General features: G+C 39.8%; 1 protein-coding gene across 4 annotated transcripts; it reads right to left on the bottom strand.

Moving 5' to 3' along the window:
- Positions 1 to 58,448: 58,448 nt before the first annotated feature.
- REPS2 (RALBP1 associated Eps domain containing 2) lies at positions 58,449 to 258,394 on the bottom strand. 4 transcript variants are annotated; one of them, XM_012784716.2, is made up of 18 exons: positions 258,072 to 258,393; positions 204,116 to 204,239; positions 190,068 to 190,216; positions 187,204 to 187,330; positions 181,332 to 181,429; positions 161,644 to 161,782; positions 158,587 to 158,650; positions 156,017 to 156,159; positions 145,501 to 145,595; positions 139,891 to 139,960; positions 138,401 to 138,454; positions 133,935 to 133,980; positions 130,636 to 130,772; positions 105,459 to 105,520; positions 77,778 to 77,861; positions 76,579 to 76,724; positions 72,882 to 72,987; positions 58,449 to 63,910 (listed from the first exon to the last, which is right to left on the bottom strand). In XM_012784716.2, exons 1-18 carry the CDS (start codon positions 258,306 to 258,308, stop codon positions 63,842 to 63,844), a joined length of 1,950 nt encoding a protein of 649 aa, XP_012640170.2. In that variant the 5' UTR covers positions 258,309 to 258,393; the 3' UTR covers positions 58,449 to 63,841. The 4 variants fall into 4 exon arrangements, with proteins under 4 accessions (XP_012640170.2, XP_012640171.2, XP_012640172.2 ...); XM_012784717.2 differs by having other exon boundaries at positions 187,204 to 187,327; XM_012784718.2 differs by lacking the exons at positions 130,636 to 130,772; positions 133,935 to 133,980 and having other exon boundaries at positions 258,072 to 258,394.
- Positions 258,395 to 288,358: the final 29,964 nt, after the last annotated feature.

The raw sequence follows: 288,358 nt of genomic DNA, 5'->3' as shown, positions 1-288,358 counted from the left end.
ATCAAAGATGGCACCTTCTCATTATGTCCTCACATGGTGAAAGGGGTAAGGCCTCTCTGGGGTCTCTTTTATAAAGACACTAATCCCATTCATGGGGGCTCCATTCCCATGACCTAATCACCTGACAAAATCCCCACCTTTTAATACTATCACATTGGGGATTAGGGCTTCAACATGTAAATTTTGGGAGAACACAAATATTCAGACCATAGCAATCCTCTAAGCTTTGGTTTCTGTTATATAAGAGTCCAGCTTTATGGGTCCTAAGAAAACCCTTTTATTTCCCTTTTTAGTCTGGCTTATTGTCCCAGTAAGTGTTTTTAAAAATGTAATTGAAGTTTAAGACTGAATAATGACTATTTTATCCTATGCTGTACTTACTTCCTCCACCCAGCACAGTAAGCCTTCATCTTATGAGATAATCCTAATGGCAGAAGAACAGCAGGTGATGACAGTGATTCCTCCTCCTCCTCCTCCTCTTCTTCCTCCTCCTCCTATTCTTCTTCTTCCTCCCCCTCTCCTCCTTCTCCACCCCCTCTCCTTCTCCCTCTCCTCTTCCTCCTCTTACTTCTTCAATAAAAAGTACCCATCAAAAAGGGAAAACATATTTGGATAATATTTTAAACCATTATCCTAACATCCAATCTAAGTTGAAGAATAAAGTCGAGTCATGGGAAATTGTGAAGTATTGCCTTCTGTTTTTAATTATATCTACTCCAAGAAAATAAAAATTGGTTTGCCAATAATTAAAACATTGAGTTATTTTTATTGCATTTTTCATAAATCTGAATTCAAGCTAATTATTGCTATCCAGAGAGGAATTTTGAAGCCAGAGGGAGAAATCTTTAAATATTACCTCAAACACACTAGGTATAACATTTTAAAGTGTTTTTTCCAGGATAGAAGAAGCAAGATTATGAATTTAGGAGACAAAATTCTCATCATCAATCATCAGCTGATAGATCTAGAACACCACCAGAAGTCACATTAGGGTTAATGACAATTTCATTTCCCAATGTGTACATGCCCTTACAATTTTAGGCTCAATTTTTTAAAACTTGGAACATATATTTAAGAAAGGATGAGCTTTGTCTGTGGATAAGATTAGAGTGAGCAGGGGGTTCTACTGGGCTATGTGAGTAGGCGAAAAGAAAATCTTCATTCATTCCTAACTGCCAAGGTGTCACACACACATTTCACCATTAGTTATTCCTGTAACTTAAGAATTACCCTAATCAGCAATCCTCTTTTAAAATCCTTTCATTAGCTTCACCATATATTTAATGAGCACTCTATGCAAGTCATTATGCTAGGGCTCAAAGATGAGTTGGAGATTGAACGTGGGTGGAAATGAGGGAGAAGCAACAAATAAATAAATGAATTAATCAAGTCAGCAGCACCTTAGTGGGACTTTGATTTTTCCAGAGGTTTTTCCTTCCTCTGGGAGTTAGGCTTAATGAGAACCTTGGGTATCTGAAGAGAGAGCAGAAAGAAGGAGAAGTAGAAGCTGCTAAAAACTATAAGATGTCCTCGATTTAGCATGCAATTTCTCCCTCCCTCACAGCCACATTTTAATATTTCACAAGTCAGGATTTATCCTGCAATCTATAAATAGATTTAATAAGGCAGTACATTTCTTCTTTGTTTTAAATTATTAAATTGAGCTTGTTATTAAATAGTGCTTCTTATAATCCATGGCATGTTCTCCTTAAAGAGATCAGTAATATTTTTAATTGAAATTTTTATTGAGGTAATTGTAGATTTACTATAGTGCAGTATCACAACCAGGATATTAAGAATCCATGGAGCTTAATTGGATTTCCCCAGTTTTACTTGTACTCATGTGTGTGTCTAGTTCTATGGAGTTTTATCACATGTGTAAGTTTGTGTATCTGCACCACAATCAAGATACTGAACAATTTCATCACCACAAAATCACTTCATATTGCCCTTTTATAACCACACTGATCTTCCCATCCCCAAACACTGGCAACCACTAATCTGTTCTCCATTTCTAAAATTTTGTCATTACAAAAATGTTATATAAATGGAATCATAGTATGTAGCTTTTTAGAATTGGGGTTTTTTTTCACTTGGCATAATTCTCTGCAGATTCATCTAAGTTGTGTGTACCATGTGTATCAGTATTTGCTTCCTTTCATTGTTGATTAGTATGGGATGTACATACCATAGTTTGTTTAACCATTCACCTGTTGAAGGGCATCTGAGCTGGTTTTGGCTATTAGATCAGAAATATTTATTGAGCACCTACTATATATATGTTTGGTACTTTCATATTTGTTGTCCAAACTAATCTTTACCCCCTCCCAAAAAATCCCTGAGAGATAAATACTTGTATCTGTACTTTATCAATGATGAAATTGAGGCTCCACAATGCCAATTATTATTATATAATAGGCTGAGGTCCCACAATTTGTAAGTGGCAAGTGAGAATTCATACTCAGATATTCAATTCCCACGCCTATGAGTGCTATTTGTCAGTTTATTTGATGGTTTTTCCTGTGGGCTATCACAGGCATTGAGAGTGGGGCTGGCCAAAATGAGCCCAGAGTGAGCACATCCCCAGTTTTCTCCATTATTTTCCCACCATAGATCAGAACAGACCTGAGTACATGTGCACTACAATGCCTGGTAGCTCACCTGCTTGATGGATCGCTGTTTCAGAGGTGCCTATGCTTAGAGGGTCATCAACAAACCAAATAAAAAGGTGAAGGTTAGATTTTCTTCCCCCATCTTGATAAACACTCAATTGTTTCTTGTGCTCTTTTCCCATTTTCTCTTCCAGTTGGCAGATGTACCAGGGGAGTGATAGTTAAACTGACACATTGTCATTCTGAAAACAAATGACTGGAAATGCCATACCAGCTCATATAGTCTCAGAAAAAGCTTCAGAGCAGCCCATCTGCCCAGGGGAGGGACACATTCTGCCTGTCATAACTCAAGCACTGTCTCCTGGAGGAATGAGTATGCCTGTCAATAATGAGCCAGCCCCCTATGGGAACAGCCTTTAGGAGAAATAGGCACATGGCTCCTACCCAGTCATGGACTGCAATGCTGGGGCAATTCCTAAGCCCTCTCTTCTAATGAAAGTTCTTTCCCCACCAGCCTATCACCCACAATTGCCACTCCCACTCCACATCCCTCAAACCAATCATAATTTCTATTGAAGGAGAACATGCCATGGATTATAAGAAGCACTATTTAATAACAAGCTCAATTTAATAATTTAAAACAAAGAAGAAATGTACTGCCTTATTAAATCTATTATTTAATAATAGATATTTTGTCTTGGGACAAAAGCAAGGGGACCCATGTACATTTCAAAAGGAGAATTTAAACCATGATGAGCTACAACCATATACCCACCACAATGGCTAAAACTGAAAACATTGATAATACCAAGTGCTGACGAGGTGTGAAGCAACAGGAACTCTCTTACATTACTGGTGGAGACACAAAATGATGCAGTCACTTTGGAAAACTGTTTGGCAATGTCTACTAAAGCTAAACATATGCATCTCCTATAAAGCCAGCAATTTCACTCCTATGTATAATCTCAAGAGAAATGAATGTGTATGTCCACCGAAGGATATGTACAAAAATGTTCATAGCAGCTTTATTCACAATAGCCCAAAACTGTAAAATCTCAAATGTTCATCAATAGGATGGATAAATGAATTATTGAATATTCATACAATAGAATACTGCACAGCAAAAAAATATTCTGATACATACAACATGGGTGAATCTGAAAGACATTACATTAAGCAAAAGAAGCCAAACTCACAAAGAGTACATGCTGTGTGATACCATTTATATGAAGTTTAAGAAGAGGCAAAATTAATCTATGGTGATAGAGGTCAGAATAGTGGTTACCTCTGGGAAGGAGTGGGAGATGGCTACTGAGTGAACAGGGCATGAGGAACCATCTGGGGTGCCGGAAGTGGTTCTATATCTTGCTCTAGATCAAGCGTCCTCAAACTACAGCCCACGGGCCACATGCGGCCCACCAAGGACATTTATCCAGCCAGGCCCGCCGGGTGTTTTTGCCGCAGCTGCCTGTCCTGCTTATCAGCCCACTTGTCCCAGGCCCACAGTGCGCGTGTGTGGAATGTGCGCCACACTCTCCAACGGCCCTCCAACGGTCTGAGGGACAGGGAAATGGCCCCCTGTTTAAAAAGTTTGAGGGCCCCTGACTAGATGGTGGTTACTTGGGCATATACACAGGTAAAAAAAATTCATCAAGCAAAACACTTAGGATTTGTACACTTTGTGCCCTTTACTATGTAGATCAAAACTTCTAAAGTTTCAAAAAATATAAGGGAGAATTTCTCCTCCATTCACCTCGTGGAACACTGATCCAGGCCACCCTTTTTTCCTATCCTCCTTCTCCTCATCTGCAGATCTGTAGACACCAGGACATGTGACAGAGCCAGTTGACTACTCCACCCAACAGATTATTTGGGGGAGGCAAATTGATACAATAGTAGGCATAATTAGTGGGAAACCAGATGAGAGATTGGCACTGCAGTCTGAGGCAGGATAAGCACTTCATGCTAAAATGCCTCCAGAGACTTTTCCTGTCTCCTGTTAACAAAAGGGTGACTCATGCCGAGGCGGAGATGAAGGAATTATTTGAGCATGGATGATTTCCGCTCCCTTGGAAACTTGAGTTCAAGAGACACACGGAAACACACACACACACACACGCATACACACACACACACAGAGGGATCTATGTCTGAGAGGCACTGATTCCAGAGTGATTTAAATACTCAAAATGAGAGATAGAGATTTAAGAAAAATTAGCAGGTGTACCAAGCTCACATAATATATGCATTTGTTGTTTTTATTTATCTATTTTCTCATTTGCATGAAGTAAAATTCACTCTTTGTAGAGTACAGTCATATAAGATTGAACAAATGCATACAGTTGTGTAGTCACTACAACAATCAAGACACAGTTCTATCACCCCCAAAAATTCCCTTGAGCTGCCCCTTTGTAATCAGCTCCTTGTCCCACCCCTAAACCCTGCAACCAATGATGTGTTCTCCATTCCTATAATTGTACATTTTCCACAATGTCACATAAATGGAATCACACAGCATGTAGCCTTTTGGATCTGACTTCTTTCACTTAATAAAAGGCCTTTGAGAATCATCCATGTTGTTATATTAATATGTATCAATATTTTATTTCTTTTTATCACTGAGTAGTATTCCCTGCTATAGATGTAACACAGTTTGTTTAACCATTTACCAGTTGAAGGACATTTGGGTTATTCCTAGTTTTCGGCAATTATGAATAAAGCTTCTATAAACATTTATGTGCAGGTTTTGTATGAGCATATGTTTTCATTTCTCGGGCAAATACCTATAAGTGGGATTGCTGGTAAATATAGGTTTAACCTTCTGAGACACTAACAGTTTTCCTGAGGGTTTGTGTCATTTTACATTCCCACTAGCATTGTATGAGAACTCCAATTGTTCCACATCCTTGCCAATGGTTGGTATTGTTGCTTTAAAAAATTCTAGTCACTGTCATAAGTATGAAGTGGTATCTCATTGTGATTTTAACTTTCATTTCCCTAATGAATAATGACAGAGCATCTTTTCATGTGCTTATTTACCACTCATATATCTTCTTTGGTGATGTGTCTCTTCAAATCTTTGGCCCATTTTTTAATGGAGTATTTATTTTCTTATTGCTGAATTTGGAGAGCTCTTTATATATTCTGAATATCAGTTCTTTGTTAGAAGTGTGATTTGCAAATATTTTCTTTCCATCATGGCTTGCCTTTTCATACTCTTAACAGTGTCTCTTGAAGAACAGAAGTTTTTAATTTTGATAAAGTCTAATTCATCAACTTTTTTAATGGATCATGCCTTTTGTGTCATGTCTAAGAATTCTTTGGGTCACAAATATTTCCTCTTATGTTTTCCTAAAAGCTTTATAGCTTTATGTTTTATGTCTATGATTAACTTGAGATTAATTTTTATATAAGTTCTGAAGTTGGGTCAAGGTTCATCTTCTTGCATCTGGATATCCAATTGTTCCAGCACCATTTATTGAGAAGATTATCCTTTCTCTGTTGAATTGCCTTTGCAACATTGATGAAAATCAATTGACTATATTTGAGTGGCTTAACTTCTATACTAACTGTTCTACTATATTGCTCTATGTTTCTAGTCTTTCACTAATACCACACTGCCTTGATTAATGTGGCTTTATAGTAAGTCTTGAAATCAAATAGTGTGAGTTCTTTGACTTTGTTCTTTTTCAAAATTGTTTTGGATATTCTAGTCCATTTGCTTTTTTATGCAACATTTTAAATCAGTTTATCAGTGTCTACTCCAAAAAATCCCACTGGAATTTTGATTAGGATTGCATTGAATCTATAGATCAATCTGTGGAGAATTGACATCTAAACAATATTGAATTTTCAGATGGATGAACATGGTATATCTCCCCATTTGTTTAGTTATTCCTTGGTTTCTTTCTTCAGTGTCTTGTAGCTTTCAGTATAATGATCCTTCACTTAGTTAGACTTAAATTTTCCACTTTTGAGAAGGTGCTATTATAAACATTACTTTTTTTTTCTTGAAGAGATAGGGTCTCACTCTGTTGCCCAAACTAGAGTGTAGTGGCATCATCATAGCTCACTGCAACCTCCAACTACTGGGCTCAAGTGATCCTCCTCCCTCAGCTTCCCAAGTAGCTAATTTTTCTACTTTTGTAGAGACAGGATCTCAATATGTTGCTCAGGCTGATCTTGAACTCCTGACCTCAAGTGATCCTCCTGCCATGGCCTCCTAGAGTGCTAGGATTACAGGTATGAGCCACCATGAACAGCCAAAATATTACTGTTTTTAAATTTTGAATTTCAATTGTTTAATGCTGCTATATAGAAATTTTTATGTATTTGCCTTGTATCCTGTAACGTACTAAACTAACTTATTATTTCTAGTTTTTTTTTTGTTGTTTTGTAGATTCTTTGGAATTTTCTACATAATGATGTCTTCTGTAAATAGAAACAATTTTATCTCTTCCTTTCCAATCTGGATGCCTTTTAAATAAGCATTTTAAGGTCAACCTCATCCCTGGTTAAAATTTTCCCTTCCAAAAGCCAAACTGTGCAGTTCTTAAGATGTTGCCCATCTCACATATTGCACACTAATAACTAAAACTGGAGATCGACTAGACTACATTGGTTGGAATAGGTTAAGTTTTGCTGTAGGAACAAACAGCTCCAATATCTGAACAACAGATATCTCTTTCAACAAAAAAAGTTTCTGACTTGCTCACAGTACCTGTCCATCATAGATCAACAGGACTCTGCCCTTCACGGTATCTCAGGGACCCAGGCAGATTGACCAGCCACCGTCTTAATTGACCAGAACAAGTCACATGATGCCACCCCACCCCACTCACAAGAAGGGGGCTAGGAAATGCAATTCTACCCTATGCCTGGAAGTGGAGAGTCAGAAATATTTGGTGAAGAGCACTAATGACTATTAAGGAATACACATGCATGTGCACACACACACACACACAGGCACGCACACAGAGGAACATAAGATGTATAAAAATCATTCTCACGTAAGCTAAAAAGTGGCATATGCCTCTAGAGAGACATAGAAAAAGCACAATTGGAGTTAGAAGGTTTCCCTTGTGTGAGCTCTGGGAAGGGCTCAGGCAGCAGGAAAGTTTGGAACTGGGCCTTGAAAGATGGTGGAATCTAGGCATTCAATATGTTTCTATTTCATAACATAGTAGAGTAGTCAAGCAGTGATTCTGAAGCCATATTGTTTGGGTTTAAATTCCAGATCTTCTCAGTACTAGCTGTGTGACCTTGAGCAAACCATTTAACTTCTCTGTGCCTAAGTTTCCCATCGATAAAATGAGGCTACTAATAGTACCTGCTTCATAGGTTGGCAAGAGAATTAAATGAGTTAATATTTGTAAAATTCGAGAATAGTTCCTGGCACATAAGTACTATGAATGACACACACAAACACACACACACACAAACCCTGGTGTCAATAAATTAGAAATCCAAAAGTCCAAACAAGCCATTTCCTTGAGATTTTTAAATACTGAGACTAGATAAGAAAAAAAAGTTAGAAACTGAGTTATCTCTGGAGAAATGTATCCCTGGTTCTGGAAAACAAGGTTTGCAAAATGATGCCTATTTCAGTACTTTACAACCAGAATTTCAGATCAGATTTCTTAGCTGTAGGTCAGCATTTTCCCTTCCCCTGTCCAGAGCTAACCAGGGCTAAATATGCCAACTGAGCCTCTCCTAGATTTTGCTCACTGACTTTGGACATGGTATTTAGGAAAGTCTGTTCACCGAGCTATGTGAAACTAAACCTTCAGTCATCACCTGCCTGCGGATGTTCTTGAGTCCCAGGGAGGAATAGAGACCTCACAGGACAGATAAGCATGTGAAAATAAGGGATTTGTTCAGAGATACACAGTCAGGAAAAGGGTAAGACCAGCACCAGGAGACCTCCACGTCTCTTGGAAGATAAGCAACTGAAGAAATATTTCTAGTACAAATAAGAAAATAATAAAGCTCATAGAAGTAATAATGAAAACTTCCATTGGTTTAACTTGTCTGAATGAATAAAGCTCTTTCAAGTTCCCATGTTTGGTTCCCATGACAACCCCTAAAGGCAGGCAGGGGTGAGAGTTAGTAGTCATTCCCATTTCACAGCTGAGAACAATGAGGCTCAGAAAGGTGAAGTGACTTGTCCATGACATTGCAACTAGTAAGTAACAGAGAAAAAATCGAACTCAGAGATGGGCCTTAGAGTTAACCATCATGGTTAACTCTAAGGCCCTATTTCCAAAAAGGCGGATGGCATACTGCCAGTGGTATATAAAATGATATAATTTTACATTATATATATTTATTAGAAAAAAAACCTGTAAAATCAGGACTAACTAGTGATTTGAAATTTCCTTTTTCAATAAATTTTATTTAAAATATTAGTCAATTTCAAGAAAATCTTAAGCAATTATTGGCACAGATGGTACATGAATGTGGCAAAAATAGGGAAGATGGTCCTCAAAGGACTGAAGGCTGCAAACCTTGCTATAAGGTGGTTGGAAAGAACAATGACTTGGGTATGGGTGCTCTAGGCCTGGCTTTGTCACTATGTGACCTCATCCTAGCCACTGAGCTCTCTGAGCTTCAGCTCTATCCTATGTAGAATACGAGCATTAGTTGTAGTAATTTCTGGAGCCTCTCCAGCTGGACTCTTCTAAGATAGAAGCTGAGTGTCATGTCCAAGAAGAGTGTGAAGGGCTGGGGTTTTTTGGCCGCCTTCTCCTGCAGTCAGCTTTAATTTGCCTGAAATAAGGCTGACAGGAGGCTGTTGGATTCAGGGCACATTCCTCTGTGTCAGCCACTCAGGGTCTCTTTTCTTAGGCGCTTCTAAGGAGGGCCCCTTCGGCAGTCTGGATTTGAAAGTCTCTTTCCCTCTCCTTGGCCGTGCACCCTGGGCCCCACAGCCTGCTTAGGAGCGAGACCAGGACAAAGAAAAAGGGAAGGAAAGGGTTTCTGCAGAGCCGTCTCCCATAATGAAAGAGCAAAAGAGAAGATTTGTAAGGATTCCAGCAGGGAGGAGATTAGGGGCAGCGAGAGGAATGGAATACATGACCGGCTTGCTAGGAATGGGATCGGGGTCAGTGGGAAGGTTTTCTGGAAAGAGCTAGGGTTCCCATTTGATTGTGTCTTGGAGGTACTTATGGGTGGGTGGGACAGTGGCAGCTCTCCTACAACTGAATCAGGTCAGTACCCTGACCAAGAAGGTATAGGAAGGTCACCATCAGCTACTGAAATTATGAGAAAATCCAGGACCACCCTGACCTGCTTTGTGACCCTGGGCACGAACTTAATCTTCCTGTGCCTCAGTTTCCCCATATGTGAAATGGATATAATAACTGTAACTATCTCCTAAGGATATGATAACTGTAACTATCTCCTAAGGTTAAATAAAATAGTACATGTGAAGCCTGGCATGTGATAAGAACACAGTAAATGTTATTGATTATGTTTACTATTGTTAATCTTATACTGGACAGTCAAAACAGTGTTCCAGCTTGGAGTTAGACAAACATGAGTTGAAATCCTGGCGGGGCCACCAATTAGTCCCATCATTGGGCTTCAGTTTTCATAGACAAAATATTGATGCTAATAGTACACATCCTAAGAGAAGATGGTTGTAAAGATTCGGTTGCGTAATAACATAAAGTACTGAGCGGAATGTCTGTCCACATATTTGAAGTGCTCAATAAAGGATAGTTGTGATAGACATGGAGCTGCACCCCCCAAATCCTCTCTCGAGGAAAGACTCTTTGCTTCGGCTTCGGGGAATGCTGCCAGCAGACGTCGTCCACTGTTTGTGCCTTCTGGGACTGTGTGTCCCTAGTAAGTTCTCTGAAGCGGAGCCTCCCACTTTTGGGTGTCCCCAAGGTATTCAGCACAGTGCTGCAAACATAGCAGGTCAGCTCTAAAACTCTACTGATGGACTGACTCATTTAATGGCTTACTTCTGAAACATGGAACACATTTCAATGGAGTATACTTTGAGACAGTTCAGGTGAGAGAAGGAGAAAAACTCCACATACCCTAATTCCAATTCCAGAGCAGGGATTAGGTTGCCCTTGCCAGTATCTCTCGCCAACTTAAGAGAGGTTTTTTTTTTTTTAAAGATAGGATACAGAGGCCTGGCGTTTGGGGATCCAATTTAGTTCTCGTCAAAAATCCCTCCACTCTCTCCCCAGGCCTGGCTGGGAGGGAGGACACTCGCTTCGTGCTGACCTCGTTTCCAGTCAAGACTGCCTGTGAAAATGCAGTCTTGGCAGATGTGCCCTTTCGAGAAGATTTTTATCTTACAGAACTTGACAGATTTTCGGCCTCACTCTTTAATTTGAAGTTTCTCATATTACCCCCTCCCCTCCCGCCATTCCAGCTTGGGTAATTTTTCTCTAAAGCGACAGTTTCTCAGTTGGTGGTTGCATTCCAGAGTGGGTTAATGTGAAAGGCAGAATTGCCACATCTTGAATAACTTAAACCAAAGTGAACACTGAATATGGGATTGACCAGAATGTAGCACAGTCCTGGGCTTTTGAGCAGTAGTTTCCAAACACCAGTCCATGAACCAGGGCCAAAGTCCCACTCCCATGGAGTTACAATCCAGTAGGGGTATAGGAAAATGTAATACTGGCCACCATCCTTTGCAGCTCTTCTCATCAACAGGAGGAGCCTATTTCTATACCCCTTGAATCTGGGCTGATCTTGTGACTTGTTTGACCAATCCGATACAACAAAAGTGACACTGTGCAATTCCCAGCTTGGAGCTCAAGAAGCCCTCTTAAGCTCTTGGAACGCTACAACTGCCATGTGAACAAGCCTGGGCTGACCTGCTAGAGGATGAAAGAATGTGTGGAGAAAGGTCCCACTGCCCCAGTCTTTCCAATAAAGGCCATGACAAACCAGCCAGCTGCCACTGACCTGTCAGCTAGCAGCATTTGCATGAATAGGCTCAGCCAAAATCAGCCATGCTGGGCTCAAGCAGAAGAACCACTCAGCTGAGCCTAGATCAAATTGGCAACCTACAAAACATGAGTAATTAAATAAATGATGATTTAGGCCACTAAGTTTTGGGGTAGTTTGCCACATAATAAAACTGATAAAGGGGAGACTAATGGATATAGGGGGATACAGAAAGTAAAGAAGAAAACAAAAAATGACCACAATAATACAGGTTGCAACAGGTACAATGAAAGAAACAGACAGACTGTGGTGGTGGAGAAGGAGTATGGGTGACAAATTTGAAAAAGATAGGGAAGACTTCTCTAAAGAGATGACATTTTTGCAGAAATCCAAATGAGGGGAAGGAGTAAGTTAGGTACAAATGAAAGCCTCTAAGGCTGTTTTCAAGAAACAGAACAAAGGGCATTGTAGCTCGGCCTGGGAAAAAGGGAGAATGGGAGAATATGGCCAGAGGGGAAGTCAGAAGAGTGGACAAAATGCAGTAAGAAACCACTAGAGGCCTTTAAACAGACGAGTGACATGATCTGATTTCCACCATTCAGAGGATTATAGGATGCCAAGAGTAGAAGCAGCAAGCCTGGTTAGGAGGCTATTGCAAAGTCCAGGTGAGAGAAGATGCTGGCTTAGACTAGGGAAGTCTCAATGGTGGGCATGAGGACGGGCCAGATTCTAGAATTATTTTAGAGGGAAAGCCTCCTCACAGAACATATGCTGGCTTGAAACCAAATTTTGTTACTTGATCCATGTGTCTAATAAACTTTAGGCCACTGGTATTGCTTTACTCCTCATATGCTTCTTCCAAAATTTTTATTGAGGAGGGTTTTTTTGTTTTATTTTATTTTAAATTGACAAATAATAATTGTGTATATTTATGGGACATTTGAACTAAAACAAAATCTTAAGGCCCACCCTGCCCCATCGGCTGACTGAATGGACCCCTTCTTTGCCAAAGGAGTATCCTAAAACTAAATTGCCTGCCAGGAGGAGGGAGGTCAGACATGCCTCATCATGCCCCCCTCCCTTCTTGGGGACATCTTTTGTAACCGATTAAGAGGCCTAAAAGTATATAAGACAAACATGCAGGTCCCTAATTTACACAACAATATATGTCTGGTGGCTTATCTCTGTCTTATCTCTGATAAACAGTTCCTTATAAAACATTCCAAGCCTTTAGACAAAGCTTCATGTCTTTAACCAATTACAAGTCAAAGAATCTTTAAACTCACCTATAACCTGTAATCCACCCCTTCAAGATGGCCCACCTTTTGGGGCCAAACCAATGTATGCCTTCCACCTATTAACTTATGACTTTACCTGTAACCCCTGTCTCCCTGAAATGTATAAAACCAAAATGTAACCCAGCCACAGCTAGTCCACTTGCTCAAGGCTTCTTGGGCATGGCTCCAGGTAGTGATCCTCAAATTTGGCTCAAAGTAAATCTCTTTAAAATTATTTTACAGAGTTTGGCTTTTTTTTTCCCATTAACACAGCCAAAGCACAAAGACATCCTTATAGATCTATTGACATATTGATGACTTTATATCTACAGGGTATATTCAGAAATGTGGGACTCCTGGGTCCCAAATGTTGCACTTACCTATTATTATGCAACAAACCACCCCAAAACTTAAAACTTAGTGGCTTAAAAAATAACAGTAGTTCATTTCTGCCCTCAAATCTCTAATTCAGGAAGGACTCAGCAGGGATGGATCATCTCTGTTCTCAGTGGTCTCATTTAGGGCAGCTCAACTCAGGGCTGGAAGATCTACTTTCAAGATGGTTCACCTACATGGTTGGTAAGCTGGTGTCAGCTGCCAATTTGGAGCTCAGTCAGGACTGTGGGTCAGGGGCCCTTGGTTCCCCTCCACTTGGGCCACTCCACACGCTGCTTGGGCTTTCTCACATCACAGTGGCCACGTTCTAAGAGTGAATGTCTCAAAAGAACCAAGCAAAAGTGGCATGATTTTTTATCATCTAACTTCAAAAGTCATGCAGTGTCACTTCCACCACATTCTATGTATGGAATAGAATAGTCTCATTCCTCTCCTTTTGGATCTGATTGGGTGGATTTGAGACTGAGTCTCCACCTTCTGATGGAGGAGAGCAAGGTTCTAGAAGAAACACATAAGATGGAAGGTATTGCTACAGCCACCTTTGAAAAATACAGCCCTGCCTTACAAAGGTCACATAACTAGTAAGTGATGAAACTAACATGAAAAACCTGGTCTGTTTTTCATTCCATAATGTGATGTTGTTTCATTGGTACATGAGTTGAGTCATCTCCTATGGTTGGATTTGGGGCACAAAAACCAAGTCAGGGAAAGACTGAACAGGGGAGCCAACTATGCACTATACCTTGTGGAAATCAACCTCCCAGGATTATCTAATGACTTCAAGAGCCGTTGCCTTCAGTGAGCTGCCTCTCTGCCCATAGCATAGCAAGGTTAAGGACAAGGGGGGGGGTAGGCTTCCCTAATGGCCTTAGCAACCAATCCCCTTCCACGGCATGTCAGTCTAGCGCTGCTGCTCCCACTCATCACTCACCACCCATCCCAGAGGGAGTTATTCAACAGCAATACATTCACAGTCATCAGCAAAAAAAGGAAAAGCATCTCAGTTCTGCTTTGTGTTCTATGCTTTTCTTTTGACAATTTTTCTCTGACAGAATGGAGCAGTTTAAATCAGAAGACCAAAAGAACAAAAGGTCAGCTGGGCAGGAAAGCTTCCTACCACAGAAATGAACAAGGTTACATGGTCAGACAAAGCCCCTGAGGTGTGTTATTGTGCAAAGTGAGGCTGCAAGTGCATTTCAGAATATTAATTTTTTTAAAAAAAAATTGCCCTTGGGTTTTTGGCCTTGCTTATTTCTTTCACCTAGATGCATCCTTTATTTATCAAAAACATAAACCATGGCCTTCCTCTGTGGCTACATCTATTTTGGAGGTTAGTATTTTTAGTTAATTTTGTCTCCAAAGAACAATCCCCGTCGCCACCCTCTATGCTCCTACCCCACCCTGCACAGCTTGGCAGCTAACCTCTTAATGGAGTTCCAGATGTCCATGCCTCATTCATTGAGGAGAATTAGGCCCAGGGAGCTAAGAACAGACCCTGACAGTAGACACATTCTTGGCCAAGGTCTAGGGCAACTTCTCCCTGACTCCTGATATCCTTTCAGAGCCATGTGAGCTGTAAGAAAGACACCACTTGATTCTAGGTTACTCTCTACTTTTTCCCAAAATTCACAGGCCTAGTGAAGCAGGTTTAAGCCACTAAGTTTAGGCAGCAATAGGAAACTTAAACAGCTGGTATTAACCCTAAGTAGGTCTTAGGTCATGTTACCTAGAAGCAGAGCCTAAGACAAGGATTTTTGTTCAAGTGATTAATTAGGGGGAGGAAGAAGGGGGAAAGGGAAAAATTAAAGCAACGATATGGTCTCTCTTGGAGACTAGCTTCAGCCTGATCCCACGGATAGCCACAGGAAGCATAAATAGCACCACAGAGTTAATCAAACCTCAAGGCAAGGCTTAAATACCCCCATGTTAGTTGGTCATTGATCAAAGTCTGCGGGGGTTGTGGGGAGAGGCATGAGTGAGTAGCAGAGGGGCACAGTGTGCAGGGACAGGAGCAGCTGAGAGTTATCAGCCAACACTCACAGGAGCTGCGGAATGGGCCCAAGACATAACCTTGGGCAAAGCAATCTAAATGTATACCCCTTAGTTGCCTCATGAATATACCACAAAGACAATATTTTGTCACAATTTTAGGGTGCATTGCTCTTGTGCCTTCCCAAGGACATGACTTTGCCCTGGTCAGCCCAAGGCATCTGTTTGCTGGGAGGTGGGGGTAGGGTAAGGGGAGATTGAGATTTTGCAACAGAGGGAACATAGAGTGAAAGACCAAAGTAATATTTGGCTTTGGACATTCAAAATCAGATTATGCAACAGGCAAGGAGCTTGCAAGCCAAGAGATTGTCTTGAGGAGGGATTTTCCAGAATCATTTGTAGCCAATAGTGAAAAACCTTAGAAGACACAACTCCTGGGTTTTTAACCACAGGGCAAAGTGGTGGCCGTTGTCTGCCATGAAGGCATAGCCCCAGGAGAAGGAACTATGAAAAAAGAGAAGGAAAAGCAAAGTCTACCCCTTTTCCCACCTAAGAATTTATGGAAAGTAGGAGAGTGTGAGGTGAGGAAGCCATAGCATGCCTGTGTCCTGAGCTCCCTTTTCTGGGATGTGTGGTATCCACACTAAGAGACAAGAGAGCCTCCAACAAACCCAAAATTGTCACCTTGATGGCGCCGTGGGAGTAAGCAGAGGGGTCCCTGATCTTCCCAAGCTGCCTTTGATCCCTGTAGGGTATGACACCTAGGTTAAGACCCAGGACAATGTCACTCTGCAATGGGCCACACAGAGGCCTCAGCAAACACCCAGGGGTTTACAGTCATCAGCAGCCTAGTGGAGGCCTGGTTATCCTGGGAGGGCCACAGGCCCTGGGCACACCGAGAGAGGTCAGATTCCAACATGCTGCAGCAAAAGACATCAGCCTAGCATCTGGGAAAATCTAAGGATCCTAAGTCCTTTGCTTCATGGAGTTGAGGAAGTGCTAAGAGACCAGTTTTCACCAAATGAAAGTCTGAATATCTTCTAAAAGGTCCATTTATATTATTGCAATAATACAAATATGTAAACCAGAATGGACATTTCATTTAATGTTATCCCACCAATAAGCAGGTAGGGGCTTAGCAGACTCATTAAGGATCAAATAAAAATAATTTTTTGGGCACACTCCATGTGCAAATCAGTTTAATTCTGCCATGCGTACAAAAAGAAGAAGTTTAACCAGATGATCTTCCATGTGCTTTCTCACTTTAAAATTCCGTGATTTTGATCTGGCACAGAAAAAGGCCATCATAGCTAAGAACAATTTAAGGCAGCCCCAGGAGAAAACGGGGTCTCCCTGGCTCTCCAGGGCCAAGGCAGCTCCAGGCAAAGCTGCAGTCTTTGGTTCCGGCTTCCGGCTTCCGGCTTCCAGGATCTGGCTGTGTTTGCAGAGCTGAAGGTCCTCACTTCCGGGCTGCACACTCAATGAGGTTTGGAGACAGTCTGGGAGTCCTATTGGCTCACCCAATGCTACTGCAGTCAGCGTTCTCAGAACATGCTAGTTCTTTCCCCATGGCCGTGACTTCACCCTGCTTTTCTCTTCACCTCAACTGCTTTTCTTCAAGTGAATGGTTTCTCTGTAAAGCTTTACTCAAATGCAACCTCCTGAAGGAAGAAATCCCTGAGAACTCTATGAAGATATGCCTCCCTCCTCCAGGTTACATTTTGTCCTTGCTGCTGTGCACAATTGCACCGGTGACAATGGAGTGCTTCTGCCTCCCCTCTTAGACTAAACTTCTCAAACTCAGGTGCTGCCTTGATTTCAACTCAGTGTCCCCAACACCTGCCATGTTGAAGATATTCAATAAATGTTTCTGGAGTGAATGAGAGCCAAGAGACCGTTGTCAGGAAGCGCCTTGCTGCTGAAGGTGTGGTCCATGCCTGAGAGCTTGTTAGAAATGCAGCATCTGAGGCCCCACCCCAGGCATGTTGAGTCAGAGTCTGCATTTTAGGAAGCCTCAGGTGATTCCTGTGCACATGAATGTTTGAGCATCACTGCCTTAGCACACTGCAGTATCAGGGACTGGCTGACCACAGGGTTGGTGAACTTTTTCTTAAATGGCAAATATGAGCTGCTCTGTGGGCCACATATAGTCTATGTGGCAACTACTCAACACTGTCATTGCAGCATGAAAACAACCAGAGACAATATGTGAATGAATAAGCATGGATGTGTTTTGATAAAACTTTATTTATAAAAACAAGTGACAAAGGCCGGGCGCGGTGGCTCACGCCTGTAATCCTAGCTCTCTGGGAGGCCGAGGCGGGCGGATTGCTTGAGGTCAGGAGTTCGAAACCAGCCTGAGCAAGAGCGAGACCCTGTCTCTACTATAAATAGAAAGAAATTAATTGGCCAACTAATATATATAGAAAAAATTAGCCGGGCATGGTGGCGCATGCCTGTAGTCCCAGCTACTCGGGAGGCTGAGGCAGTAGGATTGCTTGAGCCCAGGAGTTTGAGGTTGCTGTGAGCTAGGCTGATGCCACGGCACTCACTCTAGCCTGGACAACAAAGCGAGACTCTGTCTCAAAAAAAAAAAAAAAAAAAACAAGTGACAAGCAAAATTTGGCCTGCAGGCCATAGTTTGCTGACCCATGGTTTACCAGAAGGAATGGTGGCTGGTTTTAGGGAAACAATACATTTTTATCCCCAAATCCCACCCCCACCTTTGCTTTCACCCTGAGTTTCTAACAGGGGAGAAATTCTCAGTTACCCTTAGAGAAATATGTAGCTTGACTTCTTAGCAGCTGAGAGAGTGCTTACAGAAAATCTCTTGCTTTCCACAGCCCCATTCATATTCGGAGGTGTTTCCTGCATGAACTTTCTGAGAGAAGAAATGCTTCAGAACTCTTTTATTTGTCTTTTAAAATAAAAATATAAAAAATGCATATGTACAAAAGAATGTATAAAACATATGCACATGTATAAAGAAAAGCAATAAAATGAACACCCATGTACATCACCCAGATTAAGAACTAGAACTTTATGATAGCCCAGAAGCTTCTGTCCCCCTTATGTCCATCTACAATTGAACTCCTCTCCCCATGCCACCAGAGGTAACTATTATCTTTAATGTGTGTTAATCTCCCTGTTAGTTTGCTATTTTTATCACCTATGCATGTATGCTTGTTTCATTTCCTTTTTTGAACTTTAGGCAAATGGAATCATGCCATACACACACACACACACACACACACACATACACACACATACATGCAAATGATCCCCACCCTGGAGTGCCAGCCAAGCTTAAAAACAAACAGACTCTGAAGTGTCAGATCTGAAATCCTGGTCCTTTTCCCACAGTGAAAGGAATGTGATTTGCTTCTTCTCATCAACATCTCATTTTTGAAATTCAGCCACATTAGTGCATGGAGCATTGCTGTATAGTATTCCGTCATAGTAATCTACCACAATATATGTATCCATTTGATTGTGGGCAGACATATGGGTTGTTTCCAGTTTGGGGCTATTCATTTGCGAACATTCTTACACAAGTCTTCTTGTATATGTGTACAAGAGTTTTCTCAAGGGCATATGCCTTGGAATGGAATTGCCAGTTTGTAGAGTATATGCATATCCATCATTCTCCCACCAGCGGTGCATCTAGCTTCCTACTGCTCCACATCTTTGTTTCATGAATTTATTTGTTCTAGTTCCTTCTCTCCCCTTGTTTCTTTTTCCAGTCATGGCTCTAGCTTCATGCCCTTGGTTTCTTCCTAGGGTAATTCTTTAGTTCTGCCATATGGTTCATTCATTCAGCAAATATTTACTAAGCATCTACCCTGCATTCGGACATTGAGTTGGGCACTAGAGCTTGGACAAACATGAGACATGTGCTCTGCCCTCAAGGGGCTCAGCCTACTGATTAAGAGAGACATATAAGCAAATCATTGCAAAATAATGTGGTTTGGGCAACAATAGAAATGTGTGCAAGGCATTATGGGAGCACTGAAGAGGGTGCCACAGGGCTTAGGTCCAAGAGACCAGTGACTCTGCAGACAGGGTTGGGTGGAGAGGAGTGCCAGCTTCTTAGACACTGTCAATGCATATTACTCACACACACACACACACACACACACACACACACGCAAATGATCCCCACCCCGGACTGCCAGCCAAGCTTAAAAACAAACAGACTCTGAAGTGTCAGATCTGAAATCCTGGTCCTTTTCCCACAGTGAAAGGAATGTGAATTAAGTTGAAGTTTCCTTTGAAAATTCTTATTCTTTTAAGTTTCTAATAGTCTGGCTCCGCATGCCAGCCAGCCACCCACACTCTTCTGCTTGGGTCGTGTGTTCAGTTTATATAGTGGCCACCAATGCTCTTTAGAGAGAGGGGCTTTGGAAGCCACACACCTACCATAAAACATCTTTCCTACCTGGGCCACCCCTGGGAGTCCAGGGACCCAGGCAAAACTCACTTTGTGCTCTCAGGATAAAGTTGGTATTAAGGGTTGTTCTGAAAGAAAAAAGCCGCCTCCAACTGGGCACAAAGTCAGGGAGGAACAAGCAGAGACCGTCAGTAACCCACCCAGCTGCCCTCGGAGCCATTCCCCAATTTTGTACATGGCTCCTGGTGGCCTTGCCCACCCACCCACCAGCACCCACATCTTGGTTAGGGGACTGCCCTAGACTGCTGGAGTCTGCTTTGTCCTTGGATAAACTCCCCTTGTCCCCTGATGGAGACACTACCTCCAGAGCGCCACTGCAGGATTGAGCCAGTTTTGCCTCCATGGGGTTTTCCTTGTCGCACCCTTGCTTGGCAGCCTTCCTTGCCCAGTCCCACTTCTGCATTCCCCAACCGGCCTTTAATACAGCCCTTTCCTATGAACCCTTGCGTCTGTGGCTTCCGGGGCCCCCAGCCAAAGGCAAAGGGTGAGTGTCGGTACTGGGGAGGCTGTGGTTCCCACTGGCTTGATTAGGTAAGGATGGGGCAGGGTGAGGATTTTAAGAGCCTCGGGCCTCTGCTCACGCCACCTGGCAACAGACACCTGGGCCAGCCACCTCCTTGTCCAGCTACAAGCCACAGGGCCTGTCTCCCCTCAGCCACTGCTCTGTTTCTCTCTAATCTGGGTGAAGTAGTAAGAGCTCACCACATTTCCTGGATCAAGGCCTTGCCCACTAAAATGCAAATAGGCCTCCTGGAAGCCTCCTAGATAAACTTTGCTTGGGCTGGGCCTAGTGTCTCTAAAAAATGTCATGGAAAAGGCACACACATTTGGGGCCTGATGGCTCATCCTGGCATTGCAACAAGGAAGGGTGTGGGAGCACTTTTACCTGGGGAGGGGAGACAGCAAAAGAATATGCACTTGACATTGACAAGCCTTTCCTTGCCATATTCGCTCAGAAGGAAATTCTAAGTTATAAGCGTCCTTGACCACAGAGGATTATGAAAATACTAAAGGAACATTTTCAGTCTTAATGGAATGCCTCTAAATCATATGTTTTGGTAGCACAGATCCTGCTGACTCGGAATGTCAGAATTGGCAGGTGTGAAAAATCCATACCGTCCATCACTGTAAAACTCATCTTCTCCCTGGGGGTCTGTCGCTAACAGAGCTGAGGAAAAAGAAAACACGTGGAGGAGGAGACACTGCAGGAAACGCAGTCAGGGTTTTCACAGGCAGACACCGGCATTCATCATCATTAGTCAAATGAAGAGTGAAGCCAAAGGTCCCCAACCTCCCAGCACGGCCTCCCTCCTCCACTCTGAAGGGCTGGCAGACGGTGGGCCAGACATCTTGTGAGAGGTCCATGGTCTGTAGCCCAAGTGCCAGTTGGGTATGAAGTGGCCCCTTCAAGACTTCCAGCAGAGCCATGGCCAGGTACCTTTGGTGCTCCTGCCCTGACTTATGCACAATGGACAGAAATTTGGTAGAAGGTCATTATCTGTCAGAGGAGAGCTGAAATGAAGTATAAGATGCGTTTCTGTGGAGGGTGTGGAGAGGGTCAGGAAGGCAGGGCCTCTGGAATGAAGAGACTTCAGGGACATTCACAGATGTGGACAGAACCACTATATGTTCACTAATATCCATTTCCCGTCATCATGAGCCCACAGCTAGATGCATTTCCCAGCCTGCCTTGCATGACATGCTGACATGTGACTGAGTTCAGGCTAATGGAATGTGGATGACAGTGAGATGTACTGTGTTCTCACCTGAGCTGTAGAACCTTCTGCAGGATCCTCCCCGACCTGTCTTCCAGGGGCAAAGGACATAGTGGATGACACTAAAGCCCTAGGGAACACATAGAGCCTCAGGTGGAAGGAACCTGGGTCCCTGCGTGACTGCATGGAGCAAAACCCTCATCCCCACACGGCCAGCTGGACTTTATGTCAGCAAGAAATACATGTCTATTGTGTTAGATTCCTGAGATTTGGGGGTTGTCTATGATAGCAGCTAACATTGCCTAAAATAATTCAGTGAAGAAGCTGGATCATGACAAAAGCAACCTTCAATGTTTCACAGTTGGGCCAAGAATGGGCCCTGGTGGCAACAATCCTAATGAGAAGCAAGGAAATCAACAAAAAACCTAGCTACCCACATCATCAAAAAGTTCCCTCTCCAAGTTGAGAAGCAGAGTAGTATGCCAAGAAGAAGTGCTGTGCAGGCTGGCAGGCTAAAGCATGAATTCTGATTTTGTTATATGCTGGTTGTGTTACCTCACAACGATGCCTCACCTCTAAGGCTCAGTTTTTCCATCTGTAAAATGGAGACAACCACATCTAATTCTTGTGGTTGTTGTAATGTTCAGATTCAATGAGATTACACATCCAATGTGTCTATACTATGCTTGATGCACAGTAGGCCTGTCTGAAATATGACTTTTCCATTTTCCTCCTTGTCTTTCTCTACACCACCACTTTTTTCCCATAATGCATGGGTAGTGTTTGACTTCAGCAAAATGGCAGATGCATATACTTCTCCCAATTTATCAGGTGCAAGAGAAAGGCAGAGGCTTGTACTGGCCTTCTCCGTCATGCTGAGGCAACTTGACCAAGGCTTTCATTCCACTGATTGATCACGTTCATCTTCAGCTGCATTTGGCCGCTCAGAGAAATCCATCCCTGGCCTTCATGGTGAGCTGGAAGGCTGGCCTGGCCCCAAAGACACCTCAGCAAATCTGCTACCCAGCTTCAATGGCGGGCAGCCAGGCGTCTGGTCCCTTGGTCTCAGTCATGCAGCTGTGACTGACAGGCTGCGGGGAGCTAGAGTTCTGATGTGAAGATCTGCTTTGGCTTCTAGAAAAATAGCAGCAGCAGCAGGAGCCATTGGAAAGCAGCCCTGCCAGCTGATGCCCTGCTGCCCAGGGACCCACACCGGAGGGTAAAACAGCAGGTAATTGATGGCTTCCCAAACTAACTTAGCAGACTTGAGCTGACGCTAAAGTTTAAGACAGAGGTTTGATTCCAGTCTGACCCTAGTGGGCCATTTCCTGACAGAGCAGAGAACAAGAACTGAATGTTGCTTCCTCAGCGGTACGCAGAAATAATTCCTCGCAGTGTGGGCAGCTCTCGTAGTGGGTCTCAGCTCTGGCTGCACATTAGAATCCCCTGGGGAGCTTTAAAAAATCCTGATGCCCAGGCCACGACCCAGACCAATGACATCAGAATTTCTGGGGCCAGGACTCAGGCATCTGTCGGTTTTAAAGCTCCCCGGGTGATTCCACTGTGTAGCCAAGGGTGAGAATCAATGATCTACAGCTTCCAAGTATTCACCCAAGCATTAACTTTTCTTGATGTGTTCAAGGTGGTGTAAGTGTTGTTAACCCCATTTGATGAAGGAGACAATAAACTCAGACAGGAAAAATGATTTGCTTAAAGTCGTATGTTTGATGAATGAAGGAGCTGGGATGCAGCCCAGGCCGTTTGGCATTCAAGTCAGTCACCTTTTCCTTACCTTTCTGGCCTCATCTTTCTATAAAATGGGAATAGCATCAGTATCTACTTCACAAGGTTGTTGTGAGGTTTAAACAACTTGATTCTATTTTTTTAATTCATTTTACTTAATATGTATATATGACCTTCCAATGTGCCTAGGAATATTTAAGCACTCTACAGATATTAACTTGGGTTAGTTCACTAAAATGCCTCCTGTGCCCTCCTACACTACTGGAGGGAATTGCTCTGGGCAGCAATTTAGCAACACAATCAACTGCCTCTAAAATATGTGAACTTTTTGAGCCAACAAATCCATTTCTTATAATTCACGCAAAGGAAATAATTAAGGGCCTATGAAAAGATTGAGCCACAGGGTGATCATTGCAGTTTTATTTATAATGACAAAAAATTGGAAACACTAAGGTTCAAATATAAAGGATTCATTAAATAAATTATAGTGTAACAAAAAGCAGAAACAACATGGCTCAGTTTTAAATAATGTGTGGCAAATGGACCCTAGAATGACTCCATGTTCACACCATGTGTAATGCCCTCCCCTTGGGGACCTGGGACAGGACCTGGGACTCACTTCTAACAAGTAGAATATGTCAAAGGTGATGGGATGTCATTCCTCTGGTTAGGTTATGAAAGAGAGAGAGAGAGACAGACAGACAGATAGACAGACAGCCGTAATACTCATCTTGCTGGCCTAGAAGAAACAAACCACCAGATTATGAACTGCCTATGAAGAGGGCCACCTGGAAGGGAACTGTGAGGGCCTCTAGGAACTAAGGGCAGCCTCCAGCCAACAGCCAGGAAGAAATCAGGCCCTCAGTCACACAGCCTCCAAGCAACGAATTCTGCCAACAACCTGAATGAGCCTGGATGTGAATTCTTCCCCAGTCAAACCTCCAGATGAGAACACAGCCTGGCCTACACCACGGTAGCAGCCTTGTAAGAGCCCAAGCAGAGAATCAAGCTAAGCTGTGCCTGGATTTCTGACTCATAGAAACAGAGATAATGAATGTATGTTGTTTTAAGCCTCTGAATTAATGATAATTTGTTACACTGAAATAGAAAACTAATAGAGGTGTCATGGAAGGATATTCATTTAGATGAAAGACATTTACAAAATATTATTAAATTATGAAGATCAGATTATAAACCAATATGATCCAAACACACACACACACACACACACACACACACACACACAGACTTTGGAAAGCTAATAATACAGTATAATTTGGGATGAGTTTTATTTCCTCCTTTTTGAGTCTCTGTACTTTCTAAAATTACATTATGAACATAATATTAAAAAACATTGGAAATAAAAATACCAAATAAAATATTCAAGTATTAACGGTGGTTATCTCCAGATGGCAAAATTATGGTTGAATTTTGTATTCTAGAATTCTACAGAATTATTTTAATTTTTCTGCTTTGAAGATCTGACACTGACTGGTGTAATTAAGCAGAATAAATAAATAACTCCCAATTGTTTTTTCAATCATTGAAAAAATTTCCATCATCACTGCTCCCAGATTTAATTAAGACAGAAAAACCCATTCACCTAGGACCTGTCTGCCACACATTGAGACACAAGATAGCAGAGCTAACAGCACAAACTCTAGTATTACATGGCCTGGATTCTAAGCCTAGCTACCTAGTGGTATTTTATGAAATGGGGCAAATTCTTTAGCCGTTGTACCTCTGTTTCCTCATCTATAACACATGATAATAATATCTACCTCATAGGACAAGTGTATCATGGGGACTGAATAAGATAAGATAATGTATATAATTTATTTTTAGATGAACCTGACATGTAATAGGTGCTCCATAGACATTGGTGACTGTTACACCATCACTATTCTTATTATCTACCAACCTCCCATTGTAGGAGTGGCCAATATTCAGTCCTGGTGGTGTTCTTATGTTCAGCTCTTGAAACAAATGCAGAAGAAAAGCATAATAATTATAATTACAGCATATTAATTCAGTTATTAGGGGGAATCTCACATCCCTTGAAAGTCCTAAAGTGGCTGCCATGGGAAGCTGAAAGCACATTTTGCCCACTTCAATACTAGAAAGAGGCTCTTAAATAAAATTAGCACTATGCTTCTGCTGGGGTGACATGGGGTGGTTGGAACTGGCCCTTTAAGAATCTGAGTCAAGCTGGTTTGAGGTTTATTGCATGCTATAATAAACTGGTTAGTTATGGTGTGAGGTGAGCCAGGTCTAGGTCAAAGCTCTCTCTCAACATTCCAGGGGCCTCTGGGAGCTGGGTGGGAGGTGGAAACTCTCCAAGGCCACCATGAAGCACAGCTGAAGAGCTACAGCTGCCCTTGGGAAACTGTCAAAATTGAGGCTTGGCTGGGGCAGGCCAGGCCAAGGAGACTTGACAAACAGGCTGGAGCAAGGGAGGGGCCAACACAAGGGCACTAGCAGGGTGGGTGTCTGGCAGTGTGGCCACAGGCAATAGGCAAACGCCCAGCCAGACAGGCAGATGGAGTCAGGGATGTCTGTCCTACAAAGTTTTCACTGTCTAGGATGGAGCTGGCCTTGGGAGTTTGGCAGAGAGTGTTCGGCAGAGGCTAGGCCAAGCCAACCAATGGCACAAGGGAGCCAAGCTACTGGTAGCAGTGCCACAGCACTAAGGTGCCAAGGATGGCTTGTCATCCCAAAGGGCAATTCTACAGGACAAGTCTCTCTCAGAAGTATGTGGCTCCAAAACACTCCCACAGATAGAAACAGAATAGCCCCCAAAGTGAACAGAAATGAAATCCATATAAATCATCCCTAAGAAAATTCCTGAATATCCTACTGTTTCCTCAGGAGGACCTGTGTCCACCCACAAAGAGGAATTAAACAGCCAAATGGCAGCATATGTTTTGCTTAGATTAGGACCTCAGTAGTACATGGGAGAAAGGAGCAATGTATCCCAGACTCAGAGAAGGGACAGTGACTCTCTGGCAGGTCAGGCATCATCATCATCATCATCATTATCCTTTAACAGAACCTTCAAATGTGTTTGTTTTTGAAGAACTTGCCTTTGAAGATTCCAATCCTGAAATGCCAGGACCAGTTTTCTAATTCAAGACCAAATAGGTGGAAACAAATTCAAGCATAAATATTTTCTTGTGTGTGGTAGGACTGTCCATGATTTAACTAGTTTCCTCCCCAGGAGGAAGACATCTGATTTGAAAGGACTTACTACTTTGGCACTTTCCTTTTTTCTCTCATGGCCAAGGCCATATCCAGGTCATTGGCTCCTTAGACCCCAAACACTGGAGGAGTCATTTTATCCTGCATTTGTTTGCCAAAACCAACATCTCCAAATCACTGCTTTGAGGAGTACACTACCCTACTCAAATTCCTGTGATAGTGCCTACCATTAGGGTGAGTAATGCCAGATGCTGTACCAAATAACCCCCAAATCTCAATGACTTCACATGATAAGAGTTTATTTCTTACTCATACAAAGTCCACTCTGCTGAATGGGCATCCTCCAAGGAGAGACTCAGAAATTCAGGTTGTGTCCATCTTGAGGTCCTACCATCCTGCAGGTTCAAGGTTGCCTGGGTATCATCTAGCTGCCAGATGGAGCAGAGGGAGAGCATGGAGGGTCCTATACCTAATCCCTAACCAACTCAGCCTGAGGGTTACACATACCCCTGCCATTCACATCTCACTAGAGAGAACTATTCACGTGCAAAGAGATCTGGGAAAAGATAGTCCCTGGCTAGGTCACCCCTTCCCAGCAACAACTCTACACTACAGAATGAAGAATCCAAATCTTTGGTGGTCAGCCAGCTCTCTCTTCCACAGTCCTTCTTTACCTACTGAATTATTTCCAAACTTCAGGATGGCATTCCAAACATACCCCAATCTTGCCCCAATTCTAGTCATGGATGCTATCTTCTAGCTAATCAGAATGACCTAGTTTTCCCCTAAATATATCAATTAGTTTTCATTACATAGCAAACCATTCCAAATCTTAGTAGCTTAAAACAACACAGTTCTTCAAGTTGAAGATTTGCATTGAGCTCAGCTGAGAGATTCTTCTGGTCCAACTGTGCTCACTCTTGTGAGCCACTGGACTGGCTGGGGGCTGCAGTTCTAGAAGGTTCCTCAGCTGGGAAAGCTTGTCTTTGTTTCAAATGGTCTCTCAGCCTCTAGCAGGCTTGTAAACATGGCAGTGGCAGCTTTATGAGAGTAATAGCGGAATTGTGTTGAGCCACTTAAGGCCCAAGCTTAGAACCCACACAACATTTCTGTAGCATTTCACTGGACAAAGCGAGTCAAAGGCCAGTTGAGATTTAAGGGGTAGAAAGGATAGATTCCACATTTTGATAGAAGAAACTTCCAAATTACTACACCAAATATGTACTATGCTCTCTATGCCTTCCCAACAACATGCCACCACCTAAAACCTCCCCCTTCTCCTTGTCTTTGCCTGTGTACAAGGCCCAGTTCAAATGCCTCCTGATCCAACATGGCTTCTGCCTTAGTTTAGGTTATTCCAAAAACAGAGCCTGAGACAAGAACTCGAGTGCACATATTGAGCAAAGAAATCAAAAGAACAAAACAGATGGAGGAATATAAGGTTTATCCACCAACATCAATGCCATAGGTAAAGAGAGGTCGATCCCATAAGGATGCCTGAGGAACTAGGGGATGCCTCTCAGAAGTGTCCTTCCTTCAAAGAATGGGAGGCTGGGGACTTTCTCCACCAGCTCCCACATTCTATTGGTTGAGAGTCACCCCAGTGGGCAGTATCTTCTCCACACTTTCTGGCTGCTCTTGCACATGGACCAAACCAGCTCCAGTAGCATTAGGGAAAGCCCTGAGATAGAAAGACACGTGTGCTAACTTGAAGTGTGATGCTGTCACCTGAGCTGGCTGAGAACAACCCACTGCAGCTGTGTCTGAAATCAAAGGGCAACCAAGGAAGATTTTGTGAGGTACCAAGAGTCCCATCTTGGCCCTAGCACAAAGCGCTATCAGTTTTGTTGGCCGAGTAAGGGAAGAAACTCCTAGATCCAAGACATTGGAATCTAACCTTTCACTCATTCACTCCATCAACAAGTAACTGTAGGTGCCTATAATGTGCAAGGCCAGAGCAGCTGTAAACAAACAAACAAAAACAAGCAGAGCAGAAGACCCACACTCTCCAATCTTGAGACGTTTTTGATCTAGTTGCATATATAAACCACACATACATACCATAAAGTCTAAGACAGCCAAAGCAACAAATAAGCATGTCTAAGGTAGAGCCATGGAAGTGACCTGGGCTCAGTAGAGAAGACTCAGTGAGGTGTTATAGTGGTCTAGCTGCCATAACAGAGGCCTACCTGAAGGGGAAAATGCAATAAAAGGTGGTACCATCTTCACCAAATGGTTCGAAATTTTTACAATGTTCTTTAGATTATAATACACATGCCTTATAGAAGATTTAGAAGATGCCAAAAAGATTAAAGAATAAAGTTAGTGCTTCCTCATAATCCTACCACCCAAAGGTTACCTCTTAAAAATGTTTTGGCATACATCCTTCTTGCCTTCTTCCTACACATTTATGTTACATGGTTGAGGTTATGCTGGATACTGATTCCTGGTTTATTTGGCATGAGAGCTATAAGAGACAGAGAAAATTGAATCCAACTTTCTCACTGCATAAATGAGAAATGGAAGCCCCAAGGAAATCAAATGATGTATGAAGGACTCAGAGCTGAGACCAGAATGGCGGTCTGCCAGTCCCAATCCAATGCTCCTTCTATGATATAACACTGCCTCTAGTTACCTCTTCCTCCCCACATAATTGTGAATCCAGACTTCAGAAAGTTATGTTTGGGGCTTCAAATTTCCCAAATCAATATGTGCACTTAAAATTGTCTGCCTACATATGTATATATTGCTGTGGAAAGAGCTGATGGCTAACAACAGGGCTGCTGTGAGAGTTACAGAAGATAACATAAATAAGAAAGCACCCAGCAAGCAGTAGGGACTCCATAAATGTGACCAGCATGTACATGTGTGAAGAGAAGGGCAGAGAAGAGATCCCAGCTCTGTTTTCTCCACATGTCCTCAAATATAGGCACACAGTGTTCTGCAGCTCATGCTGGAATAAAGAATAACAAAATTCTCAGCCAGGAAGGTGGTTCTGCCAGGTCTCCTTCATGTCTGGGTGGATTCTTTTTTCTATAAACTTTACGGTCCTTTGCAAAGAATGACTACAAGTGCTACAGATGTTGCAGGCTCCTGTGAGCAGATGTTCAAGACTTTAAAAATCTCAGGGAAATTATACCTCAGTCTTTTAAGTCAATGAGCTAAAACCCAACATAACATTCTGGGCTCATTTATTATTTTCCCCCTTTATAGCATTCTGTGGATTAGTAGCAATGAAACAACTGCACATCCCATGGTCATTGGAGTCACAGATAAGCCCAACCTCTGTGTATCTTAGCCACTGTGATTATCATTCTTCTGAGCTTAACTGACAACACAAACCCTCGGGAACCACAGGGGAAATATAGTCAGGGACCCTGGGTGACAAAGAAAGTAACATCTCTCCCAGCTTTCTTCTCATGGCAACTTCCACTACCATTATCACCCAGGTCCGGGGAGAGAGAATCAGAGCATTCAAAGAGAGTTTTGCAATCATTTAACCACCTTCTTGTGCTGAAATCCAATATAGTCTTTTTTTCCCCCTTTGTTTTTTTTTTCTTTTTGCCACTGCTAATTGGATATGTTATATGGAACCCAATATAGGATCATAAAATATATGTATAACAATCATGAGTGCATGAAGGAATTTTAGAGATAGAGCACTGCAAGGAGCCACAGCTTGCCTGTTATTTCTTTCTTTGTCTCTTTTTCTTTCTCTCTTTCTTCTCTCCTTCCTTTCCTTTCCTTTCTCTTTTATTTTCTTTTCGTAAATGCAAAAACATCTCTTTTGTTCACATATACCCCAGTGCCTTTTGTGGGGAGGGATCAGGTTACTTGCATAAAGCTATGCATAATTTCTCTTAAAGAACAGGGCAGGGCATAACATTCTCACCACCATGAGCAAATAAGTACACAGTCTGTTCTTTCCTTCCCTTCCACACAACCTCTCCTCCCTTCATACCATCCCTACTTCCCAAGCTTAGAAATAAATGAGTAATGAATAACAATCTCCCTGCCATGATACTTCAACATTAAGGCCAGGGCATTGCAAAAAGCAGACTTCAAGGAACTTTCAAAAGTAGAGTCTGTTCAAAAACACACTCTACTCTTCCCTCAGACAACTAAACAGGGTGCAGATTGGTTCACAATCTGATTTCCTGCAGATGGAATATAAAGGGAGTAACATCCCTTAAAATAGAATTGAGGGGAAAGCCACATGAAAATATTGGACCCACTTTAAATGCCCAAAGGGAGAACAAGATTCCTGGGAAAGCAGGCATTAAACAATTTCATTGCTGAGCCCATCCCAAGCAATCCAGCCAGGATCCGCCCTGGTTCTATTGGTGGCAGTGGGCAAAGGTCCAGGTTCCCTCAGTTTATCCAAACTGGTTTGTCCATCACTCACTTAAATGTGCAGTTTCTTTTCAAAAGTCATTGCCAAGGGCTTCTCTCACAGTCTGACTAACTCACCAGATCCATGGAGTGAACCAGGGCTGCTTAGTAAGTTTGGTCAACAGAAGTTGAAGAATTTCCCCTCTGATGGCTTCTATTTTCTCTATGAAAATAATGACAAGTTTATTTCCTGTACATCCAGTTCAGGTGGGGTGTGTGTGTGTGTGTTCATGTGCACGTGTGTGGCTGGGGTGGTGGGGAGCAGTATCCAGGAAAATGGAAAAAGTTAGAAATAACCCCTGCAGAAAATGGGAGGAAAAGAGCTAAGGACATAAAAAATAATCATCTGTTTAAAATACACCACAGAACTGACCCAACAATGGTTGGTCAATTTTGTTGACATTTTTGAAGATCTAGCTTTTGGTTTCACTGATATTTCTCTATTGTTTTGCTATTTTCTATTTCATTAATTCCAGTCCAATCTTTGTTATTTCCTTCCTTGTTGTTGTGGGTTTAGTTCTCTCTTATTGTCTATGTTTTTTCATGTGGAAGGTTAAGTTATTGACTGGAGATCTTTCTTCTTTCTGATGTAGGCATGTACAGCTATAAATTTCTCTGTAAGCACTACTTTAGCTACATCGCATAAGTTTTATATATTTTTCCCTTAAATTTGGTCAGCTTTTGTTTCATGTATTTTGGGATTCTCTTGTTAGGTGAATATAAGTGTATGATTGTTATATCTTCCTGAAAAACTAATCCTTTTATCATTATAAAATGTCCTTTGTCTCTAGTAACAATTTCTGCCTTAAAGTTTATTTTGTCTATTATTATAGCCACTTTAGCTTTTTTTGGTTACATGATATATCTTTTTCTGTCCCTTTGCTTTCAACCTATTTGTGTCTTTGAATCTGAAGCATTTCTCTTGTAGACAGCATATTGTTGGATTATGTTTTTATAATCCATTCTGCCACTCTGTCTTTTGATTGGAGTGTTTAATCCATTTATATTTAATGTAATTACTAATAATGTAAGATCTACACCTACCATTTTTCTATTTGTTTTTTATGTCTTATGCCTTTTTTGTTCCTATATTCCTCCATTACTGCTTTCTTTTGTGTTAAACAGATATATTTAGTGTACCATTTTAAGTCCATTCTTATTTCTTTTACTATATTTTTGAATCATTTTCTTAGTGATTGCCCTGGGTGTTAAAATTAATATTTTAACTTATAAAAATATAGTTTGGATGAATATCACCTTAATTTCAATAATATATAAAAACTTTGCTCCTACATAGCTCCATTCCCTCCTGCCTCTTTTGTGCTGTTATTGTCATATGAATTATATCTTTATGCATTATATGCCCATCAACACAGATTTATAATTATTGCTTTATATGGCTGTCCTTTAAATCAGATAGAAAAGAAAGAGTTAATAACAAAAATATATTTATACTGTGTTTAACTTTACCTATGCAATTACTTTTACTGCTGCTTCTTATTTCTTGATGTGGAATCAACTTACTATCTAGGGTTCTTTCATTTCAGTATTTAGTATTCCTCATAGGACAGGTCTGCTAGTGACAAATTCTGTTTTTATTTGAGAATGTCTTGATTTTTTTCTTCTTTTTTTTTTTTTTTTTTTTTTTAGAAAGAGTCTTGCTTTGTTGCCCAGGCTAGAGTGAGTGCCGTGGCATCAGCCTAGCTCACAGCAACCTCAAACTCCTGGGCTCAAGCAATCCTCCTGCCTCAGCCTCCCGAGTAGCTGGGACTACAGGCATGCACCACCATGCCCGGCTAATTTTTTCTATATATATTAGTTGGCCAATTACATTCTTTCTATTTATAGTAGAGATGGGGTCTTGCTCTTGCTCAGGCTGGTTTCAAACTCCTGACCTCGAGCAATCCGCCCACCTCGGCCTCCCAGAGTGCTAGGATCACAGGAGTGAGCCACCGCGCCCGGCCATTTTTAAAGAATAGTTTTTGCTCAATATATAAAATTTTTGGTTGATGATCTTTCTTTCAGCACTTTGAATATGTTATTCCACTGTTGTCTAGTTTCAGTGATTTCTGATGAGAAATCAGCTCTTAATCTTATTGAGGATCCCTTCTTTGCAATGAGTTGCTTCTCTTTTGTTGCTTTCAAGATTCTCTCTTTATCTCTAACTTTCAACAGTTTGATTACAAGGTGCCTTAGCATGACTCTCTTTGAGTTTTTCCTACTGGGAGTTAATTGAGCTTTGTGGATTTGTAGATTAATGTTTGTCATCAAATATGGGAAGGTTTCAGCCATTTTTTCTGTCCCTTTATCTCTCCTGATGGTATCCCATATGTCTCTGAGGCTCTGTTCATTTTTCTTCATTCTTTTATCTCTCTTTCCTAAAAGTGGATAATCTCAATTCAAGTATCTTGAAGTCCACTGATTCTTTTTACTGCCTGTTCAAATCTGCTATTTTTTCCCCTCTAGCACTTTTCAATCCTGAGTTTTTATTTGCTGCCTTTTTATAATTTTTATCTCTTTATTGATATTCTCTATTTGATGAGACATCATTCTCATGCTTTCCTTTTGTTTGGGAGTTTTCTTTTTTATTTCTTTTTTAATTTCAGAATATTATGGGGCTGCAAACATTTTGGTTACATATATTGCCTTTGCATCAGCCAAGCCAGAGCTACAAGCATGCCCATCCCCCATACAGTGTGCTCCACATCTATTAGTTATGTGTTTACCCATCCCCTCCACCCCCTCCCACCTGCCCAGCACCCAATGAATATTACTTCCATGTGAGCACCTAAGTGTTGCTCAATTAGTACCAATTTGATGGTGAGTACATGTGGTGCCTGTTTTTCCATTCTTGGGATACTTCACTTCAAAGAATGGACTCTAGCTCCACCCAGGATAATATAAGAGGTGCTAGTTCACCATTGCTTTTTTTTTTTTTTTTTTTTTGAGACAGAGTCTCACTTTGTTGCCCAGGCTAGAGTGAGTGCCGTGGCATCAGCCTAGCTCACAGCAACCTCAAACTCCTGGGCTCAAGCAATCCTGCTGCCTCAGCCTCCCGAGTAGCTGGGACTACAGGCATGCGCCACCATGCCCGGCTCATTTTTTCTATATATATTAGTTGGCCAATTAATTTCTTTCTATTTATAGTAGAGACAGGGTGTTGCTCTTGTTCAGGCTGGTTTTGAACTCCTGAGCTTGAGCAATCTGCCCGCCTCGGCCTCCTAGAGAGCTAGGATTACAGGCGTGAGCCACCGCGCCCGGCCTCACCATTGCTTTTTATGGTTGAGTAGTACTCCATGGTATAGATATACCACATTTTATTAATCCACTCATGAATTGATGGGCACTTGGGTTGTTTCCACAGCTTTGCAATTGTGAATTGTGCTGCCATAAACATTCGAGTGCAGATGTCTTTATTATAAAATGTCTTTTTTTTTTCCCTTTGGGTAGATGCCTAGTAGTGGGATTGCTGGATCAAGTGATATTTCTATTTTTAGTTCCTTGAGCAATCTCCAAATTACTTTCCACAGAGGTTGTACTAATTTACAGTCCCACCAGCAGTGTAAGGGTATTCCCATCTCTCTGCATCCACACCAGCATTTGTTCTTTGGGGACTTTTTGATAAAAGCCATTCTTACTGGAGTTAAGTGATATCTCATTGTGGTTTTGATTTCCATTTCCCTGATGATTACAGATGTTGAGCACTTTTATATGTTTGCTGGCCATTATTGTGTCTTCTTTTGCAAAGTTTCTTTTCATGTCTTTTGCCCACTTTTTAGTGGGGTTGTTTGATTTTGTATTGTTAATTTTCTTAAGTTCCATATAGATTCTCATTATCAGCCCTTTATCAGATGTATAGAAAGCAAATATTTTCTCCCATTCTGTGGGTTGTCTATTTGCTCTAATAATAGTTTCCTTGGCTGTACAGAAGCTTTTTAATTTGATCAGGCTCCATTTATTTATTTTTGTTGCTGCTGTGATTGCTTTGGGGGTCTTCTTCATAAATTCTTTGCCTAGGCCAATGTCTATAAGAGTTTTCCCAACATTTTCTTCTAGAATTTTAAGATCTCATGTCTTAGGTTTAAGCCTGTTATCCATCATGAGTTGATTTTTGTGAGAGGTGCAGATCCAGTTTCAATCTTCTGCATGTGGTTATTCAATTTTCCCAGCACCATTTATTGAATAGAGATTATTTTCCCCAGTGTATATTTTTGTCTGCTTTGTCAAAGATTAGATGACAGAGGATGATTTTATATTTGTGATCTCAGTCCTGTTCCAAAGGTCTATATCTCTGTCCTTGTGCCAATACTATGCTATTTTGGTTACTATAGCCTTGTAGTATACCTTGAAGTCAGATAGACTGATGCCTCCCAATTTGTTCTTTTTGCTTAAGATTCTTTCCTTTCATTTTTGGGTTTTTTTTTATTTCAGGATATTATGGGGGTACAAACCTTTCATTTTAAGACATGGATTCCCTTAGCTGTTTGAATATATTTAAAATAATTGATTTAAATTATTGTTTAGTAAGCCCAACATCTGAGATTTCTCAAGAATAGTTTCTGTTGTTTTGGGTTTTATTCCCATATATGGGCCATTATTTCTTATTTCTTTGTATGTCTTATCATTTTTGTTGCCAATTAGACATTTTATATGACATAATGTGGCAACTCTGAAAATCAGGTCGTTCTTCCTTCCTATGGTTTTTCGTTGTTGCTGTTGCTCTTTGTTTAGTGACATTTCTGAACTAATTCTGTAAAGTCTCTATTCTTTGTCATGTGTGGCCACTGAAGTCTCTACTGAGCTTAGTAGTCAGCTAATGATTAGACAGACATTTCATTAAATGCCTTGAACCAATAAGATTTGGAGTCTTTGCTGTGGGGCTCTCTGTGCATGGTGGGACACACTTTCAACACTTAGCCATTCTGAGTCTTCTCACTGTACTTATCTAGATTCAGCCATTTTTCTTGAATTGTTACAAGACATTGGTTAATTTACAGAAGTAGATTTTTTATTTCAATAGATTTAGGGGGTACAAATCGGTTTTTATTACATAGATGAATTGTATGGTAGTGAAATATGGGCTTTTAATGTACTCGTCACCAGAATAGTATACGTTGTACCCAACGGGTACTTTTTCATCCCTCACCCACCTCCCTCCCTTCTCCCTTCTGAGTCTCTATGTCCATTATACCACTTTGTATGACCTGCATTCCCATAGCTTAGCTCCCACTTACTTATAAGTGAAAACATGTCGTATTTGTTTTTCCACAGAATTACTTTAGACTTCTGCCTTAGTCTTCCCTTTCTGCTATGCAGAACCATAGCAGAAAGGGAAGAACAGGAGTGAGAACCAGGTCAGCCAGGAGTGAGAACTCAGGGCCTTTCCAGTTCTTTCCTGAGCATATATGCAGTCCTGATCATGCACTCAAACCTATATATGTGTGTAGCCTTCTAGATTTCCAGGAATATGTGAGAGCTTTTCAAAGCCACTTATGAACATCTCATTCCCTAGTTTCTCCATTTAAGTTTTTTAGTTAGTTTGTTATTTGCTTCAACTTTTTACCACTGCCTCAGGCAACCATGATATTAAACAATTGCTGCTGATTGTTTTTGACAAATGCCCTTGAGGAGAAAACAGTTCACACTGAATGAGCTCTGAGTCAAGTCAAATAAAGATAAAACTTGTGAGTGAGATTTTCCAGGGAACTATAAAATAGGTCAAATAAGGACATTTCTTTGAGAAAAGGGCTTTGAAAGGCTCCAACTCTGTTCTAACCCATCCAGTGACTGCTAGGCTGCTGGTTATCAAGGCTCTCACAGAATTGGGGAGAGGAGGATGGGAATTGGGTAAGTTAAAAGGCCAAAAAGCTCGCTGTTCTTACTGAGATTCAGCTTTTTTTTTTTTTTTTTTTTAGACAGGGCCTGACTCTGTTGCCTGGACTAGAGTGCAGTGACATCATCATAGCTCACTGCAACCTCAAACTCCTAGGCTCAAGCTATCCTCTTGCCTCAGCCTCCCAAATAGCTGGGAATACAAGTGTATACCACCATGCCTGGCTAATTTTTCTATATTTTTATAGAAAGGAGGTCTTGCTATATTGCTCAGGCTGTTCTCGAATTCCTGGCCTTGAGAGATCCTCCTGCATTGGCCTCCCCAAGTGCTAGGATTATAGGCATGAGCCACCATGCTGGGCCAAGATTCAGCCTTTTTTCCTAAGTAAATGCTTCCCAGATTGCTGCAAGCTTTGGATTAATTTCCAGAGTTCTGAAAATGTTGATTTTGACCACATTTGCCAGAGTTCTTGCTGCTTTTATGGAGGAGAGGATTTTTAGATGTCCTTGCTCCAATATTCCCAATAAAACTACTCTCAGGCAGTTCACTTTTAAAGGGTACCTACAGTCTTCGGCAAGAGTGAAATTGATTAGCTAAAGGTGTGGAAGTAAAGATGGCTGTTGCTTTTCCTCAGTGGTATCATTATTATTTCCAATTATCCATCCCTCCCTCTATCCATGCCCTTTGCCCTGTGACATTGCAGTTCTTCTATCTAGAGGTCAAGTAAATTTCCCTGATCCATTGGTGATGTTTCTTGGTCACGTTTCTTTTCCCAAGTGGAATGTGGATAAAAGTGAGCATGCCAGTTCTAAGCTTAGACCTTAAAGCAGCTGATGATTCCACTCACCCTTTTTATGCTTTTGCCATTGCCATGAGAACATGTCCAGCTAGCCTCCTGTTCGAGAAGGAAGAGGCAGCCAATCTGAATGCAACCTACAGCTTGCAGCCAAATTTAGCCAAACGCCAGCTAACCCAAAGGTGTGTGAGCAAGAACAAATGATTTAAGCCACTGAGTTTTAGAATGGTTTGTTATGCAGCATTGCTATGGTGATAGCTGACTGATACAACACATGTTGTTTTGATTACCCTCTTAGAGTCTGCCTGTTCTAAGAATTGGACTTAAAATGTATCTACCAGTTATTTATACCACTACCACTTTCCTTCTCTGCCTCTTAACAAATGAAAGAGTTTGCTCTTCCTTCTCTGGGATAAAATATGGAGCTATTTTAAATTTTTGTCAGTTATAGAATGAATATCTGATTAAAAGGCAACAACTACATTAGATCAAGCACACTCATGTCTCCACCTCTCAGGGAAGCATCCAGCAAATTATTCCCCAGACAGCAGAAACCCAAGGTCAAAAGACCAGGTCTTTTATTCAAATGACAAATCAAACAATTCTCTGAGGGAAGAGTTCGCAACATGGAAAGCTGTAAAGGACTTTCCTCTAGAAAACTAGGTATTTCCTTTACAGCAGTTTGAGATTACAATTCTCTGATTGTATGACATCATTTGTTGGGAAAAATTTTCTGTCTCAGTACCTTTCTGGTCAAAATTTGTTCACCTGCCTATAGTTTCTTGGCTCTGAAAAATGATAGACTATGAGGAAGACATATGAGAGAATGGGTGTGAAAGTACATGGTAAACTGTATAGTTATTTTTTTAAAGCATTGATACTTTTTCTGTTGACTACTGTCTCTTAGTTAAATTTTTAACAAGTAAACTCTAACTTACTGATATTAGTCATGGATGATTATCACTTATTAATCATTAAAATAATGTTAAGATTGAAGTAAATATAGAATAATTGGTTAATTCTTTTCTGGATATAGGGAAGAATGTGTTCTGTGAGTTGATGAATAAATATACATGTGTGAAAGTTGAAATTCCAGCAGTTCACTGTTTGATGCCTCAGTCTTAAAACATGTTTTATTTATGTAACCCCTTTCAAACAGGACTTATGCACATCAAAGAGGTGCTGGTTTTTTAAATGAAAGAGAAACATATTTCCTTGAGAACCAAAGAGTAAACCAAGCACAACTGCTTGCTTGGGAAATGGTCATATATGGCAGATTCACAATTTTTTTGAGTTTGTGATAGCTACTCTTTTTTGCCTATCACAACTCCCATCATATTTTCTTTTTAATAGTAGAACCCCAATTTTATTCAATATAACCATAGTCTAGCTTAAAGATTCTATTTCCCCAGTCTCTCTTGCAATTAGATATAGTCACATGACTAAGTATTGGCCAATTAAATGTAAAAGGATATATGTATGGCTTATAGGAAGTCTCTTTAAAGAAGTGATAATGCCCTTAATTACCTCCTCCTTCCTACTACCTGAATATGGATGTGGTGAGATCCAAGCTAATCATTTTGGACCATGAAGTAATTTAGAGAAAGGAAGCCATATCCTAAGGATTACAAAACAAAACGATACTCACCAGGCTTCCTGTGACAACATGAAGCCACCATACTAGTCTGGCCTATTACCTCTAGATTTCTTTTACCTGAGAGAAAAGTAAAATTCTGTTCTTTCAAACCAGGTTTATTGCATAATGTACATATGGTAAAATTCTACCCTTTTTAGGGGTATGGTTTGATGAGTTTTGACAAATTTATATAGTCATGTAACCACCACTACATTCAAGATATAGAACATTTCCATCCCACCCCAAAAAGTTCCCTCATGTTTCCTTGCATTCAGTCCCTTCCCCATCACTGATTTGATTTCTGTCTAAATAATTGACCTTGTCCAGAATGTCATATACTTGGAATCATATAGTCTGCAGCCTTTTATGTCTGGCTTTTTTCACTTAGCATAATGCTTTTGAGATTCCTCCATGTCATTGTATGTATCAGTAGTTTGTGCCTTTTTGTGGCTCAGTCACCTCAATTTATCCATTCACCAGTTGATGGATATTTAGGTTGTTTCCAGGTGCAATAACTATTCATGTACAAGTCCTTGTGTGGACATTGTTCATGTCTCTTGAGTGGGATTGATTAGTGGTATAAGTTATGTTTAATTTTACAAGAATCTGCTAAATCAGTTTCACCCACTAACAATGTATAAGAGTTCCAGTTGTTCCACATCCTTGTCAGAACTTGATAATGTCAGAATTTTTCATTTTAGCCATTCTTGTAGGTGTGCAGTAGTATCTCTTTGTTGTTTTAATTTACATTTCTCTAATGACTAATAATGTTGAGCATCTTTTCATGTGTTTATATGTCATCCATATTTCTTCTCTTGTGAAACGTGTATCCAAACCTTTTGCTCACATTTTTAATTATCTTCTTATTAATGAATTGTATTTAGAATATAAATACTTCATAAGATAATGTGCTTTGTAAATATTTTTTCCCAGAGTGCCACTGGTCATTCCATTTTCTTAACATTATTTTAAAAATACTATAAGTTTTAATTTTTATGAAGTCTAGTTTATCAAATTTTTATTTTATGGTTTATGCTTTTTGTGTCCTTAAGAATACTTTGCCTAACCTCAAGACCCCAAAGATTTTCTCTTATGTATTATTATTATTTTTTTTTTTTTTTTTGAGACAGAGTCTCGCTTTGTTGCACAGGCTAGAGTGAGTGCCATGGCGTCAGCCTAGCTCACAGCAACCTCAAACTCCTGGGCTCAAGCAATCCTGCTGCCTCAGCCTCCCTAGTAGCTGGGACTACAGGCATGCGCCACCACGCCCGGCTAATTATATATATATATATATATTAGTTGGCCAATTAATTTCTTTCTATTTATAGTAGAGACGGGGTCTTGCTCTTGCTCAGGCTGGTTTCGAACTCCTGACCTTGAGCAATCCGCCTGCCTCGGCCTCCCAGAGTGCTAGGATTACAGGCTTGAGCCACTGCGCCCGGCCTGTATTATTTTAATGCTTACATTTTGATTTATGATACATTTCAAATTAATTTTTACATATGGTACAAGGGAAGAGTTGAAATTCACAGTTCAGTTTTTTTTTTTGGGGGGGTTGGCATATGGTTATCTAGTTGTTCTAGCACCACTTATTGAAAGATTATCCTTTTCATATAGAATTACCTTGGTGCCTTTGTCAAAAATTAATTAACCATATATGCAATAAACTATTTATGAACTCTCTATTTTGTACCACTGATATATATGTCTATTCTTCTGCCAATGCCATACTGTCTTGTTTACTATAGATTTATATCTAAGTTTTGTAATCAGATAGTGAGAGTCTTCCAACTTTGTTTTTCTCAAAATTGTTTTGGCTATTTTAGTTTCTTTAATTTTCCATATAAATTTTAGAGTCAGCCTGTCAGTTTCTACAAAAAAAAAAAATTCTGGGATTTCTGACTCAGATTTCTTTTAATCTATAGATAATTTGGGGAAAAACTGACAATCTACCAATATTGAGTTTTCTGATCCATGAAAATGGCATATCAAGAGAGTAAAATAAAACTCAATAAAATTTGATCTTGTTTAAAATACTGTTACATAGAATTTGTTGTTACATGCAGCCAAGTGTAATGCTAACCAATAGAAGTATTCATAACTCCTCATGAATGCAGCAGATATTATATATACAAAACAGATAGAAGTTGCTCAAAAGAAAGAAAGGATGGGAGCACATCAAAAGGACACAGGAGCCAACCCTAAAGAGCTTCCAATTGTCAAAGGTAAAACAGGCCGGGCACGGTGGCTCACGCCTGTAATCCTAGCTCTCTGGGAGGCCGAGGCGGGCGGATTGCTCAAGGTCAGGAGTTCAAAACCAGCCTGAGCAAGAGCGAGACCCCGTCTCTACTATAAATAGAAAGAAAGTAATTGGCCAACTGATATATATATAAAAAAAATTAGCCGGGCATGGTGGCACATGCCTGTAGTCCCAGCTACTCGAGAGGCTGAGGCAGAAAGGATCGCTGGAGCCCAGGAGTTTGAGGTTGCTGTGAGCTAGGCTGACGCCATGGCACTCACTCTAGCCTGTGCAACAAAGCGAGACTCTGTCTCAAAAAAAAAAAAAAAAAAAAAAGGTAAAACAATTTGAGCAATAAACTAAATAATAATAGTATTAGATTATAACCCAAAGATTAAAATAAATATTTATGAATCCATACTGATATAAACAAATGACTGAATAAACAAATGGGGAAGAAGACAGATATTCCTTACAGAAAAATTCCAATTAACAAATGTAGGAAGAATAGGGGAAATAGAAAAGTCACTCTGAGAACACCACAGCAAAAATTACTTCAGACAAGACTCACTGATGTGTATGCATATGTCAAAATTCATCAAATTGTACACTTTACATATGTGCAGTTTATCACACATCAATTATATCTTAATAAAGCTGAAAATGTATGGATTTTATTGCATTTTATTCTCCAGTGCAAAGCTACTTTGGTGCTTCACTCAAATAGAGAAGGTGAAATTTCTGTAGGCAGAAGAACTGTTCTAGTATCTATAGTTGCGGTATCAGAGCATATCTAAGGGAAACATAGCAGGCTCTGTAGGTGGTCTGCCCTTACATTCTCGCCCTTACCACTTCAGGTGCCAACCTGACTTCCCACAGCTTGCACTTGCATCTGCCTGAGGGATTTCTCTGGCCGCTGATGCCCACTTTGCCTGCCCATTTGTCAGCCCAGAAAGTACCAAGGAATTAATGCCCCCCGAGGAACTGCCCTCAACCAGTGACTGCTGGGAGTTTATGGGGGTGTATTAAGTACTCCAGCTTCCTCACACCTCAGATGGAGTAACTATGAAACACATGTTCTACACTGTTTCCCAGAGTTTCACCACACAATTATGCTCTCTAGTTGCCCACAGAGCTAACTGGCTTGATTACGTACTCCTTATTGGCTGCCTTCCCATCCTTGTCTCAGTCCTTACTGGAATTTCCTTAACTTCCACCTAAACCACTTGTTCTTGAATACTTGTCTCCGAGCTGGCTTCTGTGGAACCCTAAGACAAATACGTAGTGGGCACCTTTCATGAATAAATGAGCATCTTTAAGAAAATTTGCTAAAGAACATACTTCCCTCAAACAGAAAAACCACCAAGAATTTTAAGAGCCTTAACACATGCTTTTTTTTATCCTACAAATACGTTTTAAAATTACTGTCTATGGCCAGGCGCGGTGGCTCACGCCTGTAATCCTAGCTCTCTGGGAGGCCGAGGCAGGTGGATTGACAAGGTCAGGAGTTCGAAACCAGCCTGAGCAAGAGCGAGACCCCGTCTCTACTATAAATAGAAAGAAATTAATTGGCCAACTAATATATATAGAAAAAAATTAGCTGGGCATGGTGGCGCATGCCTGTAGTCCCAGCTACTCGGGAGGCTGAGGCAGCAGGATTGCTTGAGCCCAGGAGATTGAGGTTGCTGTGAGCGAGGCTGACGCCACGGCACTCACTCTAGCCTGGGCAACAAAGTGAGACTCTGTCTCAAAAACTAAATAAAATAAAATAAAATAAAATAAAATAAAATAAAATAAAATTACTATCTATAACACCAGTACAGTTAAAAATATATAATAACATATGCAACTGACTTACACTTGATCTGCTTCTCACCATTTCTGGTGGGCAACTCGGGCAATCTCAGCCATGATTCAGTTTATTCTCAGCCTAATATCAGTAGTATGTACTTGTCTATTTCTTGCTTTCCAGCAACTCTTCACCCCTGGGGTATTTGTTTTTGCCTGCCCCCCCTTAATTATTTAAGATATCTGAGAAGAAAGGGAGAAGGCCAGCTCACTGCATAAAGCTGCAGCTTTATAAGGTAATTACTTACCCTAATGAGAGGAGATGCTGAACTCAAGACTTGAACACAATGAGTTGACAAGGAATGATTTGTGTCACACATTAACATGGCAATTAAAAGCCATAAGAAATCTAAATATTGAAAATGAAGTAGCCCTGGAAATAGCAAGCAGCAAGATGGTTACTTATCACCTCTGAGAAGAGAGTGCTGGTAAGTGTGATCGATTATACAATGTGTCCCAATTCTTTATCTTTCCCTGTATCCATACCCACTTTGCCATGTAACTTTGTAGTGTCCTCCTCCTGTGCCTCTGGGCTCAGCCATGTGGCTTTCTTTAGGATAACAGGATGTAGGAGAACATAACACAAGCATAGGCTTGAAAGGAGCTTCAGTGATCAGACTGGCTCACTATTATTTTTTGAGTCAGAGTCTCACTCTGTTGCCCGGGCTAGAGTGCCATGTCATCAACCTAGCTCACAGAGCAACCTCAAATTCCTGGGCTCAAGCGATCCTCCTGCCTTAGCCTCTCCAGTAGCTGGGACTACAGGCATGTGCGACCATCCCTGGCTAATTTTTTTTTCTATATATTTTTAGTTGGCCAATTAATTTCTTTCTATTTTTAGTAGAGACGGGGTCTCACTCTTGCTCAGGCTGGTTTCGAACTCCTGACCTTGAGCGATCCGCCCACCTCAGCCTCCCAGAGTGCTAGGATCATAGGCATGAGCCACCATGCCCGGCCTCACTCTTACACTCTACCATCACCATGACAGCATGCTGAGGATGGCCTGCTGGAAGATGAGTGGTTTGTGGAGCAGAACCAAGTCACCCCACTCATTTTAGCCAAGGCTATCTTGGGCCAGCTGACAGTCAGCCAGTTGCCAGATATGTGAATGATCCTAGGCAAGACCAGATGAACTACCCCCTGAGCCCAGCTTAAATCACCAAACCCACAGATACATTAGACAAATTTGTACTTAATATTTTAAGCCACTGAATTTTGCAGTGGTTTGTTATGTAGCATTTTGGTGGAGATAGATAAATACAGAAAAGTTGGAGATTAAGGACTATAACCTTTCTTGAGATAGTAAGTCCCCAAATTCACATGAAAATGGATAAATTCAGCAAGTCATCTGAGTGCTTATAAATATCGAGATAAGTGATGGATTCTAAAACACCAAGATCAGAGTTGGAAGCTGTCAGCCCACATCCAGTCTAGGGATATGTCCCTATGGAAGGATGCAAGCACAATTTCATGTCTTTTTTTAAGACAGAGTGAGTCCATATTAGAGAGCTTATCTCTATTCATTTAAACTTCTTTCCCTGCTAAAACTTGGATGTAAAATCTAAAGATAAGCCCTAGGTTCAGGAAAACTCTGTATCAGTCAGGATTCTATCAGAGAAACAGAACCATGGGAATGACGCAGAATAGGAATTTATTATAGGGATTTGACCTTAAGCAATTATGGGAACTGGTAAAACAGCTTCAGTTTGGTTGTTTCTTCTGTGTCTGGTGCTGAGCTTAAATTTGGGTAGACGTGAAGTAGACAAGAACATGGGCCACTAGAACCTGTGAGAAATAAGCTAGAAGTTGTGTTTGCCTTTCCCCACCTCCAACTTTGCTGCCTTAGGGGAACTGCAGGAGACATTGGCACTCTTGCCATAAAGCCATGCTCAGACCTGGCCTGGGGTTTGGAGAAGCTGAAGGAAGAGATCCTGTAAGAATTGAAACTGCAAGCCTGGCTGCTGGTCGACCAAGATGCACCAGCAGATCCACGAAAATGTACACAAGCTGTAACGGGGCTTGACCTACACTGACCTCCTGAGAGCAAACTGGCTATTTCCACCTTCCAAATGCCCTGCAAATTTCTCCCTTGGCCAACCCTAACTAGTAACATATAGGGAAGGGAACTCTGGGGAATGTAGTACCAAGTGAAAACCCAGGTGGAAATCAGGAAGCTATCTATTGTATGCTCAGCTTTAAGTTTCTGGATGAAAACTATTAATAGAAAGAGACAAGCCATCCAGTTCCTGCTGTGTGTCTCTGTCAGGAAGCTATTGACTGCAAGTGAGTCAAATTGGCCTAAATGTAGGGAGACATTGTCTCGCATAAGATGTCCAAAGGTAGTATGTTTTCAAGGAAGGCTAATTAATGGCTCAACAACTCCATCTGGGATCCACATTCTTTCCATCTTTTGCTCATCATCCTTAGCATGGATGGTACTGGAAGCACCAATTGTACCTCTATGACCTTTTTATAAATTTTATTTTCCAAAAGACAGTCTTTCATAAAAACCACGAATGCTCAGAGAAGTCGGAAAGGGCCTTTTATCTTTTGGCCTTTCTGCAACCCCATCCTACCCCAACCCCAGGAAAATTCCTGGTGAACCCCTTAATGTTGGAAATTGAAATAAGAACCTTGGTTTGAAATAAGAACCTTAGGTTTGTCCTCAGGCTTGTCTCTTCCTGGTCACAAGGTGGCCAAAGTAGTTCCTACCATCACAGCCCCACATGGTAACGTCCAAAGGCACCTATGTTTGAAATATGAGGAAACCTTTCCCAGAAGTCTCCCTAGCAGACCTCTCTTGACATCCCATTGGCCAGAACTGGTCACATGTCCACTATAAACCAATCATTGGCAAGAGAATGGGATAACAAAAATTTAGCTTCCTAGGCTATGTTCTCCATACAACTGTTTCTATTATTTTGGAAATTTGCTTTATGAACTATGCTTCAAAGTGCAATTATTAGGTCAAAAGACGTCACAACTTTAGAAAAAACTCCTACTTACCTGCAGAAAACAGACATACGCCATTCTTGCTGTTATAAAAGCCAAGCCCTGTGACCCTAACCATTGCAGACCTTTCAGAAATAAAGACCAGAACAGGACATAACACAGTTACAGATTTGAACGCAGCTAAGATCTGAACACATCTGTTCAGATCTTACCTACAGTCCACAGGCACTTGAGATTCTATAGCCAGAAAGAGCCTGACCCTCAACAGAATGGATCGTTCTCTTTTTTTAGTCCCAATATCACATTGATTAATTTTAACTTTACTGTTTCCCTATATGCTATTGGGGCATCTTCCCATTCCCACCACATATAGGTGAACACACGCATGTGCCTCACAGCATGTTCCTGGAGAAATGTTTTTTTATCTTGAAAATCACTCAGAAATTACAATACCACAAATCCCTCAGTTCTACTTCAGCCCCCCCTAGCCCATCTCCCAAGAAAACCACCTTGATCAATGTAGAAAGGAGGTAGAAAGGCAGCATGTTACCTGTTGACCCTTTTGCTCTGGAGCTGAGAAGGAGGTAGAAATCCTCTGGGCTACTTGAGCCATGGTTGTGGGGTTCCATGTCGGCAGCCACGCTTGCCATTTAGCAGGAGCCAAGGCACGGTCTCCTTTGGGTTCTCTAAGACATTTTTGCATGAACAGCTCAATCAATGTCTGTTAATTGAAATTTGATGTCAGGTGTAACAAATCTCAACTCTGACTTACGTCATGCCGTACAGCTGACAAAATGCCTCCACATGTGTCATGTTATTTAATCGGGGCTACCGTTCCTCAAAGTGGGTCTTCTCTTTAACTACACTGTATGATAGAAAGCCAAGAAGTTAGGGGGGTGATTTTCAGAGCTACAGCCTGGAAGTGGCATCCAGGACTCTAGCCCAGGACTTCTCACCCCAGATCTCTTGCTCCTTCTCTCTCTGTGCTCCGTTGTGGACATCTGGGACCCAGCTGCCAGTACTCAGCCCTCAGGGTCCTCCTCTAGAAGACTTAGGAGTCTCCAGGGACTCCCCTACCCCATCCCCATCCCCACCCCCACTGCTGCTCCCAGTCCAAGCCATCTGATTGATGCTCCTGTTCCTAACCTCATTGTTACAGCATCTATCTGCAACTGTGCTAAGAAGGGCTGCTTTATGCCCAGGCTCATGAACAGGAGAGACAAGAACACAATCTCCTCTAGAAACCCACTGGAAGCACAATTGTGTACCTCTACGACCTTTTTATAAATTTTATTTTCCAAAAGACAGTCTTTCATAAAAACCACGAATGCTCAGAGAAGTCGGAAAGGGCCTTTTATCTTTTGGCCTTTCTGCAACCCCATCCTACCCCAACCCCAGGAAAATTCCTGGTGAACACCATAATGTTGGAAATTGAAATAAGAACCTTGTATTTGTTTCCTACTGCTGCAGTAACAATAACCTCAGTGGCTTACAACAATGCAAATTTATTATCTTACAGTTCTATAGGTCAAAAGTCTGAATACAGCATTGGCTCAATGAAGTCCTCAGCTTAGAGTTTCTCGAAAACAAAATCAAGGGGTCAGCAGGGATATAATCTTTTCTGGAGCCTCTGGGGATGGATCTGCTTCCATGTACATTCAAGTTGTTGGCAGATTCAGTTCCTTGTGACTACAGGACTAAGGTCCCTGTCACCTTCCTGGCTATGAGCCTCTCTCAGTTCCTATGTCTGCCTTGCATTCATCATCCCATCATCCTCTACCTGCACGTCCTTCCCATGCTTCTGATCTCTCTGGCTTCCTCTTCTGCATCTCTTCTGATTTTAAGGGCTCATGTGATTACACTGGGTCTGCTGGATGATCTAGGATAATCTCTCTATTTTAAGATCAGCTGATTAGTGGCCTTAATTACAACTGCAAAATCCCCTTTGCCATGTAAGGTACTATAACCACAGGAGTAAGCTCACCAGGTGGAGATCCCAAGGGCCCAAATTCTGCTCACCATAGTCTGCCCTTTGGTGGCCTCCATGATTCCCACCCATTCTCCATGCAAAATATGTTTGTCCCATTCCAAAGTCCCCAAAGGTCTCATCCCATCACAGCATCAACTCGAAGTCCAAAAATCTCATTTAAATCTCACTAGCTCAAAAGTCTCACATCTGTGGCCTGGTGCGGTGGCTCACGCCTGTAATCCTAGCACTCTGGGAGGCCCAGGCAGGTGGATTGCTCTAGGTCAGGAGTTCAAAACCAGCCTGAGCAAGAACGAGACCCTGTCTCTACTATAAATAGAAATAAATTAATTGGCCAACTAATATGTATAGAAAAAATCAGCCGGGCATGGTGGCGCATGCCTGTAGTCCCAGCTACCTGGGAGGCTGAGGCAGGAGGATTGCTTGAGCCCAGGAGTTTGAGGTTGCTGTGAGCTAGGCTGACGCCACGGCACTCACTCTAGCCTGGGTGACACAGCGAGACTCTGTCTCAAAAAAAAAGTTTCACATCTGATTGTTTACATCAGGGGTCCTCAAACTTTTTAAACAGGGGTCCAGTTCACTGCCCCTCAGACCACTGGAGGGCCGTTGGAGAGTGCGGCACACATTCCACACATGCGCACTGTGGGCCCGGGACGAGTCGGCTGCTAAGCAGGACAGGCAGCGGCAGCAAAAACACCCGCGGGCCAGATAAATGTTTTTGGCGGGCTGCATGTGGCCCGAGGGCCGTAGTTTGAGGACCCCTGGTTTACATCATCTAAATCGAGCGTAGATATGGCACTGAGTATAATTCCTTAACTACAACTCCTGGAAAAAAGAAATCACCGGTCCAAAGCAGTTTTTAAGTGCAGCCAAACTCCATCAGGTTTCAAGGACTAGAAATAATCCTCTGTTGGCTCGCAACTATACCTTCTGGGCTCTCAGCTTCACCCTCTGGACTCCTGGTTCCACTCTCTAAGTCATCTTTCCTTTTTCATGAAAGTTGGGACATGTTTGCACCTAAGTATTTGTACCAGCTTTCTTCTTGCCAGCAGAATTTGGGGGATCCAACAACCTTCTTTCATTTCATATACTCTCTGTCCCTTTTGGTGTAAGCCAGCAGTGTCTCTATTGGTATAAAATTCTCAAAAACTTTGTGCATCTCCCATGATTGTCATGGAATGGAAGCCAGGTCCAAAAACATTTCTGAAATAATCTCTTTTCTGTCTGTTTTTGGCTTCTGCTAAGATGGCTGAGGGACAATGCTCTTAAGCTTTCTAAAGGTCCCTGGGTTTGGTTGCAAGAATATGTGAGTCACACCTTTATCCTCTTCTGAGAGCCTTTGTGTGACTGAATTCTTTGACCTTTGCAATCTGGATAGGCTAAGAATTTCCCACATCATCAAGTACTGGTTCATTTTTGTTTAATGGTTCTTCCCTCAATTTCTCTCTTTCCTCTCACATTTAACCAAGAAGAAGAAACCAAGATGTACCTACCTTCAATATTTTGCTTGGAAATCTCCTCAGCAAAATATGCAAGTTCATCATTCACAATTTCTGCTTTCCACATAAGTACAGGACACAATTCTGCTAAGCTCTCTGCCACCATAACAAGGATCCCCCTTGCTCCAGCTTCCAAAAACATGTTTCCCACTTCCTTATAAGTCCTCACCAACAGCATCCTTCAAATCCAGATTTCTACTCAGTCTCTTCATGGGATTTAGGATTTCTCTACAATTCTCCTTAATCCTTCTGAGCCCTCACCAATAATCTTTAATGCACATATTTCTATTAATAGTGTGTTCAAGGCAATCTAGACTTTTTTCTATCATGCTGCCATGTCTCAGGTAAGTTACTTCACTTCCCAGGGTTAAATGTTTTCTCATCTGCATGGTAATTCTCATTTTAATTTTTAGGAGAGAGGACTCCATAGAATGATCTTAATCATTTTCTGAGTGGCTTTGGATTTTGGTTATTACCAGGTTTCACAATAAGAAGAAAGTCATCAAACCAGCAAGTGGTCACATTTTGGCCAGTTCAAGGAAGGAAGAGGGTCAACTTGGCCAAGTTGTTTGCCTGTCTTGAAATCAGGGATGGACTCATGGTCTCTGAGATAGTCTTCGAGACCCGGTCCCCTGTGCCTTCTATTTCCCAATGCTTAGCACAGTGCCAAGGCCTGAAAGACAACCAGCCAACAGCCAATTTTTAATTTAACAAACTCATGTCTAGCACTTACTAAGCAGTGTTCTAAGTGCTATATGTGGGTATGTGTGTGTGTATAAAAAATACATACACACACAGACATACACTATTATTGGTAATTTATAGATGAGGGAGTGAGGCATAGAAAAGCAAGTTACTTGCCCAAATTATAAAGCTATTAAGAATAGAGCCAGGATTTGAACCCAGGCAGTCTAACCCAGATTCCACACTATGGGATCTAATATGCTATGCTGTCAGGGTGCCATCCTTCAAGCCACCTCCTCTTACTCATCCTAACAATGGGGTTAGAAGAGGGGACAAGAAGAAATTATCCCCCACCCCACTGCCTCTAGCTGGACCATGGGAGAATTAAGGAAGAGTGGTGCTTGGGAGAAGAAGGAAAGGAGGAGACTAAAAGCAGAGTTTGGGAAGGAGGTAGAAAGTAAGGAAGTTGGACATTAATGAGTTCAAAATGTAAAAAGTTTAAACTCAGTCTATTTCCACATGTCTTCTGCCTCATTGTGGCTTGAAGCTGACCTTCCAGGTCTCTAGACTATCATCCAGGGATGCTAACAAATTCTAGAGTCAGAAAGCAAAGTGAAAAAGGGATCAGCTATGGTCTCCACAGAGCCAAGCCAGGTTGAACATACAGTGGAGGCCAGTGAAAAATTGATTAATATTTTGAAATATTTTCTTTAATTATTGGGTCTATCAGAGGGGTAGAAAGTGCTATTAAAAACCTAAATGCAGTATGACCAGCCATTCTGTCATCTAAGGGAACATTCTTATTGAGAAATATATTCCTGCATTATTTCTTCCCCTCACAGAGGCTGGTCAAGGAAAGAATGAGAAAATACAGAAATGTTAAAGTCTCTATCATTCTTCCACGCTGCTAAAGGTGAGGTCGCAAACTGGCAATGCGTGGGCCTGAGCTGGCTCACAGACCTGTTTTGTTTGGCTTGCTCACGGCAGCCTGCACAGTGGTTTCTTTCCCCTCAGTGTTTTAAATTAGAAATAGTTGCCAACATTAAAAAAAAAAAAAAAGAAAATAGGCAAGTGTCCTTGAAAGATGTACTGCAAATAAGGTCTACTGTTCTCCAGCTTGCCAAAACTCTCTTAGTCATGAGTTCTGATGAAAAGTTCTTAACTTTAATGAAATCTAATTTATCAATCTTTTCCTCTATGGTTAGTGCTCTATGCCCTGTTTTAAAAACTTCTATGAAACTCCTGCAGATATTATCCTATGCTTTCTTCTAGAAGCTTCGTTGTTTTACCTTTCACATTCAGATCTATGATACATATTGAATTAATTTTTGTGCATGGTAGGGATTCCAGGTTCATTTTTTTCCACGTGGATGTCCAATTGCTCCAGCACCATTTATTGAAAAGACTAAGTTTTCTACCACTGCATTATGATAGTTTTTTTATTGTCAATCAAGGGATCATACATGTGTGGATGTATTTCTATACCATTAATCTATCATTTGCAACAAGATAACATTATCTTAATTACTGTAGCGTTATAATAAGTCCTAAAATCTGGTAGTGTAAGTCCTCTAGCTTTGTTCTTTTTCAAGATTATCTTAATAATTCATTGGGCTAAACACTTAAAACTGGTGCATATATGTATATATGTTACAACCCAACAAAAAAAGTAAATAACACAAAAGGAGCTTGCTGTTGGGTGAGAGAGATGAGATTATTGAGTCTCTCTCAAGGAATCAGAAACCTAGCAACACAGGAGCCTGCTTGGCAATAACCTAGGGCTGCTTTTACAAACAGGGCATGCAGGCTCCATTTGCCACAGTCCTCACCATTCCCTATTGTTCCCCACCACTGAAGCAGATGAGCCAATGCCACTTCTCATCTTACCCCTGACTTACTTCACTCATTTATATTGCTGCCTGGACCCTGGAGGTATCTGAATTAATGAAATGATTGAGCAGAGCCTGTTGATACAGTTTTGACCATGTGAAGGGGCATCCCTGGTAGTTTTGAGGAGAAGGCTACATTGCAAATTGAGGGATTCCTCTAGAGCAGGGGTCATCAAACTTTTTAAACAAGGGGCCAGCTCACTGTCCCTCAGACCATTGGAGAGCGTGCACTGTGGGCATGGGATAAGTAGGCTGCTAAGCAGGACAGGCAGCGGTGGCAAAAACTACCTAGAAGGCCGGATAAATGTGCTAGGCGGCCTGCATGTGGCCCACGGGCCATAGTTTAAGGACAATTGCTCTAGAGCAAGGTTTCTCAACCTCCACACTATTAACATTTGGGGCCAGATTGTTCTTTGGTGTGAGGGATTGTCCTGTGCATAGATGCCAGTAGCATCCCCCAGTTGTGACAACCGAAACTATCTCCAGACATTGCCAAATGTCCCCTTGGGGGGAGAGGCAGAATTGCACCCAGTTGAGAACCACTGGCCTGAACCTGTCATGAAAACAGGAAGGGCAGAAGAGATCTGCTGCAGGGATAGGGCACTGGATTCGATGCTGACAGGACCCCTAAAGTTCCCACCCCCTCTCAGCCAGCAGAAGCAGAACAACAGAGCTATAGAAAGGGAAGGAGGAACACTTTGAGAGAGAAAGAGGGGAAGGTGTAGCATGGCTCTGTAAAGAGGACAGCTGCATTACACATTCCAACTGGCATTTGCTTGCATAGAATGTGTAAACAGGGCCAGGTGTGGTGGCTCACGGCTGTAATCCTAGCATTCTGGGAGGCCGAGGCAGGTGGATCTCTCAACGTCAGAAGTTCAAAACCAGCCTGAGCAAGAGCAAGACCCTGTCTCTACTAAAAATAGAAAGAAATTAATTGGCCAACTAAAAATATATAGAAAAAATTAGCCAGGCATGGTGCCTGTAGTCGCGGCTACTTGGGAGGCTGAGGCAGGAGGATGGCTTGAGCCCAGGAGTTTGAGGTTGCTATCAGCTAGGCTGATGCCACGGCACTCTACTCTAGCCCAGGTGACAGAGTAAGACTCTGTCTCAAAAAAAAAAAAAAAAAGAATACGTTGTAAACAGTGTTCCTGGACTTGTGCAACATGACCTTGGATATAAACTATTTAAAAGCTCCCCTCGGTTCCCTAAATATTCTATAAATTCTGCCCCTTTTCTATTCCACTCCACACTCATACACACAAATGCCTCGTGTAAATGATGTTTGGGGGGGAAACAATCTATATAATATTAAACTAATTCCTAGGAAGAATATCAGAGCCAGAAGTGACTAGTATAAAAACACCAGTCCCTCCACCATTCCTTCTGCCTCTCAGAATCCCCAGAAAGATTGGGATGCAGGCTCCCTCCACACATGGGTCGAGGTTCAAGCCAATTTCATTTGAATTTCAAAGGACCTGCATCACAATTCTCAGTATCTGTATTTAATTTGCTTTGCTTTCCTTTATTCCGTTCCCCAAGCATTATCTTTCTTCCTCTTGACTTCCCTTCAGCCCTGTAGTTTTGATTAGCTGTAACGCAGGGGTGAAGGCAGGCACTCTGTTCTGTAGCCATGCGGGATGGGAGCGGTCCACCCCAGGTACAAGAATGAGGGGGGTTTTCTCTGTAGAATATTTTAAAACAATAAAGCTAAGAGTTAGCCTTTATTCTCACCTTGTACCAGTAATTCTAAACCAGGTGTCCTCAAACGGCCCGCGGGCCACAGGCGGCCCACCGAAGACATTTATCCAGCCCGCTGGGTGTTTTTGCCGCCGCCGCTGCCTGTCCTGCTTAGCAGCTGACTCGTTCTGGGCCCGCAGTGCGCATGTGTGGAATGTGTGGGGCACTCTCCAACGGTCTGAGGGGCAGTGAACTGGCCCCCTGTTTAAAAAGTTTGAAGACCCCTGTTCTAAACAATGTCAACGGAAAATACTCCACTCCCAAAAAACGTTTTGTTGGTCTATGTTCTAAAGAATTACTGTGGCTATTGTTGAGTTTTAAATATATATATATTAAATATATAAATATATATGTATATAAAATACAAGCAGTCTCTGGTTTATGGATGACCAATTATGGCATGCCATACTTACGAATGGGCTCCCAAGGCTCCCGATAAGGATAATTCATAATTAAATAATTCAGGAAGTAGTTTCTTTCATGTATGTAAACACACCCGCAGGAATAAGCAGTGCTCTGGCACAGCATCTTTGAGCTAGCAGCTGGTCTCGTGGATAGAGAAGCAGCTGATAGAACACGAAGAATCAGAAGATCCAGAGCCAAGAAAGTTTAGGAGAAAAGCATTAGCTGAGGCCTTTCGTCTCCCTGAAGCAGGATCTGCTAAGCTTGAGGAGCCAGATCCTGACAATGCACAGTTTACAAAGGTTTACTGTGCGGTTAGTGAGAACATCAGCAGCTACGAGGCCAATTACGATGAAAAAAAGAAAAAGGCTGTGCAGACAACCCTACATACCTTTTTCAAGAAACCGACTTCTGTGGTGAGCTCCCTCCTCCAGCAACAGAATCAAACCCTGATCCTCCAGCCCCTGCTCCACCCTCTCCAGAACCATCTCCGTCATCACCTTCCGATTCACGTCAGCTGCCTTCCTGCCTCAAAAACAACCCTTCCAGTAAGCAAGACATCGATGCAACATTAGGTGTTAACCTTTAATATTATTTTTGAAATTTCTATCTCCTATCTAAACTGTTCGTATGAGTTTGTTTGAATTTAAAAGAAAGAGCACAATAGTTTCTGTAACTTATTATTATAGAATGGGGTATTATTATTACCCCATATTAGTATTACACTGTATAATTATTACCACATGAACCATTATAGTATTATTATTGTTATTATCATGATTATTATTACCGTATATGCGCTGTTCATCAGGGATCCAAGTTACATTCAAATTCGACCTAAAGACGTTCTCAGGAATGTATATCATTTATAGCCCGGGGACCGCCTATATATTATTTATGTCTACTGATGATGCTAGAGAATTCTCACGGTTTTGAAAGTTTTACAGTTTTTGTGCCAATTCCATCTTTCTGCCAAATCTGCTAAGAGGATTTCAGGGCAAATAATGGAAGATATGTCTGGGTTATAATCTAACGCCCAAAAATAAAGATCCTCTTCAGTCTATATTTGAAAGAAAAATGCAATGAGGTAAACACCACTCAGATGCTTGCAAATACTACTGTTCACACTTCCAGAACATCTGATATTTGAAAAACAATATGGCAGAGCTCTTTGAAGTTGGAATTTGCCATGGAGATGCTCCACTATAGCATTTTCTCCTGTGGGCTTGGGGAATTTTCCAGAAGTGTTAGATAAACTCATTGAGCACTCTTGCTCAAAAGGAATGGGATATTTCAGCTTTATTTACAAACTCTTCATTTGTGCACTTCAATAGTCATCTTGATGAAAAGAGAGTCCTGTACCTGTCAGTCATCTCAGGGGCCCTGATATCTCCCCCAAAAGAAAGAGTTGAGGATGGGAAAAGTTTCATATCATCCACTAGGACTCCTACCTATGACAGTTTAGTCTCTTGTATTCTGGGCTTTGGTCCTTTTCCAAACACATGCCAGAAGATATATAACAAATCAAACCAAGGTTTGGTCCATGTTAGAAACAGAAGCTTAAAATTTTCCAGTAAAACATTTCCTTTTTAGGGAGTAGAAAAAAATGGGGGAGCACAAACAGCTCCTTGAATACTAGAGAAGTAAGTGACTTCATGCATTTGCTCTTAAGTCATGAAAAGAGCTGTAATCTCAGAGTGCTTTGTGCCTTCTCATGATTCCCCTACAAGGCCTTCCCATCTAGACTTGTGTCCAACCTTTGCCACCTCCTCCCCTCTACGTTCCATATCCATCTGCTATGGTTTGAATGTTTGTGCCCTCCCAAACTCTTGTTGAAACTTAATCCCCAATGTGGCAGTATTGAGAGGTGGGGCCTATAAAAGGTGATTGGGTCATGAGGGCTCTGCCCTTATGAATAAATGAGTCCATTCATGGATTAATGGGTTATCATGGGAGTGGGACTGGTGACTTTATAAGAAGAGGAACAGAGAGACCTGAGCTAGCATGCTCAGCCCCCTCACCATGTGATACCTCGCACTGCCTTGGGACTGTCTAGAGAGTCCCTACTAGCAAGAAGATCCTCACCAGATGTGGCCTCTTGACTTTGGACTTCTCAGCCTCCATAACTATAAGAAATGAATTCCTTTTCTTTATAAATTGTGCAGTTTCAGGTATTCTGTTATAAGCAACCAAAAATGAACTAAGATACCATCCATTCCATCCATAGGAGAATCTCTCTGCAGTTCCCAGAATACACCATGCTCTCACCCTACTTTGCTGCACGTGTAACTCTGTCTGGAATGTCCTCTTCTTCCTAGTTAATGACTATCCCTCTTTGAAGACTCTTCCACAAAGCCTTCCTAGATCCCCACAATCTGGATTCAATGCCCCTCCTGTGTATCTTCAGAGCAACCCAGACTTATGTCTTGTAGCAGATATCGTGCTTACCAAAACTTTTTCCTCCTGAGCTTACAACTACACTACATTTTCCAGTCTCCCTTGTGGTTAACTGTTGTCATATGAATAGAAGTGATGTGTGTCACTTCTGTGAAAGGTAATTGAATCTTCTCCAGTCTCTATTTTCTCCAACCACTGGCTAAAAGGAGAAAACTCCCTAGCCCTAGGGTACAATGGAGCCACACATGGAAGGAGTCTGGGTCCCTGAACAAGGAAAATGGCACAACTATGAACATCCACCCTGGATGGTGGGATAGGTGAGATTCACTGACCTCCTGGGGTTCTTTGTCACAGCAGTTAGCCTACCCTAACACATGCACTCTGCATGGCAATTCATTTGTAGGTTTCTGTCCTGCTGGGCTGTGGGCTCCTTGAGGGAAGGGGTTCTGTCTTCTTGGTCTCATCTCCAGATCCTTAGTGATCAGTTACAGAGTAGGGACACATTAAATATATGTGAAAGGAAGGTCAGAGGAGGGAACAAACTCATGGATGGACACTAGTGTTGCAAAAAACATGCCCTGGGAACACAATTAACCTTTGCTTTGAATTAGCCAAGACTCTAGATCAGGCAGTTTGCCTCTCTGCACCTCAGATCTTTGACTATAAAATGAGATTGGCTAGTCAGTAATTCAGCATCACTGGGAGGGTTTGATAACACGTGAATTGCTGGGTCCCACTCCCAGAGTTCCTGATTCAGTTGGTCAGTGGGTGGGGGAGGAGAAAGGGATGGAGATGGCAAAAATTTGCATTTCTAATATTTGCATTTCCCCAACGATGCTTATACTGCTGGTCTGGGGGGCCACACTTTGAGGTTCACTTGCCTTAATGTTCTTTTACCTCTTTTATCATTAAAGTGAATGACCCGCTGATCCTCATCAATACCTGGGAAAGGTCAGGGCCTGGTGATGTCCAGTGTCCAAGCTTATGGGCCAAATGATTGATGATCTTTCTACAGTTGGTTTGTCCTTTGAAACTACTACATTGGAAATATCCTAAGTGCAGCCCACCATTTGCATTCTGGAATAAAACCCCTACCCAATTAGGAGACTGATGCCTCCTAAAATTATTCAAATATTATACATAAGAAACTTAACTGGGGTGCCAGATTACTTGGTTGGAATTTAAAGCCAAGTCGTCTGATCCTTCCCTATCACCTCCACTCTAGCTAAAGACATCAGGATTGCAACATTTTGTTTTGTAGAGAAAGGGTCTTGCTCTGTTGCCTGGGATGAAGTGCAGTAGTATCATCATAGCTCAGTGCAACTTCAAATTCCTGACCTCAAGCAATCCTTCTGCCTTGGCCTCCCAAATAGCTGAGACTAGAGGTGCATACTGTGTCCCTGGTAATTTTTAATTTTTTGTGTAGACACAACGTCTTGGTATGTTGCCTAGGCTGGTCTTAAACTCCTGGCCTGAAACAATCTTTGTGTTTCAGCCTCCCAAAGTGTGGGATTATAGGCATGAGCCACCATGCCCAGCTCATTGGAACATTTCTGAACTAAAAGAACTCTGACAAGATAAATAACCTGATCCCATAGTAAGCCAAGTTTTCAACTCAGTGGATCTTTAAAATGTGCTGTGAGCTAGCCATGATATCCCATGATTGCCAAGTGTTTACTCTGTGCAGGTATTAATATTTAAAGAGCTGTCTCAGATCACCAGAGGGTGAAAATAACCAAATCTCAGACTTTGGTTTAACTGGGAAGACCCCCAACTCCTTTTCACATCTCCTGCATTAAATGCATATGAGACCAATTGAAAACCACAGCATACTGACACCAAGACTCCATAAAAGCCACACTTAGTTATATACGTTTATTTTTAACATAGCACCCCAGTTTCACATCATGTATATTTCCCAAAGTTGGAGATATTTAACCTACTATGTTCTTCACAGACTTCTCGACAAGTGTGAAAAAGAGGCAGTAAGGTTAGCTTGAGTCTACAAGTCACAATCCAAATACAGGACACTTTCAGGGATGTATGATTAAGGTCAATATACATAATGTGCCCAATGCTTAACAAACGAATGAGACTCTGGCTGAGTAAAATATTAACACAACTTGTTAGCACATTACCATGAAAAGACAGAAGGCATCAAATATATACTTTACTGTTACACTTTTTACTGTTCAATGTACCTACAATGAAAAAATATACATTTTTACTTTCAAGGTTAAAATAGACCATCAGCTCATTATCTCTCTTGGCCAACAGCTATGAAGACTAAAGTGGCTCTTCTCGCATCTGGCTCACTTGAACATTTTATTTGTGCTGAAGACAAAAAGGATGGCAGTGTTAAAGAAAAAGGTATACCTGGTTCTCAAGAGAGTTGCAGCTGACACTCTCGTACAAGTTGACTTAAAACAACAATAACACACCTCAATTGATCTAATCTTCACACAATGGGGTTATCACATCAACTGTTCCAGTCCCAAAGCAGAGTTCCCTGAAGGAGCTTTAGGATCTAGTCCTGTTGTCCAACAGAGTGCTTTCAGATGGAACTAGTACATAAAGGTATCCTTATTATAGTCCCCAACTTCCAATTTAAGCCCTCCTAAAGTCTGGTGTCCTCTGGTCTTCAGAGTCATAAACCCACTGTCTCCATCCTTCCAGAGCCATGAAATTAGCTTATAGCAAGAAAGAATTCACAAAACATGAAAAACAAGCATTCCCCAATTGCTGACACCAGATCAAGGCTTCTGTAACTAGAATAAGTCCTGTCTATTGAAACCCTGCATGCCTCTTAGAAAAGGTTCCTTTATGATCATGTGTGGTAGTAAATGTGGAAAATAACTATACAAGGCTAAAAGCAACTGTGCACCTGCGATGTCTTGCTCCCACTAAAGACTGGCTGCTTCAGGGCATGTGTGTAAGTAAGGCAGCCTCCAAAAGCCTATTTTGGGGGGAGGGTAGCAGCTCTTAGAATCTGCTTGCTTTTAAAGTCTGGCCCTCCAAGTCTGCTGTTCTTGGGAGAGTCACATAACCAGATGCATTTCTCCTTAAAAACAAGCAAAGCAGGGTGGCTCACAGAGTGATACTATGCCAAGGGAGGACCAAGACATGCCGGCTGAGGACTCCCAAAACCCAAATCCCCACTTCTTACTAGGAATTTGAACCACACTGAGTCATGATGCAAAAAACCCTAACAAAACATCCATAACAAAAATATAAGTTCAACTGATCCTTTGAAATCAGAGTTTTAAAAGAACACACTTGAAACAGAATAAACCAGTTAGAAAGAGAAGCCAAAGTTACTAGTGTTCTATTGAAATAGAGGGGAAAAAGACCTCTTAACTGCTATTTCATTTTGTTCACATTCATAATGTTCAAACCGCAACCTAACAAGCCCAACTTGTCAATAATATGGGAGAATCTGGTTGTTATATTAAATTCTTTTTTTATACTTTAAAAATCACATTCCCTTGGTGATACCTAGTCAGAAGGTGTGATTCTAGTTTGTATTGAACAAATGCTTTTAGCTCTAAGGTGTTATACTGTAATTGAGATCTTTCCAACTACTGCTTAAAAGAAGATATTTGCAAATGCTTGCCTTCATTGCAAAAAACACATCAATTCCAGATATTACCTGATTGATCTTCTGAGTACATAGCTATTATTACCATGGCTGTGAGATCATTTAAGAAACAGAGAAATATCATTTAGAAACACACTATAGAATCAAATCACATCTAAAGAGAATGCTTTATGATAGTTCAGACATTGGTAAGAAATCAAAGGAAAATTCATGTTTTTGATTACTCACCCTAAAAAATGCTGAAATTAAACATTTGCAACCCAAGTAACCAAAGCTATATTGAAGAAAACTATAACTTACTACATATTGAGTTCGTTTCAATCACGGTAGTCTATTTTAAAAACAAACTCCCATAAGGAATACAGGAATGGAATCCATTGAAAGCAACAGCTGTCAAAAGTTCTGCCAAGAAACTCAGAGCAATTTATTGCACCATGAAAGGTGAGGTGGTTCAGAAGAACAAATAGTTCAATCATATTCTTTTCCTTCAGATTTTATTTTTCACTTCAATCCAAGAGGAATTTCTAGATCTAAACTCCTTAGAACATGTTTTCACATTTAAAGACTAATTAAGTCAATGAAACTCACAACAAATAGAAAAAAGCTTTCTAATCTATTTTTAGTAGTGATAGAGGGTGGGAGACCTAACTCAGAATCCATAAAATCAGGTTGGGACCCCAAAGCTGCCACTAGCTACCTCTTTCTGTGGATTCTTGGGCCAGGAGCTGCTATTTCATATAGGGCATTGGTTTCCCCACATGCCAACTTCAGGAGATGGATACCCTGCCCAACTCTGATATCTTATTCTCCAGTGGTAGTAAGATGAGCACAGCTTCCAGCTAAGCTGCCTCCTCTCCCAGTCAGGCCCAAGCACTTGTTTAATATTTGTAAAACAATTAGATGCTTCCAACTAAGGCAAATATCTGCCTCGATTATAACATACACATTCATTCCAGATATCTACCTTTTGGTTTTGCTTCAACGTCTGCTGGATAGGAAGGTGGCAAGAGCAATATGCCACATACAAGAGATGCTGAGGGACTCCAGAAGCCCACTATCAGCTCCTACTGTGCTTTCATCTGTGGGACTGTAGAATCCCAGTGGGGGAAGACCACTTAACAAGAAGGTAATTCAACCCCCATGGATGGGGCAACATTGACCTTCTATCTACAGAGTTCTCCCCAACAAGCAGGTCTCATTTTGGAGTTGTTTTATAGAAGAGGTATGATGGTGATTTCAATAACCCAGGCTTCCTATAAATCACATTAAAGGCTCACAGAAACATCATTAGGCATTATAATCCTAAATTAAAAGTGCACATCCTAAGACAACAGAGAAATAAAGGATGAGCACTAGTTAGGTAATAATAATAGTTGTATATGTATGTACACACACACACACACAAATACTTGTTTTTTAACAACTCTAATTCTAAGCAACTACTAAACTATAGTTACAATTAAGTCCAGTCAAGAAGGTTGGGTGTAGATAGTATTGGTGTGTGCTTTAATGCAATGCCTATCATAAAATATTGGTAAGACTATGAAACTCAGGGGACTTTGATTGTCCAATGCAAGTGTTTTCCTTTAATGAAAACCAAGCCAACTAAACAAAACCCCAACATCCTAATTTGACTCACTCTGGCATTGACTTCACGGGGCAAAAAAAGCATGTCAATATTTTTAAAATGCACAGTGTAGACTAACATTCCTTAGTTTATACGTCTGGTTAATGGATATGAAATGCTATCCCAAGTGAGTGCATATGTACTGGAAGATTATGAGATAAAGTGCATATGCTAGTCTTTCCTGGAAAGCCAAACATGCTGTGAAATGTCTGCAATAAGAACACTGCTGATAAAATGTGTTGCAGCCCCCAGATCTCAGAAGATGGGGAAAGACATTACCTAAAAATCTGCAGTGACCCATTTATAATCTTAGGAAGGGTTTAAACCCACTCCCAACCCTTCCCCCACAAGAACAAAAAAGGCACCCAAAAGGGAAGAAAAAAGGAAATAGAGAAATAGTTCAAGTTTCATGATTTTCAAAAGCAATTCAAAATCCTTAAACATGCATGGAATAGATTCACAATTTGTTTTTCTCTGGAAAAACATCATCTGTTTGAGCCTTTCTGCTCTGCTGTTAAGCTATTGATAAAGCTTGTCAATGGAATAAGGAAGCATTAAATAAATGCCTACTTCTTCTGAAAGCTCTCAGCTCTATTAAAATCAAAGGCTTAATCCCGCATATTGCAAACCTATCTAAAACTTCAAAAAGGACCCTAGGCACACCCTACCCCATTATCCTAAGAATAGGGAAATGAGCAAAATGCATGAGAGATAGCATTTCTTGCCATTAGTCTCTCTCAAAGTGATGTTAAAGCTGGCATGCCTTCTCACCCTGTGACCCTGTGTTCCCACTTTCAATTTGAGCTTTCAGAGAAGCAACAGCTACTATAATTTCTATAGGTTACTTGCTTTTGCAATTTGAGCTTATTGTTTTACATCAGCTATACTGGAGTTAGTTGGGCTCCTCTGAACTTGATATAAACCAATCACTTCCCAAGGATAACACTGCATAGGGAACAAAACAGTCATATATATATATATATAGCATGAGGACTGCTTCTTTTCATTATTTCTTCATAGCCAATACATTTGCAATCCAGGTTGATGAAAATAGCTACCAGAGATTGTTAGATTATAGGTAGCAATCATTTCCCTTTCTTCCCCAGTTTGGGTACCTGGGTTCAAAAATCAAATGTTTAGCAATCCAAGCAGTCTCATCAGACTTTCATATTTGATGGGTGGTTTCCAAACTCATGTATTTACAGATATGTTATCCCATGCAGGATAAAAGTAGAGACCTGGCAACTATTTATTTAATTTGATCGGGTGAGGCAGTTAAAGCAGATTGCTTTCGCCCAAAAATGTACATGAAGGGACTGAGTTATCTGGGTTGACGGCCTAGACTGGCCAAGTTAAATAGCTCATTGCCAAAACCTCCACTTTACAGAAGTGTAAAGACCCAATAAGTCTTTGACATTCAATAGAAAACAATAGTCATGTATTATTTATAGCTAGATATAATATCAAAATGGCACTAGAGAAGCAATTTTTGGCATATAGTGGTGGAGGGCACAGCGCCAGTCTAAATCTGATGCTTTTATTCTATTTTAGCTTTTGTTTTTATTATCATCATGCCAAAGATAATCCAGTTGGAATCCTAATTATTCAGGAAACCAACCTACTGTATGTGATATACATACAAAAATAAAACAAGCATCCTGAAGGTACTTTGTTATAAGGTTTTGTACAAATCATAAATTCTTTAAATAAATAATGCTCTAAATTACTTTTATTTGCTAGAAGACTGATTTTTGGTAAGGAGCAGTATCTAACACCTTGAGGAACTACTTAAGAATGGGAGAGTAATTCCACTGATAATTACAAAGTCAAGTGTGATAATCAGTTGAAGTATTTTCCACCACAGTAAAATGTACAAGTGAGTTACAAGAGAAAAGGTCATATGGATTATATTCTGCTGCTCACAGCTTTTGACACAAATATCTATGACAAGTAGTGGGGTTCAAACATTCAAACAAGAAAGAAAGATCTTGGCAGATGAGGTCATTCACTGTCACTTGAACCATGGCGGTCACAACACAGTGACTGGACGAAGTTGTTCCAATTGGTTTTCCAATGCAATCCGTTCTTGATGAACCTCCTGAGTCGTACAACACAGAAAGAAAAACAAAAAAAGAAAGGGGTCATTTCCTGGGTTCATCCCTACTTCATCAGATATTAAAAGGAAACATAACTGGACCCACAAACACTTAAATGCTATGCTATATAACTGAAGAACAGGAGGACTGGAAGGCACCAGAATTAAAGCTAGTGACCAGACAAGGTGGGGGGGGGGGGCTTCACAATTTATAATCTCTCAACTATTTTCTGAAGATCATGAAATGAAACTGACCAACCCCTCTCCACTGCTCTGCCTTAGCCTCATCCTGTTCTAATAGGATTAGTAGCTGACAGAGAGTGACATTAAAAATTAAAAGACTGATTGGGAGAGGGCAGAAAGCAAAAGCAGACTCCCAATACTGAGGTATGAACCATCAGGACTAAATTTCTAGTGTCAATCTCTGGCGTCTAATCCAGCACCATACTCAGTCAGGTCTGAGGGATGAAAAGGTACACTGGTCATCTCTCCACCAAAGTCCCATCCAGGTTCCTGCACAAAATGTGGCATAAGGTATGACATCTGAGTGAAAGGCAGAAAGGGAGATGAACAATCTGCTATTTGGGAATTCAAACTTTCAGGCCTAAAGCAGATTTTTTGTCAGGGAGAGAGGGGACACATAAAGGCATTCAAGTAGAATCAGTCAAGGTGGGAAAGAATTCTGTATAAAGGCTCAATTCTGAGATGCTCCAGAAGAACCAACATGCTAATAGTCAGTATGGAACTCAACAAGTATTTATTCACCCACCTTCCTGTCCACCCATCCATGTCCTTGAGTATCTATCCACTGTGGGCCAGATACTGCTCTAGCTGTGATGGTATCAGCAAAGAACGAGACAGATCTGACCAATGCCCTCATATGGCTTATAGTCAAATGGCTAGGGAAAGATAATAAAGTTACTGAATAAGATACTTCCAGAAGGAAATAAATAAGATGATGTCATAGAGAATAACAGAGGGGAATCTGGGAGAAAACAGAGAGTGTGATCGGGGACGTCTTTCCAAGGCGATGCTGCTTGAGTAGAGACTTGAATGAAGTGTGGAGTGAGCAATATGAAAATATGGGGGAAGGCTATTCAGGGAGACAACATGGCAACCGCAAAGCCTCCAAGGGAGGGAATAAGCTTGGTGGATTTGATGAACAGAAAGGCCCAATTGACCAGAGGGAGCAAGGAAGACATGGGAGGATGAAGTCAGAGATTTAGGCAGGAGCCAGGTCATAGATAGCCTTGTGGGGCAGAGGAAGGACTGTGGACTTCAAAGTATAGGGAGGATGGAATTGAGGGCTTCTAACCATGGAAGGAACATGAGCCAATTTATAACTCAAAATTTTCATTCTGGCTACTATGTAGACAGTGGTTTATAGCAGGGCAAGAGTGGGAGCAGGGGAGCAACTGGAAGGTTATTGCATGGACCCAGTTTAGAAATAAAAATGGCTCCAATCAGGGTAGTAGCCACAGAGATGAAGAGAAGTGGATGAATTCTGGATATATTTTGAATCTAGAACTGATAGGACTTACTGATGAAGTTGAAGTAGGAGAAAAGGAAAACTTGAGGATGACTTCTGGGATTTGGGGATTAAGAAAATGGGTGGCTGGTAGTGATATTCATTGAGAACAAGATGATTAGATAAGAAATGGGTATTTCAAGGAGAGGGTTGGGAATTAATTATCTGAGATGTTATATTAAATATGTAAGGAGAAAACACTGAGTAAAGAGCTATGTGTACATGTTTAGAGCTCAGAGGAAAGAGAAGTAGGGCTTGAGATGTAAATTTCGGTTTCACTAGCTTGTGGATCTTGTGGTCTTCAAAGCCATGGGACCATATAACAACATCAAGTAAAACAGTATATCTACAGGTTTCAGGGAAAGATGGAAGATTGACCATAGGTGCCATACTCCCTCCTAGAGCTCCACAAAAACAATAAAGAAACTTCAAAGTCACAGACCCACAAGACAGGGAAAACAAAAGGGAAAAGATGATAACAATAAAATTCGTAAGCTGAAAGGCAAACTGATGAATGATAAATGACTTAGCAAATCCAGGAAAATAAATGTGGGGATTCTGCCAACTGCTTAGTATGTCTATTTCAAGTATGCATTCTACAGCAAGGGAAACCACAGGGTGGGTCTGTGAATACACTGGGCCCACTGTGAAATGTACCTAAGTTAAAACTCTATTATTACCCTACCTCCATAAGCCTCTACTCTGGTGGGCCACAGTGACACTTTGCATCTCATGGAATTAGTGTCTGTTCTGAGCCAGTGTCCAGGAATCCCCCAAAGGTCTGATTATTTCCCTTCCCCCAATGCACAGTCACCCTGGTAAATGGCCACAGGCCCCTTTGAGAAAAGTTAGATGATTTACAGTATAACTTTTTGGCAGCATAGTGGAGCCCTTCCTTAAGGAGACCCAGATGCCCCTTCACTCAAAAGGTTTTGGATCTGTAAACTGGCTTAGTCTGGGTATTAATTGAGGGGCTATGACTAGAGTTTTGTTTCAATGATTGTTCAGACTTCTGTTCACTAGACCTAGAACTTTCCCACTCAACACAGATCAAGTAAAGAAAACTGAATCACTAGCTAAACATGAAAAAAAAAAACCAAGAACTGATCTGATTTTCTATAGGAGAACCCCCAGAAGACTCAAATTGGCAGCACCAGATACCTATGAAAGTGAGAGTGAATAAGGGATGGGGCACTGGATAAATAGGGTTGGTTGAAAATCTGTTTCAGAAACAATAAGATGTCCAGATCTTCCCTGCCACCAGAGCAGAATGCTAAACATTTATTTCTTAAAAAGGTAAAACAGCATCTGGATTTGCAAGCACAGCTATGTACAAGATACTGGGCTGGAAATAGGGAAAGTAAATGTATATCCTGGAGGCTGAGACCCATGGCCTTATGGCTCCAGTCAACCAGCTCTTTCCCTCCACACAGGTGACCAAAAGAGTCTCCTCCGGCTACTCCAAACAGGAAAAAGTCAATGATACTGCCTTTCAGGGTTCCTCAACTATACAGCTCAGCCAGACTGCCGGAGAGTGAAGCTCAAAGTTGACAAGCCCCTCCAATGTGCTATTAACTTCCAATCAGTGTTTTCATACTCTTCTTAAATATGAGCAAAGAAGGGCTATCAGGTATTGAAGGAAAGCATCTAAGAGGAAAAAAAGCCAATATTCAGGAAGAAAAAAACTACCATTAAGACATTACAACAATGAAACAAGAATAGGACATCATCAAAATTAAACAACCAGAGAACAGCAAAAAAAAAGAATTCTTGATTATTAAACAATAGGAGATTTAGAATTTAAAATGAAGTAAGTCTCCAGAAATAGACAAAAATAAAGAAAGTAGGAAGAAAAAAGAAAGAAAACAGAAAAGAAAATTAGAGGTCCAATGTCTGAATAATGTCAGCAAGGGAGAATAGGAAAAAATAGGGGCAGAGGGTAAGGGGTAGGAAATAATCAACAACAACAAAAATCAAGAAAACTCTCAGAACTGAAGAATATGGGTATCCAAATTAAAAGGGCTCACAAAGTATAGAAAACAATGGATGAAACTGACCTACCCCAAAGCAGAGGGAGAGGAGAGAGAAAACAAACCCAAACAAAACACAAAACAAAAACAAGGTCACCCACAAAGATTCATAAAACAGAATGAATTCGGACATTGTCAAAAATAATTTTATTTTAAAAATTATCATAGGGTGAAATTGACTCTCACCTCACATATATCCCTTGACAACGACCGATTTGTTTCCATCACTATAGTTTTTCCTTTTCAAGAATGTCAAATAGAAGGAATCATATGGTACACAACCTTTGGACACTGGCTTGTCTCACTTAGCATAATGTCTGAGTTTCATCCAAGTTGCTGTGTGTATCATTCCTTTTTACTATTGAGTACCATTCCATTATATGAACGTACCTCACTTTATCCATACATTCTTTGAAGGACATTTCTGTTGTTTCCAGGTTTGGGCTATCATAAATAAAACTGCCATGAATGTTCATGTACAGATTTTTTGAGTGAACATAACTTTTCATTTCACTAAGGTAGACACCCAGGATTGGGACTGCCAGGTCACATGATGAATGCATGCATAACTTCAAAGATACTGCCAAACAATTTTTCAGAGTGGTGGTATCATTTTGCGTTCCCACAACCAATGCGTGAGAGTTCCAGTTGCCAGCACTTGGTGGTGTCACTAGTTTTTGTTTTAGCAATTCTAATGAGTGTGTAGTGGTATGTAATCATGGTTCAAACTTGCATTTCCCTGATAGCTAATGATGTTGAGTATCTTCTCGTGTGTTTATTTGCCATCCTTATGTACTCTTTGAAGTGTCTATTCAAGTCCTTTGGCCAGGTTTAAATTGAGATGTTTGAATTTTGCGAGTTCTTATTATTGAGTTTTTGGTATTCTTTATATAATCAAGATACAAGTCCTTTGTCAAATATGTGGTTTGCAAATATTTTCTCCCAGTCTGTAGCTTGTCCTTTAATTCTATTAACAGTGTCTTTGGCGAAGTAAAAGTTTTTAATTTTGATGAGGTCCAATTTATTGAGTTTTTTTCTGGTATAGATTGTGCTATTGGTGTTATTTATAACCCCAGGTCATGAAGATTTTTCTCCCTATTTTTTCTTCTAAAAGGTTTATAGCTTTATGTTTTACATTTATATCTATGACCCATTTCAAATTAATCTTTGCATAAGGTATGAGGTCAAGGCACATTTTTTAACATGTGGATGACCAATTATTATAAAATAATTTGTTGAAAGACTATCCTTTCTCACTGAATTGATTTTGAACCTTTGCCAAAGATCAAATGGCTGCAGTAATGTGGTCTATTTCAGGACTCTGTATCCTGTTCCATTGATTTTTGCATCAGTCCCTCCAATACCATACTGTCTTCATTAGTGAAGCTTGATAGTAAAGTGATTCCTCCAACTTGTTTCTCCTTTTCAATTTGTTTTAGCAATTCCAGCTCCTCTGCCCTTACATACAAAGTTTTGGATCAGTTTGTCTAGACCCACAAAAAATCCTGCTGGGATTTTTATCAGTATTGCAATGAATCTATACATTACTTTGGAGAAAAATGAAACCTCTACTATGTTGAATCCTCCAAAGCCACAAATAGAGTATGTCTCTCCATTTATTTAGGTCTTCTTATATTTCTTTTGGCAACATTTTCTAGCTTTCAGCACATGAATCCTGTGTGTTGATAGATTTATACCTAAGTATTTCATTTGAGGGAGGGGACAAGCTATTGTCCCCTCCCCCAATGCTAAAAAATTGCATTTTAAAAAAAATTCTATTACCAATTATCAAAAATTCTATTATAGTTCATTGCTTGTATACAGGATTATGACTGATTTTTTGTGTGTTGACCTTATATTCTGTGACCTTCATACACTAAATTAGAAAATGAAATTTTAAAAAACAACTTAATTTGCAATAATGTCATGAAAAAACCATTTGGGAATAAATTTAACAAAAGATATGTAAGACTTATATAGTCAAAACTCAAAACTCAAAATTGCAGAGAGGAATTTTAGAAGACCTTAATAATTGTAGGGATATGCTCTATTTGCAGATTGGCAGACTCGACATTATTTAGATATAGATTCTCCCTAAATTAATCTAAGATTTAACGCAAATCCAATCATAATCCCAGCAGGCTAATTTTGTAGAAATTGACACCAATTCTAAAATGTATATGAAACAAAGAGACTAAAATACCCAATGGAATCTTAAAAAAGAAGAATAGGTTGAAAAATTTATGTTACCTGATTTCAATACTTAGTATACGGCAACAGTAATAAGACTGTGTGGTATTGGCATAAGGATCAACAAATAGATTAATGGAACAGAATAAGAACCCAGAAATAAACCTACACTTACACAGTCATTAGATTTTTGACAAGAACACCAAAGTAATCCAAGGAGGAAAGGAAGGTCTTTTCAACATTTGTTTTCAACATTTGTTGCTAGATCAACTAGATATTAAAATGGGAAAAAATGAGCCTTGACCCTAACCTTGCATCATATACAAAAATTAATTCAAGGTGGATCATAATCCTAAACATAAAGTTAAAACAATAAAGCTTTTAGAAAACATAAGAGAATATCTTCATGATTTGGAGATAGGCAAAGTTTCCATATATAGGAATAAAGTAATAACCACAAAAGAAAAAAATGATAAATTTGGACTTTAACAAAATTGAAAACTTATGCTCATGAAAAGATACAGTTAAGAAAACAAATATGCAAAACAGAGACTGGAAGAAAACATTCACAAAACATATATCTGACAAATGACTGGTAACCAAGATATACAAAAAGCATCTACCTACAATTAAAACCAAAACAAAGGCTAAGAACTCTATCTAAAAACTGGCCCAAACATTTGAAAAGATACTTTATATAATGAGACATATGAAAGGTAAATAATCACAAAGAAAAGGATCAATGTAATTAGTGACCGACAAGATGATGATAAAAACTATATCACCACAGGACTGGCTAAAATTTAAAAGAATAATAACCAAATGTTGGTGAAGATGTGGAACAACTGGAACTCCTGTACATAAGTGGTGGGAGTGCAAAATGCTACAATCACTTTGGAAAAAGGTCTAGTAGCTTCTTATAAACTAACACATGTAATTATCATATGACCTACTAATCCTAACCTTAGGTATTTCTCCAAAAGAAATAAGAGCATATTTCCACACAAAGACTTGTTCAAGAATGCAGTTTTATTCAAAATTGTCAAAAACTGGAAATAGCTCAGGTGTCCATCAACAAAATTGATAACCAAATTGTGACATATTCACTCAATACTACTGAAAAATAAAAATGAATGAATTACTGATACAAACAACAATATAAATGAATCTCAAAGACATAATACCAAGTGAAAGAAACTTTACACAAATGTAAATGCTATAGGATACCATTTACATAAAGTTACAGAACAGGCAAAATTATGGCATAAAAAATTTAGAGTAGTGGTTGCCTTCATGTAGGTAGTAGGAATTGACTGGGAGAAAGCATGAGGGAGCTTCCTGGGGTGATGGTAATGTTCTTTATCTTGATAGAGGTTTGGATTCCATAAATATAGGCATTTGTCACAAACTCGCAAATATACATTTAATATTTGTGCATTCATTGTATGTAAATTTTACATCATAAGAAAAACCTGTAAAAATATTGAACTCCAGCTAATGATATGCATGCTGAAATATTTAGGGAAAGTGTATAGGTGTCTGCAATTTACTTAAAAATATGTCATAAATAAGATGGACTGATGGACAGGATAGATAAATGGATAGATATGTGATAAAACAAGTAAAGTGTAGTAAAACGTTAGTGGTAGAACTGAAGTGGTGTCCATACAAGTAGTCATTGCATGATTCTTTCAACTTTCCTGTATGTTAGAAAATGTTCATAATAAAATATTAGAGCAAAGGGGCTGGGGGTATAAAAGAGAAGTCAGGGAAGGAAGAGACAGCAGAGAATACTAAAGAGGAATTTACCAGCTAAGTAGAAGGAAAACCAGAAAAGCATGATATCTAAAAAGCCAGTTAGAAAAACAATTTCAGAGGAGGGAATGACCAATTGCATAGAATTCTTCTGGAAATTCTAATAATATTAAAACAGACCCATTGGATTTAGCCATTAGAGAATGTGAGTGGAAAAGAGTGAAGCCACACTGAAGTGGAAGGTAGAGAAAACTATTCAGGAACTAAAGACAGTGAATGAAAACAACTCCTGAGAAAGTTTGCTGTAAAGAGAACCACAGAAATGGGGCAGTAATTGGTCAAAGGCAATAAACAATACAAGAACATGATTATGTGTGATGGCGAATGATCCAGTAGAGAATCAAGGAATGCAGTGGGTAGAATTGTATCCTCTCAAAAGAGTTCAAGTCCTAACTCCCAGTACCTGTAAATGTGACCTTAGATACAAATAGGGTCTTCGAGGTCATGCTAGATTAGGGTGGGCCCTAATCCAATGACTGATATTCTTGTAAGAGAGGACAGAATAAGGAGAGGAATTTGGACACAGACACAGAGAGACATGGGAAGAATGTCATGTGACAGTGGAGGCAGAGACTGGAGTGATGCAACTATAAACCACAGAATGCCAAGGATTGCCAGCAACTACCAGAAGCTGGGAAGAGGTAAGGAAGAATTCTCCCCTAGGACCTTCAAAGAGAGCATGGCTCTGCTGACACCTTGATTGCAGAGTTCTAGCCTCCAGAGCTGTGAGAGAATACATTTCTATTATTTTAAGCCGCCAAATTTGTAGTACTTTGTTATGGCAGCCCTGAGAAACTAATACAGGGGAGATCAATAATGAAGAGATACAAGTGATAAGGATGGAGGTGATGTCCTTGAGAAGGTGAGATGGAACCATCTCCAAGGTACCAGGGGAGGGGTTGGCCTTTGATGGTACTGGAGCCACTTCCTTCCACTGAAATAAGTCTAGCATCTTTCAGAGAGGATCTAAACAATTAAGGGCTTACCCAGAAGCTTTGGACAATAAAAAATGCTTCAAATAGCCTTTGTAATAGATTCTCTTTCCTTTTAACTCACATACAAGAGGCAGCCTACATACTGAAGTTACTAGTCTTCCTCTAAGAGTGCAAGAGTCAAACCCATGTAACTTAAATACAGTAATTATTCACCTTCCAAAAAGGGTTTGAGAACAAAGAGACAAGTCTTACCAACAGGGATGGAAGTAGATGGTAAGCTAATGGTCAAATCTAATCACTACACACTACATATATCAAAATACCACTATGTACCCCATGAATACATACAATTATTATATATCAAGTACATAAAATAAAAAACTTTCAAACTCCCCCCCCCCCAAAACAAACAAACATCAACAACAAACAAAAACAGGGAAAAGCCTGGGAATCCAAATCTAGGAAGCGTTCCTTACCTTGAGCTGCTGCTGGAGTTCACTGTTCAAGCGGGCCAGCACTGCATTCGCCTCTTTATTTTTGCGGATGGCAGTCTGAATGGCCTTCTTCTGTTTGGAAGATTGCCTATAGAAAAGCACAAACATTTCATTCAAAAAAAAAAAGGAGTTGGAGGTCTGGACCTTTGCGGGTCAGAACTCTGACTCAAGACAGGTGCTGAACTAAGAAGGGGTTAACATCACAGAGGCTCCAAAAATAAAATCTTATATTCATAGGCAGGCAGATAAACACAAAATGAAACAAATTTGTCGAGATGAATTATTTATACCTGAAGTAATTCCCATTTTATAAGTTGCATAAAAGCTGTGAATTGTGCCTTTTCAAACATTTGTGTTCCATTTATTCCAAGACATTGTGATAGGTATTTCTTCCTGACAAACCATGTTAACTGGCAAGCTCTTTTTGTGTAAGAATTAATAGCATTTAAAAAACCTGCAGGTGGCCCCTGTGGACAAGTCTGAAGGAAAAGAAGAATATTTTCCCTTTAACTTGATTACCTCTATTTTTAAAAAAAGAAAGAAAAAGAAGAACATTCTCTTTAGCAAGAATTCTACATTAACATAGCTAGCTGAGCTAACTCTCCCTTATTATTAGACACGAATGCCTAAGTATGTGTGTGCGCATGTGCATACACCACCATACACCTGTGGCACTTGAGAAAATTCCAGAATGTCTTAAGTAACAGAACAAGTATGATGAGGATGACCATGTGTCCTACTTTGCCCATTACAGTCTATTTACACTGTCTGGCTGGCCATATGTATTGTTAGCATCCTCTTCACCTTTCAAAACTGTCCATGGTTGGGGTGATCAATCAACGTGGTTACCACAGGTATAACCTACAACCTTTTATCCCATAGCAAGAAATTCTGAATTCATAGAGCAAAAGAGTGATTTACATTCTCCAAGAAAAACAACCATATTTGCAATCACTGGGAGGTGGGTTCAAGGCTAGAGCAACAGAACTAGAATGGATTGTGACCACTGTAAAGATTTGATTAACATTTAATGAGAATATACGCTATGCTAGCCATTCTGCTAATCTGCAGAACACATAATCTCTTCCCCAGCGAGTTCAAAGTCAAAGATTAATTTTTTCATTCATACAGAGTCAGGGAAGAGACTTCATCTGCTTTTAAAATACATAGGTTGGATTTCTTCCAGGACAAGATGGAGTAGAAACATTATCTCTATTCCTCCCACTAAGCACAGTAAAATCGGTACATAATATATGAAACAAACATAAGACAACTCTGAAAGATGAACTAAAGGAGGCAAACCAGCTAGGGAACGTGATACCTGGGGAAACACATGGCAGTAAATTTGCTGGGTTTTCTTTTGCTTCATATATCCCAGACTAGACATTGGAGAAGTCAGCAATCTGTAAATGGCAATAAGGACAGACCAAAAGCAAAAGCACCCCCACCCCTCAATTCTGCTGTCTTTAGCCAAAGGACCTGGAAGAGAGGAACCATGAAATACAGAAAAATTTTAGATAATAACTACCCTACTATACCCAAATAGCACAAAAAATTGCAGCCCCCAACACTATGCTCATCAGCCAAGGCCAAGTGAGAAGCCTACACCTCACCCCTTATGAGGCATGCCATTCCCACTGGGGTGGTATCAGAGAATGCCAAATAGGAAGCCAGGACTTTCACTACCTTCCAGTGGAAAAGAGGTCTCTTCTCACTATGTTCATGAGGAGCTATAACCAAACATTTCTCCATCTCCCAGCCAGGCTGGTGTCATTGAAGGCTTATAGGGGAGCCTGAACTACCACCCCCATTCAACAGTAATGAGACATTCTTCTATCCCTAAGGGTATAAGCAGAGGCCAAGTTCAGAAACTGGACTTCCATCCCCACGTGGCAGAAACAAGGTGGCACCCTTCTTTCCCCACTGATGAATTGTCAGAGGAGACATGCTAAAACAGAAGATTTAAATAATATCCAGAGATTCATAACATAGTATCCAAAATATCCAGGATACAATTAAAATAAATCACTCTTCATACAAAGGCAATCTCAACTTGAATGAGAAGAGACAATCAACAGATGCCAATAACTACAGGACACAGATGTGGGAGGATCTAACCAGGATTTTAATTCAGCCATTATATAAATGCTTCAATGGACAATTACAAGCACATTTAAAACAAATGAAAAAATAGAAAATATCAGCCAAAAAAATAGAATATATAAAGAGGAACCAAGTGGAAATTTTAGAATGGAAAAAGACAATAACTGAAATAAAAACTCAATGAATAAGTTCAATAGCAGAATGGAGAGGACAGAATCAATAAACATGAAGACAGACATGATCCAATTTGAACAAAAGAGAGACAATAGACTGGGGAATATACTGAACAAAGCCTCAAGGACCTGTAGGATTATAAGACCCAATATTTGTCTCAGTGAGTTGCAGAAAAAGAGAAGGGGGAGAACTAAAAAAGCATTTGAAGGAAAATTAGCTGAAAGATCCCCAAATTTGGCAAAACACATAAACATATAGACTCAAGAAGCTGAACAAAACTCAAACAGGCTAAATTATAGTCCAACTTTTGAAATTAAGTCAAAGAAAAAATTCTTGAAAGCATCAAAAGAGAAATGATACCTTAGCTATGGGGAAAACAATTCAAATAACAGACTTCTAATCAGAAAATAAGAAAGCCAGAAGAAAGAGGCACAACATTTTTCAAGCTCCAAAGAAAAAAATCTGCCAACCTAGAACTCTACATCCAGTAAAAATATCTTTTAGAAATTAAGAAAAACTCAAGATATTTTCAGATTTTATTCAGCAACAAAAAAATTAAGTTCTGATTCATGTACAATATGAATGAACCTTGAAAACATTATAAGAAGCGAACAAAAAAAAAAGCCAGTCACAAAAGACCACATGTCGCATGATTCCATTTACATGAAATGGCCAGAATAGGTGAATCCATAGAGACAGACAGTAGATTAGCAGTTGCCAGGGGCTGGGGGCGAGGGAAGGGCAGAATGAGGAGTGACCACTAATGGGCATAGAGATTCTTTTCAGGATGATGAAAATGTTCTAAAATTAGATTGTGGTGATGGTTGCATGACTTTGTGAATAAACTAAAAACCACTGAATTGTATATTGAAAAGGATGAACTGTATGCTATGTCAATTATATTTTAATAAAGCTGACTGAAAAAAAAAAAAAAAGAAAAGATCTCTATGTGAACTCCACCAGATGCCCTGTCGTCCACTTTAGAGGATACTGTAGCCACTACTGACTAGTATTAGCATGAAGCTGAGATTAAAGTGGAATGCTGGGGTGGAACATGGAAGCAAATTTAGCCATCTGTTCCTAACAGGAATCCATCCCCTGGGCTTAAGGGTGGCTGGAAGATGGTCAAAACTCTCAGTGAACAAGAAGGGCAAATTATACTGCCTTTATGGACTGATGCCACCAAGGAACTGTCCATTTGAAAAAAAAATCATCTGAAGAAGAAGAGAGCTGCAGAGATTCAGAGTGGGACTGTGGCTTCAAAGGCAACCAACTTTAAGGTAAGACAACCATAAAATCCTTCTATGGGTATAAGTAAAAATTTAAGCACATTTACATATACATATATATGCAAATTTAAAGGAAGTTTCTGACCTTGTTCTCACTTATCTATACTACTTACTTTTGAACTGTTGGATGTGGTTTCACGGTTGCTACAGGAGCTGGCCCGCTCACAGTGGTTGGAGGCTCTTGGTTTTCCGTAGTTTGATTTTCAGGTCTCAGTTTCCTACGAATGGGCTTTGATGGGGGCTGAGAATATGGTGTGTCCTGTAGATCAAAAACAAAACAAAAAAACAAAAAGTTAAAGACTTCAATGCTCCCCCCACCCATCATGCTAGTGCCCTACATTCCTCTAGCCCCATCCCCAAGATCAGGCAGGTGCTCTATTCACTGATTCGTGGCTCGACACAAACTGGAAGGACACAGGCATGGGATTCCAGCAGTCTTTCTTTCTTTCTTTTCCTAAATGCTTGCAGCCTATTACCTCTTTTTGTCATCTGGAAGGATGCAGGAATCAGATTCCAGTAACCTTCACTTTCTTCTTTTTAAAATAATGTTTCAAGCAATCTATTACTTCTTCTTGTCATTTAAAGTCACATAGCCCCTGTGTGCATCTCACACCACAGGGTCTTTTCTAGCTGAAGACAAAATAGGACCCTGCCTCACTTTGGAGATTTCTGGAATATAAGTTTTGAAGTTTGTAAAGGTCTCAGTCACATGCTTATCATTCTCCTATCTCCAGTTCCTACATGAAGTCAAGCAAAAGAGCCTAAGGCCCACTCTCTTTGATGGGAGAAGGGTCTAGAAGAGGCTGGGAAAGGGCAAGAAGAGGGTGAGGAGATGAATGGAGAATAGGATAAGTGAGTGGTGCTTACTGAGCAAATGACAGGTGACTCAACAGCATGGCTGGGCAGAGGTGACTATGCCAAGATGCAAGAGGAGACCATGACACAAAAACCAAGAAGGAGCATATCCTTCTATCCCACCCCAAGAGGTGCATAGAGGCTTAGCAGGTTTGTGGGGTTTCACTGAAGACACCTGTCCCTCCCAACAGCACTTTTTGATCTTGCCAAAAGCAAGGCCACCATGTTTAACTGGGAGGTTGAGGAGGGGAGTACAAACTGTCAGTGACATCAAGGCTCTAACCAAGAATGTTCAGGACCCTAATATTCACAAAGAACCCACATTCCAGGAAATCTGGATCATTAACATTCATTCCAGGACATGGAAACTTTAAAACTATAGATCTGCTAAGAGAGGCAAGAAGCCCAGGGGTGAGACTCACCATGGCATCATAACACACTCTCATGCTGCCCTTACCTTCTTAGCTGGACTACTTTCTGCAGTCTGTGACGGGGCTCTGTTCAGCTGTGGGAGTAACTCGGCCTCGGACACTTGTTCAGACTGTAGTAAGAGATCAGAGACAGGACAGAAATGCAAAAATACAACCACCTGAATATATAATGAAGAGTATTTAGGAAGATAGTCCCTAAGGGAAAACTAATTTAGACGAAGTTGCAGTCAAGAGTGGTTAGGTCTGCTGGTCCTTGGGAAAAACCTTCCATAGACTCTATCCCCCCGCCCCCCGCACTTCCAGTATTGTTCAACCTTAGAAAAGGAATCATGGGAATTTCTCCTATAACTGGACATACATATTGCTAAAAATCCTCATGTTTCATAAGATCAAACTCTAAAAATAGCAGGGCTTATCAGAAAAATAGGCTTGGAAAAGAAATTAAGATTTGTAACTCAAGCACTAAAAAAACAATCATCATTAAAAAACACTGAAAAAATTTTTAAAAGGTCAAATTCCTAACAAAGAAACACTCTAAGAGCAGCATGAAGAAGAAGAGGCAAGAACAATCACCAGGACCGACCACAGCCCCCATGCCACTGCATCCCCATGGCCAGCAACCACGTCCTACCACTGTTGCCACTGTGCCCAAGAGAAAGGCCAAGGTGCTGGCCAAGGTGAAGGACAAACACAGAGAAGATCTGCAAGGTTGTCGGCTAAACCTGCTCCTCTGAAGCCAGAGCCCAGACCTAAAAAGGTCCCTGCAAAGAAAGGGGACAAGGTACCCAAGGGGAAAAGGGTTTCCCTTGCCAGCACTGGCAAGGAGGGAAATAGCCCTGCAGAAAATGGGGACGTCAAAACAGACCAGGTACAGAAAGCTGAAGGCAACTTCTGGTAACTGTGTAGTCTGAAATACTATTTTTTATCAAGTTTTATAAAAATGCAGGATTTTGCTTTGCTTTGCTTTTGAGCCATGTTGTTAGCACACAGAACACTTCATTATTGTTTTGGGGGAAGGGGCATTATGTTACTAATAGAATGTTTCCGAAGCTGAACTGATGTGGAGGAAACACTTTTCCCTCCTGGTTTTGTGAGTCATCCTCTTGGCTCCCAAGAGGAGGAATTCCCTGATGTTGACACACATAAGCCACCTTGGCACAGATGCCTATGGTATGGACAAACTAAAATTCATTTTTATGTCATCTACTCCCTCTCTGCCTTCAGCATAAACATAATCCCCTTTAAACCCAGACAACTCTTGGGATCTGATCCCCTAAAATTAGCTACCAGTATGTCAAACAACCTGGACTTTCCAGTGACAACACTGAGATGGTGTTCCTCAAAAAAGCAGTGGTTCCACTTCTAGATTGCGGATCTTCAGATAAATGCTGCCATTTTTCCATTTCCTGAAAGTCAGGGCTGGTTTGTGAAAAGTTGCTAAACAACATGCAAAATGTTGAAGCTCTTACTCGAGGGGGCAGGGGGGCATGGGCAATATATGTAACCTTAACACTTGTACCCCCATAATATGCCAAAAAAACAACCATGCACAATGTAAAACATCAACCCTCACTCTAACCTTTCCCTGTTCAGAGCATCAAATGAAGACTTCACTGGGTTTTATAGTGGCCTTCTGATTTGGTTAGTCCACTGAAGAAGGGAGTTTGAAAGTTGTTGTGTGCTGCTAACGACTGTCTGCTCGTGTCCTGCCTGAAATAGCATGACTGTTTATGAAAAGCATCATTAATAAAACTGGATACAGTTTGGGAAAAAAAAAGAAACACTCTAGTAAATATGGTTCTTTCCCTTTAAAAAGGAAGGGGGAGTGTGGTAGAAGGAGTAATCAGAGGGTTGGAGGTCCTGAGCGGTACGGAATCAATGACTAAATGCACAAAGATCAGCAAGGAATAACTGCAAAGCACTTCAAGACAGAGCAGGCACCGAACAGCCAATGAAAGAACATAGGGTGACTGGGTGTCCTGTGTGCCCCCCCATTCCTTGAGGCTTGCTACCTTCTGCTGTGTTTGACTACTTTGCTTTCAGCCGCTATTAGCCAGTGATGCAAAACATTCACGTGCTGAGAGCAAACCCCACCTATGAACCAATGTGACTTCCACATCACGCTGACATCAGTCATCTACTGACCCACAAATAATCCACATTACAGAATCACACAATGTAGCACAACAGACTGCCTTAGCGTGCCCGCTTTGTCCATAATCCGGCCTTCTCTAACCTCTTACGGGGTGTGGCTTCTTCCTCTGACTCTACTGAAACGGCCGGTTCCTAAAGGTGTCAACATTCTCTCATTTAGCAAATTCTGGCTGCCTTTTCTAGTCTTCTCCTTGTTAACCTTCTGCCCAGCATGGGACCCTTGACTACCTCTTAAAACTCCTATCCCTGGCATCTGAGAAGCTGCAATCTGCTACTTATAATCATTCTTTCTCTCTTTCCTGTTTTGATTCCTTTTATCCCTCAAACGTAGGATTTTTCAAGGTTCTGTCTTCATTTCCCCTGCCCATTTTTCCCACCCTGTTCATTATCTCCCAGGTAATTGTATCTGCTCTTACATTTTATCCCAATCAACTCCCCACCTTGTCTAAATCCATCATGCAGGCATTCAACATGCCTGATTTCTAGTTCCAACTATTTCTTATAGCCTTTCCCCTTCCATTAAGGAAAACTGTATTATTGTGGCTGTCGTCGTTAACAGATACTATGATGCATTCAACATTTACTATGTCATACACTGCTCGAAGGGTTTTGCATGGATTATTGCAATTCATCATCACAGCTCTAGGAAGTAGTTATTATCCCCATTTTATTGGTAAAGAAATCAAAGATCAAGAAGTTAAGGACCTCCCCCAAGGTCGTGCAAATAGCAGGGTCTGAACTCAGGCCTGAATTTCCAAAGCTAGGCTTGTAACCACTTATTATACAGCCTCAGGTACTCTTAGGCCTAAGTGTTATTTGTTCAAGACATATTTATTGAACAGCTACTACATGCAGGCCCTGTGCTAGTTCTGGTATTCAGGGATGAACAAGACACAGACCCTGGTTACAAAGAGCCTGAGGTCTAGCAGGAGCAGCAGGGAAATGACCTGGCAAACGTGCTTCAGTGGACCGTGGGAGGAAAGCATGGAGACTACAGAAGCACACAGCCTCGTGTGTCAGCAAAGACTCGGGAGCAGGAGATGTCTCAGCTAACGCCTGAGTGATGAGCAGGATGCACCAGTTAAAGAGGCAATGCACAAGAATGGTGCAAAAGGAGACTCAAAAAGTAGGCTCTGTCCGAGTGCAGTGGCTCACAGCTGCAATCCTATCACTCTGGGAGGCTGAGGTGGGAGGATAACTTGAGCCCAGGAGTTCTAGGCCAGCGTGGGCAACATAGCGAGATGCTGTCTCCATAAAAAATAGAAAAATTAGCTGAGCGTGGTGGTACATGCCTGTAGTCCCAGCTACTCGGGAGGCTGAGGCAGGAGGATGGCTTGAGCCCAGGAGTTTGAGGTTGCAGTGAGCTATGATCACACCACTGCACTCTAGCCCAGGCAGCAGAGTGAGACCTTATGACAAAAAAAAAAAAAAAAAAAAAAAGGAAGCTCACAAAGGGCCTCCCATGCTCTGACACCCAGAACTTCAGCCTGGGCTACCACAAGAATACTGAGGCCAATCGCCAAGACAGGAAACAGAGGAGTGAGGGGGAGCTCACTTTAAAGCAGACTGAGTTTGAAGTACCTGAGAAACATCTAAGCAAAGCTTTCCAGGAGCGATGCATTGTCAGGAGCCTGGGGAACGCAAGCTCTCACCCCACTTTCCTTGGAGGTTCATACAAATGGAGTCATATTCTAAGACCCATGAGCCAAATGTCAACTTTATTAACAGCTGAGTGAGGGCCTGATAACCACCCAAATACAGGGCTTCCTGTGAACTAAGGACCTGAGGCCCTTTCTTGCCTTCCACTCACAAATCTATTGCTTGGAAGGCATATGTTCTGGCCCCAGGTCTATGTGTGCAGTCTGCTTCAGGGACCACAGGTGTGTGGTAACACACCGTACCAGGCAGGCGGTTAGAGGAGGAGTGACAGACTCAGGCACTTTGCCTTTCAAGTGGTTGCTTCTCCTCCATCGGTGGATGGAGAAGCGTTTGCTTGACCACTCCCTTCTCTGGGGAGATGCGCAAAGTCTTCTTCTCATGGGAATACTGAGGGCAATGATAAATTGACCCTCTTTTCCACATAAATGAGGATTCTAGACACAGCAAAAGTAGCAGAGTGTCTTTATTATCGCCTCCTTTTCTCTTAAACATCTCTAAAAACACAAACAATGGGGTTGGGGTTGGGAAGGACAAGGAAGCAGTTGAGCTGTGTCTGAAAATGCTCCTGACTTACCTTCCTGAAGTTGTATGTAAGGGCCTGGCTTTTCTAGCTCTATGACTGGTAACAGACAACTGTATGGTGTTATGTCAGGCTGAATCTGACCATCAATCTCTTTAGGAAGAAACTTAAGACCTCTCACGCCCTCCTACTGCTCCATGACTGAGTCTAGATGGGCCCACCTACTGAGCATGCAGAGGGGCAAATCTCAGGAGGGACCTGGAACCCAGGAATCAGGAAGGTCCCAGAATAGGGCAGAGCCTTAACAAAGCCAAGATTTATCCCACGAAAAAAGGCAAAGAAACCTAGCTTTGTGATAAGAAAAACTAAAGATGAGATTCAGATGTGCAAAAGCCCCTCTTCACAATAAGCTATTTAACTTCATGAAAACAGTGTGAGGCTTACATTAGATCTAGCAGCTAGAAAGCAGAACAGACCAGGGAGGTTTCTTTGCTATTTCTTCAGACTTTCTAAGTTACTAATTTTGGAAAGATGATAACCCATGGAAATAGGGGGGTTTCAATGGCTCATTTCTTCCTCTGTGTTTTCGAGAAGTCTGCCGCCACGACAATATTGCCTTGTCCAAAAGTTTCGGTTGCCTCAACTGAAATCCAATGTCTGACTCTTGTGAAAGAAACAAATATTTGGATTACAATTAATATCGCAAATGGCAGTCCTGCACTCATGGCTCCAAGTGTGACAACACGTACCCAGCCAGGATGCGGCAAACCAGGAAAATGTACTTTTAGCAAAGAGCTCACTGAAACTTGAGCTAAAGCTCCTTTTAAAAATATGTATCTTACATGCAAATATTAACACTCCCCTAGCCACAAATGAGCAGTATATTTTCATTCTAATCGTGCAATGAAAAACCTGGGAAGGTCACATGGACTTGGAAGGTGCTGCCACTCAGGATGTGGAGAACTGTCCTGGGGCTTTGCCCATCCTCATGGTAGATAGAACAATATGGTCCCTGCTGAGATGGCTTCCCAGAAATGGACACAGGCTCAGAGAGGCTAAGCATTTTCTGTATTCATTTATTCAATTACACAGATATTTAATTTGTACCTGTGCTGTATCAGGGACCACAGTAGATGCTTGGGACATGAGCAAAAGGAAGCCAGCTGTAATAAGTGCTGTGCTGTCCCCACCCAGATCACCTAAACCTGGCTGGTACGTCCATCCCTCAGCTGCTCTGAGCACTGGCTACTAAGGACTCACAGCTGCCTTTTCTCTGGAGCATTATCCTCAACTAATGGAAGCCCACCTTCCAACTCCACCCTCAGCAGCCCACAATAACTGACTTAGAAAAGGCTATAAAAGGCCAGTCCCCTGTCTCAAAGGCGAGTAACTATGTGATGCAATTTACATACCAGAATCCTGCCCATGGATCAAGCCAAGGCCTGCCTTTATCTGAGACTACATCGTTGTTTGGTTCTTTTGCTTTCCCCACCTTTCTTCCCTCTCCTTCTTCTAGGTTTTTTTTCCTAAAGAGCATTCCCTGAACACATCACTTTCCAAGAATCCTCATCTCAGGTTCTGCCTCTAGGGAAGCTGACCTGAGACACTATGCAAGCTACTCTCAGAAGAGGGGACTTAAAGCACTCTGGAATGCTCCTCCTTGGTGTCTGCCTCTGTCTGTCTCTTTATCTCTCTCTCATATCTCTTGTGCTGGGGGAAGCCAGCTGCCATGTTGTCAAGATACCCAAGCAGTCCTAACAAGGGGTCCATGTAGCAAGGAAGTGAGGCTTCCTTCCAACAGCCATGTAAGTGAGCCATCTTAGAAGTGGATCATCAGCCTCAGTCAAGCCTTTAGATGACTGCAGTCCTGGATCACATCTTGACAGAAGCCTCAAAGGAGAACACAAGCCACAGCCACTCCCAAATTCCTGTCCCACAGAGACTATGAGTTAATAAATGCTACTTGTTTTAAGATTCATTTTTACATTTTTTTCTTTTTTTAAATCATATCTATGGATCTGAAACCTTCTTTTTTAAAAGAACACTCCAGTACTTCTAGAATTGGGGACCTAGTAGGCTGGAAGAAGGATGAAGAAGAGGGAGAAGAATGGGAGGACGGAAAATGGAGAAGGGCAGTAGAGGAGCCATACATGGTCTTACGGACCTGGATCATTCCGGACTGTCTCCTGGCCACTCGGCACCATCCCCCAATTGTATGCTTTTCCCTACACTGCAACAGGTACAAGCTTGGGACTGTCTAATCAGTTTTGTAAGTCCCTAATTCCTTAAATTAAATCTCTTCCAGTATGAAATATCAAGAGTAGTTTCTGATATGCGGGCTGATATACACCCATGTTGAGGATTTGGAGTTTATCCTGTGGGCCATGGGCCATAGAAGCCACTGAAAGATTTTAAGTAGGGAAGTGATCTGACTAGATTTGTATTTTAGAAGGGTTATTCTGGATCCAGTAAGTAAAAAGGACTAGAAGCAACTCACACTGGAGGAAGGGAACCAAATTAGAATGCTGAAGAAGAAACCAAGACAAGAGATGGTCATTTAAGCTAGGTTAGTTAGTAGACATGGGGACAGGCAGACTAAAGAGCTATTTAGACTGGAAACTGAATACATCCTTGGTGATGTTTGGAATATGGAAAGTAAAAGAAAACAACAAGGACACATGGAACCCAGGTTTTGATCTTGGATAACGGGTAACCGGTTGAGAGATAGTTTAAAGCAAGTGGAAAGAATTATGGCAGTATAAAAACTGAACAAAATTAAGCAGATTCATCATAACACAGTGTTAGAACAACCCATTTATATCTCCCTCTAGCTGTATCTCTCAAATGAGGGTGCCAGGAAACACTAGTTCCATGAATTATCTAGAGCAGAGATTGGCAAATCTTTTCTATAATGAGCCAGAGAGTAAATATCTTGGGCTTTGTGGGTCAGACTGTCTCTGTTGCAACTATGCTGTTGTGCTAAAGCAGCTACAGATAATACAATGAATGGGCATGGCCCTGTTCCAATAAATTTTATTTACAAAAACAGATGGTGGCATAGATTTGGCCTGTGGGCCATAGTTTGCCAGCCCCTGGCCTAGGGGGAAAGGGAATCTACAGATAAGCTTAGAAAACAACATCGTCTATCTCCTTGGAGATCCACTGATCACATAGCACATTACATGCTCTGAAATGCTGTGGGGTAAAGTAATCCACTTGCCTTTGCTTAACCTATCAGTTCCCAAAATTATTTGGCTTTATTCAATTCCTTATTCTCATGTAACTCCTAACAACATCCAACAGAAATAATGTTCTGTGGAGCACACTTTAGGAAACACTGACCATAGACTGGATTTTAGAGGAACAAAGGAAGAACATTCCATTTGATGTGAATGCCAAATGGAACTCACCCAATCCTTGGGGAGGAGCATTCTCCACACTGATTACACGTACAAACTCCAGTGGCCCCTGCTGCACTCCCCTCCCCCCCTCACTTTAGTCAAGAGTATGGAGGCAGGATGAGAATGAGATTGCTGTCTGGCAAGAAAGGGCTCCCTTCCTCTCTTCCTCCCTCCTTTCTTACAGCAGCAGCTGTTGCTGCTGCCAACTACTTCATTGGATGAATTTATTTATTGTACTCCTTTAAAACCTCCTGGACAAAAACACAATAAAAATCACCCATTATAATAGTTTAGGCAGATGAATACAACACTGATAAATTACAGATTTTTTAAGTAGCTAACAACATGTCTCAGATTCCAGTTCCACTGAGACAGGCTAGCTTTACTCAGTTTGCACTGTCCCTATCTGAGTCTAGGTCCTCATCACACCTCCCACCTGGGCCACTGCAATGACTTCGGCAGGTCTTTTTCCAGCCTGAAGTTCCTGCCCAGTCTTATCCACCCTGCACACCACCGAGAAATCAATCTTGTAAAGCACGATCTCATCAGAATACTTTTTCTCATAGCCATTCAGTGGCTCCCTGTGGCCTATGACATACAACACAATCCCTCAGCCAGTTAAAGGTCTTCCATCATCTGGCTCCAATTGACCTCTGCATCACAACTGGGTTATTTTGCCCATATGGAACCTCCTCCAGGCATGTAAGTGTTCCCTGAAACCAGACGTTTCTTCCCAACTCAATTCTGTTTGTTCTAGATCCTCTAGCCCAATGGTTCCCAAATACAGCTGGTACAGGAGAATTATCTGGGGAATTTGTTATAAATTACAGATGTCTAGATGCTACCCCAGACTTTCCTCATTGCAATCTCCTAGGGATGGAGCATTGGAAACTTGTATTTTAACAAGCTCCCTAGGTGATTTTTATGCAGCTAGTCCAGACCAACTTGGGACCACTGACGGTCCAAACTCTTCATTTAAGAGATGAGAAAACCAAGTCTCCAAGGTCCTAGTCTAGTCAAGGCCACAGGTGGTCTTGCAATTACTAACTAGGCTTCTTAATTGTTTTCTCATCCATTTATCATGGAGGGAATGGGGATATATGCCACATGGGTCCATAAATAAATATTTGCAGCTGGGCAACATCTTCAACAATTAGATTTTGTTTAAAAGTCAGATTTGTAACAAAAAAAAAGCCAAATGCAATTTTTAAAAAATAAGTAATCTAATTGCAGAACTTTGCCAAGATGTAAATAATTGGTGACTTTTTTTAAGTATGCAATATTCATGTTATTGACAAAGTAGAAAAAGAAAACTCAAGCTCTGTTTATCATCCAAGAATCCAGGTAGATCCCAAGAATGGGGTCACAAAGACAGTGGTTAAATTCTAGACAGATGAACAGACAATCTTGCTGTAGCCTCTAGGGGCTTTTTGGCATCCTATCAGTATTCTAAATGTCATTTGTCCTAATTTTCACCTGCCCCCCATCTCTGCTAGACAAGGACACACGAGGCCCATTTGGTTAAATCTAGGCATAGAAGATGCAGAACCAATGGCCACACTGGCAACAGCAAACCCCATCATTCCACAACCAGGCTGAGAGAGAGTAGGTATGTAGCCTCAAGAGGGTCCACAGGACTGAATTCTTAGCAAGAATGATTACCAAAATCCATGACCCAAGTCACCTCTAAGAGATAGAAATGGAACTGAACTATAGGCACCTGGAGGGCAAGATCTATGTCTTGCTTCACTATCATTTTCCCAGTGCCTATACTGAAAGCCAGCACATAGCAGGTCCTCTGATCAACATGTGGAATGAGCCAGCAATGAACCTAACATGGTTTCGTACTCCACTGGACAAGTGGTCAAGAATTCATCCCATGGTAACTGGAGCCACAGAGCATAGAACAGTTACAGGGTTTACAGGGTACAGGCTTTGGAGTCAAATCCAGATTTGTATTTGCTCAGTGTGTAAGCTGGTCATGTGCTTAACCTCTCTGAGCTGCAATTTCTTCATCTGCAAAATGGGGATGATCCCCATAACTCACAGCATTGTGAAGATTAAGTGAAACACCTGTCTAAAGTGCTAAGCACAATTATTAAAATACATAGTAACTGTTCAGCAATGGCAGCCACTATCATAACTGGGATTAAAATTACGATTGGTTTCCCAGGCATACTTTCTGCTACTGCAAGCAGCAGCCAATTCAACATAAGGGACTTTTTCCCTTTAGCCAAATAGATGAAAACCTACACTGAGCAAATGCTGACTCCAATTTAGAATATAAGCAGATCCCACAAAGCAGGCTACCCACAGTCCAAATCTGTGCCACTGGCTATCATTGCTATCAATATTGGAGGGGAGAAATTTTAAAAAATAAAAGCCCTTTCAGACTTTCAGATTTCATGGCTTCCTCAGCACAGACATCTCAGGCCGTTTGCACGGAACATCTCCAGTGGGCCCCCGCCTATGGCAGACCAATCCAACATTAAAGACATCCAGGAGAAAACACGGACCGAGGAGCTCAGGGACAACTTCGGCAAAAGTGAATAATTAGTGGCTAAATGGGCAACTTATTCAGCAGTCATGTGGCAGAATCCCCTGAGGATTCCTGTAACCCATTGAATTATGGACATCTACAAAACAGACTTACTGTTACAACTAAAGGACTACAGATGCTTTATTTTGGTCTAAAAGAGAAATATTTTGACTATGACCAGGGTTTTGTTCTTGTACCATGTTTCCCTGAAAATAAGACAGGGTCTTATATTTATTTTTCCTCAAGAAGACACCCTAGGGCTTATTCTCAGGGGATATGCTATTTTTTTTAAGTACGGTACAACAATCTACATTTATTCAAACATAGTTAAGTCGTCTTCTTCTGGAACATCATCATAACTCTCCAAACCCCGCATTCCATCCTGAATTTCTTGCGACTCTATTTCCTTTAGAACCACTGGCCCCAATCTCTCATGTGGAACAACAGAGCTCTCATGAGGCAGATGAGAAGGGCTGCTCATCGTCTTTACCACTCAGCGACGAAATGCATGGGTTGTGCAGATGTGCTGCATAGCCACACCCATCACTAGGGCTTATTTTCGGGGTAGGGCTTATATTGCGCAAATGCTTAGAAATCCTGCCAGGGCTTATTTTATGGGTAGGTCTTATTTTCAGGGAAACACGGTATTTCCAATTTGTAGTAATAGAATAGAAATCTGAGTCCCATTCTCTACGGCCATGTTATAACACCATCTGCAGAGTCACCAACATGAGCCTCACGGGTAAGGTGAGCTATGGCAGGATTCTCTTGACGCTCATGTTCTCCACGGACAAGGTTGAAGAAAGATGCCCTGTGCATGCCTCCTGCCAGACCAGATGCTTACTAAACAGGCACCCACCAGCAACACAACTGAAAGGCATCTCATTATGAGGCCCTTAGAAGTCCTTTTGGCTGGTCCCCACTCCTGACATACATAGGCCTGGCAATAATAATAAAACTATGCAAAAATTTCAAAAGGCCTCAAAGTCCTGGCCTATGAATTGATATTTTACCACACTTAAAAAAATCTGAATTCCCTTCCTGGTTCCGTAGCTCTGTATCAGTGGCAAAATGTTAGAACAACATCTTTTCCCACCACTAATAGCTCACACTTCAGACTGTGATAAATCTCCCCTTTTGGGTTGACATAGCCCTTCCTGCATGAAGCTACATCCATCAGAGGAATGTGGCTTTTAAAAAATTTCAGTTAGAAATAGCTGGCTAGAGAGGTAGCTGTAAAAATTATTTAAGAGTTAGGAATCAGCTATAAAATAAATTCAGCATTGATGAGGATGTGGAGCTGGAATGGGAACACTATTGATGGAGTGTAAATCAGTACACTTTGTAAAACTGTTTGGCAGCATCTACTAAGGCTGAATGTATGCCTACCCTATGACCCAGAAATTCTACTCTTAGGTATATACCCGAGAGAAATGAAAACACACATCCATTCAACAACTTGTACATGAATCTTCATAACAGCACTACCCGTAATTACCAAAATCTAAAAACTACAAAATGTCCATCAACAGTAGAAAATAGTGATATATATGCACATTCAGTAGAATACTATATAGCAATGACCTACAGCTAATATACATAAAATAATATGGATGGATCACACAAACATCATTTAAAAAAAAGTAGCCAGACATAGATTATATACTGTCTGGTTCCACTTGTATAAAGTAAAAAACAGGCGAAACTAATCTATGCTGTTTAAAGCCAGAATAGTGGTAACCCTAAGAATAGGACACAGTGACTGGAAAATGGCACAAAATGGGGCTTCTGAGGTGCTAGTTCTGCTTCTTGATTTCGGTGCTGATTATACGCACGTGTTCAGCTTGTGAAAACTCACCGAGTCTCCCATTCAATGTGTACTTTTCTAAATGCACATTATACTTCAATAGAGAGTTAAAAAAAAATAAATCCAGTAGAGCCAATTTCCTGTAATGTCCTTAAAGTGCCACCTAGTGGTACAAGTTAAATGTAAACAAGAGGAAGTTTTGCCTCTAGCAACTTCAAAAATATGGTCCCATTTCTTACAGCACATTCTGGGGTTGGGCTGAAACAGTGCCCTAGACTAAAATCATTGGCATAATACATAAAGGAAAAAAAACTCGCTGCCTGGTACACAGCTTCCTGACACGAGGATTCAGAGGCAAGTAAGGCTGTCTACTGCAACACACACTAGTACTAGTGAGCTGATGATGCACATCTCTTCCCAACTCCGCTTGCAATCAGCATAGTGGGAGTATTGACAACACAGACAGCAGCAAAGGCTACAAACTGGGACTTCCCTCCCCCCCCCACCCCTGCCTCCCAGAGAGAAGGTTTAACCAACACACCACTAGGTGATGCCTGCAAAACTTGCTGGGCAGAGCAGGGTACTTAGGAGGGCGTTAAGAAGAAAAATTCCTTTCCCCTGTTTTCTCTGGACAGGCTTGTTTCCTTCATCGTCACCTTCAAGGTACACTGCTGTGGTGAGGCCCAGTCTGGTTTCTTTTAATTATGCTTGAGAAATACAGAGTTGGGAAGGCCCACCCACAGCAAGCCTTTGAAGCTGCCAGTTGAAGAAAGGATATTTGCTCAAAGTCTTGCTAGTAAAGTCCGAAAGACAGAGCATCTTGGTAAGACAAAGGTCCTCCAGGAAAAACCACAAAGCACAGACACAAGCATCACGACCCGTGCATTAGGAGATAGTGGGTGAAAAGCTGATGGGGAGGCCTGTCCAACTTCCTATTGATTCTTCTCACTTCTGTTATCTTGATCTATGGCAGGATTCTCTTGAGACTCGTGTTCCCCACTAGAAAGAAGGCTGAAGAAAGATGTCCTGTATGTGCCAACTGATTCTTCTCCTTTTCATTTTTATCATTTATAGAAACGAGTGATGATCGGGATTTGGCCAGTAGGCTGTAGTTGGCTGGCTCGTGAGTTAGGCAGAGGCCAGCCCATGAAAGGTAGCACAAGTGGGTAAGAACATGATTCTACTACAAGTGGTTCAGCAGCCAGTCTAGCTCTTATTCTGGACTTGTGACCGCTAATTTATGGCAATCCTGAGTGTGTTCTGCATTTGCCAACTAGAGCCTGCCTCTGTTTCACCGCGTTTGTAGTGATACTAATTATAACAGGTCATTGTTGCTGACACTTGACCACACGCCACGCACTGTTTTAAGTGCTTTACAGATCTTGACTCATTTAATCACAACTGTATGAAAACAGATACTACCATTACCCCCTTTTCACAGATGATGAAATTGAGGCACAGAAAGACTAAGTCACTTGTCCAAAGTCGCAAAGCAAGTAAGAGGCAGAGACAGGATCTGAACCCCAAGCCCATGCTCTTCAATCCTCAGTCAGGCTGCCTCCCTGAGCCAGAGCCCTGGTTGTCCTCCCTTGTCCTTTCCCATTAACACCACCACACATGTGGGCCACCTCCCCTTCTTCCCCACTTCCATATTTGCTCCTCCTCTGACCCTCTCTAGAGTGCTTCCTGTTTTCTGTCACAGTGGGTGAGGGTGGGGGCGGAGAGGAGAAAGGAGGATTCCATTGCTCAGGAACCTAGAAACCAACCATAACTGAGCCCCTGAGGAAAAACAGGACTATCTTGTTAGTTAATACAGTGACCAGCTATTGCCTATACCCCTTGTCAATAAAGCATGAGGAAGTGGGTTTAAGGGATATAGCCAGAAAATGACAAAGTTATATATATAAGTACCATGAGAGACTGCAGAATGGATGGTGTTGGGGGTATGACGAGGGCAAGAGAGGGTGAAGGAGCTATAAGATAAGGATCAGATCACAATCTTTGTGCTCCCATAGTCTCAACAAAGTGTGGGCCCATAGTAAGCACATTCCATTAACGTCACATGAACTTATGGCATCTCTAGAGGAATGATGCCGGCAAGATAAGCTTTATACAACAATATCATGGGCACAATATATTAATAATGAGGAGGGGTAAACTTAAGAAGGAAAACAAGTTGCCAGTGGTGGGGTAAAGCTAATTTAATAAGAGGTTTCATAAAATAAAATGTGTTCTCCGTGCCTCGGTTTACTTACATGCAACATGAAGACAGCAATAGAACCTATCACACATGGTTGTTATAAGGATTAAATGAGTTAACATTTGTAAAGCACTTAGAAGAGCATCTGGCACATAAGCACTCTATCGAAGTGCTTGATAAATTAATAAAATAAATGAAGAATCATAAAGCCTCTATGTATACGCTTAAAATCAATTTTGAAACAGAAGAAATAAGAAGCCAAACCTATAGAGATATGACCAAATATTCTAAAATTAAAGACATGATTTGCCAGATGGAAAATGCAAACCAAATTGTCACCTGGAATAAACAAATTTAAATCTCTGCCTAGATACATCATAGTGACATCAAAATAGAACAATGAAAATAAAGGTAAACTATTATGCAACCAAAATGTTTGTACCCCTATAATAATACCCTGAAATTAAAAAAGAAAACTATTAAAAGCCACCCTAGAGAAAGATAAACTTGCTCCAAAAGAACCAAAACTAGATTGATAGTAGAATCCTTGGCAGCAGCAGTAATAAATGCCAGAAGAGGAGGTAATGCATTCAAAATACTGAGGGAAATTACCTTCAGTCTAGAATTCTGTACACAGTAAAATTACCATTTAAGAGTGAGGGCCATAAGAGTTTACTATCCAAAGGACACGGATGAAAAAACTGCTAGATGACATATTTCAGTAAACTTTATTTGAACCTCACAATTGCTAGAGTCATTGTAACCATTTGATTATGGAACATTATATGTCTTATCACAATTTCTGAGAACATGATCTCTAAAAGTAACTTCCAAAGGTCACTTTATTCTGGTAAAGCTTGAAAGACTGTTTTATTCTAGTCATCATATTCAGAGGATTTTTTTCCTTTTCCCTAATCCTTAAGTGTAAGAGGAAAATTTTTTTAAGTCAAACCAAATGTTTTTATTATAAGCAGGTCAGCCAAGGACCAAACTGTGAAGTACACAGTTTTGGGGGTTTTTGTTTTGTTTTGTTTTCAGAATATTATGGGCATACAAACATTTAGGTTACATACATTGCCTTTGCCATGCCTAAGTCAGAGCTACAAGCATGCCCATCCCCCAGACAGTGTGCACCGCACCCATTAGGTGTGAATTTACCCATCCCCTCCTCCTGCTCCCACCTGCCCAACACCTGATGAATGTTACTTCCATCTGTTCACATAAGTGTTGATCAATTAGTACCAATTTGATGGTGAGTACATATGGTGCTTGTTTTTCCATTCTTGGGATACTTCACTTAGTATTTATATTGAATTGGGGTATCTCTGAAGGTCTCTGGACATTTCAGTCCTAAACATCAAGTGTCTACTGTTAAAAATTTAGAGATGGACTGCTAAGTAATTGGTAGAAGTTTAAATAGCTGGTTTTGGTAGGAAAATAATGCAGTTTTTCTTTTAAAAATTTCATCTCTGTAAAATTTCCTCTCTACCAAAACAGCTATTTAAATTTCTACCAATTACTTAGCAGTCTACCTCCAAATTTTTAACAGTAGACACTTGATGTTTAGCACTGAACTGTCCAGAGACCTTCACAGATACCCCAATTCATATAAATACTACATATATACAATCTCCCCAAATGTAGAAACTTATGAAAACAAGTTATAAAACAAGATAGGTAAATTATAAAGTAATTATCTAAGTGATCCTTTTAGACCCCTAAAAAGAGTTAGTGGAAATTTACTGAGGAGTTCAAAATTTCAAAGCCCCACTGGGAAGGGAACACTGGGCAGTCTAAAAGTAATTCAAAATCTGACCACAGGAAAGGGGCCAATTACCATGCACCATGGACCTTCAAGATCACCCTCAGAGAACAGAAAAACTTAACCATCAAAGGTCTACTATTAATACTTTCATGTGGTATAATCAGGAAACATTTCAGTATTCAGCTGTTATACCTCTTTTCTACTATTTTCCACATAATCATTTTAATGGCTACCTAATATTCTAATTAGACAAGACACTTAACCATGCCTTCTTCCTGGACATTGTTGTTTCTGTATAGTTTTTATTTTTATTGATAATACTAAAATAAAATACATGTCATCATAGAACTTTTCCTTTCTTTTAACTAGTTCCTGGGATAAATTCTAAAGGCATTTGTTGATAGCCAGCAAAACTTTCAATTCTCCTTTAAAACAAAGGAGGGGGAGTAGGTTTATACTTAATCTTTTCTCCTTCATTCCAATGCCAGTACTTAATTATTATTTCTCACTTTCTCTTCTCTTTCCATTTATCACTAGGGTCATTTCCTTCACCTTCTGAATTTCTCATTTGGTGTCAACTGTTTAAGAATAATAGTTTTCAAATTTAAGAAATCCTTATAAAAGGACTTGCAAAGTCCTTGCAAGATTGAATCTTGAGATTCAATCAACAGAGGCTGGTCTGAAACACAATTGTTTCTTCGTGATACATCAACTGGAGCTATGATTAGCTCTGAGTAATCTATGAATCAATTCTACAATTAGCGAACATATAGTAAAATGTACTGCGCCAAAGTTAATAAAGGAAAAATATATTTACAAAACAGTCATTCAACTTAGATATTCTACCTTGATAAATTCAAAGCAATATTATCTACAGCAAAAGGTAAATTTATCAGGACCTGCATTTACTTTTAAAATGGAGCCTTTTGTTTTGACCAGAGGACAACACAAGCTTAATTACATTCTTGGTCAGTTTGGCTTAGGTGTCCTCCAACTACGGCCCGAGGGCCACATGTGGGTGTTTTTGCCCGTTTGTATTTTTTACTTCAAAATAAGATATGTGCAGTATGCATAGGAATTTGTTCATAGTCTTTTTTAAACTATAGTCCGGCCCTCCAATGGTCTGAGAGACAGTGAACTGGCCCCATGTTTAAAAAGTTTGAGGATCCCTGGTTTAGCTAAAGGTTTGTCAATTCTGTTGATCTTTTCAAACAACCAACTTTTGGTTTCAATGATTTTTCTTTATTGTTTCTCTGTTTTCTATTTTGTTTATCTCCACTCTTTTATTTCTGTCTGCTAGATTTGGATTTAGCTTGCTATTTAACTATTGATTTTGGATCTCTTCTTTTTTTAATGTGTTTACAGCTAAACATTTCCCTGTGAGTACTGCTATCACTGCATCCCACAGGTTTTGGTACGTTTTCATTTTCCCTCATCTCAAGGTATTTTCTAATTTCACTTGTAATTTCTTCTTTGGTTTTTTAAGATTGCATTGTTTAACTTCCACATATTAGAGAATCCTCCAGTTTTACTTCTATTATTGATTTCTAGTTTCATTCCATTGTGGTCAGAAAAGGTATTTTATATAATTTAAATATTTTTAAATTTATTTAGACTTGTTTTATGGCCTAATATATGGTCTATCCTGGAGAATGTTTCATGTGCACTTGAGAAAAGTGTCTATTGTGTTGTTGCTGGGTGTTCTATAGATGTCTGTTAGATCTAGTGGATTTATGGTGGTGTTCAAGCTGTCTATTTCCTCATTGGCCTTCTAATTTTTGAAAGTGGGATACTAAAGTTTCTAACTCACTGCCAGGCCATTTGAGTTCTCAGGTCCCTAGCCAGTCCTCTTTCCTCTTTATACCTTTCAAAGTCCTCTTTCTATCATATTTAAATCCAGGGATTTTAGTTGTACTTAGCAAGGGGGGAGCAGGGAAAATTAGTTTATGTCATCTTGTCCCTCAATTGCATTTTATATTTCATCTGTGTTTACAATAAAATTTTTCTTATAAAAAGGAATAAAACATAGAACCAGAGACGTTAGCACTAGAAGGATCCATCTAGTCCAATCTTCTCATTTTATAGAAAAGGCCATAGGTCCATTAAACTAATTTACTTCATTCCCACAAAGCCACAGAGCTACATAGTAGCAGGGCTAAGGATAAGATCACAGATAGACACATCCCTATTACTACATTTAGCTCAGTGTTGTACAGTTTTCAGTATGTTCTTTCATCATCACAGATGAAGGTACATCCTTCGTTTATGACTTCTTTCCTTAACCACTGAAATACTTACTAACGTACTGTAATTTTCAGCTAATCTAAAACATACACCATAGGACAGAACACAGTAACACTTTGGAAGAAAATGAAGGTAGCATCTTGGGTGATACATGTTTGTAAATTCACTTGAGAATAGTTTCTGAGTTTCTAATACATGCATAAATAGAAAATATCTCTTGACATGTATTAAATTTATATTTTGATGAGTAAAAAAATTAGGATGTTGTATATATACCTTTGAAAGTTCACAAATATGCTTTATCTACACAGGCAATATATTAAGGTAGTTCAGTGACTTCTGTACATTACATGAGGTCATCTGAATATATTATAGCACAAGATCTCATGATATTTGATGTTTACTCACTGAGTTTTAATAAAAAGAGCCATGCAATTTTAGAAGCAGTGACATTTCCATATTGTTTATATTAAAGAATTTTTCTTGTTTTCTTATACATATTTAAAGTTGCCACTGAGATAATATAGGTTAAATATCCCCTATCCAAAAATTCAAAATCCGAAATGCTCCAAAATCCAAAACTTTTTGAGTGCCAGCATGACACTCAAAGGAAATGCTTGTTGGAGCATTTCAGATTTTGGATATTCAGATTTGGGATGCTCAACTGGGTAAATATAATGCAAACATTCCAAATGCAAAAAAAATCTGAAACACTGATGGGTCCCAAGCATTTTGGATAAGGGATACTCAACCTGTACTTCATTTTACTATCTTGAAAATGGATTTAGTACATGTTAAAAATGGATTCAGTAAGCATGTTATACTTTGGGCTGGCAAACCTGTGGCCTCAAGACCACACGTGGCCCTCTAGAGCCCCAGGTGTGGCCCCTCAACCAAATCTAAACTTCACAGAACAAATCCCTTTAAGGGTTTGGATTCAGTCAAGTTTGGATTCAGTGAAAAGGCCACACTCAAGGATCCAGAAGGCCACATGTGGCCCCAAGGCTGCAGGTTCAGGGTGCTCTAAAACTCTTAATTTCTCCCAGAAGAATTTACTATTTTGTATTATCAACTGTATATCTTTTTTCTGCTCTGTGGAAATAATATGAAACATTTATTTGATCTATTGGACAAGAACAGAGCTAAGTAATCCAACTCTACTGCAGCATTACAAAAAAAAAAAAAATAATAATCCCTTCAGCACAGTGTAAGATTTAAATGCCACCTGCACAAAGGTGCATGTTATATAAAACACAGCAAGACTGCTGCTGCCCTGCCAAATACTTTCAGTCCCTACCCAGGTCCTATTGAAATACTAGTGGTCCCAACAATTTTACCAAAATAAATCATCTTTTTTAAAAAAAATTAAAGCATTTAAAAGGACAAATTTAAAATGCCTCATAGTAACCATATATCCAACTGAAACTTTATTTAAATGAGTTATATTTGCCCCCCACTAATAAACCTTTATTTTACTCAAACTAAAGCAATAATCTCCCATGTAAGTATCTTCCTTGCCCAATAATTCAAAGCAAAAGGTCCAAAATGACTACTAATAAAAATGTGGCCGGGCGCTGTGGCTCACGCCTGTAATCCTAGCTCTTGGGAGGCCGAGGCGGGCGGATTGCTCAAGGTCAGGAGTTCAAAACCAGCCTGAGCAAGAGCGAGACCCCGTCTCTACTATAAAATAGAAAGAAATTAATTGGCCAACTGATATATATAAAAAATTAGCCGGGCATGGTGGCGCATGCCTGTAGTCCCAGCTACTCGGGAGGCTGAGGCAGGAGGATCGCTTGAGCCCAGGAGTTTGAGGTTGCTGTGAGCTAGGCTGACGCCACGGCACTCACTCTAGCCTGGACAACAAAGTGAGACTCTGTCTCAAAAAAAAAAAAAAAAAAAAAAAAAAAAAAAACTTAAAAATAAAAAAAAAAAAAAAAAATGTAGGAATTAATATACCCTTTTAATTAGTTTTAAATATTTTTAAGGTTTAAAAAGTGTCTAAAGATTGTAATTTCTAGTTGGAAAACATTATCTGAATGAATACCCTAATGGCAAAACACTGCAAAATGCTTCAGCTGCATTTGGGGCAGAGGGGTAGGGATTATCTTCAGAGCACCCCAGCTCTCTTGATGAGAAGGCCAGAGGTACTGGTTTGTATTACTGCGACATCCATTAGGTGATACACGTTACTTTTCCTTCGGCATGGGCTTTATTTTTTAGAAGGGCATCATGCTTGACATCCAAATTTGGCTGACAATTTACTGATGAGATTCATAACCTTTGGGTTGCTCTGGTATTTTGACATATTTGCTGGGTTCTGGGCCACATCCTGGAAGACCACCTGGATCCTGCTTAGCTGCAAGAACTTGCAGCTTCTTGCAGAACTTCTTAGTGATCCTCTGAATCACTGAGAATTTCACTGAGTCCAGGCATTCCTGCCATTGCAGGGATTCCTCCAAGAACATTACTAGACATTGCCCCAGGAAAGCCACCTGGAAAGGAGCCATACTGAGCTCCTGATTGTCTTCTACACAGTCTCCGATGGCAGCATTTGGCTTCTGTAATTTGATGAAGACACCGGCTCTCTTGGTGTACAAAATGGCCAACCGGGGATGCAGCCTGATGGCATTTGTGAACAAGTCATTGGCTTTCTTTTTTTTTTTTTTTTTTTTTTTTTGAGACAGAGTCTCACTTTGTTGCCCAGGCTAGAGTGAGTGCCATGGTGTCAGCCTAGCTCACAGCAACCTCAAACTCCTGGGCTCAAACAATCCTCCTGCCTCAGACTCCTGAGTAGCTGGGACTACAGGCATGTGTCACCATGCTCGGCTGATTTTTTCTATATATATTAGTTGGCCAATTAATTCTTTCTATTGACAGTAGAGACAGGGTCTCGCTCCTGCTCAGGCTGGTTTTGAACTCCTGACCTTGAGCGATCCTCCCACCTCGGCCTCCCAGAGTGCTAGGATTACAGGCGTGAGCCGCCACGCCTGGCTGTCAATGGCTTTCTGTAGTTCACCATCAGTCAGGGCTTCAGTGGCAGCAAGTGTCTTATCATTTGCCTGATCCATCGTCTCCTCGGTTCTCTCTACATTTTCATCTCCCATTTCTTGAGGGGCATCAGTGTCTGGTTCAATCACACCTTCATGATCAATTTCTAGATCACTTTCCTCACTTGACGGTCTGATGTATATTTTCCTCTGCCTTCTTACTGTTTTTTCTTCCTTAATATTTTCTTCTGATTTAGCTTTCTAAGTAGCAGGTGGTACTTTAACCCCCAAGCTCTCCACCCACTCCCTCAGGAAGTGTATGTCCTTGGTGTGCAGAATGCTCAGATCCTGCTTACACATTTTCACAAGGGCCCAATGCTTGCTCAATTTGTGCGGGCCCATGGTCAGGAGGCGGAGGACGCAGCTGAGGAGGCTGCAGCCCAATGCAATAGCTCAGCGTGATTGCATAGAAGCTATCGACTAACTGTATCTTAACCTGTAGAAAAAATACTTAAAATGGCTGGGCACTGTGGCTCATGCCTGTAATGCTAGCACTCTGAGAGGTCGAGGCGGGAGGATCGCTTGAAGTTAGAAGTTTGAGACTAGCCTGAGCAAGAACAAGTCCCCATCCCTACTAAATATAGAAAAATTAGCCAGGCATAGTGGCGCATGCCTGTAGTCCCAGCTACTCATGAGGCTGAGGCAGGAGGATCGCTTGAGCCCAGAAGTTTGAAGTTGCAGTGAGCTACGATGCTGCCACTGCACTCTAGATGGGGCAACAAAGCAAGACTCTGTCTACAAAAAAAGAAAAAATACTTAAAATGATAGGACATTAATTAAAAGGGCAGGGTATTAAAAATACATGGTGCTAAATATTTCAGGAGAAGTTCAGGGCCTACGGACTGCGTGGTGAGTTTAAGTGAGCCTTAGTCTTTCCTGAGAAATAAAACAAAGGTAGTATTTTATAAAAAATTGTGCCTGAAAAATTTTGTTTTGAAAAAGAGCAGCATGCCCAGCATATCCCTATGAGAATTCAATATTGCCCTCAGGACCTGATTCTAGCCAGATGATGAAGTCAGATGGGAGATTAGCTGAGTGGACCATGGTTGATCTAGTTTTCTTTCGAGGCCCTCTGTGTTCATGGCTAGTGTCTCACGACACTAGCACGCAGCACCTGAGGCACACAGTGACTAGTCCTTGCAGCAGGACCTTCCCATTGATCCCTCTCACCCTGTTCACATCAGTCATCACAAGAAGCCAACTCCCAGGCCATCCCTCACATTCTGGATTCTTGTCCCCATAGGGTCTGAGAATGCCCCTAAGCTGACCTCATGCCTCCCACCGCTCCCCAACTCTAGAACCCCTTAAAGACTCATGACATAGCATCAACACAATCTCCTATATTCTCAACCTCTTCTCTGAGCATTCCTTCCTTTTGCCCTAATTCAGTGCTTCTCAATTCTGGCTGCACTTCAGAATCCCTGGGTAGGTTTCAAACATCCCGATGGCCAGGCCTCACCATATTCCATGCCAAAATTTCTGGGAGTGGGCCCCAGGCCTCAGCAGGTTTCAAGCTCTCCCAGATGTTTCCATTATGTGGCCAAGGGCGGAAACCACCAGGCTAACTAAAACCCTGCCCTCCCCTGAAAGAACACCCTTGTGGTGGGAGCTGGCTCCCTCCTACAGCTCTGCCCTCCCCAGGACTAGAGGTGAGCAGGAGGCTTGCTCCTTACTGCCACCTCCGGAACACTAAATCTCTCTCCCCTAAAATCAGGCTTTCAAAATCTCAGGCAGTTCCTCAAACACATCAGGACCTCTTGCGTGCCTGTTTCTTTGCATTTTTTTTTCCTCTCTATAGCAAAGCTCTGTATCCTGCAGCCAGCTTAAAAGAAAAATTCTCTTTTTTTCTTTAAAACTCATTTCATTGGTCACCTCACACCTTCTGCAAGCCTGCTTGGTCTGTCATATCTTATAGGTGTTAATAAATTGCTTCTTCCACAGTGCTTTCACCCTCCAGTTCTATTTTAGTAGTCATTACATTGCCAGTGAGGAGTACTTGCTGTTATATATAACGTGAGAAATTAGTGGTAGAAATAGGAAAATTCTGAGCACGTTAGTCTACAAGGAGGCCCCATTCATCAAATGTGGTGCTAATAAAAAACTTAAAAGATAATACCTTATACACCCAAAATCTTTTCTTTATTAAAGATAATGACACTGAAGCTCTGGCTCTATCACAATTGCCATAAGAAATTTGGCACGAGATCAACACTATTAGAGGGATTTGGCTACTGAAGTACCAAATAGTCCCTTAGCAGAGAAATGACCTACAGGATAAGCACACACTATATTTTTACTTAATTTATATGCACACAAACAGTGAGCTAATAAGCTTAACTAACTCTCACTTTAACATCGCTGTATATGAAATAGTTTACTCTAATTGCTTTTGAGCAATTGGTTGTTTGTGCTATGAATCAGTCTTTTTTTAAAAAAAAATGTCGCCTCTCTGAGCTGAGCCAAAAGACCATGCCCTGGTCTTCAGTCTTTCCACAGGAAGATGTGAAGCATAAGATACTTGATTCTTTATATATTCACTTGGTCCTTCTTGATCTTACCTATAGTGTGAAAAATGAAAAGATGTTTCTCTGAATTTATTTTCCTAACTCCAGGGCCCCATATGGATAACTTAATCCAGATGTTCATATCACAGTGGTGCTTGAATAAGTATGAGCCAGCTAAACTGCATTTTATGCTGAAACCTAGACCTCATCTTTCTCACTTGATAAAACTAGATATACTTTTGGTGTATGTAGAAATTATCTTTATATATTTTTGTATACATATCTGAAAATGTACAAACTCATTTCTCTCACATACTTAAAACCTGGAGGCTGGGCGTGATAGAGCACACCTGTAGTCCCAGCTACTTGGGAGGCTGAGGCAGGAGGATCACTTGAGCTCAGGAGTTTGAGGCTAACCAGGGTAACCTAGTGAGACACAATCTCAAAATAAAAACCAAAAACCTGGAAGTGCATCACTACTGATTGGCCATTTAGGTTTTTTTGTTTGTTTGTTTGTTGTTGTTGTTGTTGTTGTTTTTTGTTTGTTTTTTGAGACAGAGTCTCGCTTTGTTGCCCAGGCTAGAGTGAGTGCCGTGGCGTCAGCCTACCTCACAGCAACCTCAAACTCCTGGGCTCAAGCAATCTTCCTGCCTCAGCCTCCCGAGTAGCTGGGATTACAGGCATGCGCCACCATGCCCGGCTAATTTTTTCTATATATATCAGTTGGCCAATTAATTTCTTTCTACTTATAGTAGAGACAGGGTCTCGCTCTTGCTCAGGCTGGTTTCAAACTCCTGACCTCGAGCAATCTGCCCGCCTTGGCATCCCAGAGTGCTAGGATTACAGGCGTGAGCCACTGCGCCTGGCCTTGGCCATTTAGTTTCTAAAGTAGTGCTCCTTTGTAGGGAACAAAACATTTTCTTGTTTACTACAATCTAGTCTTGCCAATTTATCAAGTTAAATAATATGGATTTTTTTAAATACAAATACAATACAAAATCTTTATTTTAATCTCTTTCAGAGGTACTAATAAATATAACAATTTTAATTATACCAGGCCTCCTGGTTTCTCCCCTAGGTCTCCTAGTGATGGTTCTACAGTGCCATAAAAAAGTCTCTGTAGGTATAGATACGATACATTTCCAAAGTCAGGCTTTGTTCCTTTCCAAGGAACATTCACAAAAATTTAACAGAGCAAAAGAAGAATTCAGAGTGTTTTAAGTTCTCTGTAATAAAACTTGCTGTGAGTTGGTAAAAGAGACCTCATGAGAGAGTAAGCAAGAAGGGACAGAAAAGCGAGGAAGGAAACAGGACAAACCGGAAACACAGACAACGTGAAATCCTGAACTAATGTGCAGTAAACTCTCATTTTCAACTCTTCTAGGGAAAACTACTGGCATAAGATATAGAATTTAACTTTAATCAGATAATATAGAGATGAGGTGACAGACGAGAAAGGTTTGGAAATGTTCTTAACAAACACAATAGTGTTTCCTAACCATTAAGCCCTCAAGATATTAGGTATTTTATAAATAAACAGGTAAATGGTCACGCAAGCTAGGAAATTGCCAGCTTTAACCAAATAGACCAGCTTTCTTTACTGTAGGACTCCAAAGCCTTTAGTGCGCTCCTATGTGCTGTGACTCTCCCAGAGCGGGTAGAGAGGCAGCAGCCCGCAAATCTGTCTTAGCACAAAGCCCTGTTAATATCTCCCAGAAACTGTTTTATCACAAGTAGTTTGGGAAAGGCTAGACTATGTAGGTGTCCCATACAGGTGGTTAGTGAAATTAATCGAGGGTCAATATTAGGAATTTGACATGGCACAAAGACTAAATATGACCATGTGTTTATTTCCCAAGATGTCATGTATTAAACATATGTGTCCCACTTGCAGTGAAAAAAAGGAGGGAATGGCCAAAGGGAAACAGTGTAGGAACTTTCTGCCTATGCTTCTTACATACCTATTCCTGATGTCTGAAATCTCCATAGCTAGGTGGCTGAGGGGGAGGCTCAGGCTGAGCGCTGGGCTCACTGTTTACACTGTGATGGGAAATCTGGTAGACAAAGAAGCAGCCTCGTTCATTAACAGTAACTAGAGAATTCCCAGTCCCTCTGTGAGATCCTTGGTGACTAAAGGACCAAAGCAGGCAGGAAGCCCACCTCAAGCAGCTGAGATGAGAGCTGCTGATAGCCACAGCACATTTCATGAAAAGGAAGCAACTATTTGTCATTTTACAGCAAGAGAAAGGAGGTTGGTTACAAAAGCCGTTTCAGACAGGTCTTCCATGCATTCATCTAGGTGGCTCCCACCCCCAGGCTTGAAACTGGCAGCTAGTAACTAAGTGCCTCCAGGAGGCCTGCTCAGGTTGCGGCGAAAAAGTCCACGTTTGCTGCTGGCACAAAGCAAAAGCCACAGGTCCTCTAGGTCCTCCTTAGGGGGACATTGTGAAAGCCTCAATTGCAGGTGTAATGATCTGCTGTCCTGCTGTATACATAGACACTTGGACTCTGGTGACAGGGAGAGAGGGGCCTTGAGGAGACAGACTGCAGGGTAGGAGCTGCCTCTATTAGTAACTAGCTATGCCACCTTGGGTGATTTGCTTTATCCCTATATGCTCCAATTTCCTTATCTGTAAAAAACGGATCCTATTAGTATCTGTACTTACCTCGTAGGGTTTTTGTGAAGATTAAATAATGCATTGAAATCACCTAGCACAATGCCTGCCCTATTATAGATGCTCAATGAACATAGCTAATAATGTGAATGAGTAGAATTCTAACCAAGGAAAAGCTTAGGGTAGAACTAAAGCTTGGCTTTAGATATACAGCAGGGACTCAATAACTTCTTGTTGACTGGTCAGCCAATATCTCTTAAAGCCAATCTTAGGTACTGGAAAAGGACTTCTTATCTGTTTACATACAGGTCAGGAAGAACTGGGTTTTTTATTACCCTTCAAAGTGAAGCAGGAAGCCAATAACTCATGGTATTTGCATCTCAAGGTTGAGTGGACAGTAAAGGCCATCTAATTCTCTGAAAGAAGGACAAGTAAATGTTAAAAGTGGTTTCAGTAACTCGGCGAGTTCTGAGATGGCACCATATGGAAAGGTATGCTCTGAACCAGCCAGAGCAATGACAGAAACTGAGACTGTCTGCAGAGAAATTTCCCAACGTTTTCTGCCAAAAGTCAGAAAGAGTCTTTAAAGATAGGAAGTTTCTTCAGCAGCAGTACCAAAGACCATACTCCACGGATTTGCCGCCTGCTTCTCATTTTCAACTCCACTAAAAGTGTTGATGAAAAAGGCCATAGTAGCACACATAAATAAGGCAGAATTAATTTACAAGTGAAACCAATTTTGGAGACACATTCTCTCACTCCTGCTGTTTCAGCTTATTGTTCTGAGGGAAAATACCACCCTAAAGAAAGCACTGTGGGCTGAAACCACAGCACTAACCCCATGTTGATGACCATCTATTGTTAGTTTATGTAGAATTAACATAGCTCGTAAGATGCTGACAAACATAGTCACCCAGACTGCACAATGCTATACAGAAAACCATATTCTTTCATCCCCAACTGGAGAGACACCCTTTCTTCTACTCCTCCTTCTGTATGAAAACAGACACGAGCCTAGGCAGCCAAGAGTGAACTAGCACACATTTGCTTGGTGGACTAGTCAGGATCTTTCCCTCTTCCGCATGAGGCTCGGGGATTGGCTGGATGAGAAGTTAAACCACTCTCGGCTCTAGGTATCAGCTTGGGAATCTGACGGAGCAGTTCTGTGACGATCAACCCTTGCAAGGAAGCACAGTGGTAGGACAACTTCCCCAATACCATCCAGTTTACAGAAATCAAATATGTCTCCTACCTGCGATGGACAAGGTCTCGGAGGGAGCGCAGGTGGTGGGGGTAACAATCCTGACTTAGTAGCTGAAAAGAAAAACACACGCTGTTAAAGATCGCCTCTCAAAAATAAAACAAAAAACTCTTGTACTTGTTAACTAGGAATAGCAATATCACTTGCATTTAACATGTTTAAGTTTTTTAAATCCCTCTGAAGGCTTAATAAAAAAACAGCACATGTTATTTCTCATCCCTTTATCGTTTTCATCCTACCCCAAATCCAAGTATTTATATAGTCTGTTACAATCAAGATAGTAAAACAACAAGGAAAAGACACCTGGAACCCAGTATGGCAAAGGTGATCAATTCTTCAATATTTTAATGTTAATCATTTAGTTTCAAGTAATCTAAGACAAAAGTCCAAAAGGGTCTTCTCTGCTTTCTCTCACATTTCTCCCTAGCTCTCAGCCATACCACTGCTCATCAGCTCAGTGAGGAGGCTGCAGAAACTAAGGGAGCTGGAACTCAAAAGAGGCCACCGGCCACCCTGTAAGTGCTCCTGGGAATGGGTCTGACATCAGCAGAGGCAGCCAAAAGTGATATGTAAGGATTCTTAAAGATCTCAATTTGTTTTTCTTTCCCTGGTCCTTATTATCAGGGATAACTAAAGCTGTTTCTAAAATAATCTGACCACATTTGAAGAATCTTTTGAAAGAAAGTATCAGTCTAATTTTTTAAAACTTTGTGAGATACAGAAAATATTTGAGTTAAGCGAAAAACATCTGAGTTATAATTTAGCAATGAAAATAAACAGCTGCTATGAAATTATACAGAAAGTTCATAATCACACACAAGAAATAAGTTTAGCATTACATACTACCAAGTTAAACCACATTCTTTACAAACTCCTTGAAAAACATCATGTGTTTATTTGCAAATCTGTAAAATGCATGCTAATATTTGGACAATTTTCTGTGCCTTAAAAATGAATCATAGCAATGCACCGAGAACATGAAAGTTTTTGAAAATCACTTTTGATTGCCCTAGCTGGATCAGACAAGCTAGATGGAGTTTGGTGGTTTTCACAAACGTAACTCAGAGTAACGTCACAGAGATTTTCATCTGGATCCAGCTCATGGATACAGTATAACCATGTGGGCCCATCTATGACTTCTCTCAATCTGTCTTTCATTAAAATTTATGAAACACATCAGTGGGTCAAAACTCCAAAGGTGGTGAGACCTTGAACAGCTGTCAATAACAAAGCATGTGGCAGGAGAGAATGCTGAAAGCCTTCAGGAATTATCTATCTCAGAGCCTCTACTCCACAGGTCCTCACACATTGGGCCTTTAAATTATGAGTTATTTTTAAAAAAAAAAATGAAACAACTAAACAAACAAAAGCTATGTATGCTTCTAAGGGAAAGGCCAAGCAATTGCATGAGAATAAAGTGTGCATTAAAACAATCTTTTAAACCTGAACACTTGTACCCCCATAATATGCTAAAATAAAAAAAAATTTTAAAAAACAATCCTTTATTAACAAAAGAGGACTGCACAAGAAACGATAAGCCATTTAATTAAATTGACTTCTGACAAGATAGAGTAACAGAGATCAGATTTACACACCCATTTGAAACAACTAAAAACAAACAGAAAAAAACACATGAAACAACAGTTTTCAAGGCACTAGAACAAAACATGTACAACAACAGTTTTCAAGATACTAGATAATCAGACTTGTACCCCCATAATACGCTAAAAATAAAAAAAAAGAAAATCAGGCAACAAAAGATGGTGATCCCTGAGAGATAGGAAACAAATGAGATGAGCCCCTGTGACTGACAGACTGACCCTGCTCACTGCCTTGAAAGCTAGTAGAAACAGGATCTAGATCCCGAGTCAAGTCTAATTAAGTTCTTTGTTTACTATTATTTAATTTTTTAAAAGACAAATGCCCTATTTTTGTAAAAGATCATATGTGAGTCTGTTTTTGAATATACTTTGGATAAAATTATATGGCCTACAATGCCATGTATTGGGTTCATTAGAAATTGCCCCAAATATGAAGGAGAAATGGCATAAACGATTGAGATCATTTAAAATGGAATCCTTTCTCAGTTTCTCACAAACTTCAAGCAACAAAACAGTATCACAGGCACATGCCCATCGTTCATGCGGAATCTTTTAAGAGTTGATATTTGTCATTTCCTCATTAAATTCCAAGAGGATTGGGGGGAAAAGCCCTCAAAATCCTATCACAAATATTAAAAAATATTATACAAATATTAACAGCAGTTTTGTTTCCTCTTTTTAGTACCTTTACCACTTTTTCCTGGGCTTACATCTACTATAAAGTTGAATGAAAATGGTGATAATTGGCATGCTTGTCTTTTCTTGATCTCAAAGGGAAGTGTTCACTAGTTCACCATAGTGTTTGCTGTAGGTTTGTTGTAGACACCCTTTAAAAGGTGATAAAAATTCTCATCTATTCTTATTTTGAGATTTTTTTCAGGATAATTTTTTTTGAATTTTAACTAAAGCTGCAAGTCCATCCATTGAGGTGACTGTATGATTTTTTTCCTTATAATTTGTTAAAATGGTGAATTACATTATGGGTTTTTAAATATTAAAACACCCTTGCAGACCTGGGATAATCTCAACTTGGTCAGGTTTTTATATCTGCTAGATTTAGTTGACTAATATTTTGTTTAGGGTTTTTGCAACTATTATTATATTCATGAATATGACAGAAAAGTGATTTTCCTTTCTCATATGGTCCTCTGTTGTGCTTGATTCAGCTAGAGAGTGTTCTGCCTATTTAAACTCTGAAATAAGTTGTTTAAGATGGGAAATTTTTTTTCTTTAATATTAGGTAACAACTTGCCCAGTAGAGCTACCTAGGTCATGAGTTTTCCTTAAATAAAATTTTTGATTAATGATTCCATTTCTTTAATTGTTACAGGACTATTTAAATTTTCTAATTCTTAGTCAATTCTGATAAATGTTTTTTCTAGGCATTCATTCATTCTGTCTAAATATTCTAATTTATTAGCATAAGGGTGTTCATACGACCACCCTTACTGTCACCTTAATCTCAGAATGTGTTGTTATTTTTTTCCACTCAAATTTTCCTTCATTAATCTCGCCTGGCACTTGTTATTAATAGTTTTATTACACTTTTCAAAAAATTCACTTTTAACTTTTTTGAGCCTCTGTATTGTATGCTTGCTTTCTGTTTCATTAATTCTCTTTATGTCCTTCCATTTACTTTCTTTGTGCTGGTCTTGTTCTTTTGCTACCTTAAATTGGTTGCTTAGTTCATTAATTTCTAGCTTTTCTTCTTTTCTAACATAAGCATTTAGAGTTGTCAATTTTTTCCAAGTACCTCTTTGGTATAATATCATAGGTTTTGTATGTAATATTATTTAGTGCTAAAAACTTCCTAATTTCTATTATAATTTCTTTTATGATGTCTAAAGTTTATTTATCCTTTAGAATTTCCTTTATTGAGAGTCTATTAGTAGAAAACTTATTTGATTGAAAAGTCTTTATTTTCCCCTCACTCTTGAAAGATGAATTCTAAATTGATAGCTATTTTCTCTCAGCACACTGAAGATAACATTTTACTGCCTCTGACTTCCATTATTGCTGCTGAGAAGTCATCTATCAGTCAAATCATTGTTTTGTTAGGTAGCCTATCTTCTCTACGGTTGCTTTTATGATGTGCTCTTTGGTTTTGGTACTCTGAAATATCAAACTTTTATCCTGCTTCTGCACATGTATTTCTTATCACCTGCTTGGCCTCATTGGAATTTCAGAACCATGTGGCATTCCCATTAACTATGGTCAATTCTTAGCAAGTTTTTAAATATTGTCTTTCCACCATTTTCTCTCACCTCTCCTTCAGAAGCTTTGTCTAACTATACTGTGTTCTGGATAATTTTCTAACATCTATTGTCCAATTAACCAATTCCCCCTTCAGCTGTGCTTAATATCCTGTTAATCCAGTCTTTGAGCTTCTTTCTGTTACAAAATTTTTCTTTTCTAGAAGTTCTATTTGGTCTTTTTTCAAAATAGCTTTCTTCATTTTTATAATTTCTTGGCCACTTATTTAATTTTCTTCATCTCTTCTTCCAACATATTAAACATACTGATATAATTCCAATATCTGAGGCCTTTGTATTTCCCACTGTTTTTTGCTTATTCTGGCTCTTGGTCACTCTGTTTCATTTCCTAGTGTATTTGGCAACATTTGACTCTGAACTCTTATTCCTTGGAACTTTACCTATAGGAATACTTTGAGGCCTAGGTGGAAAGTGAGTTACTCCTCTCTCCAGTGCTTCTTTCAGAAACTTGAGGGTACTCCCAACCTGGGACCACTTTAAACTAAAATCTTGGCTTGATACTGTGCAGAATTCCTAGTTTCTGCTGTCTGATCTGAGATTTTGTTAAATGTCCTCTACTAAGACTTTTGAGTATAGATTAGCAGTTTGAATACATGCAATTAATCTCACCCTTACTTCATTAACACAATAGTGAAGAGAATTATTTAAATGCTCTTGTTTAAATTTGTAACTAGGAAAATAGATGAGTGACTGACAGCTAGCTGTGCAGGTCTGAGAAAGCAATGAAGAAAGCAGAAAGTAACCAATTTGTACCACAGAAGCCTGCCCCTGATCCTCAGGAATTCGTGGCATCAAACTCCTCTGGAGGCCAGGCGCAGTGGCTCATGCCTGTAATCCTAGCACTCTGGGAGGCCAAGGCGGGAGGATCGCTCAAGGTCAGGCGTTCAAGACCAGCCTGAGCAAGAGTGAGACCCCATCTCTACTAAAAATAGAAAGAAATTAATTGGCCAACTAATATATATAGAAAAAATTAGCCGGGCATGGTGGTGCATGCCTGTAGTCCCAGGTATTCGGGAGGCTGAGGCAGGAGGATTGCTTGAGCCCAGGAGTTTGAGGTTGCTGTGAGCTAGGCTGACGCCACAGCACTCTAGCCCAGGCAACAGAGTGAGACTCAGTCTCAAAAAAACAAACAAACAAACAAAAAAAACTCCTCTGGAGATAGGGGGAAAAAAATAAAAAGTAAAGAACTAATACTGGATACACTTTCTACCTTTCAGGAAAAGGGTACACCTTGACAACGCCTTTCTGGATCTAGGTACAGCTATACATCATGCTGTTTTTGTACTCAGGAGCCCTACCCCTGCAGTCTCCTCTACTGGAGCCATGCTCTTCCCCCTACTTCACCTGATAACTCAGAATATAGTTAGTGATCAATATATATTTGTTTAAATCATAAGAAAGATATACCAGTTTATGTTTCATCCTCCTTTTCAAAAAAAAAAAAAAAAAGGGGAGCAGGCATGGTGGTACACACCTGTAGTCCCAGCTACTTGGGAGACTGAGGCAGGAAAATCACTTGAGCCCAGGAGTTTGAGGTTACAGTGAGCTATGATAACACCACTGTACTCTAGCCTGAGGGACAGAGCAACACTCTGTCTCAACAAAATAAAAAAATAAAATAAAATAAGATTAAAATAAAATAAAATAGTTTTTTAAAAGACTTAAACATTTTAGGAACAGTTAGATCCTGAGATTACCTCCCACATTGTGTACAGTTTCAGCATGTTTCCCACTTTGGCTAAAGGCTAGATATATTTCACTTTTCTAGGGAGGACACCAGGCCCAGATAACATGGGGCCGTAGTGAAACAGAGGGATTTAGTAAAGGTATGCAGTCTGGATGCTAAGAATCTTCCAGCCCTCTTCCCTTCTGCTCCCAGACTGTTGTATCCAGAGATTAGAAAAATGTGTTCTAGAAAATCAGACCAGCCAAGAAGGAAGATCTAAAGATACTGAGATCAAGGGATCACCAACATGATGGCCCAGCCAGATCATTCTACCATGAAGCCCATAGTTGGCAAGTCTCATCCATTTGTTCATATATTCCAATCAGTTTTTTTATCCTCCATTCTTAAATATAAGCAGATGATTAAATATTGCCAGATATCTGCAGAAAATGTTCTAACCTAAGGTACAGATCAATAAAAATAGAAAAAAAAAATAACCTCAAAGAAATAGACTAGACCTACACTAGGAGAAAAATTTTAAATGTATATTATTAATATAATCAGAATAATCATTAAGTTTATTCCAGAAATATTTAAACACTTACTATGTGCTAGGTACTTTTTGCAGTACTGGGAAAATATCAGTGGGGGAAAAACACAGGAAAAAAACCTCTACCCTTATGAAACTTATATTCAACTGAGAAAAGAGACAATGGGGTGGTGGTTAGAGATAAAATTTTAAATAACATCATCAGGGAAAGTCTCAATAAGAAATGAGAGATGCCATTTGTGAAGATGAAATAATGGAATGCTATTGAAAAAAACATTCAGAACATTTTTAAAAGAGTATTTGGAAATTAAAAATATGGTAACAGAAAGAGAAAGCTCAATAACAAGATTCAAAGATAATCTGAGGAAATATCAGATTACCCTACTTACTGAAAGTAGTGTAATACCCAAATAAAAGTTCCACAAAGAGAAAAAGAACAAATAGGAAGAAATCAATTAAGTAGTTCATTGGAATTTCCCAGAAATGAAGAATATGAGTTTCTAAATTAAAAGGGCCCACTGAGTACACAGAACAATGGAAGAAAACAGACTTGTGACAAGGCACATCATGAAATTTCAAAATACTGGAGTTAAAAGATTTTAGAAGTTTTTCAGTAGAGGGTAGAAGAGGAGAGCAGGCCACATTCAATGATTTTGACTTCTTAATGTATCGTTAATATTGATGATTAATCAAACTTCATTCTACCAATCCATCTTTTTGTCTTACACAGCACCTAAGCAAACAGCCATATGTTTAATAGGTACTCACACAGTCACAATGATTTTAGACTTCTTAATTGTCACTGGAAGCTAGAATTCATTAGAGCAATTCCATCATAATTCTGAAGAGAACTTATTTTCAACCAATTATTGTATACCCAAACTAGCAGCCTGCATGATGGTACAATCTAAGATATTTTTACACATTCAGGGTCTCAAACTGGGCTCCATCCACTCTTTCTAAAGAAGCTACTAAAGGATGTGCTCCACCAAAACAAGAGAGTAAACCAAAAAAGAGAAAGACACAGGACACAGAATAAAAGAAATCCAACATGGGAGAAAGTGGAAGGGAATCCCTGGATGACAGTGTAGGAAGATCCCATGATGAAAACTATGTACCAGGTATTAAAGACAATCAGTTTATATTTCTTCAAAAAGGCAGAACTGACAGAATAGCTGATGTATCAGAATTTCATAAGAGGAACTCTAGAAATTTAAGAGAGTCTACGGTTGAATCAGAGCAAGTACATTAAAAAGAAATAAGTCAATTATTCACCCCAAGGCAAATAAAAACACATGCAAGCAAGAAGAGTAATCAATTTACTATATGGCTTACATGGCCATAATAATAACATAAGCACTAAATATTAATCTAACCAAAATTACAACATAACTATACCAGACGGGTAGGGGAAGGGAAAGGTACTGGGGGAGGGAAGACAGTAGATGATGACAAAAACTGAAAAGTCAATAAAAGGTTATATATTATTTAGAAATATGAAGGAAATACCAAAATAATCAACATTTTAAAATCCCGCAGCATAGTGCATTCTTCTAAGTCTTGGGGGTATATCAATGGTCTTGGAGGAACTTCTCCGACTTTAGTTTGTCCCATCAGTTCAGCATAGAGTCCTGTACCTTCCCCTCTACCATATCAGGATATCAACTATGATTATTTACTTTTTCAGTTTCTTCCCTCTCTTTCCAGAAGTCATTTTCACTGACCTTCAGTCAAGGGAAGAGAAAAGTATGACTGCCCACTCATTTCATTCACTCCAGATCTGGGGTCTCAGTGAGAAATCTCAACATTTGCCTACTCGCATATGTGGCTTCTGCAGGGAAGCAGGCAGAGTTAAGAGTGTACCCAAAGCCTGAGGTTTTACCCCAGCTGCCACTCTTTCCAATTAAAAAAAAAAAATGACATTAGCTCATGTATTTTTCCTTGTTTGGTTGCTGCTAAAAAAATCCCTTCCTTGTGTTTATGATTCTGTGTTCATTTCCTTTGATGGTGGGAGATATTAATCAAGCTTCATTCTACCAATTTTATATCTATCCATCTTTTTGTCTCACATAGCACCTAAAAACACAGGCTTATGTTTAGCAGGTACTCACACAGTGGCTGAAAACTTGGAACTGAATTTAGTAAACAATCTTCTCTTACAATATCCTCAGTTCATTCTTGACTTAAAATTGGATTCAAATATTTTATTCAGAATGCTCTAGTCAACCAAAAGAAAAGTACAACTTCACGCAAAGTAAAATTCAAAAAATACTTGTGGCTGAATAATCTAGTATACATTTGCAAAAGATGCCAATGTACTTGTTAACAGTAACAGCTGCTTTCCTGGAAGGGAAAAAAGGGTAAGAAAAGAGAGGAGGAGAATGCATTTTCTACATACTATTGAAGCAATTGCAGGTTTATTCCTGAAGGCTTATAATTGATAAGGTAAGATACCAGATATCAGCAAGGCTTTGTCAAGCCAAAACTTTTAAGTGCAATTAAGGTAAAAATAATAAACAACCCAATCCTGAAAATCAGATTCAAAACTTTAGGAAAAGAAACTTCCATTTAATCCTAACTTCAGAAGACACAGTAATAATTCCTAGTGTTTAAAACAATTTCTTATGTTTATTGAAAGATATGTATATTCTGACACTGCTCCACTGGGTCTCAGATTCTTGGTATCTTCATCCAAATCTCTAACCTGTAACTTTTTTATCCTTTTATTTCATTATGCTTAGAAACTTCCAGACAAAATAATATTCATAGATATTACTATTTACTAATTTCCATCAGATTTTTCAAAGCCCCAAATCAATGACTAAATGAAAACATACTCCAACTTACTGAATGTAAATAAGGTAGCAGATGTGGCAATTGAAAGCCTCAAGAACAGAAAGCTGATTCTTCAGGGGAGTGAAAATTACTTCAGCTGTGGAAAAGGGCTCCCATCCCCACAGCTAGGAATATTTTATGAAGAAAATAAAAGCGTTCAAATGCCAAAGGGGGAAAAAATACCCAAAGAACAGAAAATGTTGAAAGGAGCCTGCCAATAGAACTTAAACTTTTAAGTATCAATCAAGTAGAGAGGTAGCTACATGCAAAGCTTTAAGGATTTCATCAGTTAAGGACCATTCCACTTCCTCGCAAGTTCATCGAAATGGCTATTTCTTTGTAATAAAAATTATTCATTCTTTCTCTCCTTTCTGATCACAAGAGCATGTGAGACCTTATACATATTCCCTGATCACCCAGTTACACACAATGATGGGTATGTATGTCATGTACATCAATGCATATAACAATGTTTGCCAGGAGTTATCTATCCCCTGATGATCCCCCATGTAGCCCCTCTGCAAAATATTTAATATAAGCTCATTAAATTCTCTCAATTTTTTTTTACCAGTTAAAACAGACAAATGTACACATGCCTTAGAATTGGATAATATTAATGACTGAGTTTAGGAAAAGTAGTGAGATCAAATTCAATTCTTTTATTTTGCAGATGAGAAAATTAAGATCTAGAGAAGTGAAATGACATCACCAAGGTCACAAGGCTACTATGGAGCAGTAATCAGTATCACATTTTGAATGTACATGGCAGGCAGTAGGTAAAGAGCAGAAAAGTGCACTGGGATGGAAGATAAACAGCTACACAGTGGATATTATATGTCTAGGGAACAAGCATGTCAGAAGGCCTCAAAAGCAAGAAAGTATTGCAACCTCAAGGAAATAAAAGAATGCTATAAACCACAAACTCAAGTAAATAAGATATTAGACACTCTAAAAATATGCCATTGTAGCAAATATTTAGGCTTCTGAGTCATGTGATCACCTCTTCACAAGACTACATATGACTCCCCTGCTTTAAAAAATATTCAGTATAGCATTAGCATAAAAATAGACATAGAGATCAACAGAACAGAATTAATAGTTTAGAAATAAGCTCTTATGTTTACAGACAAGTGATTCTTAACAAAGGTGCCAAGGCAATTCAATAGGGAAAGGAGAATATTTTTCAACAAGTGGTGCTGGGACAACTGGATAGTCACATACAAAGAGATGAACTTAGACCCTTACCTCATACTTTATGCAAAAATTAAATCAATATGGATTAGGGATCTGATTGTAAAAGCTAAAATTATAAACATTTTAGAGGAAAACAAGATAAAATCTTCAAGACCTCGGGTTAGGCAATTATTTCTTAGATATGACACCAAAAGCATTATCCAAAAAGGAAAAAAATTAATATACTGTACTTCATCAAAATTCAAAATTTCTACACTTCAAAACATACCACTAAGAAAATGAAAAGAAGCCGGGTGCGGTGGCTCATGCCTGTAATCCTAGCACTCTGGGAGGCCGAAGCAGGAGGATCGCTCAAGGTCAGGAGTTCAAAACCAGCCTGAGCAAGAGCAAGACCCCGTCTCTACTAAAAATAGAAACAAATTATTGGCCAACTAAAAATATATAGAAAAAAATTAGCCGGGCATGGTGGTGCGTGCCTGTAGCCCCAGCTACTCTGGATGCTGAGGCAGGAGGATCGCTTGAGCCCAGGAGTTTGAGGTTGCTGTGAGCTAGGCTGACGCCATGGCACTCACTCTAGCCCTGGCAACAGAGTGAGATTCTGACTCAAAAAAAAAAAAAAAGAAAGAAGGAGAGGAGAGAGGAGAGAGGAGAGAGGAGAGGAGAGAGGAGAGAGGAGAGAGGAGAGAGGAGAGAGGAGAGAGGAGAGAGGAGAGAGGAGAGAGGAGAGAGGAGAGAGGAGAGAGGAGAGAGGAGAGAGGAGAGAGGAGAGAGGAGAGAGGAGAGAGGAGAGAGGAGAGAGGAGAGAGGAGAGAGGAGAGAGGAAGGAAGGAAGGAAGGAAGGAAGGAAGGAAGGAAGGAAGGAAGGAAGGAAGGAAGGAAGGAAGGAAGGAAGGAAGGAAGGAAGGAAGGAAATAAAATGAAAAGACAAGTCATAGGCTGGGAAAAATATCTGCAAATCATCTATCTGATAAGGGATTTGTATCCAGAATCTACAAAGAATTCCAGAATACACAACTCAACAATAAGACAAATACCCAATTTTTAAAAATAGGCAAATGATTTGAGGTGACATTTCACCAAAGAAAATATAGGAATAACTGATAAGCACATAAAAAGATGCTAAACATCATTAGTCATCAGGGAAATGCAAATCGAAACCACAATGAGATATCACTTCACGCCCAAGAAGTTGTGGGATGATCAAAAAGATGTGTTGGTGATGATGTCAAGAAACAGTAACCCTCATACATTGTTGCTGGGAATGTAAAATGGTGCAGATACTTTAGAAAACAGTTTGGCAGTTTCTTAAAAAGTTAAACATCAATTTACCACACCCAGCAATTCCACTCCTAGGTATCTAGCTAGGAAATGAAAACATGTTCACACAAAGACTTGTATGCAAATGTTCATGGCAACATTATTCATAATAGACAGAAAAGCAGAAACAATTCAAATGTCCATCAAACTGAAGAAAGGATAAGCAAAATGTGGTCTATCCAGACAATGGAATATTATTCAGCAATAAAAAGGAATGGCACGCTGATACATGCTGCAACACAGATGAACCTCAACAACATTATACAAAGTAAAGGAAGCCAGACACAAAAGATCTCATATTGTAGATTCTATTTATATGAAATGTCCAGAAAAGGCAAATGTGCAGAGACAGAAAGCAGATTAGCCCAGGCGTCCTCAAACTACGGCCCACGGGCCACATGTGGGTGTTTTTGCCGTTTGTTTTTTTACTTCAAAATAAGATATGTGCAGTGTGCATAGGAATTTGTTCATAGTTTTTTTAAAACTATAGTCTGGCCCTCCAATGGTCTGAGGGACAGTGAACTGGCCCCCTGTTTAAAAAGTTTGAGGACCCCTGGATTAGTGGCTTCCTGGGGCTGGGCCTGGGGGTTAACTGCAAATAGGCATGTGGGAGGGTTGAAAATGTTCTCAAACTGGATTATGGTGACAATCACACAATTTGATAAATTTACTAGAAATCATTGAATTTTACACTTAAAATTGATGAACTTTATGTTCTATAAATTATAACTCAATAAAATTCTTTAAAGAGCTAAGAGAAGGAAAAAAGTATAATTACTAATAAGGGGGGTAAATACATGAAACACAACAGGCCATAACTGATAATTGTTGAAGCGAGATGTTCAAGTATACTATTCCTCTTATATTCCTTCTATATTTAAAGTTTTTGATAGTGACTTAATTTTTGATAATAAAAAAAGAAAAAAGAAACAGATCTATGTCTAAGATTTCCAAGTATTTATGAAGGTAAAACTTGCTTTCCTGTCTCCCTGAAGTACCTCAGGGAAATCTGCTAACATTTTAAATCATATAGAAGGAAACACCAGAAAATAATATTAAGGAGTTTCTTACATATAAAGCTCACCATATTTATTCTTTAATATATCTTTTAACTTTACATATTAATTAGTGTTATTGCCTGTAGAAAAATTATAAGGTGTATCCCCAGAATTTATAATATAGATTGCTTTCTCTGACACCAAATCTGTTGTCGCAAAGATTTAAACAAAGATTTCTCATCTTCAAAGGATTCTGATTGAGAACAAGCAATTACATTGCCTAGATCTTAGTCTCCTCACTTGTACTATGTGAGAGAGTTGGCCAAGATGACATTCAAGTACTTTTTTAGCATTGATACAATATGATTCTAAAATTTATTTACCAGTGTTTAGCAATAACTCCTTCTTCCTGTACCATGGGATATGCAATGAAGGTTAACTAGGTCCCAAATGGAGACACAGGTAGGGTTAAGCAACAAAAATACAGCAGATTCAATCTTGGTGAAAGATAGTCTCTGGTTTCATTTCTGCCATTACATTTACATAAATGCATCACTCCTAAGCATTTTGCTATTAAACTCCTTAGGTTTGTTAAAATCATTAGTTGTGTGTCTATGTTTTAAGGTAAGTATCAGTAAGGTAAAATATCAGTAAGTAAACAGATCTTTTTTCCAGGTTTAGTTACTCATTCACTAGCAGCTTTCTCCATGACATTTTCATTATAGCTGAATAATGGGGAAGGAGGAAGGAGGGAGAGAGACAGGGAGGGAGACAAAGAAAAAATGAATATGACTGTTGGGGTAAGGCAACCCCCTAAAAAATAAAAAGATTCTATCATCTTGGAACTGTCTCTTTTCTACCATGAATTTTTAAAATATGACATATAGTCAGACCAACTACCAAACTTTAAATATTTAAAAATGAGTTTGTGATGACTTTTCCATACCAAAGTTCCCTGCATACTCCACAACCTTCTGCAATCTGGTTTAACCCTACCACCCTAATGGAACTGTTCCCCTAAGATTTCCTAAGGACACAGTCTACAAACTCCTTTCCCCTCAATCTCCATTTTTTCTGACCAGTCAGCAGACTTGAATCTTCTGGTCTCCACTTTCTTTCTGTAATACACTCCTCCCCAGGCCATGGTACCGTCTCCCTTACTGAAGTATTGTAGTCCCATGGTTTCAAGTTCAGTTCCACCAGAAATTTGGTGGTTATGTAGAAGGCTGTGAGAGTTTTGAGTGTGGAGGTGACATCATAGCTGTGCTTGAAGAAAATCCTGTTTCTCTGTGAAGGAAAGAATGATGCAAGCAAACCAGATATGAGACTACTATAGTAGCCTCCCAGGCAACTAGTAATAAAAAGTGAATCAAAGCAGATATCAAAAAAGAACCAAGGGCTGGGCGCAGTGGCTCATGCCTGTAACCCTGGCACTCTGAGAGGCCAAGGCAGGAGGATTGCTCAAGGTCAGGAGTTCGAGACCAGCCTGAGTGAGAGTGAGACCCTGTCTCTACTAAAAATAGAAAGAAATTAATTGGCCAACTAAAATATATAGAAAAAATTAGCCGGGCATGGTGGCACATGCCTGTAGTCCCAGCTACTCAGTAGGCAGAGGTAGTAGGATCACTTGAGCCCAGGAATTTGAGGTTGCTGTGAGCTAGGTTGATGCCATGGCACTCTAGCCTGGGCAACAGAGTGAGACTCTGACTCAAAAAAAAAAAAAAAAAGAATCAACAGGATTTGACTCCAAAATCATACCTATCCTTCAAAGTTTAGCTCAACAGCCCTGTGCACCGCATACTTACACATCCACTAATCATTCTAGTTAGCAACTGCCCAAACTTGGCACACTTCTCACAATCACATGTAATTGTGATACTGATTGGCAGAGTTGGGGGCCATATTCATATTCCTCTTGGGATTCTCCATAGTGCCAAGCACTCAGTAAATGCTCAATAAATATTGGTTGAATGAATAAGACACTTTTCCTGGTCACCATCACTGAAGTCTACTTCAGTTTTCACATAATTCTACAAAGTCAGATGCATATAAGGAATTTGCTAATGTACTCAGAATTATATTATTTAATAGTCTCCTTCAGTTTGCAAGCTTTATATTAGTCACCCAAGCTAAATGTTCAACAATAGGAAAGTGGTTAAATAAACCATGGTCGCAATTAATAAAGGTAGAAGAAACAAAATAGAGTACCACCATTTTGTAACTACCAATGAAATAATGGATCTAAGCAGTGGTTTGCTGGAAACAGCTCATGCCAGCTTGTGAGAGCTGACTGTGCATCTGTTCCCAGCTCCACATTCAAGTTTCATTTCAGTAGGAATGAAATTAGCCATGGCAGGAGTGTTTACATAATGAAAATTGGCAAATGAATGGTTGTTAGACATTTACCAACACACCACTAGATGTAGGTAGGCAATGATGGTTGATAGCTGATAAGACTATTATTTGAAAGGCTGCTGGCGATCTTTATCATAACACATGGATGGATCAGGCTAATACTACTTAAATCCACTATCAATCAAATATCCCAAAATAAAGGCACTGGACATCAGGGATCTCCTAATGTGATGTAGCAGGATGTACACAGCATCACTAGGCAGTATTCTTAACAAAAATCTAAACTGGGCCGGGCGCAGTGGCTCACGCCTGTAATCCTAGCACTCTGGGAGGCTGAGGCGGGCGGATTGCTCAAGGTCAGGAGTTCAAAACCAGCCTGAGCGAGACCCCGTCTCTACCATAAAAATAGAAAGAAATTAATTGGCCAACTAATATATATATATATATATGTATATATATATATATATATATATATATATATATCAGCCGGGCATGGTGGCTGGTGCCTGTAGTCCCAGCTACTCGGGAGGCTGAGGCAGGAGGATTGCTTGAGCCCAGGAGTTTGAGGTTGCTGTGAGCTACGCTGACACCACGGCACTCACTCTAGCCTAGGCAAGAAAGTGAGACTCTGTCTCAAAAAAAAAAAAAAAAAAATCTAAACTGATTCCAATCAAGCCTAGACCTACCTACCAGTTTATAGGAAATATAGGAGACGGAAGAACAAACACGCAGCCACATACAGAATGTAGAAAAATCCACATGATGGATGATTTTTAATGAATGGATAAATAAATGAATAGCAAGGAGGAAAAAAAAGATTGAGGGAGGAACCTATGGATTCAATGAGACTTAAGAGATGTCAAAACAAGTACAATGTTCATGTATGTAACCCTTGTTTGAATTCTGATTTGAACAAGCCACTATAAAAAGACATACTTGAGACAATTCAGGGAATCTGAACACTGGCAATGTATTAGATGTTATTAAGGAACCATTGTTCATTTTGTTACGTAGGACATAACAAAATGATTATCTTTTAAAGATACATATAAAGTGCTCATTTATGAAATTATATAATATTCAGGATTTCCTTCAAAATAATCTGGGAATGAGAGTTCTCTACTTTTGCATAAATTTGAAATTGCTTAAATTTATACAGTTTTGTATAATACATTTTTTACTAGAGTAGCCAGTATATAGAATGAATATAAAAGAAAGGCAAAATTAACGGTACTGACATGGATATATCTCCAAGAAATAATGTAGTATGAAAAAAGCATGGAGAAAACATGTATAATGTCAAGCCAATTAAAGACAAAAAAACATGAAATTTATTTCATAGGTACACATAGACATTCATAAATGCACTAGAAAATGTCATAAGGAAGCATTCCCTGGGGAGGACACTGGGCTTGGTGGGAATGAGGTCAAGGAATAGATCTGTAATGTTTGAATTTTACACACAAGAAGATATTTGTCTATTACTTAAATGAGTTTTATAAACATTTTAAAAATAAAGGTCACAGTACAGTAACATTTCCCACTCCATCCTCCAGAGATTCTACCCTGTTCCTCCCTCATACTACCTACTTAAAGCACTCACCCAGCCAGGAACAGCTGTAAAACTAGATGGGGAAATAAAAGAGAATGCATCCTGCCCAGTAGCAGGGCTGGCTGTACCCTCACCTTGGCAAGCCTCTGTAAATCTTCTCCAGGCTTTTATCTTTACAGGCACAAACCAATGCACTGTGCTAATACAGAAACTTTCGCTTAAATTTATTAGAAAAGGGAGGAAAGACCCTCTAAATAGAGAAAGAAATAGGAAAAGGCAAAAAGCAGCCAAGGCCAGACAGCACACTGTAACCATACCTTCCAAAGATTGAGACTGGTATATATGTAGATGTTCATGCTAAATACCAGCACAGACAGGCCTGGAAATACCTGGACTGCATTCTTACCTCCAAAAACGTTCATCTAGCCCAAAAGGCCAAATATACTTCTCTGTGTTTAAATGAACTTCTAGAACTTCACATCTCATGCCAAAGGGACGCTATACTGCAGCCAACACCTTTTATTACTCAATTACTGAAAAGCTCAAAAGGATACCCTAATGCTCCATCAATATGAATACTGACTGTACCACTTCTAAAAATAGACCCCTACAAGATCAGGCCTGAAAGCAAGGATCCAGGTCCAGAAATCTAGAAGGCACTCCCTGGCCCTTCAAAGACAAATGACTGCAGTGGCAGCAGATCGCTCAGGTCTGAAGATAAGTCTTGGTTCTCAGTTAGCTGGTGAAAGAAGGTGAGGCCTGTGACCAAAGGAATAATAGCATCATGTCTCCTGGTCTGTCCTGAGAACTCGACCTCTAGCATAGGCAGTTAAACAGATACATCTACTAAATATCTGACAAACTGATGAGTTGGAAGAGGCAACCGGGATAGAGAGAAGAGAAATATTGCCCCTTTTTGAAGTTGCAGAGTGTAGGCTCTAGCACCAGACTGTACAAGTTTAAACCCTAGCCCCAGCAGCTACTAACTCCACGACCCTGGGCAAACTAACTTCTGTACCTTAAATTTCTGGATCAGCAAAATGGGGATAAAATAGCATCTACCTCACAGGGTTACCGTGAGGATTGGAAATAATGCACATGAAGTGTTTTAAATGAGTCCTCTGCACAAAGTAAGATTCCAATTCTTATCACCCACAATGACTATTATATCCAGTGCTATGTGTGAATGAAGTAGAAAGCCCAGAATCAACTCTTGCAAATAGGGAAACTTGGCTTAGGACAGAGTGGACATTTCATAGGTAAAGCACATACTACTCAACAAATGGGACTAGATCAACTGGTTTCAGATATGAGAGGAAAAACAGTAAAACTGGATGGAAGTATTCAATAATGACCCTTTTGATATTTTCCAAATGCTAAAAGGGATTTCCTCTTTAATTTGCAGGATTAGTTAAGCAGTTAGAAGTCCTAACTCATTATCTAAGTTAAGGATAAGATGTGTCCAGACAACTAATAGACGAATTCAACAAGATTAAGGATACAAGATCAATACACAAAAACCAATTTTATTTCTATACACTAGCAATGAAAACTGTGAAAATGAAAAATGTTTAAATTCCACTTAAAATAGTATCAAAAAGAATAAAACTCTTAGGAATAAATTTAACAAAAGAAGTAAAAGACATATATACTGACGATTGTAAAACACTGTTGAAAGAAATTTAAAGACCTAAATAAATGGAAAGATACGCTGTGTTCATGGATTGGAAGACTTAATATTATTAAGATACCAATATTAACCAAACTGATTTACAGATTCAGTATGATCCCTAACAAAATCCCAGCTGGCTTTTTTTTTTTTTGCAGAAATTGACAAGCTGATCCTAGATTTCACATAGAAATACAAGGGACCCAGAATAAACAAAACAATCTTGAAAAAGAATAAAGTAGTAGGACTCACGTTTCCTGATTTTAAAACTTACTACAAATCTACAATTATCAAGACACTGTGATACTGGCATATGGACCAATGGAATAGAATTGAGAGTCCAGAAATAAACGCTTACATTTATGATCAATTGATTTTCAACAAGGGTGTCAGGAAAATTAAATGAGGAATTAATAGTCTTTTCAACAAATGGTACTGGGACTAGATATCCACATATAGAAAAATGGACTCGTATCTCACACCATATACAAAAATTAACTCAAAATGGTTCAAAGACCTAAATGTCAGACTTAAAACTATAAAACGCTTAGAAAAAAAAGAGGAGTAAACGTTTGTGACCTTGAATTAGGCAATCGTTTCTTAGATACGATACCAAAAGCACAAACAACAAAAGAAAAATAGATAAACTGGACCTCATCCAGTTTAGCTATTTGTGAGTCAAAGGACACCATCAAAAAGATGAAAAGACAACCCACAGACTGAGGGACAATATTTGTAAATCTATTATCTGAAAAGGAACTTATATCCAGAATATACAAAGAACCCTTACAAATCAACACTAAAAAGACAAATAACCCAATTTTAAAATGGGCAAAGATTTTGAACATACATTTCTCCAAAGATGGCATAAGTATGGCTGATAAACACATGAAAAAATGTTCAGCATCATTAGTCATTAGAAAATGCAAATCAAAACCACAATAACAATGCCACTTCATAACCACTAGGATGGCTAAAACAAAAAGACAACAACAAGTGTTCTGAGGATGTGAAGAAATTAGATTTCTCATACACTGCTAGTGAGATGGTAAACTAGTATGGCTGCTTTGGAAAATAATACAGTAGATCCTCAAAATGTTCATCATAGAGTTACTCTATGAAACAAATTCTACTCCTACATATTCAAGAGAAGGGAAAACATATGTTTATATAATAATTTATACATCAATGTCCATAGCAGAATTATTCCCAATAGTCAAAAAGTACAAGCAACCCAAATATCATTAACTGACAACTGGTTAAACAAAACACGGTCTATCCATACAATGAAAGATTATTCAGCCATAAAAGGAATGAAGTACTGATTGATGCTACAACATGGATGAACATTATGCTAAGTGAGAGAAGCCAGTCACAAAAGATCACATGTTGTATGATTCCACTAATATGGAATGTCCAGAATAGGCAAATCCATAAAAACAGAAAGCCAGTGGTTGCCAAGGGCTGGGGTACGAGGAGGGCTAGAGATGACTCTAATAGGTACATGGTTTCTTTTGAGGGTGATGAAAATGTTCTGAAATTAGATTGTACTGATGGTTATGTAACACTATTACTATACTAAAAGCCACTGAATTGCATACTTTAAAGGGGTGAATTTTATAGCATATGAATATCTCAATAAAGCTGTCATTTTAAAAAAATTGCCCCGACTACAAAACCTTGGCTGGCTGTGCACTGTGGACCCAAAAGTTTGGGGGTGGGGCAGGAATCCCATAATCCTACAAAGTTTTTAAGTCCTCCTAGATTTTAAAAGGGAACATGTAGCTCTCACAAGAATAATACAATAAAGAAATTTATAGTGTCAGAGCTGCCTGTGTGGCCAACTGCATCCTTTAGGGAACTTGAAAGGTTAAGTTTGGTATTAAGACCATCTCTTACTCCCAAGGGGCTTACCTATTTCTCAAGTTACAGAAACAAATACTCATTTGTAGAAAACCCAGGAGAGATTTCTCAGTTCACCACTCAATAAACACACCCACCTTTCAAGTTAAGACAAAGCTTTTACCATGACACTTTGCCCAGCTATATATCTCACATTGGAGGCTTTGGGAAATCCTCCAAAACTATTCCTCAGTGTCAGAGGGGCACTGAAAAGTAATCCAAAGAGTATTATCAGAGCTTTAAAGAATGCTCCAGAATGCTTCTGTCATTTCAGCTACATTCCAGGAGGTGGTAGCAGATGGTCATAAAGATATCCTAGATACAGAATGGTAGGCAAGTTGGAGACGGGTAAACTCAGGCAGGAAAGACTTCTCTAGTACTGTCAGGCACCATTCTTTGCAGCTAAAGATTCAAAAGCAAATTTTTTGTAATAGGCAATATCTGTACCTGAGGCAAAATTTAAAAGATACAAATAGGTATTCAACAGAAAGTAAGCCTGTCTCCCAGTCCTGTCCCCAATCATAGTGTTCCCTTCTCCAGAGGCAGCCATCGTTACCAGCTTAAGTGTCCTTCCTGAAATTGTCTACACATTTACAAATATACACATTCTGTACCATATCTTTTACACTTAATTTATCTCAGAAAGCTTTCCGTGCAGTACACATACCATACTCTTTTTAATAGCTTCATAAGATTCCATGGTATGGATGCATCATAATTTGTTAATCATGAAATGAATTTTTATTATCAGTGTATCTAAAGCAGAAATAGGAAATTAGCTACCCACGGGCAGACACTACCCATGGATGTGTTTTTTTCAGCCATCATAATGGTTTAAACATGTACATCTCAATGTATTTGGCCATATAGGATATGGTAGAATAAGCTGTCCATCAATACCCACTTCTATCTTTTAGAGGGGTATCATGGGGAAATGGCTCCCCTACCAGGCAGGGAAATGCAAATGTTTGCCTATCCTATAGGTAATGATTAAAAAGATGAACATGAACCAGTGTTGGCAAGGGTATGAGGAGACACTCTCAGACAATGTTAATAATGGATTAAGTTGGCCGGGCGCGGTGGCTCACGCCTGTAATCCTAGCTCTCTGGGAGGCTGAGGCGGGCAGATCGCTCCAGGTCAGGAGTTCGAAACCAGCCTGAGCAAGAGCGAGACCCCGTCTCTACTATAAATAGAAAGAAATTAATTAGCCAACTAATATATAGAGAAAAAATTAGCCGGGCATGGTGGCGCATGCCTGTAGTCCCAGCTACTGGGGAGGCTGAGGCAGGAGGATTGCTTGAGCCCAGGAGTTTGAGGGTGCTGTGAGCTAGGCTGATGCCACGGCACTCACTCTAGCCTGGGCAACAAAGTGAGACTCTGTCTCAAAACAAACAAACAAACAAATAATGGATTAAGTTGACAGACCTTCTACAGCATAGTTTGGGAACATATATCTACACTTTAAACATCTGCAGCCTTTGACCCTGCGACTCCAACGTGCAGGATTTAACCTAAGAAAATAATTAGAGGAGGAAACAAAGATGTGGCTATGAACTCCTTAATAACTTCTGCCTGTTTATAACAGAAGAGCAAAGTGGTGTTGTGGGGAAGCCTGGCAAAGACAGGGCCCACCCTGTGGGGGGGGGGGGGGCAGAGGGACAAAAAGAGGGACAGGGAGGGGAGGGGAGGGGAGGGGAGGGGAGGGGAGGGGAGGGTGACTAGTAGGAACACAAAGGACACAGGGGTGTGAGGAAGACATGAAGTGGAGAGAGAGGCCTGCAAGGGGGAGAAAGGGCAGAGTCAGAGCAGTGGGTGAGCTTCAGAGGAAAGTGTGGAGAAGAGAATAGGAGAGCGGGGAGAGAAAGAACTCTCCATCTACACAATAGATTACGGTGCATCCACATCACACAGGCAGTAAGGCAATGATGTGGTTCTCTATATGAAATAGATAGTTAACTAAAAAGATCAGGATACAGAATAGTGTGACCCCGTTTCTCTAAAGCAGGGGTCCTCAAACTTTTTAATCAGGGGCCAGTTCACTGTCCCTCAGACCATTGGAGGGCCATGGGAGAGTGCGGCTGCACATTCCACACATGCGCACTGTGGGCCCAGGACGAGTCGGCTGCTAAGCAGGACAGGCCGCGGTGGCAAAAACACCTGGCGGGCCCGATAAATGTCCTCAGGGGGCTGCATGTGGCCCGCGGACCGTAGTTTGAGGACGCCTGCTCTAAAGTGATACAGAAAGACCAGTGCAGCAAAGGGATTACTTACATGGCTACCATGGTTCTAACTGGGGGGACTCTTCTGGTAGGTTTAGACTCTACTTCATGTGTTTCTAATTTGTCAGAATTTTAATAATTTCTAGCAATATGCAATGCACTAAAATGCTACATAATTTAGAAAGACCCTTATACTTTTGTGTGGGAATTAATTAACATGAAAATAAAGTAGATGCAATGATACCACTTGCTTTTCATACTGCAGAAACATTCTATTCTTCGTGTGATAAATTTAAACTGCTCGTTAAAATTTCATTTGTGTAAGTTTGTACTGAAAAGCCAATGGAATTAGGCTGTGAATACAGGTGTCGCCCATCTAGCTAGTCTTTGTCTAAATCTTGGATGTATCAGGCCCTACCACAAGGGTCCTTATCAAACTAAAACACTTTCATCTTGAAGTCACAGAGACACTGGAAATATCAAAGGAAGCTATCTTAATCCAGGTTCTCCTGAAAGCAACCCCTGAGACAAGGACCTGAGAACAGGGATTTTATTTGAGTGTGGGGAAAGTGAGACAAAGTAGGAGGGAAGCATGCTAAGAAAAGGTACATTCATGAATGGGGCACTACAGCAGGTAGCCGGGCTGCGGGCCCTCAGCAAGGCTTCCAAAGAACTGTGTAGGAAGAATCACAGAACTGTCCCCTGGAGATCTAGGGGGTCAGGGGACTTTATCCTCATCGGTGGAGGCTTGCCCCTGGAGGCATTAAGTTTTTGGTACTTGTAGGCCATGGGAATGTGGGCGTCAGACGCATATTGACGTCTATGGGCCAAACATGTACTACAGGTTGAGTACCCCTGATCCAAAAATCCGAAATCTGAAATGCTCCCAAATCCAAAACTTTTTTTTTTTTTTCTTTTTTTCTTTTTTTTTTTTTTATTTTTTACATGTTCCTATGGATTCTGAAAATCCAAAACTTTTTGAGTGCTGACATGACGTTCAAAGCAAATGCTCACTGGAGTATTTCAGATTTTGGATTTTTGAATCAGGGATGCTCAACTGTTAAGTACATAATGCAAATATTCCAAAATCTGAAAAAATCTGAAACCTAACACACTTCTGATCCCAAGCATTTCAGATATGGGATATTCAACTGGTATTCAGATTATGTTTATTAGCTCACCAAAATCTTCCAAGTCCATGGAGTATTGGCTCTATTTTACAGATTAGGAATATGAGATGCACAAAGATTAAGTCACTTACTGAAAATCAAACAGTTAATAAACAGCTGAGCTGAACTCTAAATCCAGTTTTGTCTCTTCTACTATATGATGCAATGTTGTAAAAACCACAGTGTGTCAATTCTCAAATACAGCTGGTACCTCCTTGCTGGATCACATGGCCTGAGAGATGCTTGTACATTTCCAGCCTCCTCCCAGATTGTTTTAATCTTCTTGCATCCACAGAAAAATATTCTAGGTCATAATCCACCGGCCATGTGAAATTTTTATAGCATCATCACCCGTGGTTACTCCCACCCTAAATACCAGTTACTATGAAACTATGCCAAAATTTGGATCAAAGTATGGGGGGAAATTCAAGGCAAATTTTTGTCTGATGAACTCATTGCAGTGAATTAAATTTCATACAGAGTTCCAGATTCTAGTATATTAAAAAACAATCTATAACTTTACTGTGAGGAGAGTACTTTATTAGAACAAATAAAACATGCTGAGCTCTGCCCGGACACAGAGGTCATGTTAATGTGTGAGCCAAGAAGAGTCTTTTCTTGTGTTAGTAGAAAAGATAACAAATCTGCAAATCACTAGCATCTGAGCCTGGCTTGATTTAAAATGCACATAGATGTAGAAAAAGTTCCAGGAAATCATTGTATTTACAGCCTGCATGCATGAGTCGGTGGAAAGGCCCTTGCTGCTCCCAAAATAACACTTAGGACGGCACTGTATCCTATCACCTTCACTAAAGTGAAGGCATATCTCTCATCTTCTGTTCCCTGGGTTCCCTAGGAGGACATCTCCCACTTCGTGGGAAGCCAACGGAGCAGACAGGCCAGCTGTATAGCTGCTAGCTCAAGAAAGTTCCATTCCCAGGCCCAGTATAGTGGCTCACACCTGTAATCCTAGCACTCTGGGAGGCTGAGGCAGGAGGATCGCTCAAGGTCAGGAGTTCAAAACCAGCCTGAGCAAGAGCCAGACCCTGTCTCTACTAAAAATAGAAAGAAATTAATTGGCCAACTAAAAATATATAGAAAAAATTGGTCAGGCATGGTGGCACATGTCTGTAGTCCCACTACTCAGGAGGCTGAGGCAGGAGGATTGCTTGAGCCGAGCAGTTTGAGATTGCTGTGAGCTAGGCTGATGCCACGGCACTCACTCTAGCCTGGGCAACAGAGTGAGACTCTGTCTCAAAAAAAAAAAAAAAAAAAAAAAGAAAGTTCCATTCCCAGAAGCCCTAGAGCAGCCCACCTGAAGGGGCCCTTGCCCTGGACCCCTCTACAAACCACCCAACAGTCAGTCAGATTTAGAACCCCCTTAGTATTATTAAACCCTTACAGGATACACAATCGTCCCCACAAGGATAAAATGCAGCAGCAGGTTCTGGCTAGGCAGCGATCACCAAGATCTTTCACATAAGAACTGCACAAGTACCTGAGGGAAATGGCAGATCTATCTTGTTTACAAATTACCATGATGCAGAGAACAAGATCCCAGCCATGCACTCAGTGGGCTGTCTGGGGCTAAAGCATTTTTATCCTCTTAGTAGAGAGTTTCATAATTCTTGATCTATTGCAAAGTATGGGCAAGGCTCCAGACACATGTGCTATATATCTGTCAAGAATTGCTTTCCCTCCCAAGAATACCATAGTCACATGAAGACCTTCATGGGATGGGAAACTGCCAGGTGTGCTTTTTCTTTGGAAAAAGAAAGGCCTCACAAAGGCCTCTGTGGCAGACACACATCCACTGGCTCCAATAGGAAAGGGAAGGGCTTGGAGGGAGGGCAAAGGGGCAATTCACCTGGCATACTGGGCTGGAAGACTTTATTCAGGTCCAAGGAGGAGGCTCTGGAATGGGTTTTCTGTGGCCGCGGTGGCGGGGTGGGAGGGTCCTCGCCCCTTTTCATGGCCTCTTCTATGGAGGTGCTAGAGTAAGATCTGTAGCAAAATAAGGGAAGGTCAGAAGGAAAAGAGCAAAGCTTTACTCTCTTACATTGGGATGAAATGGAAAATATCCCCAAAGTCAAAGTGATTGCAAAGGACTGATCAGCTACCAAAGAAGCCATAAATTCTATTATCCTTTGGATACCACTATTTATAATAATTCTCCAAATCCAACCATGAATTGGGGTCTTTTTAACCTCTTTGTTCTTATTATACCTTAGATCCCTCCTAAAAAAAACTGTAAATACAAATCAGTTTCTATTGGAATTATTAATAAAAATAACAATGCAACCCCTCAGTTTATGTATGCACTTCCATGTTTTAGCAGAAGGACTTCATGGTATGAACTGATGGCAGAACTTTTCTCCTGTTTATTTTCAAATATGACGACAGGCCCATATGGAATTAGGACAGATAAACTGAGGATAAGAATCGATGTTCAAGGGAATATGCCACAAATGAAATTCAGGAAAGGAAAACACACATCTATCAGGTTAAGGGGTCTAGCTTGTCTTACCCTGAGAAATACAGGTTTGGGAAATTTTCAAAGCAAAAGCCTCATTTTAACCTTCTTCCTCAATCTGTAGCAAGGCACAATTAACTAAATTAACTTCTGAGATTGTAATTCTAATACTGGCATTTAAAGAAAAAGAAACTAAATAACTTAACAAAGGTCACATAGATAGAAAGTTACATAGGTTCAATTCAAACTCTAGTCTGTCTCTGTTTCTAAATTCCATTTTTAAAATGTTCTCATATTGCCTATAAGCCAGGAAAGAAATTCTTTAGCAAGAGCAGCTAGAATATTTATTGGAAACCTATTTATTTTCTAAATTAATCCAATTCTATACATTGGTTCATTGCTTAGGAATGTTTAAAGATGGGTCATGAAAAGAATCTAGGAAGTAGATGTGTATGTTTGTTCTATTCAGCTTCTTAGCTAACTTTATGTCAAAGCATAAAATAATCTTTGAGTCAAGATATGTCCTAGAGACAAATTAAGCTCAGAAAACTGTTCTTCATATTTAGCTATTGGCATGGCACCTAGGAAATTAGAATTTATCAACTACTATTAAGCCCCTTCAGTTCTTAACAGAGCTGTTTTTGACATAGTGAGCTTTTATTTTCCTGAATAAGTTTTTCAAGGTTTCTTTGTGGTAGTCTAGGGTTTTGTCTGTCTTGCAAGGTTGCAATCTTTAATAAAGCCATCATAATGGCATATGGCATGCTCTGGGGTGGTCCCTGTAACATAACTGGCAAAGGCAAGGCAAAGGCAGGTAGAAACTAGCAGGGAAGAATGCTCTAACACTTTCAACCAGAATCAAAGGAAATTAATACAAAAGGACAGGTTTTTAAATGGGAAATCTTCATTTAAAAAGGAAATTAGAGACCCTTGCTAAAAATTAAAAGAACTTCTTATGTCACATATAGCTTTAGTGACATTTTTCACTAAAGGAGGAAAGAATAATGTGTTTGTATATAAATAATGTGCAGTATGCATGTGTGTATGTGAACACACATGCATATATAGTTAAGTACACTATCTCATATTACATACCTCATTTCCATTTTATTTCCATATATGACCTGTATTTCATATGGATAGTTACTGACTATCAAATGAGACTGTATAACCATGACTGTAACCAATTAAAACATAAATGTGCAGGGAATTGACAAAATGATGAATGTAGTAGTGTGTTAGAATGGCGATTTCCCCTCTTACTCTTACAGTTCTACAAAGCTTCATTATTTTAAAAAGTAGGATAAAAATAGTTTGATTCTCTTGGTCTCAATAAAGACCCAGTAGGAAAATGAAATCATACACATTGGACCAATCCCTGAAAGGATAATATGTAAAATTTAGCCAGACACGTTAATAATAGAATATGTGACTATGAGATTTTGTAATTTCACTTGCAAATTTCACTTTGGAGGAGAGAAGAAGTCAGTAGAAGCTAAAATTGTGAGGTTCAATTTATGGTTAACATAGTACGCATAAGGAGATTTTTGCAATTCAAAGAAGGTATTCCCTATTATGAAAGCACATAAATATTACTAATCCCACATCCCAAAGCTAGCACAAATTTGTGAAAGATCCATTCATCCTTTTTAAAAAGATGAGTAAATGTAGTGACCACAGAGAGAAAGAATGGCTATACCTTTTCTTCCCAACAACATGAATTACTCTATATATTTTTTAAAAATATAGATATCTATGCCTTCTATAAACAAGGAAGCAAAACCCCAATTTGGAAAACGCAAACATAAAACATAAAGTAAGGGGCAATTCTTTGATTTACAAAGACATGAGATTTCCTTCAATATCAGTATCTTAAGCATTTAAAATATGATCAGACTTAAATTTACTTTCTCAAGAATGTATCTAGTAGCCAAGGGAGGGAAAAAGTCACTAAGAGCCAAAGCAAAACTTAGCAAACACACACATAGTACCCTATCTTCCACTGAGGTTCCACTGGTGAAGACTGCTCGCTCCCAGGACCGTTTCCTCTCTTTGATGGATTAATTCTATTAGTGTTTCTGTATTTCCCCGCTGCTCCTCTCTTCTGCGTCTGATGTCAACCAAAGCTCTGCCTTACTGGCTCTCCATCTTCTACTAGCTTCTAACTATTTAAAAAATGTGAGGCTGAAAAGAGGCACTAAGATAGGCTCAAACAGACCATAAGCACTACTCACCTGAAGCTTCAAGCTTCACTGAAGTCCTCATAAGCATCTTCTTTCCCTACTCTAGATTTTATTCCCCAGACTTCTTACTTTTTGGTATTCATCTTATCATGATAGCAAATTTCAGTGTTTGTTACCTTTGAACCATACTTCCCTCTTTCCAAAGCTACTTCCCCCTATTAGTTATCATCCTGCAACAACTGGGTCATCCCACACAACCCACTGTACAGCAAGGGGCCAAAGAGCATCAGCCGCAATCTTCCAGCACTTACGACCAACTGCAGGAACTAAAAGGCTCCCCAGCATCACTGAATGTTCCCATTAGGCCACTTATGAGTGAAATGGCTCAGATCCTGAGCTTTCAATCTAAGGGGAAAGGCAATCATGGGTTGGGTTTTTGGTTTGGGGCTTTCATTTGTAATCAGGGACAGGGCATAAAGGGCATTAAAGCAGAAATTAAACAAACACTACCTGGATCTTGGTCTTGCTTTGAGACTGTTGGAATCCTTAGGAGTTGCTGAAACAAAGATTATTTGTTGTTTGCTTAGGTTTCATTTCTGCAGTTAAACAGGTTTATATGCAGCACCTGGGCTAGTACAGAACACATCAACAGGTAAATGTGGAATACAAATGTCCACGTGGAGAACTTGACCACTTCCACATTGTCATGATTTTTCTCATTTTAAGTCTAAAGCTAAAACGCCAGCATACTTTTCCTTTTGTCCGAACACTATCTGAGAAGCTATTCTCAAATCCAAGTTGATTAATGAAGACATTCCAGTATAAAAAGACAACCCTTGTAAAGGGTTGTCTTTTTATATAATGATGGATTCACACTTGAGGGTTTCTTGGTCTATCATGATAGCCTAGTAATAGATTTTGAACCAGTCTCCCCTGAAGGCTAAGAAGAAGTCTATCTGACTACACATTTTTAAAAAATATACTACCAAAGCAGCAAGGCCACAAGAAAGCAAAGTTCCCACAAGTGGAAATGAGCTATGTAGCTTTTCCTATAAGAAAATATTCTCTGTGTCCCACATCTCTGTGACCAAATCATACAGAGAATATTATGAAATAAAATCATTAAATACTTTGTCAGCCATATGACTTTTCCTCATCAAATTTAAATCACAAACCAACTTGCTCACTACCAACACCAATGTAGTCCTCTTTCCTATCACAAGCTGTGAAGACTAATTAGAAACATTTACAAAAATATTAATCCTCTTTTTATGTTTTCAATGTTTTCCTCTATGGAAGACAACTTTAGGAACCAGTATCTACGCTATGGTTTTGCAAATACTGTAAATTTTTCACCATCAAATGTCATAAAAATTCATAGGAAGAGTGCTGAGGAACAAGGAAAACATAATTTATTTGTTTTCACAAATTCTTCTGAAAAGAAAATGTCTCACTGCCTTATCCCATCCTTGTTTACATTGCTCCAAAGATAAAAATCCCTCCGTGGTGCAGAGCAGCCTGACTTTATGATGATCATTAAAATCCCTGGGTTAGAAAAGCAGGGCAGAAAGGAGAGCTGAAAATCCTCATAAATGCTAACAAGGCACAAAGCAAACTACTGATATATATATTCCCTTAGATGTGGTCAGCCGCAGAAGAGATGCCTTTCTCCCAACCTAAGCATTCTGGCTTGTTGTAGTGAGAACACAGGCATCCTCTGGCTTCACATGACTGAAACACTGCCACAGCCCTGGAAAGCACGGAGAGCCCAAGGAGTCAGAGTCCCCCTCTTGCCCATTATTGTGCACCCACACCTGGATACAGATGGAAAAGTCCCTCCCTCCCACCTGCAAAGCCCAGGCAGCAAAGAAGTGAGGCTTAAAGGGCAAGGGGCCTCTTTCCCCACCAACAAGGCTGCCTTGGAGCTGGGTGGGCAGAGTGTGACCAGACTCACCGCAGAGCTGGGGTAGCCCTCTGGGCAGGCTGCCTGCGGCTGGCTCCGTGGCCCTCTTCTCCCTCAGGCCCCACTGCTTTCAAGAAATATGTGGGTAGGAGAGGTCCCGGCCATGTTAAAATACCGTTCCCCAAACCAGACCACGGTGACTGTTAATTCCTTTGTCAACTGCCATTATCTTTGCCTTTTTGCTGGTGTAGGAATGGGTGTGGAAGGAGGGGTGAGCCCTGCTGGTGAGAGATAGACAGACAGACAGACAGACAGATAGATGGGGTGAGGATGTGGATGAGCAGCAGACAGACAGGGCCAGAGACCAGGCCAGGAGTCCTGAGGCCTGCGTGGTCCTCCTGGCCATGACACTAACTAGCTGTTACCTCCCCCAAACTTCATTTTCCTAACCTACAGAATGAAGACAATAAAAACACTGCCCTTTTCTCACGGGGACAGATAAAAAGGTGAAGGTTCTTTAAAAACTGAATGTATTTGCATTTTAGAATTGCAAAACATTACTGTTGTAGAAGAATAAATAAAGCTCCTAGTTTTTCAAGCTTTGGAGATCTGGTTCCTTCTAGGACAGCAAAGGAGGTACAGGTGGGAACAGGTAATGGAAGGAGAGAACTGCTTTACCCCAGAAAAACCATGGAGTGATAGTTGGCAATGGAGCAGCTGCTAAAATCACCAACATCAGTCTGAAGACTGCACTGGGAAGGTGAGCTGACTGAAAACCTCAGCATGACCCAGACGCATCAAGAAAAAGATTTTCTGTGCAATGGGCTCTGTTGAATTAGGCTAGAATGGGATGTTGGTTAAGAAGTCTCTTAGATTCTACTAATATATACACTTTCAGCAATTAAAAAGGTAAAGGGTATATGAAAAAATATTTAACAAGGAATGTCTCGATTCCCTGATAACATAATACCACCCCATCTATCACCCAGCACATCATCATCATCGTCATTATTATTACCAACTGTGGGAGGGAAGGGCGGGGAGATGCTTCTCCTTCCACTTGCAAAAATATATCCTAGGCAGGTCTTGGTAGGTCTCCACAGGTCTCAGCCTAGAAAAAGCTGAACACTATTCTAGTTAACTCCTCTATCATCCTCCAAGCCTCCAAAAGTCAGACTTGGTTTTTGGAGCATGTGAATATCTGCAAAAATGGCAAGGGTGTGTTGTGCTGTGAAATCAAGCAGACGCCAATGAATGTATCACACACAGCTTCTCGTTTAGCTGGACAGAGGGAAGAAGAATGACAACTTCCTGGAACATTCCAGGCATGTCATCTTTCCAGGAAATGGGAACAGGAAGAGAGAGCAAGCCTAAAGTTAACCCTCCAAAAAGGCAGCAACTGAACGGAGGTGAACCGTCCACATGGCACAGCCAGCCACCCAGAATTCTAAATCACCACCTTGCAACTCTTGTGTATCCCACTGGGAATCCAAACATTGCCCAAGAAAGAAGATATTAACTATGCTTGAGATGACATCCAGAAAGGGGTAGCAGTGGGAAGAACAATTCAGAAAACATACAACATGTTCCCAGGCACAGCGTGACACAAATCCAGATATACTTCACATACTGTGGCACACCTGTTAGGTTTTGTTTGGTGATGCCATATCCTAGTCAGTGAAGGAATGTCAAAAATGAGATCTAAAGCTCAGGCTCCAGTGAATACTTGATCTCATGCTAAGAACCATAAAAAATAGGAGGAGTTATGATCCTTAAAGACTGTTGGAGAAGCTACTAATTTAACACTCCAAATTTAAATGGCTTTTGCTAATACCATAACATGAAATTTCCCAAAACTGGAATGTATCCACTTTAGCTCCAGAAATTAGAGCTAGAAAAACTGACTTCAGGCATTTGGCCTACACTAATAGAGCATTTCACCCTATGATGAATGGACCCAATCAGTTTCAAAAATCAAAATTAAGCTTGGGAATTCCCACTACTTTTGGAATCACAATTGATCTACAATCTTAATTTTCTATTTTGTAGCATCACCTTCTAGAGGTAGCGGTTCCCAAAATAGGCTAAGCACCAGAATCACCTGGCAAGCTGCCTGAAAATACATCACTGACACCAATCATATATTCTCATGCATATATTCTCTCTTTCCTTGCCCCTTTTTCTCTCCCTCCCCCAACTCCTTCCTCTCCTTCTACCTTCTCTTTTAAGTTTTGAATGAGCTTGGTATATGGAAAATATTATATCACCGGGTAAGCTTCAACATTATATTGATTCCTCTGCTCCAACTGTAAACAAATAAGCCTGGGGTGATAGCTAAGTAATCACAACAAACATGATCTACTTATTAAATATGCAAGAGAGATAACAGTAAGAAGGAAAGCAGCAACTTCGTTCATGTCCTCATAAGCAGAATTCCAAACAGTAATACCTTCCATAGCCACTTTGTTTTTAACTAGGTTTATTTTGGTTCAATGATGGCTTCATCGAGAAAGAGCTGAGGACACAGGCCCAGCTATCCTCCATGGCTCCACAGACACAGTTTTGATTCTCCAAGAAACTAGACAAACACAACTATTATTTTTCTCCTTGGTATCCACTCCATGTATAAGCACATATACTTGCTTTCCTGGTGGTGAAGCATAATGAAAATATTTGAGATTTTTGCTTTGGAAATGGAAAATAACCAACTCTAGGCTTCTAGTTGATCTATCCTATCAGTTCCTTACCCTACACAGAAACCCTAAGGGCTTGTTGAAATCATTTTACCTCCAAGCCTTCTCAATTTTACACTTAGTAACAAGACCCTAAATTCACACTAAGTAATCCTTTCAATGAAACTTAAATTCAGAACTTAAAAAGAAATTACCTTATTCTCATACCTGAAAAGAAAAAAAGGATAAAAAGCCAAAAAGTTTCCTTATAATAAAACACAAGACAAATATTTAGAGAGAAACACACTATCATAGAGGTAGCAATCTTCTACTCACTCAAGGTTAGTTTTCTTAATTACGAATAATTATATAAAAAGTATACGAATATGGTTTTCTCCTACCTGGCTCCTCAGACACGTCCTTCGGTAAGGCTTCGTTGGTAGCGCTTTTCAAAGCTAGTGGTGTTTTGTTTTGTTTTTAAGGAACAAAAAAAAGAAGGGAGAAGAAAAGAAAAAAAATCTATAAAATTTTTATTTCTGAGGCATATTACATTAAAACAAAGAATCCCTAGTCATCACAAAAAACAGAGCTTACAAACCTCTATAAGTTGCTAAGCATTTACTAAAACAAAAAAGACCTCCTGGAGTATGGAAACAGGTGCACTTCCTCCAGAGAGCAAAGATATATTTTCAACTTTCCAGAGAGCACCTCTAGTGGTTGGGAGGAATATTACCAGGAAGTATCAGGAATTTCCCCCTCTCATTTCTGACACCCAGACCAATGACATGAGAATCCCTGGGCATGAAACCCAGGCTTCAATATTTTTAGAGCTCATCTAGTTATTCCACTGTGCAACCATGGCTAAGATCCACCAGTCAAGAGTGCAATCTGAGTACATACTATTGCAATGTCCAGTTCTGTCTGCCTCTGCTGAGCAAGTATTTAAAGAGAGAGCATACAATTACTGATTCTTGGAAAACTTATTTTTCACATTCAGCCCCTGTACAATGCTGAATCAATGGCAGATATCAACAATAAAACCTGAAATAGCTTCACTGATTTTTGGTCCCTTCAAATAAGCTTCTCATTCATGGGTAGCGAATCAATATCAGATAACAGAATACTGGCTTGAGACTTCGACAATTTTGGTTCTTGTCCAAGCTCTTTTTCTTAATAACTAAGGAAATGATTCATACTGCTTGAATTTCAGTTTACTCATCTCTAAATTTTGGGTGATAAAACATACCAGCCTCCATTCAGTTTTGTGAGGACTGAATAAGACAGTGTATGCCAAAGGACCTAGTACATTATAAAGCATTATACAATGTATGGGGATAAGCGAGAGGGTCCCTCCTACACTTCTAGATATTCTCAGGCCAACTCATCCCTGTGCTTGATGGCAGCTCTAACGTGGAATACTGTGCTGCACTGAATCTCAGCCACCCAGTAAGATATGCAAATTGTAGCTGGCTCCATACCACACCTCCACGCCCACAAAGCCACCTAGAAACAGATAAAGCCCAGAGACAAAAGCTCTGTCTGGAAGAGAACTTTCTCATGGATTAGACTTCTGTGCAAATATGCATTTACATTAATGTCCTGGGATCACATCCGCCAGCATAAGACCGTTACAATGTAAAATGTCAGAGTAGCCTGCGGGTCAGCAGTGACTACGGGGGCCAATGAGTTGTAGGGCTTTGGATATTCAAGCTAATGCTACCACTTTATGAACTACTGTGTTGTGACAACAATTTTAACTACTTAATCTAGACAATGTGTTTACATACTGAGAGCTGTCCTCATATGCTCTAGAAGCTAGGCATTCCAAGAAAGTGGAAAAGGAAACAGAAGTAGAATGTCCTCAAAGGAAGAAAACTCATTCTTTTCATACCTTGCTTGTCATCACCAGTCACATCTTGGGTAGGGACAGGAAAATCAGCCATGTCTTTAACAGATGCCTTCTTTGAAAAGAAAAGCAAATCAATCATACAGGTAGGAATGGAAGTTAAGTGACATGCACATACAATGAAAATGTTTTAAAAGCTGTATTTCTTGCCAACATTTCTGTCCTCAGTAAACCCTGACATTTAACAGTAGCTTATGTTTTTAGGCTCCTAGTGAAGTATAAGTTAATTTGTATTGACATTTTTACATACACAGAAGAAAAAAATAATGATTCAGATCAAGGCATGTGTATTAAATCTGAATCTGCACTGGGATTCAGCCAGAGAATTGCACAGTATTTGTCTATTCAGCCAAGAACAAACCTGTACTTTACGTATCTTTTCACAAACAGAGAGAAGTTCCGACAAGTGGCCCCATAATATGAGTTGTTTGCCAGGATCTGTCATGGAGAGGGTATCCAACCCTGATTAAAAAATAACCTCCTTGCTAAGGAATAAGAGAATTTTATTGATGAGCTGATCAAAATTTTCTCCTAACTCGCATATGGGGGAAGTCCTCACTTATATAACACTAATAAGATGAATACTCAAATTGATCAAGTATGAATTAGTTTTAAATTATTTAAAATCTTAGTATAAATTTATTTCCTATAAACTCTCAATTAACATTCTAACCATAGTTAATAATAATGTATGGTATACTTGAAAACTGCTAACAGAGTTGATCTTAAATGTTCTCACCACAAAAAAAAATAAGTATGTGAGGTGACAGATGTGTTAATTAGCTTGATTGTGGTAATCATTTCAATGTATACATATTCCAAACATCATAAATATATATAATTCTTATTTGTCGATTATAGCTGGAAAAGAATATGCACACTAAGGTCTGTGATAAGATTAACTTAAAGAATAATATATGTTCATATTTACTTTATATATGCAAACTCTGGAAAGATATATAAGAATTGAAGGGTGACTCAGTAGATGGAAGAAAGGTTTGAGGAAGAGGATTTTTCACTATATGCCCTTTGATATTCTTTATATTTTAACATATTCAAAAATCAAATACATTTTAAAACTTAAAGGAAAGAGAGTAAATTCCTGGAGCTGTCCCATGCTCCAAAAGGTTAATTGGTTTACCTCCTTAGAATGCAAACAATCCCAGAGAGATAAGCAGTACTTTTGCTTTTAAACTGTTACAAGGAATGAGGTTAAAGTACTACTTCAGAGGAACCTGACTAGGATTTTACAATTCTCAGTCAGGTAATTCTCGGCATTATAACAAAGCCTCCAGATACAATTTCCCATTCAAAGTCTACTATCTCCAATAAAACAAACAATGTATAATATTTGAACAGTACATTTCTTTTATTGCCTTTTCCCACCTGGATTATAAATCAGACCCCTTTGAAGAAGAAGATTATTTAGGAGTAGACAATGTAGATAAAAAGAAATTTTTAAAAACTGTTCAAAGAAATTAAATATCTAAATAAATAGAAAGACATCCCATGTTCATGCATTAGAAGACTCTATATTATTAAGGTGGCCATACTCCCCAAATTGATCTACAGATTCAATGCAATCCTTTTTTTCTTTCTTTTTTTTTGGGGGGGGGGGCAGAATCTGACAAGCATGTCCTAAACTTCATATGGAAATGCAAGGGAGCCATTCTATTCTAGCCAAAATATTATTTAAAAAGAAGAACAAAGTTAAAGTACTCACACTTCCAATTTCAAAACTTACCACAAAGTTACCATAATCAAGACAGTGTGGTACTGGCATAATCATAAACATAGAGATCAATGGAATAGAATCGAGAATATAGAAATAAACCCTTAGATTAATGGTCAACTGATTTTCAACAAGGGTGCAAGACGATTCAATGGGAAAACAATCGACTTCTCAACAAATGGCACTGGGACAACCAGAAATCCACATACAAAAAAATTATTAATAAGTTGTATCCCATCCTCAGAGCATATAAAAAAATTAACTCAAAATGGATCACAGACCTAAATGTAAAGCATAAAACTATAAAACTCTTAGAAGAAAACATGGGAGTAATTCTTCATGGTTTTTTATTAGGTAATGGTTTCTTAGCTTTGACACCAAAGCACACGAATACTTACAACTCAGTAATATACAAATAATCCAATTTTAAAATGGACAAAGGACTTGAGCATACACTTCAGCAAAGAAGATATACAAATGATTAACAAGCATATGAAATGATGTTCAACATCATATTCATTAGGAAATTCAAATCAAAACCACAATGAGATATCACTTCATTCCACTAGGATGGCTAAAATCAAAAAGACAGATAATAGCAAGTGTTAGCAAGGATGTGGAGAAATTGGAACCCTAATATACTGCTGGTGGGGAAATGTCAAATAGTGCAGATGCTTTGGAAAGCAGTTTGGTGGGTCTTCAAAACATTAAACACAAAGTTATGATAAAATCCAACAATTCTACTCATAGGTATAATATATATCCAAGAGAACTGAAAACCTATGTCCACACAAAAATTTGTGTATGTATGCTCATAGTAGCATTATTTATAATGCCAAAAGTGAAAATAATCCAAATGTCTATCAACTGAGAACTTGATTAGAAAAAAAATGTGGTATATACATACAATGGAATATTATTCAGCCATAAAAAAGAATGAAGCACTGATATATGCTATGGCATGAGTGAACCTTGAAAAGGTCACACTAAGTAAAAGAAGTCAGTCACTAAACACCACATACTATATGATTCCATTTATGTGAAATGTCCATGTTAGGCAAATCCAGAGACAGAAAATAGATTAGTGATTACCAGAGGCTGGCAGAGAGTGGGGAATAGTGTAGGGTTTCTCTTTGGGGTGATGAAAATGTCCTAAAATTATACTGTAGGTCTAATTTTGGTTCAGCAACTGTCAATATACTAAAAAAATATGAATTGTATACTTTCAATGGATATGGTATGTGATATATATCTCAATAAAGCTGTTTTAAAAAAGAAAGAAATCCAGTATATAAGGAACACTGCTGAAATTATAAACTGTAATTCTTTTTTTTGTATGTTGCATGCTTTTATTTATTTTTTATTTCAAAATATTAAGGGGGTGCAAATGTTTTTGTCACATGGATACCTTTTATAATGCTTATGTCCATAACCTGAATATGTGTACTGTACCTGATAGGCAGGTTTTACGCCTCTCCTCCTACACCCCTCCCTGTTTCTTGATTTCCAATGACCTTTACATCGTATTATATAATCTGTAATTCTTGACAGATAAAGTACACGGTTACAACTCTGCTGCCTTTAGAAAAAGAGGCACTGCTAAGCAAACTTCTCATGCCCTGAGACTTAAATCAGCCACAGCTTTGTTCACAACACCAACACCTATGCTAGCATCATTACTTACAGGGCTGGTACCAAAATTGACATAAACTCCATGCGTTCATGATAGAATAAAAGACTAGTAGAAAGCCTGTAGTCCCAGCTACTCAGGAGGCTGAGGCAGGAGGATCTATCGAGCCCAGGAGTTTGAGGTTGCTGTGAACTAGGCTGCCGCCACGGCACTCTAGCCCAGACAACAGAGTGAGACTGTCTCAAAAACAAAATAAAACAAAACAAAACAAAAACTAGTAGAAAGAACAGTGAGTAACAGCTTAGAACATGAAATATTTAATCATTAACTCTTAAAATCTGACATAAACTTCTTGAATGGTGAAATCATCAGTTAACTCTATTACGTTGCCTTTGAATTCTATTTACTATATTCACTATCTAAAAACGTCCCACCTTCAAAAATAAGAGTTTGGTTGGAAAAGAGGGGTTTTTTTTGTTGTTTTGCTTTCTTGCATGGACATGCAAAAAAAAAAAAAAAGAAAGAAAAGACTAGGTAGTTTTTAACCTCCCTTCCCCAAGGGGGCCAGTTAAAGTGATACAGAAGTATATAAAACTAGCTGCCCATAATGTCCATAAAAGTGAACATACATAATCTCATCAAGGACATCTGCATGCTCGCGTGCGCATATGTGTGCGTGTGTGTGTGTGTGTGCGTGCGTGTGTGTGTGTGTGTGTAAAACAGACTTTATGGCCGCCTGCATTATTTCCTCTTCTTTCGTTTTAGACAGATGATAAATGACTACATGGAAAAAGCAACATGAGTCAGCAACATAATTTCTACAAAAAATAAGTATTATTTGTTTCTTTTATAAGGACAGAGACCATCTAAGACCATGGTAACAATGTGTTTATATAGAAAGAAGAAAAGTTTATGACATTTTTAAGAAAATCACCTAACCACCTCATAATTTTATACAAGCAGGGGAGCCATCACACACACAAAAAAAGGCAACTGTGTCAGAGAGCAATAGAGGCATCCATCCTAGCTTAATAAGCAAAACTTTCTAGATGCTGCCAGAAGCCCCAAAGTAAACTAAGTGCCATCCAAAGTGGCAAACTATTATATTTGCTTCTTCATCATATGCATTCTGTAGGAAAAAAAATGTTAAAAGCCAAAATTCTTCAAATACATAACCACCACTCTTCCTGAAATCACTTTTCTTTATATCTTTTTCCCATGAGCAGAAATCAGCTGAGGAATGTACTATGAAGGCTACAACTCAAAGAGGAGAAGAGCAGCAAAGAGAGATGTCACTCAAAAGGGCACTGGAGATGCAGGCCAGACTGGGTCACAGGCGAGCAGGGACGTCATCAATAACACACACTAGAGGCATGAGAGCCCCGTGGGAGAGAACAGATAATCACACACAGTCACAAGAAATTAAAGAAATGTCCCTGTATCCTCCTTCTGACTTCTATCATCCTGCAATGGTATCAACTAGGGTCAGAGGACTCTATTTGGAGTCTATAAGTAAATCTCCATTTATTAAACATTTCTGGTTTCTTTTTAGGAAAGGGACAGCAGGTATCCTAAGTTGTCATCATAGTAATCATAATGGTGATGATGATGATAATGATAGAGGTGACGATAGCATTAACCATAATGACTCTTGTCTATTGATTCACAGCTAAAGATCACTAAGCACTTGGCTAAGCCCTTCCCTCAATGGCTCAACATTGGGGGTCATTCTCCAAATTTCTTTTGGGGATCATCCAAATCAGTCCTCATTTGCTTCAAAAGCTAAAAACCCTGAGGGAGCTCTGAATGTGATTTGGGATCCTCACATAAAGTTCTCGAACCTCTTCTCAAAACTGTTCTGGTCTATTATACTTTGTCAATGCCCAGCTAATAAAAATACAATATAATAAATTGTTTGCTAGGGAATTAAAGTTTGGTTGAAGTAAACAACTTGGCTAGTATTTTCTGGCTCACTATGGCAATACCTAAAAATTTCACTGTTAGAAGGTCTAGAGACTATATTACTTACTTCACCAAATCTAGTTTCAGGGAGAAAAGAAAAAAATAATTATAGATACATGTGTCTAGATTTGAAAAGCTAAGCCCCAAAGGAATGACCAAGTATGAAGAGAAAATGTTATGAAAGTTCATTTTCCAGAGTTTTTAAAGAACATAGGCTAATGGATTTAATTCTATACACATCCTTATTTATTACCATACAAAGATCTTTTACCTCCATCCGATTCAAGTCACGGGGTTGTTGGTTTGCTGGTAGTGACTCCGAATAAGAATCATATAATGCACACTCCCGCTTGGGCTTAGGAAAAGCTAAGAAGAAACAAAAAGAATATATAAGAATATTTACTACAGCCACAGTGGCCAGTGTTTCCCATCAGCTTTTCTATGTTCGTTAAATAAACAACAAAATCAGCTGGTTCCTACAGTCCACGTATGGCACTAATGTTCAGGTAGTATTTTAAGTTCTTTACATACACGACCCCATACTTCTACTATCCCCACTTTACATGCAATGAACCTAAGGAACAGGGAAGCTAAGCAATGTACTCCAGATCATACAGCTGTCAAATGGAAAAGCAGGGACTTGAAATCCCAGCAGTTCAAGGGTCTGTGCTCTTAGCACTTTGTATTATATAGCACAGTAGTCCTCTTCCACATTAACCATCACTATTGCAATACATAAGTTTTAACTATGCTACTAACATGATTTTTAAATGTAGTAACTATGGTGATAGTTTGAATACTATAAATATTAACTAGAGAAATTAGTCATTTTAGGTATTGTTGGAACTAAATAGGCAACATCTTATACTGATGTGTGCCCAAGATAACTTCATGGAATATTTATCTCTTTGGTTAGCAAGAATGACAAAAATAAGAGTATAAACTCTTTTTGATTTATAACAAAGAAATATGAATCATGTTATGGGTTTCTTCCAACATACAACAAATGACAGGAGCTGTTATTTGTGTAGCTGAGCTAATTAGCATGAGGAAAAATCATGCTACTTGGTAAGCTAATTACTTAACACCCAGGCAAGGTCTTAGAAGCAGATTCTGCTTCACTACTTTGTCACAAAGTAATTAGGAAAGAAATATCTCAACAGCTAGAAAATTTGTCAATATTCTGAAAAGGAAAAGCAGATTAGAATAGATAATAAACAGAAGCTACAAATCAAATTTGTCAAGACAAGCTAATTGGAAAATCAAATTTTAATGCAATGGTTTTAAAAACAATTTTGAATCAAATGTGAAAAGTGGATTGGCAGTATTTTTTTCCTAAGCCTGAATAAGTTTTTATATTTTATTTCAGAATATTATGGGGTTACAAATGTTTCAGTTACATGGATTGCTTCTGTACTGCTTGACATAAAGTTGTAAGTGTAACCAACAGCCAGATAGTGTACACTGTACCCATTAGGTATGAATTCACCCATCTACTCCCCCCACACCTGTTTGATTTCCACTGAGTTTTACATCCTATTGTGCACATGTGTGCTGTTCAGTTGGTTCCAATTTAATACTGAGTACATGTGGTGTCTGTTTTTCCATTCTTTTGACACTTCACTTAGGAGAATGGTCTCCAGTTCCAACCAGTTTGTTACAAAAGGTATTAATTTATTTTTTATGGCTGAGTAGTACTGCATGGTATACATATACCATGCTTTATTAATCCACTCATGTATGGATGGGCACTTGTGTTGATTCCACATCTTTGCGATTATGAATTGTGCTGCAATAAACATTTGAGTGCAAGTGTCTTTTTGATAAAAAGACTTTTTTCCTTTGGGTAAATACCAACTAGTGGGATTATTAGATCAAATGGCAGGTCTACTTTTAGTTCTCTGAGGAATCTCCATACCATTTTCCATTGAGGTTGTACTAGTATGCAGTCCTACCAACAGTGTATAATTGTTCTTTTCTCTCCACATCCACACCAGCATCTATTATTTTGGGATTTTTTGATAAAAGCCATTCTCACTGGAGTTAGGCAATATCTCATTGTGGTTTTGATTTGCATTTCCCTGATTATTAGTGACGGTAAGCATTTTTTCATATGTTTATTGGCCATTTGTCTATCTTCTTTTGAAAAGCTTCTGTTCATGTCTTTTGCCCACTTTTTAATAGCGTTGTTTGATTTTCTTTCTTGCTGATTTGCTTGAGTTCTTTGTAGATTCTGGTTATTAGCCCTTTATCAGATGTATAGCATGCAAATATTTTCTCCAATTCTGTAGGTTGTCTATTTGCTCTGATGATTGTTTCCTTGGCTGTGCAGACACTTTTTAATTTAATCAAGTCCCATTTATGTTACGTCTGTTGTTGCAGCGATTGCCACTGGGGTCTTCTTCATAAATTCTTTGCCTAGGCCAATATCTAGAAAAGTTTTTCCAACATTTTCTTCTAGAATCCTTATGGTTTCATGTCATAGGTTTAAGTCTGTTATCCATCTTGAATTAATTTTAGTGAGTAGTGAGAGAGAAATATGGATCCTGTTTCAATCTTCTACATGTGGCTATCCAATTTTCCCAGCCCCATTTATTGAAGAGGGCTTCTTTCCCCCAGTGTATACTATTGTCTGCTTTGTCAAATATCAGATGGCAATATGTGGATTGTTTTATATCTAGGTTCTCTGTTCTGTTCCATTGGTCTATGTCTCTATTTTTTGTGCCAGTACTATGCTGCTTTGGTTACTATAGCCTTGTATAGCTTAAAGTATGGTAAAGTGATGCCTCCAGATTTGTTTCTTTTGCTTAAGGTTGCTTTGGCTATTCATGATCTTTTCTGAATTCCCCACTCAAGAGGTATAGGCTTGCTGAATGGATAAAAAAAATACAAGCCAAGTATGTCCTGTCTGCAGGAAACACATCTAACCCACAAGGACTCATTCAGACTCATGGTGAAGGGATTGAAAAAAATATTCCATACAAATGGAAATCAAAAGAAAGCAGGGGCCGGGCGTGGTGGCTCACGCCTGTAATCCTAGCACTCTGGGAGGCCAAGGTGGGAGGATTGCTCAAGGTCAGGAGTTCAAAACCAGCCTGAGCGAGATCCTGTCTCTACTAAAAATATAAAGAAATTAATTTACCAACTAAAAATATATATACAAAAAATTAGCCGGACATGGCGGCTCATGCCTGTCGTCCCAGCTACTCGGGAGGCTGAGGCAGAAGGATCACTTGAGCCCAGGAGTTTGAGGTTGCTGTGAGCTAGGCTGACGCCACAGCACTCTAGCCCGGGCAACAGAGTGAGACTCTGTCTCAAAAAAAAAAGAAAGCAGGGTTAGCCATTCTCATATAGCATAGACTTGAAGCCAACTATATAGTAAAGAAAGACAAAGAGAGTGATCATATAATGGCAAAGAGAACAATGCAACAAGAAGATATAACAGCCTTAAATATCTATACACCTAACAAAGATGCACCCAGATTTCTAAAGCAAACCCTACTAGATCTAAACAAAGTGATAAACAATAGCATCATAATAGCAGGAGATTTTAACACCCCGCTGATAGAGCTGGACAGATCCTGTGAGCAGAAAATAAACAAAGAAACACTGGACTTAAATGGGGCTAGAGCAAATGTGCCTAACAACATTTTCAAAACAATCTACACAAAAACTACTGAATATGCATTCTTCTCATCAGTACATGGAACATTCTCTAAAACTGATCACACTGTAGGCCACAAATCATGTCTCAACAAATTCAAAAAAATAGAAATTATACCATGTATCTTCTCAGACCATGGTGGAATAAAACTAGAAATCAACTTCAACAGAAACATGTACTTCTATACAAAGTCATGGAAATTAAACAATCTACTCCTGAACAATTATTGGGTCAAGGAGGAAATTAAGATGGAAATCAAAAGATTCCTAGAACTAAATGACAAAGTGGACACAAGTTATCAAAATCTATGGGATTCAGAAAAAGCAGTCCTAAGGGGAAAATTTATAGCCTTAAATGCCCCCCATCAAAAAGACAGAAAGATCACAAATCAACAATCTAATGAATTGTCTCAAAGAACTAGAAAAGGAAGAGCAAATGAAACCCAAACCCAGCAGAAGAAAATAAATAAGGTCAGAGCAGAACTAAACGAAATTGAAAACAAAAAAAAATAATGCAGAAGATTAATGAAACAAAAAGTTGATTCTTAGAAAAGATAAACAAAATTGACAGACCTCTTACTAGATTAATCAGAAACAGAAAAGGAACAAAATAAGCTCAATCAGAAATTAAAAAGGAAATATTACAACTAATACCACTGAAATATTTAATACAAAATATCATCTGTGAATACTGTAAAAATCTCTATACACATAAACTCGAAAACATTGAGGAAATGCACAAATTCCTGGAAACATACAACCTCCCAAGTCTCAATCAGGAAGAAATAGAACTCCTGAACAGATCAATAGCGAGCAACAAAATTGAAGCAGCAATAAAAAATCTTGCAACAAAAAAAAGTCCTAGACCAGATGGTTTCACAGCTGAATTTTATCAGACCTACAAAGGAGAATTGGTACTCATGCTGCAGAAATTATTTCATAACATTGAGAAGGAAGGAATCCTCCCCAACTCATTCTATGAAGCAAGTATCACCTTGATACCAAAGCCAGGAAAGGACATAACAACAACAAAAAAGAAGACTACAGACCAATACCCCTTATGAAAATAACTGCAAAGATTTTCAATAAAATTCTAACAAACCTGGCCGGGCGCAGTGGCTCACGCCTGTAATCCTAGCACTCTGGGAAGCCAAGGCAGGTGGATTGCTCAAGGTCAGGAGTTCGAAACCAGCCTGACCAAGAGCGAGACCCTGTCTCTACTATTAAAAAAATAGAAAGAAATTAATTGGCCAACTACTTTATGTAGAAAAAATTAGCCGGGCATGGTGGCGCATGCCTGTAGTCCCAGCTACTTGGGAGGCTGAGGCAGGAGGATTGCTTGAGCCCAGGAGTTTGAAGTTGCTGTGAGCTAGGCTGATGCCACGGCACTCACTCTAGCCTGGGGAACAAAGTGAGACTCTGTCTCACAGAAAAAAAAAAAAAAAAAATTCTAGCAAACCGAATTCAGCAGCACATCAAAAAAATAATCCACGACGACCAAGTGAGCTTCATCCCAGGGATGCAAGGGTGATTCAACACACATAAATCCCTAAATGTGATTCACCACATAAATAGAAATAAAAACAAAGATATGATCATCCCAATAGATGCAGGAAAAGCATTCAACAAAATTCAGCAACTTTTTATGACAAAAACTCTTAACAAAACAGGCATAGATGGAACATATGTCAAAATTATAAAAGTCATATACGACAAACCCACAGGCACCAACACAATGAATGGGGAAAAGCTGAAAGCATTTCCACTTAGAACTGGAACAGGACAAGGATGCCCACTGTCACCACTTCCATTCAACATAGTGCTGGAGGTCCTGGCCAGAGGAATCAGACAAGAGAAGGAAATTAAGGGTATCCAAATGGGGAAAGAGGAAGTCAAACAGTCACTTTTTGCTGGTGATATGATCTTATATGTAGAAAACCCCAAAGATTCTGCCAGGTGACTCCTAGAATTGATGAATAAATTTGACAAAGTCTCAGGCTACAAAATCAATATACACAAATCAGTAGTGGATTGGCAGTGTTTTTAAATCCTTCCCCACCTACCCACGCCTACTAGGGGCTGAAATGCTAACATCCCAGAGTATCAGCTACCACATTGAGTTGAGTACAAGCACCTTAATTTGTTCATCTAATTACTCTAGTCTGAATTTCACTGATATCAAATGAGGCAAACCATGGGCCCTGATGATTTTTCATTTTTCTGACCATACCTGGTGGTCTGTTTCCTTGATAAACACTCAGCAAAATATCTTTCAAAGCACCATTCCTCAAACCAGCTCCAAGAGCAGTTTAAACCAATATAAGATTTCTTTTTGTAGTCTACCAATTAGTGCTTTGACTGGAATATTATGACTCATGCCTTATCATGAGGGGGTCCTGCTGGGTAGAAAGCTGACACTTTCAAGAACTACAAATGTCATCAATTAACTGCTAAATTTCTGTACAATGTGTTCACATCTGTCTAGCTCCACCATCACCTCCCCAGTGTGAGACCCCCACTGCTGCAGATTGGACTGCTACCATAACTTAGTCTTTTGGTTTTCACCCTTTAAAACCTGTTCTCCAGACACCAACCAGCATGGTCATTTCGAATAGCAAATATGATTGTGTCATTTCTCTACCTAAAACAGGTCATTGCCCATGATCTATTCCCTACCTTCCTCTTCAGCTTCATTCTGTCACCTCTCCCCTGGCTTTGTACACTCCAGCTACCTGTGGCCTGGATATTCCATTCATCCTGCTTCTAAGCCCCTTCTCAGTTGCCTCTCTAGCACATCCCCTGTTACCCCCTTCTTTACCCAAGTAGTCCTTAGCTCAGCCTTCACATCATAGCCTAAGCATTTAATTAAATTTTCCCTAAGGCCAGGCACCCACTAGTTGTGAATATATTTCCCCTTCATAGCACCTACCACTGGTTCCAATGACGTCTATCCTCTACTTGCCCACAAGTGCCATGCTACAGGGTAGGAACTCTGTTTTATACAGCATTCTGACCACAGAGAATAATATGTTACATCTTGTACAGTAAGTACTCAATATTTTTTAACAAACTATATGGTAAAAATTTCTACCAGAATCCACCCAGTTACCTAGACATGAAACTATCAAAAGGCTCATGGCTAAGCCACCAAGTAAGTAATCCAACTTATCCTTCCAATTCTGGCCTTTATTTTTTACTGTTAGGGAAAATGGACTATTTCTGTAATTACAAGTAAAATGGTATCAGATACAATTCCTGTTTCATTATTTTATTGAAAACAAGCTTGTATAGTTTTGAATACATGATGCTATCGACTAAATTTATACTCTTCACCAATCCTGTCAAAAACTGGATTAGATTTTTTTAAAGACTGAATATAGATCAATTAGAAAAATGTTGGAACAAGAATAATAGCTAAGTTTTTTCAGAAAATCTAAATGGGATGCCATAAAAATGAACAAAAAAATGAACAGGACCACTCATATTTTGCAAAGAGTCTAAGATCACAGATAAGATCCAGATGATTCTGACCATTTTCTTGAGCTTCATACAAAAATAAACATGGGTAATAAAGCATTTAAAAGTTAACTGCTGGCCGGGCGCGGTGGCTCACGCCTGTAATCCTAGCACTCTGGGAGGCCGAGGCGGGCGGATTGCTCAAGGTCAGGAGTTCAAAACCAGCCTGAGCGAGACCCCGTCTCTACCATAAAAATAGAAAGAAATTAATTGGCCAACTAATATATATATATATAAAAATCAGCCGGGCATGGTGGCTTGTGCCTGTAGTCCCAGCTACTTGGGAGGCTGAGGCAGGAGGATCACTTGAGCCCAGGAGTTTGAGGTTGCTGTGAACTAGGCTGACGCCACGGCACTCACTCTAGCCTAGGCAAGAAAGCGAGACTCTGTCTCAAAAAAAAAAAAAAAAAAAAAAAAAAAAAAAGTTAACTGCTGGCCGGGCGTGGTGGCTCACGCCTGTAATCCTAGCTCTCTGGGAGGCCGAGGCGGGCGGATTGCTCAAGGTCAGGAGTTCAAAACCAGCCTGAGCAAGAGCAAGACCCCGTCTCTACTATAAATAGAAAGAAATTAATTGGCCAACTGATATATATATGTAAAAAATTAGCCGGGCATGGTGGCACATGCCTGTAGTCCCAGCTACTCGGGAGGCTGAGGCAGTAGTATCGCTTGAGCCCAGGAGTTTGAGGTTGCTGTGAGCTAGGCTGACGACACGGCACTCACTCTAGCCTGGACAACAAAGTGAGACTCTGTCTCAAAAAAAAAAAAAAAAAAAAAAAAAAAAGTTAACTGCTAAAGCGTCAAGGTTTGCTAAAATATACTGTCACTGAGTTTGATTGGGTTTTATAAGGTCTCTCATGTTTTCTGTTAGAACTATATAATTATTATTTAAGATTAATCCCACAAGCCCTGGAAATGATGTGCGATTTTTGTTTAATTGAATTATATGTGACAGATTTTTCAGTTGTTTCTGTATAAATACATGTAGGCAGTCTCCATAAAAGACCAGGAAGAAATGAGGGGCTCCATTCCAAGGGAAAGGAATTGCCTCTTGATTGGCTCTCTTTGATAGACTCCCCTCTATTGAATAAGCAAATCGAAAGAAACCAATTGCAGCAATACAGTAATTGAGGGCTTATTTCTCTTCTGTTAGCACACTTTTAGTTTAGGGCTTTCAGATTTCTAAAAATTCTATCAGTAACTTTTGAAACAGTCCATGAAACACTTGGACACCTACAAAGTGACTTCTCTAACAAGTAGTCACAACATGTGCCATAGGTTCCAGGGCTGCGTGGCATTTGAACAATAAAACAGCATTAACCAAGACCCCTAGATGGAAAACCAAGTATGGGCAAGGGAGATGAGGTTACCCAGGATTCTCTCCAGGACTTAAAAGAGGACACAGTTAAGATATTAAATATAACTAAATAACCCTAGAGCAGACCTTGGTCCTTTGGCCAGCTGTTAATTTCCTTTAGAGAGAGACAAAAGCCCCATGTGCCCCCGCTCCTAGGAGAAAGAGTTTCTGTATGACTCTGCACTACCTTGGTAATGAGAACCATGCAGGCACCAAGATAGCCCCCAAATGTCAGTGTTTCTTTGCCTCACTCAAAGAGAAACAGAAACAAAGAAAGTAAAGAAGGAGAGAGAGAGGAGAGAGAGAGAGGAGAGAGGAGAGAGAGGGGAGAGGGGAGGAGGGGAGGGGAGGGGAGGGGAGAGGAGAGGAGAGGAGAGGAGAGGAGAGGAGAGGAGAGGAGAGGAGAGGAGAAGGGAGGGGAGGGGAGGGGAGGGGAGGGGAGGGGAGGGGAGGGGAGGGGAGGGGAGGGGAGGGGAGAGGGGAGAGGGGAGGGGAGAGGGGAGAGGGGAGGGGAGAGGGGAGAGGGGAGGGGAGAGGGGAGAGGGGAGAGGGGAGGGGAGGGGAGAGGGGAGAGGGGAGGGGAGGGGAGGGGAGGGGAGGGGAGGGGAGAGGAGAGGAGGGGAGGGGAGGGGAGGGGAGGGGAGGAGAGACGAGAGGAGAGGAGAGGAGAAGAGAGGAGAGACAGGACGGGAGGGGAGGGGAGGGGAGGGGAGGGGAGGGGAGGGGAGGGGAGGGGAGGGGAGGGGAGGGGAGGGGAGGGGAGGGGAGGGGAGGGGAGGGGAGAGGAGAGGAGAGGAGAGGAGAGGAGAGGAGAGGAGAGGAGAGGAGAGGAGAGGAGAGGAGAGGAGAGGAGAGGAGAGGAGAGGAGAGGAGAGGAGAGACAGAGACGAGACAGAGACGAGACAGAGACAAAAATAGGAAAGAGAGCAGTTTACTAAGCTGCTGAATTACAAGCTAATTCCATGAGGGTCTTCCCCAGCCTCTAAGGAAGGGCAGCAAGCTAGAGTTACAGCTGTGGGCACAAAGCAGCTATTATTAGCAAAATCCAAGTACATAAATTAGTAGGTTTTGCTTTCTGAACTCTTCCCTTCAGATATTTTATGAAGGCATTTGAAGAAGATCCCAGGATGGGTCACTTAGCACCAACCATAAGCTTGGTATCTTCCCTTTGGTTGAGCCCCTACCCCCTCACTACCTAACACAGAAAATGACAGACTTTTCATTTAAAAGAGTCAGCAACCCCAAGACTGACTTAGATAAGACATTTGTCACTTTTAGTCTGGTGTCATCATGAAGAAGGGATTAGAGATAACCTAAGGCCTCTTCCAGATCCATCACAAATGTATATTCTATTAATGAATAGTTACTGTTTCTGTAGATACTGTTCCCTCTTGCCAATAATCACCCATGACTAAGCTCTCATTTCTTTAAGAGTCCTTCCCTAAAAAGTGAGAAAGGTTGTTGAAAGCAACAATTGTTTCTGGACCCTTTCAATAAACGCTTTACTTCTCTAAATAATAGAAATCAGAACAATGCCCACTCCCTTTGAAAAGGGCAGGAGACACTATTAATTTTTCCAATCTTCCAAAGGAATTAATACAAATGTTGTATACATTGTGCCTCTTTCCTATCTAAGGAATTCAAAACAGTAGTTTGAGGGTGACTGCTTTGTTGAGGTGAAATACAAAAAGAGTTCCGTTTCAACCTTCTAGTGTGTTGGAATGTTCTATGTCTTTATCTGATTGTAGTTACATGGGCATATACGCATACAAAAATTCATTGAGTGTACATTTAAGGTTGCAGCACTTTGCATGTTTCTCTACATGTAGTTTTTAACTTTTTAATTAGGTATAAGAGTTCTATCCCATTTCATCGCCCAAGGCCACTTGGAGACAATGGGATATGCCTAAAGATGCTAAGTCAGCACTAGGCTCTACAAGATCTTCCTCTTCATTTCATATCAGCTGGGAACTCCAGTACTTGCCCATTTCACAACTGTCACAAAAGGGTCAGTGACTTTGGTTCAAATCCATCCAGAGGGCACTCGAATGAGAATAACATATGAGTCACACTTACCCAGATTAGCCCTATTACTCATATTATGAGATGTGAAAGTCTAATATCAGTTAAAGAAAAATAACTGTAGATATCAATGATTCCCCAAAGTGTCTGGACACCATTTGCAGAAACACAAGTTTCTCACAATGCCTAGAGAGAAAGTACCTAAGGTTTCCCATTTATGATGAGGACTTACCTGCTTGTAGGTAGTCTGGCTGCAGAGTTGGAGGCAGGCCCTCAGGCAGTGGGTAGCCGTTCTTCCGGGCCACAATGAGATGAAATGCAGCACAGAATTCAGGCAGAGTCAGGGCTCCATCGCAGTCAGCATCACTAAGCTCCCTGAATACAACACATGTCATGAGTACCTACTGTGGGACTTAGAGGAAAGTTACCCCGCCCAGACATGCAAACACAACTCCCAGGCTCTCTAGGGATGGCCCTGGAGCATCCCCAAACCCTCCTGGCCAAATCCATTTGAAATTTCAGGGGACTACTCAGAGGAAGAAAAATGTTGACTGATAGCATTGGCATCAGTGGCATTTTGTAAATAAAAATTTAAATTCTTCAGGTTCTCTCATTGGTCTGTTTTACAAAACTGAGGACATGGGACAAGAAATTGTGGCACAAAAAGAAAAGAGATGCCTGGAATTGCACAGTTAATTGACAGTCATTCAGTAACTGCAGGCTGCATGGTGTGGAGAGCCCCAGACGTGATGCTTAAAACAGGCAGAGAGGCCGGGCGCTGTGGCTCACGCCTGTAATCCTAGCTCTTGGGAGGCCGAGGCGGGCGGATTGCTCAAGGTCAGGAGTTCAAAACCAGCCTGAGCAAGAGCGAGACCCCGTCTCTACTATAAATAGAAAGAAATCAATTGGCCAACTGATATATATATATATAAAAAATTAGCCGGGCATGGTGGCGCATGCCTGTAGTCCCAGCTACTTGGGAGGCTGAGGCAGAAGGATCACTTGAGCCCAGGAGTTTGAGGTTGCTGTGAGCTAGGCTGACGCCACGGCACTCACTCTAGCCTGGACAACAAAGCGAGACTCTGTCTCAAAAAAAAAAAAAAAAAAAAAAAACAGGCAGAGAAAGGGTGGCCCCAGCCACTTTATAGTTGTCCCAGCTTTTATGCAGAAATAAATGCTTCAGAGCTCAGAAATAAATGCTTCATTTTTCAGCTTTAAAGGAAAACCTTGAACTTTTCAAGTCATGTAAATTTTTGTATCAAACTATTCTTTGCTTGAGAATTCCCCCCAGGAAAATACAAGTAAGCTCAGTAAATATCGACTGAATTATGTTTTAAGATAAAACTAGCAAATAAGGAAGACTGGAACCAGATAAGACAAAAAGGATGAAAGGGAGAGTCTCAAAAAGGCTTATCTTTGTTTCAGTCATTATTTCCCACTAAGAGGCACAGACCTATTTACTGAGCACAAAAGAACTAAGTAACTAAGACTCCATAAGCTCAACCATCTCTTAGGTGTACAGAAACCAAGTATACTTGTGTTAGGATAATTACAGAAATAAGACTCACACAAAATTGTTCTAGAAAGGTCTTACTATTTGAAGAAAAAGAAAATGTTTCTAAGGTAAGCTGCAATAACTTTCCTTTGGACCATTCACATCCCCCTCTCCAATTTAGAATGTGCCAGCCCTGAAATAGCTGTTCTCCCAAGGTGAGGAGTCAGGGAACTGCTTCAAACGCTGGATGCAGAAAATACCATTTAGCTTTCACGGCTATGTCTTGACAAAAAGATAGGAAGCCTCGTGCCGATAATGTTAAGACTGGGAATTCTGCCAAAACAGACTGTATTCTTTTCAAAATGATAATTTATTTTTTTCCTAGCTTTAAAATCTACTATAAGGCTTGTTGGGGGGTGGTGGGGAATGTCATACCAGAGTATATTGTCAAAGAACCTAAATCTGCCTCAGAATCCCAGATACCTTTGGCATGTACAATGATTATTGGAATAGCTTTTTCCAATAAAATGCACAAAACATGATAAGCAATTTTGAATCCTATCATAATTTTTATAAATCCTCATGCAAAAAGCTTTATATAAATATTCCAGTGTTTTAGTTATATATTTATAGCAGTATGATCTCCTGCCCAGTCTTAACTAGCTCATACATAGCTGGGAGTTTACAGCAGCACCAAGCATTTTCATAAATGCAAACAGAGCCATCTGGACCATCCATCCCAGCACAGCCCTTCTGGAGCCAGAGCTACGGCGAGGTGTGGTGGATGCCGCAGCTGCAAGTCTGAATTAGGCCCCGCTGATAAACACCGGCCAAATTTACAAAGCTCAGGGACAGAAAGAATAGTCAAGTTTAACCTGATGTCAAAATGTTCCTGGACCTTCTGTTCACTCAGCCTTATAAAACAATTATTAAGAATAGCTTTTCAATGTCCTCCGGTTACTTGCAGCACATCGAGTAGAAAAATTTGCAAATAAAATCTACAAGATGGAAAGTCTCATCTGTTCACAAATTGCCTAGACTGAAAAGGGGTTGAGATGGGGATGATAATTAGGAAATAACCTTTAAAATAATAGTTAATGCTTATACTGCTTAGTACGTGCTAGGCACTGTTCATTGTGCTTTTCATGTAATAACTTCACAGCAATGAGAATCTGAGTTCTATTCACTGTAAGTCCATTAAAAAAATCATTCAAAAGTTAAGTCTTTTAAAAAATACAAAGGTAGGAGCTAAATGCTGGGTATGTATGAATGATGGTATGATATTATGTGGAATTAATTGTACTTACCATATATAAGAGAGTTCTGGAATGGAAAGCTTTGATTTGGTGAAGAAGTTCTTGGCCACAGAACCTGTCAACAGCCATTGTTTATAAACCATTAATTGCTTATCTAGAGTAGCTTTTATATTTATATACCAATGAATCACCATTTTTTTTCATTCAGCAATCTCTACTATATAACCACAAACACATTTATTCCTCAAAGCAACTATGAATCATGGGACTAAAAGCAACATATGAGCAACTTTTAAAGAATATGTAAATTAGAATAGGGCAAATGAAGCAATAACACAATATCATGACAGATGCAAATCATATAAATTCATTCCTGCTTCATTTTTACCAAAAATCTGCAAAATTTTACTAAAATTCAAAAGATAAATTTCAAACAAATTTGACAAATTTCACATAGAAATTTCCAGTAGAAAAGTAATACACAGCCATGGGAGAAAACCAAGCAAAAAGAAGAAAATTAGCACCATTAATCCCACTACACAGTGATAAAGCAGACATCTTGGGAATGATTTTTGGTGAGATTTAAGATCTCTTATTGGCTCTTTGAGAAGCTTATCCAGGAAGCTTTCTTTATTCATTATAAATTTACCAATATCAATTGCAATCAGGCAATCATTCCATTTCACATGCTATGTAACTGCAAGTTCCAGCTGCACTTGAAACATCAGACCTTACTGAGATTGAATTTTTTATGCTTTCAGCTTTCAACACAATTTCACGGTTCAAAAACCTCAATTCTAATACAACAAGCAGTTCAAATCAAAGCCCCAAGCTCTGTTCTAAATTGATAAAGTCAAAAGACTTTCGTGATAATCACAAATCTTCTAATTGACCTTAAAACAATGGATTATAATGGACCCTAAAGCAGACTTGTTTTCCTTTGCCAGATTATTAAGGACCAATGGCAAAATACCCTAAAAATCAATGAGCCTTCTCCCCAAAAGCATCCTGGAAATAATGCTGACATGTGACTCTTGGCCATCAATGCAGCCACCTTGTCAAATATTTGTCAGAAATGTCTTGCAAGCCTATTTGCCAGCTACACCAATGTAAGGCACTTACCATGAAGGGAACTTTTAGGACTGGAAATTGCTCTGGGTGAGTCAGTGAGTGAGTGGCAAGTGAATGTGAAGGCCTAGGATATTACTGTAGGCTTTATAAACAATGGACACCTAAGTCACCCAAAATTTATTTAAAATTTTTTTCTTTCTTCAATTCTAAACTAACCTTAGCTCACCATAACTTTTTTACTTTATAAGCTTTTTGATTTTTTTTAACTTCTTGACTCTTTTGTGATAACACAGCTTAAAACACAAACACATTGTACAGCTGTACAAAAATATTTTCTTTCTCCTTATTCTATAAGATTTTTTCTATTTTAAAATTTGTTTTGCCTTTTAAACTTTTTTGTTAAAAATTAAAACACAAACACACACATTGGCCTAGGCCTACACAAGGTCAGGATCATCAATATCACTGTCTTCCACCTCTACATCTTGTCCCCCTGGAAGGTCTTTAGGGCCATTAACAGGCATGGAGCTATCATCTCCTATGATAACAATGCTTCTTCTGGAATACTCCTGAAGGACCTTCCTGAGGCTATTCTACAATTAAGTTGTTCTTATAAGTAGAAGTAGTACACTCTAAAGTTACGATAAAAGTATAGCATAGTAAAAACATAAACCAGTAACACAGTCATTTGTTATCATTAACAAGTACTGTACATAATTGTATGTGCTAAACTTTTATGTGATTAGCAGCTCAGCAGGTTTGTTTATGCCAGAATCACCACAAACACGTAAATGATAAGATGTGCTACAACATTACAACAGCTAGGACATCACTAGGCAATAAGAATTTTTCAGCTCTATTATTATATTATTACAGGACTATCGCTATATACGAGGTTCATCACTGACCGACAGAAACATCATTATGTAGTGCATGGCTGTAGATAAAATCATCGGGGCTATGCAATAGGTGCATAGGAGTTTGTTATACTAACCAATCTAGTTGTACCTGCATTTGAAATTCTGCAAAATAAAAAAGTTAAGAAAAAAATAAAAACATTTCTAACAAGTACCTATTCATATTTGGCTAAATATCTGCATACACTGTGAAGAAACTCGCTTAAGCAGGTGGCCAATACATGCAATCTGGGTTTCTGCTTCTTTTTCTTAAATCATGATGTCATCATTAGTTTATTGTATCTACACTATTTTATCTTCAATAAAGCCATTACCACCAATCAGTAAATGATGTTTGCATTTATATTTCAATTACATATCTTATTTCACAAGAGAAAACTAGTCTTAGCCCACACTTCAATATGTCAGATTACAATTATCAAGGACATACTGTTATTCTTCAAAATCGAAGAATAAAAAGAAAGCTTTATGAACTTTTCTGCCAGACTCTACTCTTTCACTGTTTGTTTAGTCTTCAACCTGGTAAAAAGAAGGCACACAGGAATTAAATCAATTCCTCTCAGGTTGAATTTTACATGAGAACTCAACCAAAATACATATATCTGAAGACAATCCAGAACTGACATGTGAAAAAACGCTGGCCAATTTTCCTCCATTTTAGTTTCTCCCAGAAAAAAAACAGAAAAAAAAAAATATTTGAGCCAAAGAAAATGAGCCTGCGTTTGAACTTTGAAGGCGAACATAAGATAAGGAGATTTGTGACACTAACTTCTAGAAGGCCATGCTCTGTCCTTGCTCTAACTCTAATATAATGAGGAAGCAATTAAAGGTGTCCCCTCGGTGCTTCATTTGTTCTAAGAAGTGTTTCAACTAATAAGGTGCAAGGTCTGGACAGGGCTCCCCTCAAATTTCCATTTAACCCCTTTAAAACAGAACCAATTTTCCAGATGTCACTGCCAACTTCTTTTCTGCATGGCTTATACTTGATAAGAAATTCAACCTTAGAGGAAAACAAATTGAAATCACAGAAAGCTGCCATATTCATTTTGTGTGAACTGTTTCTCAAGACCTCTGATTGTTCTTCCCGTGAGAACAGCACCTGGGGAGCCCAGGCTCTCACCTGAAATGAAGGAACTCGGGTCTGGCTGCAGGGACCGGAACTGATTGACATAGTACTCGCGCTGTTCTGCTGTTATCCTCCAGGGCTCATCGGGGTAACTGCTGCTGCTATCCTGTAGTTCTCTCTCCACTGAAAAGGACTTCAAAATAGATTTTTAAAAAAGCAAATGCTCAGAAAGCCTGCCTTTAGTGAAATGAAGTAGAAAAATTAAACACCAATAAAAATGATTATGCAGTATACTTAATTTTTCTTCCTCAGGGGAATAAATGTAACTACCTCATAACCAGACTGTAACTAGAACATAAACTGAAGGGCAAATATCATACTTTAAATTTTTTCTGCATTCCCCAAAGTTGTCAACAGGACTGAGCGTGAAATAATCAGTGACAAAAAAATTTTCCAGTGTGATGAAGGATGGGTTAAAAAAAAATTATCATTCTTTTTTTTTTTTTTTTTTTTTTTTTTTGGACGAGGTTCTGGGGCCCCAAGAGCGGGGGCCCCGGAAGTCGCCCTAAAATTATCATTCTTATCTTCAACTATTCCCCACATTTTGATCTTTTCAGATTAGTTGAGTGTATAGTAAAATAATCTGTATTCTTTTAAACTATAGGAAAAAAATAGAACAACTATAACCACATCGTCTTTTGTTCTGTCACATTTACACCACATAAATCTAGAAGTCAAAGCTCAGAATCAAATTCCACATTCCCAGGTCCTACTTGAGTGGTAAGTCAGGATAAGTCAGGACCCCTGAGCCTCTCATTCTGCATTTGTGAACTGCAGAGGCTTAGGAATAGAGCTGGGTGGTGAGAACAGCTGTCATAGTAGGTATCACAAACAACATGGTAACAAGGGGTGCACCATACCTGTCACTAGAGGGCGTGCAAGTCAAATTTGAGGATTTTAAGAGCTCAGAACATCAGAGTAGTGGCAGGGGAAAACAAAGCTATAGTAGGCATTGGGGAAAGAATCGAAAATGTAGATGCTTGGGAGGAGGAGGTGGGCCTTTGTTCCATCTTTCCCATCTACCTTAAGCTCACGTGCTACTTGCCAAAGGCCACCTTCTTGGAACTAAAAGGTGAACACAAGAAGTGTAAGGCTTTAGGACAAAAGGAGACTAGGAAAGAAAGGGAGGGGTATTACTGCTAAAGAGCCATCAAGTTGCCTGCTTCTGAACACATGGTCAAAGAATTCATCTTTGGGAGGGCATTCTACCCACTATTCCTAGAAAAGACAGCTGGCCATCTCCTTCCCCACCCCAACTGCACCCCCCCACACACACACACACACCATTCCTACACATCCATTCTTCCCAGGAACACCTGTCTCCCCTCTAACAATGTTCAGAGAAGAAAGGAGACTATAAAATTGTGAGCTATGATACAACCTTGAAATGTCACCTTTGAAGTAAAATGTCTATTACTTTGACATCTGAAACCTTGGGCTAAGAGTGCTTTGGGAGGGCCAGGACAATGAAATGAAACACTGCCTGTAGAATGGATATTCCCAGAAGCGCTGAGTGAGAACGCACCCAGCAAAGAGGCTATTCCTTAAGGAAAACATCTGGGTGCTTTACTCAGAAGCAAAGTTACATGAAGAAGTTGAAAGCTATATGGTTGTTAATAATTTACAATAAATATCTCACTTTCATAATAGATGAGTTTCTACTAAATATAAATCAAACCACTTTTAAATGTCCAGGAAGTCACTATCGACCACTTAATACCTTAAATTCACACAGTGCTTTGAAATTTACAAAGCATTTCACACACTCCTACCTCATTTGGGCATCTCAAGACTTTTGAGAGGTAAGCAAGTATTACTTATTAGCCTTTATCCAGATGAGGAAACTAAGGCTCAGACAGCTTAAGGGACTTGCCTGTACCCATTAGTGAACCCCTGCAGGCAGTAAATAATGGCCCTTTTTAAAAATTTCTTGTTCAAAGTCAGGTTCTTGCATATCAGGACTTTTTTAACTGGATCACATCTATTTGAATTTTTTTTCAGAAAATAGTAACAAATAAACAGTACAAATAAAGAAAGCATGGAAGTTCAAAAGTCCGTATGAGTACCCACCAGACCACACAACTTTACAAAATGCTCCCACCAAATTCCAAAGCCATGCCCTAGCAGCACTTATGAACAAACCCAGATGTCTGACAAGGTTTCGGAGGTAGAACACAGGGTGAAGAGACATCAGATTGAACTGGACTGGATTACTGGCCACATTACAATGTAGAGAACTTTTGTGTTCCAAGTCAGCACTGACAGAAAAAGCTAGAGCAATGGAACCTAAAAGCAGAGCATGGGCAGGAAATACCAGAACAGACACTTAGGAGTGAACAATTAGGTGGCAGAGATGGCTCGTGAAGCCCGTGGGACGCAGGTGGGACGCAGGTCAAAAGCTCTGTCCCACCACTTCCCAGCAAATGAAGGCACAGAAGTCTCCATGCTGGGTATTGGGCCTACTTCATTCCCCGGTTCTGATATGGAAGCTGCTACTCCCCTGGAATACACCCCTTCCTTCCCTCCTAGTGACATGGCTGCCATATCCAAGTGGTTGACGTCAGCCCATGTTTGCTCTTTCTCTAAGTCCATAACCATCTGCTCCCTATTTTCTCGGTCACATCACCTCACTCCTAAGTGGTGTTAGTGGCTTCTTAGCAGGTCTCAAGTCTATTCTGGTAACAGGAATGGACAGGAGAGGCTAATTGATTCATCTGCTTAAAAGCCTACAGAGATGATCCATTGCCTAACAAAAAATTCCACATCGTCCACCTGGCCTTCAGGACCCTAGTAGCCCAGTCTCCTCTCAGTAGGCTTGCCAATTGCCCACATACTCACTCCTCTTGGGTCAGATTTGTGTCTTCTTCCCAGAACTCTCTTCCTCTGATGCTAGCCTGTGCAAATCCTACCCATTCCTCAAGTCCTGCTGAGCCAGTGAGCTCTCCAATGTCCCTGCCATGCCCACAGCCATGACAGACGACACTGCCCATCTCTTCCACTCTGCTACAAGGGAGGGCATGGCAGCCATGTGTGGGCCCCATGGCCCACCTCACGAAGGGACTCACATGACAGAGTTGGAGTAAAGGCGAGCAGGCACACACTATGCTGGCCTTTGGGATGCTTTGGCATGGAAAGCTCTTCTCTTACGTGAACAGCTTAGGCCAGATGCTCATTCTTGGGGATGTGGATGAGAAATATAAACATTGACAAGGGAGAAAGTAGACCCTGAACAGATGGGCAGCAGGGCCACATACAATAAGAGTCAGGTGGGGCTGAAAGTTATGAGGGAGCCAGAGCCAAGGATCAGCAGAACCTGTGAGGTAGAGGGAGAGGTGACATAAAGAGTAGAGGGTAAGGAAGGCCACTGGCAGCTGAATGGTAAGTGGACAGCGAAGTAAACTCCAGGCAGCTAGGGCAAAGCCTGCTAACAGCAGAACAAACCTGAACAGCCAAGGACTCCCACCCCTAGGGACCACTAGGCCACTCTTTGGCTTTCATTTCTTGGGTTCCCATGAGAACCCTACCCTATTCCTCCCTTTCAAGAAAAATTAAGCTGGCAAAGAGTTCTTATTCCCTAAAACCTGAAAGGCTTTAAGACAAAGGGAGAGGGCATATGAACATTGTGAAACCTATACATAGTGCAGTCCTTCCACTGGCTTGCAACTAAGTGTGCTAACCTAGCCCCACCTCTTTCCTCTTCCTTCTCATCATATGTTTTCAGTTGATTTAATAAACCAAGTGGACCGGGCATGTTGGCTCATGCCTGTAATCCTAGCATTCTGGGAGGCCAAGGCAGGTGGATCGCTCGAGTTCAGGAGGTCCAAACCAGCCTGAGCAAAAGCGAGACCCCATCTCTACTAAAAATAGAAAGAAATTAGCTGGACAACTTAAAATATATAGAAGAAAAAAAAATTAGTTGGGCATGGTGCTATATGCCTGTAGTCCCAGCTACTCAGGAGGCGGAGGCAGAAAGATCACTTGAGCCCAGGAGTTTGAGGTTGCTGTGAGCTAGGCTGACGCCACAGCACTCTAGCCCGGGCAACAGAGTGAGACTCTGTCTCAAAAAATAAAATAAAATAAATAATAAACCAAGTGAATTGCGCATCTTTAAAAATATAAACCTTTTTGATATTCATGGTAAGTACCACACATTCAAACACTTGAAGTGTTTTTAAATCTCTTCACCCAGGTTTCAACCTGGAGGGTTAGAGCCACATCAGATACTCCTTTGTCCCACCTACAGCCCCTGGCAGGTACATCACAGATACTGAAAAGCAGCGTGAGTTCCATTTACTGACAGGCTCGAGTAAGTCAGGTGTGTGTCTTATGTTGTAAGAGTTGTGGAAACACTGCTCTATGATGTTCTTAACGAAAGAAAATCTATGAGTCCATTCTCATATTTCAAAGTCTGAGATCTAGCTAAAGAAGTCCCTATCTATCTTCCTATAGTTCCCCTATGGTCTGATATCTATGGTTGTTCTCAAGTTCCATGTCCATTAAGTGAGTATTTCAAGGACAGATAAGAGCACATGGAAGGAGTAGATGACATTCCACACACCATTAAGCTGAAATATTCCAAAAGAAAACTTATCCAGGCTGGGCATGGTGGCTCACGCCTATAATCCTAGCACTCCGGATTTGCTCAAGGTCAGGAGTTCAAAACCAGCCTGAGCAAGAGCGAGACCCCATCCCTACTATAAATAGAAAGAAATTAATTGGCCAACTAATATATATAGAAAAAATTAGCCGGGCATGGTGGCGCATGCCTGTAGTCCCAGCTACTCGGGAGACTGAGGCAGCAGGATTGCCTGAGCCCAGGAGTTTGAGGTTGCTATGAGCTAGGCTGACAGCACGGTACTACTCTAGCCTAGGCAACAAAGCGAGACTCTGTCTCAAAAAAATAAAATAAAATAACTTATCCACTACAAGAAGCAAAATGATTTGAACTTCACTGAATAAACAGTGACCTGTTCATTCACTCATTCAGCAGATACTTACTGAACGCCAACAATATCCCAGATATTGGTCACTAGGGATGCACTGATGGGCAAACAGATTATTTTTCCCAGAAAGCCTAGAGTCCAATGAGGGAGAAAAACAGACAATCCTAGAGTTTTGTTACTCAACATGTCCCCACACCACCCACATCAGCATCACCTAGGGACTCCTTAGGAATACAGACACTCAGGCCTCACTTCACACCTAGTGAATCAGAAAGTCTGAGAGACGGGGCAGGAATCTGTGATTTAACAAGCCCTCAGGGTGATTCAAAGCACACCCAAATCTCAGAAGCAAAGCTGTAGGACATGCAGAGCATGGTGGGCAAAAGGAACAGCATAGACACCAAACCATAACAGAAAATGGACATCTCCTGAAAGGAGTTCCCTCGGGCTCCATGTAGATAGATAGATAGGCAGCCAGTGCAGTGGAGATGCTGGTGGAGGCGCCTCAAGATGGTTCAGACAGAAAGCAGGCTCAGGTCATGCAGGCTCAAGTATACCAAGTTAAGGGGTTTAGACTGTATCTAGAAGAGCATGGGGAGGCACAGGTAAGTATTAAATAGGACAGGCAAATAATCAGATTTGAATTACAGAAAGATCACTTTAGTGAGCAGAATGGATTGGGAAAAACCACTTAAGGTCATTATCAGAGACCCCAGTTAGAGGTAAAGGTAGCCCAGAGGTAGGGAGGGCTGTGAGAGGGAAAGGAAAGAGGGAAAAAAAGCCATATGGCCACCACCGGAGGAAGGCTCTTTCCAGTAGTGGGATGGCAGCTCAGCACCTCTTTGTCAGCAGTTAGGGGCCACCTCACTGCAGGACGCAGACACACAGACCCATCTCCACCAAACCAGCCCCAAAATCAACCACAATACTCGACACAACTTTTTGAACAAAGATCTGCAAAGTCAGCCACCAAAGAGAGAATAGCTAATTTGGAAGGCTGAAGGCACTGACAAATGTGAGGGAGTGAGCTGTGGGCCTTAGCCTTCTACACAGAAGCCAGAACCAGGAAAAGCCCCACTTGGGCATGCGCCCTAAGAGGCCACCCCCCCCAGGTCCGCTCCAGCTCCCGTGGTTTTGTTGGCCAGGCAGAGATATTTGCTATGTGGTGCCAATTTTGAGTTTTGCCAGTATTTTTTTAAAAAAATAAAAGGAGGTACAGAGAGAAAGAGAGAAATCTTCCACATCTGTCTGCTTAAGCTACATACATATGGTCCATTATACGGTTTCTCTAGACACAGGAGAATTAGATTTGCTTATATTTAAAACATTCAAACCACTTGGTTTTGTTTCAAGTGAAATGCAAATATTTGGCACTGCAAGTTATTATCTCTGGGGAAAACAGGCTGTTTATAATGAAAGAGACTTCAAAAGACTCATTAAAAAGTAATACTATTAATAAATTCCCAAAAGATGACATTTACCCCTGAACTATCTTAAAAATCAAGCAAAGCTGAATAATCTGAATTGCAAGGAGGTATTATCAGGGAGAACTTTAAAAGGGTGTATATATTGTTTCAACCACAGAACATTTCTGTTCAGAATATAATCCCACCCTGGAGGCATCCTATAAATGCTGCCTTAGAGTTCAGCCATTTCACCTATGAGGGTGTAATGATCTTAGAACAGTGTCCTTTTGATGCCTCAGTAAACAAACCATCTGGAGTAGCAAAAGCTACTTAACCAACTTATCCAACCTGGACAAAGCTACTTATAAGTAGCAAAAGCTACTTATCCAACCTGGGCAACATAGCGAGACCCCATCTCTTTAAAAAAGAAGAAAAGAGGGCTAGGGGCCAGGTGTGGTGGCTCACGCCTGTAATCCTAGCACTCTGGGAGGCCGAGGCAGGCGGATCATTTGAGCTCAGGAGTTTGAGACCAGCCTGAGCAAGACCGAGACCCCATCTCTAATATATAAAAAAAAATGTGATTAAAAAAAAAAGAAAAGATGGCTAGGGTAAACTTGCCAGTGAACTGTTAAATGAGGAATAAACAGAAGGAGCTAGAAAAGGTGACAGAGATCAGCGATTTTGTTTCAATATTAAATCATTCTATATTATGCTCAATAAATCTTGTTTATACTCTGTCACTCACTCTACCTCCACTATAATATTAATATAAGGCCCATGAGGGTAGGAAATTTTGTCTATCCTGATCACTGCTGTATCCCAAGTGGCTGGCACATTGGAAACACCCAATAAGTATTTGTTGAATTAATGAACAAATTAAAAAAACGATTGGACAAATTCTCAATCTAAGTCTGGAGACAGAAGGGTTAACCTGAGTTCTCCTATATTGACAAAAGCTAAACTTTATATGCATTTATCAAATAATATAACCCAACATTGTGAAGGCTGGGCCATCTCCCTTACCTATGAAGTTACAGAACTTTTTAAAAAATCCTTTTTTTTTTTTTTTTTTACTTTTTATTTTGAAATAATTATAGATTCACAAGAAGTTGCAATAAATAATTTCTGGGTTTGTCTGTTAAAAAGTTAGTTAAAATCAAATCCTAACAGAGCAATTTAATCTTATCTGTTTCTTCAGGGAAATAAACCCACAAAGATGCCTTTAACCACATATTACCAAACTCACTTAGGGATTTAATTTCAACAGCTTAAAAGGGTGATTGCCAAACTGTAGGAATCTCTTTGAGCCTAATGGGCAACTCACAGTTGCTGCTAATTAAGATAAGCTAAATTTTTAAAACTATCACCATAGACATAGGAGAATGTTAGGTAACGTACTCATTACTTTGCTAAGTGCCAGGCACTGCAAGTACCTAATTAATACATATGATCCATTTTCATCTTCACAATAACCTTGTGGGGTAGGTCCCATTATTTCCATTTTGCAGAACAGCAAATTGAGCATTAGGTAAGGGAAGTAATTTATCACCTAGTAAATAGTAAGGCCAGAATATGAACTGAGTACAGAGTATGCACTCTTGATCATCGAGCACTGTAGTTATCTCTTTCTATCTATTCATCCATCCTGTAAAAATGAAGCATCTCCTTTTCAGAAAGAATATCACCACAATGCATAAATCATTGCAGCAATTTTGCAGATTGAGAATCTGTGCTTGAGCTATAACCATGCTATATTTACACCCTCCTCCCTGTCACCTAGTTTAGTTTTAGATTTTGGCTGGTGAACTACTAAATTATATGGACAGAGCACTATCTTACTACTCACTTAAATTTTACATGTAAGCATCTGATATGTTTTCACATGACGAAAGAATCCTAGAGACAGCCATACAGTACAGGTATTCAATCATGTTACTGTTACTGTTATTTTTAGTATGTGACACTAACACTATTTTGATTAACATAAGAAATGCTTATTAGTAACCACTGTCTCTCCACTTCTTCCATCAGGAACCAAGATATGCTGCTCCAGAGGGCATTTTTCCTTCATGATTATCAGGATTTGGCTTTTTGCTTAGGGGACAAGGCCAGAAGAAAATGAGAAATCAGCAGTAAGAAGAGACTTTGACAAGGCTGCAGACTTCCATTAACAGTGCAATCGTCATTGCACTGTCCCAATGACGTTCCCACTGTCCCAATGAACATCCCAATGACGTTCGCACCCCTGTCCCTGCTGTTCAGGTCAAGGCTGCCTATCTCTACTCCACTGCTCCCCATCACACTCAAGGCAGCCTGAATTCAGATAGGAAACAAACGCAACCAGAACTCAGGCTGAATTCTAGGAATGCTTTGGAGAATGAGGTTACTGACTGGAGGTGCAAAAAAGAGCACAGGTTCCAGAGGCAGATAGACTCAGGTTCCAATCTGAGATGGTCACTTACTAACCAGTAACTTAAATCCTGAGCCATCAGCTCCCCACCTGAAAGGTGATCGCCCAGCCCACAGGGCCTTGCCTCCCTCCCCAGCCTCATGTCCCTCCCACTCCAGGCTCTAGCCACAGCGGCCTTCTTTCAGTTCGGCAAATCTGTCTACTCCCTTTGCCAAACATGGTTGACTGGCTCACTCAGCATCCATTCCCCTCCCTCTTAGCACAGCTCCCTGTACTACACAGGCTGGCTAGCTAAAAACTCCACTGTCCAAACACCTTTGCTGCTAGAATTCCAGATGGGATTCAGGTTCCACGAATACACTCATGGAAGACTGATTCAGAACTGAGTGACATGGTGGAAGAGGCAGGGAACAAAACATTCATTTGGCTAGTCTAGGTCATGTGTGATGTGGATCTGGAGCTGACGCCATAGCAGCAATTTCCCAATGCTGTAGCTTTCTGCACGTGGCAGAGGCAGAGCTCTCTCAGCAGCCTTGCTCCACTGTGCGATTTGGGAAATTGTTCTTTCAAGGTCAGAATACAGTCTGTATCTTCTGGCCTTCCTTATTATAAATCACTATTTGCTTAAACTAGCCCAAGGAGATCCTGTTGTCCGCAGTTAACTCTGATCAAGGCAGGTCTTTGTCCAGGCTTTGTGAAACACTCACCTTTGTGAAACACTCACCTGCAAGTACTTAATTAATATATATGATCCATTTTCATCTTCACAATAACCTTGTGGGGTAGGTCCCATTATTTCCATTTTTCAGAACAGCAAATTGAGCATTAGGTAAGGGGAGTAATTTACCACCTAGTAAATAGTAAGGCCAGAATATGAACTGAGTACAGAGTATGCACTCTTGATCATCGAGCTCTGTAGTTATATCTATCTATTCATCCATCCTGTAAAAATGAAGCATCTCCTTTTCAAAAAGAATATCACCACAATGCATAAATCATTGCAGCAATTTTGCAGATTGAGAATCTGTGCTTGAGCTATAACCATGCTATCCTATAACCATGCACCATCCTTCCTTTAATTGCTTAACTCCTATCCACCCTCCACAGCTCAACCCAAGCTCATGGCTTTGAAGAAGACGTCCTTCATTTGCTAGCCCTAGGTGGGATTTTTCTGTTACACTCTACCAGAGTATTCCCTTGCCATCGGGGCAATTGTCGGTTTGCAATTCTACATGTACAGGTGGAATCATCTGATTTGACTCCACGTCCCCCCTTGACTGCAAGTGTCTTGAAAGCAAGGGCTGTGTGTGTAGTCCTCAGTGTTCCCTTGGCATGGTGGCTGATTTCTAGAAGGCGCTTAAGTATTTCCAAATGGACAAATGGAGGATGAAAGTAATACCTACTTTGCAAGACTGCTGGGAAGACTGAAAGGGGCCAGCAGCACACTGGGAGCAAATAAGCACCTCAGTTGGCAGTGACTATTGTTGGGACAGGCAACTGGGGGCACAACACTACCTGCTCACCTGAGATCAAGGAAAATACTGGTGGGCCTAGGAGCTGAAATGGTGGCACTATAACGAAGGCTTCCATATAGACAGCCCAGTGTAAAACTGAGACCAGAAAGTCCTGAGGAATAAGCCAGAAACAAATGCCACTCTCCTTTCCAGATTAACAGAGTACTCCCCAGGATCAGGGGTTCAATCAGGTGTTTTCAGTGACATCTGAGAGGCTAAATCAGAGGCACTCCTGTCTATCAAATGAATGGAGGCCTGAGCTATTACCAGAAAGGTTCTGGCCACCATAAGCCTTCAATACAATGCTGCACACCTCGTGGGGAAAAACAGCAACACTGACACCACAAATAAAATGTGCTCATTTGCTTTCATCGATAGTCTAAACAATCTGTTGAAATACACTAAATCGAAGCTAGAATTCCAGTGTGGACCAGCCTACCATTTTACCATCCTCCCTCCATAGCCCACATTTCTAAGCATGAATTTTGCAAAGCCTTAAGACGGCACTCCAATCAGCACCCCAATCCTGATAGTTTCTGAATAAATGTCTTTTTCCCATAAACATCTTTCAATTTCTATCTGAGGTACCGTCTTCTTATTTCCTGGAGTTATCTTTCTTTCAGTAATCCAATATTTTTTAATATTCTCATTGTGTAACACAAAATATTTTTGCCTTTCAAGTAGAAGTGCCTGCCAGCAAAGAAAGCAAGCAATTAACATCTCTTTAATTATTGAGATATGTGGGTACATAGCAAGCACCTGAGGAATGCAATAAGAAACAACTAAAAACGATTTACCTTGAGAAAAGTAAAATTTAGTATCAGTTGAATTAAAGGAAGTAAAATGTTTCCTCTGCTAGAAAATCAGAAAAAGAACTGTAAGCAGGTGAAGGAAATAAGTAGGCAGGAGGCCTGAGGCTATGAAAAGTAGGACCTCCTTTTTGTACCTTGCCCATTCCGGCATCTGTGGCTCCTATAGTAGACTCAGTGAAGTAGAACACATGGAGGGCATACCAACCTTTGACTCCTTAGGAGACTGTGTAAAAGTCCAGCTAGAACCTGAGATAAAATGGGGAATGAATCTGCTAAACAAGATCTCAAGAAGAAGGCACATACATACCTATAAAATGCATCAAACCCATTCTCTCTCTCTCTCTCCCCTCTGCCTATCATCCTCCATTTCAGTTAAAGGGAAATAAGCTACCTAAGCAACACTGAGAGGTCAACACACACACACAGTGTTGACATTTACCATCTCTAACATAAACTAACTCAACTTCATTGCCATGATCTTATAAACAAGAAATCCTCCTGCAGGTAGGCCTGGGGTTCTCAAGAACTGAAAAGAAGCTGGAGTCCCTAACCTCCTTCAAGGGCCTCAGATTCCCAGGACCCCCTTTCAACCACTCAAGAAGCAGTTTTACACACACACACACTAAGTATCTCTCTGGTCCAAAGGAAAAGTCATACCAGCTTCTGGTTAGATACTGTTAAGAATAACAAACCAGGACTGGGTGCAGTGGCCCATGTCTATAATCCTAGCACTCTGAGAGGCTGAGGTGGAGGGATCACTTGAGGTTAGGAGTTTGAGACCAGCCTGAGCAAGAGCAAGACTGTTTCTACTAAAAATAGAAAAAATTAGCCAGGCATGGTGGTGCATGCCTGTAGTCCCAGCTACTCAGGAGGCTGAGGCAGAAGGATCACTTGAGCCCAGGAGTTTGAGGTTGCTGTGAGCTACAATGATGCCACTGTACTCTAGCCTGGGCAACAGAGCGAGACTGTGTCTCCAAAAATAATAATAATAATAATAACAACAACAAACCAATAAAAAACACCAATAAGCCAAAAGAAAAAGGGGCACAGGATATGAAAAAACAATTCATAAAAAAGGAAATACAAATGACTCATGAACCTAAGATATTCCACTTCACTAATAAAGAGATATGCTAATTAAACTACACTAAGATATCATTTTTCATCTATCATATTGGCAAAGATCTATAAGTTTGTTAGCACATTGTGTTTACAAGAGTAAAATAAAATAGACATTTTCATATATTATTGGCAAGTACATAAATTACTACCACCTTTAACTTTAAAACTGCTATCAAAAATGACAAATGTGTAGACATTTTCATCCAATAATTTCATTTCTAGTAACTGATCCTATATATCTATAAACAATGCTGTGATTGCAAGTACTAGATGTCAATCAGAAGGGGCTGGCTAAATGATTTATGGGAGATGCACACCAATGAAATACTATGCATTTGTAAAAAAAATAAGATGAGAAACTACTCTGTGTACTGCTATAGAATGTTATTAAAACATACTGTTAAGTAAAAAATGCTAAATGCACAACAGATGTATAGTATGCTACCATATGTATAAAAAGGTGGAGCTATATATCTTGCATATATTACATATAACCATACACAAAAATGCCTATTTTCATTTATATATGAATAGAATATTCATATATAATACTATATAAATAAATAAAGTAAAATGTTTTGTGTAGAACTGTACAAAAGAAATGGGTCATATTAGTTGCTCCTGGGATGAGTGGCTGGGAGTTAGGGGGCACGGTGGTAGGGACACTTTCACTCTGTGCCTCTTGTATCTTCTGAATTTTTGTCATATTTTTTCAAATCTTTAAAAAATTGCTCTGATGAACAAGCATGTTTGAAAGCTCACAATCCATGAGCCAAAAAAAATAACAGTTGTGGTTTTCACTGTATAATCTAAAACAAGCAACCAAAACCTTAGAGTTCTGTCACTGTGGCCCCATGAGGAAAGGGCCACCATTAGGTTGGCACATGCCTATGTGTTTCTTTGGATGGATCATCAGCCTGAGGGGCCAACTGATGTGAGGAGTGGGGGAAAACACAAGCACTAAATGAGCAAGCGCCATGGTGCCGAAGCAGCCACAGGGCTACTTCACAGGGGCAAGGTCAGCGCGCTCTCACAGGGTAGAGGGGAAAGGTTCAAAACTAAGGAAGGAAGAGAACGCCTGAGGCCCTGCTGAAACCCATTCGAACACACACACACACCAATGATACCTTCGTAAAGAATCTTGAACCCAAAAAGAACCCGGGTGGGCACGACTTGCTTTGTGGGTCACTTCCCTGGGCTGAGTATTAGGTAAGAGAATCAGTGGCTGAGACAGTGCCAAGCATGCGCCACTCGCTGGCCTGCTTCACTCTTCTTCCAAACTCAGAGCACCAGCTCTCTCATGACTCCACTCTAACCCAACTCACTCAATCCCGCTCCAATCCTTCTGCCATGCTCTATCCTTGCTCTCCTTATCCTCCCAGCATCCTGGTCCAGTCTCCCCATAAAATATCTTTCATAGCACAAGAAAGTCTCTCAGTGCCATATCAGCCTCCCAGAAAGATTATTTCCTTCTATCTCCATCAAAGCTCTTAGAATGGGCCGGGCGCGGTGGCTCACACCTGTAATCCTAGCACTCTGGGAGGCCGAGGCGGGCGGATTGCTCGAGATCAGGAGTTCAAAACCAGCCTGAGCAACAGCGAGACCCCATCTCTACTATAAAAAAATTAAAAAAAGAAATTAATTGGCCAACTAATATATATATAGAAAAAATAAGCCGGGCATGGTGGCGCATGCCTATAGTCCCAGCTACTTTGGAGGCTGAGGCAGCAGGATTGCTTGAGCCCAGGAGTTTGAGGTTGCTGTGAGCTAGGCTGATGCCACGGCACTCGCTCTAGCCTGGGCAACAAAGTGAGACTCTATCTCAAAAAAAAAACTCTTAGAATGAACAAATTACTACAGTGACTATCAGTTCTCTTCTGACGTAAGCCAACAACACTCCAACAGAGCCTCAGGAGTATTCGTTTCTTTCACCGTCTTTTTATACACTTGCCTTTTCTCTCAAGAGCCATTCCAAGAGGACATAAGGATAATCTGTGTCTGGCCATAAGTACCTACAATTATGTCCAGGGAGGAGGCATGGCAAGAAATTGAGACTGAGTGAAACTGCAAGAAGAAAGGACACAACTTAGTGAAATAAACATTTTTCAGGTTGCAGACTTTTTTTTTTTTTTTTAGAGATGAGGTCTCACTCTGTCACCCAGGCTGGAATGCAGTGACACAATCATAGCTCAAACTCCAGGGCTCAGGTGATCCTCCTGCCTTAGTCTCCCAAGTCACTAGGATTACAGGTGTGAGCCGTTGCACCCAGCATGCATATATTTTATATATATATATATATATATATATATATATATAGAGAGAGAGAGAGAGAGAGAGAGAGAGAGAGAGAGAGAGTTGTATTCACTTGTATATACATAAAATGTTCCTGGAATGATACAAAAAAATCAGGCAACCCTGGTTGCTTCTGAGATGGGAAACCAATAATGATCAGACTCCCATCCCTCTGGCTGAGTTTCACGGATAAATGAGCAGACGAGCAGCAAACCACTTTTTTTAAGAATGAAAAAAATGAAGACATCACATGTACAAGAAAAGATTAGAAAACTCACACTTCATGTTTTCAGTGGGGGAAAAAGCATAGATGCATTGAGATGAAAGAGAAAATAAAGAAGGCAAAAATGGGGGGTGAAGAATAAGGTTTGCACATAGAGAACGCTGACCATATGGGAAATGGCCAGCAGATTTGCACGGCCAGAGTGTGGAGGGAGAGAAGCAGTGAATTGTGTGACCAAAGAGGTAAGCAGGGGCAACATTCAGTAACACAGATAACATGCTCAGTGCCATGGGTAGGAAGTGGTATGTTTCAATCAAGTCAACAGGATGACCAGATTTTTGTTTTTAAGATTGTTTTTGTCTGCAATGAAAACAATGGATTGGAAGAGGGCAAGAGTAGAAGCAAGAAGAAAGAGTTCAAAACTAATATAATAGATTTGGTGACAGAGGATAACAGCCTGAACCAAGAAGTGCAGAGGTATGGACAGACAAAAGTTATTTGGGAAGTGGAATGGCCAAGACTAACTGAATGGGCAAAGGGGTGAGAGAGGATAGGCACAGTGGCTCACAACGGTAATCGCAGCACTTTGGGAGGTGGAAGCAGGAGGATCACTTGAGGCCAGGAGTTCAAGATCAGCCTGAGCAACACAGTGAGATCCCATCTCTACAGTCATGGTGACACACGCTTATAGTCCCAACTACTTAGGAGCCTGAGGCAGGCAGGAAGATCACTTGAGCCCAGGAGTTTGTGGTTGCAGTGAGCTAATGATGATACGATGCCACTGTACTCTAGGCCTGGGCAACAAAGTGAGATCCTGTCTCAAAAGAAAAGGTGGGGATAAGAGAGGAGTGAAATATAATGACCAGCCTTCTGGCCTGTGCTGATGGGTAAATGGAGCCAGGAGTGGAAGAGTGAAAGCTGGTCTTGTGGGAAAGACACGTCAGTTGAAAGTGACAGTGGGACATTTAAGTGAAGACGTCAGCCAAGTGCACCCATGTAGTCATCAGCCTCCAGGTAGCCTCCAGGTAGCCTCCAGGTAGAGTAAGGAGAATGAGGAGCAGGACCAGGGATCACCAACATGTAAGGGACAGACACAGAAAGAAGGACTGAAAAAGAAGATTAGGAAGAGGTCACCATAGAAGCAGGAGGAAAACCAGGAGAGCTGGCATCCCGGACACCAAATGATGAGAGCGTTTCAAGAAGGCAATCAGTTTCAAAAGCTGCCAAGAAGTCAAAGAAGACAAAAAAAAGCAGTTTCTAGCAACCCTGGAAAAAGCAGAGGCAGTGGAGTATAGTGGGAGCTAAAGGTGCAATTCTCAATCCTATGCCAGCAAAATTACAGATGACTACACCATCTAGATATTTATAATAACTTGTGAAAAGTAAACCAGAAAGTGACCTCTAAACACATGATAACTGATAAAGCGGGAAATAAGACTTGTAACTTCTTTACAAACCATTATCAACCATTCCACCAACACAAGATATACTTAGTATTAATATATGAAATTTCAAAGGGAAAAATCTAATACCCAAACAAAAAAAAGGGAAATTCCTAAAATATTAAGCAAAAAGACTAATCATCCCAATCTCTGGGCACTGAATTTGGCATAAGCACTTCTAAAACGACAAGTCCATGGGCTACAACAGCACTGGCTGGGGGTTCCTAAAAGCCTCCGCCAGGACTCAGAGGTCATGCCCCTTTCTAACCTGGCAGGAAGGACTTGAACACAAGACCAGAGAGGACGCTAGAAGAGAGAGAGAAGGTTGTCATCAGCACATTAACATGGCAACTTGAGGGGAATTAGTCACCCCAGCCTAGCCTAGCACCATGCCCAATAAACACTAATCCCCTACCACCCAGAACCTTCACTTCAAATCCCCTCCTCTACATGACTAATTCAGGTTGGCGTTTTGCTTTCTGGAACATGGAGTCCAGCCAAACCAAGTTAACAGGCATAACAAGGAAACTTAAGAACTGAAGAAAGAAAAACACATCAGCCATGAAAACCACAGACTGCTACCTGGACGAGAAATGGCCCTTGGTCTCATCTTAAACAGAAGGCCATGCTCCAGATGGGGGCAGGGGGTGGGGAGAGGGCCTCCACTGATGCCAAACAAACATTAAGACAATCAGACTGTTGCAGATTGTTACAATGGACTGTAAAATCCATTCAAACTCATTCATGTTACAGAACAGAAAAGGAACTTGCCCAAAGTCACGCAGAGTTTGGCTGGACCTGGGCGAGAACCTGTCTGTTTTTTTCTGCAGTACTATACCATGAGATCTTTTGATGGCCAACTGCTGCCAAATACCTATGTCCAGCATTGGCTCTCCCCAAAGGTCCAGACCCATGTAACCTACCAACTCTTTGACACCTCCTCCGGGCTATCTCAAAAGCTCAATTCCTGACATCCAACACTGAACTCATGATCTTTCCCCAATGCCAGTGTTTCATCCAGGGCTTCTTAGCCCAACAAATGACATCACCATTCATCTGGTTCCTGAACCAGAGACCGAGGAATCGTGTCTGGTGTTTGAACTCTAGCCCTGCCATTTCTTAGCTGTGACCTTGGGCAAATTAAATACGGTCTTTAAATGTCAGGTATTGTCACCTGAAAAATGGGGTAACTACAGTAATTACCTCATAAGGTAGCTAAGGGCATGGAAGAGATGATGTGCATAAAATGTCAAGCACACAGAAAATGTCTTTGTATATGCGGTTCCCTCTATCTTCTTGTTTGCTCCCCTGTTCCACCCCCTCACCTGTTCAAGAAGAACACCCTTGTATTCTTCTCATTCCAACTCGAATGTTGCTCTCCCCTAGAAGCCTTCTTTGATCAGCCCTTGCTCCTCAAGGCTGGGTCACACCCCACCTTCATTTTCATCCTCAAAGCATAGTGTAATTTGTATTCACATCCCATAATTCCATATTTATTCTGTGATGGTTTGGTCATTGACCATCTCCTCCAAAAACTCTGTATGAGGGCAGCAACTGCTAGTATTATACCTTATTTTTGTATTCTCAACACAGGACCTGGCACTTATGAAGTGTTCACTAAATATCAGTTGAGTGAAGAGCTCAAGAAGCATGTGTGTCAGCAGAAAGGGGACCTAGAAATTAGAAGAGAAGTCACAGGGCACCAATCCAAGTGCGCACCCATGGCCATCCCAGCTGGCGGCTAGGTAGAAAGGGTCTGGCGAGCGCGTTCCTACCGATGCAAAGCTCAGGACTCACTGCCTGTTTGACCATCATTTTAACCATTCAGGATTTGGTCTCTATAGAACCAGAACACACTCTGCAGGAACCTACATGGCGCACCCTGAAGAATTTGGGATGAATCCCAGTCCCATCAATACCTTTCCTAATGTAAACATCACTCCACGGTGGGTGTGATTCTTGTGTTAAAAAGCACATATTTTTGTACCACAGGACTTCTAAATGCAGCCAATTGCTACATCTGGGGCTCAGCTGAAGAAACAACTGTCTATTCCAACTTGTGGGTGAAACTGGCCTGTACTGGCCCTTAGAAGCAAATGGCATATTGGTTTTCCAATGTGGTACCAATAAGGGATTTTTCAGCATATTTTTTACTACACCTCACACATTTGTTTATGCAGCAACTCTAGAACTTGGTCTCCTTGGAATATGGGACTCTGATGTAGGATAAAATATTTAAAAGCACATGTTTTGACACTGGATGGGCCTAGATTCAAATTCTGACTCTTTTACTTACTAATTATGAATGAAACCTTAGACCAGCTACTTGACCTCTCTCAGCCACAGTCAATTCATCTACACTAACAGAGACAGCAGGATCTTGATCTTATGGTTGTAGGAAGCATTAATATAAATATACAACATGTGGTTAAATTATCTCAAGAAAGTTCTTTGTACACAGAGTACCTTCTTATAGGACCAACTTCTGCACCAAGTCTAACACACTACCCCATCTCCAGAAGGTATTCAGAGAACACCTGGATCTTCTTCAGATTTTGTTTATTCCATTTCAGACTAGCAGCCCACTTCTTTCTGGGAGTATCTGACAACACCTTTCTATGTTGAGTAGAACTGCCTGCACACAAATGCTCCTTCTTCCTGAGTTATACAATTGAAATGTTATACAAACCGCCCCACTTCCTCTTATCTTTAGTGTCAAATAGTAAACCCAGTTTTTTGGTAATTTCTCTCATGTAGACGCGCACACACACACACACACACACACACACACACACACACCCTTCTTGGAAAATATAATTTCCCTAGTACAGGACCCAGAGATACTACACAAGACAATAGCTGCAGACACAGGAAAAAAAATAAGAGCTCTTTATCCAAAGGAAAACACTGGAGAAAGGGAAGCTGAAAATGTCTAAGCTGTGGTGTAGCCAGGAGAAGCTGAGATGTCACCTGTCCTTTTGCCCTAATATTTCTTTTGTATCTATTACATTTAGGAAATAGTAGCTGCTGCCACTTGTAAAACAGCTGTTCTCCAAAGAGCACTGGCCTAAGCACTGAGAGAGAATACAGAACTCTTTCTGCCTTCCAAAAGTTTAACACATAATTGGAGGCACAAAACAAATGTTAACTATGTGCTAAATGAGTAACAATAAAGAATAAGACAGACACAAGATAGGCTGCCTTAGAAAAAGTGAAGCTCTCCTGGAGATGGTGCCTAATGTTTAGGTAGATTGAAGGTAGAATGCCATTTTAGACATACTAAGATCAAGAACCAGCCTAGTTTATTCTAGAGACACCGAGAAGGGATAGAAACATACATAGCAGAAAATATTTAGGAAAATATACAAGCAACAGAACAAGAAGCACAGTATTTACATAAGAAGGTAGTTTTATAACTTCCTTGCAATGAAAAAGATGGCTCCTCAAAAAGCTATGTCCCCAAACTCCAAAGCTTGTCTCCACTCTCCCATTGGCATAACCCCAATATCATCACTTACCCGGATGAGAGATGCCTGATGCCGAAGGGGCTTGGATCCTGAGCCCCCTGATGAGGGTCCCTCAGGCTGGACAAGGGGCTGTCGAGCTTCATAAGGAGCTGAAACAGCAGGAGGAAAAATCAGCATGGTAAGCAAAGAGTACACCCAAAAATTGTGATGTCACACTCAAACTGATACGGTGTCTGCTTTTCAGGGAAGAACTGACAACAGAATTATATGCTCAGAGGTCCACCTAGGACAAACAAACCCCAACACTCTTAGGCACAATTTCACTAAGCAATCTAAAGACACTCAACCAATTGATGATAAGGCAGAAAATATTTACACTGGGTTGATATTAGGAATAAACTGTAAGGGGGAACAGAACCTCAACTTGGATAGAAAACAACAAGTAGAGCAAGAAAAGTGCCAAATTATAAGTGTCCAAATTCTAAATAAAAGGTAAATTCTATACACATCCCCCATATAAATGCCTTCCATTTATCATCCATCCCTCAAGAAGAAAATTAATATGCATTTTGAACACTAAGAATCAACATTATCATTTATTTTCTTTTTGAAAAATAAATGGCAGTGTTTTCTTTATCAGAATGTAAAACCAAGAAGAGAAACATACAAAAGTAAATATATATATTTTATGTTTATTATTCTGTTATTCAATAACTAAACTATTTAAAAATAATTTTGCTACATTTTGAAAAAGTTTTTAAGCCACAAAAATGAATGTATATTTTACTCCTTTTATTTCCACAAGACTTAATAATGACCTTGCCAATATAGCAGGGAGACAGTTAAGCATAACCAGGTGATATTCAGGTCCAACAGAAAGGAGAAATTATCACCGAAGTAGAAAACTATTTCTCATTTCTGTACAATAACAATTCAAATTTTTTAAAGTATATAAATAAGTAAAATGTTTTCTTTCTGTAGCTTACTTATAAATAAAGTTAGGTGGAAAGCAGAGTAGCCTATTATGGCACCATGGTTAGCATAGTTTAATCTTTTTAAAGAAGGTACAACAATAGCACATCAAGAAAGAAAAATCACTCGGGCTCACATCTGGTTTTTGTATTTCTTCCTAGCAACTGGAATACAACATTGTAACACATTAAAATACATTAACACACATGAAAATAGCAAAATGATTGCCTAGCAAACCATTAAGTGGATTTTCAGAACCTGCTAAGAATGAGTAAAAATATAAAAACTGCAAAAGAAACATACATAGAAGAGCACGTAATCTAAATCTTAAAAAGTAAATCTCAGCTGGTAGGCAGGCATTGTCTTCTGAGAAGTAGGATTTTAGAAATCATTCCATGTTGATGGAACACCGAATTAAACCCTTAATACTGAAAGGTTCTAAACACAGTAAACAGTAAACAGCTTGGTGGGGTCCCAGTGGTCACGAGCTTTCCCTGAGAAGCAAACCCCAAGTGCCTCTGCTAACCATAAGAGTTTCTACTGCCCAGGAGAGACACATGGGGAGGAGGCCACCATCTGGCTCTTGGCTCCTGTCCCTCAGCTACAAGGGCCTTCCCTTGGAAGAGACAGATATATCTCATCAGTAAGGCTTGGATGAAGACTCAGCTGCATGGGGGGCTATTTGGGGGGAGGCAGATTTTCTCTTCCTGCTGTGTGAGAAGCCTGGGCTGGCCAAGTCTGCCTGCGACTGGAAAGGTGAGTGTCTGAAACCCATCCAGTCACATATCTAAGACATGTGCCCTCATCTGCTATATCAGTAACAAAGCTGATATCCAAGCCAATATCGGTCTGACTTCTGGCTGCTTCCTCAATTGGATCTGAACTCTGGAAGTTAAAAGGTAGATATTATTTATTGCCTTGACTCTCCTTCCTCCTAAATGAAACCCAAAACATGCAACTCAATGCAAAACAAATAATTCTTCAATCCCCTTACAAGAGATTTAATAAGGAACTAGAAGTACCATCTTTCTCCAAAGGGTGGAGTTAAAAAAAAAACAAAACCCTAAAGATTCATCACTCTGAAATTCAGTGTTAAACTAGAACTCTGGAAGTTTCATATACACCTACCGTAAGACTCAGCAAACTCCACTTCTAAGTACTAGGGAAATGACAGCATATGTCACAAAAAGATTCATACACAGATGTTTATAGTATCTTTATTCATAATAGCCAAACACTGGAAACACTCACATGTCCAGCAACAGGAGAATGGATCATCAAATTGTAGTGTATTCATATGATGGAATACTACTGAATAATAAAAAGGAACCAACTACTGGTACAACAATATGGATAAATTTCAACCATTATGCTGAAGGAAAGATGGCAGACACATACAAGTACAGTCATTCTGTGAAATAATGTCTTTCACAGCAACTTGGATGGAATTGAAAGCCTTTATCCTAAGGGATGTATCCCAGGAATGAAAAAACAAATACCGCATGTACTTACTTATAAGTAGGAGCTAAGTGATGAATATACGTAGTCATACAGAGTAGTATAACAGACTTCGCAGGCTCAAAGGGGTGGAATAGAAAGGGTATGAAGGATCAAAAATCTACCTATCAGGTACAATGTATACTATTCGGGTGACAGGCACACTAAAAGCCCCGACTTTGTTGATAACTAGAATCTATATAGAATTCAGGAAAATCAGCAAGAAGAAAATCAAACAACCCCATTAAAAAGTGGGCAAAGGACATGAACAGAAACTTTTCAAAAGAACACAGACTAATGGCCAACAAATATATGAAAAATGGCTCAACATTTCTAATCAGGGAAGTGCAAATCAAAACCACAATGAGTTATCACTTAACTCCAGTGAGAATGGCTTTTATCAAAAATAAATAAATAATAAATAAAATGTTGGCATGGATGCGGAGAGAGAGGAACACTCCTACACTGCTGGTGGGACTGCAAATGAGTACAACCTCTGTGGAAAGCAATATGGAGATACCTCAAAGAGCTAAAAGTAGAACTACCATTTGATCCAGCAATCCCACTACTGGGCATCTATCCAAAGGAAAAAAAGACATTCTATAAAAAAGACATCTGCACTAGAATGTTTATAGTAGCACAATTTACAATTGCAAAGAAGTGGAAACAACCCAAGTGCCCATTAATACATGAATACATTAATAAAATGTGGTATACGTATACCATGGAGTTCTACTCAGCCACAAAAAACAGTGGTGATCTAGCACCTCTTGTATTATCCTGGATGGAGCTGGAGCCCATTCTACTAAGCGAAGTCTCACAAGAATGGAAAAACAAGCACCACATGTACTCACCATCAAATTGATATTAACTGATCAACACTATGTGCACATATAGCAGTAACATTCATCGGTGTCAGGCAGGTGGGAGGGCGGAGGAGGGGATGGGTATATTCACACCTAATGGGTGTGGTGTGTACTGTCTGGGGGATGGACATGCTTGAAGCTCTGACTCAGGTGGGGCAAAGGCAATATATGTAACCTAAACATTTGTACTCCCATAATATGCTAAAGTAACAAAATAAAATAAAAGCCCTGACTTTACCATTATGCAATTCATCCATGGATCAAAAAACTATTTGTACTCCCTAAATCTATTGAAATTTTTTTAGAAGCATAGTCATTCTGTATGTTTCCATTTTCATGACATTCTAGAACAGGCAACACTAATCAATGGTGATAAAAATCAGAACAGTGCTTGGATTGAAGAGCAGAGGGTGATCGGACAGAGGCATCTCTGGCATGATGGAAGTGTTTTTTGGTTTTTGGTTTTGTTTTGCTTTGGTATTTTTGAGACAGAGTCTTACTCTGTCACCTGGACTACAGTGCAGTGGCATGATCTCAGCTCACTGCAGCTTCAAACTCTAGGGTTCAAGCGATCCTCTTGCCTTAGTCTCCCGAGTAGCTGGAACAACAGGTGTATTCCACCCCACCTAGCTAATTTTTTCTATTTTTCATAGAGACACGGTCTCGCTCTATTGCTCAGGCTGGTCTCAAACTCCTGGCCTTAAGCGATCTTCCTGCCTCAGCCTCCCAAAGTGTTAGAATTACAGGCATGAGCCACCATGCCCAGCCAAAATGTTCTATTCTTGATCAAAGTGGTGGCTATATGGACATATCCATTTGTTAAAACTCAAATTGAAGATTTAAAACATGTGCATTTTATTATATGTAAATTTTACCTCACTTTTTAAAAAGTATAAAAAGGAATGAAGGCATGCACAGCCTCGGCATAGGCTGTTGAGAGTCAAGAAAGACGGAGAGAAGCAAGTTGCTTCCTTGCCACTGGATGAATGGAAGCCCAACTTGGATGGAATGAGGAGAGAATGGGCATGAAGGAGGGAGGGAGAGAGAGGGAGGGGGAGGGGAGAGAGGGAGGAGGGAGAGGGGGAAGGGAGAGATGGAAAGGAGAAAGAGGGGGAGGAGGAGGGAGGGAGGTAGGAGGGGGAGGGGGGAGAGGGGGAGGGAAAGAGAGAGGGAGAGAGGGAGGGAGGGAGGGAGGGAGGGAAGGAGGGAGAACAGACAAGGTTTCTAAGGAATATCAAAAGTAGAACTTGATGATAGGCTGACTCAACAGAACAAAAACAGATTCACCTGTGAATTATTAATTAAAAAAACAACTTTCAAACCCAAATAAGATCAGAAACAGAAAAACCACTTCTAAAAATAGGGATATCAGGCAGGAGAAACAATAAAAGGAAAATGAAGAATTCTCAACTCTATTTAGTTTGCAACACCAATGGGATATTCGAGTTGCAGGACAGTGATTTTTTTGTTACTATCCATTAGCAACACAATCTTGAATGTGCATGGAACTTAATCTGGAAACATACTTTATGCTCATGTTCTCACTTAATCCTCATTAACAACCCTGTAGGATACTGTTACTACACTTTAAGAGAGGAGAGGAAATCATAATTTGGAGAAGTTAAATGGCTTGCCCAAAGTCCTACAGCTAGTTCACACCTTCTGTTTCCAATCAGAAGCTACTGCCATTATGCTACACCTGCTTCTCTGTGCAAGAGTACAGCCTCTCTTTAATTCAGCCTAGCACACATTTTTATTTTTGTGTCCTTCTAGAAGTCGCCACTATTTTCAATGCAGCAAAAACCTGTAGAAACTGGGTCATTTGGGGGCAGAGCCCACAAAATTAAAAAGGAGGGGTTACAGAAACCCAATTCTAAAATACCTTTAATTGGTCATATCTTAAAGTAGGACTCAGAACCCCAGGAGGACAAGATGCTGCAGTGAATTTATGGTGCTTTAAGCACTGCAGCCTGAGCAGCCAAGTCTGCAAGTCATCCTCAGAACCAACTAACGTATTTTACCACTAACAAGGCCAGCAGAGCATAAATGTGAACAAGAAAGCAACCCCGAAACTATGCATGTTACATACGTCTCAGCAAAATGCTACCCCTAGCATTTCCTTTATCCTATTCCAAAACACAAGACCTATATTATTTTCATTTATGTGCTCAGTCTTTAAAGGTTGGATCACCTCTTTTGCTTCTGCATAGTTACATTTTTTAAGAAATTTCATGAAAGCAGTTAATATATAAATGTTTGGTTTCTGTGCAGAAAGGCATAACAATTTCAAAAAAATACAAACCCTTAACATGCTGTTTAATGAAATCTGTATATGAAAGATTAAATCATCTAAATAGTTGTTTACGAGCCTAAAAATGAACTAGTATCTAGGACAGAAAAGCATTATTGCGATATGTTTAATTCCTTTTTTAAAGAAACCTTGAGAATATAAAATTAAACTAAGCCATGTTTCCATAGACAGGAGTAATTAAATCAGGAAATTAAGCAGCTGGTGGCATTGCTGCCTGGTAGATTAAGGCATCTATAAGACACTGCCTGGGACAGCTGGTCCCCAGGTCGCCTCTTACCTGGATGCATCTGTTCTGTGCTGCTCCGCAGTTTGCTGTAGCCATGGCTCAAGGGCACCCTCTGGTAATGAGGCGGAGAAGAAGGAGGGGAAGCAAGGGGTGACATCGTAGGAGACTGTGTTTCCTGCTTCAAAGAACCAGAGCAGAGTTCAGAGGCAACCACTGGAGAAGCCCCGCATTCTAAGCTGCAGTCAGGAAGCATAATGCAACTCTACTGCTGGTGACCCGGCTAATTTAACAAATGGGGGGAAATGTTTTCACAAAAATGCAGCATGGTTAAAAAGCAGTGTCTGAGGATTCGAGTCTCCCAGAGAATAAAGTCTCATTGGTGCTGAGTTACCGAAATTACTGAAACCAGCCTGAAACACTGAGTTATTCCAATAATATTTTCCTTTGAGAAATGAAAGACACTGATCACATGAAATAACATTCATACCCCGCCAATTGTGATCTCTTTGTGGATAGATTCAGTTTTCATTCTTTAACAAAGACTCCTATTTCCTGAATTTATACTTATCAACTCTTGCAACAAATGTAAATATCAAAATATATTTAAATGCTTAATGCTAAAATATTCTTGGAGTTTACTATGCCAAAGTAAAATAATAGTTTTTTTTTCATAATGACAGACCACAAAACAACTCATTGTGAGTAAACCACTCCAACTAGTTTACTCCTAAATGCTAAGATGAAGGCTTAACAAGTTACAATTTGAATCCCAATTTGAATATGAACCTGATATAGGACCCTCGGCAAGGTAAGAACTATTAACAGAAAAAAAGCCAAACTCTATAAAATAATTTTTAAAAGATTTATTCTGAGCCAAATTTGAGGACCATGACCCATAGCCACGCCCAAGAAGCCTCGAGCAAGTGGACTCACTGTGGCTGGGTTACAGTTTGGTTTTATACATTTCAGGGAGACAGGGGTTACAGGTAAAGTCATAAATCAATATGTGCGAGGCATACATTGGTTTGGCCCGAAAAGGTGGGCCATCTCAAAGCAGGGCCTACAGGTTATAGATGGGTTTAAAAATTCTTTGACTTGTAATTGGTTAAAGACGTGAAGCTTTGTCTAAAGGCTTGGAATATTCTAATTTAAGGAGTTGTTTATCAGGGACAAGCCATCAGGACATATATTTGTTGTGTAAATTGAGGACCTGCAGGATTGTCTTACATACCCTTAGGCCTATTAATGAGTAACAAAGGATGTCCCCAAGAAAGGAGGGGGGCATGAAGAGGCATGTCTGACCTCCCTCCTCCTGGCAGGCAATTTAGTTTTAGGATATTCCTTTGGCCACCAGGGGGTCCATTCAGTCAGCCGGTGGGGGGGTAAGCCTCATTACCTCAAGCCTTATTTTAGTTCATACAACCTTACCTGCTGCTGGGTCTCCTCTTTTATTTTTAAACACTACCAGTAGAATGGTAACTTTGGAGGACCCAAGTAACAAGGAAACTGTTTTTAGCAACATAGAGACTATATAGGCTCCCTTAGTCTAAAGAGAAATATGTAATCTGAGATACTGATCAAATACTCTTCAAGAAAAATGAAAATATATTTGCTCTGAAGAGTGAGCTCACACCCATAGATTGGGTTGGCCTAGCATAAACTCAGCCTAAAGTGAAAAGATGTGTCCTCATTCACACAGCCAGGACTGGGCCTAGAAATTTCCCAAGGCATCAACCACCACAGGAGAGTGGATCCTCATTCCTCTCCAAATGCTAATAGGAAAACATGCCAAAGAATACTGATTGAAAATTCCTATAACCCCCCTTTTTTAATATATTCCTAAAGAACTAGCTTCAAATGAGTCACAATTATGAAAGAAACAGTACATGGAATTGTTTAACAGCATGTGCTATACCTCCCTTAACTATAAATATAAAATTTCTAAAGCAACACCTCATATATCCAACATCATCAGGGTAAGGCATATAAGTTAGTTTTCCAACACAATCCTTTAATATTCATTGTATTTTTAAAATATTTTGATTCAGTTCTTAAAATATAACAAATGTCTATCTTATAGAAGTCACTGTGTCAAATATAATTTGACTTCTCTACATGATTCAGTATCTTTATTAGAAGTAAGAGCTGTACCTGGATGTCTTCAGGGTTTACTAATGTATAGACTATTTACCTCTTTCTGATAGGCCCATTCTTCCAGGATTTTACACTTTTGTCAATACCAATCACCATCTGACTACTGTAATTAATAGTCTAATTTTAAAAACCCATCCCCCCTATTCTGGTTCTAAACCTGCTAAATGGGTTATGGCAACATTTCCCAAGATGGCATTCCAAATATGTTCCCCAAGAAAGGATTTCCCAGTGAAAGAAGTTTACAAAACACAGATCTCTGGGTCTCTTCATTACAGAGCTTCTCAGGGCCTTTACTGGGCTAATGTGCTCTATGAATTTCCAAGACTGAGGATTTAGTCTCTCCCCCAATAATGAGACATGAAGCAGCATTCTCCAAATGTATTTAACCGGAGAAATCTTTTCTCCAGACTTCTTTTTGGAGGAGAGGACCTATTAAAAACTCCTAGAAGTTACATTTCAAAGAACCCCGATTTAGAAAACCACTGACCTAGAGAAATCAAGTAAGTGCATTAAATCAGCAGCTTTTTAGACATGATTCTACTTTAAAGTAAGCTCCAAAGGGCCCATGGGTGGCTCGTGGTAATTCCTATACATCAACCCCTTTTTCCTGCTAGGAGGAAACTTTACTGGCTCACTACCAAGTCTGCAATTGTGTATTCCAGATGGTGAGATTTGCTGGAAGCTTAACAGCAAGTATGAAGCCCTGCTATGTAAGGTTTCATGGTCAGAATCAAATGAGCATGCCTGATCAGACTGTTTACCTGTTTATCCTCATCGTCCGTTCTCTTGAAGGAATTTTTTTCCGTGGTTAAATATGGAATCTGAGCCTTAGTTCCATGCAGCTCAGCTGGGTTTCCAAATCGTATCTCACCATCATTCTTTGACATCATAAAGCGAGGCAGAGGCAATTCTTTAGGACCAGAAATGAGAGAGGCTCAAGTGAGATTTTATTTAAACACTGCAAAAAGGGGAACTCAATGGCCAAAAGATGAATCATTTTGGAGGAAAAATTCCAGAGTACTAAATATAGATTAAATTTTGATTTAGACACAATGAGGACTCCTATAATAATGTCATGATAGAAAAATGCTACAGTTTCATCAAGGTATTCTGGCTTAACATTTTTCAATGTTGCCAAATTATCGCAGAACAAATTGAGGTTTGAGACTGATCTCTCACTTTATCCTTTAGTCCAACAATCAAGACACTGTATAAATATAATAACAAGTGACAAATGGTAGCAGGTAAAACTTACATAGCACTTAAACATGCCAGGCACAGCATTAAGGATCAAATTAACTCATTTAATCCTCACAACAACTCTGTAAGATAAAACTATCATTATGCTCCCTTTACAGCTGTGGAGACAGACATGAAGGAGCCAAGTAACGTCTCCAATATCAAACAGCTCATCTGTGGCAGAGCCAGGGTTCGAACCCAGGCAAGCTGGTTCTTGACCAGTGCCCTACAGAAAAGTCCTTCATTCCCAAGGCAAACTTACTGGGTAGAACAGTTTCTCACCCTATATATACGTTAAGGGATTTTCAAACTCAATCTATAGTTGTCTTTTTGTAATGGAATAAGCAAAATGATATCAAGTCAGAGCAATCAATTAATGTTCAGCCAGATTCTACTGTCAAAACTATTCGCCACTCACACTGATGCAAAGAGCTGAAATGTGACAGTCTGGTATATTTACTTATCTTTCAAATTTCTGACAAACCTATCTTGAAAATGGAAATGATGCTTTGGCACCCTTCTAGTTCTCAGCACAGCAAATCACACGCAATCATATAGCATAAAGACCTATAAAAATGGGGACAATATTATGGATTATGCATAATCATTCGCATCTGTATCCATTGTTCAGGATGATACTCATCAGTGTGCCTTTGCTCTTCCATCAACTCTCTATTCCAGAAACACAGCTGCACTTCCAATGATTGATGCTGTGCTAAAGCCAGAAAACATCTTAGCAACAGCAAGGAAGTATCCGAGCTCTCCAGGCAAAGAAGGCCCCTGGTTCTCTAATATCCACATCATGTTTATTTTTAGTTGCTATGTCCACATTTGATTCAAAGAATCAGGCAAGATGACAAATCTCTGCATGATCAATCAGCCAAAGGCCCAAGAGACATAAATAGAGTAACCAATATGGAAAATTAAACCAAGACTCTGCTCTAAAAAGAGGATGACCACCATTTTTAATTTTTTAATGTTTCCCAACCTCAGGCAGCTCACCAGCATTCAAAGCAGGAATGGGCTTCAAATGCAAAAAAAGCAAGAGAATAAACTCTAGATTCTCAGTAAATCAAATATAAACTAATCCTATGGTTCTGTTCTGAGAAAGATATTTGTTTCAGCTCAGTCTGCAAAAAGGATCTAAAGAGATGGAACAAGATCACATAAAATAATTTGTACCCTGATCTGCCCACTAGAGGATGGCTGTCTTGAGAGAGAGAAAAGAAAGAAATACTTAGTATTTATAAACTCCCTGGCCAGTGTTTCACTAGCATTCAACACATGACTCCAGGGAACAATGGAATACAATCATGATATTATGAATATCAATTATTATACTAGGACTTCAGTCAGGCTCCCAGATACCTTTTAGAATATTGTCACTTCATACATTCTTCCCCCTTGGCTATGGCATTTCTCTAGAACTGTTCCTCTAGGAAACCACCTCTCTCCCCTAGACAGCCACCAAACAGCAAAAGACAAATACAGCTGAACTTCTCTTATACTTTCTTTGGTCATGTAGTTTTAAACAACTCTCATTTAACAGAATTGTAACCATACATAAAAATATTCTTATCATTGAACATTTTCATAAAGGTGCCATTTCCCTTAAGCTGCTACAAGCTTTTACAAAGGAAAATGTAAAAGCAGTTTATAAATTTTCAATCTGAATGTTTTTCCTATTCATTAGTACACCAAATTTGATAGTGAAACTTTATTAGAAAATTAATCAATAAAGTATCTGTTATACCTGTGGTCCCCAACCCTTAGGCCACACATCACCACCTGAGCTCTGCTCTCTCCCTTCCTACTCCGCCCTCCCCCCATGTGGAATAATTGTCTTCCATGAAACTTAGGAATTGGGTCACACAGAAGGAGCTTCATCTGTATTTACAGCTGCTCCCCACTGCTCGCACCACCGCCTGAGCTCTGCCTCAACCCCGCCTCCCCTGCCCCAGCCCCTGTCCCCGTGGAAAAACTGTTTTCCAAGAAACAGGTCCCTGGTGGCAAAAAGGTTGGGGACCACTGTGCTATACAATGACATATGTCAGTAATCACAGAAAGTGGTCTGTTGGTCTGTTTGTAGTAGTTGGTTAGAACCTTACTTCCCAAGTTGAATTAAATTAACACACAGGAAACAAATGGAAAGTTCAAACTAAACGTTTATAGGGTCCAAGGAGACAATGAAAGTGGCCATCCAAGGCAACAATTTGTTTCATAATGGCATCTTAGGTTATATTCTTTGAATATAGAAACACCCTTTGTATATTAAATATAAAAGACTATTTTTCCCTTCCATGCCTCCCCCTTTTAAACATGCAATCCTCTAAAAAAAGTAAGGGAAAAATCCTTTGGTTTTCCATATTTGATGGAGACATAGACATGAGAAATACTTTAATTTCCTCTATCCATTAGCAAAAACATAAGCAGCATAAATGCGATAATAAATGGCAAGTGACATTGAGCCTCGTGAGCCAGACAACAGGGACTGGAGGATGCTGGGCAGACAGCCAATGTCCTGTTTAAAATGGTGGCCACTGTTTACTGTCCTTCAATGCTGTACACTAGAAATATAATGTAAGCCACATATATAATTGTGAATTTTATACTAGCCACATTAAAAAGTTTTTTAAAAAGTGAAATAAGACAGCCACAAAAAGACATGATTTCATTTAGATGAGGCATCAAGGGTAATCAAACTGAGAGAAACAGAAAGGAGAAGGGTGGTTGCCAGGGGCCGGCAGGGAGGGGAAGATGAAGAGTTGTTTAACTGGTACAGAGCTTCTATTTTACAAGGTGAGGTAAAAAGCTTCTAGAAATTGGTTACACAACAGTGTGAATATACTTAACACTACTGAACTGTACATTTAACAATGGCTAAGATGGGAAAGTTTGTTATTTCTATTTTGTCTCAATTAAAATTTTTTATTTTAAAAGGGGTAAAATTAATTTTAATCATCTATTTTGACTCAATATTATCATTTCAGCATGTAATCAACAAATTATTAATGAAATGCTTTACATTTTACATCATGTTTTCATACTAGATCTTCCAACTCCTATCTATGTGTTCTCTACCCTCCCTGCACAGCTAGCTTCGTACTCGCCACAGTTTCAGTGCTCAGTAGCCACGTGTGTTCCTCAAACTGGTTCGTGGTCTCTTGGCAATCTGGCATAGTTTGCAGTGTAAGGGGAGAGAATTAGGATAAAAGAGTTATTTATAAAACTAAATGTATTTGATTCTAAGACTTTTTTTGTTTCTCTTGTTAAGTGTCCTTTTATGAAATTGATGAGGTGTAATGAAACAGTACAGCTCTAGTCGTTCATTGCTATGTGGGAATGTGGCCATTGTGGCCAGAAATCTGTATTATACTAAGAAATATTATAATGTTAAATGTCAGCAACTAATTGATTTTTTTTAATTATGTAAAGGGTATTGCATATGGAGGAATAATTTATATAGTTCTTTAAGTATGCCATTTATTTTATTTTATTTTTTTTATTTTGGCATATGATGGGGGTACAGATTTTAAGGTTTCAATAAATGCCCTTTCCCCTCCTCCCCCCACAAGTCTGAGTTTCCAGCATGACCATCCCCCAGATGGTACACATCTCACTCATTATGTATGTATATACCCGCCCCCCTCCCCCCTCCCACCTGCCCAATACCCTATTACTGTAGTACCTATGTGTCCACTTAGGTGCTACTCAGTTAATACCAGTTTGCTGGAGAATATATCTGGTGCTTGTTTTTCCATTCTTGGGATACTTCACTTAGTAGTATGGGTTCCAGCTCTAACCAGGAAAATATAAGATGTGCTATATCACCATTGTTTCTTAGAGCTGAATAGTACTCCATGGTATACATATACCACATTTTATTAATCCATTCTTGTATATCATTTGAAGAGCTTTGATAAATATATATCCATGTAACCAACACCCAAATTAAGGTATAGAATTTTCTTTCACATTCCTTTCTAGTTAATCCTCTCCCCTTATTCTACCCAGCAACCTCTATACTAATTTCTAAACCTATAGATTATCTTTGCCATTAAAGAACTTCATAAATGAAATCATACTGTATTTGTCCTTGTGACTAGCTTCTTTCACAACATTATATCTGTGATAATTACCCAATAAACTGTATGCAGACATAGTTCATTCTTTTTCATTGCTATGGATTAATCCACTTTTAAAAATACATTAAAATTTTTATCCATTGTCCTATGATAAACATTTGGGCTGTATACAGTTTGGGGTCATTATGAATGAATAAAGCTGCTATGAAATTCTTATAAATGTTTTTTGATAGATGTGAATTTATTTATCTTGGATATATATCTAAAAACCAAATCCAGCCTGCTGCCTATCTCTGTATCTCCTATAAGTATGATGTTTGAATATTTGAAAAAAGTCAAAAGAAAAATAATATTTCATGACATGAAAATATGAGATTCAGGGTATATACAAACACAATGAGTGAGATGTGCAACGTTTGGGGGATGCTCATGCTTAAGGCTCTAACTCGAGGGGAGAGGGGGATATGGGCAATATTCATAACCTTAACATTTGTACCCCCATAATATGCTAAAATAAAAAAAAAGAAAGAAAATATGGGATTCAAATTTCAGTGTCCATAAACAAAGTTTTATTGGAACACAGCCTTCATTTACATAATGTCCATGGCTACTTTCATACTACAACAGAGTTGAGTAGTTGTGACAAAGATCATATGACTCACCAAGTCTATCTGGCCCTTTACAGAAAAAGTTTGCTGACCCCTGTTTTACACAACTCAATGGTTTAACTGAAATGTAGTCCTACTAAATCAACAAAATTGCATTTAACAGAAAACAAAACTATTTTACACTGCTTGGGGCTTTTTATTTAAATTTTAAATAATTTAATTAAAAATTCAAGTTCTCAGTCATACTAGCCAAACTTCAAGTGCTCAATAGCCAGCCACATGCGGCTAGTGGCTACCATATTGGATAATACAGTTCTAGATGCATGACAAAGGATTCCCGGATTTCATGCTTACAACGACCCTATAAGGCAAGTAGTATTGGTATCCCTTTTCTCCAGGTGAGTCACTTGAAATTCAAAGAGATTAAAGCACTTGCCTAAGGGTACACAAATAAGAGGGATGATAAAGCAAAATTAGGTAATCTATTGCTGGGACCCACACTCTTGGCCACTAGGCTGTACTGCCATACTGAAAACTAAAATTCTATTACAGATTTGAACATTTAGCATGAAATTGTGGCATTTCAGAGCTGAAAAATGACCTAGAAAAAATCTGCTCAAATATCTGCATTTTGCAGGTGATGAAATATGCCCAGGAAAGGGAGGGGAAGACTTCTCTTAGTCATGCAGCAATACAATGGCAGAGCTATGACCACAACAAAAACTCCTGCCTCCAGAGTCTCTACTCTCCCACTACTTTTTGTTGCCTATTCATTTAAATCAGCTACTTACAGGTTAACAAAAAATTATGCCAATAATGTTTTACAATTCCAAAATGAAGTCATTCCCACATCTTCCTGAAATTACTTAGGAAAAAAACACCAGGCAGTCTCATCGATCCAGGTCTGGGTTGATCAAAGCCTTCTAGCCTCCTATCTATTATCCTCCTATCTATCCATAAATCTGAAAAACCTCATCAATTTGGAAATGGATAGCTAGACAGCTAGATCAGGAGGGTAGAGATTAGAGTGGGAAGGGTGATCTTATAAATTTGGGGCAGGGGAGGGTGGTAAATAAGTTACATTTACTGGCCACACAATGGGCAGAACCCAGGAGTGAGCTAGGAGGTCAGTAATACACTGCACTCTGCTACCACCAGTCAGTCTCTCCTTTACTTCACCTCTTTGGGCCTCAGTTATCCTATATGTAAAAGGAGATTATCTCTAGGCCTCTTCCAACTTAAATCCTCTGTGTCCATCCCATATACTGTATTTCTCTGGTAAAAGGGCTCTTCGCTGGGCTCCATGAACAGGTTCTGGGGGGTCCAAAAACCCCTGAAGTTGAAGGCAACATTTTTTACATAATATCAATGTATATTTTCATGGTGAAATTCCAAGCTTTTATTACTACTAGATTGTCAAAGAATCCCATAACAAAGATAAACAAAAATAAATAAGGTTGGAAACTACTGCTCAGAAGGTTAGGGAAGACCTTTAAGGAGCAACAACAGAGTTAAAGACATGGGAATGGGGTAAAGGGGTAGGACCCCTAGAAAGCACAATTGGCCAGCTGTACAATGTGTCAACCTGCATAGGTGAACTTTGTCCAAAACAGCTCTGGGTCCCTGTAGCAAGGCTGAGAGAGAATGTGAAAGAAATTGCCAAAGGAAAGGGAGAGTGGGTTGAATGTCAGGCAGAAAGGCTGAGCTGACCTCGGCTTCATGGGAGATCTCAACACAGTATTTAGTACTCAAAATCCTATAAAAGTTGCCAACATTTAACATTGTCAAGAATGCTACCCCAAACTATTACCCATTACCAATTTCATAAAAGAACACTTAACAAGCGAACAAAAAAAAGTCTTAGAACTGAATACATTTAGTTCTATAAATAACTCTTTTGTCCTAATTCTCTTTCTTTCCACTGTAAACTGTGCCAGACTGCTACCAGATCACGAACCAGTTTGGGGAACACAGCCCCAGAGACCACATGAATCATGCCATCGCACTGTCAGGATTCAGAGGCTCCCAAAAGGACTATGGAAAAGAAATCAAGGAGTCTGTCACCTTGGATAAGAAAAAAAATTATGTCTTTATTTCCCCTTCTCTAACTGAAATTTCACATTTCTGTCAATTCTGCACGTGGGCAACAAACCACTGTAGTATCATTAGCAATACCTATAACTTTGTCACCCAGTTATAGATATCTTGAAGTACTGTTCAAGTTCATTACAGTTCATTGCTACTTTGAAAGTGTGGTAGCTATTTTGATCACTGTTAGATCTTTTATTTAACACATTAATAAAGAAGCATGTATACTGCTATATAACAATTTCTTTTAAATATTCAGTGTGACTATTTTAATATACTTGATTTCCTTTATAATCCTATGTCTTTGTATGCATTTAAAACATTATTCTGAGAAGGCATAGGTTTCAGATTGCCAAAGGGTTTCATGGTACAAAAAAGGTTAGGGACCCTACTTTAAATCCTGCTTAACCTACCCTCAGTCCTCACACATGGTCAAATCCAATCCCCAGAAAGAAGAAAGGTAACGGCAGCTCCCAGGGCAAATGTTTGCCACATGGTTTCCTCATAAAGAATTCTCTACTGCTCCTTAATTTTCACCTCCCCCTTCCTTCCATCCTCCAAGAAAGCTGTTTCACCATCTGTTTACCCCCAGCTCCAAGTAGGGTGAGGCTAGAGGGATGCCTACTGCCAACACTGAAGGAGGAACTTGCTATCAGGGTGGTATAAATGAAGAGTCAGCACTTGCACAACTCTGAAAATAAGTGCCCCCTTAAATCATGTGCCTTGTATCTTGCTGTACCCTAGTTCAGGCACTGCTAGTGTGACTAAAGATACAGTTTAAGGATAGCTCTTGAAAATGCGTGATGTGGCTTTCATGAGAAGTTATTCTCAACCTTTTCTCCATATAAGAATCACCAGGAGAGCTCTTAAAAATCCTGATGTTGGCAGGTGTGGTGGTGTGCACCTGTTGTCCCAGCTACTCGGGAGGCTGAGGCAGGAGGATCTCTCGAGCCCAGGAGTATGAGGTTGCAGTGAGCTATGATGACATCACTGTACTCCAGCCTGAGCAAGAGTAAGGTCCTGTCTCAAATAAATAAATAAATAAATAAATAAATAAATAAATAAATAAATAAATAAATAAATAAAGAGTTATAACTGATCTTATGTTAATACATAATAAAAATAATTTATGCCAGGCCAGGCACAGTGGCTGACACCTCTAATCCTAGCACTCTGGGAGGCTGAGGCAGGAGTATTGCTCGAGGTCAGAAGTTTGGGACCAGCCTAAGCAAGAGCAAGACCCTGTTTCCACAAAAAATAAAAAAATTAGGTGGGCTTCGTGGCACACATATATAGTCTTAGCTACTCAGGAAGCTTGCCTGAGCTCAAGAGCTTGAGGTTGCAGTGAGCTATGATGACACTATATACTCTAGCTCAAGTTACAAGGCAAGACTCTATCTCCAAAAACAAAAATCCTGATGCTCAGGCTGGACCCCAGACTAATTAAATGAGAATTTCTGGAGGTAGACTGGTATCTGTGTTTTTTATTTTGTACTTAGAGCTTTCCAGGTGATTCTCAAGTACAGACAAGGTTAGGAACCAGGGCCTGACAAGATGACAAAACCAAGATGACAGAAAGTCTGGGATGACTTCTGTAAAAGCCCGTCAGGAGTTGCAAGTGAATGTGAATTCCAAATGTTTCAGCTTATAGAGTGACATAAGATTAAGATGCCCTCTCGAGACAGAAATGAAAAGAAACTTCTCCAAAGAAGACAGAATAACGGCATGCAAATATATAAAGAAATGCTCAACTTCTCTAATTATTAGAGAAATGCAAATCAAAACCACAATGAGATACCACCTAACCCCAGTAAGAATGGCCTATATCAAGAAATCCCAAAACAACAAATGCTGGCGAGGATGCGGAGAGACAGGAACACTCCTACACTGCTGGTGGGACTGCAAATTAGTGCAACCTTTGTGGAAAAGAATTTGGAGATACCTCAAACAGCTAGAAATAGAAATACCATTCGACCCTGCAATAGCATTGTTGGGCATCTACCCAAAAGAGCATAAGTCATTCTATTATAAAGACATCTGCATCCGAATGTTTATAGGAGCACAATTCACTATTGCATGGTCATGGAAACAACCCAAGTGCCCATCAATTCATGAGTGGATAATTAAAATGTGGTATATGCTCACAATGGAATATTACTCAATCCTAAGAAATGACGGTGAGCTAGGACCGTTTTATGCTATCCTGGATTAAGCTTAAGCCCATTATCCAAAGTGAGGCGACACAAGACATGGAAAATGGGCTCTACATCTACTCGCCATCAAATTGGTACTGAATGATTAAAACTATGGTTTTCAAATGGTGGCAATGCTCACCAGGGATTCGGGGGAGGGGGGAGGACCCAATCTTAGGGATGTGGTGAGCATTTTGGAGGGGAAGGTCATAACTCTAACCCTTCTTAGGGAGAGGCAAAGATATACAATGTAACCAAAATGTCAAAAAAAACACAACAAAACTTTTTATCGGGTGGTGGGCAGGTGGTAGGGGAGAGGAGGAAAGGGGTGTATGCTTCCATAACGTATGTGATGCACACCACCGGGGGATTGGACACATCGGAGGGAGGGAGGGGGGACAGGGGCAATATTTGTAACCCTAACAGTATTTGTACCTCCATAATATGATGAATAAAAGAAAAAATTAAAAATAAAAAGATTCCCTCTCCATGCATAAACATTCATCTCTTCATTCATCCATTCATTCAACCAATATGCACCGAGTAAGTACCTACAATGCCCCATAATGCGGGGGTTACCAGGTCCTCTGCCCTTCCCCTTAGGCAAGCTAACTAGTGAGGAAGATAGACAAAAAAAAAAAATGAAACCTATAATGAATATTTACAAACTCTGCTAAGTGCTATCAGGAAACTGATGCTAGGAGAAAACAAAGTAGGAAGGAGTCTGCCCTGCAGAAGCAGGACTCAATAGGCCCACCAAGGATCACCTCACTTCCTAGGGATATGGACGTCTTCTGCCTTGACTCACTATTTACTCTTGATTACAATTCAATTTACTCTTGAATGCAATATGAGTGTATCTCATAATTTTGAAAGTGTAGATATTAACTTGTAGAAAACTGTTAGCTAACAAGTATTTCTTGTCTGATAGCAATGCAAATAAAGTTCATCTTAGAAAAGAGTACAACAGCCAAGTTGCACTTGTATTGCCCTAGAGGGCATTAATCAGTTTTATATGTAATTCAGCAACCCTATTCCAGTATCCTTTCTTTCCATGACTATAAATATTTCTAACTCTCTATACTTTCTTGAACCAGTTTTATTAATACCATATGCTAGTTCCTTCATTAGTGAATTCATAGGTAGGATGATGGGGGCAGTCTCTGAATCCTAAAGGTTGAGAAGGAGCCAGCCATGGAAAAAAGAAAGGAAGAGCAGATCCCTAGGTATCTGCCCTGTGGCAAGAAACAGATCACCCTGAAATGACTAGAAAGTCAGTGAGGATGGGGAACACATAGTGAACAAGGGGGAAAGATTTGAGATGAGCATAGAAAAGTAGGCAGGAATTGGATTATGCAGGGCCTTACAGATCAGTATAGGGACTTTGAAATGTGTACTAAGTGCAATAAGCAAAACACTGGAGAGTTTTAAGGAGGAGGATGAAATGATCTAATGTATATTTTTAAAAAATCACTCTTTCAAAAGCGGTAAAAAAGCTCACAGTAGAGAGGAGAGGATGCCAGGGCACCAATGACAAAAACATTGTGGTACCCAGGTGAGTGGCTGAAGATGGCCTGGTCTAGTCTAGTAGGTACAAATAGATGGAAGCAATAGGCAGTGAGGTTGGAGCCACACTGCCAGAACTTTTGATGGGCTCCAGTGGGGAGTGAGGGAAAAGGAGGAATCCAGGATGACTGCTGGGTTTCTGGCTTGAGCAGCTGTGGATGGTAGTGGCATTCACCAAAACGGGCAAGACTAGGGGTCAGAGGTTAACACCCACATCTGCACAGGTGCATGGCATTCGTGATATGAGGGTATCCACACAAAACTCCAAGTTATGATGCCCTGGGTATGACAGGGCTACCACGGTCTTTCAGATTAGGTTCTCACGGAGCATTCTCTTTGGCCTTCAAGATTTGTGTCATCAGACATTAAGCTAATGGATTTCAAGCAACAAACTGGAAAATTCTAAGTGGCAGCTCAAAGTTTGGCCCAATCTTGCCCCCTTTCTTATTCAACATATGCTGATTACAAATAACTTTTATTTAATAAATCTTTAAATGGAAGAAGATAATGCAGAATTAAGTCTGGGCACACTTAAGCCCTCAGAGGTAAAAGGCAGCATCAGTGTTTGTAAAATCCAACTGAGAAAGCCTTGTATTTGTGAAAAAGTGTTCATCCTTTACACAAGAGATAATTTCAACAATCCTTCTCCCCATTCCCAGGAAATTAAGCTGTCAATCTGGGCACCAATCAAGTAAAAGACATAAGTCTAAGTTAAAATAAGCAACAAAAGTATCAGAATTTTATTCTTGTATACAACAAAGCAGCTCTAACTTTTCCAGAAGATAAAGTTGGAAGATACTATACTAAAGCCTAATGACCATTTATAGTGGAATAAAAACTAACAATGCATACCACAAATCCAAATTCAATGTAATGTAACCTTTAATCAAAGCAAGTGACTACTATGCCTTGCAACAACAAACACCAAATGATGCTCCATCAAGAAACCTATTTCAGAAAACCAAATTCTGTCATACCAAGGGATGCCTTTGGGGTCCGATTTATTTCCCATTCAGAAAATATTCTGTGATTACAGATTAGAGTCAGCACCTCACTAAACAGAAAAGAATTGACAAAAGGCTATTTTACACAGCAATTAAGAACATGGAGACTAGAGGTGGAACTCCTAGTTCCGAACTCTACTAACCGTGTGTCCTTAGGTAAGTTACTCAACCTCCCTAAAGTTCAATTTCCACAGCTCTAAGATAGGGACCACAACAACTCCACAGTAGAGACTTGCAGTGCCCAGCCATAATCAGTTCTCTCCTTGCAGGCACATGAGAGAATTGTGTTCCCCGCATTTGTTCTGCAGTGAAGCAGATCCATGTGACAAAAGTTCTGGCCAATGCACTGTGAACAGCAGCAGCAAGTCACAACCAAGCCAAAGCATTTAACTGCTAGAGTGAGAAACTCTTTCCCTGTTGTGGCAATTGTGGGAACAGGTGTTGTGTTGGAGGTGCCACAGATGAAGCAGCCAGGATCACAGGGCTACCACATGGAGGGCAGCTGCTCTAGAGAGTCACTCTGATCCACTGCAAAGTGGGAGATGAACCTTTATCTGATTAAGGTGCTGAGATTGTGGTGGTGTTTATTATCGCAGCTTATCCTAAGCAATGCAAACTGACACAAGTACCTAATTTCCTAGGGTGTTGTGAGGGTTAAATGAGACAGTGCCTGGCACATACTAACCCCTTAATAAATAAAGATTATGATGACCGAGGCCTCCTGATGATTAGTGCGAAGGCCTTGGTCTCCCATGACCAGCTATGGCATGCTTCTCAGCTATTTGGATTGTCCTACAAGGACCCCATGGACTAACCATAAATCCTGAATCCACTTAGATGTCTACCAGAGACTTCACAGCTGTGAACAGCTCAGTGGTTTTAATCTCAAAATGAAGAAAAGAAAAAAGTTCCTGCATAGCTGTATGGCCATATAAAAGTAATTTGTATCACAGTGAATTATCAAAGGACATGAGTACATCCCTCAAATAATCACCTTCTTCATAAAGATTTTTAAAACGAATACTGAGGCAATAGAAGTAATGCTAATAGTTGGAGACTTTGCTTTTTATTTATTTTTGTTTGTTTGTTTGTTTTGAGTCAGAGTCTCACTTTATTGCCCAAGCTAGAATGCTGTGGCATCAGCCTCACTCACAGCAACCTCAAACTCCTGGGCTCAAGCAATCCTACTGCCTCAGCCTCCCGAGTAGCTGGGACTACAGGCATGCTACCATACCCAGCTAATTTTTTTTTTCTACGTTTTTTAGTTGGGCAATTAATTTCTTTCTATTTTTAGTAGAGACGGGGTCTCGCTCTCGCTTAGGCTGGTTTAGAACTCCTGACCTTGGGCGATCTGCCCACCTCAGCCTCCCAGAGTGCTAGGATTACAGGCATGAGCCACCGCGCCCAGCCGACTTTGCTTTTTAAATTGTGGAAAGTACTCAAGCATATAGTTGGTTGGGGGCAAGGATAGCAAGATAAGAAAATGTTAAATCAGAACTTTGAGAAGATAAATTCATTCTGACAAAATTTTGGTAGCCCTCAAGTACTTAATGGTCATCAGAACAGTGCTTTGGGAACTGGGAATTAAAGGATGAACATATCTGATGTGACTGACAGGGATGAGAGAGAGAAAAGGCACAGTTCCACCCAAACTCTCCCATCACTCCACCCCAATCCCTAACAGAGCTTTAAATGACATTATAGATACCTCAAGTGGAAAATTAAACTGAGTGTGATTATTTGCCACAGGCTCTACAATTCCTACCTCAGTCTATTCCTGCTAAAGAAGAAAATCTATTTTAATTGCAAGTCAGTTAAAAGGAACTAATCTCAGGTCACTCTCTGAATTTTCCCCCCATTTAAAAAAGAAAGAAAGTAAGCTACCTGTTAAATTCCCTTATTTTATTTTACAAAAGAGTTGGAGGAAGCAAGGAGAAATTCCACAAAAGTTTAAACCCACTAAAAATGGTTCTCATAAACAAGAAACTTGTCATGGACAATAAAACGTATAAATGCAAGATACTCACCACATTTAATACTTTCTATCCGAACAGGGAGGCCAGACTGTGCTGCAGCAATTAATTTCAGAGCAATGTAAAATTGTGTTGGACCGAAATAACCAACCCGCTTTGCACCACACAGTTCTGTGATCTGAAAACAGACAAGAAAAACGATGCTGAAAACCCCATTTCATAACAGGAAAATGAGAGAAGACATATGATGAAATCTCAAAGATTTCACAGCATAGCTAACCAAAAAGTCCCTTGAGAACCTATGTGTACACACTGGTGGGTTTCCTTTTCCTCCAGTATACAGGGAGGTTTTTAATTCAGATCATTAAGTTCTACCTACCTACTCGTGATGTTTCATCAAGACTGAGTAATTGATTATTCCTCCTCTTTCAAAGATAAAAATAAAGGTGACAAAGGATGGCTGTTACTCTTGTTACAAAGAAGAATGACTTTTTCAGGGGGTGGATTCTAATGTACAAAGTCTAGAAAGTCACTGGGATGAAAAAAGAACAGATTAGTCATTAACACGACTCGTGGATTATCCTAGTTTATTAAAATTAAGAGTGAATTAATTATTTGTATAAAGTTCTCAGGTAAAATAACTTCCTAATCATTGAAATTACATCCTGGGCGCCCAATTCAGAGGAATACACACAAATATTTTCAAGACATTGCGATAATTGTTGGTTCCCATCATATCACCTGCAACAAAAACATCCCTCTCCCCACCTAGATTGAACTCCAATGTTACTTCTCTGTAGCTCCTTCCCAAGCCTCCAGTCTAGTTTATTTTCCCAGAGTATTCTCAGAGTACTCGATTCAAATATGTATTAATGTCCATCACATGATACATTGTCTTGGATTTGTTTCAAAATAAAAGGGGAGGGAGAGAAGCTGGGGTGTATGGGTGAAATAGGCATAATCAAGAGTTAGTCATTGTTGAAGTTTGGTGGTGGGTTCATGGGGGTTCATTCTCCTATTCTCTGTACTTTTGAAATTCTCCATATTCATGTTTATTAATGTCTACTTTCACACTTATCACATTATATGATAATTATCTGTTTATCTCTGACTCCCATTAAAATGTCTTCTCTTCAAGGGCAAGGGGCAACTTCCATTCATCTCCTAGCAGAAGGATAGGCACCCAAGATACAATTACTAAATTCTCAATCAAGTAAATGAAGCCTACTCTCAAAAATAAAATGTAACTGAGTTTTATAATATATTCCTTATTATAAATATAATTACACATATTAAGCTATAGGCTAGGCTGTACATGGGAAAGAAGCACCAATAACATCAGTGTAGTTCCAATATCAAGATAGTTGCCTTGTAGAATAATTCCTTATATTAAGAAATTGTAATCCTTGGTATGTGAACAATTTAACAACTATATTTCAGTGAATGTCAATCTAGTAACCTTCAGTTATTCCTTTACCAAAACTACCATATCGAATTGGAAAGCTCTTAGTAAAGAGCTACTACTACCTGTAGTAACAGGTAGCTGAAATTGCTTAAAACATTTATTATGGTACTTGAAGATGAACACACTAATCTGACATTAGTAAACCACCTTATTTACCTTGGAATCTAGTGGTCCCATATCACCACGAGAATCACTGCTTTGGAGCCAAAGTAGAATATACACACATAAGCCTATAGGTAACTTTCCTTGCTCTTTGTATACCAAACCTCTAAGAGACCATGCCAAGAATTTTCTGAAATACTCAAGCCTCAAGGAAGAGAAAGAATCACAAACCTTTGTAAATTACACATGGAGCCTCATGAACCTGGGACTTCTCAATCAATAAAACAGGTTAATTTTGTAAGGTTTTTCCATTCATCAAGGTTCAAAACATTCTAAGTTTAAAATATCCATGGGAAAGCTCTAAATTGTGGGTAGAAATGGTTTAATGACATCTAAAGAAGATAAGGTGGTGGTTTATCCCAGATAGTCAATTAGCAGGAGGTGTCTTATATAGTAATAATTGCTCCTTCAAACAGTGCAAGTCACTGAGCTTTCCTCAAAATAAAGAAAAAAAAAAATGAAACGATCCCACTCTTCTTTAGTCTAAACTCCAAGCCTGTAACACTTCTCAGCTGGATCCATCTTTAGTTACATGTTGTGCAAATTTCTAATAAAGAATAAGAATCTATGGACTAGTGCTTATTTTCTCAGGTAGAAAACAAAAGATGAAAAAAAAAGGAATAAATGAAATCAACATCTTTACAGCTTATAGATGTACATTAAACTGCTGGAATGCTGGATACAAACCAGAAAAATTCACTGACCATTTGGGAGGAACCTCGACAAAGTTCTGGAAGGAGGTCAAAGGCCACTAAAACAGCTTGCCTCCTACCTAATTCTGTAAGATTAGGTGGCTATGCTGAGTAACCAGTCCACATGTTCTAATTTGCCTGAAATAATACTTTCTTTCCTAGCTGAAATGCAATAAATGTTCAGAACTGTTCAAAGGTTTAAATAAGCTACTCTTTCAAGTATTTTAAAAGGCTTCCTTAGGCCGGGCGCTGTGGCTCACGCCTGTAATCCTAGCTCTTGGGAGGCCGAGGCGGGCGGATTGCTCAAGGTCAGGAGTTCAAAACCAGCCTGAGCAAGAGCGAGACCCCGTCTCTACTATAAATAGAAAGAAATCAATTGGCCAATTGATATATATATAAAAAAAATTAGCCGGGCATGGTGGCACATGCCTGTAGTCCCAGCTACCAGGGAGGCTGAGGCAGAAGGATCGCTCGAGCCCAGGAGTTTGAGGTTGCTGTGAGCTAGGCTGACGCCACGGCACTCACTCTAGCCTGGGCAACAAAAGCGAGACTCTGTCTCAAAAAAAAAAAAAAAAAAAAGGCTTCCTTAGATTTAAAATTTTGTAAACTTTCAGTGGGGGGACTAGAAGAATTCTCCAAGAACACCGCTACTAGTTTCTAGTCTTTGCTATGGCCCGGACTGCTGCAGGTCCCGCCCTCAGACACGTGCGCCTTCACAAGCCCACCTCCACATTCCCTCCAGGATCACTTATTAAAACCGAGTCACCCTCCAACTTCAAAGGGCTTCCAGGGACTTCATTCCCTTCTTATAAAAGTCTTGAGCACAGTTTCTGAGACCCCCATCAGGGGTGGGGAACCTGCGGCCTTAAGGCCACATTGTGGCCTTCTAGGTCCTTGAGTGCAGCCTTTTGACTGAATTCAAACTTTACAGAACAAATCCTTTTATCAAAAGGGTGTAGCTCAGAAAAATGAAGCTTTTCTTGCCTCCTTTGCTGCTTAAAAAAGAACAATCTTGCAATCAGACAGCCACGGGTTCCTCACCCTTGTCTGGCTACCTGCTGTGCCGTTTTCCTGAAAACCAAATGTCTCCCCACTTCTTTGCCTGCCAGGGTCATTCTTCAAGTCACCTCAAGACCAATCTTACCTTTGAAACCTCAGTCAATTCCACATGGCACATTTTCTGCATTCTCTTAACACTTTTTACTAGCTTTCTATCACATCACTAGCCTTGCAATATAGCAAAATTGTTAGATTGGTAATTATCTCCACTGGACCCCATCTCCCTCCCCCACACTCCAAGCGTCCAGCACATGGCAAGAGAAGTCTTTCTCTTCCTTGAGGCAAGAGTATATTTTGTCATTTGTATCCTCCAGGACTGATACTTTATGATGCTTGCTATACACTGAGCTGTTCAATGAATGTTTGTTGAAATAATTAGTTTTCACAACGTGTAGTAGCAGAATCACTCTTCTTTCTCTCACTTTGTAATTACTTTTACAAGTGGCTGCTAAGGCTGCTTAAATTGGCTTTAGTCATCTCACACCATATAGCCATACAAGTTCCTGCAGGAATATAAGAGAATATTAACTTCTCTGTTCCCTTCCTGCTTAGCTACGAGGATGCTGGTTAGGGTCAAAGCCTAAGGAAGGGCATCCACCATTCTTTATCCTGGCCCTAGGCCTTATAGCCCAGGAGAATACCTGAGGGGTGCCTCCACTGCTCGGCACTCCAGAGATGTACTTCCTTCTGCTCAGCACACCCCCAAGAGGTGTTAGCCCCCAACTGAGCACACTGGACAACAGAAATACAGAAGACACCCTGAGGTACATGCTTACAATTTGTACCTCAGTCTCTCAGGAAGCAGTTAAAGAGGCAGGTCGACTATATGCTGGGTTTTCCTTTACCATTCATTTATACTTTCTAGCATTCAAGAGAGACTTGCAGTCCAGAGGGACCCTGGTGAGCTACTTCAGAAAACATGAACCACTACATCCAATTACCCAACATTAGGTACTATAGTATATGCCTAAGCCAAACCACACTGCTAAAGAGAGGGCAGGCCGGGCGCGGTGGCTCATGCCTGTAATCCTAGCACTTTGGGAGGCCGAGGCGGGCGGATTGCTCGAGGTCAGGAGTTTGAAACCAGCCTGAGCAAGAGGGAGATCCCATCTCTACTATAAATAGAAAGAAATTAATTGGCCAACTAATATATATAGAAAAAATTAGCCGGGCATGGGGGCACATGCCTGTAGTCCCAGCTACTCGGGAGGCTGAGGCAGAAGGATTGCTTGAGCCCAGGAGTTTGAGGTTGCTGTGAGCTAGGCTGATGCCACGGCACTCACTCTAGTCTGGGCAACAAAAGCGAGACTCTATCTAAAAAAAAAAAAAAAAAAGAGGGCAAACACGCAGTGCTGAGGTATGATTTCAGACCTAGAAGCCTACTAATACCTTAAAGTACTTATGAGTTTAAAAATGTATTGGGCACCTCCCCATGAAAAGCAATGTGCTTGGTGCTATAAGAGCAACTGAGCAGCACTGAACAGAACAACCTACTCTACACATGCTCACTCCTTCCCACTTTCTTTGCCAAACCATTTGAACAGTAGGTTACAGACACGCCTCATGACACACCACCCCTAAATTCTTTATTATTCACCTCCTGATAACAGGGATATCCTCCTACATTACCACACCATCATCGCCACACCCAAGGAAATCAACATTAACATAATATTATCAAACAATGCATGGTCCACGGGTTTCCTCAATTATCTTGAAAATGGCCTATAGAACTGGATTTTCTTTTCCTGATCTAAGACTTAATCAATGCTCATGTACTGCATTTTTTATCTCATGTTTCCTTAGTCTCCCCCTAATCTAGAACAACCTCCTTTGGTTCTTAATGACACTGAATCCTTTCGAGAGTCCAGGCCAGTTGTCTTCAGAATGTCTCACATTTTGGATTTGTCTGTTTTCTCGTGATCACATTCAACTCAAACATTTCTGGCAAGACCATCACACAGGTAATACTGTGATATAGTGAGAAGTACATATGAGTGATGGGCACATAATGTCAGGACATAAACCACTGCTATTGACTGGCAAGCATGGCCATTTGATTAAGGTGTTGACTGATAGATTACTCCATTGCAAAGACATGGTTTTTATGTTATACTTTAAGACCATGTGGGTGTTCTATCTCCTGAAAAATCAGCTTTAAAATCTGTTAAATACTAATTCTAAGTAAGTCCAGCTAAATTCTATCAGCATCTACAGAACTAGAATACTCTAGTATTCCATACTATTCATATAAAATCATGCAAAATAAGAAAGATGCGGTCTGGAATCAGTGGCTCACACTTGTAATCACAGCACTTTGGGAGGCCGAGGTGAAAAGACAGCTTGAGCCTAGGAGTTGGAAACCAGCCTGGGCAACATAGCGAGATCCTGTCACTACAAAAAAAATTTTTTTTAATTAGGTAGGCATAGTGGTGCAGGCCTGTAGTTCCAGTTACTCAGGAGGCTGAGGCAGGTAGATCCCTTGAGCCCAGGACTTTGAGGTTACAGTGACCCACTGCACTCCAGCCTGGGCAATAGAGCGAGACCCTGTCACTTAAAAAAAAAAAAAAGGATGGGGATGATATTTATTCCATGAGACAGGTGTCATGACCCCCAGTTTATACACAGATAAACTTTCCAAATTAGAAGTTTAAGTAGTATACTCAAGGTCACAAATTCCAAGCCAGTCCATATGCAGAAGAATGAAACTAGACCTTTATCTCTCGACACATACAAAAATCAAATTAAAATGTATTAAAGACTTAAATCTAAGACCTGAAACTATGAAACTACTAAAAGAAAACATTGGGGAAACACTTCAGGACATTAGTCTAGGCAATGATTTCTTGAGTAATACCCCCAAAGCACAGGCAACCAAAGCAAAATTGGACAAATGGGATCACATCAAGCTAAAAAGCTTCTGCACAGCAAAGGAAATGATCAAAAATGGGAAGAGACAGCCCACAGAATGGAAGAAAATATTTGCAAACCACTCATCTGACAAGGGATTAATAACTAGAATATATAAGGAGCTCAACAACTCTTTAAGAAAAAAATCAAATAATCTGATTAAAAAATAGGCAAAAGATCTGAATATACATTTCTCAAAAGAAGAAATACAAATGGCCAACCAGTCAATGAAAAAATGCTCAATATCATTAGTAATCAGAGAAATGCAAATCAAAACTATGAGATATCACCTCACCCCAGTTAAAATGGCTTTTGTCAAAAAGACCGGCAAGGCCAGGCGCAGTGGCTCATGCCTGTAATCCTAGCACTCTGGGAGGCCGAGGCGGGAGGATTGCTTGAGGTCAGGAGTTCGAAAACAGCCTAAGCAAGAGCGAGACCCTGTCTCTACTATAAATAGAAAGAAATTAATTGGCCAACTAAAATATATATAGAAAAAATCAGCCGGGCATGGTAGCACATGCCTATAGTCCCAGCTACTCAGGAGGCTGAGGCAGAAGGATTGCTTGAGCACAGGAGTTTGAGGTTGCTGTGAGCTAGGCCGATGCCACGGCACTCACTCTAGCCTGGGCAATAAAGCAAGACTCTGTTTCAAAAAAAAAAAAAAAAGACAGGCAATAAGGAATGCTGGTGAGGATATAGAGAAAGGGGAATCCTTGTCCACTGTTGGTGGGAATGTAAATTAGTGCAACTGCTATGGAGAACCATATGGGGGTTCCTCAAAAAACAAAAAATAGAACTACCATATGACCCAGTAATCCCACTGCTGGGTATACATCCAATATATGGGGAATTCAGTATATTGAAAAGATATCTGCACTCCCATGTTTACTGCAGCACTATTAGCAATAGCCAAGATTTGGAGTCAACCTAAGTGTCCATCACCAGATGACTGGATAAAGAAACTGTGGTACACAGATACAATAGAATATTATATAGCCACAAGAAAGAATGAAATCCTGCCATTTGCAACATGGATAGAACTGAAATAAGCCAACCACAGAAAACAAATCTTACATGTTCTCACTCATATGTGGGAGCTAAATATTAGAAACAATTAATTGCATGCAGACAGAGTAGAATGATGGTTACCAGAGGCTAGGAAGGATAGCAGAGATGGGGGCATAAAATAGGGATAGTTAATGGGTGCAAAAATACAGAATAGTTAGATAGAATGAACAACATTTGACAGCACAATAAAGTGACTATAATCAACAATAAGTTAGGGTATACTTTAAAAAAACTAAAAGAGTAGAATTGGAATGTTCCTAACACAAAGAAATAATAAATGCCTGACGTGACAGATACCCCAGTTACCCTGATTGGATTAATATACATTGTATGCCTGTATCAAAACATCATATAATCTTCAACAAAATACTAGCAAACGGAATTCAACAGCATATCAAAAGATAATTCACCATGATCAACTAGGTTTCATCCCAGGGATGCAAGGATGGTTCAACATATACAAATCAATAAACGTGATTCACCACATAAACAGAAGCAAAAACAAAGACCATATGATCATCTCAATAGATGCAGAAAAAGCCTATGATAAAACCAAGCACCCTTTCATGATTAAAAACCCTCGGCAAACTAGGCACAGAAGGAACATACCTCAAAATTATATTAATAAAAGCCATATATGACAAACCCACAGCCAACATCATACTGAATGGGGAAAAAATGAAACATTCTCCCTAAAAACTGGAACAAGACAAGGGTGCCCACTGTCAAAACTTCTATTCAACACAGTACCGGAAGTCCTGGAAAGAGCAATCAGGCAAAAGAAAGAAATAAAGGGTATCCAATGATGGATAAAAGACTTAAATGTAAGACATGAAACCATAAGAATTCTAGACGAAAATGTTGGACAAACTCTTCTAGATATCAGCCTAGGTGAAAAATTTAAGACGACGACCCCAATGGCAATCACAGTGACAACAAAATAAATAAATGGGGCTTGATTAAATTAAAAAGCTTCTGCACCGCTGAAGAAATAATCAACAGAGCAAATAGACAACCTACAAAATGGAAGAAAATATTTGCAAGCTATACATCTCATAGAAGGCTAATAACCAGAATCTATTAAAATACAAAGAACTCAAGCAAATCTGCAAGGAAAAAATAAACAACTACATTAAAAAGTGGTCAAAAGACATGAACAGAAGCTTTTCAAAAGAAGACAGACAAATGACCAGTAAACATATGAAAAAATGCTCAACGTCACTAATTATCGCGGAAATGCAAATTAAAACCACAATGAGCTATCACCTTACCTCAGTTAGAATGGCTTTTATTAAAAAGTCCCAAAACAATAGATGTTGGTGTGGATGTGGAGAGAAAAGAACACTTATACACTGTTGGTAGGACTGTAAATTAGTACAACCTTCATGGAAAATAGTATGGAGATTCCTCAAAGAACTAAATGTAGACCTACCATTTGATCCAGCAATCCCACTACTGGATATCTACCCAAGGAAAAGAAGTCATTTACCAAAAAGACACCTGCACTTGAATGTTTACAACAGCATAATTCACAATTGTAAAGATGTGGAATCAACCTAAGTGCCCATCAATTCATGAGTGGATTATGAAAATGTGATATATATATATATTATACATACACACACACACACACACACACCATAGAGTACTACTCATCCATAAAACAGAATAATGTTTTTTGCTGCAACTTGGATGGAGTTGGAGACCATTATCCTAAGTATCTCAGGAATGGAAAAACAAACATCACATGTACTCTCTAATAACTGGGAGCTAATCAACAGGCACACATGGGCACAAAGAGATGTAAAGGTCATTGGAAATCAAGAAGGGGGGTAAAAACTTACCTATTAGGTACAATGAACACTATTTGGGTGATGGGTACACTAAAAATCCTGACTTAATTAAGCCTTATAAAATGTATCCATGTAACAAAAGCATTTGTACCCCTTTAATATTTTGAAATAACAAAAAAGTCACATGTACCCTATAAAGATAGACAACTATTATGTACTCATAATAATTAAAAATTGTTTAAACTTAATTTTAAAAAATTCTGAGTCAGTATTCAAACCTATATGTACCCGGGTCCAAAGGTCATATCTTTCCATTACATCATGGGTTGGAAAACTACTGCCCATGGATCAAATCTGGCCCACTGCCTGGTTCTGTATGGCCCATGAGCTAAAAATAAATAGTCTTTACAGATGAACATTTGCCATCAATTTGATGATACGGAACACTAACTTTGAATCCCATATTAAGCAAAATGTTATCCCAAAAGTAAGAATTCCATTCTTATAAGTAGATCTCTATTACAAAAAATGTACTCAATTATTATTATATTTTGAATTTTGTCAATAAAAATTTGTGGAAGCTTGTTTTCTCTCTTGTTATAGGAGTACCTATATAATTGCCTCAATTTTGCCTCTTGGTCTGCAAAGCCTAAAATACCACCTGGCCCTTTACAGAAAGGGTTACTAACCCTTGCATAAAAGCATGCTGTCTCCCTGAGCCATACTTTATATCTTTTCCAATATCCTCAATGGCCATGCAGAAAAGGTATTTTCTTGAAAGAATCAGCTTCACTAGGTAAATGCCAACTTAAAGAGTGAATACTTCCATTAGAAGAAAACATATGTATTCACCCTCTTCCTCAGCTCCCATTTTTCACCCATTTATATATATTTAAATTTTTCAAAGCTTTCAAACAGGAGCCTCCTACATTACTATAAACTTTCACAGCAACCAACTGGAGCAATTGGATGCCATATTTCAGATATGAGCAAAATCTATGCAATAATTCACACACTAAAAATAAGAATTTGCTTTTAATTTTTAAAGAGAAAAGGTGTTATAAATCTTCAGAACTATTCTTTGAAAATGTCTTTCTGCATTTGTGAACACATTATGATCCAAGATCTCCCAATATGTAAGCTACTCCAGTGTTGCAAATCAATTATAGAAGCTACATTATCTTTTAGATCCCCCAAGATGCTATTTATTTAGGGCTAGAAGGCCTATAATAAAGTGTAGGCCAAATCCAGCCCCCATGCTAAATACAGGCTATACTGGCATAGGTTATGGCCCAGATCTGGTTTGTCAGCATTCTTGGCCCAAGGCCCAACATTCACCCGAGTAGTGAGGAAGACCTAGCCTGCCACTCTGGCTCAGATGGATTCTAAGCAAAGACAAGACTCTTGGAAAAAAAAAAAAATCAAGAACTTGTATTAAATACATTGCTAGTGGAAGCACAGATCAGTATAATATCCACAGACCACGGCAATATCCATAAGAATGACAATCTACATTTTGATCTAGCGATTCTACCTCTAGAAATTATTATATTCCATTTTATATAAGCAAAATGACATATATATATATATATAAGATCATTCAATACAGTATTGTGTAAGACACAGATTGGAAGATACTTAGAGGTCTACCATTTAAGATATTAGTTTAATCAATTGTGACTGATACATATAATTCTTGGCAGCTCTAGGGGACATTTGCCATATCTGTGGCTGTCCATCTTTTGAAAAGCCTTTCTCTACTTAGAGAAATTTTACACAAGTCCCGCCTCCCATCTAGAGTAGATTCGGTCATTTGCCATAAAAATTACCAACTAACAAAGAATGAGGAAGCTCTATATGCACCCACATGGAAAGTGTCAAAAAGAAAAAGGCAAGGTGCACAGAGGTTGGTTTAGTGTCATTTCTTTTCAAAGTGGGTTGAATATAGATGCATTTATCTACATGTTCATAAACTATCTCTGGAAGTCGAAGCTAACAAAATTGGTCGCCAGCTGCCTCCAGATATAAAAACCAGGTGGCTAGGGCTCAGACACAAGTTTACTGTGTATCATTTTGTACTTTTTGAATTTTGAATTATATGGATGTATTGTTTTAAAAATGAATTTAGAGGCCGGGCGCGGTGGCTCAAGCCTGTAATCCTAGCACTCTGGGAGGCCGAGGCGGGCGGATTGCTCGAGGTCAGGAGTTCGAAACCAGCCTGAGCAAGAGCGAGACCCCGTCTCTACTATAAATAGAAAGAAATTAATTGGCCAACTAATATATATATGTAAAATTATCTGGGCATGGTGGCGCATGCCTGTAGTCCCAGCTACTCGGGAGGCTGAGGCAGAAGGATTGCTTGAGCCCAGGAGTTTGAGGTTGCTGTGAGCTAGGCTGACACCATGGCATTCACTCTAGCCTGGGCAACAAAGCGAGACTCTGTCTCAAAAAAAAAAAAAAAAAATAGAAAGAAATTAATTGGCCAACTAATATATATAGAAAAAATTAGCCAGGCATGGTGGCACATGCCTGTAGTCCCAGCTACTCGGGAGGCTGAGGCAGAAGGATTGCTTGAGCCCAGGAGTTTGAGGTTGCTGTGAGCTAGGCTGACGCCACGGCACTCACTCTAGCCTGGGCAACAAGCGAGACTCTGTCTCAAAAAAAAAAAAAAATGAATTTAGAAAAGTTGTAAAGAGTAGGAGACACTGCCTTAACCCTATTTTAGCTGCTCCCATCGGCTCTAAGTACAATTTCAAAACAAAGTGCCCAGCAGAACAAAGCTTCAAGGGTCTCCACTCACCAAGCCCAGATTTAACTGACAAACTCAGTGCTCTTTCCTCTAAGTTCTCAACACAAAACAAGGCAGTGGCTTGCTTTATAAAAACTAGTTACCTTTTTCAAAGGTAGCACTGTCCAGCTGGGTGACTGTGGGGAAGGTACCTGACCTCCTTTGGTCTTGGGTCTCATCTCCCATAATGAAGCAGAGTAGACAAAGCACAGGGCTTTTTCAAGATCTAAACATTCGATTAAAAAAAGTTCTATGGTTGGCCGGGCGCGGTGGCTCACGCCTGTAATCCTAGCTCTCTGGGAGGCCGAGGTGGGTGGATTGCTCGAGGTCAGGAGTTCAAAACCACCCTAAGCGAGAGAGAGACCCCTTTCTACTATAAATAGAAAGAAATTTATTGGCCAACTGATATATATATAAAAAAAAAAAATTAGCTAGGCATGGTGGCACATGCCTGTAGTCCCAGCTACTCGGGAGGCTGAGGCAGTAGGATCACTTGAGCCCAGGAGTTTGAGGTTGCTATGAGCTAGGCTGACGCCATGTCACTCACTCTAGCCTGGACAACAACGTAAGACTCTGTCTCAAAAAAAAAAAAAAGTTCTATGGGTGAAATCTAAAACCATTGTTTCAACCCCTCTCTAGCACTTACCTCTCCTACTATTTTTTAAATTTTTTTATTTTTAATTATTATGGCTACATACCACTTGTACTATTTATTATGATTTTCAATCCATCTGCTACTTCCCCCTACAAGGCTGTAAGTCTCAAGGGCAGGTTCTGTCTTTTAAAAATCATCTTTGCATTCCCCACAGCACTCATCCCATTGATTTCCAACTAAGAAGGCTCATGGAATAAATTAAATATGCCTAATGTATTTTAACTTTTTCTGGCATGAAGAGAATCCCTATGTATAATGTTTTATACCTTTGAATAGTGAATTATGTGATTCTATCAACCTATTCAAACAAATAAATTTTTTTAAGTCTTAAAGGATCAGAGATACTGCCTGATCTCAAGGTAGCAAGAAATAGAACCTGAGGTAAGTTATTTTGTAATCACCTGATTTCATGAAGGAAAGCCAAAGAAAAATACAACATATCCTCCTAGAACTTCGAATTTACTCAGCCTTTGGTGGGGTCATGTTTATGTTAAAACACAGGGATATGTTAAGAAATCAAATATAAATTAGCATGGTTCTTTTTTTTTTCCAGCATATTATGGGGGTATAAATGTTAAGGTTACATATATTGCCCATATCCCCCCTTCCCCCTCGAGTCAGAGCTTCAAGTGTGTCCGTCCCCCAAACGGTGCCCATGGCACTCATTATGTATGTATATACCCATCCCCTCCTCCCCCCTCCCATCTGCCCGATGCCTGATAAATGTTATTCCTACATGTGCACTTAGGTGTTGATCAGTGAAACCAATGTGCTAGTGAGTACACGTGGTGCTTATTTTTCCATTCTTGGGATACTTCACTTAGTAGAATGGGTTCCAGCTCTATCCAGGAAAATACAAGATGTGCGAATTAGCACGGTTCTTAAAGAATTCAAAGAAATCCTACACTCAGGCTAGATGCTTTGGCTATGCCCCTGAGTTCCATGGTGTATTCTCTCCTCTGTTATTAGGGAGCTGGCAGAGGTCTGGGCTAATGAGTGCTAAATTCATTCATCAGAAATGGGAACTGCGGTTCTTGCACAATGAATTGGCATATATAAGTTTGACAGAGTGATTCTACAGATTTTTTATCATGTACGATTGTTTTCTGGAATGAGGAAGGATTATAGGTAGTGATGGAGTTTGATGACAATGATCTCATGGCTTCCATAAACTAGGCTTTCTTTGGCAAGCCAATGCCACAGCTGTTCAAGCTACCCAGCTGGAATGCATGACCACGGGGTTAGGAGTTCATCAGGGCTGGCACCTGCCTGGGAAGAAACTGGGCTCTCACAACTCAAGGGTGAGGAGAAGGTAATAGGGCGATGGGGCAAATCGCTGAGGCACAAAGGAAGCATCCACCCTGCCAGTTTAGGAGAAAAGAATGGCAGACTCGGCAGTAAGAACTAACATATACTGAGGGCAGACTACGTGCCAGGCACTGACTCAAATGCCAGAAATTAAAGAGATGAAAGAAACACACACACACACACACACACACACACAAAAGCAGTCTTGACACTAGAACTGAATTGAAATGCAATTACAGTTCAGATTACAAAAGAAAGTTAGTTTTAGGATTCTGGCCCAGGTTTCAAGGCTCTGCATATCACAGAATTTTTGTACAGCTCGAGGCAGAGAAGTCTCAGGTGAACACAATGCACTGCCAGAATTATGTAAAGCTTTTACTGGTTCTGGCAACTCAGACTTATCTCACCAGCCAAAGGATTCGCTTTTCAGATAATTCATCTATTGGCATTTTTAGTGCTTTTCAAAAATAAAATTACAGGTTAGGGTTATTTGGTATTTTTATATGTTTTCTGATTTCAGTCCATTCTATATTTTATATAGAATATTTAGTATTTTATACATGCTCACACATGCACATGCACACATACATTTTTAAAGAAACTAGTGCCTTAGAGGAACAAAGCAATCCAGGATATTTCAAGTAAGTGGAGCATCAGTGTATTACCCACAGAGCCTCAACATGCTTCCCAAGGGAATGAATGAATGGAAGTTTAGTCTCAGATCACACTGGAGTTCTCACTCTCAAGCCCAAATCTAAATAGATTGAAACCCTCCAGCATACAGCTAAACTCATACCAGAGACATCCATTTTTGGTGGCATAAAGCAATCTGACTTCGTTAATTTGGTTTCTTTGTCAAGTTCCCAGAGAAGACCCTATCCAATTGTTAAAATAATATACCTCTTGCCTCCCTGACATTCTGGCCACCTCCCTCTGAGGAGGCTGACCCCATTCAAAGCTGGCTGTTCCAGGGCACTAAAGCTGGGAAAGGGCCCTTCCTCCCTATTCATGATTGTTCTCCCCACAACAGGGTCTCATGACAACCAGCACACTCAGGCCCCCTGTGTCACCATAGCAAAACCAGATGGATTTAGGGGGCTCTGGCCCAACTTGCTGGAACCAAGGCCCAAGCCCATCCTGCTATTGCCCCTCCTGTGACCTGATGGCCACACTATTTGACCAGACTGACCTCTTTCAAAGACCTGATCCCCTTTCTATGTCCCAGCTATATACATCCATCCACTTCCCTCTCTAGACACCCACCACTTTAATGCTTGGCCTTGCTCTCATCTGTCTGTCTTTGTGGGCACCTCATCCCCAGCTACCTGCTGACACTTCACTAATACCCAAATCCCTAAACTTTTCCTGCTCTTAGATCTCCTGCCACCAAGCTATGCTTGCCAAGAGGGACATCCCTCCAACCCAGGTATGTCTCCTCTCTCCTACCTTGAATCACTTGGAGACACTGTTCCATCTCCCTGGATAGACTTTCCATTGACTAATCTGATACAATCACCCATCCCCCTAAAATGATAGCCCCACCACAATGGATGAGCTTAGATCTAGGTCCTGATTACTCCCAAGATGTTCTACCCCCAGTACAGTTCGTTTTCACAAGCCATGCCTAGAGATTTAACAACGGAGAGAGATTTGACAGAGAAAGAGCAGGCCCTGTCCTCAAAGAGTTTCTAATCTAATAGGGGTGTGTGCATATATGAAGTTTGGGGAAAATGATAAATATTTATTGAATACCTACTACACACCCACCAGGCATCATGCTTTTTTCTTTATATGTATTATTTCTAATATTAAAACTAATCCTGCACAAATGATTTTGCAACTGTTCAGAGAAGTTATTAGAGAAATTCTGAAAAAATGAGAGACCATCTGAATTGAAAGATCTTGCTGCCAACAATTTGTATTGAAAATGTCACATGAACCAAATCCACTGCACAATTAGCCAACTCCTAGGTTCACTAAAATACCATTCATTCGGTTCTCTTAGGTGCCACATTATAGCAGTTAATGGAGTCTCTCTGGGCCTACCAACTGAAAAGCACATACTCTTTGTACCCTGGCAGCCAGAGATGCATGCAAGTTAGGCCCATTATTTCCTAGCCTTTGAAAAGGCCATCAGCACACATCAATGAGAGAGGGAACAGGTGTAATGGGGGACAGCCTCAGAACTGAGTATTTTCTCTCAGTAGAACCGAGAAACAAACTACAAAGCTGGCTTCATCATAACTGTGCTGTAATCAACTGAGCTAACCGGAGTACAGAATAGAAACCAATGAACATTTGCCATTCTCTTTTGGCTGCCCAGCATCAGAACCTCTTGCCAGTGTTTATGAAATTTCCCACCTGCTTTCAGCCAAATAAGCTAAAAATGTCAGATTCTCACTTTTCTGATTTCTTCTCAAGTTACGGTATGGGTACAGAACCTAAGCTTGAATCAGTAATGAGTGCTACAAAGCAGCAGGAATAGTAGATGATTGTTTTCTGGTGACAGTAGCAACACCCAGTTCCAGGGGCAGCCCCACACTAACATCCAGCGCAGGCAACATTGGTGGTGGCATCCAATATTCAGTAGCTACAATACTTGCATCCTCACAGAATCTATTCTGAGGGGTGATCTGGCTGTAGTTCTGGCAGTGCTGCCTCCTAACTGTGCATTTTTTAACCCTGGTCCCCAGCCTTCCTGGAGAAAGACTGAGCTAACCAACATCCTGTCAATAAACTCCTTTTCTGCTTAAATTAGCCATAGGCAACTTCTGTTACTAAGAGGACTATATTACTAAGAATCCTGAGTTTTATGGAGGACAGATCAAATTAAGCTTTGATCATTCCAGAGTTTCCAAACTTGGCTGTATTATCTACTGCCGCTAACAAACCACCCCAAAACTTAAGTGCCTTAAAGCAAAATTTATTTAGTTCACAATTCTGGGGCTCAGCAATTTGGGCTGAGTTGGGCTGGGCAATTGTACTGATCTGGGCCAGGCACCACTCATCTCAGGTGAGACTCACTTATGCATCTGCAGTTGGCTATGGGGTTGGCTGGGTGCCTCCATTTTCCTCCACATGGTCTCTCTTCCTCCAGCAGGCCAGCCTTGGCTTTTCTACTTGGTGGCAGAACTCTCAAAGGAGCAAGAAATTGAAATGCTTCTTCACATCTAGCCTCAAAACCTACACAAGGCCACTTCTACTGTATTCAACCAAGTCACAAGGTCAATCAAGATCCTAAGAATGAAGAAACAGACTCCACCTCTTGATGGGAAGAGTTTCAAAATATTGTGGGCATTTTGAAATATAACATACCTGTTTGATAAAGAGCACAATGGGGAAGCTTCACCAGAAAGATAACCCTAGGGAATTCCCATTTATTAGAGTCACTTATACCTAGAATCTGTGTTCTCACCACCATTTCCATTAACCACCACCACCTCCAACCACTGATTCAACAATGGCGAAGTAGAAGCAATAAACACAGTGCTGGGCCAGCAAACTCCGCAGCCTGTAAACAGTGTGTCCAGGTCAGGCCCCTTAGATCTCTCATACTATAGGACATGCCAAAGAGCATGAACTATAGACATGTGGCATATGCCACCAGCTCTCTGGCTTTGACCTTCTCTTTCTTTGAACCTCAGTTTTCCTCCCCCCAAAACTCAAAATCAACATTTTCTGCATATGAACAGTCTGATCACTTCAAAAAGAGGACTAGTTAACATCCCTAAGTTACAGAAAAACCTTATATAATTTTAAGGGGATATAAGAAAGCTTTGCTCTGAATTTATTAGGATCTTTAAAAAGTTTAATCAAATCCCCTTCCAAGAACCACTCAAATTGGCAGACCCCACAAACATTTATTTAATTGAAACTAGATGTTTCCTTGACAACTTGAGAAAGGAAGGGCTCCTGCAAGAAGTCTCCATGGAAACCACTGGTCCTTGCATCTACCATTCACCTTATACTCTGGCTGGCATTCAAGCACATCAAATCAGCAATAAAAACACAAGGAAATTGGAAGGGCTTTGGGGCAATGAAGAATGTCTGTTTGGTACAGTGAGATTTTCCAGGGAAAAAAGGCATAGGCAGTACAAATGTCTCAGGACTCAGACTAAGAAGCCTCTGCATGTCCAACTTATTTTTTAAAATACCCCATGTCTTATTCTGTTTGGGCTGCTACAACAAAATACCTTAGACTCGCTAATTTATAAACCACAGAAATTTAATTCTCACAGTTCTGGAGGCTGGAAAGTCTAAGATCAAGGCACCAGCAGATTCAGTGTCTGCTGAGGGCTCACTTTATGCCTCATAGATCACACTTTCTTGCTGTGACCTCAAATAATGGAAGAGGCAAACAAGCACACCCAAGCCTCTTTTACAGGAACACTAATCCCATCATGAAGCCTCCAACCCACAGGACCTGATCACCTCCTAAAGGCCCCACCTCCTAATGTTATTGCAGTGGAAATTAGGTTTCAACATATGTATCTTGGGAGGACACAAATATTCAAACCATAGCACCCCAAAAAGAATTCCAAAAACACAGTATAATGGTTTCCTATGACTGCTATACTAACGTACCACAAATTGGGTGGCTTAAAACAGCAACAATGTATTTACTGTCTCACAATTCTGGAGGCCAGGCCAGGCCAGGTGTGGTGGCTCACGCCTATAATCCTAGCACTCTGGGAGGCCAAGGGGGGCAGATCGCTCAAGCTCAGGAGTTTGAAACCAGCCTGAGCAAGAGCGAGACCCTGTCTCTACTAAAAAATAGAAAGAAATTAATTGGCCAACTAATGCATATAGAAAAAATTAGCCGGGCATGGTGGTGCATGCCTGTAGTCCCAGCTACTCAGGAGGCTGAGGCAGGAGGATTGCTTGAGCCCGGAGATTGAAGTTGCTGTGAGCTAGGCTGACACCACGGCACTCACTCCAGCCTGGGCAACAAAGTGAGACTCTGTCTCAAAAAAAAAAAAAAAAAAAAATTCTGGAGGCTGAAAGCCCAAAATCAAGGTGTCCACAGGGCTGGTTCCTTCTGAGGGCTCCAAGAGAGAATTCAGCTCCACGCCTATCTCCTAGCTTCTCGCAGCCTCAGGTGTTCCTTGGTTTGCAGATGCATCACCCTAATCTTCATCTTCACATAGCATTCTCCTTGTGTTTCTGTGTCTTCACATAACCATCTGTTTATAAGGATACCAGTCATACTGGATTAGAAGCCACTGTACTGCAAAGACCCTATTTCCAAATAAAGTCACTTTCTGAGGTACTGGGGGTTAGGATTTCAATATATCTTTTTGTGGGGACACAATTCAACTCAGAACACACAGCTTTATATAAAGTATTTGATTTTACCTATGCATCCCCTGGGTGTTAAAGCAAATTGATAGCTCCATATATTTTGTGGCTTAATTAAAATAGAAGGTTGAGGCCGGATGCGGTGGCTCACACCTGTAATCCTAGCACTCTGGGAGGCCGAGGCAGGAGGATCGCTCAAGGTCAGGAGTTTGAGACCAGCCTGAGCAAGAGCGAGACCCTGTCTCTACTAAAAATAGAAGCAAATTAATTGGCCAACTAAAAATATATAGAAAAAATTAGCCGGGCATGGTGGCGCATGCCTGTAGTCCCAGCTACTAGGGAGGCTGAGGTGGAGGATCACTTGAGCCCAGGAGTTTGAGGTTGCTGTGAGCTAGGCTGACGCCATGGCACTCTAGCCTGGGCGATAGAGTGAGACTCTGTCTCAAAAATAAATAAAATAAAATAAAATAAAATAAAATAAAATAAAATAAAATAAAATAAAATAAAATAAAATAAAATAATAAAATAAATAAAATAATATAAAATAAAATAAAATAACATAACATAAAATAACATAAAATAAAATAACATAAAATAAAATAACATAACATAACATAACAAAATAACATAACATAAAATAACATAACATAACATAAAAATAAAAATAAATAAAAATAAAAATAAAATAATACTTGGTCACACGACCACACCTAGCTACAACAAAATCTGGGAAGTACAACCTTTACTCTGGGCAGCCATGGGCCCACCTCAAAACTGGAGTTTCTACCGCAAACAAGAAGAAGAAGAGAATGAGTATCAGGAGATAACTAGACATCTCTATCACACGAGCAAACAGAAAAATCACTTTGGGGAAAAAACAAGTCTAGTGTGGCCCTTAGGTGAAAACTCACTGCAAAACTGAGATCATAAAAGTTAACCGTGCTCAGAAAAGACCTTGGAACTGAAGTGAAAAAACTAGTTTTGTCTAACAAAACACCAAAGGCAAGAGACACTCAGGGGGCACACACTGAAAAGTATTCAAAATTAGAAGCACTTGAGGAAAAGAGTCAATTATACACCTATGTGTAGGGACTCACATGGACCCAACATGGCTCCACTTCATAACAAAACTGAGCCAGGACCTTAGACCACCACCAAATATGAAAGTGCTACATTATTTAGTATTTGTGATTCTCTGACTCTGATCCTTTTAGATCTTTTTTTTTTCTTAAATTCTTTTTTTAAATTAAACTTTTCATTTTGAAGTAAATGTAGTTTTACATGCAATTGTAAAAAATGATATAGAGTGTCCCATGAACTCTTTACTCAGTTTTCCCCAATGGTAACATCTTGCAAAACTATAATACAATATCACAACCAAGACATTGACATTGATACAATCAAAAGAGAACATTTCCATCCGCCACAAGGACCCTTCATGATGTCCTTTTATGGCTACCCACTTCCCTCCTGCCCCTGCCCCTGCCCCCTCCATCCCTGGCAAACACTAATCTGTTCTCCACTTCTGTAATTTTGTCATTTCAAGAATGTCATATAAATGGAATCATACAGTATGTAACCTTTAAGGATTGGCTTTTCTCACTCAGCATAATTCCCTTGAGATCCATCCAAGTTGTTGTATGTATTGATAGTTCATTCCTTATTATTGCTGAATAGTATTCCATGATATGGATGTACCAATTTGTTTAACCATTCACCCACTGAAGGAAATGTGTATTGTTTCCAGTTATGGGCTATTATGAATAAAGCTGCTATAGACATTCATGTACTGGTTTTTACATGAACATAAATCTTCATTTCTCTGGGATAAATGCCCAGAATCAATTCCCAGGTCATGTGGTAGTTGCATGTTTAGTGTTTTTAAGAAACTGCCAAAGTTTTCCAGAGGGACTGTATTATTTTACATTCCTATCAGCAAAGTATGAATGATCCAGTTTCTCTACAGACTCACTAGCATTTGGTGATATCATTATTTTTTATTTTAGTCATTCTGATAGATATGTAGTGATTTATCATTGTGGTTTTAATTTATATTTCCCAATGGCTACTGATGTTGAACATCTTTTCATGTGCTTACCTGACATCTGTATATCCTCTTCAGTGAAATGTCCCTCTATATCTTTTGTCCACTTTCTAATTGGATTGCTTGGTTTATACTATTGAGTTTTGAAAATTCTTTATATATTTTAGATACTAGTCCTTTGTCAGATATGCGGTTTGAAAATATTTCCTCCCACTCTGTAGCTTATCTTTTCATCCTCTTATGAAATCTGTCTCAGAGTAAATGCATTTAGTTTTGATGAAATCCAATATATCAATTTTGTTTTATGGACTCTTTGCCTAGCCCTAGGGCCTAAAGATTTTCTCAAATTGTTTTTATAGTTTTATGTTTTACATTTCAGTTTGTAATCCATTTTGAGTTATTTTTGGTCATTTTTGATAGAATGTGTAAGATTTAGGTTGAGATTCTTTTTTTTTTTTTTTATTGCCAATCAGTGTTCAGTTGATCTAGCACCATTTGTTGAAAAGTATCTTTCATGGCTGGGTGCAGTGGCTCACTCCTGTAATCCTAACACTCTGGGAGGCCGAGGTGGGAGGACTGCTTGAGGTTAGGAGTTCGAGACCAGCCTGAGCAACAGCGAGACTCTGTCTCTACTAAAAATAGAAAAACTTAGCCAGGTGTGGTGGTAAGTGCCTGTAGTCCCAGCTACTCAGGAGGCTGAAGCAGGAGGACTCCTTGAGCCCAGGAGTTTGAGGTTGTAGTGAGCTATGATGAGCCACTGCACTCTAGCCAAAGCAACAGAGTAAAACTCTGTCTCAAAAAATATATATTTATATATTTTTTTCCTTATCCATTTAATTGCTTTTCTAATTCTGTCAAAAAAAAACATTCTAGCATATTTCTGTGGGTCTATTTCTAGGTTCTTTGTTCTGACCCATTGATCTGTGTATCTATTCTCCCACCAATACCACACAGCCTTGATTATTATAGTTATAAGTCTTAAAATCTGACAGATTGACTCCTACTGCTTTATTCTTCTTTCTCAAAAGTGTTTTGGCTAATCTAGTTCCTTTGCCCATGACCTACAGAGTCAATGCAATCCCTATTAAAATACCATCATCATTTTTCACAGGTATAGAAAAAATAATTTTACGCTTCATATGGAACCAGAGAAGACCCCGTATAGCAAAATCAAACCTAGGCAATAAAAACAAAATAGGAAGTATCAATTTACCAGACTTCAAACTATACTACAAGGCTATAGTCATTAAAACATCTTGAGACTGGCACAAGAACAGGGACATTGACCAGTGGAACAGAACTGAGAACCCAAATATAAAACCATCCTCATATAGCCAACTAATCTTTGACAAAGCAGACAAAAACATCCACTGGGGAAAAGAATCCTTATTCAATAAATGGTGCTGGGAAAACTGGATAGCCACATGTAGAAGACTGAAACAGGACTCACACCTTTCATCTCTCACAAAAATTAACTCATGCTGGGTAACAGACTTGAACCTCGGGTGTGAAAAGAATTCTAGAGGAAAACATTGGAAATACTCTTCTAGACACTGGCCTAGGCAAAGAATTTATGAAGAAGACCCCAAAGGCAATCACAACAGCAACAAAAATAAAGAAATGGGACCTGATCAAATTAAAAATTTTGGCTATGTTTTCTGCACAGCCAAAAAAACTGTCAAGAGAGCAAACAGACAACCCACAGAATTGGAGAAAATTTTCACAAACTACACATCCAATAAAGGGCTGATAACTAGAATTTATTTAGAACTCAGGAAAAGCAGCAAGGAAAAATCAAATAACCCTATCAAAAAGAGGGCAAAGGACATGAACAGAAATTTTTCAAAAGAATAATGGCCAACAAACACATGAAAAAATGTTCAACATCTCTAATCATCAGAAAAATGCAAATCAAAACTGCAATGAGATATCACTTATCTCCAGTAAGAATGCCCTTTATCAAAAAGTCCCCAAACAATAAATGTTGGTATGGATGTGGACAGATAGGAACACTTCTACACTGCTGGTGGGACTGCAAACTAGTTCAACCTCTGTGGAAAGCAATATGGAGATATCTTAAAGCGATACAAGTAGATCTACCATTTGATCCAGCAATTCCACTACTGGGCATCTATCCAAAAGATCAAATGACACTCTACAAAAATGACACCTGCATTTGAATGTTTATAGCAGCACAATTCACAACTGCAAACTTGTGGAACAACCCAAGTACCCATCAATACATGAGTGGATTAATAAAATGTGGCATATGTATACCATGGAGTACTAATAAGCTTTAAGAAACAATGGTGATATAACACCTCTTGTATTTTCCTGGATAGAGCTGGAACCCATTCTACTAAGTATCTCAAGAATGGAAAAATAAGCACCACATGTACTCACCAGCAAATTGGTATTAACGGATCAACACCTAAGTGGACATATAGGAATAACATTTATTGGGCGTCGGGCAGGTCAGAGGGGGGAGAAGGGGATGGGTATATACAAACATAATGAGTGATATGTGCGACGTTTGGGGGATGGTCACACTTGAAGTTCTGACTCAAGGTGGGAGGGCACGTATGGGCAATATATGTAACCTTAACATTCGTACCCCCATAATATGCTAAAATTTAAAAAAATTAGAATATTCATATCTATATATACAAAAAAATCTTGCTGAGATTCCTATAGGAATTACTTTAAACCTATATATCAATTTGGGAGAGAACTGACATTTTTACTATGTTGAGTCTTCCAATCCATGAATGGTACATTTATCTATCTAAGATCTTTGATTTCTTTCATCAGCATTGTGTAGTTTTCAGCATACAAATCCTGTGCATGTTTTGTTAGATTTACACCTAAGTAATTTTTTAGTGTAAATAGTATTGTATTTTTAATTTCAGTGCCCATGTGTTCATGGCTAGTATATAGAAATACAATTCATTTTTGTATATTTATCTTGTATCCTGCAACTTTGCTGAACTCATTTATTAGTTCTAGGAGTTATTTTATAGATTCCTAGGGATCGTCTATGTAGACAATCATGTCATCTGCAAATATGGACAGCTTTATTTTTTCCTTTCTGATCTGTATGCGTTTTAGTTCTTCCTCTTGCCTTATTGCACTGGCTAGAATTTCCAACATAATGCTGAAAAATAGCGATGGGAATGGATAGCTTTGCCTTGAAAATTATCTCAGAACCTCAAAGATATAGCAAGAAATGAAGGAAAAATAAAGAAATAAATGTGTAGATAAATCTAAATTAGGAGTTGGCAAACTAAAGCCTGCAGGCCAAATCTGCCTATTTCTATAAATAAGTTTTATTGGAACACAGGCATGCGCAATCATTTACATATTGTCTATGGCTGCTTTGGCACTACAACAGTGGAGTTGAGTAGTTGTGTCAGAGCCCATATGGCCTGCAGAGACTAAAATATTTACCATCTGGCCTTTACAGAAAAAGTTTTCTGAACTCTGATCTAAATAAACAATGCCTGTAATTTTTTTTGTTGACCAGAATGGTTGGCACCCACATGGTTTCACTCTTTGGACTATAAATATACATTTCAATGCACATATGTATGATGTATTTTATAATATATGTTCAATAAACTTAAAATAATAGAAAAAGCAATAAACAATGCCTGCATAAAACAATGCCTTATAGAGTTTAATGTATAGTACTGAATTATAAGACAATAATAACATAAGTTAGGAGAAAGGATAAGCAGAGTTAAAGGTCCTTGTACTAATATTATCCAGGAGAAAGATAAAGGTAAACATTAATAATGCTAATAAATTTTTACCAAAACATCCTCTAAACATATCTTCTTAGGTTCAGAATATAGAAAAACTTCTACCTTTTCTCTTTCCACTGTATTTCAGTCAAATCAAAGTAGAATCACTCACCCACTAACACCATTGGGCAGAAAGTGCTATAACTCTATAATAAATCCCCCATTAAAATATCTATAAGGGTACTCATCAGTTCCAAACCATTCATCCCCTTGTTTTTCACTGCTAGGGTAACTAACCATCCTGATTTGCCATGGACTAAGCAGATTCCTGGGATGTGGGACTTGAAACGCTAAAAGTGAGAAAGTCCAAGTTGATCACCCTACTTCCAATAGCCCATAAAAGTGAAATGGACTTAATGGGGCATGAGTAGTTCTTCTCTTTTCCATTCACTTCTAGTGAGCAGGACACTTCTACTGACCCAATGAGCAGGTCACCAAGTGGAACTCATTAAAATTAAGTGCAGGACTTCACCTATAGTTGTCCTTTACAATTGTTCCCCAAATGATGCTTTTTTTTTTCTGAGACAGAGTCTCACTTTGTTGCCCAGGCTAGAGTGAGTGCCGTGGCGTCAGCCTAGCTCACAGCAACCTCAATCTCCTGGGCTCAAGTGATCCTTCTGCCTCAGCCTCCCGAGTAGCTGGGACGACAGGCATGAGCCACCATGTCCGGCTAATTTTTTTTGGTATATATATTTTTAGTTGGTCAATTAATTTCTTCCTATTTTTGGTAGAGATGGGGTCTCACTCAGGCTGGTTTCGAATTCCTGACCTTGAGCAATCCACCCGCCTCGGCCTCCCAGAGTGCTAGGATTACAGGCGTAAGCCACCACGCCCGGCCCCAAATGATGTTTTTGAAAGCATACAAACTCCTTGGTTCCTCAAAGGCGCAGTGTGTAAACAAGTTAACTGAACTAGAAGAACTGATATATTGTCAGCCTCTGTTTACTCACTTTCTAGCTCTGTGTCCTACTAACTAATACCAGTATGTAGCACAGAAACAAAACCTATTTTAATCTAAGAGAATTGGGAAACTTCCAAAAAGCACTGACCTGAAAAATCTTGACAGAGCAGAGGAAATTGATTTTCTACCAAAGCCATGCAGAGGATTAGACTCAGATTTAGGCCAGAAGATTTACATTCCATCCAAGTCCCAATATAACATGATACACAGATGAAAACATGCTCATGAGCTGACATAGCTGACACACATTAGAAATTCAAAAATAAAAGTCAGCTCTTAAGAATGCTAGTCCCAAAGGTAAAAACACAGTATATAAGTTGCATTAAAATTTCAGTGATGGAGCACAGCATAATCAGTCTTTGAAATGGATTTTCATAATGAACTTTTATTCTCATCCTGGCCCCTTTTCAAAAAGATTGCCCACAAAAACCTCAGATCAAAAAATAACATCAGTCGTGTATTTATAAAGGTCAAAAAAATTCTTAGGATAACAAATATCTTAAAATTACAAAAACTTTCAGCTTCCTGACTTTCAGATATTATACAAGTTCACCCCTACGCCACCACCCACAGACAACTGTGTTTTTACACCTCATTTTTATTATAACCTCTATCAATTATGATAATAACCCCTGTACACACCTACACTTAAAACCAAAAGTAATATTGGTAACCAGCTTGACACTGATTGATCTGGGCACCTACACTGGGTGGTGTAAAATGAGAAAGCGGCTCTGCCTAGAAGGTGGTCACCTATTTTGGCTACAGTGAAAATTAAAAATAAAGCTGTCTCTTTCACAATGCTCTTCACTTTTACAAATTTTCTTCAAATCATGGATTCTTTTTTTCAGTCTTGCCTATGTCTAAGAAAGGAAATATGATGCACGGGATGTCAAATCAACAGATAAAGCAAAGAAAAGCTATCACTGTGTAAGTGAAGCATGACATTGGGACAGCAAGAGTAAGAGCATGAGTGAGCCAGCCTCCTGTGGAATTGGTCACATCCAACTGAACACAATTTTGAAAGAAAAAGGGAAAATACTTGTAGGAAGCACAAAGCTCTAAGCTAATGCAATCAACAGCGGTTAAAAATGATGAGTTGATTCCTGAGGTGGAAACATTTTTGATTTCATGGTTGCATGATTAGACACAGTAAATCCATATACCTCCGTACCCAGTCAGGGCCCTTCTTTTATTCCCCAAAGCTCAAAACCAAGTGTAGTAAACAAAAGTATAGCTAAACTGCTTCAGGAAGGAGAGTAGTTAACATCCTCAAGTTTCAGGAAAACCTAATTTAACCTTAAAGATATATAGGGAAAACTCAGTTCTAAATTTGTTTAAACAGAGTCCATTTCCAAAAGCCACTCGAATTGATGAGTACCACACAAGAACTGGACAGGGAATGCCTCCCAGCAAGAGATGAATGAGAAAAGGAAGGGCTCCTGTAAGAAGTCTCCATGGAAACCACCAGCACTTGCATCTACCATTCACCTTATACTCTGTCTGGCATTCAAGCACATCAGATCAGCAATAAAAACGTAAGAACACTGGATGGACTTTGTAAAATGAAGAATTCAGTGTTTGGTACAGGGGAAAAAAGATACCATCAGTCCAAACTTCTCAGGACTCAAGTAAGCCTCTACTAGTCCAGCCCATTAAAAAACAAATCCCCCAAATGAAGCATTTGCACCATAGCTTTTATATTATTTTATTTTACCCATTCACTAAATGTTTACAAAAGCGAATTTATATTTTCATTCACACTGTGATTTGAGTATGGTTTTTTGGTTTTTTTTTGAGACAGAGTCTCACTCTGTTGCCCAGGCTAGAGTGAGTGCAGTGGCATCAGCCTAGCTCACAGCAACCTCAAACTCCTGGGCTCAAGCAATCCTACTGCCTCAGCCTCCCGAGTAGCTGGGACTACAGGCATTCGCCACCATGCCCGGCTAATTTTTTCTATATATATATTAGTTGGCCAATTAATTTCTTTCTATTTATAGTAGAGACGGGGGTCTCGCTCTTGCTCAGGCTGGTTTCGAACTCCTGACCTCGAGCAATCCGCCCGCCTCAGCCTCCTAGAGTGCTAGGATTACAGGCATGAGCCACCACACCCGGTCTGTGATTTGAGTATGTTAAAGTATAAAATATGTGTTTGGAACTTTAGAATATGAAAAGGAAATATAATTCATAATTTTATAACTATGGGAAATGAGGATCATTTGTAACTATGTATTCATTTGTAAATAGGGGAAATGGAGATGATTGAAATGTGGTAACCAGCCTCCAAGATGGCCCCCAATGATCTCTACCTCCTAGTATTCATGATGCCTTTGCATTATATCAGGGTTGTCTATGTGACCAATAGAATAGAGCATAAGAAATGATCTATGACTTCTGAGGCTAAGTCATAAAAGATATTGTGGCTTCTGGCTTTTTGTCTCTCTCAAATCCCTCACTCTGGGAGAGGCCAGCTGCCACGTCATTAAGACACTCAAAGAGCCCTAAAGAAGAGACACACAGAGTAAGGAACTGCTGAGGCCTCCAACCAACAGCTATGTGAATGCACCATCATAGGAGTGGATCATGCAGCTCAAATCAGGCCTTCAGATGGCTGCAGCCCTGGAAGCCACTTTGACTGTAACCTCGAGAGAGACCCTGAACCAGAACTATCCAGCTTAGCTTCTCCTCAATTTCTGATTCTCAGAAACTATGTAAGACAGTAACTGTTATTTCAAAAGGCTATGTTTCGAGGTAATTTGTTACACAGCAATAGATAATTAATATAACACATTGTTATAAACCAGGCATTGCTTTCATTTCTTTATTTTGAAATCAATGCTATTGAGGTGACACAGCAGTGTGGAAAGAACAGAGTTCTGGAGGCAAACAGATGTGCTTCAAATTCCTAAGCCCACCCCCTATAAGCCATGTGATCTTGGTCAAATTATTTAACCTCAGTGCCTTAATTTCTTCATCAAAAACAAAATAAAGATGGTATAATTTCATACAGCATTTATAAAAAATCAAAATGTATATAAAGATCCTTGTGCCAGATAAGCATTTAATGTTAATTCCATCCCTTTTTTAAGGTATAAATGATTCTGCTAAAAATAAGCGTTGATTTATGAACACAACTAGAATTAAACTGAATATTGAACCCTGGGGAAGTTGGAAAAGACCCACAGGTGCAAGAGAAGACCTCAAAGCTATTGCCAAGCTCTGCTACATAGCTACCAAAAAATGGCCTCCCTGTATGCTGTTTTATGTAATTTTTTCCCATTTAATCTTCTCAACATCCATGCCTTAATCAGGATAAATTAGGCTATACTAAAGCAGAGTTTCTCAATCTCAGCACTATTGATATTTTTGGACCAGATTATTCTTTGTTGTGGGGCTGTCCTGTGCATTGTAGGATATTCAGCAGCAGCTAACTACTAGCATCCAGCTGTGATAACCAATGTCTCCAGACATTGCCAGATGTCACAGGGTAGGAGGTGCAAAATCACCACGGCTTGAGGACCACTGTGCTAAACTGTCAAATAGTCAGCAAATCTTAATGGCTTAAATAATATTTTTTTGGCTGGGCACCGGTGGCTCACACCTCTAATCCTAGCACTCTGGGAGGCCGAGGTGGGTGGATTGCTCGAGATCCAGAGTTCGAAACCAGCCTGAGCAAGAGCGAGACCCCCCATCTCCACTATAAATAGAAAGAAATTAATTGGCCAACTAATATACATAGAAAAAAAAATTAGCCAGGCATAGTGGCGTATGCCTTTAGTCCCAGCTACTCGGGAGGCTGAGGCAGCAGGATTGCTTGAGCCCAGGAGTTTAAGGTTGCTGTGAGCTAGGCTGATGCCACGGCACTCACTCTAGCCTGGGCAACAAAGCAAGACTCTGTCTCAAAAAATAATAATATTTTTTCTATGCTCATGTAACAAAATCTGTTAGGGCTCTGCCCAATATCATTTTTATTCTGGTACCCAAGCTCATGGATGTATGTCTATCTGGAACATCACTGGTCATCATGGCAGAAAAGAAAAGAGATGAGGCAAACCACATGCTAGCTCTTAAAGCTTCTGCCTGGAAGAAAGTTCACATCACTTTCCCTCACAGGCCACTGACCAAAGCTAATCCATGGCCAAAGTTGATAGCAAGAAGGGACAGTGAATTTGGGGGGTAATAATGCAGTATATCAACCCCTAAAACATCCAGGTACTAACATTTTATACACAAAGAAAGACATTCACAGATAACTTGACAAAGCTCACACTACAGCCTATAAAAGCAAGATTCACACCACGTTGACCCAACATGCACGAAAAATCAATACTCTCGCTACATTAACACTGGTTTGCAAACTGTCCTATGGAAACAAACAGTTTCTAAAAATACTTCAGGGATTCTGCAAGATTTAATTAAAATTTCAGTTTTTAAAAACATATTTGATTCCACTCCTAGTTATATACCCAAGAGAACTGAAAACATATGTCTACATAAAAATGTATAATGTTCATAGCAGCATTATTCATAATAATAGCCCAAAGTGGAAACAACCCAAATGTCCATCAATGGATGAATGGATAAACAAAATGTGGTATATCCATAAAGTAGAATATTATTAATATTTGCCCATAAAAAGGAGTGAAGAACTGATACATGCTATAATTTGAATGGTCATTTAAAACATGCTAAGTGAAAAAAACCAGTCACAAAAGACCACATATTGTATGATTCCACTTCTATGAAACAGCCAGAATAGGCAAATTGATAGAGATAGAAAGTAGATTAATGGTTGCCAGGGCCTGGGGTTAGGGAACTGGGGGGCAATTCGTGGGGGGAACTGCTTAAGGTTATGAGGTTTCTTGTTGAGGATAATGACATGTCCTAAATTGGATTCTGGTAATGGCAGCACAATCCTATGAATGAATATACAAAAAACTACTGAATTTTACACTTTAAATGGGTGACTTATATGGTATATGATCTGTATGGTAATAAGTTATTACCAAAAAAAATGTTTCCAGAATAGAAATAAAATAAGGGTTTTTCTGCTGTTATCCCCCTTTTTCCCCCCCTAGATCACTGTAAAATAAATGTGAGGCAATATTTAACTACAGGTGAGGATAACCGATGCTCTCCGGCACAGTGTTTGATCACACTTTGAAGGACTGCTTTCCCACACAGTGTAGAAGAAAATATAATTGGAAGCAAAAGAAGATGGAGGACCCACATTCACAAACTTGATGGAGAATAAAAGTGAATTTGAAGTTTCACAAAAATATGGTTTTTTTTTTACAAGACAGCACCTGTCACAGAACCAAATACCAACTCCCTACTCCTTATGTGAGCTCCTTCAGCTTTCTGCTAGAGAATATTAAAAAGCTACTAAAACTGCTTTTAAAAATAAAATGACTAGGCCGGGCGCTGTGGCTCACGCCTGTAATCCTAGCTCTTGGGAGGCCGAGGCGGGCGGATTGCTCAAGGTCAGGAGTTCAAAACCAGCCTGAGCAAGAGCGAGACCCCGTCTCTACTATAAATAGAAAGAAATCAATTGGCCAACTGATATATATATAAAAAAAAAAAAAAATTAGCCGGGCATGGTGGCACATGCCTGTAGTCCCAGCTACCAGGGAGGCTGAGGCAGAAGGATCGCTCGAGCCCAGGAGTTTGAGGTTGCTGTGAGCTAGGCTGACGCCACGGCACTCACTCTAGCCTGGGCAACAAAGCGAGACTCTGTCTCAAAAAAAAATAAATAAATAAATAAAAAATAAAAATAAAATGACTGCCCATAATCAAGTAACAGACCAGAATGATGCTCTCACAGCACAGCAAATTCACTCTACCACCTTTAAGCCAGGTATGACAATTTATTTAAACCTTCCTACAGTCATTTATTTTCCCTGTGTTTTCTGCATTCCTAGTCCCAGCCATGAACTGACAGTTTTATGGCTAAACCTCACATCAGTCCCCACTAGGATAAGCCAAAAAATAGCTCCACCAGAAAGAGTCAGGCTTCCAGTTCCCATAGAGCATCCAAATTCCCACATATGCTCCAGAGTATTGTGGGACAGGGAAGAAGGAGGCAAACGACACTGTCTGGGGAAACTCCTGCGAGAATATGACAGATCCCTACCACAATACACTGCATAGAACTTTTCTCCTCTCCCATAGATTTAGCACTCCACTAAATGTAGCCCATCAAAGACCCTTTTCTTCTTAAATTTCTGCCCACTATAACAACTTATTCACCTGAAGACAAACACTCAAATGAAAGTCAGAGATGACTGCAAAGTACTTTGTAGGGTCCACACGTGAGCCAGCACAAAAGAATTCCCTTTTAGCCTTCAGGGTTAGATTTTCTGTGAAAAGCCCTTAAGTAGGAAACTGCTTTCTTAAACTATGGTCAGAAAATTAAGATATGATAGCTCTAATAATCCACACTCCATTAGGAACAGGGTTCTTAATTTTTCGTGCCATGGATGCTTCGGCAGGCTGATGAAGCTTTACGGATGTCTTTCAGGAATGATGATTTTTCAATGCAAAAATAAAACACAGGATTACAAGGGAAGCCAATTATATTGAAATAGTTATTAAAATATAAAACACTAATTTGTGATGTAATGATATATATGCTTTTTTACTATGACAGTAAGTATCAACAACTAGTGGTAATTCTAATAATCACCAAAATTTTGAAGTAGTGATTAGCATAAATATTTCAAGATATCTGTAACAGCTGTGATGCAATATGAACACATCTGTGATTTACTGAACAACAAAGTCACAGGTGGGGCTCATAGTATTGTGATCTGTTGCCTGCATTCATTAATTGATGAAAATGCTAAATATCCATGGTCAAAATAAAGATGTACTTTTTCTCCATCCAAGGTCAAGGTCCCCTTGAATTCTATCCACAGATTCCTTAGAGACCTAAGAACCCAGGTTAAAAAAACTTGTCTGCTAAAAAATGAATGATAACCTAAGAGGTAAATCTTTCCCAGAGTAATGTGAATTTTAAGATGTCCGCAGACCCTATTTAGGATGTTCTCTGCATAAATAACAAAGATACAAAAGGCTGTAATTCTATCTTTATGCTGCCAATGCCTTGTACTCGGCCAATAAGAAAGCTAATGTTAATAAATAACATAATGTAAGTAATAAATAACATTAAATAACTGTTAATAAATATACTTGGGATAAAAGAAATAATCTATGTTCACTTTTATTCTGGACATTCTTAACACAAATCCTGCTGTTAGATTTGGCTGACTGCCTAGAATTTCTCTGGACTAGCCCTTAACCATGGAAGAGAAAGCAAATTTTATACTATCCCCAGAATTTATCCACTGCCTCCATCCTACACTTATTGAGACTGTTCTCAGATTTCTCAATCAATATTGAAGTAAAAATCTCCTGTGGCTATGAATTTTGGCACTCTTAATGGTATCCATGGAAACGTCCTAATTGAAAACATTCAGCTCTCATTGGATCATCTTATTCCATGAAGCATATAAGAGAATTCGTTTAAATCCTCCCACATATTTGACACCCTATAAAGAATCTTAAGGTGCTAGGTAATACAGAATATGGTATGGGGAAAAACCTGTAATCTCAGCATTCAAAATAATTCCAGGGAATTGCTAATGGGCACTCAAAACCCTGACCTAGGATGTATTTACCACACTTGGCACATTTAGCTAATTGTCATATAAATAGCAATCTGCAGTTAGGCAAAACCTATCAGAAATTTCTCTTTTTACTGCATTAAAAACAGATTATTTATTAACTTACACCACAGAACAAAAGGTGTTAGAAGCTAGGAGCCACTTGGTTTCTCTTCTTTCCTCATAATTTTGCCTCACGTGTTATTAAATGCCCCACAAGTTCTAGTTAGAATCAACATCGTTTCTCCTACTTTAAAGATCCTGTACTACAAATAATAAATACAGGATCATGAAAAGATCCAGCTCTACTATTTTTCTCTTGTCCAAGGAACATCTGTTTTGTGTTATCAATTGTTACTAGGGTGAAAGAGGGTAGACAATCAGATGCTGACGTTAAGAAAAGCCATCTGATCTTTTTATGCCTCTTCTTCCTTACCTATAAAATGGAGGTTAGGACGCTGTGCCCCTCTTCTGCCAGAATCTTAGGAGGATCCCTGTAACTGAATCCAAAGCTTACTCTCACCACTTCTGCATCCCAGCAAAACTGCTCCTCTTTTTCGTGCTCACAGCATCCCTTTGAAGTCAGCAGGAGCGGCTCAAGAAAAAGAGAAAACACACGGGCACAGAAGGAGCGTGGAAAGCAGCCAAGGCTGACAGAATTTCAATAACCTGGGATTTGAAAAGCTGTACAAATATATTTATTATCAAGATGTTTCAACTTGTTATTATTATTAGCTTACTTTTACAGAGTAAAAGGTCTTCTGTGCTCACGCCAGATGGCCGGGAAAGCATTAGGAAATCATTTCTGAAGGATGGTGCTCAGTAATCCAAAACAAGCCAAAAGCTGAACCTCCTGCTATTTGGACAACCCATCATCCACACAAAAGCAAAGAAAGGAAGTGTTCCTTCTTTCCTTCAGGTTTCTACCCTGATTGAGTTATAATTATGACAAGAGAAAATGATAAATATCACAATCCTAATACTAAATATTTTTACCAGTATTTAATTGGATTTAAAATAAAGGCTTTCACTTCATCACCTCCACCCGGTAAGAAGTGCAACTACCCAGGGACCACCATGATGTGGAAAGCCTAAGCCATGTGGAAAGGCCCTGGAGGATGAGACACCCCCTGGAGAAAGATTAACCACAGACACTGGTGAGCCATTCATAAGACTGAAGAAGCCATCTTGGAAGTAGAACCTCCAGTCCCAATGCCCAAGCAATACCATCTAAAGCCCAGCTGTTATGATCCACATTTGAAATTAAAAAAAAAAAAAAAAAAAAAAAAAAAAAATAAAGCCCAGCTGACACTTCCCCTAATCCATGACCAATGAAACTGTGAGAATGGTTATGGTAAGCCACTAAGTTCAGGGATGGGCTCTTAAGGAGCAATATATAACCCAAATAGGCAGTCATCACATTTTCCATGCCCTTTGGTACTACCAGAGAAGTAACAGTGAGGTAGCCTGAGCATTCCTTAGACAAGAACAGAAAGAGAATAAGGATTCTTCCATCTGCTTCAGGACCTGAGCGTCACCCATCCTTAATCCTGAGGCAGAAGTTAGTTTCAGCAAGAAGTAGAAAGCCTGACTTCTGGCCAACTCATCCCAATAAGGAATTCATTAAGGCCCCACAAGCACCAATGGCAAGCATCTACCTCATTCGAGTTAAGGTCTCCCAAGAGCAGGAAGCCTAGAGAAGGACCCTAAAGTAACTGCTAAATCTTCAGGTAAAAGACCTCTTGCCTCTAGAAATCCTCCCCAACTGTGTAAACTCCAGAGGAACCCTATAAATTGTCTGGCAGATATCTAACTGATAATAGGTATGTAATCTATCAATATGCTAATCTTTCAAGAACAAAAGACTTGTAGGCTAGTAGTCCTGGTGTCTCTTATTTACAGCCCACCTGAACCCAAGGAAAATCAGAGTAGCTGGGACTACAGGCATGCGCCACCATGCCTGGCTAATTTTTTCTATATATATTAGTTGGCCAATTACTTTCTTTCTATTTATAGTAGAGACGGGGGTCTCGCTCTTGCTCAGGTTGGTTTCAAACTCCTGAACTCAAACGATCCGCCCACCTTGGCCTCCCAGAGAGCTAGGATTACAGGCGTGAGCCACTGCGCCCGGCCTATGGTGCTATTAAAATTAGTTCTGATAAATATTCCAAACATAATTAGCAGAATGACTAGAAGTAGTGAGTCCTTGAAGAACACTGAAGAATGTTACTAAAAATAAGAGACTCTTTCTACTGTGCAAAGTATTTTACAGTTTTGTCCCAAAGCATCCTTTGGAAAGTAGTTAGTTTTGTTATGTTCTCTTTACAGACCAGGAAATAGGGACACATATAGACTGCAGTGGGAAAGTGATTTTATGAACCATGGACCTCTAATACTGCTAAAATTTATACCAATTTATACCTACTGAGACATGCACAAAAACATAGATGATCTGAGTGAGTGACTATATCCAGTTGCTAGACAGCCAAGGTGAAAAACGTAAGAAACAAGTAAACTCTGGTTGGCTACCCTAAAGGAGTAATGCCACCTCTCTGTGTACTTATCCCCTCTCCAAAACACCCCACCCCCAGAGTTAAAGATTACAAAACTAATGGATTATTTCTGTTAACTTTCAGAATATAACTGCTTTATTTACCAGAATTTGAAGTTACTATAAAGTAGCTCATGCCAAAATCCAGAAATTGCCCTGATATTATAAGGCATATAATATTTTTATCATAGTCCTAATAAGGGAGCAAAAGTCAAGTCATCTTATCCCAGATAATACAGGAAGCTGGTATTTTTTCTAAATATTGTGATGGCATATAAAATGAGATTACCAGGGACTGGGAGGGGGGAATTGGGGAGTTATTTTTTAGTGGGTATAGTTTCTATTTGGGATGATGAAAAGTGCTGGAGATGGATGGTGGTGATGGTTGCACAACACTGTGAATGTACTTAATACCATGGAATTGTACACTTAAAAATGGTTAAGTAGCAAGTTTTGAGTATATTTTACTACAATAAAAGCTTTTTAAGGAACTAAGTATATGCATGAGGAAATAAAAGTCATAAATGGCTAAGTCATGCATTAATATTTCAATGGTGGAAAACAACTTGAAAAAAGTTAAAACAGTTTGGATTTCATGTTAAGTATATTCAATCTGAATGGTTGTAAAAGCCTTTTCAATCATGATTTTTCAATCTAAGCACTACTGTAAGATGCTTCATAGTCTTGATCACTCTGATGTGTCGCATCTAAAAATACTTCAGACTTAAACAATACTTTAACCAAATGATCAAAATTATAATCACCAATGGGGGGACTGAGACATCATGTGCCTCCTGATGCATGACCTGAGAAACACACGTCACTTATGTAGTATTCCAAACAAAAATGCATAATCTCAATCTGAACAAAAGGAGACATCAGCCAAACTCAAATTTCGTATATTCTACAAAACAGTGGCATGAAATGTCATTGTTCAAAATGTCAATGTCAATGAAAGACAATGAAAAGCTTTCAGGAACTGTTCCAGATCAAAGGAGGGTAAAAAGCCATGACAAATAAATTCAATATGTGATCCCAGGCTAGATCCTGTGTCAGGAGAAAAAATATTCCAATGAAGAACATTTTGGGGATAATTAATGAAATGGAATATAGACTGCAGACTAAAATATTATATTGATATTAAATTTCCTAAATTTGAATAACAGTATGTGCTTATGTACCTTTTCAGACTTAATACTTCAGTGGAAAATGGTCAAAAATTGTACCTTGACTAGATATTATAAAACTAAAGAAGAAAAGAACTGTACATAAATGTTGCAATTTAGTTAGTGAAGGTGTTTCTCACACAGGTATGAGTTAGCAATTCTGAAACTACTTTATGTGTATACTAGAATTAAACAAATATATTAAGTTTAAACTATTAAGTAAACTACTAAACAACAATGCTACACTCTAGTCTCCAATATCTTTTCTCAAGCCACTAACACCCAGTCTTCAAGCTTTGATGCATGTGATATACCATCAATTGTGAAACATCCTAATTTTAAGTGGGGGGAAGGGAAGTCTGCCTCAAAAACAGATGAAACAGATCAAAACGGTGTGGTACTGGAATAATGATACAGATGTAGATCAATGGAATAGAACTGGCAGTCTAGACATAAACCCTTACATTTATGGTCAACTGATTTCGGACAAGGGTTCCAAAATAATTCAATGGGAAAAGAATATTCTTTTCAACAAATGATGGTAGGACAACTGGATATCCATACACAAAACTATGAAGTTGAACCCTTACCTCACACCATATACAAAAATTAATTCAAAATGGATCACCTGGCTGGGCGTGGTGGCTCATGCCTATAATCCCAGCACTCTCAGAGGCAGAGGCAAGAGAGGCAGGAGGATTGCTTAAACTTATGAGTTTGATGACACCAAACTGGATCAAAGACCTAAGGATAAAAGCTGAAGCTATAAAACTCTTAGAAGAAAACACAGGTGTAAATCTTTTTGATTTTGGATTAGGCAATGGTTTCTTAAATATGACACCAAAAACACAAGTGACAATAGAAAAAAATAAACTGAACCTCATTCAAAATTTAAAACTTTGATGCTTCAAAGGACACAATTAAGAAAGCAAAAAGACAACCCACAGAATAGGAGAAAACATGTGCAAATCATTTATCTGATAGATGGCTTTTATCCAGAATATGTGAAGAACTTAATAATTCAATATTTTATAAAGACAAATAGCCTGATTAAAAATGGGCAAAATATCTGAATAGACATTTCTCTAAACCAGATATACAAGTGGCCAATAAGCACATGAAAAGATGTTTGACATCATTAGTCATCATGGAAATACCAATTAAAACCACAATGAGATACAATTACACACTTACTAGGATAGCTATAATCGAAAAGACAGACAATAATAAATGTTGGTGAGGACATGGAGAAATTGGAACCCTCACATATTGCTGGTGAGAATATCAAATGGTACAGCAGCTTTGCAAAAGAGTCTGGCAGTTCCTCAAAAGGTTAAACACAGAGTTATTATATGACACAACAATTCTACTCCTAGGTATATACCCAAAAGAAATAAAAACATATGTCCACACAAAAACTTGTACACAATGTTCATAGCAGCATTATTCAAAATAGCCAAAAAGTGGAAACAACCCAAACGTCCATTAACTGATGAATGGATAAATAAAATGTGGTATAGCCATATAATGGAATATTACTGGGCCACCTGAAGAAGTACTGATACATGTTACGACACAGACGAACCTTGAAAACATTATGCTAAGTGAAAGAAGTCAGTCACAAATGACCACATACTATGTGATTTCATTTCTATGAAATGTCCAGAATAGACAAATCCATAGAGATGGAAAGTAGATTCACGGTTGCCTAGGGATGTTGACATTGGGGGTGACTGCTAGCGAGCATGGGGTTTCTTTTTGGGGTGATAAAAATATTCTGGAATTAGTGGTGACAGTTGCACAACTCTGTGAATACATAAAACCATTAAATTGTACACTTTAAATGGGTGAGTTGTATGGTATATGAATTATATATTCATATAATTTTAAAAGTAAGAAAAAAAAACAAAGGAGAAAACGTTTTTAAAAAATAATTGCATGAATGTTCCAAAGTTGATTAGGTTGAGTGTATCAAATCCAACCTGATGAATGTAGAAGATGTAATCTTAATCATACACTGGATCTACTAAATTAAAATAGCACAATCAGTCCAGGTGCTTTAGTTCAGATTATTAAACTGTCAATGTTTGTATGTTGGTTGAAAGCCTAAAAATAGAAAGCAATATAGTTATAAATAAATAGGGCATTATAGTTACTAGGGATTATACTTACTGACCTAGCAAAGAAAACACATTAACTAGTAAAATGATAAAATTCATTACTCTCCCTAGTTGGAAAGGGTTATGACTATTTGTTATGAAAATCAATATGGGTATAGAAAGAGAGCTAAAATCAAGCATATCTGTGACATGTCATAGTATATTAAACTAAGCTTGTGATAACAGAAGAGAAAGGAAAATATAATGCATACAAAAGAGAATTCATATACACTATTTATCTATGAACCTATATATAAATCCAATCTGCTTCTATTATTCAGTACAATCTCCCATTCTAGATGTATAAGAATATAGAGTAGGGGATGGCAAACTTTTTCTGTAAATACTTTAGGCTCTAAGGACAGTATGATCTCTGTTACAACTACTTAACTCTGCCACTGTAAGTATGAAAACAGCCACAAACAATATGCAAACAAATGAGTGAGGCCATGTTCCAATAAAACTTTTTTTATTGAAATTCAAATGTGAATTTCGTGTAATTTTCACATGTCACAAATTATTCTTTTTATTTTTTCCCAACCATTTAAAAATGTAAAAACTATTCTTAGCTCATAAACTATACAAAAAGATAGATGGCAGGATGGATTTGACCCACAAGCTGTATTTTGCCAACCCCTCATAGAAGAATGCTTTCAGTATTAAAGAAAAAAAAAAATACAACACACTAGTACGAAAGAAGGAGCAACCAAGTCTTACACTGCACAAAAATACTCACTCACCAGAAACAGAAAGGCATACTAATAAGTGACAAAAAAAAAAAACTATCACGATAGAATGTTTATAGGAATTAAATGAGGTAATACACAAAAAGTTCTAAAAGTAGTATTGGATACTCAACCACTGGATATTCTACCATTGGATACTCTACCACTTTTTCTGATATTATTAGCAACAAGATATTCATACTGACTCCAACAGAAAAGATAAAGGCAATGATTCCGTTTCTGCAGTAATACAGTGTATATCAGAATTAAAAGTACAGGTTGAACATACCTAATCCCAAAATCTGAAATTCAAGATGGTCCAAAATCTGAAACTTTCTGAGTACTGATATGACATCACAAGTGGAAAATTCCACACCTGATCTCATGTGACGGGTTGCAGTCAAAACTTTGTTTCATGCACAAAATGAGTGCGATCCACACTAACTGGGGGATGGACACGCTCGAAGCTCTGACTCGAGGGGGGTGGGGGGCAAGGGCAATATACGTAACCTTAACATTTGTACTCTCATAATATGCTGAAAAAAATAAATTAAAAAAATATATATTATATAAAATTACCTTGAGGTAATGTATATAATGTGTACATGAAACATAAATGAATTTTGTGTTTAGACTTGAGTCTCATCCCCAAGATATTCCATTACATATATGCAAATATTCCAATCCAAAATCGGAAACACTTCTGGTCCCAAGCATCTCGGATACGGGATACTCAACCTGTATTACTTTTAGGTCTAAAATTCCCAACCATGATATTTTCTCAAGTAAGTCTCTAAAATTCATAAAACTGGAGTAAATTTTATTTCAGCAACAAGAAGCTGTTATTTACATATAAAACTAATTTCTAGAATAAAGGCAAGAGGATGACAAATTGTGTCACTACTCTAAAAACATTGCCCATGGCCGGGCGCGGTGGCTCACGCCTGTAATCCTAGCTCTCTGGGAGGCCGAGGCAGGCGGATTGCTTGAGGTCAGGAGTTCGAAACCAGCCTGAGCAAGAGCGAGACCCCGTCTCTACTATAAATAGAAAGAAACTAAATGGCCGACTAATATATATTGAAAAAATTAGCCGGGCATGGTGGCACATGCCTGTAGTCCCAGCTACTTGGGAGGCTGAGGCAGCAGGATTGCCTGAGCCCAGGTGTTTGAGGTTGCTGTGAGCTAGGCTGACGCCACGGCACTCACTCTAGCCTGGGCAACAAAGCGAGACTCTGTCTCAAAAAAAAACAAAACAAAACAAAACAAAATAAACAAAAAACATTGCCCAAAGGATTTTTCAAGGAAAAATTAAGATTAGGGTCAGATCTCATCCTTGGCTACATGTGTAAGGCCAATACTAAAACCAGTAGGGAGACCTGACCCTTACCAAGGAATTGTTCTGCCTAAGAACCTACACAAAGTTATTATTTGATTAACAGCTCAAAGCTCATCTATTCCACTTAACCACTTTCTACCTCTTGGTTTATAAGTACAAGGCACTTAGGCAGAAGCATGTGTTAAAGAGTGGGAAAATTATCCCTCCTGCCCCCCACCACAACCTCGTGCTGCACACCCTGCACAGAAAGAGCAGAGAAGCCATTTGCTTATTACCATGAGAGATGGCTTCTATCATCATATTGACCTGATCTGCAAAGGAAGACGTAATTCATAATTAAACAGAGCACCACCTGCCTTTTCCAGATAAAATTACATTTGGAGGGGAAAAAAATCAATGCTCATTTTGATTTCACAACTTTAAACAATGGAATGTTGGGCAAGTGCTCCTGACAAAGCAGCCTGCTATACATTCCCCAACCACCTGTCACTAACATCATTCTCGAACACAAAGGGCTATTTTTATGCAGTACGCTACAGAGATAGATACTATCCCATTGCCATAGCAACAAGTTTTCCAAAAGATATGTTAACCCATGAAGAATGCAAAAGAGAACAAAGCAATTTCTTTGCATTTGCCTTTGAAATACATGAGAAGGATTCTAATTTCTTTAAGGCTTCAATTTGCTTAATAGGGCTTTAGTGGGTTTGAACAATATATAAAGAAATCCTGAGTGTAAACATATAAATATATAGCTATTTTTATTGCACAAATTTAAGGTGTACAATGTGATATTTTGATAGACATATCCACAGTGAAATGATTACTACAGGTAAGTAATTTACCATATCCATCACCTTCCATAGTTAGCTTTGTGTGTATGTGTATGTAAGAGCACCTAAAATTTACCCTTAGAAAATTTTCAATATACAATATTATTAACAATAGTCCTCTACTGTACATTAGATCTCTAGACTTATTTATCCAATATAATTCCAAATTGTACCCTCTGACCTACATCTTCCCATTTCCTTCCCTTCCACACCCCTGATAACCATGGTTCTATTCTGTTTCTATGTATTCGACATTTTTTTTCAGATTTCACATAAGTGAGATCATGCAATTGTTTCCTTTCTGTGTCTGGCTCATTTCACTTAGCATAATATCCCCCAGGTTCATCAATGTTGTCACAAATGGCAGTATCTCCTTTTTTAAGGCAAAATAATATTCTATCATATCTATATACCACAATTTCTTACTCATTCATCCATAAACAGACACTTAAGTTGCTTCCATACCTTGGCTATTGTCAATAACGCTTCAGTGAATGCAGGAATGCAGATATCTCTTCGACATACTGACTTCATTTCCTTTTGGGACATACCCAGAAGAGGAATTTCTGGATCATATGGTAGTTCTATTTTTAGTTTTGTGAGGAACTTCTATACTGTTTTCCATAATGACTGTACCAATCTACATTCCCACCAACCATGTACTAGGGTTCACTTTTCTCCACATCTTGACCAACATTTCATATCTTTTGTCTTTTTTCTATAATAGCCACCCTAACAGGTATGAGATGGTATCTCATAGTTTTGTTTTGCATTTCCCTGATGATTAGTGATGTTGAGCACCTTTTCATATACCTGTTTCATATGCCATTTATTTATATGTATTCTTTGGAAAAATGTATATTCAGGTCCTTTGCCTATTTTTCAATCGGATCATTTTCTTACTATTGAGTTGTGTGAGTTTCTAATATATTTTGGATATTAGCCCCTTATCTTATTCATATATGGCTCATAAATATTTTTTCTCAATCCTTAGGCTGCCTTTTTTATTTTGCTAATTGTTTTCTTTGCCGTACAGAAACTCTTTAGTTTGATGTAGTCTCACTTGCATATTTTTGCTTTTGTTGCCTATGCTTTTGGTGAGATATCTAAAAAATCACTGCCAAGGCCAATTTCAAGTAACTTTTACCCTATGTTTTCTTCTAGAAATTTAACAGTTTCAGGTAGTACATTTAGGTCTTTTACCCACATTGAGCTTTTATGTATATGAAAATAAACATACGTTTTCAGTTTATTTTTCATATGGTATAAGGTTCCAGTTTCATCCTTTTCCATGTGAATATCCAGTTTTCCCAACACCATTTATTGATAATACTATCTCTATTTTGTCTCAATGGTGGCCTTGTCAAAAATTAGTTGATTGTATACACTTGGGTTTATCTTGTGGCTCTCTAGTCTATTCCATTGTTTTTATGCCAGTATATTATACTATTTTGATTAATATTGCTTTGTACTATAGTATAATTTGAAATAAGGAAGTGTGATGCCTTTAACTTTTTCTTTCTCAAGATTGTTTTTTGGCTATTCTGGGTCTTTTGTGGTTCCATACAAATTTTAGAACTGTTTTCCCTATTTCTGTAGAAAAATGCCATTAGAATTTTGATAAGAATTGCACTGAATCTGTATATCACTTTGGGTTGTATGGTCATTTTAACAATATTCATTCTTCCAATCCATGAACACAAGGTATCTTTCCATTTATTGGTGTCTTCAATTTCTTTCATTAATGTTTTATAGTTTTTGGTGTACAGATCTTTCACTTCCTTGGTTAAATTTATCCCCAGGTATTTTATTTTTTATTATGCTGTCATAAATAGGATTGTTTTCTTGATTTTTTTTCCAGATAGATCATTATTGATGTAAAGAAAAGCAACTGATTTTTGTAGGTTGGTCTTGTATCCTGCAACTTTACTGAATTCATTTACTACTTCTAAGAGGTTTTTTGTGGAGTTTTTTGGGGTTTTTCACATATAGGATTATGTCATTGGCAAACAGGGATAATTTTACTTCTTCCTTTCTGACTTAGATGCCTTTTATTTCTTTTTCTTGTCTGATGGCTCTTCATAGCACTACAAGTACTGTATTGAATAGAAATGGCACAAGTGGGCAACCTTACCCTGTACCAGATCTTAGAAGAAAACCTTTCAGTTTTTCCCCATTAATTATGATATTAGCTGTGGGCTTTTCATAAATGACCTTTATTATGTTGAGTAAATTTCCTTCTAAACCTATTTTGTTAAGAATTTTTATCGTGAAAAGATGTTGAACTTTGTCAAATACTTTTTCTACATCTATTGAGATGATCATGGGTTTTTATCTTTCATTCTGTTAATGTGGTGTATCACACTGATTGTTATGTGTATGTTAAACCAACCTTGCACCCTAAATTAAAACTCCATTTGGTCATGCTAGATAATCTTTTTGATGTGTTGTTAAATCCAGTTTGCTAGTATTTTATTGAGGATTTTTTAATCTATATTCATCAGAAATATTGACTTGTAATTTTCTTTTCCTGTGGCATCCAGCCCCAAAGTGTCAGTAGTGCCAAGACTAAATTTTACATTCTTTAATCCCATTGTCATCTCTTAGGATTAGGACTATAAGGGTACCAGAGTATATGCAAAGGAGAGGAGTTAAAACATTTTTAAATAATTTTAAAGAAATCCTTAAAGGGGAAAAAATAACTCAGAAAGCAGAGCACATCAAACACCTCGAGGGGCAAAAAGTTCTTGGTGTAGTATCATCTGTTTTTCACAAGGCTGACCCTGAACTAAAGGAGAGACAAAGAGATTATTGTATTAAACACGTTCTTTTGAAGGCATCAGGGGCAAACATTACACATTTCAGAAAGTCTGCCCTTATAAAAACAATAATTCTTAATTGCTGGAATTTATGGGATTCACTTCAATTGTTCAGAAAATCAACCCAGGTGAAACACTTAATTACCTACGCCCAGGAGACTGAACCAAAATTTTTCTGTAAACCAGTGGCAAAGTGTTACAAATGAATTAGGTCAAAGCAAACATTTCCTATTAGCCCAATGTTAATAACAGCCTCTCTTGATCCCGAATATTATGAGCATCGCTGAGTTTCTCAAGTATATTAAAATTACTTTTTCTTTCAAGTCTATGCTATAGCCAAAGCCTCTGAAGTAAAGATAGTAGCAGTAAATAAAACAGGCCCAACATGCAGCTGGCACTTGCTCCAGAGGGGCCGTCCTTCCTCCTTCGCAGTGAAGCACAGCTGAGAGGGCCAGATAAAATGGACAGGAGCAGAGCTCAGAGCCAAAACTGCAGGGACTGTCCTTAGTGAGGTTTCAGAGGAAACAGCTGAGCATCCATTCTTTCCAGGCTTCCTGCAGGACAGAATGGAGGAGGAGGGTCACAGTAGCCTTAGGGAATCTCATTCCTGACTGTGGACTTGCCAGCATCACTGCTGCCCTTTGACTTTGAAAACAGTGAACTGACACCAGTGAACTGACACCGTGCAACTCTTTAGACCAGGGCTTCTTAGTGGTTTCTGTGCTGCAGCCCCTTTGAGAGTCTGGTATATGGACCTCTTCTGAGAATAATGTTTTTAAAGCATAAAATTAAACACTTCGAATAAAATACACAAGATTATAAAATAAATATATTGAAATACAGCTATCAAAACATCAAAAAACAAATTTGTGGTATTAATACATTGTTTCTTTATTAACACATGAATAAGATCGGCCAATGTCTAAACTATCATAAGCCATTGTTGAAATATCTGTGACAATTGTAATATGGTTTTAAAAGATCTTATTTCTCAGTCTGGGAGGCCAAGGCGGGCAGATCGTTTGAGCTCAGGAGTTTGAGACCAGCCTGAGCAAGAGCGAGACCCCATCTCTACTAAAAAAAAAACTAGAAAGAAATTAGCTGAACAACTAAAAAAATATAGAGAAAAAATTAGCCAGGCATGGTGGCGCATGCCTGTAGTCCCAGCTACTCGGGAGGCTGAGGCAGGAGGATCGCTTGAGCCCAGGAGTTTGAGGTTGCTGTGAGCTAGGCTGACGCCACGGTGCTCTAGCCCGGGCAATCGAATGAGACTCTGTCTCAGAAAAAAATAGAAAAAGAAAAAGAAAAAAGATCCCATTTCTATAGGTGATAAAGTCACAGGCAGTGCTAATACTACTGTGGTTTGTTGCCTGCATGCATACTAGCAGGAAGCACTCAATTTCAGTTGAGGGGGTTAGTAAAAATAAAGATGTATCTAAATTCACACATCCCCGAACTGGACCCAGGTTAAGAAGGCCTGCTTTAGAGTGTTCCTGCGCAGGAGAAGCCATGCAAGGCATTCACATCTGCTTTTCCAGGGTTTTTTTTTTTTTTTTCCTTCCTGCCTCCTACTAGATAAGAGGAAAAACAAATTGCCTAAAGACTAAAATTGAAACAACTTAAGAAGCTATATATTTGCCAGTTCAGCTTGGGATAAGAAAATGAATTATGCATGAAAATGTTTCTTTAAAAGATTTTTAAAAATCTAAATTAGTGGCTGAGCAAAATATATATATATATATATATATATATATATATATACACACACACACACACACACACACACACACACACATATGTTTTGAGGCCAGAATAGGGCTAAACAGAACAATTTGCTGCTTCAGACAAGTTCTGGAAAGCAACTGTGGTAGAAAGACCCTCAGGTGTTCCCCCAACAATTCTCACTTCCCAGTCTCTGTGCTTTTTGTATAATCCCCTCCCCTTGAGTGCAAACAGAAGCCATTACTTGCTTCTAACCAACAGAATATGGCAAAGGTGATGGGATGCCACTTGTCTTAGCCTGACTGAAGAGAGACACTCTCCTTCTGGCCTCAAAGAAGCAAACAGCCATGTTGTGAACTGCCTATGGGGAGGACCATGTGGAGGGGTCTGCGGGTGGCCTTGAGGAGCTGAGAGCCTCAGTCCTAAAATCACAAGGCACTGAATTCTAGCAACAACCAGTGAGCTTGGCAGAGGTCCCCACGCTCCCAAAAGGACCGCAGCCCAGCTGACACCTTGATTGCAGCTTTATGAAACCCTGAGCTGAGGACTCAGCTAAGCCATATCTAGACTCCCAACTCACAGAAACTGAGAGATAATAAATGTGTGCTGTTTTAAGCTGCTAAATTTGTGGTAATTCTTTATAGAACAATAGATAACTAATGCAGTAACTAATAGAAGGGATGACCAACTGTCCCAGTTTGCCTGAAAACTGAAAGTCTCATGCCCTAGGAAACGCTTCAGTCCTGAGCAAGCCAGGTCAGCTGGTTGTCCACCGATAGATGAGCATGAAGAATAGAAGGCCCTAAACAAAAAAGGACTTGCTTACGGGAAGTTTGAAAAAACCTGGAACCAACCCCACTTTAAAAAATTATAAATAATTAGCAAAATCATGCAAGATTTCCTCAAAACCAATTTTCTATGCTCTTACAGTAGGGCAGCCCCTACTTAGGCATGTAAATCTAGGACAATATTCAAATCCATCTTGTATTTCTAGTCTTCAGTTTGTTACTTTCTCAATCTCCCTATTGGTTTCTCCAACTATTCTAAATCAGTTCTCAAGCAGCTCAACAACTGCCAATGGCTTGATCATGTTGAACCATTGCCAGTCTTGCCATTTGACCATAGGCAACAGGTACTTTTTCCGCCCATCTTAATCCCCTGCACATTCCCATCTCCTTCTGACCACCCCCCGGCTCCTTCCTTTCTAGATAAGCCGTATGAATCATATGGTGTCTGAGACTTGCTTCAGGATCACAGAGTGGGAAGGGAACAAAAGTAGGAATGTAGATGGAATAGAATTAGCCATGCATTGCAGGTTGTTGAGCCTGAGTGGCAAGTACAGTGGGGTTTAATGCATTATTCTATCTACTTGTTTGTTTGAGGTTCTCCATTTTTAAATGATGAGGGAAAAAAGCCCATGAAAGTCTAATTAATTAGCTCAAAGGTCCTCTAACTCAAGAATATCAGTGTGAGGCCGGGCCCAGTGGTTCACACCTGTAATCCTAGCACCCTGGGAGGCCGAGGCAGGCGGATCACTCAAGGTCAGGAGTTCGAAACCAGCCTGAGCAAGAGCAAGAGCAAGACCCCATCTCTACTAAAAATAGAAAGATATTAATTGGCCAACCAAAAATATGTAGAAAAAATTAGCCGGGCATGGTAGTGCATGCCTGTAGTCCCAGCTACTCAGGAGGCTGAGGCAGGAGGATTGCTCCAAGAGTTTGAGGTTGCTGTGAGCTAGGCTGACGCCACGGCACTCTAGCCCAGGCAACAGAGTGAGACTCTGTCTCAAAAATAAAAAAAAATATCAGTGTGCATTCTTCTGTCTATGAAGGTGTTTCTAATGTTCATACATGTTTAGGACAGTTCCCAGTCATGTGACATTCTATATAAATAAGGAAAAATGCCACCTACTTTCCTTCAGCATAAGGGTCTCTACAGCACCATAATGATGAATCATTGTAAGAGTAGGTAATAAAGGTTTTTTTAATGGAAACATAAATGAACCAAAGCTACATTTGTCAACAAGGATGAATTCCAAAAATATAACAATGAGAGGAAAAGCAAGTTGCTGACGGTTACACAGAATACGATACTCCTCATTTTAAGTTTAAAAGACATACAAAACAATATATTGTTTCAGTGATTTATACACACACACACATACATATATATAATAAAAATAGAAAGAAATTTTCAAATCACGCACACCAAATTCAGGATGACAGTAAGCTCCAGGGTTAGGAGGGAGGGTAATAGTACAGAAAAGGGGATGTAAGAAGCTTTCACTCTAGCTGGGCTGTTTTTACTTCTTATACTGAGTAGCAGGTACACAGTTATTTGTTGGGTAATTCTCTAGTTTTACATGACTGAAATATTTTATTATAAAAGAGTCAACAAATAATCATTATGCAAACATCCTTCTTTTAAACAGGCAATGGTTTGGCTCTGGTACTTCCTATATCTGCCGACATTCATTCCCTTTTAGAAAAAAAGAACACTATCTCAAACACATATATAATTCTAGTTATTGTTTTAGTATGCTAGCCTCTGTCTCCCTAAAGCATATGTTACAAAATGATATGATCTAAAGATGCAAAAGTAGAAAATTATTTCATTTACATTTTTAAAATAGTTCTGGCTAATAGTCTAGCAATGGAAAAAAGTTCACAAGAATTTTGTCTTTTACCTATAATTTTCCTTAATGATTAAATAGTTACTTAGTTACAAAGAAGTAGAAGAAAACCTTTAGCAATGACTTCTCCCCAAAGGTGAGGTCATGCACAAAGATTTTAAAAATACTCCCTACTTCTCACAGCTTTGTTTTACTTCTTTTCCTCAATCAAAGCTGCTTAAACAATCAGACATTACTTACTGGCTTTTTCTTTTTCTTTTTTTTCTTTTTTTTTTTTCATTTTTGGCATAATAGGATTTGGACTGGCTTTTTCTTATTCAATGATTTACCCTGATACAAAATCAATAGTGTTTTATAATTATTCCCCATAATGTCCAAACATTATCATAAAAATGAAAAACAATTAAAATGATGACTTGAAATAAGCACAGCATTCCCAGAGACTAAGACACCATCCTAAAAGATAGGCAACTCCTGAGCTCAAGCGATCATCCGGCCTCAGCCTCCCAGAGTGCTAGGATTACAGGTGTGAGCCACTGTGCCCAGCCTAGGTGTTATATTTCAAATCTTTTCTTACCCAAATAAAAACCGAAGTGTAAAAACATTTGCATTGGAATATAAGCTCCATGAGGACAAAGATTTGTATTCACTGCTGTAACTTCAACACCCAGGACAGTATCCGACACACAACAGAAACTCAAAAATGTGTCAAACACAAACCTGATTCCCACCACACTCTATGCCTTCTAGCAAAATGCTGGCCTTCAAATACAGATGAAATACTTCACAACCTGGAAAACCAAAAACCAATCACTCCAACATTTGTAGCCCTTTGTCTTGAAATATTAAACAAAAAACATTTATCTGTTCTTAGACATTCATATTTTCTTCTCCTAGTTTCAAAGTGTTTCATTCTACCATTTTCCACCAAGCACTAGAATCCTGCTTTTAAAATAAATCACCACATGAAAGTACTCTATAAAGAGATCAAAAGACCTTTCAAAACAGGCTATTATGATATATTAAAATATAACTCAAGATGACAAATAAATACATGAAGAGATGCTCAACATCATATGTTATCAGGGAACTGCAAATTAAAACAACGAGATATCACTATACACATATTAGAATGATCAAAATCCAAAACATGGACAATAACAAATGCTGGTGAAAAGATGGAGGAACAGGAGCTCTCATTCATTGCTGGTAGGAATGCAAAATGGTAAAGCCAGTTGGAAGATGGTTTGGCAGTTTCTTTCAACACTAGACATACTCTTACCATATAATCTAGCAATCATGCTTCTTGCTATTTACCCAAAATGAGTTAGAAGCTTATGTCCACACAAAAACCTGCATACAGATGTTTATAATAGTGCTATCCATAATTCCCAAAACTTGGAAGCAACCAAGATGTCCTTTAGTAGGTGAATGGATAAATAAATTGTGGTACATCCACACAATGGAATATTATTCAGCACTAAAAAACATATGAGCCACCAAACCATAAAAAGGCACAGAGGAATTTTAAATGCATATTACTAACTGAAAGAAGCCAATCTGAAAAGGCTACATACCATATGACTCCACCAATATGATATTCTGAAAAAGGCAAAACTATGGAGACAGTAAAAAGATCAGTGGTTGCCAGGGGTTAGGAAAGGGAGGGATGAATTGGTGGAGCACAGATTTTTAGGGCAATGAAACAATTCTGTGTGATACTATAATGGTGGGTACATGTCATTATACATTTGTCCAAACCCATAGAACATACAGTTCACCAACAGTGAACCCTAATACAAACTATAGACTTTGAGCAATAACGATGGTCAATGTAGGTTCATCAATTGTAACAACTGGACCACTCTGATGCAAGATGTTGATAGTAGAGGAGGCTATATGTAGTGGGGGAGGGTATATGAAGTTCTCTGTACTGTCTGCTCAATTTTGCTATAAATCTAAAACTCCTCTGAAAAAACAGTCAATTAAAAATACGTATAGATTTTATATATATACCATATATTCACATATATGTGTGTGTGTATATATATATATATATATCAACTGGAAAAAAACTCTCAAGATAACTCTGTAGGCTTACTTCCATAACAAAGTAACAGGTTAGTGGTTTATTTTCACTCCAAGGAGCAGATAGAATTACATATTTTTATAGAACATTTACTCCTGGTAAGATGGTAAGAGTCTCACCCTTCCTGGAACATTATGGTAATCTTAATTGTATGCTTATTAAGAAGAAAACCAGGCTGTTACCATAGAAACTACCAAGGTCAGTTAGTGCCTCCATGATTTGAGCAGTTATACCTGTTGGGCCACTTAAATCTAAACGTACAGGTTCCTGTTTAACAGGGAAAAGGTAAAAACGTCTACATTTGTTTTAAAAAATGGCTAATACATGGAAGGGGTGACGCAAATTGAGGTGAATGGAGCACACACACGCCATCAAAGTGGTGGGTAAAAATTAGATGGCTGCCAGTTGCTGACTTTGACTCTCTTAGGATTACGTTTCCCTGTCCAGGATGCCTTCAATGTTCATTTTCACCTGTACCAAGAATATCGGGTTACTGTAATTTTATTAGGTTAAAGGGGAAAGATGTCTTTTGTTCTGCTGAGCTGAATAAGGGAGCTTAAAGCTCTGAGAGATTTACTCCAAGCAATCTTCTAGGGACATCCCCTTTGCCAGCATCTGAAGCAGTCTTTTGCAAGCAGTTTTCAACTGGACTTCAAACATATAATCTCATTTATGCAAAGGCACTGTGCCTTGGGTTCTTTTTAAATCATGCGTACCTCACAAAAGTGTGGGCTCTAACAGCAGGAAAGCCCCCTCCCAATTCCTGAGGAGGCATCGACCAACATATTCAGATTTATCAATAATATGCCCACCTCCTCTTATCACATCCGACGTATTACTGACAACAAAATAAACCTTAACAGGTACCCTGCTGTCACTTACTTGCTGCATCACCTCAGTCACTTAATTATTTGTTTTTCAACTGGGAAGTAGCTACAGCATTTAATAAATTCATTATGCTCAGGAGTATTCTGAGGGCCTCATGTAATAGTCATGATTTGTGTTCTAGGACGCATTCTCTTTACCTGGTCCAGCTCAAATGCTCATCAGCAGTGGTAGAACTGCCTACATATCAAGGACATCTTTGGGGACAAACAGCAATACTAAGTTCTATGAGTGCTAGTTATATTTTCAGAAATCCTAAATTTGAAAAGTTCAAAGATTACAGAGTGGCCAAAGTTCTGTTCACAAAGATATAGGCATATGCATGCTCCAGCAGTATAAGACACAGCCTTAAGTGATTAAAAAAAAAAAACCTACAAACACAATGACATGGCAAGTGAACCATAAAACCCTCATTCCTTTGGAACTAGATTTTAAAATACCACTCACCACTCTAAACATTCAATTGGTGCTAATAACTTTCATACTATTGCTTTTTAAGAAAAGCTTCATTTCACATTTTGGGCCTTATATTAACAATTTTATCACCATTAAGTGCTGGTGACATTAAATGACAAAGGACTTAACAAGTAGTCTTTTTTCAAGCCCCAAGGAAAGCATGAAACAAAAACCTCTACTGTGGATCATCTCCTTGTCTTTTGCCAGGTATAGAGCAGCCCAAAGGAGGCAGCTATGATACCCCTTACTTTCCAATTCTACTTCAAGTCCAAGTACTGATAAAATGGGAAACTATGGCTGTCCTCCATGGTGGACTTCTGAGGTCCACCTCCAGCCCCAGATGGAAACTTAGCTTTGACTTGAAAATGTCCTCTTGCAGTCCTGTGTCCCTGCTCTGCAACTTGTCATTAAGGTTTTCCAGTTTAACATTAATATTCAGAAATATATTATTGGGCAAATATATATATAGTACATACGTATATATCACAAATATATAGAAAGGACAGCATTCAGTTCTGGGCCCCAAGCCATAGGGCCCACACCCTTCAAGTTCAAATCCCAGCAAGGCACCATGAGCACCCACTCAGGAGAGGGAGGGGCAGGAGTGGTGAGCAGAGGTTAAACCAGACACCAGCCAAAATAAACACCACTTCCAGAACAGGGCAAACTTTGGGTCTGGGCGGCTAAAGAACCCCAGAAATGGCCAGGGGAGGAGAAGGAGTGTCAGATTGTCTCAGGGAAGGAAGACCGGGAGCGCACCCAGCACTGGGAAAGGAGCTCAGCTGCGGAGGCTGGTGTGCCTGGGGGACAAGGGCGTCGCCGCCATCCCCGACTGCAGAGCCCCCTCTCTGCGAGGTGGACCAGGCCTCTAGGTCCCTAGGGGCAGCCCTGTCGCCCCATTCACAACCTCCGTCCCCACAGACACTGTCTCCACAGACCAGCAGAGACAGGGGGCGCGAGGACCTACCTGGTGCAGCGTCTCGGCGGGCAGCTGCGACGCCCGGAACAGGTCGGCCACCGGGCCGGCGGCCGCGGTGGCCGTACCGGGCGCGACCCTGGTGGCGTCAGGGGGCACGGGCCCGGGACCCCCGCCCGTGGCGCCGGCGCAGCGCGCGAAGAGCTCGGAGTAGCACTGCTGCTCGCCCTCGCTCAGCAGCAGCGGCGGCGGCCCAGAGCCGCAGCCCCCGCCCGCGGCCGCCTCCATGAAGCCTGCAAGGGGGCCCGGTGGTGCACCCTCCCTGGCTGGGGTGCCGCTGGCTCCTCGAAGGCCACCGCCTCCTCGGCCTCGGCCGCAGCCGCCGCCGCCCCCACGCCCCGCAGCTGCCGCGCGGGCGCTTCCTCCCGGCGCGCGCCAGCCCCGCCCCCGGGCTTGAATGTTGTGCCTCGGCTGCGCGGCACATGGAGACAGGCGCGGCGCGGCCCAATCGCAGCCCGGGATCCCACCCCGACCCCGCCCTCGCCGCCCGCCCCGCCCTGCGCCAGGTAACTAACCCCGCACGCCGCCCGCCTGCGGCCGGTCACCTGCTCTGCAGTCCGGGAGGGCGGGGCCGGCGCCTTTCCAAGCCCACCCTGCACAGGAGCGCAGTCTTTGGCTCTCAGCCCTAGTGGGGAAGGGGGCATCTAGACCCACCTGGAGAAGAGCGCTTTTCAGAAGGCGGGGAAGGCTGTGGCAATTTCTCATTAGGAGGCTGGAGCAGGTGTGGTGCCCACACCCTGCTGTGCCCTTCCCAGAAAAGGGACAAAGCATGGGAAATTAGGTTTCCTTTCTTCCATATCAGTGCTGCTTATGTCCTCGAAATCTGGAGGACAGAGATATCCATGCGAACCGGGTCCCACCGACCCCAGAGAGTTCAGGGTGGTAATGAGGTTAGGCCACTCTCTCAGGCATGGCCCAAACCTGGAGTTGAGCCTTAATAAGGAAGAACATCAGTTACTCTTAAATACTAGAGTAATAAGAGCATGAAAAGACCCTTTTTGCAGATCATTTGTTTCAAGCCCTGGTTTTACAAGTGAGGAAAGTGCTGTGTTCACCTTTATTCATCCAACACTAGTTCAATGTCTACTATGTAGCAGATTTATTAATATATGCTAGGGCTTGAAAATACAGATCTCAGTAAGAGAGGATCCTCACCCTCCAAAAGGAGCACTTCTTTCAGGAGGAAAACAGGCATGTTCTTTTCAAAAACTACAAGATTCGTCCAAGTTCACACCAAAAGTCAACATTAGAACCCACATCATTATACCCCTGTCCATGTGCCTCCTCTTTCCCCATTCCTCCCTATACTAAAGCATGCACACAACCATCTAGGGGATGGTCATGCTGGAAACTCTTACTTGGGGGGGGAGAGGGGGGGAAAGGGCATTTATTGAAACCTTAAAATCTGTACCCCCATAATATGCCGAAATAAAAAAAATAAAATAAATAAATAAAGCATGCACACTATATTTTTCCAATGTGCTTGCTCCTCCCTGGTTAGCGCTCTAGCCACTTTTAAGAGAAAGTCCAGAAAAAAGCTACTGGAAGAAAAATGTCTGCTCCACCACAGCATTAGAAATTCTAGCATCTGACCTGCATATGTGCATCTCTTTTCCAAAAATTCTCTTTTCAAACGTCATTGTTCCTGGGAAGAGTTGCACAAATATATGCATCAAGCTTCTCTGGGAAACACTAACCCAAAAGAAAAAAATTGGTCCAGGGTTAAGCACTAATAAAAAATACATTTTTCCTACAAGGAAAACTACAAAACACTGATAAAGAAATTGAAGAGAACACAAACAAATGGAAAGACATCCCATGCTCATGGATCAGAAGAATTAATATTGTTAAAATGACCATACTACCCAAAGCAATCTACAGATTCAGTGCAAACCCTATCAAAATACCAATGACATTCTGCACAGAAATAGAGCAAACAATTCTAAAATTCATGGGGAACCACAAAAGACCTTGAGTAGTCAAAGCAATCCTGAGCAAAAAGAAAAAGCTGGAGGCATCACACTACCTGACTTCAAAATATATTACAAAGCTGTAGTAACCCAAACAGCATGATATTAATATAAAAACAGACACATAGACTGGAACAGAATAGAGAATCCAGAAATAAATCCACATATTTACAGCTGACTGATTTTTGACAAAGGCTCCAAGAATGTACACCGGGGAAAGAACAGTCTCCTCAATAAATGGTGCTGGGAAAACTGGATATCTATATGCAGAAGAATAAAACTAGACCCCTGTCTTTCAATATGTACAAAAATCAACTCAAAATGGATTAAACATTTAAACATAAGACTGAAACTATGAAACTACCAGAAGAAAACATTGGTAAAATGCTTCAGGATATTGTTGTGGGCAAAGATTTTTATGACTAAGACCTTAAAAACAAAACCAACAAAATAAAAAATAGACAAATGGGATAATATTAAACTGAAAAGCTTCTTCACAGCAAAGGAAACATCAAAAGAGTGAAGAAACAACCTGCAGAATGGGAGAAAATATTTGCAAATTCTTCATCCAACAAGAGACTAATATCCAGGATATGCAAGGAACTCAACTCAACAGCAAAAAAAAAAAAAAAAATCCAATTTAAAACTTGGCAATGATCTGAATAGACATTTGTCAAAAGAAAATATACAAATGGCCAACAGGTATATGGAAAAAATGCTCAAAATCACTAATCATCAGGGAAATGCAAAATCAAAACCACAATGAGATATCATCTCACTCCATATATAAGAGGAAAGGAAACTCTTATATACTATTGATGGAAATGTAAGCTAGTATAGTCATTATGGAAAAGAGTATGGAGGTTTCTCAAAAAAACTAAAAATAGGCCAGGCATGGTGGCTCATGCCTATAATTCCAGCACTTTGGGAGGCCAAGGCAGGAGGATTGCTTTTAGGCTGGGAGTTTGAGACCAGCCTGAGCAACACAGCCAGACCCTGTCTCTACAAAAATTAAAAAATTAGCACTCTAGCCAGGGCAACAGAGCAAGACTGTGTCTCAAAAAAAAAAAAAAAAAATTAGCCGGGCATGCTGTTGCACATCTGTAGTCCTAGCTACTCAGGAGGCTGAGGGAGGAGGATTGCTTGAGCCCAGGAGTTTGAGGTTGCAGTGAGCTATGATGACGCCACTGCACTCTAACCCAGGAAACAAAATGAGACCCTGTCTCAAAAAAAAAAAAAAAATACCATATGCTCCAGCAATCCCACTAGTGGGTATTTATCCACAGGAAAGGAAATCAGTATATCAAAGGGATATACCTGCACCCTCCTGTTTATTACAGCACTAGTCACAATAGCCAAGTTGTGGAATCAACCTAAGTGTCCATCAACAAATGAATGGATTAAGAAATGTGTTATATATACACAATGGAATACTTTTCAGCCATATGAAATCCTTTTATCTGCAACAACATGGATGAAACTGGAAGTCATTATGTCAAATGAAATAAGCCAGGCACAGAAAAACAAATATTGAATGTTCTCACTTATATGTGGGAGCTAAAACTGTTGATCTCATGGAAGTAGAGAGTAGAATGATAGTTACCAGAGGCTGGAAATGGGGAGAGGATGAAGAAAGGTTGGTTAATGAGCACAAAAATATAGTGTGATGGAGGGAATAAATTCTAGTATTCAATAGCACAGTAGGGTGACTATAGTCAACAACAATATATTGTAAATTTCAAAATAGCTAGAAGTGAAGATTTGAAATGTTCCTAACACAAAGCTATGATAAATATTCGAGGTGATGAATACCCTGAATACTCTAATTTGATTATTGCATTCACATATCAAAACATCACATGTACTCCATAAATATGTACAATTATTATGTATCAATAAAATTTTCAAATACATTTTATAATTTGCTTTAATAAAGAGATATATAAAACTTTCACCCAAATATTTTTATTTTTATTAAAAACAAAAAACATCTCAAGAAATATCATTGATGATAATTATACTTTGCTACTGTGGTAAACTCAAATAAGGACCAAGGAGAGGGAAAAAATGAGATGGTAAAGATAAAAAGAAAAAAAAGGAAAGAGGAAGAGAGATATACAAGAAGAAAAAAGAAAAATGATATCAACCCAATGATGGCCAGAGTAATATTGCCCTTTTGGAATCTGAAGAAATGAGATAGAGAAAAGGATCCACTCTGGGAGGAAGCAGCTCTCATCTGTTCACTAAGCCTTCCTTATACCGCATTTTGCTCCAGACCTGCCAAGAGAGAACTAAGCCAGCAGTAGTCTCAAGGATAAGAGCACAGAAAAGATAGGTAAATTAAGAACAATGAAAACCAAATTAGCTTGAGTATTTCCATTTCAAAATCTCACCACCTTTGTATTCTCCATAGCTGCAATAACTTTTTTTTTTTTGAGACAGAGTCTCACTCTTGCCCAGGCTAGAGTGCCAGAGCATCAGCCTAGCTCACTGCAACCTCAAAAACTCCTGGGCTCAAGCAATCCTCCTGCCTCAGCCTCCCGAGTAGCTGGGACTACAGGCATGCGCCACCATGCCCAGCTAATTTTTTCTTTATATATATTAGTTGGCCAATTAATTTCTTTCCAGGCTGGTCTCGAACTTCTGAGCTCAAACAACCTGCCCACCTTGGCCTCCCAGAGTGCTAGGATTACAGGCATGAGCCACCACGCCCGGCCCATATTGCAGAAGCTGCAATACCTTCTAAGGAAAACTAGAAGCCAAGAAATAATGTTTAGTCTCTTCCTTTCCATCCAGTTGTACTCAGTTTTCCCAGAGCTCGGCCCATCACTCTAACAGAGGTGAGAAGGGGTGTCTGTGTGATAAACACCAAACCCTAGTTTCCCCTGTGACATCTGCGAAAAGAAATATGAGGTATAATAATCCCTAACATTCATATAGTGGGGGAGAAAGCTACAATGTTTTTCAAAACACTTTCAGGCCGGGTGCGGTGGCTCATGCCTGTAATCCTAGCACTCTGGGAGGCCAAGGCAGGCGGATTGCTCGAGATCAGGAGTTCGAAACCAGCCTGAGCAAGAGCAAGACCCTGTCTCTACTAAAAATAGAAAGAAATTAATTGGCCAACTAAAAATATATAGAAAAAATTAGGCGGGCATGATGGCACATGCCTGTAGTCCCAGCTACTCAGGAGGCTGAGGCAGGAGGATTGCTTGAGCCCAGGAGTTTGAGGTTGCTGTTAGCTAGGCTGATGCCACGGCACTCACTCTAGCCTGGGCAACAAAGTGAGACTCTGTCTCAAAAAAAAAAAAAATGTTTTCATATCTATGGAATGCCAAGTACTGTTTTTTATTTCTACAACAGTGTTTCTTAATAGAAGAACTAGTTATCAAACTTCACAATAAATACAGATAAGAATGTAGACACTAGAAGCACTCATATCCCTTAAGGCTGACAGTACACAAAAACCAAAACCTTTTAGAAGAGAATTTCTTTATATTTTTTGTGGTTCTAAGCTCACACACTTGTTTAGGCTCCATTATGGCCAGAAAAGCCAAAATGATCATATTTTCAGGGATAGTCAAGAGATATTCTTTTTTTTTTTTTTTTTGAGACAGAGTCTTGCTCTGTTGCCCAGGCTAGAGTGCCATGGCATCAGCCTAGCTCACAGCAACCTCAAACTCCTGGGCTCAACCAATCCTCTTGCCTCAGCCTCCCAAGAAGCTGGGACTACAGGCATGCGCCACCATGCCTGGCTAATTTTTCTATTTTTAGTAGAGACGTGGTCTCACTCTTGCTCAGGCTGGTCTCGAACTCCTGACCTCAAGTTATCCTCCCGCCTCCTCAGCCTCCCAGAGTACTGGGATCACAGGCATGAGCCACCACACCCAGCCAAGAGATATTCATTAAGTTATGCTTTTTTCCTTTTACATCCAGCAGCAATGCCCCACGTGAAGACGACAGCTTAACTTAGCAAACTCAGAACAAGGCCCTGGTCACCTATAGGGAAGAGGATGCTAAAGCAGAGATCAGCAAAGTAGGGCCAAAGTGGGCCATCGCCTGTTTCCTGTGGTTTACAAGCTAAGGATGAGTTTTTACATATCTTAAATGGTTGAAAAAAATAGTGCTTTCTGTGCCCTGAATAATATTTCATGACATGTGAAAATTATATGAAATTTGCATTTCAGTGTCCTTAAGTTTTATTGGGACACAGCCACACCCATTCATTTATGAACTGTCTATGGCTGTTGGGGCACTAAAACTGCAGAGCTGACTCATTGTAGCAGAGACTATGTCACATACAAAGCCTAAAATATTTATTATCTTGCCCTTTACAGAAAAAATTTGCCAACCACTGTTCTAAAGTATGAAGACCTAATATTTCCTTATACCTGTAACAGATTTACAGGTTACCTGGGGGGAGGGTATGGAGAATTCTGCTTGGCTTCTCTGGGCTTCATAATTTTCATGAGTTATATTGAGATACAGTCATGCACCATACAATGACATTTTGGTCAGCAATAGATCACATGTATGACAGTGGTCCCAGAAGATTATAATAGCTTTTTTTTTTTTTTAGACAAAGTCTCACTCTGTTGCCTGGGCTAGAGTGAGTTCCATGGCATCAGCCTAGCTCACAGCAAACTCAAACTCCTGGGGCTCAAGCAATCCTCCTACCTCAGCCTCCCAAGTAGCTGGGACTACAGGTGTGAGTCACCATGCCCGGCTGATTTTTTATTTCGATTTTTAGTTGACTGGCTAATTTTTTATATTTTTAGTAGAGACGGGGTCTCACTCTTGCTCAGGTTGGTCTTGAACTCCTGACCTCAAGCAATCCTCCCGCCTCTGCCTCCCAGAGTGCTGGGATTACAGGCGTGAGCCACTGGGCCTGGCCAGATTATAATATCTTATTTTCACTGTACTTTTTTATGTTTGGATATGTTTAGATAAACAAATACTTACCATTGTGGGGCCAGGCATGGTGGCCTACACCTGTAATCCCAGCACTTTAGAAGGCTGAGATTGGGAGGATCACTTGAGGCCAGGAGTTCAAGACCAGCTTGGGCAACATAACAAGACCCCATCTCTACAAAAAAAATTTTTAAAGTTAGCCAATATGATGGTGGGCACCTGTAATTCTAGCTACTAGGGAGGCTGAGGCAGAGGGTGGCTTGAACCCAGGAGTTTGATGTTACAGTGAGCTATGATAGTGCCACTGCACTCCAGCCTAGGTGACAGAGTGAGACCCCATGTCAAAATAACAACAAAAAAATACTTAGCATTATGTTACAATTGCGTACAGTATTCAGTATACTAACATGCTGTACAGGTTTGTAGCCTGGGAGCAATAAACTAGACCATATAACTGTCAACCTAAATAACAAAGAGAGGCTCTCTAAAAGAAAATGGTGTTTATTTGGGAATAGGGCATTGCAATGGGACTATGTGCGCCATAGTAAACTAAGTGTGTATTCATGGAGGTAAAGGAAGACAAAGGTTTTTGAGGAAAAATAAGGAGGATTACGTATTGTTTTGAAATGATTATGGCTATAAGGATCAATAACAAGGGTGATGCCAGTCTGAGATTGAACAGGCAGTTGCTGGACAAATGTCCCTACAGAAGTATAAGATTGTGATGATCTTTGTGCATGTTTGCAGTTTTTGTAATAGTTTTGTTGTCAGGCATATAAGTGTGAAAACCCTCCCTTTGTGGCCTTCTCTGGCTGTTATTTGTCCAGGCTCTAATTCTTTTTTTTTTTTTTTTTTTTTTGACACAGAGTCTCACTTTGTTGCCCAGGCTGGAGTGAGTGCCGTGGCGTCAGCCTAGCTCACAGCAACCTCAAACTCCTGGGCTCAAGCAATCCTTCTGCCTCAGCCTCCGGAGGAGCTGGGACTACAGGCATGCGCCACCATGCCCGGCTCATTTTTTCTTTATATATATTAGTTGGCCAATTAATTTCTTTCTATTTATAATAGAGACGGGGTCTCGCTCTTGCTCAGGTTGGTTTCGAACTCCTGACCTTGAGTGATCCTCCTGCTTCGGCCTCCCAGAGTGCTAGGATTACAGGCCTTAGCCACCTAGTCCGGCCTCTAATTGTTTTTGTTTTTGTTTTTTTTTTATGACAGAGTCTCACTTTGTTGCCTAGGCTAGAGTGAGTACCATGGCGTCAGCCTAGCTCACAGCAACCTCAAACTCCTGGGCTCAAGCAATCCTTCTACCTCAGCCTCCCGAGTAGCTGGGACTACAGGCATGTGCCACCATGCCTGGCTAATTTTTTCTATATATATTAGTTGACCAATTAATTTCTTTCTATTTATAGTAGAGACAGGGTCTCGCTCTTGCCCAGGCTGGTTTCGAACTCCTGACCTTGAGCAATCTGCCTGCCTGGGCCTCCCAGAGAGCTAGGATTACAGGCATGAGCCACTCTAATTCTTTTTTTAACACAAGCAATTCCATCTCTCTCTCTCTCTCCCCCTCCTCTCCCTCCCTTCTACCACTCCCCCCACAAGTTCTGCTGCCCTCAGAGGGGACTCCACTCTACTCCTAATTCCACATGTAGTTTGGGTCCTCTCTCTGTTCCCACTTGCAGGACTTGATGGTCAGAAGAGAGCAATTTTCTTGTAACTTCCCAGGTATGGGACTGTTTTGTAGACTCTCTCAGAAGTGAGGGAGGAAGGCGTTAGAGAAAATAAGGAGCAGCCTGACTGTGGACACAAACCCAGTCTGCATCTCCAGCCCAACTCTAGCAAAAGTGGAGCCGATGTTCACACGGAAACCCACCCAATCCGTTCTGATCTCAGCCAGAAGCAGAGGGCTGGAGTTCTTGAACTCCCATATGCCCTACAAATACTAATGACAATGGAACCTTGCAAGTTACACTGTCTCCCATAAAACCAGTTTGGAACTTTGGTGAAATTATACCATGCACCCACCCATGTGTGTGTGTGTGTGTGTGTGTGTGTGTGTGTGTGAGAGAGAGAGAGAGAGAGAGAGAGAGAGAGAGAGAGAGAGAGAGAGAGAGAGAGTTTGTGTGTGTGTGAAAAACAGAGAGATCACGTGGCCTCTTTCTTCCTATACCAAGTCCATCCTCCGAAGCAAAAGCCTGACAAATTGAGAAGGTGGCTGTTCTCAAGCCACAAACAGTTGTTTCCAGAAGCCCTGCCGCCCTCTTATGTAAGATGTCAGACAGTTCACCTCTCTCCATGGAATCAAGTCTTTGGTAGCTCTAGGAATGGCTGTGCAGAAACGTTAAAAGTTTTCTGTGCTCTGGTAAAGCACAACAGTTATGTCAGACAAACTGGAGCCAACGGTTCTCACCTCTTGTTAACCTTGGGAAAGCAGCTTCATGCTTTGTTTCCCAGAACAGGATTTTGGATAATAATTTCCCTGGCCATATAGTTTCACAGTCCTTTTTTAAATTACCCATAATACTCAAATGTACCATCAGAGCTTTATGTTTTAGAGCTTTTTTTTTTCTATTTTTTTTTTATTTCGGCATATTATGGGGGTACAGATTTCAAGTTTTTTTCTATTTTTTAAAGGGCTAAGAAAAATTCTTCGGTTATTCAGCACTTTAGTCATCACAGAGTTGAGTAAGGATTATGATTGATTAAATTGATAGAACTCTGAAAATTACATTTTCCAAAGCTGTTTGTGTTTTTGAAAAATGCAATGTTCACTGAATGAGTCAGAGTAGGCTAACAACCCCAAAATCTCAGTGGGCTAACGTAATAAATCATTGTGTTTTATTTCCTGCTCATGTCACAGTCCAATCAGGATCTGCGATAAAGATGGTTTCCTTTGTGTTCATTCAGCAACACTATCTACCAGCTCCCCCATCCCCTAAGGACCTCAAAGCCCTGCACTAGATCTTCTGCATCTAGCAGTTACGGGGAAAAAAAAGCAAGAGGGAACTCAGGAGAACTGGAAAAAGAGGACGTGGAAGATGGCTTGCACAGGGGGCTTTATGAGTCAGGCCCAGAGGTGATGCAAATCACTTCTCCCTGCTTTGCATTGATTAGGAATGAGTCATATGGCCACACCATATGCAAGAGAGGCTGGGAAATGTTGTCAAGCTGTGTACCCAGGAACAAGAAATAAGTTTGGGGCATATCTAGCCAGACTGCCATAATTATTACCATGAGAAAATTTCAGACCCAGGGTAGGACCTGTTGGTTTACTGCCAAGATTCCTTTCACCAGGTGATGCCCCCATCAGTGAGTGTTGTCTGCTAATGGCTCACACCTGCTCCCTTCTTTGGCCACTTGCCCTCAGCCAAACTAGAGTCACTTCAGAGAGGTTACAACTCCACAACCTCCAATGGAGCAGCCATGACTGATTGCCATGAAGACATAAAAGGCCAACCCCTTGCCTCAAGGTGGGCACAACTCTGGGGTTCCAACCATGCTCCAGAGTGGCCCATGGGATCGGGCTGAGGGAAGTCTCCAGCTGAGACCACTTCCTTGCCTAGATCTTTCTCCAGCCCCATCCTGATTCCTTCACGCGCTGTTTCCCAAGAGCTCTCCCCCATCGAAGCACTGACACAAAAATCCCCATCTCAGTTTCTGCTCCCAAAGAACCCAACATGAGCCAGGATTTTACAACAGAGAGTAAAGTGATCCACATCTCAGAGAAAAAGCATGTGCAGCACAAGCCAATCTGTAAATATTTAAGTGCTCTCAGTTGAGTCTATATAGAATTATGCTCAATAAACAAAGACTGCTACCCAGCCCAGCAAACAGAATCCTTTTATGGTGAATATAGATTGTGGTCTCATTCTTCATTTTTGTTTCCTACCCTCTTCTATTTTGACCAAGTTGATGTGGCTACTGGGTCATCAGAGATTTGATTCTCAGCTTTGCAAGGCCAGAAATGCATTTATCACTTTTTCGAGGGTGTCACAACCCACAGGAGTGTGCAGGTACATAAATCACACTTCCAGTTAACTGATTACATTGACAGTGATGTCTGCTCTGTGAACTGCAACTCTTGTGCACATAGCAGTCCTCTTCCTGGTGCATAAGTTCTCTCTGGAGATAAAGTTTAAATAAGAAAGCTGCTTCTTAAATACAGAACCATAGAAACAAACAAAGGAACTAAATAAGGACAATGAGACTGAAACACCCTTTTTCACAGTCAAGGATATTTCCAAATAGCTTCTTGAGGACAAGGAGCATGTCTTACTCATCTGATCGCCAATAAATGATTGTTGATTTAAATCAAGGGAGGAATCAGAATTGCCTGGAAAGTACTAGAAACACAGTGGCAAAGTATTCTTCCCAGATTTCCTTTCCTAAGAGGCTTATGTTTTCTTTTGCCACTAAATCCCCTACTAGTTTAAACCTACTTTCATGACATCGTGTCTTATTTTACATTTTTACTCATTTCCTTAATCCTCTTCTCTAGGAGTTCCAGCCAGTCACTGAAAACTGAAATTTTACTTTAGCTGCTTCCTGCTGACTTCTGAGCACGTACCACAATCTCATGAATGATAGTTCCCAAAGTGACAGTGCAGATTTGGTTGCGACTTAGAAATGCTCCTCTCTACGTCTACTCATATTTACATGTTATATCAGAATCTAGTGGAAAAGATAAGTTTTACATTTAGGCAGCTGTCCAAGCAGCACGATTTCAAGGTGCTTAAGAAATGGAATTGCATTAGTCATCTATTGCTGCATAACAGCAACTCGAACAACAAACACTTATTATCTCACGGTTCCTGAAGGCCAGGAACTCAGGAGTGACTTAGCTGAGTGGCTCTGGCTCCAGGTCTCTCAGGAAGTTGCAGTCAAGCTGCTGACCAGGGTTGCAGTTATCTTAAGGCCTGACAGGGGCTGGAGGAGCCATTTCCAAGATGGCTCACTCACATGGCTTTTGGCAGGAGGCCTCAGTTCCTCCCTATGTCGCCCTATCCACAAGGCTACCCTTACTGGCCTCATGGCTTCCGAACCCAGAGCTACTGATCCAAGCAAGAGTGCTTCTGCAGCCATACTGCCTTGTATGACCTAGTCTCAAGAGTGACACACTGTCATTTCTGCCATATTCTCTTTGTTAGAAGCACGCACATTACTAAGTCTAGCTCACAGTCAAGAAAGGGGAATTGAGTGCCTTCTCTTGAAAGGAATGTCAAAGAATTCATGGGAATATTTTATTTTATTTTATTTTTGAGACAGAGTCTCACTTTGTTGCCCAAGCTAGAGTGCTGTGGCATTAGGCTAGCTCACAGCAACCTCAAACTCCTGGGCTCAAGCGATCCTCCTGCCTCAGCCTCCCAAGTAGCTGGGACTACAGGCATGTACCACCATGCCTGGCTAATTTTTTTCTATATATTTTTAGTTGTCCAGCTAATTTCTTTCTGTTTCTTTACTGGAGATGGGGTGTCACTCTTGCTCAGGCTGGTCTCGAACTCCTGAGCTCAAACAATCCTCCCGCCTCAGTCTCCCAGAGCGCCAGGATTACAGGCGTGAGCCACCATGCCCAGCCTATATGGGAATATTTTAAGCCACAGAACTGGTTCCTAAATTCTCTATTGTTCACAGAGTCTCTCCCAAATTTAGAAAGTGCTTTTTAATATGGTTTTGAGTTCCAATGAATACCAATCTATATTTAACCTTATAAAGAGAGCAGACAGGATTTTTTAAAATTCTGGGGCATATTTTATTACCTTTTTTGCAGTACTTCCAGATTCATGGGACCTGATCAAATTAAAAAGCTTCTGCACAGCCAAAGAAACTGTCAAGAGAGCAAACAGACAACCCACAGAATGGGAGAAAATTTTCACAAGCTACACGTCGATCAAGGGCTGATAACTACAATCTACTTAGAATGCAGGAAAATCAACAAGGAAAAATCAAACAACTCTTTCAAAAAGTGGGCAAAGAACATGAACAAAAACTTTTCAAAAGAAGACAGAATAATGGCTAACAAACATATGAAAAAATGCTCAACATCTCTAATCATCAGGGAAACGCAAATCAAAACTACAATGAGAGGCCGGGCGCGGTGGCTCACGCCTGTAATCCTAGCTCTTGGGAGGCCGAGGCGGGCGGATTGCTCAAGGTCAGGAGTTCAAAACCAGCCTGAGCAAGAGCAAGACCCCGTCTCTACTATAAATAGAAAGAAATTAATTAGCCAACTGATATATATATAAAAAATTAGCCAGGCATGGTGGCACATGCCTGTAGTCCCAGCTACTCGGGAGGCTGAGGCAGAAGGATCGCTCGAGCCCAGGAGTTTGAGGTTGCTGTGAGCTAGGCTGACGCCACGGCACTCACTGTAGCCTGGACAACAAAGCGAGACTCTGTCTCAAAAAAAAAAAAAAACTACAATGAGATATCACTTATCTCCAGTAAGAATGGCCTTTATTAACAAGTCCCAAAACAATAAATGTTGGCGTGGATGTGGAGAGATAGGAACACTCCTACATTGCTGGTGGGACTGCAAATTAGTTCAACCTCTGTGGAAAGCAATACGGAGATACCTTAAAGAGCTATAAGCAGATCTACCATTTGATCCAGCAATCCCATTACTGGGCCTCTACCCAAAAGAACAAAAGACACTCTATGAAAAAGACACCTGCGCTCGAATGTTTATAGCAGCACAATTCACAATTGCAAAGATTTGGAAACAACCCAAGTGTCCTTCAATCCATGAGTGGATTAATAAAATGTGGTATATGTGTACCATGGAGTACTATTGAGCTATAAGAAACAACGGTGATATAGCACATCTTATATTTTCCTGGATAGAGCTGGAACCCATTCTATTACATGAAGTATCCCAAAAATGGAAAAACAAGCACCACATGTACTCATCAGCAAATTGGTATTAACTGATTGACACCTAAGTGGACATATAGGAATAACATTTATCCGGTGTCGGGCAGGTGGTGAGGGGAGGGGATGGGTATATACATACATGAGTGCAGTGTGCACCAAGTGGGGGATGGACATGCTTGAAGCTCTGACTTGAGGAGGGAGGGGGGCAAGGGCAATATACGTAACCTTAACATTTGTACCCCCATAATACGCTGAAAAAAATAAAATAATAATAATAATAATAATAATACGAAGAATCCCAGTATACCTTTAACCCAAAATTTCCAAATGTTACCACATTTGCTTTACCATTCTCTCTCTCTTTCTTTCTATATATTTTTTCTGAGTCTTTTGAGAATAAGTTACAGACATAATACTCCTTTCCCCCTGAATACTTCAGTGTACATTTCCTAAACACAAGAATATTCTCTTATATAACCACCATATGAGTGTCAAAATCAAGAATGTAACTATCATCTAATCTCCAAACTTTGTTTAATTTTTACCAATTGTTCCACTAACGTCCTTTAGAGTAAAAGAGAAAAAGCCCCTTTTTTCCTCAACCAAGATGTAGCCCAGGATCATAAGTTGCATCTAATTGTCATGTCTCTTTAGTCTCCTTTAATCTGGAGCAGTTCCTCAGTCTTTCTTTATCTTTTTATAACCTTGACATTCTTGAAGCCTACAAGCTGTTTACTATTTAGCATTTATTAATAACACAGTTTGGGAGCAGAAGGTATTCAATTTGCTTACAAACCTGCATCTTCATTCCCATGTAAACTTTGTAAATGTTTCTGAGAAGCACATAAAAATAAACACTACTAAATATTTTTAAAGTCTATCCATGGTTTGTGAGCCAACTGATAACTTTGAGAATTGGTAAATAAAGGGAAAGAATCAAACATTGACCTTGCTTCCCATATAGATTGGTACCACTAAGGAACCAAATATAGATGAGGTCAATGAGGAGGGTTTCTCTTTTATGTGCTCCAGCAAATAAATACAGAAGGAATGACGAAAATTCAAACATTGCCATTTTGCAACCTCTAATGAAGAAATAGATCCAAACATTGATCATCAATGGCTGCTAACATCACAAAAAGAGTCAGACATTATGTGCTTCTGGCTGGACATACCCAACACTATGTATGAAGTACAATTGCCAAAAAAGCAAATCTGAATTTTATCAGGTTTCTAAATTAGCACTGTCCAATAGACATATTAATATAATGTGAGCCACATATGTAACTTTAAATCTTCTAGTAGCCACATCAAAGCTACTAAAGATAAATATGTCAAATTAATTTTAATAATTTATTTAACCCAATATATCCAAAATATTACCATATCAACATAAAATCAACAAAAAAAACTATTAGTGAGACAGTTTACATTCCTTTCTCTGTACTAAGTCTTTGAAATCTGATGTATATTTTGTACTTATGGCATATCTCAATTTGGATTAGTCACATTTCAAGTGTTCAATAACTACATGGGGTTAGCGGCCACCGTATGGGGACAATGTAGCTCTAGACAGAACTATCGATATGCAGGAAATACAGAAGACAGAGGAGCATGTTAGACACCACCACAGAGAAGCAAACAGCCAAAGCAAACAATGAGATTCCCACATAAGCTTTGTTCTTTTTACTCATTCACTGACTCACTCACCCACCCACCTGCTCTGTCTCCCTTTGTAAGCTTTGTAATTTTATTTCCTCAACAAATAAATTTTGTGTCTTCAACAAATAAATTGCAAGTGAATAAAAGGAAATAGAGGGGGAACCTCTCCATGAAAAGAGATTTAAGCTGCATATAATAGAATCATGATCTACAGATCTTATTTGGATCCTGATTCAAACAAATAAACTAAAACAAACGTATGGCATTTATGATACAAATGGAAATTTGAACACGGGCTGGATATTTTGTGATAGTAAGTAATCATTGTTTAATTTTTTCAGGCATGACTGTAGTCTTATGGTTATGTTTAAAGAAATAAAGAGGCTGGTCCGATGGTAGTGGGTTATCAGAACTTATTCACATTAGTGTCACTAAAGTTGGTATTCAACCCCCCACTGCTAAATTTGACTGGCTTTAAAAAAATAAAAAATAAAAAAAAAAGAAATAAAGAGACCTTATGTTTTAAAGATACATGCATGCTAAAGTATATATGTATGCAATTACATGGTATTTCAGATTCATTTAAAAATTATAAGGGGTCTACATTCCTATAAAATATCCAGAACAGACATATCCATAGAGAGAGGAGATTGTTATCAAGGCTAAGAGGAGTGGGGAATGGGGAGTGACTGCTCAACAGGTATGGGATTTCCTTTTGCCGTGATGAAAAACTTCTGGAACTAGATGGTGGTGATGGTTGCACAAGATTGTGAATTACCAAATGCCACTTAATAGTATACTTTAAAATGGTAGAAATGGTGAGTTTTATGCTAGATGAATGTTATCACAATAAAAAAATAAAAAATGGGCCGGGCACAGTGGCTCACGCCTGTAATCCTAGCACTCTGGGAGGTCAAGGCGAGAGGATCGCTCAAGGTCAGGAGTTCGAGACCAGCCTGAGCAAGAGCGAGACCCTGTCTCTATTAAAAATAGAAAGAAATTGGGCTGGGCGCGGTGGCTCACACGCCTATAACCCCAGCTCTCTAGGAGGCCGAGGTGGGCAGATCCTTCAAGTTCAGGAGTTCGAAACCAACCTGAGCAAGAGTGAGACCCCGTCTCTACTATAAATAGAAAGAAATTAATTGGCCAACTAATATATATAGAAAAAATTAGCCAGGCATGGCGGCGTATGCCTGTAGTCCCAGCTAGTCGGGAGGCTGAGGCAGCAGGATCGCTTGAGCCCAGGAGTTTGAGGTTGCTGTGAGCGAGGCTGACGCCATGGCACTCACTCTAGCCTGGGCAACAAAGTGAGACTCTGTCTCAAAAAAAAAAAAAAAAAATAGAAAGAAATTAATTAGCCAACTAAAAATATATAGAAAAAATTAGCTGGGCATGGTGGCGCATGCCTGTAGTCCCAGCTACTTGGGAGGCTGAGGCAGGAGGATCGCTTGAGCCCAGGAGTTTGAGGTTGCTGTGAGCTAGGCTGATGCCATGGCACTCTAGCCCAGGCAACAGAGTGAGACTGTGTCTCAAATAAATAAATAAATAAATAGTGATATGATTCAAAGAAAAAAATCTATAAGGGGCAGGGGAGAGGAGCATGTGGGTTATAGAAGAAACAATGAGTCTGAGTTGATAATTATTAAAGGTGGTGATAGATATATGGGCGTTCATTCTATTATTCTCTTCATTTTTGTGTATGTCTAAAATTTACTGTAATGAAATTTAAAAATGAAGTCTGTCAAACTTGAATATGAACTGAGTATTCAATGATAAAGGATATTGTTTATTTAAATGTGATAATAGTATAGTGTTTATAAAAAAAACCTTTGCCATTTACAGATGTATTCTGTATTATACATGGGTAAAATGGCATGATATCTTGAATTTGCATTAAAATACTCAAGCACAAAAGAAAAAAGCAGGGAGGAGATGGTTTGAAACAAGATTTGGAAAATGTTGACTACTGTTTTATGAAATAATCAAAATAGGCATATCCATTAGCTGAGTCGTAGATATAAGAAATTTTTCATGTTTGAAATTTTTCATAAGAAAATATTTTTTAAATATATCAACCCTATCAGCAACCCCTTTGCATTCCCATTTGTTCATTCCAATATGTGAGCCCTCACTGAGACTCCCACATCTAAGTGGTTTTGAACTTTAACATTAAACAGAAATCTTTTTTTTTATTTTTATTTTTCGTCTTTTCTTGTTCCCATTGGATGCCAAGTTCTAGAAACAGAAATCCTAAACAAAATAAAAAGATTAAGGCACACCTTTTTCTTTGAAAATAGTGAAATATCTGGCAACTGCTCAGTTTTTGTGTGGTTTTAGAATGTGACTGCATGAGAAAGTTCAGCACATCTGGCTGACAATGCTTGCTTTCCTTTTGCACTGGAAGAAATAGAAGTGGGTGTTCATTTTGAAGAGGATGTTTACTTGGCATGTGGTGTAATATCTTCACAACACTCCACCCCTTAACTGAAATGGGAGCCAAGAACAGGAGCACTGCTAATAAACTGGATTTTTGAAAAAAATCTTCAGAACTTCTTGAGGGAAAGTGTGTTTGCAAACAGTTTCCATATTACTACACATGCCAATTCAGTAACTATGAAAATAATATCACTGGCCTAAAAAAATGAAAGAGTTGATCACCTCTGTAATTATTTCCATTTTGGGGCCAGAGTACCGTACTTGCATTGATAGAAAAAGACTTTAATGCACAATGAGGCTTTAATCTGAGGCCTTGTACAACAGAGAAATTGGAAACATTTTTAAGTTCATGAAATTCATTCTCAATTTTGACCTAAACCAGCTGTTTCATTTAAGCCAACAGAGATTTTTTTTTTAAAAAAAGACTACTATTTCTGGAGCTGGATACCACCTAGCCATGCCTCAACAGACTTCTGATCTTTTAGGAAAGCACTATTAGAAACCTTTTACATATTGAAACCTTAAAATCTGTACCTCCATAATATGCCAAAATAAAAAATAATTAAAAAAAAAAAAAAAGAAAAGAAAAAAAAAAACCTTTTACAAACCGTTATATCCCCAGGGATTGGGGCTTAAAATGTGTGTGTAGCCAACTGTATGGGAGGGGGTTCATCACATAGGTAGCAAGACGTACTAGGAGGGCTATAATCAAAAAGAGGGACAATAACAAGTGTTGGCGAAGATGCAGAGAAACTGGAACTCTCATACATGCTGATGGGAATATAAAATGGTGTAGCCACTTTGGAAAGCAATCTGGTAGTTCCTCACAAAATTAAACAGAGTTACAATCTGACCCAGCAATTCCACTCCTAGGTATATACCCAAGAGAAATGAAAACATACATGCACATAAAACTTGTCCACGGATATTCATAGCAGCATGATTCATAATAACCATACAGTAGAACAACCCAAATGTCCACCAACTGATGAATGGATAAACAAAATGTGGTATTGGGGGATGGACATGCTTGAAGCTCTGACTCACGTGGGGCATAGGCAATATATGTAACCTAAACATTTGTACTCCCCCCATAACCTAAACATTTCATTTCAGCATAGAAATTTCAACATTTCTATGCTGTAATTGAAAATAATAAAAAACATTAAAATAAAAACAAAAACAAGGGCCGGGCGCGGTGGCTCACGCCTATAATCCTAGCACTGTGGGAGGCTGAGGCAGGTGGATTGCTCGAGGTCAGGAGTTCAAAACCAGCCTGAGCAAGAGTGAGACCCCATCTCTACTATAAATAGAAAGAAATTAATTGGCCAACTAATATACAGAGAAAAAATTAGCCGGGCATGGTGGCGCATGCCTCTAGTCCCAGCTACTCGGGAGGCTGAGGCAGGAAGATTGCTTGAGCCCAGAAGTTTAAGGTTGCTGTGAGCTAGGCTGACGCCAGGGCACTCACTCTAGCCTGGGCAACAAAGCGAGACTCTATCTCAAAAAACAAACAAACAAAAAAATGTGGTATAGACACATAATGGAACATTATTCAATGAAGCACTGATACATGCTATAACATGGACAAGCATTGAAAATATTATACTAAGTATAGCACTCTGGGAGGCCGAGGTGGGAGGACCGTTTGAGCTCTGGAGTTCGACACCAGCTTGAGCAAGAGTGAGATCCCATCTCTACTAAAAATAGAAATAAATTAGCTGGACAATTAAAAATACATAGAAAAAATTAGCCAGGCATGGTGGTGCATGCCTATAGTCCCAGCTACTCAGGAGGCTGAGGCAGGAGGAGCGCTTGAGCCCAGGAGTTTGAGGTTGCTGTGAGCTAGGCTGACACCACGGCACTCTAGCTGGGGCAACAAAGTGAGACTCTGTCTCAAAAAAAAAAAAAAAAATCATACTAAGTGAAAAGAGCCAGTCACAAAGGCCGCATGTTGTATGAGTCAGTTTATATGACATGTCCAGACCAGGCAAATCTAGAGAGACAGAGTAGTTGCCTAGGGCTGGGTGGGGAGAAATTGGGGAGAAATGGGGAGTGACTGCTAGTGGGCACAGGGTTTCTTTTGTAGGTAAAGAAAATGTTCTAGAAGTTGTAGTGATGGCTGCACAACCATGTGAATATATTAAAAACCACTGAACTTTATATTTTAAAATGGTGAATTTTATGGTATGTGAATTATGTCTCAATAAAAAAAAATGTTTTTCAATACATAGCATGTCACTACCACATCCCTATTTACTTTCTTTTTTTCTTTTTTTTTTTTGAGACAGAGTCTCACTTTGTTGCCCAGGCTAGAGTGAGTGCCGTGGCGTCAGCCTAGCTCACAGCAACCTCAAACTCCTGGGCTCGAGCGATCCTTCTGCCTCAGCCTCCCGAGTAGCTGGGACTACAGGCATGCGCCACCATGCCCGGCTTATTTTATATATATATATCAGTTGGCCAATTAATTTCTTTCTATTTATAGTAGAGACGGGGTCTCGCTCTTGCTCAGGCTGGTTTCGAACTCCTGACCTTGAGCAATCCGCCCGCCTCGGCCTCCCAAGAGCTAGGATTACAGGCGTGAGCCACCGCGCCCGGCCTATTTACTTTCTTGTAGAAAGCAAACGAAGAGCACTGTGTGATGGGTAAGATAACAATCTAGCTCCTCTCCTTTGTCTAAGTCGTACTTGGAATCTAATTGTACAGACATAGCAATCTGCACTGATCCAAAGAGGCAACACTTCACACTGGGTGTTGCCATCCTTTCACCACTTCACTACATTGTACAAATGCCATGATCATATTGGACTGTGTCCAACAGAAGCAAATATACTCTGCAGTGAGAGCAGTAGAAGTAAACTTCTGCGAATGGTGCCCTTTCTAAATCTTTTGTTTCCCTGCCTCTTTCTTAGGCTGGATCACAGTCCCGAACAGAATTCCGTGGCTCCAGAGAGTAAGGACCACATGAGGCAACTCCATCTGGATATCCAGTTGGGGAGGGCGGTGCTCCAACCTTTTCCCAGGCTTCTAGACAGCCATTTCTCTTTTCCACCCTGTGGTGGGAGGTGTGTCTCCCTTGATACAGAGGATATATTTCAGATATGTTTCTGAAACTGTCTTATAAACCTGATTTTTATAAAAATAAGTGAAAGTTGAACAAATTCAGGACAGGCTTAAAAGATAAATCTTACTAGGAATCATTTTAGTAAATGACAACTCTATTTCTTTGTTGGGTCATTCTTCACTTTCATATATTTAGTTTACCTAAAACACAGGAGACATATAAAGATTCTGTATTAAAGATACATTCATACATAGCTGAGTGTTTTGTTTTGTCCTGTTTTGTTTTGTTTGCGATAGAGTCTCACTCTGTCACCCCAGCTAGAGTGCAGTGGCCTCATCACAGCTCACTGCAACCTCAAACTCCTGGGCTCAGGCGAGCCTCCTGCTTCAGCCTCCCAAGTAGCTGGGACTACAGGCATGCACCAGAACACCCAGCTAAGTTTTCTATTTTTAGTAGAGACAGGGTCTCACTCTTGCTCAGGCTGGTCTGGAACTCCTGACCTCAAGTGATCCTCCTGCCTCGACCTCCCAGAGTGCTAGGATTATGGGTGTGAGTCACCACGCTCGCTCGGCCTGAGTGTTTGTTTATATGTACAATTCATTAGAGAAGACCTTCCTGAGCTCAGAAAATAGTTAGGTTCAGATCTTAAACTGTGGAGTTAATTAAAGCTTTCTTTATAGCAATTTTCAAAATTATACATCCAAAACTTAGTAAGGCTAATTTTAGGTAGGTTTTGTCATTTTCTTTTTTTTTTTATTCTTTGTGTCCCCAAAATTTATATGTTGAAAGGTTTTGTCATTTTCTTCCTTTCTTTTTTAACTAAATGAAATTTTGTCTCATATCAGCTTATATAAGGATTAAGCAGGGTATAAATATGTAAAATAATAACTAAAGTTTAAACAATAATAATTGTGTTGCCCAAATGTCCATAGACAGAAGAATGGATAAACAAAATGTGGTAGTGGAAGATAATTCAGCTTTAAAAAGGAGGAAAATTCTGACAGGTGCTACCACATGGATGAGACTTGAGGACATTATGCTAAGTGAAAGAAGCAGGTCACAAAGAGACAATATTATATGACTTCACTTATGAAGTACCTAGAGTAGCAAAATCCATAGAAACAGAAAGTATAATGGTGGCTGCCAGGGAATGGGGGGAAATGGAGAGTTGTTTAATGGGTACAGAGTTTCAATTTGCAAGATGAAGAAGTTCTGGAGATTGGTTGCACAACAATGCAAATATATTTAATATTACTGAACTATACAATTAGAAATGGTTAAAATGATAAATTCTATGTTACATAGATTTTTAATTTATTTTTTAATTAAAATTAAAATTTAAAATTTAAAATTTAAAAATTTAAAATTATTAAAAATTTAATTTTTTTTTTTTTTTTTTTTGAGACAGAGTCTCGCTTTGTTGCCCAGGCTAGAGTGAGTGCCGTGGCGTCAGCCTAGCTCACAGCAACCTCAATCTCCTGGGCTCAAGCAATCCTTCTGTCTCAGCCTCCCAAGTAGCTGGGACTACAGGTATGCACCACCATACCCGGCTAATTTTTTCTATATGTATTAGTTGGCCAATTAGTTTCTTTCTATTTATAGTAGAGATGGGGTCTCGCTCTTGCTCAGGCTGGTTTCGAACTCCTGACCTCGAGCAATCCGCCCGCCTCGGCCTCCCAGAGAGCTAGGATTACAGGCGTGAGCCACCACACCCGGCCAAAAATTTAATTTTTTAATCAAAAAATAGGCTGAATGTGGCAGCTCATGCCTGTAATCCCAGCACGTGGAAAGGCCAAGGCAGGAGGCTCGTTTGAGGCCAGCAGTTTGAGACCAGCCTGGGCAACATAGTGAGACCCCATCTCTAAAAAAAAAAAAAAAAAATTCAAAAATTAGCTGGACATGGTGGTGTGCACCTGCAGTCCCAGCTACTCAGGAGGCTGAGGCAGGAGGATCGCTTGAGCCCAGGAGTTCAAGGTTACAGTGAGCTATGATCGTACCATTGCTCTCCGGCCTTAGTGACAAAGTGAGACCCTGTCTCTAAATTAACTAATTAATTAATTAATGTCTTGGAACATACCAATTCTTACTCAATAAAACCTTTTTTAAAACACACTTCCCGGCCAGGCATGGTGGCTCACGCCTGTAATCCTAGCACTCTGGGTGGCCGAAGCAGGAGGATCATTTGAGCTCAGGAGTTCCAGACCAGCCTGAGCAAGAGCGAGACCCTGTCTCTACTAAAAAAAGTAGAAAGAAATTAGCTGGACAATATATATATATATATTTAGCCTGGCATGGTGGCACATGCCTGTAGTCCTAGCTACTGGGGAGGCTGAGGCAGGAGGATCGCTTGAGCCCAGGAGTCTGAGGTTGCTGTGAGCTAGGCTGACGCCACAGCACTCTAGCCCGGGCAACAGAGTGAGACTCTGTCTCAAAAAAAGCCAAAATAAACCACTTCCCATTCAACTTGTATACTGCTGATATCTTGGCAATCATACTGTTGATGGCAATGATTCTCGTTACTGTCAAGGCTTTCTACTCCCCAACCACCTTCTTTTTTAATTGATACATAATTATTGTGCATATTTATGGGATATATGTGATATTTTGATAAGTGCATACTATGTGCAATGATAAAATCATGATAATTGGAATATCCATCACCTCAAACATTATCCTTTCTTTGTGTTGGGGACATTCCAAGTCTTCTCTTCTAGCTATTTTGAAATATACAATACATTGCTGTTAACTATAGTCACCCAGCTATGCTATCGAATGCTAGGTCTTATTCCTTCTGTCTAACTGTATTTTTGTACACATTATCCAATCTCTCTTTATCTCCCACCCATATACCCTTCCCATTCTCTGGTATCTACCATTCCACTCTCTGCCTCCATGACATCAACTATTTTAGCTCCCATATATGAGTGAGAACATATAATATTTGTCTTTCTGTGCCTGGCTTATTTCATTTAACATAATGACTTCCAATTCTATCAGTGTTGCTGCAAATGACAGGATTTCACTCTTTTTTATAGCTGAGTAGTAATCCATTTGTATATGTACCACATTTTCTTTAACCATTCATTCGTTGTTGGACGCTTAGGTTGATTCCATATCTTGGCTATTGTTAATAATGCTGCAATAAACATGGGAGTGCAACTATCTTTTCCACACACTGATGTCCTTTCTTTTGGATATATACCCAGCAGTGGGACTGCTGGATCACATGGTATTTCTATTTTTAGTTTTTTGAGGAATGTCCATACTGTTTTCCATAATGTCTGTACTAATTTACATTCCCACCCAGCAGTGTACAAGAGTTTCCCTTTCTCTACATCCTCACTAGTATTTGTTATTTTTTGTCTTTTTGACAATAGCCATTTTAACTGGGGTGAGATATCTCATCATGATTTTGATTTGCATTTCCCTGATGAGTAGTGATACTGAGCATTTTTTCATATGCCTGTTGGCCCCTTGTTCGATGGCTAGTTTGCAAGTATTTTCTCCCATTCTCCAGGTTGTCTCTTCACTCTGATTGTTTCCTTTACTGTGCAGAAGCTTTTTAGCTTAATATAATCCCATTTGTCTATTTTCCTTTTGTTGTCTATGCTTTTGAGGTCTTACCCAAAAGATATTTGCCCAAACCAATGTCCCAAAGCATTTTCCCAATATTTTCTTCTAGTAGTTTCATAGTTTCAGATCTTACATTTAAGTCTTTAATCTATTTTGATTTGATTTTTTTATATGGTAAGAGATAGACATCTAGTTTTATTCTTCTGCATATGGATACCTAGTTTTCCCAGCACCATTTATTGAGGAGACTCTTCTTTCCCCAGTGTATGTTCTTAGCACCTTTGTTGAAAATCACTTGGCTATAAATACCTGGATTTATTTCTGGGTTCTCTATTCTGTTCCATTGGTCTATGTGTCTGTTTTTATACCAATACCATGCTGTTTGGGTTACCATAGCTTTAGTATAGTATAGTTTGAAGTCAGGTAGTATGATGCCTCCAGCTTTGTTCTTTTTGCTCAGGATCACTTTGGCTATTCAGGTCTTTTGTGGTTCCATACACATTTGAGGATTATTTGTTCTATTTCTGTGAGGAATGTTATTGATATTTTCACAGGGATTTCATTGAATCTGTAGATTGCATTGGGTAATATGGTCATTTTAGCAACATTAATTCTTCTGATCCATTAGCATAGGATGTCTTTCCATTTTTTTAGTGTGTCTTCTAATTTCTTTCATCATTTTATAGTTTTTATTTTAGAGATCTTTTGCTTCTTTGGTTAAATTTATTCCTAGGTATTTTTTTGTAGCTATTGTCAATGGGATTGCTTTCTTGATTTCTTTTTCAGATTGTTTGCTGTTGGCATATAGAAACACTACTGATTTTTGTATGTTGATTTAGTATCCTGAAAATTTACTGAATTTGTTTATCAGTTCTAACAGTTTTTTGGTGGAGCCTTTAGGTTTTTCTAAATTCAAGACCATGTCACCTGCAAACAAGGACAATTTGGCTTCTTCCTTTCCAATTGTGATGCCCTTTATTTCCTTCTCTTGCATAATTGTTCTAGTTAGGACTTCTAGTGTTATAGTAAATAAAAGTGGTGCAGTCTTGCCTTGTTTCAGATCTTAGAAAAAGGCTTTCAAATTTTCCCCATTCAGTATGACATTAGCCGTGGGTTTGTCATATATGGCCCTTATTATTTTGAGGTATGTTCCTTCTATACCCAGTTTGTTGAGAGTTTTTATCATGAAGTGATGTTGAATTTTATCCAATGCTCTCTCAACAACTTTTGAAATGGTTATATGGTTTTTGTCCCTGATTCTGTTAATGTGATGTATAACTTTTTTTTTGAAACAAGGTCTCACTATGTTGCCCAAACTGGTCTGAAACTCCTGGACTCAAGTGATCCTCCCACCTCAACCTCCCAAGTAGCCGGGATTATAGGCATGCACCAACACACCTGTCATATTGTGTTTATTGATTTGTGTATGTGCAACCACTTTCTTGGTCACCCTCGAACAAGTATCCTCTGGGAATTGCTGGCCAATATGATCCTCAGCCCATTAATGATGTCTGGGGTCCACAAATGGGGTCCACACCAAGTTTGGGGGTCTCAGAGGAAAAATAAAACAATGTGTCAATGTACATTTAATAAATTTGAAATGTAAGGTAAATTATGATTTTTACAAAAACTATACTGTGTCCTCAATTATCATCACAATCCTAACATTTTTGCATTTATCATGAAGATTAGATTAGTCCATTCCTTTTGCTAATATTCAGTTGCTAGGGTGCATTTTTGAACTCAGCTAATATATTTTATATCATTTGCATACGATTATTTACATTTGTCCAATTGCATTTTTGTTGCAACCATAGTGCTTCATTATATTCCTAATTTGTAAAAATGGATCAACAGTGCATTGAAGTATAAAAGCAGTTAAGAAAAAGTTATCTAGGCCTGGGTACGGTAGCTCATGCTGTAATCCTAGCTCTCTGGGAGGCCCAGGTTAGAGGATGGCTCAAGGTCAAGAGTTCAAAACCAGCCTGAGAAAGAGCAAGATCCTGTCTCTTCTAAAAATAGAAAGAAATTAATTGGCCAACTAAAAATATACAGAAAAAATTAGCCAGGCATGGTGGCACATGCCTGTAGTCCCAGCTACTCGGGAGGCTGAGGCAGGAGGATTGCTTGAGCCCAGGAGTTTGAGGTTGTTGTGAGCTATGCTGACACCATAGCACTGTAGCCTGGGCAACAGAGTGAGACTCTGTCACAAAAAAAAAAAAAGAAGAAGAAGAAGACGAAGAAGAAAGAAAAGAAAAAGTTATCTAAATCTTGCAATGCAGAATAACTTCACAAATGTAAATAAGTACATAAGAAGTGTGAATACAAAGCATGACTCTGTATTAGTGGGACAAAAGAATCTGTAAGAATGATGGACAAACAAAAAAGAATAGGAATTAGAAATACAATAATTATATAAAAATTAGATGTTATCCCTAGACCCCTGTGCTTTGCCTGTTATGAAACTGTCAAATAGTGGCAGGAAGCCACTGATGCCTTTGAATCCTTTTCAAAAACAAAGAACAATGACCTCTCTGGTGAACCAACTGAGATTTTCCAGAATAAGCTAAAAATTGTGCTTTCCAGGATGCTAAAGGTTCAAGTTGTACCACTGCCAAGAATTTTGTAAAATCACTCACAAAGTTAATAAAAATTTTGTTATAGGAAGGAAAATGGAACAGCCTGTTGGCAAAAATTCTCTTATCAAATGATGGTATTGTACATCACCTAATATCAATGGCATTCTGTACAAACAAGTACTTATTATGGTGTTTATGTGAGTAGATACTTTGCATTACAGCCACAGTACATTTGCTCTTGGCATATGTAATGAGCAAACACGAGTAAGAAGGGCTCAATGTTTTCTTTTGTTGATGTCTGAATACCCAGGTTACAAATGTGATTTTTTTTATTTGGGCAAATATTATTATGGGAGCCAATTCTGTGGTAGCACCAGCTATGCAAGCAACAATGCAGGACTTTGCTAGATGAGTTAGATTGGTGGTGAGTGACAGAAAAATAATTGTAACTGCCTTAAGCCATAGAGCACTTATTGGCTCACACAAGTTAATTCAAATACTCAAGCAATATCATCACAACCGGTTTTATCTCCATCTCTCCTCTCTGCCTTTCTGCCATGTCAGCTTCATTTTCAGGCTCCACGGAGTGCATCCCAGCTGTTTCAATTGCACATGCTCTCAAGTTGAAATCCAACATGCCACTCTTTCAATAGCTCCAAATTAAAGTCTTCTTTAATTTATTGGCTAAGTCTAACTGGGTCACATGTCCACCCATGAATCAGTTTCTGTGGCCAAGGGAATGCAATAGTTTGACCAGACCTGAGTCACCATCGCATCCTTGGAGCTGGGGATGAATTCAACTCTCTGCAAAGCCCAGAGTCTGATATGCGAGTATGGCTGGTCTTCCAAAGGAATCTCAGAGAATTATACCAAGAAAAGGTTAATGAATGATGGAGACAGGAGAGATAATAGATGCCAACTATAGTGTGTGAGTAAAATGACAGTTTTTTCACACTCCTTTCTTCACTCAGGACAGCTGGATATCAGCAATATGCTTCTTGATTTGGTGTGGAAGTAATCTGACTAAACTGCCACCACTCAGAACATGTTTCTTCAATATGCTGTGAAAAGTCATAGGCAGCATGTATAAGATGGCTTTTCCATGCTGAAGTACATTAAACCAAGAAAAAGATGCTAACACAAACATGACACTGATAATGCCAGTAAAGACCATTTCTACATATTCCAGTGCTTGCTAAAGTGTAATTCATTGATGCATTTATTAATATTTTAATTTCTTTTTTGATACACTATATTTGTATATATTTATGGGGTACATGTGACATTTTGTTACATGCATAGAATGTGTAATCATTAAGTCAAGGTATTTAGGGTGTCCATCACCCAAGTATATATCATTTCTATATGTGGAGTATATTTCAAGTCCTTTCTTCTAGTTATTTTGAAATATACAATACACTGTGGTTATAATAACTATAGTCACCCTACTTTGCTATCAAACATTACAAGTTATTCCTTCTATCTAACTGTTTGTACTCCTTAACTAATTTCTCATCATCCCCCATCCATATACTCTTCCCATCCTCTGGTATCTACCATTCCACTCTCTACCTCCATGACATCAACTACTTTAGCTCCCACATATGAGTGAGAACATATAATATTTGTCTTTCTGTGCCTGGCTTATTTTACTTAACATAATGTCCTCCAGTTCCATGTTGCTGCAAATGACAGGATTTCATTCTTTTTTATGGCTGAGTAGTAATCCATTGTGTATACATACCACATTTTCTTTATCCATTCACCCATTGTTGGGCACTTAGGTTGATTCTACATCTTGGCTATTGTGAATACTGCTGGAATAAACATGGGAGCATCGGTGCAGGTATCCCTTTGATAAACCAATTTCTTTTCCTTTAGATAAATACCCAGTAGTGGGATTGCATTTAATACATTGGATAGTCTGAATTTATCACTTGAGATCCAAAATACTGTGATTTCTAATGTTCAGCATAAAACAGTGGTCATAAATATTTTTAAAAATATTTTTAAAGAATATCAGGCTGAGGTGCAAATTGCTTAATCACCAGGAGTTTGATCTTCTTTCAACCTTTGGTGAGTTTGTTCATTTGATGGAGAAAGAAACCACTGCTGTATTTGAGACTATATTTTGAAATCACACTCACTTCTAGTTAAACAAGGCAAGTTGACCTGATATATACATAAATAATCTTGGGCCCCTCTTCAAACCCCACTAGAAAGACTGAAAGGTGGCCAGGCACAGTGGCTCACACCTGTAATACTAGCACTCTGGGAGGCCAAGGTGGGAGGATTGCATGAGCTCAGCAGTTTGAGACCAGCCTGAGCAAGAGTGAGACCCTGTCTATAACAAAATTTTAAAAAAATATATCGACTGAAAGGAAATTTTTTAAGACATAAGCTCACAAGCAAACAGAAAGCCCCCAAAAATGACAACAGATGAGATATAATAAGAAACTTGTGAAAGCTGGAAAGTGGATGGCCAAGTAGCAAATGACATAATGAAGCAGAATAAGCTAAGTGCCTGCAAGGTGGGAAGCCAATACGAAGCAAGATGATTTATGTCGCCAAGCCCCAGAAAGACACAGGAATTATGGGGAGAGAGCCCTCTGAAGGTCAGGGTTCAGGGTGGAGCCAAATATAGAATTGGTAAAAATCCTTTTAAAGGAATAGCTGGATCCCAGATCTTTCTCCATCCCCACATAGCCCTAAATACAAAATGAATATGTGTAAAAAATTCACTTAATTCATTAATGAAAAACCTGCAGCATAGTAAAGCTGATTCAAAGATCACTTGAGAAACTGAAGTTTATATATTCAGGCAGGAAAAACATGCCTAAATAAATTTAAGTTAGCAACAAAATTCTTAACATCCTCCAGGACAATAAAATCATAACCTTTGGGGTTATGCTTTCTACTAGACATCTCTTTGGGGTAAAAGTTTACAAGTTAATATGTAAGTTTACAGAATATAGTCCTCTAATTAATAGAAAGTTATGTGTCAAACAAAGGTACATTCTCCTAGAAAATGAAATAATCCTTGGGCAGGCCTGTTGGACAATACCGCCATATGACATTGAAAGGACATTCAGTCATCCTTTTGGCTTATTTATATGTTTTGGATAATTTTTTCCTTAATAAGATAAATAAACATCTCTTTGAAAGTTATTCTTTGATTTTTTTTTTTTTGTAGCTTGCAGCTGGACACAATCACAACTA

Source organism: Microcebus murinus, chromosome X (genome assembly GCF_040939455.1).
Source record: "Microcebus murinus isolate Inina chromosome X, M.murinus_Inina_mat1.0, whole genome shotgun sequence".
In the NCBI taxonomy this organism is placed as follows: Eukaryota; Metazoa; Chordata; class Mammalia; order Primates; family Cheirogaleidae; genus Microcebus; species Microcebus murinus.
Note: the sequence above shows the minus strand (reverse complement) of the source record. Positions and strands in the feature narration are given on the sequence as shown.

What these genes read in the sequence shown, in the direction of transcription:
- REPS2 (XM_012784716.2), bottom strand. Translation starts at nt 258,308, where the DNA reads ATGGAGGCGGCCGCGGGCGGGGGCTGCGGCTCTGGGCCGCCGCCGCTG. An exon ending in GATAGAAAGTATTAAATGTG is followed by an intron (nt 190,217 to 204,115) that starts GTGAGTATCTTG and finishes CTGGTCCTAAAG; the next exon opens with AATTGCCTCTGCCTCGCTTT. An exon ending in CTTCCAGCCCAGTATGCCAG is followed by an intron (nt 105,521 to 130,635) that starts GTGAATTGCCCC and finishes TTTTCTTTTCAG; the next exon opens with CTACTAAGTCAGGATTGTTA.